The 237,188-nt window shown below is 35.2% G+C and overlaps 33 protein-coding genes, 1 long non-coding RNA gene, 19 other non-coding genes and 5 pseudogenes across 80 annotated transcripts; 37 read left to right on the top strand and 21 right to left on the bottom strand.

Annotated features, from left to right (window-relative positions):
• The first annotated feature begins 5,401 nt into the window (after positions 1–5,401).
• 21ur-12879 lies at positions 5,402–5,422 on the top strand. The gene has a single exon (NR_072948.1).
• A 2,731-nt stretch (positions 5,423–8,153) lies between these two features.
• Positions 8,154–8,443, top strand: Y40C7B.7. The gene has a single exon (NR_072947.1). It is a non-coding gene; the product is annotated as an Unclassified non-coding RNA Y40C7B.7 (non-coding RNA).
• Positions 8,444–8,541: 98 nt separating this feature from the next.
• Y40C7B.8 lies at positions 8,542–8,691 on the top strand. The gene has a single exon (NR_072946.1). It is a non-coding gene; the product is annotated as an Unclassified non-coding RNA Y40C7B.8 (non-coding RNA).
• A 265-nt stretch (positions 8,692–8,956) lies between these two features.
• On the top strand, positions 8,957–9,102 carry Y40C7B.9. Its single transcript, NR_072945.1, has one exon. It is a non-coding gene; the product is annotated as an Unclassified non-coding RNA Y40C7B.9 (non-coding RNA).
• A 2,294-nt stretch (positions 9,103–11,396) lies between these two features.
• Y40C7B.10 lies at positions 11,397–11,569 on the bottom strand. The gene has a single exon (NR_072944.1). It is a non-coding gene; the product is annotated as an Unclassified non-coding RNA Y40C7B.10 (non-coding RNA).
• Positions 11,570–13,410: 1,841 nt separating this feature from the next.
• Y40C7B.4 (uncharacterized protein) lies at positions 13,411–13,998 on the top strand. Its single transcript, NM_078397.3, has 2 exons — positions 13,411–13,779; positions 13,834–13,998. Exons 1-2 carry the CDS (start codon positions 13,418–13,420, stop codon positions 13,961–13,963), a joined length of 492 nt encoding a protein of 163 aa, NP_510798.1. The 5' UTR covers positions 13,411–13,417; the 3' UTR covers positions 13,964–13,998.
• Positions 13,999–20,115: 6,117 nt separating this feature from the next.
• T25G12.1 lies at positions 20,116–22,820 on the bottom strand (annotated as a pseudogene). Its single transcript has 8 exons — positions 22,717–22,820; positions 22,335–22,633; positions 22,195–22,288; positions 21,675–21,820; positions 21,478–21,630; positions 20,998–21,429; positions 20,200–20,738; positions 20,116–20,152 (listed from the first exon to the last, which is right to left on the bottom strand). Coding segments are annotated over exons 1-8 (1,804 nt in total).
• A 2,559-nt stretch (positions 22,821–25,379) lies between these two features.
• T25G12.13 (Rhodanese domain-containing protein) lies at positions 25,380–26,845 on the bottom strand. Its single transcript, NM_001270356.4, has 5 exons — positions 26,756–26,845; positions 26,616–26,704; positions 26,227–26,368; positions 25,753–26,182; positions 25,380–25,627 (listed from the first exon to the last, which is right to left on the bottom strand). Exons 1-5 carry the CDS (start codon positions 26,833–26,835, stop codon positions 25,436–25,438), a joined length of 933 nt encoding a protein of 310 aa, NP_001257285.1. The 5' UTR covers positions 26,836–26,845; the 3' UTR covers positions 25,380–25,435.
• A 64-nt stretch (positions 26,846–26,909) lies between these two features.
• On the bottom strand, positions 26,910–26,930 carry 21ur-13122. The gene has a single exon (NR_072943.1).
• Positions 26,931–27,784: 854 nt separating this feature from the next.
• linc-155 lies at positions 27,785–29,850 on the bottom strand. Its single transcript, NR_102258.1, has 2 exons — positions 29,750–29,850; positions 27,785–28,397 (listed from the first exon to the last, which is right to left on the bottom strand). It is a non-coding gene; the product is annotated as a long non-coding RNA linc-155 (long non-coding RNA).
• A 2,808-nt stretch (positions 29,851–32,658) lies between these two features.
• On the top strand, positions 32,659–32,910 carry T25G12.11 (Calcium uniporter protein; the record flags this gene model as incomplete). The annotated part of the gene is made up of 1 exon (NM_001381182.1): positions 32,659–32,910. The coding sequence occupies one exon, from the start codon at positions 32,659–32,661 to the stop codon at positions 32,908–32,910; it is 252 nt and encodes an 83-aa protein (NP_001368075.1).
• Positions 32,911–34,359: 1,449 nt separating this feature from the next.
• Positions 34,360–39,473, top strand: dhs-30 (Rhodanese domain-containing protein). The gene is made up of 5 exons (NM_078392.7): positions 34,360–34,443; positions 34,490–34,578; positions 34,788–34,929; positions 34,979–35,408; positions 39,167–39,473. The coding sequence occupies exons 1-5, from the start codon at positions 34,361–34,363 to the stop codon at positions 39,356–39,358; spliced, it is 936 nt and encodes a 311-aa protein (NP_510793.2). The 5' UTR covers position 34,360; the 3' UTR covers positions 39,359–39,473.
• T25G12.3 (Salivary glue protein Sgs-3-like) lies at positions 35,408–38,365 on the bottom strand. The gene is made up of 5 exons (NM_078391.7): positions 38,293–38,365; positions 37,415–37,512; positions 37,243–37,368; positions 35,962–36,163; positions 35,408–35,612 (listed from the first exon to the last, which is right to left on the bottom strand). The coding sequence occupies exons 1-5, from the start codon at positions 38,348–38,350 to the stop codon at positions 35,482–35,484; spliced, it is 615 nt and encodes a 204-aa protein (NP_510792.2). The 5' UTR covers positions 38,351–38,365; the 3' UTR covers positions 35,408–35,481.
• Positions 39,474–39,989: 516 nt separating the features above from the next.
• Positions 39,990–45,001, top strand: T25G12.6 (VWFA domain-containing protein). Its single transcript, NM_078390.4, has 21 exons — positions 39,990–40,216; positions 40,261–40,409; positions 40,863–40,975; positions 41,109–41,179; positions 41,296–41,432; positions 41,494–41,867; positions 41,912–41,998; positions 42,051–42,157; positions 42,418–42,492; positions 42,541–42,768; positions 42,817–42,910; positions 42,959–43,042; positions 43,091–43,290; positions 43,509–43,665; positions 43,805–43,949; positions 43,993–44,066; positions 44,116–44,228; positions 44,274–44,357; positions 44,599–44,679; positions 44,728–44,788; positions 44,832–45,001. The coding sequence occupies exons 1-21, from the start codon at positions 40,149–40,151 to the stop codon at positions 44,961–44,963; spliced, it is 2,634 nt and encodes an 877-aa protein (NP_510791.3). The 5' UTR covers positions 39,990–40,148; the 3' UTR covers positions 44,964–45,001.
• Positions 45,002–45,732: 731 nt separating this feature from the next.
• On the bottom strand, positions 45,733–47,723 carry rab-6.2 (Ras-related protein rab-6.2). Its single transcript, NM_078389.7, has 6 exons — positions 47,659–47,723; positions 47,486–47,598; positions 47,328–47,433; positions 46,890–47,001; positions 46,144–46,298; positions 45,733–46,094 (listed from the first exon to the last, which is right to left on the bottom strand). Exons 1-6 carry the CDS (start codon positions 47,717–47,719, stop codon positions 46,024–46,026), a joined length of 618 nt encoding a protein of 205 aa, NP_510790.1. The 5' UTR covers positions 47,720–47,723; the 3' UTR covers positions 45,733–46,023.
• A 4,651-nt stretch (positions 47,724–52,374) lies between these two features.
• On the bottom strand, positions 52,375–52,474 carry T25G12.15. The gene has a single exon (NR_102257.1). It is a non-coding gene; the product is annotated as an Unclassified non-coding RNA T25G12.15 (non-coding RNA).
• A 618-nt stretch (positions 52,475–53,092) lies between these two features.
• acdh-7 (Medium-chain specific acyl-CoA dehydrogenase, mitochondrial) lies at positions 53,093–55,180 on the top strand. The gene is made up of 4 exons (NM_078388.6): positions 53,093–53,524; positions 53,589–53,719; positions 54,100–54,529; positions 54,830–55,180. The coding sequence occupies exons 1-4, from the start codon at positions 53,096–53,098 to the stop codon at positions 55,076–55,078; spliced, it is 1,239 nt and encodes a 412-aa protein (NP_510789.1). The 5' UTR covers positions 53,093–53,095; the 3' UTR covers positions 55,079–55,180.
• A 114-nt stretch (positions 55,181–55,294) lies between these two features.
• Positions 55,295–57,054, top strand: acdh-10 (putative medium-chain specific acyl-CoA dehydrogenase 10, mitochondrial). The gene is made up of 5 exons (NM_001307895.2): positions 55,295–55,389; positions 55,505–55,985; positions 56,034–56,379; positions 56,545–56,721; positions 56,770–57,054. The coding sequence occupies exons 1-5, from the start codon at positions 55,302–55,304 to the stop codon at positions 56,929–56,931; spliced, it is 1,254 nt and encodes a 417-aa protein (NP_001294824.1). The 5' UTR covers positions 55,295–55,301; the 3' UTR covers positions 56,932–57,054.
• A 3,778-nt stretch (positions 57,055–60,832) lies between these two features.
• On the top strand, positions 60,833–65,039 carry T08G2.2 (Alpha-1,6-mannosyltransferase; the record flags this gene model as incomplete). The annotated part of the gene is made up of 10 exons (NM_078386.4): positions 60,833–60,946; positions 60,998–61,068; positions 61,772–61,873; positions 61,922–62,042; positions 62,160–62,238; positions 62,286–62,392; positions 63,593–63,694; positions 64,018–64,144; positions 64,226–64,389; positions 64,560–65,039. 10 exons carry the CDS (start codon positions 60,833–60,835, stop codon positions 64,767–64,769), a joined length of 1,197 nt encoding a protein of 398 aa, NP_510787.2. The 3' UTR covers positions 64,770–65,039.
• A 1,453-nt stretch (positions 65,040–66,492) lies between these two features.
• On the top strand, positions 66,493–66,635 carry T08G2.4. The gene has a single exon (NR_072942.1). It is a non-coding gene; the product is annotated as an Unclassified non-coding RNA T08G2.4 (non-coding RNA).
• Positions 66,636–68,271: 1,636 nt separating this feature from the next.
• Positions 68,272–68,357, bottom strand: T08G2.6. Its single transcript, NR_072940.1, has one exon. It is a non-coding gene; the product is annotated as an Unclassified non-coding RNA T08G2.6 (non-coding RNA).
• T08G2.5 lies at positions 68,272–68,357 on the top strand. The gene has a single exon (NR_072941.1). It is a non-coding gene; the product is annotated as an Unclassified non-coding RNA T08G2.5 (non-coding RNA).
• A 1,315-nt stretch (positions 68,358–69,672) lies between these two features.
• T08G2.7 lies at positions 69,673–69,803 on the top strand. Its single transcript, NR_072939.1, has one exon. It is a non-coding gene; the product is annotated as an Unclassified non-coding RNA T08G2.7 (non-coding RNA).
• A 1,225-nt stretch (positions 69,804–71,028) lies between these two features.
• T08G2.9 lies at positions 71,029–71,079 on the bottom strand. The gene has a single exon (NR_072937.1). It is a non-coding gene; the product is annotated as an Unclassified non-coding RNA T08G2.9 (non-coding RNA).
• Positions 71,029–71,079, top strand: T08G2.8. Its single transcript, NR_072938.1, has one exon. It is a non-coding gene; the product is annotated as an Unclassified non-coding RNA T08G2.8 (non-coding RNA).
• Positions 71,080–75,060: 3,981 nt separating this feature from the next.
• B0302.5 (uncharacterized protein) lies at positions 75,061–76,898 on the top strand. Its single transcript, NM_078384.5, has 4 exons — positions 75,061–75,190; positions 75,264–75,352; positions 75,848–75,950; positions 76,449–76,898. Exons 1-4 carry the CDS (start codon positions 75,080–75,082, stop codon positions 76,641–76,643), a joined length of 498 nt encoding a protein of 165 aa, NP_510785.2. The 5' UTR covers positions 75,061–75,079; the 3' UTR covers positions 76,644–76,898.
• A 7-nt stretch (positions 76,899–76,905) lies between these two features.
• Positions 76,906–83,818, bottom strand: sid-3 (Tyrosine-protein kinase sid-3). 3 transcript variants are annotated; one of them, NM_078382.7, is made up of 15 exons: positions 83,661–83,818; positions 83,448–83,615; positions 82,900–83,040; positions 82,767–82,847; positions 82,517–82,705; positions 81,980–82,446; positions 81,102–81,219; positions 80,924–81,053; positions 80,697–80,811; positions 80,578–80,651; positions 79,766–79,897; positions 79,424–79,650; positions 78,115–79,354; positions 77,765–78,065; positions 76,909–77,405 (listed from the first exon to the last, which is right to left on the bottom strand). In NM_078382.7, exons 1-15 carry the CDS (start codon positions 83,808–83,810, stop codon positions 77,225–77,227), a joined length of 3,714 nt encoding a protein of 1,237 aa, NP_510783.2. In that variant the 5' UTR covers positions 83,811–83,818; the 3' UTR covers positions 76,909–77,224. The 3 variants fall into 3 exon arrangements, 2 of the variants coding, with proteins under 2 accessions (NP_510784.2, NP_510783.2); NM_078383.7 differs by lacking the exons at positions 79,766–79,897; positions 80,578–80,651; positions 80,697–80,811 and having other exon boundaries at positions 76,906–77,405; NR_136346.1 differs by lacking the exons at positions 79,424–79,650; positions 79,766–79,897; positions 80,578–80,651; ... (5 more) ...; positions 82,767–82,847; positions 82,900–83,040 and having other exon boundaries at positions 77,225–77,405; positions 78,115–78,957; positions 83,661–83,810.
• A 7,387-nt stretch (positions 83,819–91,205) lies between these two features.
• On the bottom strand, positions 91,206–91,659 carry B0302.2 (uncharacterized protein; the record flags this gene model as incomplete). Its single annotated transcript, NM_078381.4, has 2 exons — positions 91,325–91,659; positions 91,206–91,279 (listed from the first exon to the last, which is right to left on the bottom strand). The coding sequence occupies exons 1-2, from the start codon at positions 91,350–91,352 to the stop codon at positions 91,206–91,208; spliced, it is 102 nt and encodes a 33-aa protein (NP_510782.2). The 5' UTR covers positions 91,353–91,659.
• Positions 91,660–93,420: 1,761 nt separating this feature from the next.
• B0302.4 (uncharacterized protein) lies at positions 93,421–93,708 on the top strand (the record flags this gene model as incomplete). Its single annotated transcript, NM_001392917.1, has 2 exons — positions 93,421–93,471; positions 93,541–93,708. 2 exons carry the CDS (start codon positions 93,421–93,423, stop codon positions 93,583–93,585), a joined length of 96 nt encoding a protein of 31 aa, NP_001379565.1. The 3' UTR covers positions 93,586–93,708.
• Positions 93,709–96,151: 2,443 nt separating this feature from the next.
• B0302.7 lies at positions 96,152–96,265 on the top strand. The gene has a single exon (NR_072936.1). It is a non-coding gene; the product is annotated as an Unclassified non-coding RNA B0302.7 (non-coding RNA).
• A 15,964-nt stretch (positions 96,266–112,229) lies between these two features.
• npr-21 (G-protein coupled receptors family 1 profile domain-containing protein) lies at positions 112,230–115,110 on the top strand. Its single transcript, NM_078378.4, has 10 exons — positions 112,230–112,328; positions 112,919–112,998; positions 113,050–113,202; positions 113,255–113,360; positions 113,413–113,489; positions 113,727–113,803; positions 113,856–114,021; positions 114,448–114,544; positions 114,605–114,753; positions 114,808–115,110. The coding sequence occupies exons 1-10, from the start codon at positions 112,241–112,243 to the stop codon at positions 114,901–114,903; spliced, it is 1,089 nt and encodes a 362-aa protein (NP_510779.2). The 5' UTR covers positions 112,230–112,240; the 3' UTR covers positions 114,904–115,110.
• Positions 114,559–114,704, bottom strand: T23C6.6. Its single transcript, NR_072935.1, has one exon. It is a non-coding gene; the product is annotated as an Unclassified non-coding RNA T23C6.6 (non-coding RNA).
• Positions 115,111–115,550: 440 nt separating the features above from the next.
• Positions 115,551–118,676, bottom strand: mdt-1.2 (Mediator of RNA polymerase II transcription subunit 1.2). Its single transcript, NM_078377.6, has 9 exons — positions 118,505–118,676; positions 118,309–118,442; positions 117,377–117,604; positions 117,208–117,312; positions 116,976–117,164; positions 116,619–116,928; positions 116,152–116,329; positions 115,994–116,105; positions 115,551–115,866 (listed from the first exon to the last, which is right to left on the bottom strand). The coding sequence occupies exons 1-9, from the start codon at positions 118,673–118,675 to the stop codon at positions 115,725–115,727; spliced, it is 1,569 nt and encodes a 522-aa protein (NP_510778.1). The 5' UTR covers position 118,676; the 3' UTR covers positions 115,551–115,724.
• A 1,594-nt stretch (positions 118,677–120,270) lies between these two features.
• T23C6.4 (Caprin-1_dimer domain-containing protein) lies at positions 120,271–122,696 on the top strand. Its single transcript, NM_078376.7, has 5 exons — positions 120,271–120,389; positions 121,032–121,190; positions 121,243–121,399; positions 121,448–121,567; positions 121,938–122,696. The coding sequence occupies exons 1-5, from the start codon at positions 120,281–120,283 to the stop codon at positions 122,416–122,418; spliced, it is 1,026 nt and encodes a 341-aa protein (NP_510777.1). The 5' UTR covers positions 120,271–120,280; the 3' UTR covers positions 122,419–122,696.
• Positions 122,697–132,087: 9,391 nt separating this feature from the next.
• Positions 132,088–134,198, top strand: cnp-3 (Calcineurin-interacting protein 3). Its single transcript, NM_078375.9, has 4 exons — positions 132,088–132,174; positions 132,226–132,912; positions 133,031–133,639; positions 133,693–134,198. The coding sequence occupies exons 1-4, from the start codon at positions 132,091–132,093 to the stop codon at positions 133,912–133,914; spliced, it is 1,602 nt and encodes a 533-aa protein (NP_510776.1). The 5' UTR covers positions 132,088–132,090; the 3' UTR covers positions 133,915–134,198.
• Positions 134,199–135,666: 1,468 nt separating this feature from the next.
• Positions 135,667–138,850, top strand: K09E3.7 (BZIP domain-containing protein). The gene is made up of 7 exons (NM_078374.5): positions 135,667–135,762; positions 135,812–136,495; positions 136,687–137,229; positions 137,280–137,633; positions 137,680–138,033; positions 138,080–138,433; positions 138,480–138,850. The coding sequence occupies exons 1-7, from the start codon at positions 135,706–135,708 to the stop codon at positions 138,711–138,713; spliced, it is 2,580 nt and encodes an 859-aa protein (NP_510775.1). The 5' UTR covers positions 135,667–135,705; the 3' UTR covers positions 138,714–138,850.
• Positions 138,851–149,290: 10,440 nt separating this feature from the next.
• Positions 149,291–150,904, bottom strand: K09E3.4 (annotated as a pseudogene). The gene is made up of 4 exons: positions 150,842–150,904; positions 150,198–150,343; positions 149,831–149,973; positions 149,291–149,783 (listed from the first exon to the last, which is right to left on the bottom strand). Coding segments are annotated over exons 1-4 (845 nt in total).
• Positions 150,905–152,209: 1,305 nt separating this feature from the next.
• Positions 152,210–152,539, bottom strand: K09E3.2 (uncharacterized protein; the record flags this gene model as incomplete). The annotated part of the gene is made up of 1 exon (NM_078371.1): positions 152,210–152,539. One exon carries the CDS (start codon positions 152,537–152,539, stop codon positions 152,210–152,212), a length of 330 nt encoding a protein of 109 aa, NP_510772.1.
• A 2,469-nt stretch (positions 152,540–155,008) lies between these two features.
• lido-6 (ARID domain-containing protein) lies at positions 155,009–157,266 on the top strand. The gene is made up of 4 exons (NM_001350361.3): positions 155,009–155,270; positions 155,434–155,930; positions 155,994–156,188; positions 156,858–157,266. The coding sequence occupies exons 1-4, from the start codon at positions 155,021–155,023 to the stop codon at positions 156,873–156,875; spliced, it is 960 nt and encodes a 319-aa protein (NP_001337273.1). The 5' UTR covers positions 155,009–155,020; the 3' UTR covers positions 156,876–157,266.
• A 2,276-nt stretch (positions 157,267–159,542) lies between these two features.
• Positions 159,543–161,036, top strand: lido-5 (MADF domain-containing protein). Its single transcript, NM_078368.4, has 3 exons — positions 159,543–159,795; positions 159,905–160,395; positions 160,539–161,036. Exons 1-3 carry the CDS (start codon positions 159,573–159,575, stop codon positions 160,776–160,778), a joined length of 954 nt encoding a protein of 317 aa, NP_510769.1. The 5' UTR covers positions 159,543–159,572; the 3' UTR covers positions 160,779–161,036.
• A 1,391-nt stretch (positions 161,037–162,427) lies between these two features.
• lido-4 (MADF domain-containing protein) lies at positions 162,428–163,832 on the top strand. Its single transcript, NM_078367.5, has 3 exons — positions 162,428–162,679; positions 162,749–163,192; positions 163,347–163,832. Exons 1-3 carry the CDS (start codon positions 162,457–162,459, stop codon positions 163,406–163,408), a joined length of 729 nt encoding a protein of 242 aa, NP_510768.2. The 5' UTR covers positions 162,428–162,456; the 3' UTR covers positions 163,409–163,832.
• Positions 163,833–165,326: 1,494 nt separating this feature from the next.
• On the top strand, positions 165,327–167,355 carry lido-3 (annotated as a pseudogene). Its single transcript has 4 exons — positions 165,327–165,622; positions 165,986–166,253; positions 166,297–166,504; positions 167,093–167,355. Coding segments are annotated over exons 1-4 (1,035 nt in total).
• A 2,086-nt stretch (positions 167,356–169,441) lies between these two features.
• lido-2 (Myb_DNA-bind_3 domain-containing protein) lies at positions 169,442–171,150 on the top strand. Its single transcript, NM_078365.6, has 4 exons — positions 169,442–169,755; positions 170,026–170,290; positions 170,342–170,519; positions 170,569–171,150. The coding sequence occupies exons 1-4, from the start codon at positions 169,458–169,460 to the stop codon at positions 170,821–170,823; spliced, it is 996 nt and encodes a 331-aa protein (NP_510766.1). The 5' UTR covers positions 169,442–169,457; the 3' UTR covers positions 170,824–171,150.
• A 2,489-nt stretch (positions 171,151–173,639) lies between these two features.
• Positions 173,640–175,915, top strand: lido-1 (Myb_DNA-bind_3 domain-containing protein). The gene is made up of 4 exons (NM_078364.6): positions 173,640–173,955; positions 174,318–174,585; positions 174,641–174,851; positions 175,447–175,915. The coding sequence occupies exons 1-4, from the start codon at positions 173,661–173,663 to the stop codon at positions 175,705–175,707; spliced, it is 1,035 nt and encodes a 344-aa protein (NP_510765.1). The 5' UTR covers positions 173,640–173,660; the 3' UTR covers positions 175,708–175,915.
• sod-3 (Superoxide dismutase [Mn] 2, mitochondrial) lies at positions 175,892–177,445 on the bottom strand. The gene is made up of 5 exons (NM_078363.9): positions 177,378–177,445; positions 176,791–176,963; positions 176,606–176,742; positions 176,203–176,445; positions 175,892–176,151 (listed from the first exon to the last, which is right to left on the bottom strand). Exons 1-5 carry the CDS (start codon positions 177,428–177,430, stop codon positions 176,101–176,103), a joined length of 657 nt encoding a protein of 218 aa, NP_510764.1. The 5' UTR covers positions 177,431–177,445; the 3' UTR covers positions 175,892–176,100.
• On the top strand, positions 176,899–182,316 carry C08A9.3 (SID1 transmembrane family member 1; the record flags this gene model as incomplete). Of its 2 annotated transcripts, none has more annotated exons than NM_001270354.2 (16): positions 176,899–176,992; positions 178,764–178,862; positions 178,910–178,999; positions 179,047–179,135; positions 179,185–179,235; positions 179,684–179,774; positions 179,816–179,905; positions 179,953–180,028; positions 180,072–180,140; positions 180,278–180,346; positions 180,393–180,573; positions 180,616–180,977; positions 181,380–181,516; positions 181,568–181,669; positions 181,717–181,862; positions 181,908–182,316. In NM_001270354.2, 16 exons carry the CDS (start codon positions 176,969–176,971, stop codon positions 182,314–182,316), a joined length of 2,085 nt encoding a protein of 694 aa, NP_001257283.1. The 2 variants fall into 2 exon arrangements, with proteins under 2 accessions (NP_001257283.1, NP_001257284.1); NM_001270355.1 differs by lacking the exon at positions 176,899–176,992 and adding an exon at positions 178,486–178,644.
• Positions 180,732–180,879, bottom strand: C08A9.12. The gene has a single exon (NR_072934.1). It is a non-coding gene; the product is annotated as an Unclassified non-coding RNA C08A9.12 (non-coding RNA).
• Positions 182,317–185,342: 3,026 nt separating the features above from the next.
• On the top strand, positions 185,343–185,855 carry C08A9.2 (annotated as a pseudogene). The gene has a single exon. A coding segment is annotated over exon 1 (513 nt).
• A 600-nt stretch (positions 185,856–186,455) lies between these two features.
• On the bottom strand, positions 186,456–187,036 carry C08A9.11 (annotated as a pseudogene). The gene is made up of 4 exons: positions 186,878–187,036; positions 186,774–186,831; positions 186,666–186,728; positions 186,456–186,589 (listed from the first exon to the last, which is right to left on the bottom strand). Coding segments are annotated over exons 1-4 (414 nt in total).
• Positions 187,037–188,155: 1,119 nt separating this feature from the next.
• Positions 188,156–189,019, bottom strand: C08A9.10 (DUF19 domain-containing protein). The gene is made up of 4 exons (NM_001047753.6): positions 188,927–189,019; positions 188,613–188,733; positions 188,392–188,481; positions 188,156–188,342 (listed from the first exon to the last, which is right to left on the bottom strand). Exons 1-4 carry the CDS (start codon positions 188,982–188,984, stop codon positions 188,192–188,194), a joined length of 420 nt encoding a protein of 139 aa, NP_001041218.1. The 5' UTR covers positions 188,985–189,019; the 3' UTR covers positions 188,156–188,191.
• A 493-nt stretch (positions 189,020–189,512) lies between these two features.
• irld-23 (Receptor L-domain domain-containing protein) lies at positions 189,513–194,137 on the top strand (the record flags this gene model as incomplete). Of its 2 annotated transcripts, NM_001373627.1 has the most annotated exons (6): positions 189,513–189,610; positions 190,221–190,499; positions 191,062–191,363; positions 192,751–193,107; positions 193,332–193,707; positions 193,878–194,137. In NM_001373627.1, 5 exons carry the CDS (start codon positions 190,475–190,477, stop codon positions 194,135–194,137), a joined length of 1,320 nt encoding a protein of 439 aa, NP_001360626.1. The 2 variants fall into 2 exon arrangements, with proteins under 2 accessions (NP_001360626.1, NP_001368734.1); NM_001381181.1 differs by lacking the exons at positions 189,513–189,610; positions 192,751–193,107 and having other exon boundaries at positions 190,475–190,499.
• A 2,815-nt stretch (positions 194,138–196,952) lies between these two features.
• C30G4.8 lies at positions 196,953–197,101 on the top strand. The gene has a single exon (NR_072933.1). It is a non-coding gene; the product is annotated as an Unclassified non-coding RNA C30G4.8 (non-coding RNA).
• Positions 197,102–198,009: 908 nt separating this feature from the next.
• On the top strand, positions 198,010–213,274 carry C30G4.4 (the record flags this gene model as incomplete). Of its 19 annotated transcripts, none has more annotated exons than NM_001029266.8 (13): positions 198,010–198,084; positions 198,128–198,257; positions 203,350–203,510; positions 203,645–203,722; positions 204,057–204,076; positions 204,125–204,186; positions 204,956–205,074; positions 210,489–210,549; positions 210,805–210,880; positions 210,974–211,000; positions 211,952–212,015; positions 212,819–212,910; positions 212,960–213,274. In NM_001029266.8, 13 exons carry the CDS (start codon positions 198,016–198,018, stop codon positions 213,033–213,035), a joined length of 1,035 nt encoding a protein of 344 aa, NP_001024437.2. The 19 variants fall into 19 exon arrangements, with proteins under 19 accessions (NP_001024437.2, NP_001257282.2, NP_001294805.1 ...); NM_001270353.4 differs by having other exon boundaries at positions 198,016–198,084; positions 204,917–205,074; positions 212,960–213,035; NM_001307876.4 differs by lacking the exon at positions 210,974–211,000 and having other exon boundaries at positions 198,016–198,084; positions 212,960–213,272.
• Positions 213,275–214,616: 1,342 nt separating this feature from the next.
• gcy-11 (Receptor-type guanylate cyclase gcy-11) lies at positions 214,617–223,957 on the top strand. Its single transcript, NM_001373625.3, has 23 exons — positions 214,617–214,797; positions 214,850–214,976; positions 216,361–216,490; positions 216,543–216,613; positions 217,166–217,307; positions 217,503–217,611; positions 217,658–217,813; positions 218,942–219,046; positions 219,093–219,205; positions 219,315–219,471; positions 219,800–219,960; positions 220,011–220,116; positions 220,205–220,292; positions 220,595–220,727; positions 220,793–221,041; positions 221,109–221,213; positions 221,359–221,581; positions 222,445–222,606; positions 222,652–222,832; positions 222,918–223,251; positions 223,299–223,412; positions 223,469–223,628; positions 223,683–223,957. Exons 1-23 carry the CDS (start codon positions 214,644–214,646, stop codon positions 223,907–223,909), a joined length of 3,507 nt encoding a protein of 1,168 aa, NP_001359843.1. The 5' UTR covers positions 214,617–214,643; the 3' UTR covers positions 223,910–223,957.
• A 611-nt stretch (positions 223,958–224,568) lies between these two features.
• Positions 224,569–226,230, top strand: C30G4.2 (BTB domain-containing protein). The gene is made up of 4 exons (NM_078353.4): positions 224,569–224,920; positions 225,187–225,574; positions 225,623–225,770; positions 225,947–226,230. Exons 1-4 carry the CDS (start codon positions 224,895–224,897, stop codon positions 226,081–226,083), a joined length of 699 nt encoding a protein of 232 aa, NP_510754.2. The 5' UTR covers positions 224,569–224,894; the 3' UTR covers positions 226,084–226,230.
• An 889-nt stretch (positions 226,231–227,119) lies between these two features.
• On the top strand, positions 227,120–235,004 carry F35B3.7 (Leucine-rich repeat-containing protein). The gene is made up of 16 exons (NM_078352.8): positions 227,120–227,307; positions 228,431–228,499; positions 228,646–228,849; positions 228,899–229,010; positions 229,844–230,030; positions 230,715–230,826; positions 230,891–230,968; positions 231,652–231,734; positions 231,983–232,124; positions 232,757–232,830; positions 232,886–232,971; positions 233,067–233,165; positions 233,214–233,291; positions 233,334–233,516; positions 234,421–234,513; positions 234,781–235,004. Exons 1-16 carry the CDS (start codon positions 227,267–227,269, stop codon positions 234,874–234,876), a joined length of 1,737 nt encoding a protein of 578 aa, NP_510753.3. The 5' UTR covers positions 227,120–227,266; the 3' UTR covers positions 234,877–235,004.
• F35B3.8 lies at positions 231,454–231,592 on the bottom strand. The gene has a single exon (NR_072932.1). It is a non-coding gene; the product is annotated as an Unclassified non-coding RNA F35B3.8 (non-coding RNA).
• Positions 231,455–231,593, top strand: F35B3.9. Its single transcript, NR_072931.1, has one exon. It is a non-coding gene; the product is annotated as an Unclassified non-coding RNA F35B3.9 (non-coding RNA).
• Positions 235,005–237,188: the final 2,184 nt, after the last annotated feature.

The following is a 237,188-nucleotide window of genomic DNA, read 5'->3' as shown; positions in this document are numbered from 1 at the left end:
ATTAATTTAAAAATTTAAGATAGATTTAAAGAGTATCAATAATTTGAATTTTAAGAGTATATTAATTGATTGCATATTGAAATTTTTTCAAAGAATTTATACAGCTGTTAATGAATGATTTTAAGGGCTATACTGATTGACTTATAGAAATATGATATTCCAAAGAATTTAAATGATTTTTTGATGATTGATTTTAGGACTAGATTTGACTATTAAAATGAAGATAATCAAGATGAATTATGATTTTTCATTTAATTTATAATGTCCATGAGCCAATGTATTATATTTATTATCACAAATATATCTTTTGAATTCATCCATATCATCCTCATTCAAAGCGACCTTATTTTGTTTAATGGTATATATTTTATGCTTCTTTGCTCGGATCATATATTGTGTCTTTCTTATAATTTCATTCTGGAATAGACAGCGCTTGAAGTCTTCTATAGTTAATGTATTAGTAACATTCTTCTTCAGACCTTTAGACTTTTCCTTCATCCATAATTTTAGAATTAAGCTCATCCTTGAATTTGCCGATTTTTTCTTATTACTTTCATCATATAACGGGTGATTCTTAGGATAATCACTGAAGTCAAAATGCTCTTTCATATTACCCATATCTTCATAAATATCATCAGTCTTCACCTCATAGATAAATGAGTCTGTATCTTGATAGCATAAATCAATTTTATTTCCAAAATGTTTTTTCATCACATCATAGTGAAATTCATACATGATAGTTTTACTAAGATCTAATATGCTAAGAGCAACATATATCGGCTTATCAAAAACTATAGAGATTTTACTCATTTCAACACTTAATAGATTATCTACTATAATAGTGCTATTCTTAAAGTTAGGCTTTCTAATAACTTTCCGTGCTTTATCTTCATCGGTAACCAATCTAATATCCACTCTATTCCGTACATTTTCCATAGTTTTACCAAATACAGAGTTATTCATCAATTTGAAAAAATCCTTCTCAAAATCATTTTTCGCTTGTTTTCTAAGATCTGTATTTAACATTATATATCCTTTCATCCAATTACTTTCATCAAATGTTAAGATTCTATATACTTTCTTTAATTTTAATCCATGATCAAGAGCTTTAATTAAAGCTTTATAATGAATCACATATTTTTCCTTATCAAATAAAGTATTCATCAATTTACAAGTTTTTTGATTATTAACTTTAGTATTCTGAGGATAGAATGGAAAATCATTATGTAAATCATGAATATCTTTTGGATATTCTAAATCTACTTCAAGAATACATCCTTTACCAATTTCATTCAAATTTTCAATATATTTTCTCAATTCTCTTTCATCAAAATTCTGATACTCTATAGTTTTATTTTCATTATCATTACTAATTACTTCTTTAATACATTCATTCAACATAGGTAGAGTAAATTCCCCTAATTCTTTAGCATTTATAATTTTCTTTAAATGTTGTATTATTTTATTATTAATTTCATTCACCTCTTTATCTTTATTTTGAACTTCACTATTTTGAACTTCAGTTTTTTGATCTTCTAAGTTTTTCAATATATCTCTAAAATCTTCAAATTCATTTTTATTCATTTCAAATTTTATATTATCATATGGAAGTTTCTGAATCATAGCCCAACCATAAAGGTTGTTGGCATCCAGATACATTAGATATGTATTACTTTTATCTTTATTATAGTTTTTAAATACTTATTATTACTCTTTGCATAACGCTTAATTGCGTTTACCACTCCACCACGAATCCCCTTTTCCAAAAATAAGTACATGTCATAATTGGGGATTGTTTGTAAGTTGACCCCCGTATTGCATAACATCGCATCCCACGATAGCCCGGGGGCAGTAAAATACCAACAGGGGTCCAAATTATAATATTCAATACATGTTTTACGAAAAGTCTCGAATATATCACAAAGAATAAGTACGTCGTTAAGCATATAAATATCAGTATAGTCACCAATATTTTTGCAGTTCATCTTTTTATAAACTAACTTAGCATATTCATAATCGTCTTCACTACAATGCTTATTATTTAATTCGTCATAAAATTTATCTTTAGTAGGTAACTCAGTTTCATCATATCGCTTGAAGCTATTCATATATTCATATGGATAAATTCCTTTCCGCTTCATCATTTGGAACTCATCCTCATCATTATAGAATTGCTTAGTTATATTAAATTGATCATCAACTAGATTCTTACTCAACATATCTAATGATGATGACATAAATGAAAAACTATCTAAAAATCTTATTTCATATGTTTGACCGGTTTCATCATTTTTCTTTTTTCTATAGGAAAAACTAATATATTTCTCGGTATTGTTTGGTATCACAGTTATATTAGAATTTTCAATAATTTCATTATTCAATGAACTCAAGATTAGATGAGAGTCATAACCCTTCAAATTATGAAAGAATACAGGGATGAATCCTGCCTTTCTATTTGCTAGATTACAATTATTACAAAGAGCTCCTCTAAATTTACCGGTGAAATGATCATGATCGGCAACTTTAACATTATTTTCTTTAAATTCTTTTTCTGGAATATTTATCAACTCATCACATTTTTCAATAATATAATCATTAAATTTCTTTCCTGCATTTTCACCTCTATATTTTTTAACATCCTTTATTTTTCCATCATAATCTATAACAATGGCACAAAATGCAGAAGCAATATGTTTAGCTTTATTTTGAGTCCAAGAATCATTATGACTACAATCAGCAGTGTCATACTTTTCAATTATAGATTCAAAATCTGAATAAATTGTAAATGGAATTTTTTGAGATTTTTTAAAGTTTTTAAATTCAATATAATCATAATTTGGTTTTTTATATTCTACAGCTTTATTTTTACTACATAATTCAAGATGGTTTTCATATTTAGTTTTGGACCAGAATGAATTAAAACAGTATCGAAAAATATATTTTGCCCCGGCATGAGAACTAATACCTTTACCTAATAAAAATTTAATATTTTTAACTAAACAGTAGTGTGAGTCGACAACATTCATAATCAAGAATAAATCAACAATTCTATTTTCTGGAACATTAAACATGTTTTTTGATATATGAATTGGAATAATTGTCATACCTTCATAACTAAAAACATTGATTGCTATATTATTTAATTTTTCTACCTTGGGGATGTCGCTAACTGCAACAGGAAAACCAATATTTTTAAAGTTGAGCTCGTTTTCATATTTTTTATAATGGCTCACTCTTTCTGCGTTCTGAACTACGGGGAACAGATGAGCAAGAATGCACCACATTAGGCACTTATAATCATTATTTTTGATGCTGATACATGCCTTCTTATTAGCAATCCATTCTGGAAGTGGAATATAATTTCCCGCATTAAATTGTTTGAAAATATTTTGTGTAATCTTCATATTTTTAATTTTGTTAAAGGACCATCCAGATCCTTTCAGTTCTCGTTGATGAATCTCTTTCTTAATTTCTTTTATTTTGAACAACTGGTTTTTGTTCATTCTTTATATTATTATAGTTTTTCTTTAAAACTTCTAATAATTCCGATTTTTTGAGTGATCTCATCTGTTGACATGTTAACACTTTCAACTTGGACACTTCTTTTCTTAGCTCGTCTCTTGATAGGGTTTCGAGGCGCTCCATTTACTAAAAGAACTTTTTCGATAATGAAAATTTAATATTATTTCTATGTTTTAGTGAAAAATTTATAGTTTCTTATTATTTTTTCATAATAAATGCACTCGGTGGTAGAAATTTATGACCCTAAAAATCGAAATAAAATTGTTCAAAGTTTCTTGAAGAATAGAAGAGAGCATAAATTCAAAAACTCACAAGAGCGTACTGACTTGGAAAATATAGAAGATCATAGAATAGATGTGTTTAAACCTATCTTAGAATCTAATAAAAAACTACAAGAAGAAATAATAGATGAGAAGCATAAGATAGTTGAAACTCTTAATAATTTCAAACCTTCTCCTCTACAAAGATCTATAGAACCACCTAAAACACCATCAATAAACAAACCAAGTTTAATTAAAAAGCCATCAGTAATACTACCTAATCCCCCTCAAAACTTAGTAGTGAGTAATTTAATTGTGAGTTATCTTCAAGACAATTCTGATAAAAGTAATGCTGGGTATTCTATTAGATATAATAAAGAAGATAAAAAATATACAATTGGTAATAAAGATGTATCATTTAATCAAAATATTATTAAAATTGATAGTGATGAATATGATGCAACAGAGGGATTAATGGAGTTACTAATCAAGAAATCACCTAATGTAAATAAGATTCAAAAAGATGATACATCAAACTATCAAAAAATTCTAGTATGTTCTAATGCATTATACAATGGTTTTGATAAAACAACTAAAAAATATAATTCTGATTCTAGTGAAAAATGGAAATTTATTAAAGTTAATTATTTTGTTACAAAGACTACTACTACAAATAATGCAACTAATACAACACAAGGAAGTTCAATATCATTCATTCCATCAAATATTAATTCTCTTATTGACTCTTTAAAGCTATCTGTGAGTTCATTTCAAGCAGGTAACAAAGGAGAGTACAATAAAATCAATGCTATTTTAGATGAATTAGTTAGACAAAAGAAGATCAAAAAGAAGGATTTAGGTGTTATTTATCTTAATATTGGTATGTAAATTTATAGTACATTTATCACTTTTAAAGTCCATTCATACATTTCATACAAAAGATACATTTCGTATTGTATGCATACTTGTGCATATTTCATTACATATCATTATTTTTAACTAAATATATGTCACAAAAACTTTCCCTAGCTAGGCTATATATTAGTGAACAAGAGGGATCCCCTCTAAAAATTGATAAAAGAAATTGGGTTAAAAAACATAATTTTTCTACTCAAACTCTATATGATGGTTTTAGGAAGCTAGCAAAAGAGATGGATATTAGTAAATATGTTACTCTTAAAACGCAAAATAAAGTTAATTCTATTATTAATTTAGATGCAATTAAACAAGAAAGTAAAGACATTAGTCTTAATTTTGATACTATTAAACAAATAGAAAAAGAAGAATTTAATAAAATTACAGGAAAATATAAAGAGATTGACGTCAGTAATAATGTTACTAATGATGATATTATCAAAGAAATTACTATCATATACAAAGATAAAAATGATTCTACCATTATACTTAAAAATATGAATCATAAAGAAAATGATAATTCTAAAAAGATAAATCTCTTATTACCTAAACATCTTTATAAAAAGTGATTTTTATAAAACGGGAATACGGGAATACGGGAATACGGGAATACGGGAATGAAAATATGCAGCATTAAATGAGTTGTAAATTATATATGTATCAACACCCTAGTAAAAATGATTCATCATGTATTTTATCTTCAATTGCAAATTTAAATTTAGAGCATCTAAATGTTAAGAAAATTTGTGATACTGGAGAATTTTACTTGAATGGAGATTGGTGTAAGTTAATAGCGAAAGATAGATTATTTAGATTGTTAAATAAAAATAAATCAAACATCTCCAATATAAAAGTCAAATGTGATGTTTATTGTTTAGAACAAGATGAAAAATTATTAAAGCATTGTAATCCCCCAGATAGATTCATTTTAAGAATGAAAGTTGATACAATAAATTTAATAAAAAGAAAGGGAATGAAAACTACAATATAACAATTGGAGAGATGGGGTCAAAGAAAACAGAACAGAACAAGATAACTTTTTTAGAAATATTTATGGTCTATCTTAATTTTCTCTTTTAATAAATATGAGTACAACTAGAAAGAATAATAACATTCAAACTATAACATCTGCTAAATCAGAAATAAGTAAACAAATACAATATTTAGTTTTATCTTCTATGAATACTATCCAATCTGATTCTGAGATTTTCTCATTTATATCAGAATCATTAAAAAAACATGGTAATAGTGTTGCTTGTAAAAAGGCAAAAGAGATTCAATCGATGATAAATTTGTTAATGAAACAAATAATAGATCATTCGGAAGAAGATAATATTCTTTTATCTTCATTAAAATGTTTAGTAGATAAACTAGAAACAATTTCACTTCAAAATATTTCCTTAGAAGATGTTGTCAATAGATTATCTGAATCATATAAAAGTCTTCTTGCAAGAATTGTGGAGCTTGAATCTGAACTAGAATTTGAAAAAGAAAAGAACCGAGCTTTACAAGAAACTATTAACAAATCATCTTCAGCTGATTCTAAATTATATCAAGAAAAATTAAATAAACTTAATATTGCTAGAAATGCTAGAAAGAATGATGAAATAAATAAGATTGAATCTATTATAAATAAAAAGAATATTGAAATTATCAAAAATTTGTATTAACAACTTCTTTTACATATTTTGTATAATCACTAAAATTATTTAAAAGACCTTTTATTAATTTATCATTTGTAGATTCATGTGATTTTTGTAAACATGTTACAATAATAAATATAACTATACTATCTATGAATAAAACTATAGAATAATTGATAACATTATTTTCTATATTGAATAAAATGAGAAAACTACATACAGTTAATAAAATTAGTAAAGCTATTGTAACATGTGAAAAATTCATTTATATACTTAAAAAATAATAAAGTACTTTAAGAACCTCCTGAACTTACCATCATCTATATCACTAGTTTTGTCAATAGTTAAAAATGAATATTTAACTTTCCAAATAGATGTAACCATTTCATTAAATTTTGACTTATCTATTTCTCCACAATGATCTCTATAAATATAATCCAGATTTAATTTATCTTGAGTGAAGACTATAAAGAAATTAGCATTCTCTCTTATAGTATTTTTAGGAAGTTTTATATAGTTTTGAGAAATATAAAAACAATCAATATTATTATGTCTCCCTCTAGTGTAATATTGTTCTATCTTATTTTGTTTTTCTAACATCAAATCATCAAAAATTATTAAAGTCTTTTTATTGGGATCTATTGAACTTGGATCAGGAATGTCTTCACAATTTTCTGATGTAGTGACTAATATATTTGATTTATCTTTCTTATCAACCATAAAATTTTGTGTCTGAAAGCAGTGTCTAATGTCTCTCTTACTTAAACCATTCTCAAAACCATTTATAAGAGCTTGATAACATGGTTGAAAGAGTGTTGTAGAAAATATATATAAATTATCATAATCTAAATAATCATCTCCTTGGAATTTATCCAAAAGTAAATTCATTAATAAATTAGTTTTACCACATCCAGACTTTCCTATAATACATGCTCTTATTGAATTAGGAAGTAATGAATTATTGTTTCTATTTGAGTAATAATTTTTAACAGAATAATCAGTGAAGTCAGATTTTTGCAGCATGATTTAATACAATTAATTTAATCAATATGTTAATAAAAAATTTTATTCATTAAATGGCTCACTTATTCCTTAATCTTGAGTCAAATAATACACAATTTAACTTTAATCAAAACTTTAATGCTACATCTATTGCAGTTGTAAAAGTTGATGGGACTATAGATATGAGTAAAAATATCTTTGTTTATCTATCTTGTAGTCTTATTTGTGATTCTTTTATGAATGAAAAACAAAGTAATATAATTTGTAAATTCTATTCAAATAATAAAAAAGTAAAATATGAACCTATAAATTTGATATATCATAAAATAGTTAATACGTGTAATACCATAACTTTGAGACTTGTAGATGATTCAAATAATCTTATAGAATCAAATAAATGTGATATTGAAATTGAGTTACATATCATCTAAATTCTCTTAAAACCTGATCCACTTTTAAGAACTTTTAAGAAATTATTATTAGCTTTTGATATCTTTTTATCATCAGATTTTTTAGATTTCTTATTTATTTTATTTCCAGATCCTTCTATTTTCTTAGATACTTTTAAACTAGAAGTTTCTATATTTGATTCTTTAATACTAGAAGTTTTTATGTTAGATTCTGTACTTGATGTTGTATTATCAGTTTTTATATTATCTACTAACTCTATTTTATCTTCTTTTTTAGGGGTAATAATTACATAACTAGAAGTGTTAGTTTGATCATCAGTATTGAAGAATCTCATTATTTATTTATTTAATTAAAAATTTAATCAACAGTTAAAGAATGAATAGATGGTCGATGTATCATTTCTCTTAATTCTACTGTCTCATATTCTCTTTTTCTTTTTCTATTTTTCCTATCTATAAATGTTTTTGGTGAAAGAATCATCCATAGTGATCTAGCTAAAAATATATAAACTAAAGCAACAGCAAGAGACACAACAACTCTCCAAATTCTAAGCCACCATTTTCCAAAGAATCCTTCTACATCATCTAAGATTTCATGAGGCATTGTAGAGTCTTGATTATTTGCATGAACTTCAATAGAAATATCAGACTTTTCTCTCATTTCTTCAATAAGTTCTTCTTCAATATTTGTTTTTAAATCTAATAAAATATGTTCATGAAATACTACTTTATCATCTAAAAACTTTAAATTGAATTCTTTAAAACTTTTCATGTTAGTTATATTACTTCTATAATCAATCATAGGATGAAGTTCTGGTTTGCTTGATATAACACCTCCTGAATAATCATTTTTGTAATACCATATTTTATTTCCAAGACTTTTAATCTTAATTGGAATTTGTCCTAGTGTAAGAGCTAAACTTAACTTATATCCATCAAAATGAGTAATGTCAATAAAGTCTATATCTTCTTCATCAATTTCTTTACAGAATGTTACTTGAACAATTCCATCATCTATTAATCTAACTTTTATTGCTGTCAAATTTAATTGTTTTTGAATATATCTTCTAGGATTACCTCTAATAAGAGTTTCAAGAATCTCATTTTGTTCATTGAAGATATCACACATAACTTCTGTTGTATGTCTTAATAAATTATTTGATTGATTTTCTAGATATTGAAATTCTCCTGCTGCTTGAAAGTCTGAGTATAGTTCTCTCTTTATTCTAGTTTTTCCAATTTCCAACATTTCATAATTAGCAACTCTATTTATGAATTCTGTATAATTTGGGAATACATCACAAGCTTCTCTAATTGTTTTATATTCTTCATGAGATGGTAAGTTATCACAATCTTCTTTTATATTTAAATATTCTTCATAACCCGGGAATGGTAATGGTTGCCATCCTTCAGTATTGTTGTTTAGTTCTTTCTCATAGTTAGCAATAGTATTTATAAATTCAGTATAACTTTTCAAAGAATCACAGCCTTCTCTACTATTTTTGAAAGCTGATGGTGTTGGAAAATTGTCACAATCTTGTTTGATTTTCAAATATTCATCATAATCAGGTAGTGGTAATGGTTGAAAGATTTCTCTTTTAGTTCTATTTGTAGGAGTATTATTTTCTCTTTTTAATTTTTCAAGTTTTCTTCTTTCTGATTCTTGATGAGCTTTTTCTCTTTGTAGTTTTGCTTGTTTATTTTTTTCAAAAAGTTTTTCTCTTTGTAGTTTCTCTAGTTTTCTCTTTTCAAAATCATCATTGATTTGTTTTTCTCTCTCTTGATTTTGTTGTTTTATTTCTTCTTCTCTTTTTAGTTTTTCTTGATTTCTCTTTTCAAAATCCTCATTGATTTGTTTTTCTCTCTCTTGATTTTGTTGTTTTATTTCTTCTTCTCTTCTTAAAATTTCTTTTCTTTTCTCATATTCTTCTAATTGCTGCTTATGTCTTTGTTGTTGTAACTCTTCTCGGGTAGAAATTGCGACAGGTATTTGTTTTGGAAAGCGATTATGATTCTTAATTACTCTTACTGCAAAACCTTCATCACTAATCATAAGATCTAAATCACAATCTCTTATTGTTTTTCTAATTGGGAAACTTAATGCTATTTGATTTTTGTTATTAATCCAAAGATTATTATTGTATATTCCTTCAAGAATTCCAATTGAAATATATTGACATTTTTGATCATTGTTAATATCCCAAGTAATAATTTCATTTTTCTTAATTTCACAAAATCCATCTTGGTATTTGCAATTATTCATATCAGTTAAAACATTAGTTGGTTTTGTTTGATTGAAGTGAGAATAAACTTTAGTTTCAATAACAATACAATTTTCTTTGTAAAATCTTTTAGGTGTGAATAAACTAGTAAATCTATTAGGATAATCTACTGTAATTTTATTATTAGTACTCCAAGTTTTTGAAGATAATTTTGTATGTGTACCATATCCACATTTCTTATTATTAATCATCTCTCTACATTCAGCAAGAGTAATAGGATATGTATTCAATTCTTTTTCAACTAGATGCTCATATCCTGAGAAATCTGTATACATTGATACTTCACTAACTAACTTTTTACATACTTTAGCTTCTGAAATATATTCTATTATATTAGGTTTAAAGACTTCATATTGTACTATTTCTGATTTACTGTTAAGAATTCTATGATAATTACACGTATGAAGTTTAGGAAGTTTAAAATATTGAACAGGAGAATTTTCAGTACAAATAATAGCTTTACTTATACTTTCTTGAAAATAAGATAATAAGAGAAATAGTGTTAAAGTTCTAGAATATATTTGCATTTATTACTTTAAAAAATTAATGTTTAAAAAATTTCTTAATAAATTATAAATATGATTGAGGCCGTTGATAAGATTCTTATGGTTGATAATCCTATTGTTAGTGATACATCAATTCAAAAAGAGAATTTAATAAGCATTTTTCCATCTTCAGGATCAAGTCTAAATCAACATGGAGAAATAAATTTTGTTATAGAAACATGTGATCAATACTTACTTTTACATAAATCTTATATCTATATGGAAGTACAAATTTCTAAATTGGATGATACTGCATTAGCAGAAACTGATGAAGTGTCTTTAACAAATAATGCTGCAATGTTTTTATTTGATAGAGCAACTTATAATATGGATGGAATGCCAGTAGAAAGTATTATGGATCCTGGAAGAGCAAGTCTAATGAAAGGACTTTTAACTTATAGTAGCACCATGAATAAACAAAATACATTTGGATGGATTTTGGAAACAAAGGATATCATGACATATAAAATAAATAAATATACAAAGAATAGAAAAGGTAATATTACTTTCTGTATTCCTTTAACTCATATATTTGGATTTGTTGAATGTTATAATAAAATTATATATGGAAGAAAACATAATCTTTCTCTTTACAGATCACCGGAAAACAAAAATAGTATCATATCTTCAGATCCACAGAGATTCACAGCAAAGATGGTTATCAATAAACTTCAATGGATCATTCCAAAGATTATTCCATGTCTTGAAATGCAAAATAAATTATTAAATATTTTTGAAAGTAATAAACTTATTCAAATGCCTTTTATTTCTAGACAGTTTGAAAGTTATAACATTCCTAATGGGAATAGAGAATTCACATGGAAGTTGGGTACTAAATATGATAAAATAAAATATATTGTTGTAGCATTTCAATGTGCTAGAGATAATAATTATTTGAATGCTGGAAAGTTTGATAATTGTGGATTAGAAGGAATATATGTTGAATTAAATTCAGAAAGATATCCTCATGAATGTTTGAAATTTGATTTTGATAAATTTAATGCAGTTCAACAATATAATTTTGCTAAAGAATTTAGAAACAGTTATTATGAATCCACTAAAGATTATATTTTCATGGAAGAAGATGTATACTATTACTATTATCCGTTATTAGTTTTTGATGTTTCAAAACAAAATGATAGAATAATTCAATCTAGACCTGATGTTACTATAAAAGCAATGTTTTCTAAAAGTATTGCTTCAAGCACAAAATGTTATTGTTTGGTAATGAGTGAAAATGTTGTAGAAATAAAAGATAATAGAATTAAAGTTATTAGTGTTTAGTTTGCTGGAATCCATGAATTAAATTTATCAGGATATCCATACCATTTTACAAAAATTTCTTTTATTCCTTTCCTAGTTCTACGTTTTAATATTTCTTCAATTTTAAATTCTTCTTTCACATTGTTATATAGTGTAAGTTCTTCTTCATAAAACTTTCCTAAGATTTCTTCATCTGCTAAATCTTTTATAGAATACGTTATTACTTTACCTGGATGTATTTTTGTAATTTTAAACATTTCTGTACTCCAGTTAGGTAAATATCCTTTAGCAAAAATAGCTTTATACTTTGTTATTCTTACTGTATCATCTATTTTAAATTTACTATTAGATTGATAATTATCTTCAACAAATTCTAAATTCTTTTCTATATTAGAAGAATTCACTTCTTCAGGGAAAAGATTCTCATGAACTTGATTTGAATTATCTTTTTTAGAAGCTTCGATAGGAGTCATTTTTATACTACGATGATAATGATTATTATATCCGGAAACAAGCTTATCTAGTATATCTACCCATTTATGATTACCTTGATGTGTAAACATTTTCCACATTTTCTCTTTTAGAGTTCTATTAAATCTTTCTATGATAGAGGCTTTCTTTTCAGAATATGTTGAAAAATGATTGATGTTAAAACTTTTAAATAACTTTTTCATCTCTGAATTATAATATTCTTTTCCATTATCAGTTTGCATTTTTTGAGGTTTTCTTACTTTAAAAATAGACTCTATAGCATTTGCGGTTTCTTTTCCAGTTTTTGTTTTTAATGGAATGACCCATGCATACTTACTAAAACAATCAATTACTGTGAGAAGATATCTAAAATCATTATTTTCATCTGCATAAGGGATCATTTCAACAAGATCTGATTGCCATTGTTCATCGATACTATGAATGTATACTCTTTCACTTTCAAAATTTTTACGAGCTGGCTTATGAAGAGTATACACATCTTGCTCATTTAAAAATTGTTTAACTTCTTTAATTGGTTTTTTAGTTTTACGTTGTAATTCGTTAATACCACAAAATCCAGTTTCAGGATTATAAAAAGTTTCTTCAAGTATAATTTTAGAATTTTTGGGTGGTTTTAAAGTTCCTCCTGTTTTCACATTTGAAGATATTTGACATTTATTTTTATTACACTTATTACATTTTCCTTTAATCATTATTCTATTATTTGTTGTTTGAACTTTTATGATGTTATATGTGACTGTTTGCTCTTTGCAGCCTAGGCAGTATATGTTCATTTAAAGGCGACAAAATGTCTGAAAAGAAATGTTGCAAACTTCAACGCACTATGCAAAAACTTTTATCATAAACGTCATTTGTGGGTTGAGCTACTGATAAGACTTTGACATTAATCATCTCACAGTCTTCAATTCCACTGTCTATTTACATTTCAAATCTATTTAGGTGGCAGATGTCTGATAAGGAAACATTTTGTGCATTTTGTATCAACTGTGTTCACTGATTTTGAATTTTAGAACTTTTTGATTTCATATGTTTTTTAAGCTTTTCTTAGATTTTTCATTTAATTAATTATCTATGTTATAGGAAATGTCTGATGTGGAGTTGAAATACGAGTACCCCCTCCACGTGGCTGATCCCGAAAACCTTACAATACGTCAGCAGGTGGAAGTCAATAAACGACAAAATGAGGCGGATCGTATTAAGAAAATGATATCTAAGAGGGATGCACTTATAGAAAAACTCAGGGTTCTGGATGAAGACATCAAAAACGAGGTCGCACGAATGAATGCTCGTCGTGAGGCCTATGATAATGAAATTGCAATAAAAATGAGACGCGAAGGTGCCAACCTTAATATAAGAAAGCGAAAATTAATTGAAAATGACAATCGCTTGGACAATGAAGCCGACGTCATTGGCAAAAAGTCTCGAGCGTTGGAAAAGCAAAATGTGTATGTTTGTTTTTTTTTTATTCTTCTATCATAATCAAACTTGAACATTTTCAGCATTGTCCAACCCTCCGCAATCGCAACTCCTCAACCTGCTGTCACTCCGGAGTTTACTACTCCAACATCTGATGATCCATCAGCTGAATTTGAAAAACTTTCAGTCCACTCAAACGGATCATCTAATTAAACTAATCTTTAACTTAAATAAATAATTATATCATTTAATTAAAACGAAATAATATTAAATTAATTGATAAGAAAGGTGTTGGTCAAACACAGCTGCATTCAGATTGGGTAGTTTGATAAGAGAATGATGTGTCATCTTGTTCTGTCGTCACACTGAGTTTCTTCCATCAAGATTTTTTCTCGAGAATTTTTCCATTTTTTTTTTTTCTCGATTTTTTTTTTTTTTTTTTTTTTTTCATTTTTTTTTGCATATTTTTAAGAGGTAATGAGATCTCTTTAGCTGCTTTGATCCACGCTTTAAGAGGTAATGAGATCTCTCAGCTCCTTTTGTGTGGAGTCGAACTTTTATGTTTCGTTTTCAAGACAGTCACACTACCACTTGACTATGATTGAAACTGATAAGAACTTCTTGGGCTTGGTTAAGAGTCTTATCAGTTGGCTTGTATATGATAAAATAATTTTTTGGGGTGGTGAAAAGTAGGGGGGGTATTTTTATGTTTTAGAATTTTGAAAAAGTTGATATAGGTAAAAATGGTTACTTTTTGAGATTTTGAAAAATGAGTAAAATCTAGTTAAAGTTTTCTTTTTTCTTTTAAAAATGATGTTTTTAAAATTTTGAAAAAAGTAGGGCAACGGAGGGCTGCTGGGCTGCACCAGGTTCACCAGTCTTATACTACTCTTGTTTATTTTTTATTCCGTGTTCACCAGTATACATCTGAATTGCAGTATTTTTTCGATATGTGATGAAAAGTTCCAATTGATCCTGAGCGACCATTTACATTGTGCATCGACCGGGAAAGCTTAGAACTGACTTCTCAGGACGTAATAAATGTATTTTCTAAAGTTTTCACAATGTATTGCTGGTTTGGCAAAAAATCAGTGCAAAACTATCAGACAACAACACTATAGTTGGTAAAAGGCCTATGTTTTATTAATTCGTAGGGATACAAGACTGATAGAGAAACTACAACAAATTATATCTGCAGAGGTCACACCCAAATGGAAATAAGCAATAATCCGAGATGGTTAACGAGATTGATTATTATTTTCAAGTCTTGGGTTCAACCGCTCATGGCCATTTTCTTTTTTCAAATATTGGTATTTTCAGTTCTAAAAAAATTTTAATTAATTTTAAATTTTTTTCATGCCGTTGAAACACCTATTTTTTGGCTTTAAATAACTCAAATAGTTTGTCTTTAAAAAATTTTAAAAAATTTTTAACTGAAAAATTTTGTTACTTATTCAAAAAATTTCCAAAAATTCCAAAAAAAATTCTGAGTGTTTGCCGGCCCCTTAGCATCCTAGAAATCATCAAAAATCTGTATAAAAAATCACATTTGAAGCCATTCTACGGAACTCAAAGTTGTAAAAATGCACTGAAAAATTTTCAGAGCAACTTTTTTCCAGTTCAAAGTGCTCGCCTGCCGCTAATTTTTTTGTAGGGGGAAGGACTTCTTTTAAACGACATAGGTTTTATTCGGAAGTCCGGAATTAAGTTGAAATTCTTCCCGCAGGCCGGGAGCTTTTTTGCTAATTCTTTTTGCATTTAGCATTTGAAATGTCTATTTCTTATTTATAAAGCTTTAAGTAAAATTTGAATCACGTCGTACGCTTGTAAACTCCGCCAGCCTCTGCGAAACAAAAAAGTCCAAGGATCCAATGATAAATTTAAAGAGTACGATGTTTTCCATACTCGCAATAGTAACATGTAGCTTAGGCCGACACGGCTTCTGAAAGCATCCCTGGCATCTTTTGTCATTGAACAGGAACTTCTTCCTCTCCTTCGTGGTTCAGATGAATCCGTACATATTGGAAAGATTGGTACGGAGCTGAAGGAACATGGGTATCTTCCGCAATAAACACGTCAAACGACTTTGATTAATATAATTTATTAAGACAGTAATGAAAAGTAAAATTAGTAAAAGCAATATGAAAATTCGGGGAATTCGGGGAATTCGAGAATGATAGAAGGGAAAACTGTATTACGGTGGAGTCTGATAGAAAAAAAATGACGGAGGTTGGCTCATGAGAAGTCGGAAAATATCAAGGATGTAAGGTTTGAGTTAGAAGATAAAGTACTCCTACAAAAGGGAAAGTGCGACAAGCTCTCACTGCAATTCACGGGGCCATATGTCGTCAAGGAAGTCGAGGAGCCAAATATGACGATTGAAATCCTAAGTAGAGGAACAAAGAGTGGAAAGACAACTACTATCTAATTATAAATTATTTTCATTCGTCATTTCGATTTTTTGTCTTTATTGCCTGATAATTGGAAAAGATTGATAAGAGATTTACCACCCTGTCGTCATCTCCATACTGTTCCATGTTCGACTTCAACATGTTTTCTATCCGATAATTCGACATTTTATTCGATTCGATAATTCAATAATACCAAATTTGATGTTTTTCTCTTTGCATGATGATCCTCTTAGCATCCTGAAAAATTAACTTATTCAGATTCAAAGACTGTTCACATGTTCAAATGTGATTGCAGATGTTTTTGTTTGCAAAAAAAATAATCTGAGCTTTATAATTGGCTGAAAGTAAACTACACGCTTTCTGTTTTGTTACATTACAAACTTACCCAAGAGTTAACGTTGAAAAAATGCAAAACTCTCTCTACGTGACTCTGTTGAAAAACATCCTATGTAAGGCCTTGCAAATCCGTTTTGCCTACATGGCCATACAATCTTGCGAGTTTGCTGAAAAATGAAGTGTTGTTTTTACCAGCCGTACACATATTCATGATTTATTTGAATTTCATACAAACGGTTTATATGACTATTTAGAATATAATTTTTAAAAATTTACAAACGAATGAAAATTTTATTTGTTTTCAAAAGGCATAATATACAAAGTACCAAATATATACGATTTTACTATTAAAAGTACTAAAATTTCTATTGAAATATTATATTTACCTGGTAAAACCTAAGACTCATCTTGTATTAAATCCAAATCAGTGAGAAAAGATATAGAACAATTTACAGAATTTGAAGAATTAAGAAAAATAAAGCAAAAAAAGAGACGACCGCTCTCCAAGCAGTCGAGAAGGCCAGAGTGTGTAAACCGCTTACTAACATTCATGCGGGGAAGAAACGCTGCCAGAGTTGTTTTCCCGGGAGGCAAGCTCCGCCTATTGTTCCATTAGAGTGTTCAGATCGTCTCTTCTCTGCAATGTCGCAAAAACAACGGTGAGCCCGACGACTGCACAGCGCAACAGATGATGGAACTGGTCAAACAAAACAAAAGCTGTGAATGTTAGAAAACGATAAATGAATGTAAGAAGTTTCGAAAGCACCAATCTTTAGTTTAAAATACTACTGACGGTTTAGAGTATTTCAAACGTATAGATTAAATTTGCGCTTCAGTGATCGAATTTCGTATTAAAATTTTTCAACGGTGTCTTACCATCTCTTGTTTTCAGCGATTGTGAGTTGGAAGCTATTAAGAAGCCATGAGATTTTGAGAATGCCTACCATTTTGGCGGGGGAGTATCTTGTAGCCAAGACACCTAAACCTCTGTGCGCCGCATATTTACTCTACTGCTGCTTTTTTTTTTGCTCCAGAAAGTAGGCATTTTCATAAACTGATAATACAGTGCGCCCAACTTCTATAGCGCCCCCCTATTTTTTCTCATTTCACCACCTTCTGACATTTTTTACAAAAAACTGCTAATGCCATTCGATTCCAAATGTCGAAAAACCCCCTGTCCATAATTTTCATCAAAAAATTCAATAGACTGAGGAGACTAGGTCAAAAAGTCTCTAAAACGACCGCCCAACTTCTATAGCGCCCCCTCGAATTTTTGATTTTTTCTAATAAAATCCCCTTTTTCTGGCTTTTTCTCAGAACAACTTATTCATGACTTAAGTTCAAACTGATCCAGACATCTTGCAAATCAACTTTCAAAAGAAATTTATCCGTGGAAATTCGTAGGATGTCTAAAATTGTCCTGAAACGCCTAATTTTATGTTAGAGGGCGCTGCGCGGCGCCCAATACTTGAATCAGCACCAGAATCAACTAAGATGATCTACAACATCTATTTCATCGGTCTGAAATTTTTTTCACGTCGACGTGTCATTTTGTGGCATACGAATGCTCAAGAAAACGTAGTGTTTATTATCAATTTTGTTCGAAATGCCACGAGGACCCCAGCTAACAAGAGATGAACGATCCAAGCTAGATGTGATGGCGAATCTTAATATTTCTACAAATGAAATGGCTCGCCAAATCAATCGCTCTCGTAAATGTGTCTACAACTACCTCAATAGTCCACTTTCTTATGGTCAAACCAAAAGAGCTCCCAGATGCAAAGTTTTATCGAGTCGTGAGGAACGCAACATTGTGAAGGCTGCATCGAACTCTTTCAAATCTGCCAATGATATTCGCAAGGAATTGAATCTTAATGTTTCTAAACAAACAGTCCTGAATATGCTCAGTCAAAATCCTTCCATCGTGCGACAGAAAATGAAAAAGGCTCCATCAATGACGCCCGATCACATGCTCAAACGTTTAGATTTTGCAAAGGAAAATATGGGCACCGCATGGACAAAGGTATGGATCCAATTAAAAAAAAACAACATATTTACTTTGCAGATTGTGTTTTCCGATGAGAAGAAATTCAATTTGGATGGGCCGGACGGAAACAGATTTTACTGGAGAGATTTGAGAAAAGATCCAATGGTTTTTTCAAAAAGAAATTTCGGTGGTGGATCGGTGATGGTTTGGGCCGCTTTTTCGGAAAAGAAGAAGCTCCCCATCCAATTTACAAGTCATAAAATGACTGCTGTAGATTATCAGCAAGTCTTGGAAAAGGATTCAGTGAAGTTTTTGAGACACCCGTCGAAAAAAAACTGGCAGTTCCAACAGGACAACGCCAGTATTCATTCAGCCAATTCAACTCGTGCCTTTCTCAGCAGCAAGAAAATTAAACTCCTTAAATGGCCAGCTTGTTCACCGGACCTCAATCCGATCGAAAATATGTGGGCTTCCCTCGTGAGACTCGTGTACGCTAATGGAAAACAGTATCCGAATGTTGCTGCTCTTAAAGTCGGAATTGAGGATTCATGGAACGCCATATCAGCTACAGAGATGAAAAATCTGGTCAATTCGATGCCTAATCGAATCTTTGAGGTCATCGCCAAGAATGGAGGTCCTACGAAATATTTAACTTTATCTAAGTTAATAAAATCTGTTGTGTTTTTTGATTTCTAGAGGATGGTGAATGCGCGAAGGCCAGTAGTGCTATCTCGTACTAGTAGTATAATAAAAATAAGAGTTGCAAACCTTTAAAAAATTTTCAGACCGATGAAATAGATGTTGTAGATCATCTTAGTTGATTCTGGTGCTGATTCAAGTATTGGGCGCCGCGCAGCGCCCTCTAACATAAAATTAGGCGTTTCAGGACAATTTTAGAGATCCTACGAATTTCCACGGATAAATTTCTTTTGAAAATTGATTTGCAAGATGTCTGGATCAGTTTGAACTTAAGTCATGAATAAGTTGTTCTTAGAAAAAGCCAAAAAAAGGGGATTTTATTAGAAAAATCAAAAATTCGAGGGGGCGCTATAGAAGTTGGGCGGTCGTTTTAGAGACTTTTTGACCTAGTCTCCTCAGTCTATTGAATTTTTTGATGAAAATTTTGGACAGGGGGTTTTTCGACATTTGGAATCAAATGGCATTAGCAGTTTTTTGTAAAAAATGTCAGAAGGTGGTGAAATGAGAAAAAATAGGGGGGCGCTATAGAAGTTGGGCGCACTGTATAGATACAGGTACATTTTTAAAATTTAACAATTCAATTATTTTTGCTTCTTAATACTGGAGGATAACTTCTTCTTGGTACGATGTTACTACATTCGCCCAAAAGTCGTTTTGAGCCTTTAATTACCACTATAGAATAAAACTGAACGAAATCGCATACAACATAATTTGAAAAATTACTTCATTTTATTATCGAAAGTGCACTAGATAACGTTCATTCTCAAAAATGACAAAACACAAATTGAAGAAGTTGTTAAAGAAGGTGAACCTAGTCCCACGGAAAGCGTTTTGTCCGGTGTGCATCTCCTTACGTGCCGTTATTCTTAGATTTTTTGACTCACGGTCTTGTTTTTTGTATCCACCATCTTTATTTCCCCCAAATACACTCGTTATCTTTCATTTCCATTATTGTACGCTTTAGTTAGTCTGAAAGAATGGAAATGTAATTGCTAAATAAACATTTTTTAACTTACGGGATAATAATTATTGTCAACTTGCTGATCGGAAACCCGGCACCCGCCAATCGGAAAAGCAATACTTTTCGCTCCAGACTCGTCACATCGCACTAATGAGGTGAGGTAGGACCCTCGGAGATGGGCTTCAGTCACAACGGAAAACACACTTTTCATCTCGAGACATGGTGGTGCAACATGGATTGTTGTTCGGGGATCTTTCTTCCATTTGCATGAAACCGCATCAAAATTTTCAACGATTCTATCTGTGCATTCCTTCACAAAAAAGTTGTCCTTCGACGCGAGAACAGCTTTGAACTCTGGAAACTTTTCCACCATTTCGTCTACAACAATATTTGCATCTGCATAGCTTGGAACAACAATTGCTTCTGTTTCGACAGAGAAGAGGTCAAGAAATCCAATGCGAATTCGACAGTTTCTTTGTTTCTCTGGAAGTGGCTTCGGAGTCATTTTTTTTGTCGTGGAGTATCGTCGTTTCGGAGTGCTGACAGGAGTTTTGAACCCTTCATTATCTTCGATTTCCATCGCTTTTTGAATATCTGAATTTGTTTCTTTTTTTAAGTTAATTTCGAATTTTTTTTTGATTATCAAATTCAACAACATTGTAATAGTTGCAGAAAAAGGTTGCATAAGATTGCATAAAAATTTGGTAAACTACATTTTTATATTTTTATAGTATTATCAATGATTTTTTAAAAAATTTAATGTGAAAAAGGTACTAAATAAAACTGTAGCATTTTTTCGAAATTTGCTCATAAAAAACTATAAGCAATTTTCATAAAAAGAAAATAAACTAACCTTCAGCGGAGATGGTTTCTGATGATGCAGCAGGTGATGTCAAAGCTGTTCGGGATTGCCTATCTCTAACTCGATTTTTCTGACGATTGATTCGGTCGTACTCTTTCTTCTCCTCTTTAGTCATGTCCTTGATCTTCTTTTTGGCAGGACTTGCAGTTGAAGATACTGCAGATGAAGCTCTTGAGATAGATCTGCGTGATTCTCCCAATGGATTTGCGCTTCAGTGATCGAATTTCGTATTAAAATTTTTCAACAGTGTCTTGCCGTCTCTTGTTTTCAGCGATTGTGAATTGGAAGCTATTAAGAAGCCATGAGATGATGAGAATGCCTACCATTTTGGCGGGGAGTATCTTGTTTTTTGTATCCACCATCTTTATTTCCGCCAAATACACTCGTTATCTTTCATTTCCATCATTGTACGCTTTAGTTAGTCTGAAAGAATGGAAATGTGATTGCTAAATAAACATTTTTTTAACTTACGGGATAATAATTATTGTCAAATTGCTGATCGGAAATTCGGCACCCGCCATGTCAGTGAGCACCAATTGTTCGTCGGAAATGCCGGTTTCTAACTCCAATTGCATGTAGTTGAGAAGTGACCGCTTGTTCCGCCCGATCAGGAGTCGACACGGTCTGAAAAAACATTTAACAACTTTCACTGAAATCAACATCAATACCTGTTTTCTGTGACTGTTAGTTCACATAGTACTCTCTGTCCTCCTTGATAATACACGACTTCATCTCTGTTGAAACGTTCCAGTGCAGCCTCAATCTTCACCTTGTTGAGGAAGTGTTCTTTTGACACGAGATGTCTTCGCGCCGTCTGAATATTGGAATTTTTTTTATTTTAAGTCAAAAAGTGATGATTTTTGTTGATTTTTGAAAAATCAAAAGTACTGTCGTGTTTTTGAACCCCTACAATATTTGAAATATAAATCTTCCCAGCATAATTAGAACAAGAAAAACATTTTGAAAGCTCTTTGAAAAAAACGTGAATGTTTTTATTGTCAAACTAAAAAAATCCGAAAAGCTGGAGCCAAGGATAAATGCTCTAAAAATAATCTGATTGAAATTAGTAGAACTTGAGTTTTCCTGCTTAAATCGTTGCTTGTTATTTAATTCATCGTATTTGAAAAAACAGTAACTAATTCATCGAAACAAACAGGAATTGAGGTAGTTATAAAATAATTGCAACACCTTATATGCATTAATCCGGGCAACAAATTCTTCCCATTTCCTTCTCAATTATATCCAGCCTTGAACACCCTAGCCTTAGAGCTGACCACTTCGCCTGAACTTATTTAATATTTATTTTCAGCTGATAATAAATAACTTACGGGTATCAGTGCCCTCCTTACATTCACTAGCGCACACGATCAAAAATGATTAAACTGCACCTTTCTTGTACGGCGAGAGAGTGAGAGAGGTATCGATGCTTCAATTTCTTGATGATGATCATGGTGATAGTGCTGGTGGTGAGAAAAAAGTTTCCCTTTGAGATGCATGTCAGCCGAGTCAATTAGGAGGAAAGAAAAAACAATTTGAACAAAGCGTTTTTGAACGATGCTGGTTATTTCTTGAAATTTAAAAGTGCAAAATGTTTTGCTTGTTCCATTAAGAGCAATCGTGATCCAACCTGAAAACTCACAACTGTAAATATCATAATTGATACACTGATTGAACAAAAATAATAATACCCTATTGAAATGTAATCTTTACCTCACAAAAACAATGATTTTCCTCGGATATAAAAGCTCGTGACACCAATGCATCAGAAAATGAATGACGAAATACCGGGAAAAATGAAAACAGAGGATAATAGAAACGACCGCTCACGAAGCAGTCTTGAAAGTCAAAATAAGCGAAATTCTTACTATCTCTGATGCAGGGTAAATAACGCTGCCATAGAGTCTCACAAAAGGCGATAAGATTAAAAAATGCCACGACATACGTACATTTTTCTATCGAATACTGATAGCTGAATAAATTTTCTTCAATGTCACCTAAAATTTTTAATATTTCCCAATAAGGTGCGATTTTGATCACCTCGGCAATCTGACAAACTCTTTCACCAAAACGGTGTTTTGGCACGATGCGCCTCCCACACAAACGCACCTCCCACGCACGCCAATAATTTTCAGATGTGATTTTTATGTCAAATTCAAAGTTGAGAAAGTGAAGAAGCGTTTTTGATTGTTTTGTAGCATATAAAACTTTTTAGTGTCGACACTGGCGCCTAGTAAGAACCTTTGAATATTTAGTACCATCAAGATACTGATCTCAAAAGTTCGGAAGGCCTGCAGCGATGAGGATGGGGAAATTTTGAAAATTCCAAACGTTAACGTGGTCAGTATTTTATAAAGAACAAAACTTGTACAAATTGATGTGATAACTCTTTCCACATGTGAAGTTATAAGGCTGCAAACGTGTTACCATACTTATTGCGCTCCATGTACTTATAAAACCGTGTCCGTGTCTTTGACAGGTTATTTCCCTAAAAAAATATAAAACTATTAGAGCTATAATAAAAAACGGCTGATCATCGTATTTATTGCTAAAGTTACTATCGGGCAAAGATGAGAATTTTATTCTTCAAGTCTTGATGCCGTAAAAAAGTATACGTATTGTTAGAATGAAGAAATCCATTTCCCAGCCGTCCCGAAAGAAAGAATCAGACATCTTCCGGCAAACATATTTCTAAATGTACCAAAAACAGTTAACATAACTGAGAACTATCAAAATAGTTCTAATTCATTTAATTGTGACTCATGCACCAAAATAAAATGGTTTCTTCTATGTATATTTTGAGTATTATAAGTCGCCTTCATGAGACGATATAGAAGAATTTGCAATGTATCATTGGCACCCGTGAACTTGTGTAAGGTTATTATGAAGTTTGTGTCACTCTGCCACAAAAAAACGAACAGGGCAGAAAAACCCAACCCGATGAAAAACCTGGTAGCAAGAAAACGGCGGAAATGCTCGTTTCTGAAAAACGGACCTGGAAAATTCGACGCTTGTTCTTTAATTTAATGTCAACATAATCAATTTATCAATATATTTAAATTTTATTTTTCTCCATGTCAAAAATAAGTGTTAATTATATTTATCAAAGAAAATCAATTATTCCAACATTCCATACCAATCGTCCTAATCGTCCCGATCCTTTCATCCGTCCATCCCGATCGTTCGTCGTCGCCTTGTCGATCCATCCATCACACGAATCCATTCATGCTTATTCAATTGATGTTCTACACTGTTAGAACTGCGCAATATCATCCATTACAATGTACCAGATAGCAAGAACCGTCCGATAAGTCTAGTCGATTCTAAAATAGAATTATTGTTACACAATTTGAGTAAAAAACTACTGAAACCCTATTGAAATGTTGCTTTTAGCTCACAAAAACAATGACTTACCTTGGTTAAAGATGACGGAATACCGGAGAAGGAGAAAAGACTGGGAAAAATAGAAACGACCGCTCACCAAGCAGTCTTGAAGGTAGAATGAGCAATTTTCTCACCGACCCTGTTGCAGGGCAAATAACGCTGCCACAGCGTCTCCCAGGAGGCAAGCCCCGCCTACTCTTCCATCAGGGTGTGCAGTTGGGCCGTCGTCTTCTTTCCCTTGTGCAACCTAATTTATCTAAAAACATTTTTGATAAAAGGATATAAGACAATAAAAAAATCAGTTTCGAACTGACTCTCCAAAATGGGAAAAATGGAAAACGAAGCATTGGGCAAATAACGATCTATAAAAATAGAGGTTCGTGTTTTTGACTAGTAAAAAAGGGTCTTCCGAAAAAAATCAAAAAACGTTCTGAGAATAAACATCTAAAAACAGTTATGAAGGAATTAGATCACAGTTAGTTTGCAATGCGCAATGCCTCAATGAGCACAATAGGCACCAGGGCTGGGACAAAAAAATGTTGGACCAAAAAACAAAAAACAAAAATGGAAGTTTTAGAAAAACCAAAAAACGAAAAAAACGAAAAAATTGAAATTTCCGAGAAACCAAAAAAAACCAAAAAAAAAACCAAAAAATTTGTAATGTTTAAGTTGATTTTTAATGGGGTTATTCAAGTTACCTATGTTGCAAAATGTAGCAAAACATATTTATGACGTCACAACTGTTTTAAAATACATTTATCTATAATGCATTTTAATACATAATAGTCTCGAGTCGAGACTCGACACGGCAAATTTTTTTTTTAGATTTTTTGGTTTTTTTGTCTCAAAAAATCGTTTTTTTTTTCGTCAAAATACCGAATAAAAAAAAACAAAAAAGTCACAGCCCCGGGAGTTCTGCCCAATTTCGTTTCCACCCCGCAGGCTAACTTAGATTATGGCAAACTTTTTTTTCAAATTGAAAGCAAATGTTGAAAACAAATATTTCATATTTTTAATGGTCAGACAAGTAAAATAAAACTCAAAATAATTACTCCTTCTTATTCTTTGGCGCCCATTGGTCTTTAGTGCCACGAGTGTACAAGGCATAATTAAGGAGAGTTGGCCAGAAATATCTGAGGAAAATTGCGAAGCGAGCACCAAATGGAGCCATGTCAAAGTCCGACACTCGATCACGGATTGCATCGGAAATCATGCGCGCAGAGTGTTCCGGTGAATATCCCTGCAATGAGTACAGTTCGAAGAATCTGTTAGAAAGAGTGAGAGTGAAAGAAGGCTATCTGGAAAAAGAAATGGACCAGTCAGACAGAGCAGCATCGGACAAATTATTGTCTCTTCGTTGCTTACTTTCTTTTGATTTTCATCCTCTACCCCAACAACTTTCCCATCGGTGTCCAAAGCTCTCGATCCAAAACCGGTGTTGATGTATCCAGCGGAGACCACCAAAATGTGCAGGTTCTTGTGCTCGGCGCGAAGACAATCAAAGTATCCTTGAAGTGCATGCTTACTAGCAGAATATGACCCTCTGTACGGAATTGCCACTTTTCCTTGAATGCTACTTGTGACAACTATGCATCCATCTGGACTCAACTTTGAGAGCAAAGACTGTGTGACTTGAACATGTCCGAAAAGGTTGGTCTCCATGGCTTTTCTGTGAATCGCCATTGTTGTGTCTTGGCAGGATCCGCGATTCGACATGCCTGCATTATTGATGAGAACGTCAACTTTTGGAATCTGGGCCCAAGGTGCTTTATCGGGATTGGTAATGTCAAAAAAGCTGGAAAATTAGTTATTGGCAAAAGTTAACTTTTGGAATCTTACTAGTAGGTTGGCTTGTTCTTGTTGAGAGGAAATGTTTTTGTAAGTTCCGCACAAATTTCTTTTAGTTTTTCCGTACTTCTAGCAAGTAGAATCACCTGAGCACCTCGTTTGTATAGCTCAAATGCAAGACTCTTTCCAAGACCTGAAATATGCAATAGAGTATTTCTCACGTAACTTATTTTCGAAATTTATGGTTGCATTGGTGAAATTTAAATATTTTTCAAGCGGAAAATTAACTACCGGTAAAGTTTTAATCTTTTTTAAGATAACGAATTTTTTGATTAATTTTCAAATGTTACTTTACAAGATACTGTGTTCCGAACAGGATTTGAGAATTTTTTCTGTTATGATTTACATTGTATGACGTTTTTTCAAAATATTTATAGTACCTGAACTGGCTCCTGTGATTACAACTATTTTGTTCTTGACATTCAGCTTTGACAAATTGTGAGCTCCTGGAATAGCTTTATTCAGCAGACTGTAAAACCTTTAATTAGGTGGTTTGTTGCATTGGCGTCCAGTAACTCACTTGTACGCTAAATAAAGACAAATAGTGACTACAAGGACTGGAGCGCAGTTTTTCAACACTTCTTGCAGGCTCCCTGACATTGTTCTGAAAAAACAATTTTTTTTTGAAAAAAAAAACTCAATTTGGAAATTTACAATTTCAAAAAAGAATCGAAGTTCAAAATTAAAACCAAACATTAAGGTTTTTTCAAAATAAAAATTGATAAAAATATAAAACGTGAAAATAAATTAAAGTGAGACTGTTGAAAAATGAGTTCAAAATGTTGATTAAATAGTGCGAAGACTGCACGCGATAACACATAAGCCTACTACAAACACATTGTGCTCCAACTATACGCACATTGTAGTCGCACATTGTGATTGAAAAGTATGGATAGGGTGATAATGAAGTTAAATTCTTGTAGTAATCTTCTAAAGTTAATGACGTAGTTCTAGACATTTTCTTTTCGTTTTTAAAAGTTTTTACCTTGAATTTGGCAGTAATCTTTCGCGCTCGTACGTGTAATGCCAGGAGATGGCTCACTTCACGGAACTCATTTTTCAACAGAATCACTTCATTTCTATCAACATGAAAAACGTATATGAAAAATTGTTCAAGTTGTATGCATATCTTATGAATTTTCATTAGTTATACTCAGTGCTAGGACTTTCCCGGTTTGTTTTATTATTTTGACGAAAAACTGTTTTTGGGACTAAAAAACCAAAAAAAATCCAGTGGTGTCGGAAAATTAAAAAAGTTTTGAAAAATTACATATATTACAATACATAAAGACGTGTATTTCAATGCAGTTGTGACGTCATAAATGTGTTTTAATACACTTTGCAACATTACTTGAATAAACCCATCAAAAATTAACTGGAGCATCAAAGATTTGGTTTTTTTTTGGTTTTTCGAAAATTTCAATTTTTGTTTTTTCTTTGTTTTTTGGTTCCAGCCCAATCTGCAAGAGGTTTTCCAATTTGAATGAAAAATGTTTTTTAAGGGAAATTTTTTAACATGAAATCAATGTCTTTAAAAAAAATAAATTTAAAAAAAAATTATATATTTGAATTATTTTTGTTTCTAATATATTGTTTTTCACTGAAAAAATTTGAAATTCGAACACTAAAAAGTTGGCGAAGATTAACTGGAATTGTCTTTATTTGTTTACATCATATGTATTGAGCCAATTGAAATGTTCGGGTATGATAATCATTATTTGAAAAATGTAGTCATATACAAATTGGAGAACGCTATTGTTTTTTATCTTTTTTTGCGCTTCAATCTTAGCTATCAAATCATCATTTTCTGCTTGAAAATTACTTATTTCTGCTTTCAAGTCATTCAGTTTTTTTTTCATAAAATGCGCACACTTCTATCCGGAGCCTGAGTTCTCAAATAAAAATTATTAACCAACCCTAGCTCAACCTATAAGTTTTTACATTTTTTTCAGACAAATCTTCTGAGTTTTCTTCAATTGTGGAAGGTGATATGGTCCAGTCATTCCAGGCTCCCCTCCAAAACATGATTGAAAAAACATCAAAGATGTCCATCATTTGCTGCTTTGCTTCCTCCTCTAATGGGGTTATTCAAGTAATGTAGCAAAATGTATTTAAATACATTTGTGACGTTACAAATGTATTTAAATACATGTTTTTATTTACTTGAATACATGTGTGACGTAATTTTTCTACACTTTTTAATTTTCCGACACTACTTGAATAACCCCATAAAAGCTGATAAAAGTTATTTTTAGTCAATGAGATTTAACAAACAAAATTAAAACTAAACGACTAAACCAAAAAACAAATTCCGGTGTTTTTATTCTATTCTTCAAGTTTTTTTAAAATCATCGATAGTTTGGCTGCAAATTTGAGAACAGATAGATTGTTTTTCGAATACGTTTAAGAAATGTTTATGATTAAAACTTACTCGTATTCATAAATCTACCAATAAGCACACTAGAGTTAAAACTATTTGAGGAATTAAAAAATTGCGTGTGCAAGATGCAGTGTCATTCAATACTCTGTTCCTCTGTTTTCTCATTACTTTATTTCAAAAAAAGGAGACAAAAGTTATATTTATTTTTGTTACCGAAAGAATATTTTTCCATCTTCTTCTTGAATAGTGCAGTACATTAATCACAGCTCCCCCTTATTTTCTTACTCCGGAAAGGAGATTGTGATTTTCTCATCTTCTCTCTTTTATTTTCCAAAAAGTTGAACATCTGTTGACAATGAGAGTTTCACTTTTCGCACTACCTGTGTTTTTGATTTTCTTTAACTTCACTTCTTCGACTATATTTCGTGCAAATGGAACAATTAATTGCAAACTTGATCAGTATTGGTGTTATTACATTTCCATGGTTGAAGCTGATTATGAGGGGCTTGGGTAAGTGATGAAAACTAAGAGTTAGTAACGACAAGCCTATCAATATCAACCATATCGGACACCGTTCAAAAAAATTTATTTTTACGATTTTTGTCATTTCTTTAGGTAATCAAAAACTTTATACACCCCTAGGTAATATATCATTAATTGAATACATTCATGTAATAACGTCCTCATACACAGCGTATTGATAGAGCAATATCGGTTGAAAGTGCCAAAAATGCTTGAAAAAATAACGTTTTTTTTTTTAATTTGAACGGTGCTAACTCCTGAAACGTAAAAGGTATAAAAAATTGATCAACTACAATATTGTAAGAAATCTGAAAATGCAAATTAAACCTAAGTTTGAGGAAGATTGAAAAAAACCTCTTTATTATTGGCTAAAGAAAAATTATAACAGTTGTGCAATGTTTATATAATTTTTTTTGATTTTTCTAAATGAATTTTGAAAAAAGGACGCATCCCATAATAGCACTTGATTTCGTTTAACAACGATATTTATTAGTGTTTTTTGTTCTTTATTTTTGTATGAGTTAGAAAGTTAAAATTGAATTTCTATTTACATCATACAGGGAAAAAAATATAATCCGAAAATCTTTGTAAAAGTATGAAAATAAACTAAACGTTTCTAAAAACAATAGAGGCGACGATTTCATTGCCGATCAGTTTTTCAACTGCACTACCGACAACTTATCCACTTTTGAGATGGAAGGAGAAGAGAGTGGTGACGGTTTCTTCAATGTTAGTTTATTTTATTTCGTGTGACTAGAAGCTGTGAACAATTTTTTCCTAGGACTTTTACGAAATAGCTTTGATACTGAACCACAACTGCTCAACTTTCTCGCCTATTGTGAACACCCCAATTCGGCAGATTCTTCGCCCAATTGAATCCGTGCCAGTAACTGATGAGTAAGCTTTATAAATTCAGTGAAATATTGTATCCTTTTTTTCAGAGAAAAACTCATAAATTGGAATGTTGACGCAGCCAACGAAGGAATGATTAAGGGAGACCAGTTGGTACATCTTAAATAATTTTCATGTTTGTAGAAAACTCTGTACAAATTGCTTTTTCAATGCTACAGTGCGCCTCACTGTCATAGAATATCTCTCTATTTGAAGAGTTTAGGACATTTACCAACATTTTCATTTAAAAAAAAAACTAATATTGACATAAAATTCAACTTTTCAAATAAGCTACCCTGGAATTTTCAATAATTTTGTACGAATAAAAAAACATTAAGTTCTTTAGATTAAAAATTATTTTTAATCGTGTAATTTGGTTAATTGTGTGATTCTGTTTTGTTTCGTTTTAGTATTTACATTATTACATTATAAAACGTGAACTTATTTTTTTGTAATTTCAGGCTTAGCATTGTTGTTTTCTAAGCCTCAAATTAAAATAGTATTAAAAAACAAACCTTTACGTGTGAATTTAAATCAAAATATTGAGTGTTATAAAATTGAAAAACATTTTGGGGGGCAGAAATCGGAAAAGTACCCTATATTTTATTTATTATTTGACAATCCTTTTATACTCAAATATTTTTTGGTTTTTTACCAATACCGTCAGCGGAGAAGGTTTTTATCATGCTATCTGTTCTGTTCTGTTAAGCTGTGGCTGTCCGTAAGATATGGGCAGCGGTCAAAGTCATCAGTGTCATTACAACCTTGTACAAGAGGCAAGAGACGACAGAACAACTGAACCCTCTGGTGGAACAAAAGGCGGGGCTTGCCCTCGGGGGAAGACGCTGTGGCAGCGGTGTTTGTCCTGTATGAGTGTTAGTGAAGGTATTGCTCATTCTGGCCTTTTCGACTGCTTGGTGAGCGGTAGTTTCTATTTTTCTCCATTTTATTCCCCGTCTATATTATGGCAGTGTTTTTCGGATGTTTTTGCCACTAATTTTATTTTGAATCGAGGTAAGTCGTTGTTTTTTTTTGGAACGAAATGCAATTGGAAACGTTTAAGCCTATTGGAAAAATAAGTTCTTCAGGCTGGAATCCAGCAGTTGAATTCGAGATTCCGAAAAAAAACTGATCGTCTTGTGCATACTGCGCTAAAAAGCATTTTTATGACAGTTGCAGAGTTATTCAAGACCCTGTCAGTCTTTTCTGTGCACTGCGTTTTCTGTGCACTGTGCAGTGTGAACATTCAACGCCAATTCAAATCATCCTCGTTCTCTGTCGCCAGCCAATCGTACTTGATTTGACAAAATGGGTGAATTTGTGAGTTTTTCTTTCGTTTTTATTGAAATAATCAAATATTTGCAGTATACCGAGTCAAACTCGACTGTGTGTGCTGCCTGCCCAGAGCTAAGTACCTGTGTTGTGGATCTCTTTGTGTACATTGATCACATTGATCAAGACCTCTGCAAACTGATGGAGGGAATCCAAATAGACGGAGTTCAAATTGAATTAAAGAAGCTAGAAGAATCAGCATGTCGACAAGAAGACATGCTCCAAAAAATCAATGTGAACATAGAGAGATCCCAAAAGATGGGATCTCAAAATGAAATGGATGCCCAAAAGATGGGCACTCAAAAGATGAGTGACGAGAATAGCAAAAGAAAATTCGGTGTCCAAAGGATGGACACCGGATTGTCAAAAGTCGAAGCCTTGAAGCAACATATGAAGAACTACTTCGAACGAACAAATCAGGATCATCAAGAAGGATGCTCGAGCAACTTCTCCAGCAAGAGATCATATGAGGACAAAAATGATGTACAAAGGACTTGGAAGCGTCCGAGAAGGGATTATGCAACAAGAGACTGCGGAAGATACCAATGTTCATTCTGCCCTCGCACACACCCTTCGAATATGTGCGGACAAATCAAGGCTACAGATGAAAGGAAAGCATTTGTCAACTTCCGCCAATTGTGCAAAAGCTGTTTGCAAAAACCATGCCGCCAAAGACTGCATGCATCATGCTACTACTGTCAATCAATGGACCATCATACAGCACTTTGTGATGTACCGGATACCTAAATTCTCGCTCTCGGGGGAGTGTACAGAACTCTCTGTACTCTCTCTTGATTCTTCAATTATTATTATTCATATCTTTGTAATGTTTTTCTACAGTAAGCCACATTATTGTATTACACACCCCCACACATTCATCCACTTGATTGTTTATATTACCATCTCTCTCCTTCCCGCCATCACATAACTCCGCCCCCTGACCTCGAGGCAGCAGATGCCCAACCTTTTTTTCCTTACCTTTACCATTACGAATCTTACAGTTGCGAGTGCAAGTGACCCTTGCACAGACTGAGCATTTTCCCCCTCTTTTCTTCTGCATTCCCATCTCCCATTTTCTCCCCTTTTTTCCCAATTTGCTATTATCTTGTATTTTCTTTATATTACTCAATAAACTACTAATCACACAATCCACTGAATTTGCCTCCAACACACTTTGATCAGTATTCGTGCATGCTTGCCATCCCGGTAGAGGATTTTTCCAAGGTTGGTTTTTATACGTTGAAAATGAGAAAAAATAAGTGTACTTAAAAACATGGAAAAGTTTTTCAGAGTGCTTCATGGCAATTGCTCTCCAAATAATCATCATGATGATTATCACGTGCTTTCTGATTCACTCCGCATACACCATCGGTCGTGCTCTCATCCCACCCATGGTGACCCGACTTCGACGCATCCGCAGCCGCCGCTATTACTTCAACAAGGATATAGCCCGTTCGCTAGACCGCTCGATGGAGGAACGATTTGGAATCGCCCGCGTAATTTCTGATTCTGTGCCGGCACCGGAGCCGATCTGGATCAATTACAAATGATTCGTGGCGTCTAAATCCATCTTCCCTGCGGAGATGCTGCCAGCGTAAGCATCGTAGTTTCTGACATTAATAAACTATTTTTTCAGAGATATGCAGCGGCTCGGCTAGACCAGCTCTTCACGCACCCATACGCTCAACCCTCCAAGTAATATTTGCAAAATTTGCCGATCAATTTTCCAATATCTCCCTCATTTTTGAATCCCCTTAATTTATGTACTTCAAGGCCTAGCCTGTAACCCATGCCTGTGTTTTTCACTCGTTGTTGTTAGAAATATAATTTCCATTATGTACCCACCGCCACAGTGCTTTTGTTACCCCGTTCAATTTTTTACTTTCCGCGGCTGATTTTTCATTGTGGCTTGGAGAAATAAATTACCAACTAAATTATCAAAGTACCAATTGGTCTCCCTTAATCATTCCTCCGTTGGCTGCGTATTATTTGTTTGCTGTGACGGACAGTCCTGAAAACACCTATTGTCACTAATGGTAACCACAATTGTTAAAAAAAATTCTAGGTGGTGCTATAGACGCTTCAATAGAAGTTGGGCAATTGCTCTGCTTCATTTTGACTTATTTTTCCTAGTTTTAGAGATATTATCATAAATTTGAAGATCTTGTATTATTTTACAACATTTCCTATCGAACCGCATGAATCATTTTCCAAAAAAAGATTTTGAAAAACATCACATCTCTAAGTAAGAGGGAAAAAAGTTGAGCACACTGTAGTTATACCAATTAATTTGAAACTATTTCGCACATTTTTATTGCTCTAAATATAAAGCACCCAACGCACTGCTGCTCCCCTCAATATCACCAAAAAAACAAACGCGCTCCGTGGAACACCCACCACACCATCTCCTGTTGTTGCTCTCTGGCGGGAAACCTTGCCCCTCTTGTTTACGTGTGTGTGTGTGGTCAGAGAACACACAATTCATTTTGTTTGTGTTGATTTCGATTTTCTACCTCGTGCCATTTACTTTTTTCTCTTCACTTTTTGTATTTTTCTATTTTTTTTGTAGCTTTCTAGATATATTCACTTTTTTGCATTGTAAATTGATTTATTGCATAAAAAACGCAAAAACAAAAGTTGAATACACCAAATGCGAAAGAAAAATCTATGAATTTTTATTATTCTGTTCAGAAAGTAATTGAGAAATTTTTTTTTGAAATTCTGAAAAAAAAAACATAAATCAATTCCAAAGTCCAACGCAACGTTTTTATATTGTTATTTTTAGTTTCAGTTTCTGTTCTTTCCAGCGCTTCGAAAAACAGAAAACATTGCCAACAACAACAAAAGGCCTCTCTTTGTGCATCTGCGTCTCATCAGTTTTCCCCATTTCTCACAGACTAAGATACATTGTACCTTGAAAGCGCTTATCATGTTGCACGTTTTTTTCTAACCTTCGCACTTTTTTCCCATTAGCATTTTCAGAAACGTTTTTTTTTCAGAATGGTGCCGGTAAAACTGCAAGAGATGTTGAAAGAGTGGGCTCCAGCCCTGGTGGTCCCACTCTCACTATATGTAGCCTACAAGTGAGTTGATTGGTGTCAAAAAATACACATCAAATACTTTTTGCAGACTGCTGAATAGGATTATTCCTGGAGCTCACAACTTGCCAAAATTGGACGTTAAGAACAAAGTCGTTGTGATCACCGGAGCCAGTTCAGGTGAGCCAAGTTTATTACAAAATGTGAAAATAATAAAAACAATAAAGAGATTTTATAGTTTTAATGAATTCTTAAAAATAAAAAAGGAAAATTCTGTATGAAAACTGTTCGACAGTTGGCAATAACAGGACAATCAACTTCAGATTTTGAAAAAAACAATATTTTTAACCTAGGAATTCAAAAGAATACGAAATTTTTTTTCATTTCAGGCCTCGGAAAAAGTCTTGCATTCGAGCTTTACAAACGCGGTGCCCAGGTGATCCTTCTTGCGAGAAGCACAGAAAAGCTCAAGGAGATCTGCGAGGAGCTCAAGGAAACCTTCCCGCTCAACCAGAACGAGCCGATTTACTAGTAAGCATTGTTTTCTTACACTCTCTTTTATAAACTCTATCATTTTCAGCTACTTCGACATCACCGATTCAGAGCAAGCACCGTGGGCTGAGATCCCACGAGTCGACATTCTCATCAACAACGCCGGCATGTCAAATCGCGGATCATGCCAGGATACAACTATGGAAATTCACAGACAAGCCATGGAGACCAACTACTTTGGACATGTGCATGTCACCCAAGCTTTACTCTCAAAGTTGAGCCCAGATGGTTGTATTGTTGTCACAAGTAGCATTCAAGGAAAAGTGGCAATTCCGTACAGAGGATCATATGGAGCCAGTAAACATGCACTTCAAGGATACTTTGATTGTCTTCGCGCCGAGCACAAGAACCTGCACATTTTGGTGGTCTCCGCTGGATACATCAACACTGGTTTTGGATCGAGAGCTTTGGATCCCTCTGGAAAAGTTGTTGGAGTGGAGGATGAGAATCAAAAGAAGGTAGTAAAACATTTTATATACAAAATAAGCGGGGAGTATATTTAAAACAATGAGTAATGAAAAAAAAAGACGATTAGACTTTGTGGCTTCTTCTTCTAGAGCTAGCCTTTGACTTTTTAAAACTGCTTCGCTTGGATGTCAGCTTTGACTTTACGGGTTTCGCTGGTGGAACTGGAGTCACCAGGGCTCTTTTTGAAGAAGAACCTGAATTTCAAATCATATCATTAAAACTTATAAGTTGCTATGTACCATGTTTAATCAAAGCAATTTAACACCATGAATGTACCAGACAAAATTATTTTTATTTGAAAAAAAAACGAAGAAGTAACTTGTCGATAATTTTTTCTAGACATTGCTCTCGTATCACTTAGAAATGTCCAAAATACTCCACTTGAGGTACTTATTTACATAGTTAAAGTCCATATTTCCAAAACGAATAAAAATAAATTATATCCAAAATAATAATTTAGTCAATAATTGAGGCTTCTATTTTCTATTGCATTATAAAAGCACAAATGTAATTGATATTTTTTTCATCCACTATCCAACTTACGCTTCTTTGCTGGCTGCTTCTTGGACAATACTGGAAGTGGCTTCTTAGTGACTACAATTGGTCGAACGGTTGAACTAATAATAGTATTGATAGTAGTAGTAGCAATTGCTGTAGTTGGCTGTGCGGTTGTTGTGGTAGTGGTTGAGACAACAATAGACGGTTTAGCTGAAGTGGTGCCAATAAGACCGTTGCCTCCCCATCCCTGAAACGATCATGTTGAACATGATGGTTATGAGATTCTTAATTGAACTGTTTACCAGCATATACACGTGATTCATCAAGGATTCTTACAAGGAAAGGAAGTCAATCTAGTATCGGACTTTAAATTGAGACGTATGTCATTTGAAAGCTTATGTTTAGACTAGATCACCACAAAAATTTCAGCGGCGGAACTCAACTCTGAACCCCTGAAATCGCCATCTGAAAGTGTTCCAGTGCATTTTTTCGCTGAATTCTAGGTCAAGGAAATGGCCTTAAAAGTGGTTCTGAGCGATTAGAAATTGTTTTTGGGAGTTTTTAGGGTCTAACAAACAATGTGGGAGCTTTTTGGAAATTTTTATTTTTTTGAAAAAAATCTGAAATTTTTTCGATCCATTGGACACCAAATTTTTGGTCAAAAAAATTTTTTTTTGAAAACATTCCAAAACTATTTTTTTGTATCCGGGCATGCAAAAAGCTACATATTTCTTCGAATTGAGCCTTTTTACAAAATTTTACAATTTTTTACAAAGGGCCCGATCGCAGTTTTAAAAAAAAAATTATTTCCACTGAAAGAATCGAACACGAGACCTTTATTTCATTATTCCAAGCGTTTACCATTCGGCCATCAACCGTTGTTTTTTATTGTTTTCAATGTTTGTAACCATTTTATAAAGATTGAAAATCATTTTTTGTATAAGTAAAATGAATAAGTACGAAATAGTATTGAAAACTAGGAGGGCGCAGAGAAAAATTTTCAGATGGCGATTTCAGGGGTTCAGAGTTGAGTTCCGCCGCTGAAATTTTTGTGGTGATCTAGTCTAAACATAAGCTTTCAAATGACATACGTCTCAATTTAAAGTCCGATACTAGATTGACTTCCTTTCCTTGTTAGTAGGTAGAAATGTACATTTAAAATCGTGTTTCCCATAACTACCCACCTATTTACTTTTTTACGTTTTAAGTTCAACGCTATTAAAAAACTAACAAGACAACTGAGGGACGATTCAGGTTTCTAACTAGATATTTGAAATAATTATGTAGCTCTCTCTTTGAGTTTTTGTGGTTAGATTGCTCACTCACCAACTGCTGCTCATTTGTGTTTCTAGGATCATTCCAATCAGGCCCAACTGGCCAGTTTGCCGGGTTTGGCATTGGAAAGTTGCCTTGTTCCTTGTCGGGGTCCGGAATGAACTCTACAGTTGTTGTCTGAAAATTTTTCGTTTTTACTTGGGTATCACAGTTTGGAAAGAACTGTTGTCGGGGGAGTTGTAGGCTGGAACAGTTGGAACGGTCTCTGGTTGAAGAAATTGTTGAATGGCTGATTGAAGGGTTGGTTGAAGAAGAATTGCGCTAAACGGTAGGAATGTGGATTTTGGGAAACAAAAATATTTTAAACTTGTATTTGCATATTTGTAAAGCACTATTTCACTCGATTGATTCTCACAAGCAGATGCGATTCTATTTTGAACTAGTGAAAACATTGAGTTTTATGAGTTTTAGAAATTATTTCGTGGGCCATTTTCAAGAAAATTTTTTGAATCAGGAAAATTTGCTCACAGAAATTTGGGAGAAACCAATAAAATTCTATGTTTTTTTGAATGTTTGACATAGAGTCGTAGCTTCCTACAAGACGCACTAGCCACTTAAAAACTATATTAACAATACAATTTCACATTTTGAAGTACAGACATGTATTAATTTCATTAAATAAAAACACCCAATACTGGTCTCCTGTATACAGGCAAATCGTTTAACTAACTAACAATTTTGTAATAAAGCAAAAATAGATTTTTTTAAACCTCACTCTTTCATTCATATGCAGTTCATTTCACTGTTTTGAGAGCACATAGTCCAGATGTATTAAGTGTTTTCTTACAATTTGCGATTGGTGCATTCCAAAAACTTACGCTGCCAACAAAAATGTCAATTTACATATGATATACATATGAGTATATGAGTATACATACATATGAGTATACATATGAGTAATCAAAATGATATACGTACAATTGATATAAATACGTCGAAAGTTTTCAAAGGATTATGCTAATAAATAATATAGTACTTCAGGTTTAAGAATTGCGTTCAAACTGTTTTTATAATTATGTTCGGTTACTGTATGATACTTACCATTAGCAATGGTTCCAAGTACAGCAACCAAAAATAGCAATCGACATGAGACAGGCATGTTTCGGAAACCTGAGATGATGGGAATGAATGACCAAAACTTTACTTGAAATAGGTCTGCCCCTCGCCCCCTCCCCCCCACTTTCTCGAGACTCACCTTGGTAATTGAATAGACACTGTTACACTGTGAACGGTTTTTTCCTTTTTGGAAAATATATGCGCAACGAGGCTGAGAGGTTGAATGAAGAGGGTTGATTTGAAAAATGAGAAAAGTGGGAGAGGTCATTTGGTTAACCTCACGAAAATGTTTGATTCTGAATAATAAGATTGTTATCGCCGGCAAGGAGTCAAAGGACATTGCTTTGAAAAACCACTAGTTACACGTAGGGCCTATGCACTTTGGAAAAGCTAAAATTTACATCTCGGCAAATGGTGGCAACAGTTTTACAATCTTTGAAGGATATCCTTTTGAATGAAATCCTCAGCCGCGTCTGATACAGGTTTGCCAAAAACCCACTGTAAAAAGTTGCCGTTTCAAAAATTCGCAGGCTTTGGAATTGTCTTAGGTTCTGAACGTCAACGGCTCAGTAATTTATTCACACGTTAACTTTGTTCTTTTGGAATATATATCTAAATGAGAAAAGAATTGAAATAGTATTGAAAAAAAATTCACGTGTGAATTTGAATTGAAATATTCAGTGTTATAAAATTGAAAAACATTTTTGGGGGGGGGGGGGGGGGGGGGGAGAAATCGGAAAAGTACCATAGCTTTTTTTCGGGGGCTTTATCAGTGAACCCTTGATTTTTACATAACAAAAAGCTTGTTTCGTTTCATTTTTGTGCAGGTTAAAAAAGAACAACGTTTTCACATTTGCAGGGCTACACACCGGAACACTGTGCCCGCATGATTTCCGATGCGATTCGCGATCGAAAAACCGACTTTGACATGGCTCCATTTGATGCTCGTATTGCAGTCTTCCTCAGATACTTTTGGCCAACTCTTCTCAACTATGCTCTCTACATTCGTGGTACTAAGGACCAATGGGCCCCGAAGAACAAGAAGGAGTGATTATTTTGTGATATTTTTTGTTTTTTTTTTCAACTCAGAAAGCCATATTTATTCGATTCAGATGGGAGTTTTACTGTGTAGCGTTGCTTTTGTGTACATGAAGAGTTTATTTTCAAAAAAATTATGTGTTGATAAAAATTATGTGTTCATATTTATTCTGAAAAAGATTTTCCAAAAAATTCTAACTTGAACCATTAATTTTTTGTTTTCAAGTTTTTCTTTGGCAGTAAGAATTTAAAACAGTCTCAATAAGTTTGGGTAAAAAATATATCTACATGAAAATGAAGTATGTAAATAAAGTTACCGTAGAAATTTTGTTTAAGATATTATTGCAATTCTAACACACTGAATTGTCGCTCAAAAAATCCAGAAATGTAAATTTTGAAAATTTGTTTCAAATGATCGCTTGTTTTGTTTTTCTGATCTTTACTACTCTATTTCAGTAGTTGCGCACGTAATTTCCGGCAAATTGACGACACCCTCACTCCACTCTTTACCTCAATATCGCAAAGATTCACAATTCTGTTAGAGTTTTAAATATGAGAACTCTCTTTACCCCAATAATTAAAACGTTTTCAGTTTGAAACCATCTCACGACATATATAATTGAAACTGATAAGAACGCCGCACTAATCGAATTGCCAATCCGCTGAAAAATGATAAACGTAATAGTTTAATCCGCCTGTGCAGGTAAATTTTTCTAACCGGCAATTGAACAGTTCTTGTTCGGGCTTACACTCATTAGTTGATACATACTTTGTTATTTTTGTAATTTGAGTAAAAACTTCCAATGGCACGGGGAGACGGTGACGATGCGAGTTATGTGTCACCAGGGGTTCCACACAGAAATGTTAAGTGGTGAGTGAAATTCGTTAAATTCTTAAAATCAATCTACATTCCAGGTACCTACTAGAAGACACTGACAATAGAGTTAAATGGTTCACTATTTTACTTTTGCTGATTTCGATTGGTATGCTGATTGCGGGAAGTGTCATGCTAGGAATTGGAATTTCAAAGAATAACAGCGCACATCCAGCTCCAACTCCACCAGGTAACCGATTATGAAACTGTAAATTTGACTGGAATTGGAGCAATGGGAAATTATATTTGGAAACTGAAATTGTCAGGAGAGTAAATCAAAGATGGCATTATCTATACCTCTAAGTATCTGAAAATTTACCTCTGGATAAAAAACACTTTTTGCCACCATCGCCATTAAGTGCGAAGAACTCAATTTTTCCGTTTTAATCGAAATCGTTTTTAACCAATTTACCACTTAAAGTAGCGCCGGTTAAAAATTGCATTATAATACGCCTACTAGAATGACCAAATATTGTAGTAAAACTTTGTTTTTTTGGTTAAATTTTACATGATTTTTGAACATTTGAAAAATCTCAGTTTTTGCCACTTTTTCGGAAGTTATCTGTTAACAATTCCCTAAACAGTTTCTCCTCTGGCGCTGCTCCACCTTCAAATATTTATGTTTAAAACTCTATTTTTCCAGTCAGCACCCAAGCATCCGGCTACACTATGTTTTTATCTGTTCAGACTAGATCTGTTCCTTATTCTGCAGTGGTTCGAAATTACGCGGGGAGTGTCAAGAACTTAACTGATCAGGTAATGCTTTGTTATCAGACTGATATTTTCTGTTAAAGAATACACATTATCAGAAAAATGTTGATACCTTGTTGGCTGGAATAGCTCACTTCCGGTGGGTGGATGTATGTTTAACAAAGAAATATTGTTCCAGATGCAACAAGTTATCTCATCAAGCAGCTCCGCGAGCAGTGATGATGTGCAACCAACAGTGCCAATTACAATGTAAGTATATAAATTCAAACCAAGCTTAAAACCTTATGATTTTTAAAAATAACTTACTAGTTTTACAGTTCATAATTTTTGCAAAACCAAATGAAAACTTCATTTTTTAATTTCAGACTTGGCATTTCAAATGCGGGTCAATGGGCTGACGTCATGTATGCATTGTCTTATACCACATCAAACAAGCCACAGCTAAATGACATTCAGCAAAAAGTTTCAGCTTCTCCAAATTTCGCAATGATTTCTGCTACAGGTTAGAAGTTTGTTTTCTATCGAAAAGGAAACAAATTGAAAACAAAAGTAATTATTTTCAGACCAAACCCCTCCAACTCTTTCTCAAATGACCTGCCGATCCGTTTCCGATTCAACGTTGATTACTACCTCCGGACCATCTGGGACAACCGTTACTGTTCCAACCACTCCGTGTGCCAGTGTGCCTACGGGACCAACAAAAACACCAGTGACTGTACCAACATCAACAGGTTCAGTGTCAAGGGAAACCAAATCCCCTGTAACAGCTAATCCGGGAAGTACTGTGTCTACATCTTTATCTAGTAAACCAGTCACCGTCGTAACTCAGTCGCCAAGATCAACTACGACTCCATTTGTAAAAACTCCATATAGTAAAGATGTTATTATTCTCCTGGACAATTCAAATGCAATGAAATCTTTTACCAATTTTAATTTGGTAAGATATGCTGAGTAGCGCTGGAAATTTCTAATAATTTTCAGGTCAAATCATGGATTGTAAAGACACTATTACCATTGTGGTTGATTGATAGAGAAGACGTACAGGTTGCATTTGCCACGTATGCAGCTGTCAGTTTAATTTTTGAAATTTTTTCATCAAAGCTCTATGGCTGTGTTTTAGAACGATTTCAATACACTTCTTGATTTTGACGAGGCCAGCGAGGAAGAGGTGGCAAGTGTGATTTCTGCTCAGATGTACTCAGGGAAGCATAATTCGAGCATAACATAGTAAGTTTTTTTTCTTGGTTTTATGAATAAAACTAACACTGAGCAAAATTATTTTCTGAGGGATAGGTTTTTGAGGGACGTGGGCTTTTGCTTGAGCATACTCCAAAATGGTTGTTGGAATTGAAATTTCAAATTTCAACAAGCCTCAGTACTATTAATATTGTCCTCTATAATTTTATTGATAGATTATGTTTAAAACAACGAGAAAATGCACTGTTCTGTAAATACGAAATATTCTTGTATAGAAATATTATTTTCAGCGGTATTCGAGCTGCGGGTGACATACATGGCCTTCGTCCGGTTAATCAATCCGTTATACTACTATCGGCATCTGAGTAACTTGACTTTCATTTTATTGTCAAAAAAATTTCTTTACCATTCAGAGACCTCACTGACATTGAATCCGCTACCCAATATGCTTACATCCTCAGCGCTCTACCTAAACAACTTATCACTATCACACTGAACTCCAGCGGAAAACAACTGGGATTACTTTCGACCAATCAAAATATGTTCTTCGGAGTTCCAGATTATAATTTGACTACAACGATTGCTCAACAACTTACTCAGTACATGTTTGTAACGCTTACACCGACTACCCAAACACCAACGTAAAGACTTTTTAATATAGAGACAGCAATGGTTTGATTAAGTTTCAGCACAACTTCTGTTCCAGATAACACTTGCAATACCGATGTGACAATTTTGATGGATAACAACAACGACGTGGGAAGTGCCATGGAGTTTCAGAATGTAAGGTTCACTAATCACAAAGCCATTGGATAATGAATATGTTTCCAGCAATGCCGAACTATTGCAAAGCTGATCAAAACCTGGCCAATTTCTCCGAAACTAATGGAAGGAGAAGCTATTGTTTATTCTACGGTAACAAACTGTAAACTTCGAAATCCAAGATTAAAGTATGACTTTCAGACCGATGGTGGCCAAATAGTGGAAAACCCTTTTTCCTACCAGTCCGCTTCCGCATTTGCCAACGAAGTTATGGCATTCGACGATTACTACTTTGCAGCTTCCCCGCCAAGTCTCACAGCCTCGCTGCAATATGTCTCGCAGAACTTGGGCAGACGTAGACAAAGCCGACAGCAAGCAACTATTGTTTTTACTTATTCCAGGTAATTCAATGTTTTTTTTTATTTTCTAAGGGTGTTTTAATGTTACATCAAAAGATGTTACTGTGTTTACGTTATGAAAAAAAATTTGAACATCACACCAGTCTTGTTTTGTTTTGATTATGGTAAATCCATTAGATGGTCATTTTAAAGTGACGTAACAAAAAACACCTTTTTTGCACATTTTGTCACTCTAAAGTTATGCGTCACATATTTTACAGTAGTTACTCTGATGTTCAAACCGCCATCGAATATGTGACTCAAATTGGAGGGAACTTGATCATTGTAGCCGTTGGAGGTGCCGATCAAACCGTTTTGAAGCAACTTACTGGAAATGTGGTCTATACGAAAACATTGACAACAGATATTTTCGATCAGGTAATTTAATAAAAAGCTTGTCAAAAACTTTATATGCATAAATCTAAAGAGTACGAAGTTTTTTTTCCATTCGAAATTTTTCACTAACACCTAGCTACTTATTTTCAAAAATATTATCAATAACTATTATTTTTTTCAGATAAACAGTCTTCTCTGCACGCCATCTACAAAATCCCCGCCAATCACTCCCACAACAATCGTTTCAACTAGTGGTGCCACGTCATCAGCAGCTCAAACAACTGTAGCGGTTACAACTACTCAGATTATGCCAAGTACTACTTCGAGTCAGTTTTTATTTAGTTTTTTGTTCAAATGTAATGTTTCAAGTGCCAAATCCATGCCACGATTGTTCTCCAAAAACATCCAATATCCTCCTCTTGTTCGAAGCATATGGGACAGCTGTGAGTTTTTTCTTTTAATTTTGTTTTACTATTTATGAAAACTTTTCAGCTTTCAAATCAGAAAAAATTAGCTGAAACTGATCTTATCGCCACGTGGAATCATTTCGAAAGAACATCAGTAATGGGATTTAATACACTGGTGAAGAACCTGGACCCCATCAAGTAAATTTACAATTTTGAGTTGTGAGCGTACAGAATAAATTTTAGTTTTGGTGACTTGCAAACCAAAGATGAGTTTGTCAGCATTGTTGATAGCTTCACACCGTTCAAGGATCAGCCGAGTATTGTTTCGTGAGTTTTTGGCAAAAAAATTACAGTTAAAGTGTAAAAAACGTTTTAAAAAATTGAGTTAACATGCGTGGTGCAGTACAAAGGTTTGAAAACGTTTTTCAAAGTAGCTTAGATCTCCGCCTCAAAGGTAGTTTCAATTAATTAAAATTTGAGCGCCCACAATTCAGAATTTATTGACAAATATGCTATCATCACAAGATTAAGGAAAAAAAACATAATCAAATACTCTAGCTTCTTTTAGGGCATTCAATATGGCTGTCAACCGCGCCAACCCGCTAAAATCCTTTGGAAAGATGAACTCCGTAATCTTCACTTCTGGGGCGTATGTTTCCAAAATGAAGTTTTCTTGAAAATTTTTTCACTTTTTCAGAACACCTGCTGAAATCACTGCATCACTGATGAATTCACAAACTTTGCGACAGAATGGAAAAGTAAGACACAAAAATGTGAAATTTCCATCTGCTAGTTTTTCAGGTGATCATTGTGGGGCTTCAACTTCCGGACGCTACACACCTGGACACGCTTTGTGATGTTCTCCTGAAATGGGATGATTTAACAAATACAGAAACTATCAGCACTCAAATTAACCAAGCACTGAGTAGATAAATTTTTGAAAGGGAGGATTGAAATAAATTAAATTTGTTATTTCTTTGAAATAGTAGGCATATGAGTTTAATTTGAAAAAATAACGGTTTAAATTAAAACCGTTAAGTGACGATACCTTTCACGGAGTTGTATCTTTCGTACGGGTATAGTTTTGCGTATAAATTTTGCATAAATGAACTACAATTTACGTCACTAAAATGTACAAGTACTTTTGCCCGTTTTCGTGTCGTCGTACCGATATTTTCCGCACGGCATTGAGCGGAACAAATTTTAAGAAATTTTAACAATCTTGAACTGAAACAACTGAATTGGAATCTGGAACTTGTAGCTATTTAACTGAAAGACTTTTTTTTTTTAAACATCTGAAATTATTCCAAAATGGGCTAGTTTCATCAAAAATCTACAATGTGCAAACGACGATTTTTGAACAACATTATGAATTTTTTGTCTTTATTTCCACCAACTTCACTTCAACGTTTCACATATATCTTTCCGGGCCAAATATGTTGCTCTTCCTCATTGTGTTGCTTTTCAGGATAGCAGCTCATTCTTAACCGAAAAGCACAAAGTCAATATTTGATTAAAACTGCGTTGCTTTTCGTCTTTTCTTCCACCTCCCCATCATTTTTCGTGATCTACTGCTGCTAGTCTAACACCAAAAGCGGAGAAGATTTATTCGAGAACAGAGATGTTGGGAGAGTAAAAATGAAAACAAAAAAAAATCATTATCACACTTAAAATTAGCCAAGCAAAAATAAGAAGCAAAAAATTTAAAATAATAATAATTTATTATGTTACAAAGAAAATTACACATGTTTACCATCGCATAAGTTAATAGAGAAGAAGCCATTCAGAGTTCATTCACACAGAAAAAATCGATAATGTTTTTGGGGAATTTTAAGATATCAAAACTTACTGGCGATAGCGCTTTTAAGGGGGATAATTAATATTTCTTCATGACAAAACCATTACGGGGGCGGAGGATGCTTTAAATAAATTATGCGTTGAGATTGGAGTATCACAACCTTTTTTTGACATTTTGCTCAGGAATACAAAGAGATTAGCACCAGCACGATCCCTCGTCGGTGACAATTTGACGCTGACGGATTGGGTCCATCGTGACCACATTTGCTGAAAAAAATCATGGCTTTTTGAAGTTAAAAAGGTTTTTAAAACTTACGTGGCTCCACTGGGTCGTCCTTGATGATTCCTGGTAGGGCTCCGGCGATACGACGGAAAAGCTGCTTCACATTGTAGCCGGCCTTGGCAGAAGTCTCGATGAACATCACATTAAGCTCCTTGGCCTTTCTCTCTCCTTCGTCGGTGGTGACTTGCCTGAACAAAATATGTAAGTCTTATGTCAGTTACAAATTAATAGACCTGGAGCATTACACATTGAGTTTATTAGTTAGGTTAACAGGTTTCAGAAAAAGATAGTTCAGCTAAGACCACGCAAGATCAGCTCGAAACAGGCCAGCGCAAGGTAAGTTTAGCTTGAACTAATTCTGTTTAGAATGCGCATTTTTAGCCTAATGTAACGTAGATTTTGCTCAGGAAAAATCAAATTATGGGAGATTCAGCTTATGTAGCTTATGTAGTAGGTTCAACTGAATTGTGTTTAAGGATGAGCTGGAGATAGAGAGCTTGGGCTTGAAAAGCGTAGGCTCTGATTATAAAAAATAAACTTGAGGTAGGTCCAGTTGAAGCTAGTTCAAGTTAGTGCAGATCCAATTTATGTTAACGTAATTTCAGTTAAAGCTATTTCCTATCTCCAAACAATATCTTTAGAGAAGGTTTTAAGCTAGCCAAGATTTCATACTGAAAGTTATGCCGATTAAAACTTCAGCCTGGAGCTACTTAAATGCATATTCCGCCGTTTCCACTACACAATTTAATTGAATTTTTAGCGGAAACTCTCATTCGAACCTCTTATCGGAAAGATCGGTCTTGTTGCCGACCAACATGATGATTACATCACTTCCACGCTCAGTACGGACGTCGTCAATCCACTTGGAAGTTTGATGGAAAGAGTTGGAGTCTGCAAAAAAGTTGGGGTTAAATGAAGCTTTTTTGTCGTTACCGAGAGTTTTTTCATTGCCCACCCTAGTTCAAAATCAAGATTAAACAAAAAATAATGGTTTCCTTTTGGATTCTAACTTTTCTATCAATATAAATTGTTTTTTGAGCTTCTCTTCTTGCTAGAAGCTTTTCGCATTAGAGCTGCCAGTGACTATTGTAGTATTAAACCAATATAGTTATTATAGTTACTACTATATACACTACTATAGTTAAAAAATTTCTCCCAGAGGATCCAGTGTGAAGCTTTACAGCATGAAACATCAGAAAAACTTCTTCCAAACTTACTGGTGATGTCATAAACCACAACAGCAACTGTAGAATCACGGATGTAGGATGGGATGAGTGAGCGGAAACGTTCCTGTCCAGCGGTGTCCCAAAGTTGAAGACGAACCTGAAATTACGGATTTTGAAATCATTTCTTTACGCAAAAACTGATTTCTTACGGTTCGGTCCTCCAAGTACATGGTCTTACTCAGGAAGTCGATTCCGATGGTGGCCTGGTAGGTGTTGTCGAAGGAGTCGTACATGAAGCGAGTGATTAGGGAGGTTTTTCCGACTGAAATTTAGAAACTTGAGAATTCAATATCTACGGTAGAATTTCAATCAAAATACTCACCACTTTGTTCCCCGAGGAACACAAGCTTGAATTTCTTCAACGGATTACCAAAGTCCGACATTTTTCTGTAATTTTTCTAAAATTAAATCAAGTTTTATTTTAAAAAAATTATAAATGAAACTTCTCGCAAGAGGAACACGAACACGAGACAAAATAACGGAAGAGATGTGGTCACTGCCACGCAGGGACAAAAATCGATAGGAGAACGGGTGTAAGGCACGGAAAAGAGGAGAAATGCAACATTTGGGCCGCATCTGTGTCTCTTTTTCTCATCGATTGTCTCTCCTCGCTTTACGAACAACTGAGCAGTAGAAAACGAAAAAAAAAGGAGACGAAAATGAGAAATTTGAAGCGAAACGAGCTAAAACTGATGAATTTAAACCGTAAAAGGTTTATGAAAACGGAAATATGCTATGCAGTGAACACTTTCCCCCTCTCAGCCGGTCAACCACGTAGCGATATGCAGGGGCAGAGACTCAGGCGAAAGGGGTTTCCCGTCGAGACCCGACCCCTCGGCCGCTCGTAAATCCACACCTGCGCACTGCGCACTGACCATAACAACACGTTTAGATGAGGGAGTTTTGTTTGTTTTTTGAATAGAGGTCAACTTAACGTTTCGGAATTTTGATTTTTGTTCAATAACTTCAAACAAATCTGAAACTGCAGCTCAGAAGTTTAATTTCTATTAATTCTTAACAATTTGTTTGCCTGATCTGTTATTAAATACAAAAATTATTTTAAAAAATAATTTTAAAAAAAGAGGGTTTTAAAAGAAAAAAGTACACAGTTAAAAATCGAAATATTTAATACTAATACTGAATTTTTTTCCAAAACAAAGATTTATTTTTTTAACTTCAATTTTTGCAGACTTAAATAAAAAACGTAGTTTTATCAGTGTTTCAAATATGCAGCTGTCACAAAAGCAGCGCAAACGAGTCATTTTTTGAATTAACATGAAAAGTTGTACATTTGAAAATTTTAGTTCAGAATTCAGAATAATCCGAACTATAGAAACTAAAAGTCTCGGAACTTTTGGAATAATTTTCGGCAAACAATCGTAAAACAATATTCAAATGGATAGCTAATTTTAAAATGAACTCTTCACAGAAAATATGTGTTCTTAAAAAATTTGTTTCATAAATAATAATATTAAAACTCTAATTAGTAACTTCAATTCGCTATAGCTGTGCCATGAACTTTGGAAAATGTGCCTAATCCATTTTTAGCAATCTAAACAAGTCTAAAGGAAAATTATTTAAAGAAAACAGACGTAAAAATTAAAAAAAAACACTTCAAAACATTTATGACTTTTTTTTGGTTTACTTTCAAGCATTTTAATCACCGTTTTAAATAGCTAATTTCCACTGAAGGAGACCAAATGAGTCATAATTTGATATAAATGCGTAGGAGGCATTTTCGTGATTGGTTTTATTATGTTTTAACTTGAATTGCAAAAAAAATGAAAACGATACTTGAATCGTCATTAGATTCATGTCCAAACTCTGGGAAATGTCTAAACAAAATTCAAACAGTGAGATTCAGACTAGGGACGAGAGGCTCTTCCGTTCGGCAAATTTTTTTGTCTGCCTCCTTCCTAAAACCCCCATCTTGCCACACACACGCGTTTTCGGTGTTCAAAAAATGTTCAAAAAATGTCCGAAAAATGTGTAATACAACTTTGAACGTTTATATCTCGGCTCTCACGGAACCGATTTTTGAAATTCTTTTTTCTCTACATTCACAAAGTATAGCGACGTGTGTTCATCTAAAAGGGGGTTGATTTTGGAGCATCCTGTCGGCTCCACAAGCGGAAAACCACACCCTCTTGTTTTTGCGCACACCGAAGTACTGGCCGAAAACCACTTTAAATTGAAGGAAAATTCGAGTTTATGTTCAAAACGTTTGAGACTCGAAACTTAAGTTCTCCTTTTCAATGCCTATCCATTGTATCTAAGTTCATTGTGATATCTCTATTCGTTATTTTAAAAACGATAATTAAAGTTTTGCCAAAATTTCTGCACCTCCCCCCTTTTCTCACACACACACCCACCTCCCCTTTTCATATTTGGTGTGTTTTCGGCCACATTTTCACCATTGTTTCGGTCATATCTCCGTTAGTCTTGCTCCTTTTTCAAATTTTTTTTTGGAAAAATGTTCATCACATCGAGAGGAAGCGGAAAATATAATTTTTTGTTTCAAAAAAGGTAAATAATAGTCTCAAAAATAGAAAAAATGAACACTTCTTTCAAACAATTTACATTTTTCCATAAAATTCACAAACTTTCCACTATCGTTCCGGTTTTTATGTTAAATTTAGAATTAATAGAATAAAATAAAATGAAATCTCAAATCACAGCTTGATCCGATCATTTTTCGCAGAGATAGGTTATTTAATTTTTGCACATGGAAATCCAGTTTTCCTCTGTTCCTGGACAAGTTTTCAACTATCCTTTCGATTTGATGTTTTAATTTTGATAATTTTCATTGAAGCAAGGTAGACAAACTAAATTTGGTCGGTCTTGACAACTTTCAGCACATTTGTGGAAGTTTTGAGCTTCCAGGCCTTCCCAGAAGGTGATATGTTTCAATTTTTGTTATTTTTAAACATAATAACCGCCGTATTATTCTACTTTTTACGCCAATTTCAACAATTATTTAATTTTTCTCAAACTCCTACTATGAGCAAAGTTATGACGGATTGAAGTTTTAGTGCATGACTCCTCACAGGCCGCCTCTCCTCACAAAAGGCTGCATGCGTGCGGGTGGCTGGAAAATGTTTTCTTTCCAAAAAAAAACAATAGAAAGGCACTTTAACTCTAAGAAGAAGTTCACTTTGAACATATACTTCAGGCATTGCAGGCCGGAGGCCTGCTGTGCGATTACAACTGTTTTAAGCCCAGATTGGCTGGATTGAGTGCCGCAGGCACTCTTACTCTTAGAAGACGCAGTCAACCTTAAATCATTATACCAAGGCAGGCCGGAGGCCTGATATGCGATTACTCTTAGATAAGTTTGATTTAGAAAGCTTTTATTATTTTCAGTTTTCTAAAACAATCCCCATTCCCGAAGGGCTGGGGGCCCACAGGCGTTCACGATTTTCCAAAAAGTAGATGTTATTCTCTCGAACCTAATAACCAGGTTTGAGGGCCGCAGGCCCGAACACTCTTGGAAACTATGGGCTGGCTTTGATCCTATTCTAAGCAGATATGTTATTAACTCAAGCCTAATAACCAGGTTTGAGGGCCGCAGGCCCGAATACTCTTGAAAACTGTGGGCTGGCTTTGATCCTATTCTAAGCAGATATGTTATTCACTCAAGCCTAATAACCAGGTTTGAGGGCCGCAGGCCCGAATACTGTTGAAAACTGTGGGCTGGCTTTGATCCTATTCTAAGCAGATATGTTATTCACTCAAGCCTAATAACCAGGTTTGAGGGCCGCAGGCCCGAATACTGTTGAAAACTGTGGGCTGGCTTTAATCCTATTCTAAGCAGAGCAGGCTGTAGGCCTGCGACGCGGTTGTTATTTACTCAAACCTAACAACCAGGTTCGAGGGCCGCAGGCCCGAACACTCTTGGAAACTATGGGCTGGCTTTGATCCTATTCTAAGCAGATATGTTATTCACTCAAGCCTAATAACCAGGTTTGAGGTCCGCAGGCCCGAATACTCTTGAAAACTGTGGGCTGGCTTTAATCCTATTCTAAGCAGAGCAGGCTGTAGGCCTGCGACGCGGTTGTTATTTACTCAAACCTAACAACCAGGTTTGAGGGCCGCAGGCCCGAATACTCTTAAAAAATTGTGGGCTGGCTTTAATCCTATTCTAAGCAGAGCAGGCTGTAGGCCTGCGACGCGGTTGTTATTTACTCAAACCTAACAACCAGGTTTGAGGGCCGCAGGCCCGAATACTCTTAAAAAATTGTGGGCTGGCTTTAATCCTATTCCAAGCAGAGCAGGCCGTATTCATGAGTTTTCCTTTTCCTTCACCGTTTTTTGTAGTTCACAGTGATGATTGAAAACACGCTTATTTTATTGAATACATTCAAATTATTCTTGAACAAAATCTCAGCCTAAGTTATTCGTACAGTGTCGGTCCTGGAGCAATGAATCAAAGTTTAAAGAGATTTCACTTTACACAGTAAGAGCTTCGAGGCGAAGCCTCAAACCTGAATAGTCAAGTTTTCTAAACATATACCCACTCCTAAAATAATTTCAAAGAGATCTCGAATATCCCGTTAACAGGTTCGAGGCGAAGCCGAGAACCTGCGCCAGCTACCTTGCTAATAACTTAGAGCGAATTAACCCTATCCCCATTCCCGAAGGGCTGGCGGGCCCATAGGCCCGCTAGTCGACAAATTAAGCAAATCGGCAGATTGCCGGTGTGCCGGAAATTTTCAATTCCGGCTGTATGCCAGTCTACCGATTTTCCGGACAATTTCATTTTCGGCAAAATGCCGATTAGCCGTTTGCCGGACATCAATTTACCGGAAGTGGCCAAAGGGATTTTTGAAATAAAAACAGATGTAGGAACATTCATAGGATGCCTACAATTTTCCCGATTAAAATTGAAATTTAAAAATTTCCAAGAAAAAATTTCGGGAATTTGCCGATTTGTCAAAAAAAAACCCCACCCCTTACTCAAATTTTTGCAATAGAATTATTTCAAATGTATAATGTTTTTATTGTCTATACTTCTGAGTGAATCGGAAACTAAACTCTTATTAGCTGTTTTTTCTTTCTCTTAATCCTGCGTCTCATTGTTCATGAATTGTGGATATTTTTATTTATAAACATTCTTGGTATACTTTTTTCATTGATTTTGAATAATAGTTGAACATAAAAAAACTGCTCAATTAAAGTACCAAAGTAACATTCATACGCTCCGAAGAACATGCACCTATGCACTTTGGACTTTATAGTGACTACACTGTTGCCATGTGGTCATTTACCTGCGTTACACCATCTGCGTCTCGCACTCTCTTACCACAACACTCTGCCAACACAACAAAGTGCCACACCTGACGACAGTCTGCGGACCATCGATCCCCCCCCCCCCCCCCCCTCCCCATATCTCGCATTCATTTCTCTTGAGTACACCACCCCATTTTCGCAGTTCTCTGGTTCTTTCTGTTTGATCTCTATTAATCTCATATTCTTCTAAATCATTGGCAGTTTTTCCCAAAACAGTATCAAAAGCGTGCCATCCTTATCACCTCCGTGACTTTCTTATCCATACCCAACAACAAGTAGTCTCCGCCCAAGCGGGCCAATTCTCCATCTCTCTCTCTCTCTCTTTACCTTCACAAAACATTTTTCTCTTGATGATAGCAGCAGACGCCACATACACCGTGTGTGTTCCAATTTTTTGTTGTTGTCTTTTCCTCAATTACTAGGATTATCGATTTTTCATAGCAAACTCTCAATAAAGTTTTTTTCAGAAAATGCTCTCCAGAAACTTGACGAAATGCACGCGTCTGTTCAGCACCACAAACAAGGCCATGTCAACCGGCATGGACTTCCAGTTGACCGCTGACCAAGCAGAGTTCCGTGCAAATGTTCGCAAGTTTGTTGCCGATGAGGTCATCCCAGTTGCCGGCGAATACGACAAAACCATGGAGTACCCGTGGGAGATCATCAAGAAGGCTCATGCACAGGGATATCTGATCGCCGACATTCCAGAAGCTTATGGAGGACTTGGAGTTGATATGGTCTCGAATTGTATCATCAGTGAGGAGATGGCATATGGATGCTCGGGTATTGCTACCGCTATCATGGCTAATGATCTTGCACTGACCCCGCTCATTTTATGTGCCAATGATGATATCAAGAAGAGATTCCTTGGTAGAATGATCGACAATCCGTTTGTGGCGGTAAGTATTTTCGAAATATACTTGAGTTCTTACGGTAAATAACACCTAATCAATTTTGTTTTAGTCCTACGCCGTCACCGAGCCAGGAGCTGGATCCGACGTCGCCGGAGTCAAAACCAAGTGTGAGAAGAAGGGTGATGAGTATATTCTCAACGGCTCAAAGATGTGGATCACAAACGCCGGACATGCTAACTGGTGAGTGAGTTCCACGTGGTGAGGATCTACGTCATTGTAAAGTCGGGCAGACTACAATGATTGGTCGACTACACAAAACTTGGACTTTGTACCGCTAGACGTGGAAATGAGAGAGAGAGAGAGAGAAATGGAATAGAGAAAGAAAGAATGCGACAGGAAGATGAAGAACCCTCGTTTTTCTTATCAAAACGTGTACTTATAATCAACAGGTCAAAGTGCAATGATTCTAGGAGACGCGAGAAAAAAGGTCTACCGTAGATATTGTTATGGGCCACTGTAAATCCATAAATATGCTGAATGGAGCATTCTGGAAAAATCTATCTGAAAATAAAATATTTTGTCGCTAAAAAATTCACAACATTCCTACGCTCTTTTTTCAGGTTCTTCGTGCTTGCCCGTTCCGACCCAGACCCAAAGACCGCAGCAGGAAAAGCCTTCACCGCATTTGTCGTTGAAGGGGACACCCCAGGACTCACCAGAGGACGCAAGGAGATCAACATGGGACAACGATGTTCAGACACCCGTGGTATTACCTTCGAAGACGTCCGTGTTCCAGCCGCCAACGTCGTCGGAGCCCCAGGAGAGGGATTCAAGGTCGCCATGAAGACATTCGACAAAACCCGGCCAACTGTTGCAGCACTTGCCACCGGAGTTGCTTACCGCTGCTTGGACGTCGCCACACAGTATTCTCTGGAGAGAAAAGCGTTTGGAACGCAAATTGCCAACCATCAAGGAGTGTCGTTCTTGCTTGCCGAGATGGCCATCAATTGTGAGCTCGCTAGATTGATGACCTACAAGAGTGGTGCAGAGGTAGGTCAAGCAGAATCAAATCAAGCTTTTTGAAGGATAAAATGTTTATGTTAAAATGGGAGGCGCCCCGTAAATTTACAAGTCCGCAAACACCATGACGCATTTGATGCAGCAGGCAGAACATCACAGTGATGTACATAGGAATATGAGCATAAAATCGGTACTATTATAGGAAATTACAAAACGCTATACGAACTTCAAATGCTGATTAAACTTAGAAAAGATTGGTCAGCACGCTAATTGCCAGCCATTTTCTGCAGAAACACACTCAAACTATCATAATTTCCCTCACTCTTCCAGGTTGACGCTGGCCGCCCAGGATCCTACTACGCTTCGATCGCCAAGCTCTTCGCTTCCGACACTGCCAACCAAGCCGCCACAAATGCTGTGCAAATCTTTGGAGGAGCTGGTTTCAACACTGAATACCCAGCGGAGAAGCTGATGCGTGACGCCAAGATCTTCCAAATCTACGAGGGAACTTCGCAAATTCAACGCATGGTCATTGCTCGTCAGTTGCTCGCTCGAGTCGCTCAGAATGGAGGATATTAGCACGCCACCCGTTTTTCCCCGTTTGATCACAGTTTTGTACAAAACACTGGTATATTTTGTAATTGTAAATGATTTGAAAAAAAAAGAAACAGTTTTGATTTACTTGCTTTTTTTATTTACTTTTCGCACTTTACGGTTTGTCACCGTGTTACATATTTTTGTATTGTTTTTTGGTTGTTTTTTTTTAATTCTCAGGTTTTAATTCAAAAGTTGCAGGTTAAATATGCTTTCCCGAATTGCAACATCATCGCTGGGGCTTTCCCGCTCTGCAACCGGAGTCATTGCCACTCAATCTCGTCAAATTTCTTTTGGTAAGTTGAATATACTTTTGGCAACTTATCCAAAGTAATCTAGATTTTAGTAGCTCTTGAGAATAGACAGAGCAAAACTAAATAACTGTACGAAACTTAATTTGACAATTTTCAGACCTCAGCGAAACCCAAAAGGAGATTCAAGACGCCGCTCTCAAGTTCTCCAAGGATGTTCTCGTCCCAAATGCAGCCAAGTTTGACGAGAGCGGAGAGTTTCCATGGGAAATTGTCCGACAGGCTCATAGCCTTGGACTCATGAACCCACAGATTCCGGAGAAGTATGGTGGCCCAGGAATGACCACTCTTGAGACTGCCCTCATTGTTGAAGCTTTGTCCTATGGATGCACTGGTATTCAACTTGGTATCATGGGACCATCTCTTGCCATTGCTCCTGTCTACATCTCTGGAAATGAGGAACAGAAGAAGAAGTATCTTGGAGCACTCGCTGCGGAGCCAATTATTGCTTCGTACTGTGTGACTGAACCAGGTGCTGGATCTGATGTCAACGGAGTTAAGACCAAGTGTGAGAAGAAGGGTGATGAGTACATTATTAATGGATCCAAAGCCTGGATTACCGGGGGAGGACATGCTAAATGGTTGGTAAAAATTGCGTTGGGTTATAAAAATTAAAAATATATTTTCAGGTTCTTCGTGCTAGCCCGTTCCGATCCAAACCCAAAGACTCCAGCTGGAAAGGCTTTCACCGCCTTCATCGTTGACGGTGACACTCCTGGAATCACCCGTGGAAAGAAGGAGAAGAACATGGGACAGCGATGCTCGGACACCCGTGTCATCACTTTTGAAGACGTCCGCGTGCCAGCCGAGAATGTGCTGGGAGCCCCTGGAGCTGGATTCAAGGTCGCCATGGAAGCCTTTGACATGACGAGACCAGGAGTTGCCGCCGGAGCACTTGGACTCTCGTGGAGATGTTTGGACGAGTCGGCCAAGTATGCTCTGGAGAGAAAGGCTTTCGGAACCGTAATTGCCAATGTAAGAGCTTGCATATGAAACCTACAGCGGAGCTACGATAGATAAAACATTAGAAATGATCGAAGAACTTCGTTCCTGGAAGGGACTTTTCGCCACGGTCTTTACTTGTTTCAGATTTTTCAGAAGTTTTCAAATTGCACATAAAATAATATTGACAATTTCCAGCACCAAGCCGTCCAGTTCATGCTTGCTGACATGGCTGTCAACCTCGAGCTCGCTCGTCTTATCACCTACAAATCCGCCAACGATGTCGACAACAAGGTGCGCTCTTCATACAATGCTTCGATCGCCAAGTGCTTTGCCGCCGACACTGCCAACCAAGCTGCCACCAACGCTGTTCAGGTTTGTCTTACCAAAACTGATTACTAAAGGCAACCTACATAATTTCAGATCTTTGGAGGAAATGGCTTCAACTCTGAGTATCCAGTGGAGAAACTGATGCGTGATGCCAAGATCTATCAGATCTACGAGGGAACCTCGCAAATTCAGCGCATTGTCATCTCGCGCATGCTTCTCGGACATTTCGCGCAAAATGGAACTAGCAGAATTTAGGATGTGCCGTTTTTGAGCAATTTGGTTACACAACACGAGGTCTCTCCAGCCACTAAGTATCTTTTTTGTATGATTTGTATACACGTTTTTTGAATGAAAATGATTGAAATGAATGGGTTTTATAAATTTGAAGTTTTAGAATTTGTATAGGATTTTGCAGGTTTTAAAGTGAAAATCAATAGACGAATGTCTACTTTTACCCAATTTTTTCTCAATTATTCTTAATTCAATTAAGCAAATGAAAATATTCAAACAATTTTGTTTATAGAAAAATATTCGCAGCAACTTTGCATTGCTAATTGGTGTGTTGGTATACAAAAAGAAAAATATTACACTTTAGATTTATTGAATTTTCGCTATGAAGAAATAAAGCAATTTTTGTCAGCAATTTCTTAAAACCTAAAACCGTTATGCTCGGTTTTCAATTATTTTGTTTAAAATACCAAGCTTTGTATTTTTGTACACATCATCATTAAATTCTCGATCTCCATTTATTGGAGGTTTGATTTTTGATTGTTAACTTATTTGTGTGTTTTATGTTTTGCATTTTGCTATTTGTAAATATGAAGCCCAGGTTTTGTTGGGAAAATTATGGTTTCCTTTATTCTTCGAAGGTGCCTTCTTTTGAAGTTTACGAATTCTTCATTTACAAATGATCAGAAATTGAACTTTGAGGTTTCTGGATTGTAACGGGAAATTTTGACCAAATTGATAGTTTACATGCAAGACTAATAATGGAAGTACGGTGAGTTACTCTCGAAAAAAGTTAATGTTTAAAATTTCTTTGAATTCTGTACAGGCGGAGGAAATTGACAAATTTCTAACAAAAATGTTTCAATCTTCCAAGGTTCTGCTCGAGTTTTGGCAAATTGTTAAGCTTTAAAAAAATTGTGTTTTTTTGAAAAACTTCAAGCATTTGCTGCAGGTTTAAATTGTTGCAATGTTCACACAAAGTGATTGAAGCTTAATTTAAACACTTAACAATATTTTACAACATTGTTTATGGCGCATTTTGAAAATTAGGAAACAAGCAGAGTTTCCCAATTTTCAAATGTAATTTTGAAGAATCCCGTTTTTTTTCTTTTTTTATGATCCATCTTCATGCTTAGCACACAACCAAGTTTTCTCAGCCACTTTTGATTTCTGATAATTCACGAGTCTTCTTTTAAATTTTATGGGTCGTCAAAATGAATGAACAAGAGTTTATTAAATATTTATCACCCATCTTTGTTCAGTTGTTGACCAGCGCTTTGCATTTCTAATTGCTTGCTAAGGCAACACGTAACAAGAATTTCCACAACATGTTCTTTTCCGATGACTTTTCCGTTATTTCAAATGGTTTTGTAGTATGAAACTTGACACAGAAAATCATTTGAATAATATCTCGAAGACATAAAACACTCAAGTCAATTAAGACATCATTTTCCTTTATATCGCACTTGACCTTTTCTTCCTGACTCTTCATTCCACCTTTTTTCTGGCGAGAACCGTGCGGCTACTCCTTTTGTATGATGACCCAATTGGACATGTACAAACAGTGAAAAGATCGACAATGCGGTTTTCACCTATTCATTTCTGGAGACTTGGAAAGTGAAAACACAGGAAAACGAGAATGAGAGGAGGAAGTGAGGAGTTCACACTAATCACAGATACACTCACCCGACCTCCAGTTTCTTTAAACAGGTTTTTAACTATTATTACACTGCGATATCATTTAACTATCAGTTTGCGTATTGTTGCTATTAGTTTTTTGTCTAACTGTTTTCAAAACTTATGTCCAAAAAGTTTGTTGCAGAAATTTCGTACCTGAATCCCAGATCCGCAGTGCATAGCACTTGAAAAACGGATCGTCCTTTAATCCTTTGTTTCAACTAACATTATCAAAAGTGAAATAATCAAACCGTCAAATATTCATATGAAACTTCTCAAAAAATTACTTTAAAAATGGTTAATATCCACTTTTCAAGCTTGTAGGTGTTATTATTTACTGATCTTTTTGGATCTGGTCGTTTGTTCACTAGAAAATTACCAAATTAGTGTACGGCATAAATTAAGAAATATTTAAGTCAACCAACAACTTTGAGTAAACATTCTTAATTGCAATTTAAGAAGAATGCCGATTTTTCCGCTTATGTAAGACGGCCTAGTTGTCAACGTTCAATTTTATCATAATGGAGTGCCCCAACATCTAAACAATTTGAAAAAATTGTTTTAGTTTCACGATGAACGGTCACTCTAAAACTGATTCCAAGTCGCTATACAAAACAATACGTGGCCCTTAATTTGATTTCTCTGTGATTTCAAAAAACCTGCAAAATCCCTTTTGTTGCGCCAATATTTTTGAATGTTAATTTGTTTAGAAATGCAGAGAAATGTTTTATCTTTCAGATAAATACTTTTGATATAGTAAAAAACTTGAAAATTTCACATTTTCATATCAACACATATTAAGCTAGTTTTTAAGCACTTCATCAAAGGCTACAATTAAATGTGAAATGTTTGTCACAAAGATAACGTATTTTTCAACATCTTTATGCAAAGTTTTACTCAAAAAATCTCGCAAAATAAATTTTTTGACTTTTTTTAAGTAATGCTGATTAATTTCCAATTAAAAAACCAGTAATTTGTTTTATTACGGTTTTAGAAATTTTGAGAATGAACGGTTTAAAGCATTTTGAAATTGCTGAAAAAATCAATTGAAAAAACGAATACTTTGAAAAACGAGAATTTTTATTCAGACTCCTCCTACAATTCAGGATTATCAGAATTTCTATTTCCTCGTTGAAACACGGATTGTGAGTGGACCCTGAAAGAGGGAAGTAATAAAATAAATATAATGTTTTTTCATAAAAGTTAATTAAATCCAAAAGTCAGATTTGAACATTGGACATGTTATCTTCCACATAATTTTGAACAAATTTTCTTCCACATAAATAGCAAGGTCTGTTTTTATTACACACCTTCTTACTGGTAACTGTTATTTCCCTTCACAAAAGATTTTATTATCAGAAGAATTTTTGTGAATCAGATCTACAAGTGGATACCAAGGTCTTACAAATTCAGTTTTTCCTTAAATCTACATAAACAAAGGTTGTATGCAAAAACGTGAATTGACAACACTTTTTGCTTGTTTTTTTTTCAAAATTCGTATCCTCGTTTTCTAAAATTGCTAACATCCTCACTTAAAATATGTTCAAACTGGCATTTTGAATGATGACAAATTTTCTGTACTAAAAACATAAGTTTCTTTTTGGAAAACAATTTAAAAGAATCCAAAAAAAAAAGACACGACCATGATGACCTCAAGTGTTTTTTTTTCTCGTATCCATCCTCTCATCCTTTGCCCTACCTTCCCACTAGACAAAACGCGTAGTACATACATATATTGTAATCCTATTGCTTCCCTTTTCTTGCAACTTTAATCTCTCACTCAAACAAATTTGCTTTTCCTCCGTCTCCGAACACCGGCGCCAAAAACTAAAGGAGGGGGCAGAGGGTTCAAACTTTTCTCGTAATTGGATTCCTTGTCGCTTAATTTGGCCCCGAATCTATTATGAAGCTTTTTTTTGCAAAGTGTCCGACAATTGGCCTTGTTTCCATTTTGATCTTCTTTCGTTATTACATTTTTTTAGTTATCCAATAACGTTTCAATTAATATTTCTAATTTCTAAAATTAGTACTTTTTCTGGTACAAATTCACAGCTTTAATTTCGATACGCTGGATTTTTTTTTAATTTTGTAAAAACATCCCAATGTGTTGAAGCTCAAAAATAGACTAAGCTCATATTTTGTTTTTTTTTAATTTCTATTCAACTGAACAGTAATCCAATTTTCTCATTAATTTTCTATATTTTCAGCTTTAGAATTCTTTCTTATATATATTTTTTTTTCCAAATTTCAGATGAAAAATCTTCAAATAGGGTTAGTAGCCATATTGTTAATAGTTACCGTTCTTTTTTTCTACTACAAATATTCCTTCGATGATGTAGCTGTCACATATAGCCCTGATTTTCATGTAAGTTAAGTTTATTAAACTATGTTGTTTTTTTTTAATTTGAAGTTTCAGCAAGCAGTACATGAAATTCGTGAAGCTCCACAAGTAAAAATGTTAAAAGATCCGACATTGTTTCATCCGGGGTAAGTTTTTTTTATCAAAATGTTTTTTTGAATTTATGTACATATAATAAAATTTTACTTCAGAGATTATGTTTAGGAAATTTTTACGAAAAAAAAACCGGGGCCTGCCTAAAATAAATGTCAACTGCAAGCAAATTTTTATCTGAAAACTGAACACATTTTCAAAAAAAAATTATAAAGTAAATAGTCGAAATTGTTGATAGTTTCAAGCACTGTTTTTTTTCAAATTTGGTGGAAGCAATTTGTCTATCAAAAACATTGCATAGAGTTTCGGCCAAAAATATATGCTTTTTTGATTTTCAGTGTTTTTTTCAAAATTTTCAAACAAGTATAACTTTGAAACTAGGAATTTAGGCATAAAAAGTTCCACTAACAAAATATTGTTCTCAATGTTGCCTACGTGATGAGTCATTCATTAGTGCTGCACTAACACAAATGTCAATAGATGAAGCGCCCGACATCTCGCGAGCCAATTTTTGACGACTTTTTTTTGTAAAACGCTTGTATAATAGATCAAGAATAACATGTTTTTATGAAAAAAAAATTTAGTTTAAACATAAACTGCAATTAGAAGCGTATATTTGGTAAAACTTTGAGCAGTGTTTTGTTTCATTTTTTTTTGAGAAAACCATATATAAATAAATTTATCTATATATTTTTTTAATTTATTAATCTGTGAAGCAATGTTATAAAAGTTCTTCAGGCCTCGCTCGAAGTACCCGGCTCGCCAGCACATGGGCGCCTGTCCTCCCTTATTTGGAAGGGTTCACATTTTTGTTGCATTCGTGAAAAGTAGTATGGAAACGTTCGTAATCGGTTTTCTCTCCTTCCTGTAATTGCCCTCTCTTTTCAGTCATTATAAAGTTGCCCAAGAGTCATTGCAATGCTATTTGAAAGGAACAAACTACACAGTTGTAATGGTGGATCTTGATAATGATGAACGAGTGAAAGCGGAATGCGGAAAAAACAAACAGGTACTTGTTTTCGAATTGTTTTGCAATCGTTGTTGAATTGCTGGAAACAACAACCTAACCGAAAAACTGAACAAAACAATCAACAACAAAGACAATAAAACCAATTCATTTATCCAGTTGTTCTTCAAAAAGCACTGCGCTGCGGCTGCCTACCTTCGTGATGCCGACTGGATGCTTGTTTTGGATGCGGACACAGGTACTCACCAGACGCGGAACTAATCGGTCATCCGAGAATTTTTCCAGGAATTGCTAATCCAAATCATTGCGTTGAAGAATGGATTGATAATCGTGTTGATATCATTTTCTACGAGAGATTCTTCAATTGGGAAATTGCAAGCGGAAATTATATCGTTAGTTGCATTTGCATTTTTGCAAATTTTTGAGTCCTATTTCGGGGTTGAGAAAATAATAAAATAGTTTCTCCAACGCCAGGGATTTGGTGGTGAAGCGTTAATTCCATGTCTGTTACTAATATTAGATTCCTGAATTTCTTATGTGGAGCCCGGCAAGCCTTGAAGGTAAGGCATGTTAGCGATCTGGCGACCAACAATAACTACTGCTCACTAGGGAATGACCAGAATAAGTGGAGCGATATTGAAAAAAAAAAAATTGTATCGGAAAGCTGACATTCTCTACTATAAGAATATGACTGAAATTTTTGCCCATTCGGGCTGGAAACTTTTCAGAAATTTTTATTTCTTCGAAAATTGCCACTTTTTTCTCCACCAAACCCATGAGAAAATTTGATCCAAAAATTTTTTTTGAAATTTTTTCAAAAATGTACGAAATAATGTAGAGTGTCACAAATAACTTATTTTTCATTGTTTTCAATGACCGAATCACTGATTCTGATGCCGTATCAAGACGTTTTACCAAATCGATATTGGAAAAACACCTTGTCTTTGAGACTCCATATCTCTGCAGGAAAAAATTGCACTAAAAAGTGATCAACTAGAAACTTGTTAAACATAATGTGATCTGAAACTTTTCAGTAAAAAACTTTCTTTAAAAAAATTTGGTTGCCGAGTTGGGACCAATTGATTCGAGCTTCATTATTTTTGAATATTCTAAATAGTTAAAGGTCTATATCTTGGCAACCAAGTTTTTTACAAGAAAGTGTTCAACTAAAAAGTTTTAGATCACATTGTGTTTAACAAGTTTTCAGTTGATCACTTTTTAGTGCGATTTTTTCCTGCAGAGATATGGAGTCTCAAAGACAAGGTGTTTTTCCAATATCGATTTGGTAATAAAAATTTCTGAAAAGTTTCCAGCCCGAATGGGCAAAAATTTCAGTCATATTCTTATAGTAGAGAATGTCAGCTTTCCGATACAATTTTTTTTTTCAATATCGCTCCACTTATTCTGGTCATTCCCAAGTCAGCCAAAAGGCGTTAATTATCAGTATATCTCTGACTGGACTCCCATGCTCGTCTAGCATACGTGCGGTACTCCACGACTAGGTCACGGAGCTTAATTTAATATAAAATCTAGATCGTGAAATTTGTGGAAAACATCACTTTTAAAGATAGATTTTGAAAATTCAAATTCAGGTACGGAATACCATGTTCGCTAGAAATTTCTTGCAAAAGTGGGGAGACTGGGAGTTCACACAACCATCAAACTGGAACGGAGCTGACAATGGTGTTCTTCAGGTAAATTTTACAATTGTTTTTCGAGTATACAAAAATTATGAAATTCTTACGAATTCGCACAATGACCACTGAAATTCTTTAACTGAAGAAACTACCCTGATTTTGTGTAAGCAGCGAACAAATGTTTCAATTGAAAACTTGATGTTTAACATTTTTATAACAACTTTTCCGTTATTAACTTAACATAGAATCGGTGGTAAAATTTCAAATGCAAATTTAATTTTGATAAAGTCATAACGGACCACATTCAAATTTGGATGGTTTAAAAATTGAGCTATGAAATATGTTTTTGCATCCCCAACTTTCCAGTTGTATATTTCCAGATTCACATTTTAAAAACCGTCCTCCCATATGCATCACAAGAAATCAAAAATTGCGACAAGTACTGGCACAACTCGACGGGTTATGACACATATATGGCATACGTCACTTGTTGCAAGCTGGCTCTAGGTAAATATTGCCGATAAGGGTTGGGTTATCTTGTTTGCGGAAATTGAACTTTTATTTGTTGATGATGAATTTGATTTTAAGGTGCAACACGGTTATGGCCTGGAAAAGTACGGATATTCCGAAGAGCTCACGGATGGGTTCGAGATGGGTTTCTGTCAACGGATAGATTTTGCGAAAAAGACTTCATGTTCCATGGATGGAAAAATAATGAAGTTGGATTCAAAGGATGGGAGAGTCCGTTTCCGGTATGATTCTTAAAATTTTTTTCAAGCCAAAGCAGAGGTCGCAATATGTTAGGCGGTAACTGTAAAAAGTGTCAGTCCCGTGGATTCAATTTTCTGTAATTTTAATACTTCCTTATTTAATAATACTTTTTTCTATTTTCCCACCTCAAGTAAATTTTTTATACTTTCAGAAAAACTTGAACGTAAGTCTCTGCGGAAACGGTCTGGAAGGCTGGGAGTATCGACCATTTAAGAACGTCACTTGCGAAAGTATCCGGATAACTCTTGCCAATTTCGAGAAGAGTAGTGGTAGGAATTTCCCGAAAGAAGCTCGTGTAATACCTCACCTCGCCGAGCCTGACGTTGGAGAATGCTTTCCAAACTGCGACGATGACGTGTAATTTGTTGATTATTTTATAGTTGTTTTTGTTTTGGAGTATTTTGTTGGAGAGAAAATTAGAGAACGAATAGGTTTTAGCATTATAAGATTGCGTAGGTTCAATCAAGCTTCAAAATGTTTTGATGAGCCTTCCAGGTAGGATAAAAAGACCTACCTGCCTTAAAAGGCATGTCTAAATAGTCTATATTTTTTGCCAGGAAAAAATGTCTGCCTCAGCCAAGGAAACTAATTTAAGCTTTCTGTGTCTACGTGAAATTTTGACATGTCTAAAAGAGTATCTGAGCAAATTTTAAAACTACAAAAAGTAAAACCTTTCAATTTGCCAATTTTCAATCCAACTAAATAGTTTTCCTGTAATTGTTTCTTTTTTCTTCATTTTCCTCCCCCATTCTCCAGAATCCATTGTGACCGGTGTCAAAATAATAATGTATTACATAGTTCATTTCCCTTCTTTCATCCATCTCCAGTGTTTTTCCAGAAGGTACAAACATGGTTGTAATTGCCATCCAAACAGTCAGTCCCCCACCAAACAATACGTCGTTTTCCATTTTTCATTCTTCCCACGAACACATTATATTTTACCTCCAAATATGTTTTCTTGCCCTTCTATTTCATAGAGTCAAACTCTACCCACTTTCTTTTCCGTCAACATACAAATAAAAAAAACTGAAAGGTAAACCGTTTGTCGCCTCGCAACTTTTCCCTCCTTTTCAACTATTCAAAACCTATACAATTGCATCACTTATGCCGGGATCAGTGTAAACTGCGGAAAAAGAGGGCTATAATTGTCTCTTATTAACCCTTTCAATTTACCTTTTGAGTGCTTTCGCTCGCTTTAGTCATTGGCTTCAAGAGCCAATCGTTCCGCCAATCGCTGCCCACTTGTGTATGTCTTTTCTTCATGACCATATCAATGCAATATTTTCCGAATGTTGCCACTTATTAGTTTATGAATATAGTCACAACTTGCGTCGGAGTTGAATTGTATTTTTTGTTTGAGTTTTTTTCAAATGTTTTGTTTGTAGAGTTTGTCTGAATGTATTGTAATTCATGCACACTTCTATGAAATTTTAGAAAACCAATATAAATGTTAAAATCGATTTTTTTTTCAAATTTTTATTGGTGCCATTCTAGCACGTTTCTCAACTTTTCCTGAGAGTTACTGTTCACTTTTAGAACATTACTCTACCGCTTCGACGTACTTCTATACATTTCGAGATGTTATAGATGTTAAATAACATCTTTAACTTTAATAGCGGAAACTTTCTTGCAAGCTTATCTTACAAGGGAGTGTTTTACTAGCTGGCTTCCTAGGCATTTTAGGCCGGTTAGTTGAAATTGCTCTAGAATTTTCGTATTATTGAGAAATTCAAATAAATTACAGTATCAACTTTTGCTACCGAACGAATTCAAGATAATTGTCAGTTTTCTGAACAGAGAAAAAGGGGATAGTTAAGCTTTTCTTAATCAGCTTTTCTTCTTTTATTGTAACATTTATGAAATGTTCTCAATTAGTTTCGCTCTTCCCACTTTTTTTTTTTGGCTTCATGAGAGTATTTCAGTTGATGAAACCTCAAAACAATTCCGTCCCTATGGTTAGTTTTCACAATAAAACAAAACCACTTACTTTGATGCTAGCCACTCATCATCTTCTCTCGACTTTTGATTTTTGTCGTGTTATACAACAAGCTGATGACAAGCCTTTGCAAGACCTAATCCCACCAACCAAAACAACCTTTTAGCCACACAGCAGGATCTCGCATCCAGGACTGACAGACCAGCAGCAGCAGTTCCTGTTCCACACACAAACACACGCACATCCATTATCCACACCAATTATCTTTTCTGAACCAAACATGACTAACCAAGTTTTGATGATGGGTGCTTCTGTTTTGAGAGTTTTATAATCTTCTTCTAAACGGTCGTGCACGCCTCCTGAAAAAAAAGCCCTGGATCGACAAGTTGTGTGTTGGTCATTTGGTTAAAACCGCGAGAAGACCCACTTTGGCTAATCCAATCTTCTACTTCTTCCTTTGTTCTCAGGTATTTCCAAATTTATTTGTTGCCGTTAACATCATTGCTGGCTGTCAGTTAATGGAGACGACAGTTTAAGACAGCGGTGTTTTCTACAATATCTTGCAGTTTTCAAATTGCCGAAGTTTCATCCACCAAACATAAGTGCAAAAGCTCCGTACATACTCTAGAATTGCACACATTTTGAAAAAAATTTCTTTTCGAAAAAAAAAACAAGGTGAATGTTTATTTCAGTTGAAAATATCTTTTGTATGTACCTGGCTCGCCAAGTTAGGAAGCTCATATCTTATAAGTTCTTAGAAGATTTCGCATAGGTAAAATTATTGTTATTCAGTTTTTTTTTAATTATAAGGTACCAAATTTCCCCCTGTTACCTTAAAATTATTTAACTCAAGTTTTTGGAAGAATCTCTCAAAAAAACATTGCGTTTTTTTTCAAAGAAATATGATTTAGAGATTTCAACTTGTCCTATAAATAAACATCTATAAAATAAAATATTTGCCTACTTCACTTTGATATTACAGATTTTCTGATTATCTTATCACTGTTGTTCAACACAAAGTAAAGTTCAATAAAACCAAATCCATCAGATGATTGATCAGAGCCATCTGTTTGCTCAGTTTTTTGATGCAATCATGTAGACTTTCTGGCTTGTGTCCACACGGGTTTCCTTTTTTTTTTTGTTGGAAAATTTTAATTTTAAGAACATGGTGACATTCTGTTTTATTTTAAGCATTTTTCAACCGTTTAAATTTGAACTTTAGTTGAGAAAAAAGAGTTTTTGAGCATAAACAGTTTATAAAAAAGTTTTGGGATACGGTACAAAAGTACCGATAATTTTTTATTTTCATTTGGTTAAAGTTATATCTGTTATTTGATTTCATTTTTATAACCCATAAAAGTTGTTATTGCACTTTGCTTTTCACTTCAGAAAGTTCAGTATCAAAAAAAAATCTGAACTGTGATAAAATTGTCTTGATAGTACGTGGTGTCTTGCTGCCCCATTACAAATTTGATCCACAATAAACGCAATAAAGAGTTTGCGAAGTTAACATTTTTTCATAAAAATTACCGAATTTAATGTAGATCATGCCGTGATGGCACAGCCTGACACATGGTGTGAAAGTATGATCTGCCTCTGTTCAGCTGCTTTGCAGAAAACTTCTCTAACGAAATTGTCCTTAAAGAAGGATGAAGGTTAACCTCAGTGACAACTAAAAATTTGGTATGTGTGTTATTGCAAGTTTTAGATTTTCTAGGGTCCGATTTTCATCTATTACTTCTGCATTTTAAAAAACTTCAGAACACGAATGTTTTGTACAAAAGTACATTTTTCTCGTCGCTTTCCCACCACCAAGTGTCGGCAAAGAAAAGGCCAGATCTTGTTTAATTCCCTTTACTCTGAATCATCACAACTGATAAAACAAGATTGGTAGCTCACAGATCTGATCCTCCTTCGCTAGATTTTTCTCCACGCGCATACTAACTTCCGCACACACAAGTGAGAATTCCAATGTCTTTTCAACTTGCCGCCCGGCCATGACCACTCGAAAGAGCACCTCGCTACCGGCAGCAAGCCAACACGCGTACTACAAGCTTTTGAGCATCACCGGCAACGGTCGTTAGGGTGGGGGTGTACATGCTTCTTCACAAGCACATAAACACAGTGATTTGGGGGAAAAAAAGGGGGTGAGATGGATGCTTCTGCTCACACAAAACCACTTTTCATTTGCCCAGTTTTCCCACTTTTCTTACCGGTAGGTGCTTGGGATAGACTTTTTTCGTGCTTTCAGGGTTTTCATTTGCAGCAGTCTTTGTGATGCTTAAATATTGAAAATGTGAGAAAAGTAGAGCCCTTATTTTAAAAAGTTTTTTTTTGACACCATTTTGCCAGATTTTTTCGTTTACCGATTAAATTCTTTGAGCATTTCCAGAAATTCAGAATTTTTATGAAAAGAATCTGAATCTTTTTTTATTATAAAATAAACTGAAAATACTTGAGTTGGTCAGAAAAGTTTTTCCGGATATCATTTGATAGTTAAGAAAAATTTAGAGTAAGAGCAGATTGTTTATTGCAACATGAATTCTACATATAGTGTAATATGCTTCTAATTGTTTTTTTTTTGAACAATTTAATGTTAAGGTCACTCACCCTTTTGTGTATTAGTAACGCGTATAGTTTTTTTTTTCACACAACAACAGTTTTATCATTTTTTGAACAACTTTTTCTCTGGAAAACATTCGTTCATTGCGAATTTATGTACATAAGTCTGACACATTGGACATCACTTATACAACTTAACTTATTTTATAAAACCTATGACTGTTTTTTAATTATAAAGGTGTTTGTTACGGTTTAATTCAGGCGTCAAAGAACGTCCGACTTAAAATTGCGAGTAAATTCACAACTCGTCGTTGAAATGCTATAATACTTTTTCTCCGAAGTGCTTTGTTGAGCTTTGTACAAAAATGACAAAGCACTGTGAATTTTTAAAATTACTTGAAACCTTTTAATACTGATCCAAGCTTTTAAGTACTTATGAAAAAAAGTACGCTTTTTGTCAGTCTGAACTTGGACATGATATGCAAAAATGCAGTTTCTTCTAACAAGTTTCTGAAGATGTGTTTTTTTTAGATCCTCTACCTGCCTATCTGAATTGTGTCACTAAACTCATCCATCTTCTACCAAATTTTTGTCGAAACTTCACAAGGCAACCCAGGTCCATCTTACTCCAAGAGAAATCGCTGCCGTAATCGTACAAATATATCTTGTTTGCCCCATGTCTTCTCGCAAACCGCTTCAACCTCCTCTTCGCCATTTCGAACTCTGTGTTCACACCACTTAGCAACAACTGCATATACGGTTGTATGTACACATATATCTATACTATGTGGATTTATGCGTTTTCTCACCTACTAAACCATCAAGAAACATTGAAAGAGTGTGAGAAGCTTCTGCTTTTCCTCTCCCCTCGTTTTCCTTACATTTCATCTTCATCTTCATCTTTTCACACCAACCGATACGTTTCATTAAACCGTAAACCGACAAATGGATATAGACACCTAGACACACAGAAACACTCACACAAGAAACTTGTCTTTTCTAATGCAAAAAATGAAATCTGTTTGAGGTTTTTAGTTGAGTGGAAATAAAGAAGAAAATGAAACGAGGAAGCGGTGTATTTCTGAGAAGGAGAAAAGTACAAAATTGTACTGGATTAATTCGATTCTCTTTTTCCTTCCCTTTCGTTTCACCCCAGAGGTCAACCCTTTTTACATGTGTACTTTTCTGTTAATCGTCTAAATGTTTGCAAATCTGCTCAATGTTCAACGCCACAAATGCAACTCTTGGCGATTGTGTGTCCACACGAGCCTGGGTGGTCGATTTATTTTTTTTTATTATATGATTTCTTCATCAATTTGCAAATCTAGGAGTTTACAATGCTGAGTTTCAAAAGAAGTCTTATTCAAAAAAAAGTTGCATTCAAAAAATGATAAATTATACTTGTGTTAAAATCTAAAAACAGTAATTTGAATGATTCATTCAATACTATATATTGCGTTGCCTTACTTCCTGACTTCAACTTTTAAATTTCAATATAATTTTTCTACAGATTTTTTTCTTACTTTTTCAATGAAAAATGTTCAGATACTTCATTGATTGGCAATATTTTAAAAATCAAATCTAAACACTAAGTTCTTGTTGTGATAGTTTTAAAACCCATAACTTTCCAAAACTACCTCTATTTTTACCAATTGATTTCTCTACAAGAACTTCTCAAATATTTTCATCTATGAAAAACACTATTCGTTTATCTGGGGTTGTTTAAAATGTGTGTCAATAAATACCATTTGATGAAAACACTTGATTTTATTTTTCAAATCTGCACAATTCAAGTACTGCGCACAGAAATAATTTCCACATTTTTTTCTGTTCAAAATAGCGTTCTTGAAGAATTAGGCAGTACCTTTTATTAAATATCCAATTGTATCCGTTTTTCCTACTTTCTTCAATTTCTCTCCCATAGCAAACTCGAATTTCTTAAGCTCCTGGAAAGGTGTGACCCACCCTCTCAAACAATGGAAAAATCGTTGACTTGACACATCAACCAAAACTGTCGTAATTTGATTATTCCTTCCTCCCCCCCCCCCCCCCCCCCCATCTCCATTTCAATTCTCGCTTCGCAACTTTCCACGAGGTAATCCGCTGCGTCCCACTGTGTCGAGAAGTAGAAGGTCTTTTATGCTAATTGACAGACGTAAGGGGCCGCGTGAATGAATTGAAAAGAAGTTTAGGAGAGCGGGGGGACAGACGAAGAAGAATGGGACACCAAGAAACGGTGACGAGTAGTCAGGAGTTTGAGTCTCCGGATTTGTTTTCTCGATTGAAATTCATTCCCGTTACAGGATTATTTTATTAGTTTTTTATTAAGTTAAAATTGAACATTTTAAGTTTTAGCTCTCAGTGCACTTTTCAAAACACATTTTTAAAAATTGTATATGAAAACGATGATTGCAGAATAAATATAAAGTAAACTTTTTTTTAAGATTCAGAAACTAAAAATTAGGTACTTGTGTATTATACCCCCGCCATTAAAAAAAATTATTTTTTAACTTTTAAATAAGAAACGTGTGAACTGTGTTTGTATTTTAAGGCTGAGGAAAACACCATTTCCCAAAAATGATACTTTTTCTAGTTTTATAGTAATTTTGTATAACATTCGTAAAAATGATCAATTATTTTGAAGTTTATTGTGTAAATCGTATGCATAATTTACAAAAATTTCTCATTAAGGCTTTATTCTCTTCAGATACATATTTTCGAAGGCATACTTTGGCAACACTAAATTCGTATAATTTTATTGTTTTTTGAAATGTTCATTCACAAATGCTCTGTCCTCAAAAATTGACCTTGTCTTTTTTGATTTTCTCGCTCAACTTTTCTCAAAATTTCTGAATTTTATTTGTGAAAAAGTTTTATTTGAAAACTTTTAAAGAAGTCCTTTTGAAAATATTGTTTTGGTGCCATATTGAGTCTTTTAAATCGATGAAATATGTTTTTCTATTCGGTAGCGAATAATATGTTCAGTGATAAGTTTTCCAGTGTATATACCACAAAATGCTTATAAATCATTAAATTAAATTAAATTAAAAGTTGAAAACAAAACCTAAAACTCAAAATGCATTCTGAAGTTGAATTCCTTTCCCGCCGAAAAAGTCTGCCAAAATCATTCCAATGTTCACTTGTCTTTCGAACTTCGTTCTCAAATTTCCACGCTTTCCCTAATTCGTCTGCACTTTTTTTCTTCTCCAACTGCCAACACGGCAGCAACGCGTTTCTTGATAAGATTCTGCCAAATTGGGACATGTGCAGAGCACCTCCCCCCTACTCCCAACAAACATTTCCACATATGGACGGCGGCACAAACATAGAGCTGTCACAAGGCTAACGAGAAACTGTCAAATGGACACAATTCTCTGTATTCACCGGAAAATAAAGAGAAAAGAAAAAAAATCGTCAGTTCTCCTTTGGCAGCATTCATTCAAGTCTTTACACAAAAGTCTCACAAAGATTTTGTGGTGGTAGGTACGTGGGAGGTCGCAATCTCTGAAAGGTTGGTTAAGCATGTTTGCTCAACTGCCTTAGAAGGACGGGCTTTTGCTTAGCGTCTCCCAGTCTTCCTTTCTTTTCCGTGTCAACTCGAGTCAAGAAAACGAAATATTGCCAAAAACCACACCTTTTCGCTTACTCATCTGATACTGCAGGATTGGTTTTTTTACAGTCTTTAAGAATATTTTTTAAGCTGAAAGTGCTCTAGTTTTTTTTAGAATAAGATTCTATTTAGTTTTCACCCAAAAATGTTAAAGTTCATTTTAAAGCACCTGTTTACATATTTTTTCTCTGCTCCAAATAATATTTTATTTTTATTTTTATGATTTTAGGCTACTTTGAGGTAGGCTTATAACTTATTTATTTTGAAAGCTTTTTGATAAAGTGTTCTGAAAAAACTTCCTCCTAAGCTCGGGTTTTCACTCCACCATCTCAACTTTTATATGCTCAAAAAGTGTGCGACACCGCTCGCGTTACCCCTCTCTATTATTTACTCCCAGTCATTGAAAGAATCAACCATTCCCTCCATTTGGAAGCATGCCACTGTCATTCCTGTACCCAAAAAAGGCAACCCCTCAAATCCATCTAATTATCGTCCAATTAGCTTAACTGATACTATTGCTAGAGTAATGGAGAAAATTATTTCACACCGAAGTCTGAATACGGTCACCTCATATCCAAACATCAACACGGGTTTCTAAATTTTAGGAGCTGCACCGCAGCCCTCACTCGATCTTCTTCTCTTTATCATTCTATACTCCATGAACACAAACGTCTTGATATTATATTTTTCGATTTCTGCAAAGCTTTTGATAAAGTCTCTCATGACATACTTATTTCTAAAATAAAATCTCTTGGCATCAACCCCGTCTTTTGCAATTGGATATCCTGTTTTCTAAGCAATCGCACTTTCTCAGTCAAAATCAATTCCACAGTTTCCGCTAATGCCCTCCCCATTCCTTCTGGGGTGCCCCAAGGAACAGTTACAGGTCCCCTTCTCTTTATATTGTTTTTGAACGACCTACTCCTATCCATACCCCCTTCTATTCAATTTTCTTGTTTTGCTGACGATGTGAAAATATTCAGTCACGATCCAATTGAACTTCAAAGCACAATTGATCTCATTGTAGATTGGTCTTTGAAAAATCAGTTGCCTCTTGCTCCCACCAAAACGGCCCTACTCCACATAGGAACTCAAAACCCTAGGCATAATTTCAATATTGACTCCCTACCCATCGTCCCCAGTTCCTCTGTTAGAGACCTCGGGCTTATCACCGACGATAAATTGTCATTCAAATCGCATATCAATAGAACCTCTTCCCTGGCACTTCTTAGGGCAAAACAGATCCTAAAATCCTTCCCCTCTGGCTCCAATAAATTCTATGTGAACCTGTTTAAAACGTATGTCTCACCAATTCTTGACTATGGGTCCCACATTTACTCCCCTCCCCCTCATTCAAAACTGTCAGGTGCATTAGAATCCGCTCTCAAATACTACTCAAGAATAATACTACAACGTAACAATATACAATACAAAGTATCGGAAACATCACATAGAAACACCTCATTAGTTTATTCACTTTCATATAAAAACCGCCTGAGCATTCTCAACATGGCCACAGCCCGCTCAACACGCTTAAAATCACAGCTTATTCTCTTGTATAAAATTATAACAAGCGCTGTACATTTCCCAGATGCAAAAAGATTTATTATACATGTCAGATCTCAACGTCGGCCGATGCTCCTTTCTCTAGTCAATCCAAAGTCCAAAGGTTTCTTTTCTATTGTCGTTCCCCTCTGGAACAGTATAGTTCACAATGTAGCAACATTCCTTTCCCCCTCCCAGTTTATGAACCTCATAAACCAACAAATCTCATTCTTTTAAATTTCTCGTTGATTTATCCTCTTCTGTCAAATAGTATTTACTTTTTTTCATACTTAAGATGGACTCTGACGGGTCTTCTTTATTTTTATGTGTTATTCGATTTTTCCCCGTTGATCTTCTATGTACTACATTTTGTTACTATTTATCTTATTTTCGAATAAACAAACAAACAAACATAAGTTTTATTTTTTTTGGAAAAAATCTGAAAATCCCTTGATGGAGTTGGATGGAAAAGTTTCAGATATGTTTCAAGAAAAAACCAACCAGCTTTAAGACTATTTGTCTACTTGAAAATAGCCTAGAAATCATAAACAATTTCAAAAATTGTCATTTGGAGCAATTTTACGGGCTTCTAAATTGGTGAAGAATGTACTGAAATAAAAATTCAGATCGACTTTTTTTCTAGCTGAATGCTCGTCCGCCGCTAAAATTTTTGTGGGGACCTTTTTTAATAATCCTTTTTCAAATGACTTCGGTTTCATTTTGAAGTCTAATAGTGAGCTGAAATACTTTTCTTGTCAATACTCTCCGAGGTTGAATCTTGTTTTCAGCTTCTTCCTACAAAGGACAACATGTTCTTTTTCACCTCCTCCTGCTTCTTTCTTCTTATCAGTCAAGGGGTGTCTTACCTTCTGTCATTTTTTTTTTCATATTTCAATGTCATCATTATCAGTTTGCTCTTTCTCCTTGCCTTGTCGTGTCATCTTCCACTTTTTCTCCGTTTTCAGCTAGTTTTTTCATCTTTCCAATTTCAGTTTTCAGAAAAAAAAACTTCTGGAAAATGACCGCAATCCGTGACAACTTGTGTGAACTCAAAAGACTCGAGATTCCACGTCCAAAATGCCAAGGAATGCAGTTTGTTGCCACACGTGGAAGACAAGGGTTTTATAGAGTAAGTTGCGAATTTCCATTTTTTCCAGTTACAAGAATTATTGAAGATAATTTACATTTGAAAAAAAGTTTAGACCATCCGAGAGAATGGCGCAATGTATGGAATTCAACTCAAACCACAGGGACCAAAGAGACCACAACTGAGCTCAGATCTTTTCAACAGGTTAGTTTTTTTTTTCTCAAAATCCATTATCATGGCATTCTTATTTTTCAACTGGCACTGAAAATCAATGGCGTCACATTTTTCCAATACGTAAATGTAACGCAAACTCTAGAGATCAAAAACGGACTTTTACTACTCTTGAGAACGTCCAAAATATAATCAAAATTATGACCCTCCAAAACACAAAGGTCAGACGTTGTGATAAATAATGATAATTCACTTTCTCTTTTTAAGAGGGTAATAACCATTCAGAATTAATAAAGGAACAATGTATTGATAATCCTCTTATTCACTAATATCATTAGGCAAAATTGGCCAAACTGTATCCGGAAGCTGTCACTGAAAACTGATGATTTTTGAGGTCAAAGTTATTAAGAGATTGTATCTGGGCTTCGTTACCTATTACAAACAAATATTATTGTACTTTGTGAAATATAATTTTCTTATGATTGAAAAATGAAAATACGTCGAACATTAACATCATTCAAATTTCAGACCAATGACGGTCCCTGAGGAAAATAGCGAAGATGTTGAAGAAGCTCAAACAAGCCAGCCGGAAACAAGAAAAGTCGAGATGAATAACAATAACAATTACAAGGTAATATTAATTTATGACACGCATTTTCTACAGTATTCAATAGTTATACGTATTGTTTTGACAGAATGTCGGCTAAAACTCATTTTGATAATGTGTAGTAGAAAAATTGTTTAGAAATGTTTATTTGAAATTTATTCGTGCTTGTAAATTTAAAAACGGGTTAAAGTATAATTATGGTAAATGGGAAAAGTGCGTTAATGCATAATTCAATATAACATTTAAAAACATAAAGAAAACTGGATGAAGCTATAGAATTATAATTTATAGAACTATATAATAGAATTATGATGAGTTTAACCATATATATATATATATATATGGCCAAAATAATAGAATATGTTTTTTTCAAATTCTCGACCAAAATTTTTTCTGATTGTAGGCATATTTTCAATATTTATCTTGTGATAAATAAAAGTTTTTTCAACCAATTTATTCTCATTAATTTACGATACGATCTCCTTTTCTAATGACTGTTCAATTATAATTAATTTTTTCCAGATAAGCTACACTTCTCGTCCACCATTGCCACCACAACAACCGAAACAGACCTACACTTTACAAAGAACAACTCCACAGGCTCAACCAACACCCCAGCAGCCAAGAATGTTCTCCCGTTCTTCTGGAGGCATCACTGGTGCTGTGAACAACCGCCCACAAATGGTTGCCCAGCAAAGAGAGATTGCTCAAAAATAATTTGATTAAATGCTTTTAATTACGGTCCTTTTTACAGATATGTTTTTTCTTGTTTTTTTTTCTTTAAATGTTTTCTTTGAACTTAACCTCCAATCTTTTCTCACTTCCCTGTGTAAGGTCACAACCACACACCGGCTACTTTTTTGGTCACAAAAAATGGCAATTTCTAAATATTGAACATTCGCCTTAACTCTTAACTCCTCCATATATATTTCATCTTTGTATATATTTACTTTGGAATGAATCAAAATTTCCAACTCATTTTAAAATTCGTTTCATAGGCATTAAAAAAGTGGGTAACATCAATGGCAAAGTAGTACAACTTGTACTTTTGACAACAGTTAACTGAGAAAAGTGAGGGGAAGGGGAAGTGGCCGATATAAATATGAGAAAACAAAAAAAAAGAGTCACTTTAATTACAAACACTGACGAATTATGTAAGCTACTAGTAAAATGGCGACGGGCATTGGTAAAGCCTATACATTCAATGTTCAGACACACACAAATAATTTTATCACAGAAATGAGTGAGAGAGCGAGAGGCGGAAAAAGTATACAACTATAATACATTAGTTTCTTGGCTCAGCCGAGCAACATGTTGGCGGCTGCAGGGAGATCATACTGTCTGGCCTCGAGTGCTTGTCGGGCGGTCTCCGTTGACATTGCAAGTTCCATATCCACCAAGTGTTGTTGTTTGAGAAGCTTCAACGCCTGTTCGGTGTTTCCGTTGCACTGAGAAACCATGGTATCACAATTTCCTTTACTGAAAAGAAGATTTGTTATTAATCTTACAACATAAGATTTGTGAGCATGGCTATTTCAAATGGGGTCATGTTAAGGCCAGAGATTGCTGCTATCGACAAAAAACCCGACTCTTCTATTTTCTTATATTTTGAGAGCTCATATCTGGGTTGTACATACATAGTATTACAACAAATTTTGTAACTTTAATGCAAAAATATTTGTCAAGCATTTACACAGTTGTAATTAACTTTTTAAAACCAAAAAAAAAACTGAGATTGGAACAAAACTTTTTTGAAAAATTTGGCTATCTTTTTATTGTGGTTCACCACGTCTCGTCGCCGGCTTAAGAATCTCCTGGCTTACACGTGTTTAACTTACTGCGTAAAATCAGCTTCTCTATACAACACCTCCATCTTATCTGCCATACTCAAATCCGTGATTCCAGAAGCTGCTGACGTGGATGCAGATGCAGGTGGAACTGCTCGCGATGAAGAACCCGCTTGACGTTGCTGTGTTCCCAAAAACTCCATAATGTCAGACTCGCCAAGTGGTTGGGCTGTTCCGGAGAATCTGTTCTCTGATGGAACCAACGGTGGCAAAGAAGTGACGGCGTTGTGGGTCAGTGCAAGCTGCCCCATTCCGTTGCCATATGAATTGTATCCTTGATATCCAGGATATCCTGAAACATATTTTCAATTATTAAAAACCTAATGAAAAATAAAGATTACCTTGATGATAGTTCATTCCATAACCATACGCCTGAAAACCGTTTCCATAGTTTGGATATCCATTTAACTGAGGGTACCCGTTGCTGGAGTTGGTAATGTTAAACAAAGGAACGTTGCTTCCTTGATTTTGTGAAACTGGCTTTTTGTCAACCACTGCAGTCGGTATAACAGTGGCTACCGGAGGTGATGGGTGACGGATTGGTTGAGTCACTGGTTTTGCCTGCGAAGTTGTGGCAGATGGCAGACGAGTTGGTTGGAGCACCTCAGACGAGAGAATCGGCTCAGAAGATTTTTTGGGTGGCATGGTAACATGAGGTTGAGATGGTCTTGTTTCCACTGGATTGTCTCTTGCAGTTGATGGCACAGAAGACGCTGTAGACACTGCCGCTGACGGAAGTGATGATGTGGAGTTAGATCCATAGAGCAAAGCACTGGGAGCTGGAAGTGCAGAGCTGATGTCCATGGCAATTCTTGACCGTCTCTCCTCGTCCGACATTTGAGCTGTGGTTGAAGTTGGCCTTCTCGTTACCACCGAAGTTGATGGTGCCGAAGTAGTTGGTGCCGCGTGAACAGGAGCAACTGTGATAGGCGTGTTGCTAACTGGTGGGCTTGTTTTTGGAGGTAGCGGATTGCGTGCATCTGCAGACGCTTGAGATGAAGTTGTGGGTGCCACATTACTATGGGTAGGAGCTGAGACTTGAACTGGTTTCTGAACGGGAGCTGTTGATGGCGGTATACGAACTTGTTGCGGTTGGATAGGCTTCTGAATGTGTTGAATGGGTTGTGGTTGGAGCGCTGGAATAGATGCCGATGAGATCGGTCGCTGTTGGACCGGTGCAACGTCTGCTCGTGGAGCATTGAACCCATTTGACGGTGGTGCCGTCGTGCCAGTAGGTCTTTTGTTCAGATTTCCTTTGAGTTCATCGTTCAGCGCTTTTTGCAAAGTGTTCTGTTGTTGTTGTGCAACTCTCTGGGAAGACACCGGTTGAGAAAAGTGTGCTGGAGCTGGTGGAGCCGGAGTTGGAACCAGGCACGGAATATTCGCTGGTTGCTGCACAATAGGAACATTCACAACAGAAAATGGTCGATTCACTTGAGGGTTGAGCATGCTCAAATCATTGTTTTGAATTCCAATCGAGGAAGCTGGCCGAGGTCGGACGCCATTTCCCGTTGAACTTCCTTGATTGAGGCGGTGTTGAAGCTCGGGGAAAAGATTTGCGGGCATATTCGAATGGCGGTCCTTAAAAATAACGGCTTTTTATTAAAAAAAACACAGGGTCAAATGTAACTGAAAAATTGTCAAACTTACTTGACTGGTAAACATCTGAGAACTGTTCGTAGAAAGTGTGATTCCTGCAGAAGCTGTGCTCGAGATGACACTTGGCGCCGGGTTAGTTGGAATGAGCACAGGCGCCTTGTTCGTTGGCGGGAGCACTCGATTTCCTCGAATATCAAATGCCTGCTTGGGCGGTTCCATGACATAAGTGTTAGCCAAGCCGATGCTGTTCGACCCACCACTGATTACGCTGTCATTGCCTGAAAAAATATACATTTTAATCTTTAAAAATAAGTATGCGAAAATATTCGTTTATTTTTATTGAAATTTCCATTTCTCAACAGTGTAAGTGATTAGTAATACGAAAAAGCTTACCACAAAACTCTCTGGGCAGCTCGATCTTCGACGGAGAAAACCCATCATCGAATGCTCGATCGAAATCATCATATTCTGGCAAATCAAGCGAAAGACCTCGAATCTTGGACATGACGGCAGGCGATGGAGCAGCTGACATAGGAGAAAAATGGTTAACAAACATTTATACGTGTGTTGAAACGCACAAGGGTGGATTCAATGAAGGTAAATATTTGGAGTCAAGACGTTTTTTTTTTGCACAACTAGCTTAATCGAAATGTTGTGAGTTTGACAAATGAGGGAGTTATTTTGATTTGATTTTTTGAACAAAACTTTGAACCAAAGGTTGTAATGTTAGAGCAAACTTCAAAATGTGTAATTTCTAAACATTTATAATTTACCACGTACTGAGCATAATTGTTTCAGTACTGAGCATAATTGTTTCACATTTCAGAAAAAATTGAGTTTGTCACTTTCGAAGGTCACTTTCTAAAATTTTACAAAATGCGATGCTAGGTTTTTTTTTAAGATACAGTTAGAAAAATTGCTCAAGAACAACGACGTTTTTGAGGAGTTTCTTCAAATTTTATTTTCAGAACTTACAAAATATTACTCTGTATATCAGTCAGTGTATGTAATTTTTGTCACAACATTGAGAAGAAAGGAAACTTTGTAAAAATTTCAAAAACATGTGCTTAGTTTTAAAATGCTCAAATACAATATAACCCTTTCTCAATTTTTTTTTTCGATGAATTTATGTAAATCTATGGGCCTATAAATTTCTTCTCGTCACCTGATTTTTTTATTCTTTTATAACAGAGGGGTACACTCACCAGGTTGGTGTGTGCTCCGGCCGCCATTGGTGAGCAACTCCTTACTGGCGATAATTTCCGCACCACTCGACATACTACAACAAGAGGATTCAAAAGGGGGGCTAACATTGGGCACAAACCTAGACAATGGAGCGCCGTTCACTGGATTCTTGAGATACATGTCCGCAATCGTAGCTGGGTTACCCCATGATTGGCCTCCTAGTGGGTCTCCGTGACCGGTATGGATGAAAGAACCTGTGACAGAAAACATGGGTCTCGGAGGGAAAATACAAATGGTTTGAAAGCAGGGAGTTTGAAGATTTTTATTGAACGAGTTTTTTGAAAAAAAAAACATTAAATGACTCACCTGCCACAGGCATTGAAATTTTTGACGTGCGGTCGTTCAGCGAAGTTTTCGTATTATTGTTCAATGGTTTCAGCGGGGCTGGGGGTGGGTGTGACGGTGGAATTCTGATCGTTGGCGCCGTTGGAACTTTCTAAAAAATTAGCATGATTTCAGATTAATGGGTTTTGACTAGTCGAACCTGTGGGGTAACCGCCGTCGCTGCCGCAACCGCGTTGTTCGTCTGCGCAAACACAACTGATCGGGGGAATGTGCCAAACTTTTGGTTCTTCTTGTTCTGACCAAACCAGTCTTGGCCTCTGAAATTTTGCAGTTTTTGTATACTGGTAGGAATGGAGAAGGTATTGAGGAATGTGTTTGATAAGGTAGTATTGTTTTGTTAATGCTGGTTTTATTTGAGCAAACTATGACTGGCAAAAACAAGGAGGGTCTCAATGAAATAATTTTTTAAAAGATATTCTTATTTAAATAAAAAGTTGCAGCATGTTATTTTCAGTAAATAAAGACGGTAGAAATGATCAAGTTTTGCCAGAGAACAACCAACTCGGCAGATTATGTCTAACCAAAGTTCCAACATTTCAGACCGCTGAGAAGAACGCAAATGCGCCCTACCAAACATATCGGTTGATCCTGTGAAGATCTTAACAAAAATATTCAAATTTTTGGAGTTCTCGTTTTCAATTTAGGAAACCATTTTTAACTGTTCAGAAAAACTATGCATTTTTTGTAACAGAGATAATGGCAATATGTGTTTTGAAAGGGGTTTTGTGTGAAAAGATATCTATGATAACCTTTTTATGGCAAGAAAAACGTAGGCCGCGAGGATATGCAGTTCACCTTGACAGGTGTGCATTTTTGTACCTAACTGATAGGCTTATATTTTAGATTTGCTCTGTCATTTAAGGCGACCTAATTACAGTTTTAAAATAATTTTTAAGAAAAAATAAGAAAAACAATTGAATTTTTAACGATTGTTTTATTTTCTGACAACCCCTTTTTCTCTGAATTATTTACTTTTCTCCTTCATTAAAACTTCAATTTTTTATAAATAGAACTAACGTGTTCTCCACCACAACAACTTCATCCCCTTTTGTCAATTGTAGTGCGCCCGGTTGAATAGAGTTGTACGTCTCCCTTGCCACTGCATCCAAAAACATGGCCGCCACCAAGTCCTCTCGAATTGCACCAAATTTGCATCGCTCTGCCGGATTGAATTTCCAACAATTCTTCATGATTTGATAAATTCGCTCCGAGCAGTACTTGGGCTTCTCCAGCCTCTCGCCGGCGTCAATGTTTTTGAGCACATCGATGGCTCGACAGCCGACCCATGGCTCCTCGCCAAATGTGAACACCTCCCAGATGGTGACTCCGTACGACCAGACGTCGGAAGCATGAGAGAACTTGCGATGACGAAGTGCTTCCGGAGGGCACCAGGCAAATGGGACTTTCTTTTGTGGAGCCATAGTGTACATTTGCTCATTTTCTTTTAGTGCTCGCATGAGTCCAAAATCACAGATCTTGACTGTCTGAAAGTTTTTGAGTATTTTAAGTTTTGTTCTGCATTAATCGTATTTCCAAAGTTTTCAAAGTTCTCACCCTTTCGTCTCTAGCCAACAAAATATTCCTTGCTGCCACATCTCTGTGTACACAGTGTTTTGACTCCAAAAACTGCAAAGCCTTCGCAATTTGCATACAATAGTCATGAAGCCGTGACACCAGAAGAATTGCCTTTTTGTCATCTCGTAGTCTGTCGAGCAGTGAACCACCTTCACAGAGTTCAAACACCTGAAGTTCATGATTGAAATTCGACTCTGTAAGAACAAAAAAAAAGAACAAGCAAACAAACCATCATCGCTGGCTGGCGAACAATTCCGTAAAGGCGAATCAAAGACGGGTGCTGGAGCTTGAGCAAATGACTGGCTTCCACCTGGAACATTTCACATTGGGCTTTCTTTTCAGTTCATACAAGTAGAACTCACTCTCAAATCATCCATAATATTTGGAGAAATGTCGCGGAGAATTTTGACAGCGACATTCACATGCGTCCCATTGCTCTGTGTCCACGTACCACGCTTCACCACAGCAAAAGAGCCCTCGCCAATCAACTCGTACAGTTTAATCTGAAACAGGACATAAATTAATTTGGGCAAAATAGTTGAAGCAGGGTGAAACGATGTGTTTTGGTTTATTAAAAATTGTAAACAGAACCAATGTTTTTTTTTTAATAAATTGAATCAACAGGATAATAAATAATATTCAAAAAAAAATTGTGTGAAATTTATTCTAATTGTAAATGCTTTATTTACGTTGAAATCAACTTTTTGAGAGTTTCTGAGGAAAACAATGTAATTTGCTCATTCATATTAAAAATTTTAAAGTTTTCAGATTGTCTGAACGCGGTCTCTAACTGAAAAAGAACATGTCAATTGAAGATATGCGGAAAATTGCCAATTTTTACAGCTCTAGTATGCACCAAAAACACTAAATTTTTTTTTTTTTAAATCGTGTGGAGCTATGAAATCACTACCTGCTCATTTGGAATCAGTGCTTTCTCGTCAATCGAATTTTGTGCTGGCATCGACTGATCGGCTTGAATGTACACTTGCTTCGGATCACTCCGATTCCACATTTCTCTGGACATTTTGAGAATCTGCTCTCGGAGCTGCCGAATTTGAACTTGTTGCATACCAATTTCCTAAACAAAAAAATTATAAAATTTCAACTAAGTTTGCCAGCTCACCAGCATATCTTTATCTCGAACATGTGAAAAGTGATCAAACCTTCTGACGTTGAATAAGAAGACAAACTGACTAATAAATGCGTCCAACTGTGCTTTGCGGAGCACTTCGAGGACGTTGTCGTCGACAAGCGCCCCTGACGTGCTTGCCATTGCTACGTCTGAAAATGGCAGAGTGTTTGAGAGTTTTGAAAAACTTTTAGGCGAAAAATTTAAGATTGAATGTACTGAATTGAGCTGGTTTTTTAAACCGTAGTTTTCGTTAAATCCTTAAAAATGATATACTCTCAGAAATAAAAGAAAATGCTACAAAAATATCAGAAACTTAATGAAAAAGTGGAACTTTTGTATTGAATTGAAAATTGTCAACTGGAGGGTACATTATTCAAATATCTGACAATAAAACTGAGAAGGATTCTTCAATTCGAAATTTAAAAAACTGTCTAATTGTTTTGGAAGTAAATAAATTATTTTTCGATCCCTCTAAACTTTTTTCGCAAGATTTGAGCGCCCAACAACCAACAACGCAAACTCAAGAACAAAAAATCAATCAAGGAAAGGCAAAAAATATATGGGAAACATACTGCCAATAGCCAAAAATTAGAAAAATGGAGGGGGGGGGGTGTTTGTCGGCAACACGACATACACTGATAACAACTGATTAAAACTTGTGAAACGCAATTGATTGAGACTTTTAAGACACATGGCAAGGAGAAGAAGCTAAGTAGAAAATGAACTTTTTCCTGTAAAGCAACTTTTTCGAACTACAAATGCGAAATGGGTTCTTGAAGCTCTATATGACTAAGTGAGCACACATATAGTGACGTAGAAAAATGCATTTTATTCATAAGAGCCTGGCGTGGAGGCACTAAACTTTTGGTCATCTTTTCCCTTGATAAAAATTGAAATTACAGCAAGGAATCGTGCAGAATCGGCTAGGAAGAAAATTATTGTCAGGAAAGACTGGTTTTGCTTCCTCTTTGTCGTCGCCTTTTTTCTCACTTCTAATTAGAAAAAGGAATGCTTCTAACGACTATTCAAAGTGTATTGTATGAAGAGAAATCGATTTGTTAAATGTAAAAACAAAAAGATTTAATAGTCTATATCAAGAAAATGTGAACAAGTTAATTTTTAAGCTACGAACTCGTTTACTGATATAATACACATAAAACAAATTGTCAGAATGTATCACTTTTCAAAAAATGACGTCATGAAAACAAGTTCGCCTAATGTGGGCGTACGAGAATATTTTTAAAAAAATTAATGATTTTTTGGAAATTAATATGCGATTTTACCGAATTCGCAGAATTTTTCAGAAAAGTTAATATTTTGAAGTTTTAGCATATAAACCAACAAGTGAAAGGTTTTTGAAATTCGGAAAACTGTTTTGACTTTTTGGTGTTTTTTCTGGCTTATTTTTTTAGTCAATTCATTCAAATATGAAATGAAGTTTTAGCAAATTTAATAACTTTTCAAGGGAAACTAGGCCCATAAAACCCAAAAACTTGTTAAAATCACCACAGTGAAGCTATTTCTGAAAGTGGTCTTTGAAAGCATGTGCCAGGTTTCAAAAGTACAGCCTGCCATGTTCTTCGAAGAGTAAAGAGGTTACAAAAGACTACGGAGTTTTTGTAGGTAGGCGAACAAGAAATGCAAACAGTTTGACACATTTTTTCCTGGCATGTTTTCTGACAAACTATTGAAAATGTAGAGAAGCAAAACGGAACTGGAACTATAAAACTCTATTGTTTCCGCAAACGGAAAAAAATACAGTTTTTAAAACCAAAACAAAAAAAATCCCGGGAGGAGGAAAAAGAAAAGAGGATGATGACGAAGTAAGTAATGCATAAATTCAGCGCAGACGCAGGCCTAGTGTAGTATTGGAAACTAGAGACACCCCGCCGACTGGAGAATGTTGACATTCGACCGTTGCGAAATAGTAAAATATGTGTGGCACACGTGCGAGAGACGCAGACGGTTCGACACTACATACTGGATGCGGGGGGCAGAGAATTAGAAGAACTCACACAGGGAAAGAGTGAGAGAGAAAGATGAGGAAGAGGAGGAGAAGGAGGTAATTTTGTGGAGGGTGTTCTATGTGTGTATAGGCAGACACCCTCAGAATCCAGTCAGCCAATTGGATCTGGTTTTTTCTTCTTTATTTAAGAGGAGGACGAATAAGAAAATTTGAAAGTAAGAAGGAAAAACTTAAGAAGTCGTTTCATTTTCAATGAGACTTTTTTACAACAGTTACAAAAAGCGGGGCGAGAAAGAAGAAGAAGCGAAAGCGAGATAAGAGAATGAACTGGAACGTGATTCACTGACATTAAGAATGATGATTGTCACCTATATGTCTAATACGTAGTTTCGAAATTCTTGTGTTAATAAAGGTAATAAACAAGTTTGTGAAGTGTTTAGAACTAAAATATGCGATTGAGCAAGAAAAATGTTTGGGGAAAACACAACGGGATGTTTATCAAAACATTTCTTGCAAAAACAAATGTTTAAAAAATTTGAGTTTGATGCAAATTTATAGAAATTGATGGATGAAATTGAAGAAATTGAAAGACCAGAATTTCTATTTCTAAAGGAAATTCACAATGTTTTGTGTTTTTGGACAGTTTGCTTACTCATTGTAGAATGACTACTGCAGTTAGAAACTTGACAAATCCAGCTTTGATATTAAATAATCTGACTATTAAGATTGAATCAACAATATTTATTTCCGGATTTTTGATATACTTTTAAAAAATGTGGTTCAAAAATGTGGTACATGTGAATTAGCTGTACCCTAGAATTTTTGCAATTCCATAATGTTAACCACGCAAGAAGTAATTATTTTTATGCTATTCCTTTCTAAAATACAAAAAAATTACGCTTCAGTTTTTTTTTTCAAATTAAAAACATTTTAGGGTATAGCTAATATACAAAGATAAAAAATGTTAGTGCAATGCTTGTTCTTTTAACAATTTTAAAAATTGATCTAAATTTTTACAAAAGTATTTTCTGCCCTATTCAGTGTATAATTTCTGTTATGGGGTTATTCAAGTAGTGTCAGAAAATTAAAAGTGTACAAAAATGACGTTACGACTGTATTAAATTACATAAAACCATGTATTTTAATACAGTTGTGACGTCATTAATGTATTAAAATAAATTTTGCAAAATTACATGAATAACCCCATTACTTTCGGAAAACTTTTTTTATCTGGTTTTGTAGGAAAAATTAGTTTTATTTATATTTTTTTTTTGGGAACTCCAAGAGAACAGAGTTAGAAGATTTTAGAATTTTGCAATGATGCTCAGCTATTATAAAATACACATAATTTTTAATTCTGCATCTGACTTTAATGAGCACCGGATCAATATTCCATTTGGTAACTTGGCTTATTTTAACTTTGAAAAACTTCAAAATGTTTAAAACGGAAAAATCTCTGTGCGCAACTGAGCAACTTATTCACCTTACCTAATGTATATAGGGCACATAGATTTGAGGACACGAAATTTGGAAAAATTTCAACATTTCAAGTTTTTCGTGTGTCAAAACACAGTTCATAAACTATTCTCTTGTGTTTTTTTTTTGCTAATTTCGATATTCGATTTTTATGCGCAAAAAGTTTCAGTGTTTATAAAACTTTTCTTTGTTTTTTCTACCAAGCCGAACTAAAAAAAATCGCAAAAAAATTTGAATCTCTTTGTTTGCTTTAGAAAAGAATGCCGATCATGACATTATCAGTTGCGGAAGAAAAGAGCAGACGGACTTTTTGTTTTGTTTTGTTTAACCAGCTGTTTGGCTTGACAAAGAAAACATATGCGACGAGTTTTTTTTTCCAATAAAAATTGACACAAATTAAAACTTAAGCTTCTAAATATTATAAGAATTTTCACTGGTTTGTGAATTTGAAAAAAAAGAGATGTCTAAATTTTGTAAAAACGTCAACACACTGAAGATCGTATGTTTTTTGTAAGTTTTTTTTAGCTGTTTGATGTCTAAAATTGGTGATTATTCGAATTTTTAATTTAATTGAACTGAACTCTGTTTTGACTTCATAAACTTTCCTACAGATGAAAAAATTAATTTCTCAATTTTTAGAGGTTAAACGGCAAAGCACCTTTTTAACACAAGTTAAAAAACAATGCATACTAGACTTGAGGGCTTCAAAAAAAGTGAAACTCATAAATCAAACTGGTAAGTGCCTATTCAAATGAAAATATTATTCGCCAGTAACAACAAAAAATGAGGGAAGAGTGCAAAGGTATAAGCTTTTAGTCAAAACTGAACATTGATTTAATTTCGAACAAAACTATTTTCGAAAATAATTTAAAAGATGACATCAGTTGAATTATAGAGTTTGCACAGTTGCTCTTGCAACTAAACCGAAAATTCCTATGAAAAATGCAGAAAAATGTTCCAAATCTCAAACAAAGCACGCCACGACCTTGCATTTTTCTTTGATTTTCTATTCAAACTTCAGCAACTTGAGATAATCTGACAATAAAACCTCAAGCAAACGATGTATGTCAAGTGAGAAGCGAATAAAAAGCACAGCAACAACAGCAGCAGCAGCGCGAAAGGAATAATACATAAAATTCAAAAAGAAAACGGAAGAGAACAATCGGATGCGCACTTGAATAAACGAACGAGGACGATGGCTCGCTGGATTGTCGTGGGATAATCAATACAGGTGTCACAAAGCGAGAGAGTGTGGGAGAGTGAGAGACTCAGCAACGAAGGGACCATGAGGTTTCCATGAGCGTTGTGCATGTGGTTTCAATTTGAAATTGTTACCGGAGAGATTATATCAAAATCGTTTATGTTCTTCACATAATGTTCAAAAGTCTTTATCAAATAATGTTATATCTGAAAGATATTTAGATGTCAAACTGAAATTCATACAAAAAAAAAACATTTGTCGCAAAGTCACAACTGTATCTTTTTTGAACGGTAATTTTATTTTGCTGGATATAAACATAATTATATTATCTTTCTTTGTTTAGTTTTAAATTATTATTATTTCCCATTTACTTGTTTTTTTCTTTTTCAAAATCAAAACTTTTCTGAGAATACGCTTTGCCCCTTCCCCTTTCAAATAAGCGACAAGTGAAGAGAGAGAGAGAGAGAGAGTGTTGGTGCCGCAGAGAACAGAGGTGTAGTCTTATTGAAATAAGCGCAGGGAAGGCGATACAATTATTAGGAAGGTTTTTCTTAGTACTTGTCTTTACAAAAATACCGCAGTTGATTCCTTAGATTCTCATATTCAGTTTAGATTACTATAATAATTTTAAATCGGGCACAGAAATCTACAACAAAAATTATAATTTTTTATATTTTTTTCCAATGCTTAATGTTTCAAGCCGAATTGAAATAGAATAAACTTGTGAAGAACACTAGACATTTGAATGTGTTGAGAACAATCTTTTATTTTGTCAACACGTTTTGCTGATATCATCGTCATGGAACGCAAAAGCAGAACTTGAGAATTTTCAAAAAAACACAAGGAGGATCGGAACATGTGTTGATGAAATGACATATGACGGGAGAAAATGAGAAATCATGAGAACATCAAGACAGAAAAGAAAAAAACTCTGGAAAACAAAACGGAAATATGTTTTTAAATTTGATCAGTGATGTTTAATTCAAAATACAAAGAGTAATAATCGCTCCGGAATGGACTTTTTTTAAAGATCAGATGGGAAAGCCGATATGTGTGAACTAATTTCATAAACTTTGCAGGAGTTTATCAAAATTTTACTACCAATAACCGTGTATTGTTTGGATAATATTATATTTATCTTTTCATAAAGTTTACAATTTGAGAAAAATCCAACTTTCCGAGTAAAAACCTAGAAAACGTCAATTCAAACTGAATTCACACTGCAAACTGTCAAGCGGAATTGGGAGTCTCGTTTGGCCACCCCCACGTGGTTCTTTGAAGAAAAACTTCAGTTGTTTTTTTTTGAAATTTTGTCTTGATACATAAATCCTACCAAACTTCGAACTAGAAACAAAATTATACTATAGTTTTCTCTGTAATCACAATGAGAACTACAAGTACATTACTTCTTATCAAAAACATTCAAACTTTCTCTATTCGAAACGATTTTAGAAGCATCGTATGTTGCACTACACAACAATACATCCTTTTTGGTTGTGCAATCAACAAAAAAATTTATGCTATGAAAATCTTTCTTTACGCTACAGGGCGTGGAACAATGCCCTTGTCTCTTCATTTTCAAGGTGTTTTGCAATATTTTTTTTTTTCAAAACTCAAAAAAAAATCTTACCTACTAAGTGAATATATCTGTCGTCTAGTTGGCGCAGATCACAGGTTCCCCGATTTTTTTGTTCCTAACTTGGTTGTAAAAACGTCTGATACGTTGTGTGTGCTTATTTCCTGCTTATTGCTGAAGGTGCTTGTTGCTCCTTTCAGCCAAATAGTCTTCCATCGATTTTTTCTTGCTCCAGTAGAATTGAAATTTTAATATAATTAGAACATTTTGCAACGTACCAGATGGCTTGCACATCAATGAAGCTCGGCCGATGGTCTAAACCCAACAAAGTATCAATGAAGCTCGGCCGATGGTCTAAACCCGACAAAGTATCAATGAAGCTCGGCCGATGGTCTAAACCCGACAAAGTATCAATGAAGCTCGGCCGATGGTCTAAACCCGACAAAGTATCAATGAAGCTCGGCCAATGGTCTAAATCCGACAAAGTATCAATGAAGCTCGAGCGATGATCTAAACCCGACAAAGTATCAATGAAGCTCGGCCGATGGTCTAAACCCGACAAAGTATCAATGAAGCTCGGCCGATGGTCTAAACCCGACAAAGTATCAATGAAGCTCGGCCGATGGTCTAAACCCGACAAAGTATCAATGAAGCTCGGCCAATGGTCTAAATCCGACAAAGTATCAATGAAGCTCGAGCGATGATCTAAACCCGACAAAGTATCAATGAAGCTCGGCCGATGGTCTAAACCCGACAAAGTATCAATGAAGCTCGGCCGATGGTCTAAACCCGACAAAGTATCAATGAAGCTCGGCCGATGGTCTAAACCCGGCAAAGTATCAATGAAGCTCGGCCGATGGTTTAAACCCGACAAAGTATCAATGAAGCTCGGCCGATGATCTAAACCCGACAAAGTACCAATGAAGCTCGGCCAATGGTCTGAATCCGACAAAGTATCAATGAAGCTCGGCCGATGGTCTAAACCCGACAAAGTATCAATGAAGCTCGACCGATGATCTAAACCCGACAAAGTATCAATGAAGCTCGGCCGATGGTCTAAATCCGACAAAGTATCAATAAAGCTCGGCCGATGGTCTAAACCTGACAAAGTATCAATGAAGCTCGGCCGATGATCTAAACCCGACAAAGTATCAATAAAGCTCGGCCGATGGTCTAAATCTGGGCAAGCAGCCAGGGAACGTACCCGACAATCTAGTTTAGACTGATTTAATTGGAAATTCACTCACATGCTTTATTCTGGTTTGAAGAAACACTCAAAAAGGAATGTGAGCTCAAAATCATATAATTCCGAAACATCTATAATACAATGGCTTGTCGTTCCGGCAACTTCTGCTTTGGATCAGATCCTTGCTTCAAAATTTGTGAAATATCTGAAAACAACAATTGGAACATGTACCAATATATTGATAACTTACCGAAGGATAATCCCGTACCAGGTTGCATTGGAGAATCGTTCCAATTTTGACGATACGTACATTTCTCTGGATACGTATTCTTATTATTTCGGTTAATTTAATTCGTTCCAGTTCCATCGGGTAACGTTTTCACAAATCTACACTTCTCTCAAAATCAAATATTTTTTCCAGGAATTGAACTGCCGCAAGTGTCGAACATTTTTTCGGATAGAACAATTTGAGAATCTGAAAAAAAAACAAATTTTCTTTTTTCAGCACTAACTAGTAGCTGTAGCAGGTAGGGCGAATGAAGTGGGACCAAAAATACAGTCGGAATAATGTGCTTTGAATATGCCTAGGTTTTGTACGTTTGAGAACTGCATTGATGGTAATGAGTTAAAAACCAATTTCCTGGTACACAAATAAAATATTCAATAAATTCAAAAGTTACACATGGTACCTTATACATATTACTTTAAAAATGAAATTCTACTTGTCTGCTTATCATGGAAATCTTCAAATGTATCGCTTCCAAACGCTTCAGGGCTCGCTTCAAACAGTGGTTTGTGGATTCCAAATATATCTCATGCGTTCATATCTCCACTGGCAGCTCTAGATTTGTATCTCAACTCAAACTCAAGCGGGACTTTTAGGATTTCTTGAGTCCTTGATATTGTGTGTGTGTCGCCAATTTCTCCGGGAACGCGCTGTTTTTTAAGCAGGTAAAAGGAGGTCATCTGTGTTAGAAGTCAATCCCTGTAAAATGTGAATTTAATTAAGCTGAATTTCTTTTTAGGTAAGATTTATTGAAATTTATCTGGTATTATGAAAATTTTTATTTTAAAAAGTATACCCCAAATAAGATGTGAAACTTGCCTGATGATCTAAACCCGAATAAAGGGCCATGCTACATTCTGGTTTGAAAAAAATAATCCTCTCAAAAATTCTCGATCTTGAAGTTTTCCTTCAAATCAAATCAAGCTGTAGTAGAAAATTTGCAAACATCGATAGTTGGAGTACTCAAACTCACTGATTTCGATCTGACGAGTTCGAATTTAACGGTCACGCTTCTATGAGCTGTCCCTAAAAAAAAGAAGATTAACAATATAGACAACGAAGATTAAGAAAACAATAATTCTTAACTAGAAGGAAAAAGCTAATACATTGAAAGATTAAAACCAATAAAACAACCCAACTGAACAAACGGACACTGCAATTTTAAAACTGAGTAATAATATAAACTTCAATCCAGTTTGTTTTTCTTTGTTATACAAAAAAATTGAGGAAATACCAAAAGCTTTTTGATTCACTTTCGCAAAACTACAAGACACATCAAAAATAAATAATAATATACAGTGGGAATAAATTTGTTTTAGTGTTAAATCGATTATGAGAAAAGAGGTTACATTATTATATTAGGATACACTCTCAGCTGGGACACTCTGCGGCTGCAATTACGTCACATACACTTCTAATGCAGGCACAGTCAGAATGTATATGTCGGCGACTCTTCAACTAGGACACTCTGCGGCTGCATTACGTCACATACAGTTTTAATGCAGTCCCAGTCATAATGTATATGCCGGCGACTCTTTAACTGGGACACTCTGCGGCTGCGTTACTATCCGCTCTTTGCTCATCATCGCCTCAACGCTATAGCGCGTTTATTCCCACTGTTTTGCTATTATGTATTTGTGTTTGTGCCTTGCAGTTTTGCAAGCGTTAGTGAATCGAAACGATATTGGTCTTTCCACAAATTTTTCGTATACCACAAGGACTGCCAAACAGGAATGAAAGAGACTCTAGCGTGCAAGTTCATTTTATTACTCAATTTTAAAATACTTAGTAGTGCCCGTTTTTTTTTGTTTTATAGGTTTTATTCTTTCAATGTACTAAAATTTTCCTTACTTCATATTTCTAAGAATTATTTTTTCCTAATTGATTATTTTTTATTTTTTCAGGGACAGCTCATAAAACCATGACCGTTAAATTTGAATTCGTCAGATCAAAATGAATAAGTTTGATTACTCTAACAACGTTTCCAAACTTTCTATCACAACTTTATTTGGTTGGAAGGACGACGAGGATTTTGAGAAAAAACAGTTCTTCAAACCAGAATGAATCATGGATCTTTTTTCAAGGCTACTCGTCCGGGTCTAGACCATTGGGTACGTTTCATGGCTGCTTACTCGAGTGTAATTATTTCAAAATATATACTAACTATATTAAAATTTCAGTTCTACTGGAGCAAGAAAAATCGATGGCAGACTATTTTGCTGTAAACAACGACAAGGGCGCCCGCCAATGCGCAGAAAATCAGCACACACAACGTATCAGGAGAAGTTGTCATGCTCCAGTCAAGTTAAGGACGGAAAAAATCAGGAAACCTGTGATCCGCGCCAACTAGGCGACAAATAGATTAACTTTTAGTGAGTAAGTTTTATGTAATTTTAGTACAATTAAATGTTTTTAAACAAAAATCGGAAAGTACATTTTAGTACAAATTTCTGTCCGGTGACAACAGACCTTTTAATGTTGGTTAAAAAATGTTCACATTTTTCCCAGGTTTTTGCTTGAAACTGTGTCTTCGGTGATGACAGAATTTTTACTGTTGTGGGTAGTAAGAAATGAAAATGTTTCAAAATTCCGGCGCGCTTCATAATAATATTTATCACGTAAAGCACTACAAATTGAATATATTCTTTAGAATGTTGCATCATGTGTCAGGATAATTACACGTCACTTTTTTTGCTTTCGTGATATTTTTCATGAAAACTACTAAACGGAACTTTGTTCACATCTCCTTTCTCAAACCCATTCATCAATTTCAGCTATTTTCAACATTTCTATGAACGCACATCTATTCAAGCTCTGAAAAACACCAGGGGCTTAGCTTGTTTTTGCTAGTAAATTAGAAGTTGAGCCTGCTGGTGGGTTTTCCGCGGTTTTTGGATTTTAATATTAACTTTTTTGATTAGCATGCCAAAAATATCGGTGTAAAAATTAAAACTGAGAAACTAAAAACAAAATCAATATTCGTAAATAACCCTAAAACTTTATTGCTCAAAAACTGAACAAAAAAACAGAACGTTATCACTACAAAAGTGACAAATCTTCTTCTTTTGACTCAGGATACCAATGATCCATCACTTGTCGGTAACCATCACAGACTGCCGGCCACTTAAGATCGTACACTTGTTTGATTAAGTTCACGTCGAGTTCATGAAAGTTTGCCCATTGTCGGTACGCTAACATTTTGAATTTTTTCTCAAATTGTGGTTCTACGATTGTTCCAATATATTTTGTATTCATGTTTGAAAATTCTTATATTGTTCTGATAGTATAGAACTTCCACTACTTTAAGACTATGCTTGAAATCAAGGTAATGGATGAGTTTCTTGATTAAGTATCCGTCAAATTTCTTATTTCTTGAGTCTTACAAGGAACTCTAATTTTATGGTTTTTTATACATACTGAACTAATGACGACATGACCACTTGTAAAATACTCTAAACTTTTGCACAATTTTTCCTAGACACCTTGCAAGCACATTTCATTTCTCTAGGTCACTATTAAGTTACATATCCGTCATCTTCTCAATTTTCGACATGTGTTTCAACCATTCCGAGTGCCGCATCATTTGACTGAAATACAGCAGACTTTTTGACACTAATTAAAAATGACTTGACTCATAAGGAACACTCTCTGAAAGTCTTTGGGCATTGATGTTTTTGTCGTCATAAAGCTTTTTGTTGTTTTCTTGCCTTTCTTATCTGGCTATTCAATATTTTACATTTGTATTATAACTCTGAAAATTCCGATTTGTCATCTTTCGTGATGAATTGTGATAAAGGCTGAAAGAAAAAAAATGTTCAAAAGTCCGTAGTTCCCTAATTCTGCCATACTGTGTAGCACGCGGGGGATCCCCTTAAACTCTCCCTCCACTTTTCTCATATTTCAAACAGAGCTCCAAAAACCATCGTCTACCGCAAACTTTTCCATCCACCCTCTTCTTGGATTTTTCCAGTGTTTTCGTTTTCATTCTACCCCGTGCCTCGTCACAGCATCATATTTTCAGTCACCGGATACTTTTGCAAGCTTGTCCAAGTTCACTTGTTTCAATTGCTTCCAATGAAATTTTTTCGGTTTGAAATAAAAAAAATTAATTTCTTGAGTTTTGATGACACTCTTCTAAAAAAACACACTTTCAATTTAGCCTCAAGTCTTCTTGAAGTCATAAAGTTAGAATTGTCGAATATAAAACGTTTGCTCATTTTTATGAAGTTTTATAAATTATTCCACAACCCCAAATATGCATATTTTATTGATATTTCTGAAATGTTCACCTGCCAAATTCGCTAATTTGGTAAATTTCCTAAACTGAGTGAACATTTTTAAAGAAATGAAAATGCTTATAGTGTTTTATTATGAAACTTACTCTTTTTTAACCCAATATTAGTGTATTTACAAATAAATTGAGTCTCCACTGACGATACTTTTAATGATATTCTGCTAAATATGCAACCGACATCGATCGAGGGCATTACTTTTTGAAGCATTACCAAGACTACTGTAGCAGTAGGTTGTACCTGGCTACATCAATGTGGCAGACTTGTTCGAGATTCTGAAATTTTTTAAAGTTTTGAAACTTCTACGCAAAAATTGTCAGTCTTCAATTCAAAATTAGCCGAGTTGGGTTGAGATCAATTAATTCAGTATACAGAAAAAACATTCATTTTTTTAAATCCCACAAATTTCCTAACTTCATGTGTTCTGTGTTTTCATCTTTTGCTCATTCTTTCTTTAACGGAGTAAAAAAAAATCTGATCTTGTTTCCGTTTCGTTTCTTTTTCTCACGCTAAATTTCAAACATCTTCTAAGCGATCAACCAAACAATCACATTATTATCTACATGGGGACTTCGTGCAAATACGAGCCGCTGGTGGTGACATGGTAGAAAAGTGGTAAAAAGCTGTGAGATGTCTGTCGGTAAACACCTGGGTACTTTTTAGCGGAACATTGGATCGACAAAAGCTGAGAAATACAATACAACTCGAGGATTTTCCTCCCCCTTTCTTTGCAACTGTTCGTCTGCCCTAGACACTTTTCTCCAACAACGTAGTTCAAAATTGTTACCGAAAATTATGTCTATTAGGTCTTGTTAAGTTCCGCGTCTTTTATATTTCTCGCATACATCTTTGCAATATAAAAAAATGAAGGAAACTTGAAATGATGTACTTGAGCGTATCAAAAGGTCAGACGAAACAGAAACAGAAATCAAATTTGAACCGAAGACCATACATATCCCGGCAACGTGTTGGTCAAACATTGTGAGACGTTTTGCAATTTTTTTCGCCAGTTTCTCTTTTCATTTTTGAAAAGTTATACAGTACTGTTCTATTGGAGAGTGTGAACGCGACGCTATCCAATTTCCTTGAGTCTCTGTGTACGTATGTGCTCAGTATGTTTGAGAAAATGTGAACCATAGTTGGTCTTCGTAGGTTAATAGGGTTCTGTATTTTTTTACAAGTTTATTGAATTAGTTTTTTGTCGAAAAATATTATGTGCAATTTTTGAATTAGTTTTGAGATCCGCTTTCAAATCTGAAGAGGTTGTTTCTTTTTTAGTTTTTTAAAGAAAGCATCGAGCAGACTGTCCGTAGGTAGGCACAAAAATATGCATGTATTAGACAGGCACATACATAGGCAGAAAGGTAACAGGCAGGTACTTGGCAGGCACCTAGAGAGGACGGCAGTAGACATATTTTAAAAAGGTTTGCATACAGGTTTTTCAGGCAGGCATATACACTGAACAGGCGCACGGTCAGGCAGGCGTTAGAGAAATAAGTAGGCACTTAGAAATTTAGTCATTATGTTGACACGGCATTTTGGAAGCGTAGGCTAAATTGAAAGAACTAGCACATGAGTACAGGCATACAGGCAGGCAGAGGGGATAGGCAATTAGGTATATTGTCTGGCTTATATGCAGACATGTATACACGCAGGCGCAGGGCAGGCCTATAACCAATCATAAGTAGGCGCAATCTGACACAGGCATGTATTAAACCGTTTGAAAATTGCCTGATTCTGATTCCCAGTTTTTTAAGTTTTGATTCAAAAATTGTCATTTGATCGAAACATTTAGATCAGTTTCAAAGTTGAAGTGAATCATACATATTCAGTAGTACTTGAATCCTTCAAATCTTCTTGACTTTTTGCAAAACGATGACAATTTTAAAATCATGAAGGTGGATGTCGCGACATGCACGTTGACCACATACTACAAACAAAAGTGTGTACTTATTCCTGTATTCCAAAAAAGTAGTTGTTCTGTAATTGCAATGAAGAAACCATCCTGTTAGATATCTTACGGATTGTTTTTATAATTTTTAATTAAAGGTTTTAAATGAATAATGCCTTAAACCAAAAGATAGCTGTGGGCTCAATGAGAAATATAAAATTAATTGAACAAAGTGAACCTATTGTTAGGTACAACTAATAAAAAAAAATTTAGAACGATATTAGTGTACTTTTTTTTAAAATGCAATTTTGAATCTTTACCCAATAAATTTACTATACAAACAAAATTGAGTTGTTTCCTAAACTACTTATTTTCTGCTTATTTCAATTGTTTCCTGAACCACAAAGTTTTGAAACTTTTTCTGATTCATTTTTTTCAATTTTTTTTGCAATTCGCTTCCAAACTTACCTCGCTATATTCCTCTCTACCCAAATTGTGAATCTCAATGTTGCGATTTTTGTAATTTCAGCTGTTATTCAAAATGCTAATACATATTCATAAATACGATACAAAGTATGTTAATTTCCTGCCACTGTCGTTACGTTATTGTTTCAAAACAAATCAAAATAAATAGTTCCTCGTCAACAGCTTTACAGTAAAAACGTGTTTCGTCTGCTTATACTGCAACTTTGTTCTTGAAATTTTAAATTAGCTTTGCTTGGAAAACATAAACTTTTAATGGCTAACCAATAAAACAAATACACTTTATTATTTGCTATAAAACATTTTTAGAAAAAAAAAACTAAATGTTCTACTTCCTTTATTCTAAATTTTACTTTGTACTTTCGAACATAAAAAAGAGCATTTTCTAAAGTGTTTTCGGAAGTATTTTTAAAACAGAAAATAAAACAAAAGTTATAGTAGAAAACAATTGAAGTATTTTCCAGAACCTATGTGCCAAGTTTTCATGTAGACATGCATTTCAATTGATTTTTTGGAATTTCAAAAAAGCGAATTTTTTCAAAACATGTTTTGAAAAAATTTTCAAAATTGATTTGAAAATTTTAATTACGAAATTTGTTCAATAGAAGGCATTTTGAGTGCAATATAAAAATATCAAAACCGTTAATCATCCGTTAAAATCTACAATTTGCCTACAAGTTAACGGGGAAATCTTTTTTTTACAACACTGTTCCTTAAATTTTTGGTTTTATTATAAACCACGGTTTACAAATACTTTTTATTCTCAATTTACACTATAACTTTTACTTCTAAGATACATACAATATTACACTTTACTTAAAAGGGAAAAAGTTCAATCTCGTCCGTTTTCCCTGTTCTTTCATTCACTCAATAGCCACAAGTGTTTCATGATTCCGAGGTACAACCAAACAAATATAAACCTTTGAATGAATTGAAATCGAGGGGTAAGTCCTCGCATTGATTGACTGTGAAAAGAAGGATGGGGACGCAAAAACACACTTTCCTCATCTGTGGACTGGCTATTCACGCTTCTTATTCCATTTGCAACATTTTGTTTGAGAAGTGGAAGTTTTTGTTCTCGTAAATCTAAACAGCTTAACAAACGTTATCCATAACGCAAATTGCTTTACAAAAGTGATTGATCTTTCATCGATTCTGCCATGTTTGCCTTGTTTCACTTCTTCCTAGAATGAATTAATAATGCGCGTGTTCTAGACCTCATTCTCTATTTTTATAGCTTGCTGATCACATGTTTTGGTAACCTGATAGTTGTCGTTATTCCTAGAATCTTGTTTTCAGATTTGGGCTTGAATAAGGCAGTAGCTTTCTAATATAAAGTTCATTGCTAGTTTCAATGTGATATTAAATTTGCAACAGATCTTGTTAAGTTTTAAAGCATTTTTCCAAAGCGAAAATTTAATTTCGAAGTTGCAAAAATTAAAGTTTAAAAAATTGAAAGAAATGTTGCGAATCCTGTTCTGTTAAGTTTGGTTATAACGGTTCACACTCTAGTGTTGACACTTTTAAGGTAGAATCTTCTTAATACATTCCAACTTAATCTCATTGTTCATTTGATTTGGACAAGCCCTCTGCGAATGTTTGAAGCTGGCAAATCTTGTTAGGGCACTACACACTGCTTGGTCAATTGTGTTCTGGACTCGAGGTCCCAATATGGCACGCCCAGGATGCTCTCTATAAACACTTGTGTAAATTTTTGTCAGCATGAATTTTGACTCTGAGGGTTTAATACTCAAATTTTGAACTTTAATTTAGCTGATTAGGCTAACACATTTAATTCAGAGGAAAGTTATCAAAAATCTCACAAGAACTTTCATCCAGCCAAGGCGATACTCGGGCGCATTTCTCTCACCCTTCAACTTACCCTCCTGTTGCCCTAGGATACTTACTTACTTAGGATACTTAGACGATCCGTTCTTCAGGAATTCGTGGTATTCCTGCGGATCACAGCAAGCCATTCTTTTCGGTCCTTGGCTATAGTGGACCAGGGGGTGATGACTTCTCCGTCTGCGTCGCGAGTGGTGATCTCCTTTCGCAGCGAATCAGTCCATCGCATCGGCGGCCTTCCAACAGGCCTTTTCCATCCATATGGGCGCCATTCTGTCATCAACGTGGTCCATCTTCCGTCTTTCCTTCTCGCAACGTGTCCAGCCCATCCTAGCTTCCTCTTTTTCACGAAATTGAGCGGATCCCTGACTAGAGACATCGTACGAATGTCTTCTCGATGGAGATCTCGCTCTCGTTGTTGGGTGAGTGTTATCCCAACAAGCCGTCTTTCTAGGGAGGCATGTGTGATTCGTACTCGTTCGGATAGAGCTTTGGTGAATGTCCAGGCTTCTGAACCGTAGGTGAGCGCTGGAAGGACAATTGAGTCGAACAGATTCGCACGAATCTTCTTGTCGGTGATGGAGTCGGTGGTGTTCTTGATTCCATTGAATGCAGCCCAGGCTGCTCGACGTCTTCGGTGGATTTCCGGCATCAAGTTGTTTTGGGCGTTGATTTGACGACCAAGGTAGATGTACTCGTCGACGTCGTCGAGCTGGGTGGTGGGGGAAGGGCTACCGAAGTAGACTTTACTGGGGTCAGCGAATCGGTTTCGCAAGACTTTCGTCTTCCCAGTATTGATCTCGAGACCTACTTCAGAGCATTTTTGTACGAGTTCTTGGAGCATTTTGCTGGCAGTATTCGGATGATTGGCGATGAGCACAATATCGTCAGCAAACCTAAGGTTCGTTAGATTTCTGCCATTCACTCTCATCCCAGGGATCGTATCGTAATCCTCAGCTTCTCCTTTCAATTCAATCCAGGAAAGCTTTCGGAAAACGTGTTCGAGGCAAGCGGAGAAGAGATTCGGAGAGATGGGGTCTCCTTGTCGAACTCCTTTGGTCACAGGTACTGCGACTGGCCTGTGGAATGGGGTAAAATTTGTGGTACAATTTTAAGCAGTATATTCATCTCGTCGTTTTTCTTTTTTTTTCAAAAAAAATTAAAATAAGCTCCACCTATAACTTGGTTTTTTTTTAATTTTTAAAGGTGGAGTACCGAAATTTGAGACTATTTTTAGCTAAAATCTCAAATGTTGACAACTTCTCGGTGTTACAGCGGTTGGAACCTAATTTTTATTTGATTGTCATTTTTTAATGCACGTGTTCGCAATTTATTAGGTGTTATTTCGCTTTTTCGGTCGATGCGGGCACAAATACGATACAGGTTTGTGCCCGCATCGACCGAAAAGGCATCTCAATCAACGAAATAACACCTAATAAACTGCGAACATGTGCATTAAAAAAATGACAATCAAATAAAAATTAGGTTCCAACCGCTGTAACACCGAGAAGTTGCCAAAATTTGAGACTTTAGCACAGGCATTTTTTTCCAAAACTTTGAGCGGATCATAACTTTGTTTTGAAAAATTCTCAGAACGTCTCAATACGAAATTTGGTAGTTTTGGACCATTTTGGGTCTAAAAAGGCAAAGTCTCAAATTTCGGTACTCCACCTTTAAGTCGAGCTCGATTACAGAAACATTTTTGTTAAAAACGATAAATATTTTAAATCCATGTGAGATTTTAAATTTTTTCGCTGCAAGCTTAATTCTATTATATTCACCCCTGTTTTTTCATCATTAAATTGCCTTCTCTGACAGACCAAACATTACTACAATTTTCGACAATTAGTTTTGATCTTTGTTTCAAGTTTACTAGGGGAAGCTTGCCAAGCACTCTAACTGGTTATTCGAAAAATTAAAAAAAAACAAACCGTGAAACACTCTAGTATGACGGACATCCGCCACGGGTTGTAAGCAGATCCGTTGTCAAGAAAGGGGGCCACATTCAATTGAGACAATCGAATCTAATTTGAAATCCAAATTTATGTGTGTGCGTGTGTTTTTGTCTCAATTGTGACCTCCTTATTGTGCTCTAAATCAAATTCTGTTTTCATGTCTCAATTTCCGTTCCAAATTCAAAAAGTGTGCTTCCTGGTCTGCCGTTTTTTTTTCTGGTTTTCAGCTTTCAAAAGGTGTGTTTGTATCAGCATATATTTTACTTTCCTACAATGATTTCTTTCTTGCGTTCCTCATTGAAAAATAAATATTATTTTCAGTTTTTTTTTTCGCATTGAAATGCATAGCTTCTTGGTTTTACGGATTCTCTTTGTTTTGAGATTTTGTTTTTTATTGAAAAAAACAGGACAAATAGCCGTCTTAAAATTGTATGGGAATTTCAATATCAAAGTGATTATTTTCTGAAAATGTTCAGAGATCAAAAGTCACAAAAAATCTTTAATCGGAGGGTTTTTAGCTTGATTAATTAATTTTTTTATTTTCCAAAAATATTTATGATAAAGAATTTGACCACATAATTAAAGGTTGATTAGTTCGAGTGCATAATTTTAGACCACAATTGAAGTTTTTTCTGTGACATAGTGACAAACAATTTTTATTTTAAAACTACAAATCTAGCATTTTTTTCGATGGTTAAGAAAAACCTGAAAACCCTTTCCCTTTTTATAAATTTTTACTTCAGTTTGCACGAACTATATTTTTTTTTTCATTTTCTCAGTACAACTTGAATCCCATTGATCAATAGTTCAGATGCGAACATAACAAATGAAAACATGTCATTCGTCTAGATCAATCGTTGTCGGAATTAGAAATTCGTCGGTTCGAACAGACTTGACACTTCTCAACATCCTCCTTTCAATGAGATGTAGCAGTTCGAGAACATCCCCCTCCCCTCAATTCCAAACAACAACATTTAGGGTGCCTTTGAGTGCGGTCAAGAGCGGTTAAAAATGACATGGGATTTTTCTTCGTTTTTTCGCCGCATGTTTCAACATTTCAAATCGCTCATGTTTCATTTCATTTTCATTGCATTTTGCGGTGTCTGGAAAAAAATGTGAACAGCAACTTATAGATTATCCTTGGGATTTCGCTTTTTTTTCAGAGATTTTGGACCACATTTATTATATCAAATCTGAATAGGTGCTTACGAATTCTTGTTGTTGTGAGTGCTTTTTCATTTGACAACTGCACAGCTCATGCTTGTAGGCTTCCGTGAATCACTGTACAAGATAATCTCTTGGAAATTTTGAAAATAGTGGGCAGATTTCTCCTCATTTCTCATAATTTTGCTCTTCACCGAATGGTCGAGCTGAAAACACGTGTAAAAATAATGAAGGAAGTAGACTGGAAAACTATTTTTAAAACCTTCACATTACAATTATGTTTTAATATTTTGTATCTAAACATTAAAAACAGGTTTTTACATATGATGTTACTTTAGGTATGTATTACAAAATTGAAAAGATTTTGTAAATTTGGAAATTTGCCAAACTTTTTTTTTAGAAACTCAGAAAATGGTCTGAATCTTTTGTTATTGCATTTTGGCAATTTTTCAGTGTTGCGGCGACAGGGAAATTGTCTATAATTGTTCTACTTCTACGTAAATAGCCCATAACTTTCAATTTGCCAAAAGTTGTTTTTAATCAAATATACATTATTGCCAAGAATAAGTAATATTAGTTCATATCTACCCAATATGTACCGAAAACAACCTCAATTTCCTTATCCGCATCACAGGCCATGTTCTTAGATGCTCTGAGAGCAGGATAAGTATGCTTAGCTCCAAACGCTTCAAAAACTTTTGATCCATCACCAATGATTAAGCCGACAGTATGATTTCTGGATAAAAGTTCTTGCAGTACCCTTGTACTTTCATTTTTGTTTTTATGCTATTTATCTATGTATCTAGCACAAAACATATGTTTCAAAAAAAAAGCGCACAAAACAAGTTGCGTATTTAATTGCTAGCCGAATTGAAAGTCCTGACATTTCGATGATCTCTTACTTTGTGCTCCGCCCGGAACTTTGCAATTTTCTCAATGCTCCTCTACTATGGTAGCCTTTCCTCAACACTGACGTTACCATGTTTCCTGTTTCTTTACTTTATTCTTTTTTGTTGTTATTTTTGCTATTTTTATGTTTCGCGTTGTCCAGAAATTTCTACACTTTTTAACCCAGTTGAGTCATAAACAAAACTATAGTTTTACTAAACAACAATTTACTTTAAAAAGGAAATGATGTTGTCGCAAAAGTTGTTACATTGTTACCTCAACAATTCAAGAGCTATGCAGTTTTTTTGAATATTTTGGGTCAAAAGAGCAATTTTGGTTCAATGGGTTTTCAGGCAAATTTAAGGAAGCCTTTGGGAAAGCATTTTGATTGTTCGTAGACACACTTTCCTATAAATACAAAATTTTACGAGAAATTCGGCAACTGTGGGAGTGCCAAATTCATAAAGCTCTTAAGTTTAGAGAAATGATATATTGCTCCCAAAGTTTCGTATCCCTCTTTTTAGTTAAATGATCAAGTTGAAGCCTGGGCCGTTTTCAGAGAACAGTTTCTTTTCAATTCACAACCACGATAAACAGACAGAAAAACATTGAACATTCGAGGAAATCCCACGCGAAAATGTTAAAAAATAATGAGAAGCATCAAAATTTCTGTGTTTTAGAAAACAAACAATTTTAAAACAGAAATCATATCATTTGTCATCATAAGTTTGATATCTTTAAAAAAACTGCAAATTTGTTGTACACTGTCAGATTTTATATCATATTCAAACTTACAGACTTATTAGAGCTACATAAATTTCAAAGATTGCTGTGGTTAGTGCAAAATAAATAAATAAATCTAATATGAACAGTTCCTAGATGAATCTTATGAAAATGTTATTTTCATTTGAAAAGAGAAAAAGCGCATCCACATTTTGGAATTGTTGCTGTTTTAATCTACTTTTTTAAACTTTGATTGAGCTATTTTCAGGTTCTAAAGTTCCGGAAGCCTGCGGAAATTTGAAATTTGTGTATTTCAAGTTCAGATTTGAAAAAAAAACATTTTGACAAATTAAAATTATCAAATACCATAAAATTTATATGTTATCTATCTATTTTTCTGAAAACGCACAACATTTCACCCAAAATTCCTCAACAAGAAAACATTTTGAAATTCTAAACTGTGTGGAAAAATTCGTCGTCCTTCGACCTTTTTCCTTTCCCCTCCAACCCCATTTTGTTGCTTTTTCTCGCCTGATTCCACTTTTTAGTCTGAATTAGAATTGCTCACCGAGCAGCTTTTGTTGCTCGCAACCGTAAAACTGGATTTCATTTTTGTCTTTTGGTTGAAGAAACTTTTGATTGAAAAAAAGTATAGCTTTATGGCCGGCGAACGTGCACTTTTTGAGTTGAAAGCCGAGAATATTCATTTCGCTTCAAAAAATCTGTGTTAGCTTAAACGTCACAAAAAATATATACTTTCCTTTTTTGAATTGAATTAGAAATTGTCTAGAAAGAAAAATAAATAAAAATCACATGATAATGGGGTTGGGGCTAACTTTAACCTTATTACAAAGAAAAAACAATGGGAAAAGCTCAAATTCCAAAACTAGTCTGAATTGAAAAATAACATTGAAAAATAACACGAAAAATAACACATGCGACTTTTTTGTGATGTATTTGGTGTATACACATGAAGTCTTGTTTAATAGAGATTTCTGTTAGTTTCTAGCAAGTTTGTGTGATTTTTTTTTCAGTTCAATACATTATGCGAGTAAATTTGGGTTTTTCTGGATTTTTCAATTTCCCCACCTTAGTCTGCAAATGCAGAGATTTTTTCTTAACTTTGCGTTATTTTAAATTTTCTTCTCATTTTTTAACACCAATTGCTCTCCTGCCTATCTTTTTCAATTTTTGCCCACCTTAGACACCGTCACGTACTCATTCTTCAACAGGTAATGATGTCTGCTCAGACGACACGCTTTCAGGTTTTGCGCACTTTTTGACCCAAGAACAGGTGAACATTTTGAACAACGTGACTTATTTTTTGTGTCTAAATTTTCAGTCTTAAAAGGAAGTCTACAGTTTATTGAACTTTCGCTTCAGTCTGCTATATTTGATCATATTAGTTATAATATATTTAGAAAGTATAATATAAATAAATTCCAATTAATATTAGGAAGTTAGCTTTAAAAACATTCATATTTTCCACCTACTTATTTAATTTCACTATTCTGTGAATTTGTCCATGAATACGGAAAGTACTTAAATAATTTAGAAATAGACTTTTTACTGTTCATCACACCTCAGTAAATCTGGAACGGATTACTCATTTCCATTTCCTTTGTGCTGACTAAAAAATGTTCTTCTTTTTCATTTTTTGTATTCATTTCCCCTCCTTATTTCCTGTCCTTCAAAGCAATTTCTGAACTGAACTACTTTCGCTTCATATAATGTCCTGACGTCATCACACCATAGTTGAGCTTTTCCTGCTTCATGCCATTTTTTCGATTTATGTTTCTTATGCTCTTTTGGTTGTGGCTTCATAGTTTTTACATACACGTTTGTTGGAAATTGAAAAAAAAAACTGTTTTCACTTAGGCTCTGACTAGATAAATGACTAGGTGAAAACTTGATTAAAATTCAATTTCCCTGTTGTCTCTGAAAAATCTTTTTTTTTCAGTCTTTTTACAATTTTCTGACCAAATTTCCCTAGCCATTTTTTTTGAGAAGCTCATTTTTTAAACGCCAGTTTTAATATTCAATTATTTTTCAATTAACTGTGTAATTGTTAACATTTTAGAATGTTCTTTCACCCCATAAAATTTTATGGCTTACCACTCCAATTATTTGTACAGAATTTTTGTACAGATTTTTTCAGTTTGTACAGATTTTTCCATTCCAAAAAACTACTAAGAAACTACTCTTTTACTACTCTTTTTCAACGACTCCAATTATTTATGACCATGTGTTGCTCTTTTTCAAAACGCTGTCCGGCTTGGTGGAGCACAGATTTTCGTAAAAAATTAGAGCAAAGAGAGAGAAAGAGAGAGTGAAAATGAAAGAGAGAGTGAAAATTCCAAAGTAAAAAAGGGCATGCCTATTAAACAAAGTACAGTAATTTTGCTCGAAGCAGTCTTTTCTCATTAATGTTTTGCCCAGAACTCTACTTTGAAAAACACGTGCCGTGTTTTTGGCTCACAAAATCAAAGGTACATGGAACGACTGAAAATTGTCTGAAAAAAAAAAGAGTCTGAAAACAAATTTTTTTAATAAGATTTTTGTGTTCTTCGCATTTTCACTCTCTCTTTCTCTCTCTTTGCTCTACTTTTTTACGAAAATCTGTGCTCCACCAAGCAGGACAGCGTTATGAAAAAGAGCAACACATGGTCATAAATAATTGGAGTCGTTGAACAAAAGCGCGCGGGGACTAGGTAGTTGGAGAAGGTGAGCAGAACCTTCTCTCCGGTAATTACACCGGATGATCAAAGGTTCGGTCTTTGAACTTTTCACAGGGGACCCTATTGTGCCCCCTATTGACAAATGTTGGTCTTCATTTTCATTGCGCTTCTGGAATCTGTGCTCTTTGTCATACATATCTCGTAGTTTTGTTGGTTTTGGTTTTTGACACAATTTTCATTTTTCTTTAACAAGTTGTCTTCTTTCTTCTTTTTTTTGGCGGCGCCGAAAAATCCAAATTAATAATTTATCAAGTTTCAAGCTTACGTGTCTCTGATATCTAGAACTGATCGGAATCAAGAATTTTTGAACAGTGTTGACTGGAATTATTCATTGTATTCCTTGATTCATAATGTTGAAAGGGAAATGATGCTTTGTTTTTTGGCTGGTACAAGCTAGAATTAAAAAAAATCCAACTTTCAAATAATAAATTCTAAATGCTTGCCAGCACAATTAGTTTGCGATGTACCCGCCAAAATGGTCGCAGCACTCCGTTTGATTTACAATCTTCCCGACACAAATTTGTGGCGGAGTAAAACTATTCTCATAAATTTAGAAATCGTCATAGAAAACTACCTAAAAAATAGCGGTTTAACTTTTTGCTAATCACGCGTATGCCCAGCATGATTTTGTTTTTCATGTTCAATTACATTTTTCCATAGGCTAGTTTTATGTTTGGTTTTCAAATTTGAAAATTCACAGTTTTTAAGTGTATTGTCTGTTGGCAATTTGGAGTCTAGAAAATGTTTAGTTTGGTCAGTATATGCGTGGAAGGCTGTAATAATCTATCAAACTGCATTTTTAAGCCGCATTTTCAAACTCTAAGAACACTTTCACGCCCGACAAAACGGAAATTATTTTGTGAAACCCCTTTAAAATAATGTAATTCAAATATTGAGCTGAAAAACGACGTGAAGTATAGTTTTTACTTGTAGAGCTTTTGGTGAAAGAAAGTTCGCAAGTTATTTTTGTTAATGTGACGTTCCAGAAAATTAATTCGGATACCTATACTTGAAAAGTTACCACATTTTTAAATACACTTCATTTTTACAAACTTCATTTCTATTGTTTTCAACTGATCCGGAAAGGGCTGATCGGATATTAAGTAAAAACTAGACCCTTTCCAATTTTATATGTATTTTTGGAGCTGCTCTCCAATTTTAGAATTTTTTTACTATTGTATGCTGTTGTTATGAGCTTCATCATGTTCATACTAAGAACACATTAGTTTTCAAAATATTTTTATTACTATTCATGCTCATTTTACTATTGATATTGTTGCGCTACCGTACCTTAGTCCCCTACTGTTTTCGCTGTGCAAAAAAATGTAAGCATTCCGGAATTTGAAAAGACCAAAAAATTCACAAAAATTTGAACATTCTTCCAAATTCTATCATGTTCCTGCTCGGTATATTGAAAGTATATTAATTAGAGTTCAACTTTATGCTCGCCTTTCCCCAGACCCCATCTGTTTCGATGTGCAAAAAACCAAATATTTACCAGATTGAAAAGCCCAAAGAATACACGGAAAAAGTTGCATTTATACACTCGGGGTGTTCAAAAAGTATGAATTGACCGCAGGTCATTCTCATCTCGCATTTGACTTTTCTATTGTCTGTTTTCAGTACGGTCCATTTGACCGTCTCTTCTCTTTCCTTTCTTCCATTTATACATTCAAACTGTCTCTATTTGCTCGTGGTGCGGACACTTTTCTCTACTCAGTTTCGCCCCTTCTTCCGAAACACGAGAACCTCAATTGCACACGTTTTCGGTTTAATTGGCAAACGGGGCCCCATAAAGTTAACACACTTCCTCGCTTCCCTCTTCCACTCATCTATTTTTGCTACGTGTGTGACATTTTGAATAAAACTACACTTCTGGGATAGGGATGAATGGGAGCAGGAAAAAAACGGACAAAGTATAAAGAACAATTATTTTTTTTCGAAATGCTGACCCTGTTGAACCTTAAATTTTTAATTGAGCTCTAGACTTTTTCGATCTAATGAGTTCACACTATTTTCAAAAAAAAACATAAAACTTTTGATAACTATTACAAATTTTGCCCAGCAATTTTGAATTGATATCAAACATGTCACTTTTCTAATGTTCTATAAAACAATTTTTCGAATAAGGATATTAAACGAATTTATGAGTTGCCAAACATAAACTAAAACGAAAATAAAGCAAATAAAGCAAAAAACCATTAGTTATTCAAAATTTTCATTTTAATTCACCAATCCTGCAAAAACATCATCTTTGTTCCATTAAAGTATTTGTACCAACATTTCAAATATCCTACTCATCATTTGCCTTGGTTCAAATTACCAAAACTTTCACGCACTTTTGAACTGTTCTGTTTGTTTTTTTTTTTTCAATTCTGATACATTGTAGTTGCTTTTAGAAAATTAAAATTTGAGTTACAAATGAGATTGTAATATGTCAGCCGCTTCAATACGTACTGACAATGTTTTGTTAGACAAAACTGGGCTGCTTAATTCACCTTAGTCCTCTATTTGTAAAAAAGTTTAACATCAAAAGTCTGATAGTAAGTTAAACGTTGTTTTCTGTAAGTCCGGACCCATCAAATGTCAGCCACACGTTTTTGGTTGAACATCAATTTTTTAGATTTACGAATTTATGGCAATGCAGTTCAAGTTAGCAAAAGCACCATCTTACTATGTCTAATAACATTAACCGTATACTTCTTGCAAGTTTGTCATGTACTTCCTCTTTCCATACGTCTGTCAATCGTCGGCGACAGAGTCCCTCCTCTTCTAGACACCCCCGGATGAGGCTAGATATATAAACATAAAGACTTTTAATAGTTCCTTTCTACCACTTGTGCCATGACGTATCTGGTCCGGATATTAACACTGGTTTCTGCTCACTGTTTCGTATTTTGCCATGTCTATCAGACGTCTACCGGGAAGTTTCATTGGTCATCTCACTCTCTCATTTGATTATTCATATTTGTTGTTGCTATTAGCCGTGAGTTTGTTCTCCGTCTTTTCCAAGAAGTGGCAATTATTGCACTCGCTCAAAGTTTCGTGCTCCCTACTTTTGCAAACCACAATTTGTTTTCAGAAATATGTCTGAGTTGTAGATGTAATAGAATTCATACTGAATTGAGCATCGGAAAAGCAAAATATATTACTCGGTATTCTTAGACAACCGGGAAGAAGAAGCCAGGTTTTGTAGGCAGACGCTCGGCAAAAACAGGAGGTGCTAATTCATTCACGTCTCCATTTTTTTTCGAAAGTTCTCATATTTTGGAGTGTGATTTTTTGAGAATTTATCATAAATCAAAAGGATAATGGCTGTTCATAGCATCTAGCCTGATTCAAAAATTTCGAAATAAATTTTTTAATCATTTGCGAAAAAAACATTTTTCCGACATTAAACATTTAGTTTAAAATTTCAAATTCACATTTAATGATTTACAAATTTCCAAGAAAACAATTCCCGTGAAAATGAACATTTTTGCGCGCGTTCTCACACGTATTAAGTGTCTAATGGTTAGTAATGACTGGCAAAATTGGGATAGAAATTCACGTCATTATTTATGCGATTTGAGCTGGAAGAAAACAATTTTTCTTTGTAGATTTTGAAATTTTTTGAATTTGTGATATTATTTTTTTTTCTTGTAATTTTCTCCCATTTGGTTTGACTTGCAAATATGTAAATTTGGAAAATGCCCTCATTAAAATTTTTTTCTTAAATTCTTAGATTTTCTTTGAGCTCAAGGATAGTATCTTTTAGTTTAAAATGTTCGCTCTGGTACTCTGAATTTTCCAAAAATGCGAACGTGTCTGAGTCCAACAACTCCCAGGTTTCGCGTTGCTCTCAACATCGCCGCGCGGAACACGGTAGTTGTCGGACCGTGTTGCATCATTACTTAGAAATTTTCTGAGCAATTGACTCCGAAAATGGATGTGTTCAAATTTGTGAAAATTGAGCATTCAACACTTTTGTTGGGTTGAGTTTGAAAATTTGAACTTGAACAGACAATTCCCTGTGATCCTTTGTAGCTAAATCTATGTTCTCAGATAACCAACAGTTGGGGGGTAAACCTGCGTGGGTGTGGTTTTATGCTAAATGCGCAGCCGACACCGATGGAAGTCCGCGATTTACAACTTGAGTACCTGTTATATTCGAAAAATAACTTTTCGATGAAGTGTGAAAGTTACTATTAATTTTACGGTGACTAACCTTTTCAAAATCCCGCTGGCATTCAACTTCAAGTTTTATCTTTAAAGCTTATTCACTTTTGACTTTTTGTACACTTCCGATCTTTGAGTTCCACCTTTCGACATCCGCCTACTTTATGTGCATATCGTCAACTCTGAACGACATCGTAACTTCTTCCTCCTATTCCCTGAAACATTTCCACCTGCTCTTCTATTCATAGAATGATGTGGTGGGTGTCAACCTAGGATACTTTGAGCTTTTTTAAAAATTCACTTGATCTATGTGTCTTCCCGACTTCCTTTTCTCTCCGAATTCTTTTCCGAATTCCCCCGAATTTCTTTACTTGGAAAGTAAAAGAGGAAATTAGACGGCAAAAAGAAGATGTGTTTCGTGAACTTTTCACAACACTTCAAGCGTTCTTCTTTGAACTGCCCGTCTCGTCTTGCAACTTTTTTCATTTCATTCTCGTTTTTTTCATCTCATTCACATCTTTAATCATTCATTGAAATCTTAGGGCCGAAAATCCAGTATCGTTTTCATTCTTCTTTTTCGTTGCTCTAGCTCCTCCCCTGCGTCACAACATTTTTCAATTATTCTCAAAGTGTTATTTCTGTTTGTGTGGTTGGAATTCGAACTTTACACTTAAAACTTTTCACCTGCTCTACGTTTTTAGAAACTGTTACAATGTTTTTTCACCAGAATATTTTCAGAACGAATGGAAAGCGACTCCCCACTTAATCATCCTGTGGTACACTTTTTGCTCTGTGTATCCTACCTTTTTGTCTTTCTGGCCACTATAATCGGTATGCCAAGGATCTTTGTTCATATTTTTAATATCTGAAAATATTTTGCAATGATTATATTAAATATTGCAGATATTAATGGTTTTTTTTCGAAGTTTTTCGATGTTCACTTTCAAAATTCATTCTAAACCTAAAGCATGCTCCGGCATACCCAGAGATCATTTTCTGCTTCACACCTTTTCTTCACAATCGAATTGTTTTTTTTTCTAATTTCTTCTAACTCAGACTCGTGAATGCGACAAAATTTCATTTGATTTTCTCATTAGGACGGTTTTCGTAGCTAGGCAAACACACAACCAAGCAAACAATGACATTCATTTTTGATTTGTTATCCAATATCAGATGACAATATATCAGAAGACAGAATCAACAGTAGGCTATAATTAGATTACATTGAAGTGAGCAATAATTGGTGAAACTAAACTGATAATCGACATTTAGGTTCAAATTATATGGTAGAAGTACGTAGTTAATAGTAAGTGGTAGAGGACAAACTATTAGAACTTGAACAATTTATTTTAAAAAAGGAAATTAAGCTATGGGCAAATTTGAACAAAATTACCATCAAGCTATAACATAAATTCTTTCAGGAAATCTTATCATTCTGCTGGTCTTCTTCTCGCAGAAACGAGTCCGAAGTGTGCCCAACTTCTTTCTGGCAAATCTGACGGTAACTCTCCTCCAAAACTCACCTCCTATTCTGAAAATAATCTATTTCTAGGTTGCCGACCTTTTTGTCGGAATCTTCTGCGTTCTCCAGAACGCTGTGAATTTTGTATTCCAAGGACATGGACGGTGGCCGTTTGGCAAAGTGTTATGTTATTCATACATCTACGTACTACACTTCATACCAAATGTGTCGGCTGGAATTCTGGTAGGCAATCATGACGTAGGGAATCTTTGAAAAGCAACATTTTGATATTCAGGTGCTGGTCTCGGTTGAAAGATTGATTGCGGTGCTCCGTCCATTGCGGGTGCGAAGAGCATTTTCACAAAAAGTGCTCATCACATCGTCAGCTGTTGTTTGGCTAAGTAAGCTGACTTAAAAAGAAATGTGGAAATGAAATGTTTTCTTAAATTTCAGCTAGCGCAGTTATGAACACCCCATATGTAGTGGCTAGCCAGTTTTTAGAGATATCAGACGGGAATGAGACATACACAGTAAGTAACTTCACCTACCTGCCTGCATACAGGTTAACCACAGCCGAGTATGAAAAAATTCAGGCTAAAAACTATTATTTAAAAAAAATTCTAAAACCGCTTGGATACAATATGGCTAAATATGCAAACTTTGCCATTGTTTTTTTTCTAAAAGAATTTTCTAAAGATCTTTTGTTAGTTGAAGTATTACCAAATTAGTTCAAGAAGTTCCTTTTCTCGAAATAAAGATTTTTCCAGATCTGCACTAGACGTCATGTGGAAATTTATGGATTCAACCTCCTGAAGCTAGTCGCCACTATCAACTTCATCGTCTGGTGCGTTCGTCAACTCTATATATATTTTGTTTTGACTTTTAAAATTTTTCAGGTACGCCGTCCCTCTAGTAATCCTTCTTTGCATCTACGCTACCATCGGCCTCGTGGTGAGCAAGGCCGCAACAATCACGAAACACTCCGCCAACAAGCTTTTGCCAAGATCAAGCTGGCGATCCGAAGCCTCAACCGGCGGTGTGTCAGTGGAGAAGAGGAGAAAGGTTTGTTTAAAGATTCAGAACATGTGTTCACAGTTTGTTTGTGCCAAGTCGAACCACTTTTTCTCAAACGTTTAGTTCTGAGAGATGACACTTAGCCATATGGTAAAACCAAAAGTTATTGAAATTTGTTGAATTATTCAAAAGTTTGGTATAGGGCAGCATTTGATATTTAGCTTGAAACTTGCTTTTTAAAAAAGTACATGTATAAATCAAAAGACTAGGCACATGTGTTTAAAACCAGTTCAAAAATTGGAACATTTATTAACGGGACAGAAAAAAAAAGGGTCATTCACTGTGAGGAAAGCCTCCAGATTTTCAGAAGTAATATCAAACTACAAACTACAAAATCGACAAAATTTATAAACATACATTTTTCAACAAAAAAGTATTTTGTTGATATATTTCTGACATTCAATTTCACTTCAGGTTGGTCGTTTGGCAGTCGGAATCGTCGTGGCATTCGCGTTCTTCTCACTCCCGAGATATGTATATTTTATGTGGACCGTCTGGCGAGATCCGATGGGTAAGCACGTCGTCCACCTGAACCTCCAAGTTCCAAGATCATAAACATCAAACTTTTCAGCGCCAAGATGTTTGAACTGCCTTCAAAGTGTACTCCAACCCATCAGTTTCCTGCTTCTGTTCTTTAATGCCGCCGTCGACCCATTCCTCTACGCATTCCTTTCAACAAGATTTCGTCAAAGCATCAAAGAAACATTTCATCTTGGAAAGGTAAAGAATGTTCTCCAGCCAAGACATTTTCATTCTATTCGATTCAGCTTTCAGGTGCGTGAAAGCAACATCGAGCAGTCATCACGAGTGCGGCGTAAGGTGTTAAACTCGGAGTTGGAGACGGGTTACGAATATCATAATCACTCATAACAAATGTACATACATGCTTTAAAATTCTAATCCCACTTATTCACACATTCTCACACATATTGCGTTCTGTTTTTGTGATCTCACCCATGATTTTCAAAACTTTATAATGCTATCACCGTTTCTTTCCACAACAGTCTCCTGTCAAATTTGTAACATATACGTAATTATGGATATAGTTTCTGTCAATAATGAATTTGTCAAAAAATCAATTTTTTGGGTTTTCATGCTTAAACAGAGTTTGTAAATTATATTAATCCCAAATTACAAAATTATGCAATCGGATTTCTCAAAAATGTTTTAAAACTTTTTAAGAAAGGTCAAAATTTCAATGATCATTAAATGAACATTGATTTCCGGCCATGTGCCACATACAAACATAAATATTGAAGATTTTAGCTGAATTGAACAGTTTTTTTTTGAAATTTTGAACTGCAATGTAAAATATTTTAAAAACTTTGAAAAGTCTCATTATGAAATTTAGTTGTTTGGGTAAACTTTCGAGGTCTTTGGGCAACTAGAGCTACTTTTATATATTTTCAGCAAGCTTACAATTGACATAATTAAAGAAAATATTGCCCAGTTTGACTATTAAAGATATTTTTGACCCTAAGTAATCAACTTTCAGTATTCATGCAAAAAACCTCTAATCATTTTTTTCTGCTTTTCAGCTCTTTGAAAAATTCAGATGGCAAATTTTAAATAATACAAATGCATATAAAACTTAATTTCAAACATTCACAACAATCAAAATGAGTATCAAATAAGGCTCAAGTATATAATAAAACAAAAACTATACAAACACATCATAAGTCAAAAATCCGTTAGAAGGAACGTCCAGCCGCATAAGTTGGAATTGGGCCCACAGTCTCCGGGTTTTCACTTCTCAACGGAACTTTGATCTTTGCCAAGTTGCAGTCACTACCCGACACGGCGTAGGTAAGCATATTTGGAATGCTCCAAGTTCTGAAATTTTCAAATGTTTTCTCTAGGATGTTCTATGGACAAAGAGTTGGCACCAAAACTGCTATTGACATTCTCAGGAACTTTGCAACAAGTCCTGCGTTTGCGTTAGTGTACGGTTTCAACTTACTCATTGAGTTTTCTGCTCAATGTTTCATCAATCTTTTCAGCAATCTGGAGGCCTGTCTGTGCATGCACAACATTCACCTTTGCCTCACAAACTCCACTATCCTGGATTACAACTGCAAATTTACTTAATATTAAACACTTTATCTATCTAGAACTCACCTTTGACCGGCGCAAATTTTGTATCAAAGGTGATTACAATTTGCTCTCTTGTCAGAAAAACGTCCATCTTGATTGCGGCAACCGTGTGCTTTTTCATACCCTGCTTCTCATAACACGCGGATATCATCGACTCCCAAAGGCTGATATGCATGGCTTCGTTGCGAAGAATTGCAATTATCTGCAATTATAATTTATTTTTATCGAGTAGTGGAATATCTGACTACATATGTTAATGATGTCTTAAATAATATTTCTACTTCTAGTATTTGAACGGACTCACAAAGTTCAATAATTCCCTGTGGCAAAAAACCGAAAGTTGCAAAATGTGTGTCCATATTATGTAAAGCATGCATTAGCATGTATGCTTATTTTCTCAAAACAAAAAAGATACTCAAATGTTTATGTTTTTGCTAATTGAATCATGAAACTGGCGCTTTTAAAATACAATCTATGTTACTACTGCTTACCTCATGAAAATCTTGCAAATGCTTCAAATAAATCTCAGTGATCACAGAGTCACCATCATTGCGCAACTGGTTCACATCGACATTGTAGAAGTGTTGAGTTTGTCCATCGCCAAACTGTGTAATCATCTGCAGGTTGTTCTCAATCTTCACCGCTCCAGTCACGTAGCGATAGCTATTTGTGAAATGCTTAACGGATGGAGTCTTTGCACTGATTGCTCCCAACTTCTTTCTAGTCGTTTCAGTAAGATTGAACCCTCTGGATAGCTTCATACAAATCACAGCGTTTGCTTCAATAGATTCTGCCCAGCCTCTGGAAATTTACAATTTTCAATAATATTAAGATGTGAATGAACTCACTTTGTGTCAAACTCTGGAAGTGTACACGGGCTATCATGCTTGGCAAACGAAAATTCAAAGTATGGCAAAACTTCGTGATCATCCTTTTGTAACTGGAAAATATGATCCTTGGAGCGAATGTTCCGAAAGTGTGGTTCCGCCAAATAATATACACGCCCTGCGCGGAGATCATTACGTGGAAGGTAGAAACTAAAATTAAAATTTTTCATTAAAAAAATAATTATAAAGTTACCCATAGTTGGATCTGTGAATTGAAGTGTAGGAAGGGTCTTGAGAGAAGTGTCCAAAAAGCATCTCGAGCATTCTCATAGCTCCCATGCAGTTTCTACGATCGTCTCTGAAAAATGGGAGTGAGTTCTAGAAGCATTATTTTTTGCTTTGCTCAAAGTCAAACAACATACCTGCTCAACAACTTATCATACGTCAACAGCATATCTGAGATTCGGTTTCGAAGCTCTGTCCACATCCCTAACTGGAGCATTCTTGTAGCTTCTGGGGAGTAGAATGAAGGCTCTTCCCAAAAACTAAGCACAACGGTTGTCACTTCACCATCGTTGACAGTAAAGTCCATGATGAGATCTTCTTGACGATTGATGGACCATCCGCGAGAAGTTTGTTTGTGCAAGCATCTGGAAATAAAAGTGAGCTATGTATTTTAATAAATTTTGAGCGATTAGAAGTTATGGCTAGGCAAATTTCAAGTGGATAACGTTGGAATATGTATAAGTTTTGTCGGACTCCAACGTACCAGGTTTCTAATTTTTTTAAAAGGAAACTAGTCTATCGAGAAACAAATGTTGTGCAGTACTTTCATTTATTTGTGAAATGTAATAATGTGTAAAGATTTCAGAGAAATTGAGTAGGTGCTCACTTTCTTAATTTTGTATATTTAGTACGCGATTATTTTCTAGCAATTGGCAGTCGGTAAACTCTTCTAGTTTTTGACAGGTTTGCGTCTCAATCTTGGATACAAGTACAATATTTTTATTACAAACTAGGGTCCGATGTGGAACTGATTTTGGTTCTTCAAGAAAACATGAAACTTGACAGTGTTTCAGAAAATTTGAAGTATATGTGGGTCTACTCCTTTTTGATTTTTTTCTTTCTTGAAGCAACAGGTGCTACGAAAAATAGATTTCCAAGTTATTAATGCTCAATCGGCAAATGAATTCTACCTTAAGAGCACTCAAAAATTATACATTTTGATGCATGTGAAAAATAGGTGCAAGGAAATGCTCTATCATTTTTAGCAGTTAAATTCTAGGTTCCAAAAAAGCCAGGTTTTTATGGCAGTTTTCTAAATTTAACGCCATTTCTCTAACTGAAAACTTACCCAAGACTCTCAGCCATAACCCGTATCTTCTCCTCCATCAGATTGTTTTCCTCGATTGGCATTTTTGTTTTCATGTACGCAATCCCGTTGAGCACGTCAATTCTACCATCAGCATCGATTGTGTTACGTTTTTCCTGCAATTCATGCATTTTTCAAATTGTCTTTCACAATAAATAAGTTTAAAGAAAATAGTTACCAACAAGTTTCGCCTCACAGCCTGCCCGAATGATGTCCATTCCATTTTTGATGCGGCTTGCCGGACCTGTTCCAATCTCATTTCCTCGTCAATATGCTCAATGTTGAGCTCTTGATTCTTCCGCTGCTCCAACAGGTAAACTTTCGTTTTCGGTGATGGAGTGGAAACCATTCTAAAATCGAAATTTAATCGAGTTGAATACAAATTTACAAATAAGAGAGGAAAGTTAACAATAAAAAATAAATATAAACAAAAAGAAATAAAAAATAAGATGTCGTCTTCAAAGGGAAGTCCGCAAAATGCCGTGATGGTGTTTGCACACTGTCTGCACACTCCTTGGATACCTTATCTCTAGCTAATGCGTGTTTGAGAGAGCGGGAGAGGAACATGGGCAATGGAGGGGAGAAGGACACAGCCAAGACATTAGAAAAGTGGTGTCATAGAACATGGAAACGATGATGAACAATTACAATTGCTAATGGAAAAAAATAAGTATGGGAATTTCGAGAAGAAGAAGAACTTGTCAAAAAAAATTTTTTTTTGCTTTTCCATGCCAGTGTTTTTCTATATTTTCAGTTCAATCCTAGGGCGAATGACAATATTTTTTAGGACCTAATGTGAATCTGGACAAGTATTTGCGGTATAGTTTTTGTTTTTATTGGGGCTTGAAAATCGTTACTAAATTGTGAAAACATCTTGATGGAAACACTCCCAATGATAGCCCATTTTGAATATGACTAAGATATTTTGCCGAGAATACTTTTGAAAATAATTTTTTCATTACAAAAAAAGTAGTTTAAAAGTGTGTTGAAAACGGTTTTGCATTTTAAAAATCACTAAATGATACTGCCACTTAAAAAAATGATTTTACACACATTTATCTTCTTTTTGTATAATACATACATATTCTTAAACAAAATTTGATAAGTTTACAAACGGTCGTACTTTTGTCATTCTACACCCTTAAATTTTTAAAATTTTTCTTCAAATAAAAAATTTATACCGTGAGATTATGCATTATTTTTACTAGGTATTTTTCAATCATCAAAGACTCCTGGCAGTTTTTTAAACTTAATTTCAAGTTGCTTAATATCAAATTTTCCCCGTTTTTTTAAGTTTCATCTAATTTATAAACAAGCTTTATATATTTTCACAACATGCCATGTTTCGGTGGGATTCCCAATGCAATCTCACAACGTTATGAACATTTTTGCTGAAAATTTCAAAAATTTCGAGAATTTTTCCACAAATCGTTCACAATTCAACAAAAAATCTGCTGATCTAAAATTTTCCCAAAACGAATATAGCATGTATCACAAATCTTTCAATGTTCTTTCATCTCTTTGTTGAACCATCTGACGAACAGGTGCTCGAACACTGTTGCGCTTTTTTCGCCTCAACAGATGTTGGACCTTCGAGGAATTGCACAACGGTGCTCTGTGTTCTCCCTCAATTTTCTGGTGGTGTAGCCGTTGTGTGCATTGACTGCGCAGCCAGACCCACCAGTTTCCTCGTCGTCGTCGTCTCTGTTTCAAGTCCAATTTATAGGGCGGGCAGGCGGCTGTGCTGCTGGTTTCGTTGTCTCGCCGTCTTCCATTCTTCGTCTCGACTGGTTGGTATTAGGTCGAATGTTTTTTTTTTTGGATTTTACAAGTTCTCTCTCATCCAATTCTTTCTTCACTCTCATATTTCAATTGGCCACTTCATTTTCGATGTTTGCACACTTGAGCGAACTTGTTTTCGAATTTATAATCTGTAAATTTTAAAGCTAACAAAATGTCGCTGAGCAGTCAACAGCCTGCAGAAAACCAACCATTCGACTTCAAATCATCACAACTTTACTGGAACTCCACAGCTGCACTCATGGAGTCTCAATTCAAAAACAGTGAGTTGATTGGATACACTGAGCTTATGAGCTCGTTTGAGCCAGAATTTCTCATTGAGGATTCCATGAATTCTCTAGAGGTTGTCCACACTGTTGCACTTTTAAATATAGAATGCCTTATTTTTGTGTCGAGCCAAACTTTAACAGTTTAGCGTAGAGCTTGAGTTCTCACATAGTTTGACCATAAACTGGATCAGGTTGTCATGGAGATTCAGAGGTACGAGGGGCTTATTTACTTGGTTGTGTAAGGTGTGAAAACAATTATTATGGGACTAAGAGAATGAGGGGGATAGACTACCTATTTTGAGTTCCTGCTGAGAAACAATATACATGCATATGATAGCGTGAATAATATAAAAAAAGACTGTAGAACAAAACTTAATTGTCAAACAATCACCACTGCTATGAATTTTTTTTCCATTTTTTTTAAAGCGAGAACCTGAACTCACTATCAAGGTCTGCTAGATCTGATCATTTTTGTTCAAAGTCTGAACTTAGTTTGTCCAAAGTTGATCAATTACTCGTAAAGGTTCAATCTGAATAGTGTGCGGTGTGAATTATGTTTACAGAAATTCAAATTCAGATTTTTTTTTTTTGGAAATTGATCATATGTAAAACTTTTGGTGAACTTCATTTTTTTAGTGAAAAACGAGGATTTTGTGTACCCAGCAAAGAAAAAAGTAGGAATGGACGATGGAGCTATTATTCGTGGCGAGGAACATCTCCGAAGACAACAGGAAAGTGCAAAATACAACAATCTACTCACTCGAGACCCGTACCTGGACTATATTTTATCTACAAGTAAGATTTTTTTTCCGAAAAACTTTCTAAATGAAATTTCATTATTTTTCAGTGACCGATGAAGATTTCACCTACGAAACCAAGAAACCCGTGGATCCAAACTATGGTCGTGTTGTACGAGCGTTTGAATTGATGGAGATCGCAGGGGGGTCAAGCGACAAACCAACAGCTGAAACCAAAAAAGAGACTTCAGAACCAACTCAAAACGAGTTAGTTATACATCATTTATCTTTTTGATGGAAAAATTATATTTTTAGTAATGTGATCCCTTCTGAAAACAATGAAACTGCGCCTGAAAAAGTGAGAACTCAAGAAAATCAAAAGAATTCAAACCAAGGATATCGTGGCGGGCGTGGTAACGGAAATGGATATAAACAGTGAGTTTTTTAGTGGTTATTACATGTTTAACCATGGTAAGAATAACATTAAATCACTGGGAACTGATCATTCGGGCTGATTTTGAGTGAAACTTTAGAGTGAGTTTGAGGAACTCGCTCATTTCGGAAAATCTAGAAAATTCTCATTCCGGCATGGCAACCTAACTATTAGTATTAAACACAAATGGAAAAATAAAGAACAATGCTGCATTCTTTCGAAAAATGTTTTGTTTTGGTTCATAAATATATATTTGCGATTGTTCACATCTGGTGTTCAAATTTGATGATTCTACCTTTTTATTTTCAGTGACAGAAGTTTGATAGAAAACCTGGGCAAAAAAAAACATATAAGAAACTCTTATCTTTTCAGAAACAACTACAAAGGACGCAACAAAAACGAGACCGCTCCATTCAGCCCGGGTCACAGAGCTAATATAAATGAGAACGGCTCAAGACGATCCAGCTACAATAGCCCACGCCACCAGAAATACTCGGACGTGGTACAACTGCCTCAGGACCTTCAACCAGCCACTCATTTCTATGAAAACCAGTGCTTCACTCCTCAAAATGGAAATTTCATAGACTACACCAACAATGGCACCACGTATCAGCCAAGTAACGATGACGCAGCAATTTTCAACTCTGGAAATGTGAACAATGCAACTTTTTCTGAAAATGGGCAAAACTTTGGGGGCTTCCGTGGTCGCGGAAACAGAAACGGAGGGTACAATGGAAATCGTGGCGGTCGGCGTCGTAGCAACAACAACTGGAACAACAGTAATCGCGGCAACAATGGATTCTGGACCGGAGAGTACAAGAATAATCAAACATCCTGGAAGACAGATCAATAATCAATAATCTGAGTGATTGACATTGTTGATTCTGTAAATTCGTCTTGCGAGTTGTTTTCCAAACCGTGTTTCTGCTTCATTTTGTCATTTTTAACACTTTTTTTTTCATCTAAAAGTATGCTTGATTTTTATTCAGTAATCACTAGCCAAAGCTAATTCTTCAAATACTCATCAAGTATTTATCATTCGATCTCCTCGCGCTCTTATGTACTTGACCAATTTTTATATAAAGTTTTTGTTCAATAAACATACAGGAAGTAAACAATAATTCAACAAAATAACAAAAGCTAAAAGAAGATGAAATGTCTCCAAAAAAATGTATGCTCATACTACGTAAATTCAATTCTTATATGTATATTTATTTACATTTTTGTGCAAGAGTTTTATAAGTTAATTTTCGAGTTTTTGAGCACATTGTTTAAGAAAAAACTAGATTTATGGCGTCCTGCTTTCTGTTTTAAGCAATTTTTTTTGACAAAAACCCTGTTTATCTAAAATTGTTTTTATCCAATTTTCCGAGTATAGTACACGGCCGTGTGGATTTTCAATTGTATTTTTAAAAATTTGAAGCTGCATAACTTTGGCTAAAGAAATTTTTGTGATTACTCGCTTATCCATATCAATTTTCAAAATAGTTTGGAACATTTCAAAAGCAAAATTTTAACAAATACAAGTGTTCAAATATCGCCAGACAGAAAATGTATATTTATTACAAAAATAATGATCCAATGACGTCTGCTGTCATTTCACGACGCTAGCTTTTTGAAAAAAGTAAAAGTACAAACTGATTGCTGATATTTAAAGTTCTATTTCGAATATATATGGAAACAATGATTTTGACCTTGAAGTAGGAATTTCATTTACTATTAGTTAAACCTATGCAAACTAATATATATTTTATCACCATTGTTTCCTTGCTGATAGAGAAAATATCAAATTGATAACAAACACCTACACACCATTTCACATTACTCAGTATTTGAAGATGACCTTTAACTATGGTTAAATAGCATAAAATTTTGTTTGCACAATTTGACGTCATCTCTGTGAGCATGATGGCGTCAAAGCCGGAAATATTGTGTTCAATAAATACTGTTAAAACAGTGTGTAGTATAAATATCTAAAAATTAAACAAATACACTTTTTTTTGTGTTTTGTAAAATTTTGTGTTCAATGTTGTGTTTCCTTGAAATCGTAGTCTAGACATTTTCTCTTATCAGACATGAGGGCTTGCGAAATTTTTAGTGAGACATTCAAAATTAAAATTTTTGTGGGATTTTCTAACTACATGTCAGCAAAGTGAAAGATCTTGGCACCAAATTTGATTCGGTTGTAATTGGAAGATAAAAAATACGGAAGACGCGAATCTGTTAAACTGTTAGTGTTCGGATACATTTGAAATTTCTAAAATATATATTTTTAACAACTGACTTATAACTCTTCAACTGCTTTTCTGTAACTCTTCTTCTTTTTTTTTTGGAACACGGTAGTTGAGTAAGTGTCATTAATTTTTGATACACGGAATTGATTATAAGTGGTACCAGGTATTTGTAGAGGCTTTCATACTGCCAGACCCTCACTTTTGGAGAAAGTAATCAAAACCCGCGTTTCTCAAAATATTAGCATGCTTTCTCAAAATTTGTGATCCCATTCATTGAACACATCCGTTTAAAGGAACACACAGTTTTTTATGGATCTCACGCTGACGTAGACTATACGTGTCGATATGTGGTATATGTGTATTCTGCTATATTTATGTGTCCTAAGTGTCAATTTATATGTGATAGAATAACATGTTGCAAATCTAAAGCTGTGTTGGCTGTCAACCTAATATGTGTAAAAAGATTGTAACTTAAAAATATGACAATTTTTGTGAAGAGTAAAATTTACTAAGTTTCTTTGTGGTTTGTTGTAACGCCAAAAAATTTGAAAATGACATGTATTTCCTGAAAGCACAACAATAACTTTTGTAAAAAAGTGCATTTAAAAATGGGTCAGCTGCGATACAAACAAGTTGATAAAGTGAACATTTTACCTACATAGCTGTAGGTTTTTTGTAAAACTTGGAACCGACATAAACATTTTTCCAAAGCGGCTGGTAATAGTTCGTCAAGATATTTCAAGTTGAGTTATGAACTTTTTCGGGATATTTAAATGCGATGGCCGTTAGCAATCCGGTGCAATCTGGTCACGAGTTCAAGTCCGGGGTCTCACCCACTCTCTAGGTTTGGCGTTTCATTTAATTCTGATAACCCCCTTCACAATTTTATTGATTACACATCGGGATGGAATTTGCAATTGAAGTCTTTCGAAACTTTTCGAATTTCTGAATATTGATACCTCGATGTATTTCAAAACTATCACCCCATTTTAAGTCTACAAACACACATCCTTTGAAAGGAGTTGTCGGATTTCACAATTGTTTTAATGAAGTTAATCATTAAAAGAATAGGTAGGTGTCACATGGTACATCGGCAGTTTTCAATTTTGTTTGCAACACCTACCAAGTTGGTACATTTTCAAAAAAGAATATTCTAGGTCATAGACGAAATCTTCCCTGAAAACAAGACATCATAAATGTCGTCGGGTTACAATTCTGAGCAGTATACTTCTGAAAAATAACTTGTGGTACTTTCTACAAATACGAAATTCGTTTTTCAGATTGTTAACAAAATTTTTCCACGTTGCTAATAGCGTCTACGCTGTAATCATTCTAGATATTGAAACCGGAGCCTCGAATTTAATTTTCAAGATTGAATTTATTAGGAGTTTTACTATTTCACACTACGTCAAACTGATACTCGGCAATTCGCCGCAACTTTTCCACCAACTTTAGCAACTTTTCAACAAACTTTATTGTCTCGCAACTTTCAAGCTATCTTTAGCAACTTCTTTCCCAACTTGAGCAACTTTTTAACCAAGTTCAGCCAATTTTAGAAACATTTCCAGTGCAAATTTTTGAGGGCATCCCTAACTTCTCCCTAATCTATTTTACCAAACTGTAGCAATTTTTTTACCAAATTTTAGCAAGTTTTGCGCTTGGCATTTCTAAAATTGCTAAAGTTAGTGGATGAGTTGCGGTGAGTTGCCAAGAATACTGATAAATTTTGGACGTTCACAGAGGCGACTTAAATGCCTTCCTCGTGCTTTTGCCTTTTAGCCAATGTGCGCGTTATTAAATATGCAATAAGTTAATTGAAATTAATAAATTTGAAATTCCACGTTTTGTCAGGCTGTCTCATTTCAGTATCAACTGTAAACAATGGTTTTTTTGCTCAGAAAAGTGTGACGCCAGCACACTTTTGACCATTCGAGCCAGTTGAGAAATCTTCGTCTAAACGCGTTTAAATTTCCGCAATTCTCGTAGATCAAACCGAAATCGGACACTCTGACACCAAGTGAAATACGTATGTATGTACATCTGCTCAAAAACCATACAATTGAGTTCAAGCAAAGATGCAGAAAGGAAGGCTTGGCGCCACGCCTTTTTACTGTGGAAACCCGTCCAGGCCTGGGATACCCCTTTTTCTTATCAACACACAATAATACTAATTTTAACAGTGAGTTGTTTTGCAGTTGGCATTATCTTATCAACAAATGAGCATTTCACACCCCTGTTTTTTTTTTTCAAATTTGTTTTCAAAACTGTAAGAACATTCTAGTTTCTGGTTACGGTATCTTTGCATTATCACAGCAATCACAAAATGAAATAATGAATTACTTTACTATTAACAACTGATTAGTTCTGTGTTATGCGTCATAGCAGATACAGTATGATAAACGTTGCAGATTCATTATTGAAGTAAGTAATAGTTCGCCAAATTTTAGTTAGTAGCTGCTACAAAACATCTAAGTACTTGCCGTTAGTCATTTTGTGATTTGTTCGCCCGTTTTTTCCACCAAGAGAGGGTTGGTAAATATTTATCCCATTTTCTTATTTGATGAGTTGCTCAAGATAACTTTCGCAACCCAGTTTTGCTGATTGAGTTTTTTCTCCGAGTTAAAAGTGTTTTAAACGGTTTTTTGAAAGAAAATTATGTTTTTCTGAGCTAGTACCTTGGTTTTTTAGATAATTTTTTCACTTAAATTTTGGTTATGTTTTTACTTAAATTTTACTAAATTTACCAAAATGTCAATACTTTGAAGGTTCTCTAGTTTCTGTGACATAAATATCTAATTATCTTATCAAATTCATCCTAATCATTTTTGCTAAGGTTGTATCTAACGTTAGTATTGTTATTTTTCACAATATGAATATCCTACTCATTTTCTATAATAATGTTTTAATTGAAAGCACCAGATAGAGTTTACTTCAATTGCAACAAAGTTTGAAGTCAGTGCTGTTTGTCTTGAGCCATTTCTTGGCAAAATGAGCAAACAAATAACTGTACTGTACAATGTAAATACTTACTGTGATGGTACTGTAGCAATATCTTTTGTAGAAAGCTGTCATCATTCCGGTTCTACTCTAGATACCGGGTTCGCGTTCTCCAAAACGTCGTTAAGCGTTTTTTTTTATCTGAGGGCAAAGATCAAGCACCTGAATACAGGATAAAATTCGTAACTTATGAATATTTATCAAGTACTTATAAGTAATGTAAGTGGTAAACATAGTAAATGTGTTCTGGCACTGAATTCTCAACAGAATAGAAGCTTGTAAAAAGCATACATACAAAAAATTATCAAACTTATTATTCCCGCAATTCTGATTTTTGGAGCAAATTTATTTAATTTGAATCTTTTTAAATTTGAAACATCATTGCCACTTTTACACCTCTATTGTTGTTGTAATATTTTTTTGGATTGTTATTGAAATTTGTATATATTTTTAGTATGATAATATGCATATTAAAATACCATATTCCCTCTATTAGTCTTGCATGCAAGACTAATTTTCAATCGACACGTAGGAGTGCAAGACTAATAGGGGTGCAAGACGAATAGAGGCTGCAAGACTAATAGAGGAAATACGGTAATTCAAATTTGGTCACTTTTTGAGAAAAATTTTCCGGCAGAAAATCTGAGAAAATAGCATTGCATCTAAATTTGTGTCCAAAAATAAATATTCCATTTAAATCAAATCAGTCCTACAAAAAACCTTGTTTAAAAACTACCAGACAAAAAACCAATGATTCGTCATACTCGAGAGATCCCTAACCCTTCATATGACTCCTCGAAGAATGTTGTACGAGTTGTTCAAAACCAACTGGCCAAGACAAACCCTAACAATTAGGAAGACCACAGGATGCATTTTCCTTTTTCTTTCAGACATTGTCAGTTATTGCTAAAGTTTCACAGACGTTTCCAGAGAGAATGGAAATTATGCACGTGCTTAAAAGAAAGGAAGGTTTCTTCCTGTTTGAATTTTTTCTGATTAGATTTAATCGGAGAAATTCCACATGGCAACCTTTCAAGACACTGAAAATAGTCATATCTTTCGTGCATGCCAATCAAAAAATTTGAAAATGAGCTGCAAATTCACTTTTTTTTTCCTCAGAATAGGGTTACTGTATCTTATCAATTGTGAATGCATATAAAATAAACTGAAATTAGTCTTGATTTTTTTCATTTGAATCCAATTTTTCTAAATGTTTCTTATTGCTTTTTCACAGTTCACATCAGTTTTGCTGAATTGTAGTTTTTCATACAGGCATCCCTCATTTTAGTATTAATGCAGCATTTATAGCTGTAGGCCATGTAATAGGCTGCGTGCCAAAAGATATAGCGGTTGATAACTGAAAATGTTCAACATGTTTTTTTTACTCTTGAAAAGTTTAACATTTCCTACGTATTTTTCAATTATTTATTTAGTTTTCTACCTTAAGTTTATTTGCAGTGAATACAATTTTGTGTTTCAATAAGGAGCCGACAAAAATTACATTTTTAATTTGAAGACGGTACATTTCAGACTTACTAGCAAAGCACAGGGAATACGTTGGCTGAAATAATTACTACAGCTGTTTGCAAGATATGTGAAGAGTTCGAAACTGTTCATACAAAGTTTTGAAAGAATCTACCAATGTATATAAACTCCCTTTTTTTTCTTTGATAGCTTTTTTTAAAAATCTCTAGAAGATTTTGTTTCTAGATCATTTTTTAATAGAAAATTTCATCACTATAAGTTTCCCAATAAACTGTAAGAGGTTTCTGGCGAAGGGGGGGGGGGGGGGGGGGGTGACAAATATACTTCTGGGCGGACTGACAAAAATATATGGTGATTCGCCAAACGTGATTACAAAAAGTTTCAAAAAGCGTTCCAGTTATTTTCCGACTTTGCTTTCAAGTGTGCTTTTAAAAATAATTATTGTAATTTCCAGACCATCTTTTTTTCTTCTTTGCAACTCTGTTCAAATTCCACGTTGTATCCAAAAAGTTTTGAAAGAATCTACCAATGTATATAAACTCCCTTTTTTTTCTTTGATAGCTTTTTTTAAAAATCTCTAGAAGATTTTGTTTCTAGATCATTTTTTAATAGGAAATTTCATCACTATAAGTTTCCCAATAAACTGTAAGAGGTTTCTGGCGAAGGGGGGGGGGGGGGGGGGGTGACAAATATACTTCTGGGCGGACTGACAAAAATATATGGTGATTCGCCAAACGTGATTACAAAAAGTTTCAAAAAGCGTTCCAGTTATTTTCCGACTTTGCTTTCAAGTGTGCTTTTAAAAATAATTATTGTAATTTCCAGACCATCTTTTTTTCTTCTTTGCAACTCTGTTCAAATTCCACGTTGTATCCAAAAAAAATGCATTCAAAAACCGAATTCTCCAAATCTCCCATATAAATATTCATGAATCAAAACTGTATAGCTGCTCGGTTCGTTTTGTTGAAATTTGTTTTTTTTTTTCGAAACTACGAAATACCAGTTTGATTTCTTTTTTCATACAAAAAGTAAAATTTTTCTAATGTCTATCAAGCACTCCGATAAAAATTTCATATGTACTGATAACAACGTGGTGTGGCCATTTCGGAGATTTCCAAGAAATTTAAAATTTGCTGACTCTAAATAGATGATAATTTTTGCAAAAATTTCTTAGCTGTTGTCTGATCGGTCAACAGTGTGTGCAGCAAAGATGGTAATGCGAATTCGAAAAGAAAGTTTATCAAAACTCATTAATTTACCGTACTGCGTAAACGTGTTTGTTGAATTTCCTGATATGATGTAAACAAGTACCTAATTGCTTACTATGAAACAGTACGCCGTAGAAAATTCTAGAAGTTTTGATGTGATATTTCAAAACACATGCTTATAAATAGTGTCCACATGAATATCATATGTTAGTTTTTATACCAGCATGATTTCCACGTTTTGATAATTTAAAGGGCGACTCTTTGCCTAATGAGTAAGCTTATAGAATATGTCCAGAACTCCTAAACCTAGGTGTGACTCCCAATGACTCAAAAAATTTACAGATAATGTTGTACTTTTTATTCGAAACTTTCTAATTGATGTCAGTCAGTTTTACTGCAGTGATATTTTTGAATGAGCGCAGTTGTTCAGCTTCGGTTGGCAACGTTACAGTAAGGTCCTTAGGCCAACTGTAACAAGAGTAGTAGTCAATGTTTTTTTTGGCTAATACGGTTACTCCAAATGTCAATTCAACTGAATTTCAAAAAATATTGAGGAAGTGGTACTATAGAGGTACTGTGAGACTTTTTACAAAATTATCAGTATATCAAAACAATAACTTTGTAACTCGACTTTTTTCTATTAATTTGGATAAACGGATCTAGAAAAGTGAACAAAAATATTGTCAGTTTATGGTTTAGTCTCAACGTCTAGATGAGCTATACATAGTACTTCAGTAATATTACATGGCTAGAATTAGTCTGACAATCTTTATTAGTGACCCTTTTCCAACATTAGAATTCTTTAAAGTTCCCTGTTTTATTGAGAATTTGAAAAACTCACACTTTTTCGCAAGTTTGCATAAAATTTCAAACAGTCCTAACGGAAAAATACAGTAATTTTCAACTGGGAACTAATTTTGAACAGGTGCTAGTTTTTGAATTTCCTCTGTTAACGTAACACAATCTACCTGCACTTCAAATAAAATAAAGTGTAGTAGTATTGCAATGATTAAAGTACAATTGGACTTTTGCACTTGTGGTGTTAAAAAAATTTATCTGGCACACCGTACATAACGGCAGTCTAGAAATTTCGACACCATTTGCGTGACATTAACGTCACATGATCATTGCTCACCTGTTTGGGAAACTACCGCATGCGGAGCAATCGATCCGCCTTTTTCCAATTTGGTACCTTTCCCAGAAAGTGTCCCGCCCATTTACAGAAGCGTTTTTTCTCTGGAATGTTCATTGTTCGTTGCTAATTTAATAAATGTCTTTCAATGCCTCACTATAGGCTCATCTTATCTTTTTTTTTCTTCTTATCACCCAGTTGGCAAACATTCAACTAATATAGTTCGTAACTCCAACACCACCACCCATTACGTTTCTCAATTTAACATTTTAGTATTTTCCATGCCCAAGTTTGAGCTGTCGGCACAGTCGTTATTGAGACAAAGGGAAAGTCCCATGAACTTTTAGAAAGACTCAATGCCGCAAAGAACTTTCACTTTTTTTTTGTCTGTCTTGTATATGTAAATGTTACAAGAACCACAAAAGAAACCATAACTGACCTCCTATTCTTCCCGTGTGCAAGAATTTGATGCGAACACTGCTGATTTTATGACGCGTTGACCTACATACTCTCTCTTTCCTTGCAATACAACGCTTACATTGCAACAGTTTTATCGGTTTTTGTTGTCACTTTTGTTTTGGTGTTTTGCTTGTTTTGCTTGTTTTTTTCTAGTTGTCTTAAACGTCAACGTCAAATGGAGTTAGTTTTCCTAATTTTTCAAAATATTTTTTTGTTCTAACTAAGAGGCTAGTTTTTTCTTGAAGTTTACTATTAGTCAATATATTAACATTGATCAATTTGGTTACAAATAATTTGAGAAATCAATTTTTAATAAGTAGTTGTGACATATGATAGTAGTTTGTTTTGAATTTCAAAAAAAAACCAAAAATGAGCAATTTACATTTTTTCAGAAAACTAAAAACTGTTTTCTTACGAAGTTAAAATTTCCTATGACAGTATGTATACTAAAGTAACGTGAAAGAGCCAAGTTTTAATAGTTCAAAATCAATTCGCTAAAAAAAATTACCTTTTGAGCTCAAAATAAAAAACAGAAGTCTCGAAAAAATAAAGTTGAAAAAAATACTAAAACAACATTTTCAAACGTCACTTAAAAATTAAACAGTAAAATTTCCCCAATCACAATTATCAATCAGATCAATAAAACAAGTTTCCATTATCTTCTCTCTATCTCTTTGTTTTCGACTTGTGACTGTCACTCTCTCAGCGTGGGCGTTGACTGATTCACCAACTGACCGTTACGCATGTGACAATGACAATTCCCCAAATTGCGAAATGACATTTGTCAGACCGTCACGTCATCACTTTCATCCGATTTGTCATGTTGTGTTCGGTCGAGACAACACCCCGAATTGATTGATAAAATAATTGTATTTATATAGGCAATCTTATCACATTTTATCCCATTGCTGACCTTAGATTTCTTGACGTTTCTTCTCCACTTTTTTTTTGACAATTTCTCTTACTCTCTTCGTAGTGACTTAGTGATTCTAAATTTCAATTTTCAGAGAATGCGCTCCCTAAAACGCGAAAACTCAGGTTCCGCCTTATCCGTCAGAAGCTCAGATTCCGAAGGTGATAGTTACCATAACATGGTTAGTTGTTCTTTTTTACAAGTGTACTTAAGTATATCTAAATTTTTTCAGGACATTAAAAAATTAACTAATAAAGTTAAAGAAATTGACATTTCCGCCTTCGACCGCACAAGACTTTTCAACCCAAGAAAGCAAAGATCTTGTCACAAAAGAGCTGAACCAGTGTCAGAAGAGCACCGGAAAAAGGAGAGCAGCAAAAACTCCAGGGAGTATACCAAGAGGAATCGTGATGAAATTGTCACGTGTCAAAAGCTGTTTTCTGAAATCACAGCCATTATGCGGAGGTTCAAACAATTGACCGAGGAGATGTCAGTGGAAACAGTGGAAGTTAAGATTAAATCCATGATCAAAGACTGTCAAGAGATGCTAACAAAGTACACGAATTTGGATTCAAACGACAGATTTAATATTGGAATTCCCGAGGCTGAAGATTTTTTGGCAATTTTCCGCGAGAAAGCGCATGCAACGATGCTTTTCGAGCATCGACCAGAGTCTCCGAATATGTACACCGAAAATCTATTTAAACTACGCGAGCAATATCACAAGCTCACAGACCACAAGGACAATTTGAATTCTTCAAAGGACAAAACCAATTACGCGTCGTCAAAAAGCAGATTAAATCAGAGAATTGTGAGGGAACAGTTGAAAAGTGACTGCTGGGTATGTTGGAAGAGCATTAACACAATGATGGTCCAAGGAGAGCAACTTCAGGAGTACAACAACGAGCTGAAGAAAGATGTAAGTCTAACTTGTTAGGTGTTCGTAAACCGAGGTTTTTCCTGTGCAAAGAACACTATTGTTTACGAGTTGTTATCTTTAGAATGAGTAGAACTTTCTAAAAAATTTGTACTTTCAGATATGGAACAACATCTTAGCTGTCTACCACCAGATTTTCACCATGTTCTGTAAATATCCAGAATATGCAGACAAGGAAAAAATGGAAAGAATTGTGGAATATTTTGCTCCAGTTTCGAGAACACCAGGGCACCTATCTGTTGTCTGGAATCCAATGCCAAATGTTGTCAAGTCTCCACGGTCAGAAGAAATTCCAGAAATCAAAGTCGAATATGAAGAAGTTCCATCGTCATCTACCTTCTTATCTAACAACGAAACAACAATCGCAAGTGACATGGATATGTCGATTGATCGACCGCAAAGTATGGACATGTCGCAAACGCTTTCTCCAGAGCAAACGCTTTCTCCTAGAGAGAAGCTTCAAGTGCAAGATAGAAAGATCTCAACGACTCAAGAAACTCCTCCGGCGCTGCCATCACCATCCGGAACACTCACACTCCCAACAGTTCCAGCTTCGACATTAAAACGTAAAGAATTTGGTGACTTGTTGGCCTGTCCAACCGGCAAACGTGTAACTATTGATGAACCCAATCGAGCAGAGCGCACTGAGACAATTATGCCATCTAGACAAATGATGTACCCAATGGTGAATTACCAAGCACTTCCAATGGTAAGTTTTTTTTGAGAAAATGTTCGTCCATTTCAAAAACTTCTATATTTCAGCCACCACAATCAATTCCATCAATGATTCCCCCATTCATCCCTACGATTCCTTCGACGAGCACAATGCCTCCAATGATGCCGTATCCAAATGTTCTACTCACTGCTGCTCCGGGAGACGTTGCCCCAATCGATTCACTCACCCCATCATTTTTGAGAGCATTAGAGCAGCAAAAACTAATGGCAGCATTTTTAAATCACGCTTTTCAAAAATGTCAGAAGTAATTAAATTATTAAATGAACATTCATTGTTCTAACGCAATCTTAATAAAAACCGTATGCTTTCACAATTAGTTCAGGGTACTGTAGGACTGTCAACTGATAATTTTATAATCAATTTGTTTCTAGGGACTTACTCATTTAAATAATCGATTCATATATTGACTATCAACATTACCGGGCTCAGAAAATTTGAATTTTCTATGTTTTCTTTGTTTTCTACTTTATTGATTCTGTTCTGTTTTCACTTAACTCACATTTGAATTTCACAAATAAAAAGTTCAACAACGGAGTGTTCTTAAGGACACAGTTTATAAAAACGCGTGATTCCCCTCAACACTTTTATCTATTTCTGATGCTACAGTCGTCTTTGGTTTTTGGAGAATTGCCAGCAAGTCTAGAACATGTGGAATGGGGGAATAACTGACTTTTTGAACATGGAGTAGTGCAAAAATTAGCAGTGAAAACTTGCTTACCGTATACTATTTTAAATGAAAACGCATTGAAGAAATTTAAAATATAAATTTTATACGGTCATCGTAATTACAGATTAATGAACGGTGTTTTCTCACTTTTCACAAAAACCTGTTAGTCTTCTATAGGGAGTGGAAGTTTTTTTATTTTCCTCTCAATAGGGAATACCGTATGCTGTGAAAAGAAATATAGAATGAGTGATCCATTTTCTGAACGCTTATCAATTGGAAATTCCGAATTTTAAATAAAATGTTGCTCAATTTACTTTCGAGACAATTATTCTTGAATTAAAACTATATTTTGCGGAATAAAGTTGGCTTTGAAGTTACCTATCTTTGTGAAATTTAATTTTAGATAGGTCAAACTGTTTAATCGGACGAAATAATCACCAATGTATTTTTTACATTTTCCAGTTAGTGACGGTTCAGTAAAGCTCATTTCCACGGGATCGGAAAGTTTCAGAAACAACGCCTTTTTGCAAACATTAGCTTTTAAACATAAGTGTCTCAAAACTAAATTGGGCAGGTTTTTTTTCACAAACGCATCTAGAAAAATATCATTTCATATCTCTGGACACTAAAATTTTTTATCAGACAAGAGAAGGATTTACGGAGAACACTTCACTGCAAAAAATGTGAACTTTTGTTTCATCTCGTTTAATTTTAATCTGAAAATTTCCTGTGTGTTTTGCCATGCGTGTGAGGTCTTTAAAAATACCTTAAAACTGTTTTTTTTATGATTCTAATGGCTTGTGCGGATCAGTAAAATCTGAAAGTATTTTGGAGTTATTTTGGGAAGAGGTTTAGCTCCTGTCCTGAGCAACAAAGGAGATCTTTGACCAAATTACTGCCGTCAACTTTTTTGCCTACCTCTTATTTTCAGTTGCCGTCCTTTCCGCCCTGTCCATAAGACAGTGCCCTCCGCACACCGCGGTAAAATAATTTAATATCGCGCGCTACGCCTCCCGTTTCCTCACACTCTCTCGCTTATCCCATTGCAATTCTAGAAGACTGTTGTTGTTGACAGCGGCGGTGTTTCGCGCATTCTATGGTCCATGCCATTTCACGCGTTTGACAGTGATTTTATTGTCTTTATAACTGCGTTCGGTGAGTGAGAATATGCTTCCGTTCTTGCAAATCATTTTGAAACTTTTTGTTGGGCTCTTGTTCTATAATATTTTGATATGATGCTATTCGAATGTTTTTTTTTGAAGTGCGATTGTTCTTGCCGCATAATTAATTCTTTGTTTTTTACTTCAAATTGTTGACCAACACAACAAACGAATTTCAGTTTTAATATTCAAACTTGGAAAGTGAATAGCAAATGGATCTCTTATCCGTGAGAAATTCTGAACCTGACAATGAAAGTTATCATTTATTGGTTAGTTTGTTTTCTTTAAGCTTCTGAATTGTCAAACTATCATTTTCAGAATATGAAAGGTTTGGCAGAAAAAGTTAAAAAGATCGACATATCTATCTTTGACCGCAGGAGCTTGTTAAAGCGTGTAAAACATAGATCTTGTCATAAAAGAGCCGAGCCAGAGTCCGAAGAAAACCGCAAAAAGAGGTACAGGAAGGACTGCAAAGAGTATAGAGAAAGGAATCGTGAATATGCCACTTTCCAAAAACTATTCTTCAAAATAACAGCGATTGAACGGAGATTCAAGCAATTTATCGAGGAGATGTCCGTGGAAACAGTGGAAGTGAATATTAGATCCATGATCAAAGAGTGTGAAGACATTTGTTCCAAGTACACAAATATCGATGCGCCTCACAAAATTCATTGTGAAATTCCACATGTTGATGATTTTTTGGCATGTTTCCAAGAAAAAGGCCAAGCCGCCATGCTCGTCGACCACCATACAGAGCCTTCCAATTTTTACGCCCAAAATCTGCTTAAACTACGCGAGCAATATCACAAGCTCACAAGCCAAAAGGACAATATGAATTCTTCAAAGGAAAAAACCCGTTATGCATCGTCAAAGCTCGAGTTGAATCGCAGAATTGTACGGGAGCAATTGAAAAGTGATTGCTGGGTATGTTGGCAGAGCATTAATACAATGATGGTCCAAGGAGAACAGCTTCAGGAGTACATCAACGAACGGAAGAAATATGTAAGTTAAAACATGAATTAGGACAACTATGTAGAGCATATGTTGCTAAGTTTTCGCAAAAATTGACCCCAACACTTTATAGCAAATTTTTGGTAAAAGATTAGGTTTTCTACCTTATTTTATTTTCAAAACAATGATAAACTTTTACATTCCTCAAATAAAACTGCAACAGAAGCGTGTTATTTTTTCAGATTTGGAACAAAATCGTAGCAATCCATCACCTGCTTTTCATCACCTTTTCTCAACACGCAGCAGATGCAGACAAGGAAAAAATGAAAAGAATTGTGGTATACTTCGCGCCCGACTCACAAATACCACGTCTACTTTCTGCTGCCTGGATTTCGTTGTTGAAAAGTGCCGATTTTCCTTGGACAGAAGATATTCCAGAAATCGAGTTAGATTGTGAAGACACTTCCTTGTCGTTTTCCTTCTTAACTAACAGAAAAACAACTATCGCAAGTGAGATGGATGCATCGATTGATCGACCGCAAAGTGTGGACATGTTAACAACTTGTTCGCCAGAGTTCAAAGAAAAACTTCAAGTAGAGGATGTGAAGGCTCTCACTACTCATGCAACACCTACCGCCTTGCCGTCTCCATATATCACACTGACACGTCAAACAGTTCCAGCTTCAACTCTAGATCAAAAAGGAACAAATGATACCTTCAACTCTTCAAACAGAAAGCGTGCGGGATTCTCTATTGATGAACTTCTGCGACCAGATTCCACAATAGTAAATTTTTTGAAAAAAAAAACTATCGATTTGGAAAACTCTTTTTTTAGCCCACACAATCAACTCCATCAACAATACCGGCTTTCATTTCTACAACTCCTTTGGCGAGCACAGTGCCTCCAACAATGTCGTTCCCAAGTATTCCACACATTGCTACTTTGGGAAACGTTGCTCCAATCAATTCACTTACTTCGTCATTGAGAGCAATAGATCACCAAAGAGAAATTCCTGCCTCAACTTTAAAACGGAGATCCGTTTCTGATAGGATGAACGGATTGCCATGCAAGCGTAGAAATCTTCCAAATAGTGTGCCAATGTCATCACATGTAAATGGCTCCACCATGGAAGCTAAACCATTATTGTTTCCTGGTTGGAATTTACACCCAGCTATGGCACCTTCATTTGTTAGTTTAACAAGCAAGTTTTCCATAACTGAAATAGTCTTTTCAGCCCACACAATCAACTCCATCAACAATTCCATCATTCATCCCTACAATTCCTTCAACTACCCTAGTGCCTCGAATAATGTCGTTCCCAAATATCCACGGCACTATTTCTCCTGGAAACAATGCCCCAATCAATTCACGCGTTTCATCTTTGAGAGCAATGGAGCAGCAAAGAACAGTTTCTGCCTCCACTTTGAAACAGGAAGCCGTTTTTGAAATGGTGAACGGATTGTCATATCAGCGTGGAAATCTTACGAGCAATGGACCAATTCCCACACAATTCCGTGGCTCTAACATGGAAGCTAAACAGTCACGGTTCCCTGTTTGGAATCAACATCCTGCGATGCCACTCTCCTTAGTGAGTTGAACAAACATGTTGACCCTAACTGAAATAATCTTTTCAGCCCACACAATCAACTCCACCAACGATCCCAGCATTCATCCCTACGATTCCTTCAACGAGCTCAATGCCTGGAATAATTTCGTTCCCAAATACTCGACACACTATTGCTCCGGGAGACGTTGCTCCAGCCAATTCACTCACTTTGTTTTTGAGAGCAATAGAGCAGCAAAGAACCGTTCCTGCCTCAACTTTAAAACGGGAAGCCTGTTTTGATAGGGTGGACGGTTTGTCATACAAGCGTGGAAATTTTACGATCAATGGACCACTGCCCACACAACTTCGTGGCTCTAACATGGAAGCTAAACAGTCACGGTTCCCTGTTTGGAATCAGCATCCAACTATGCCACTCTCCTTTGTGAGTTGAACAAATATGTTGTCCATAACTAATATCAATTTTTCAGACACCACAACCTGTTCCATCAATGATTCCACCAGTGATCACACCGAATCCTTCAATGATCTCGAGGAGCACAATGCCTCTAATTATGTCGTATCCAAACATTCTACCCACTGCTGCTCCAGGAGCCATTGCTCAAATCAATTCACCAACCCCATCAACTTTGGGGCATATCGAAAACCATCAACTCATGGCAGCGTTTTTGAATAATGTTTCTCAAGCGTGTCAGAAGTATTAGAAGTATTATCAGAATAATTTATTTCAAATGTGTATTGGATTTTTATTGTTGAAAAGTAGTTTTATCTCAATTTTTAAATAATTAGCTTTAGATTAATTAGTTCCCACTCGAATTTCACAAATAAACATGTTCTTGTCAGCTCCATGTTGTCTACTCGCAATCTACTCGCTTTTTTGGAATATGCAGATGAATTTAGCAAAAATTGTGTGGATATCAAGTCTTATCAGCTTCGAAGAAAATTGATAACTCCAGCTTTTTCTGCTCACTTTCATAATACATATGAAAGATATACATATGAAGATTTAAAGAATTTGCAACAAGTCTGGAGAAATAAAAGTTGGAGAAATAGTAAGGCTGTGAGAACTTGCTCGCTTTCATCTGTTTAAGTTTTGTGCTCAATTTCAAAACATTTAAAAACATGAAAATGATTTATATTGTACTTTTTCCAGTCTTGCATGAAGAACTTATTCCAGGTTCATTTGTGTTAGAAAGCAGTGTGAGAGCAATAAAAATTATATTTATGGAAAACAATACCGAATTAATTTTGAGAAATTCGAGGAAATTTGTATCTAAAAATTAGGATTTCATGCTTTACTAAAAGAGGAAATACAGTGCTACATCCTCATAAACCAACTCATTAAAAATGTCCATAATCCTAACCTTCTTTTATAAATTATTACTTGCTTAACAAAATCTACGAGAGTTTTTTCAATTTTCTGAATGATTTATTAATGAAATATTTTTGAATAATAGAAATAATACAAAATCGAGCGTTTTGCCAGTAAATGTTTAGTTTTTCATAATACAAAAACAGTTACTCAGACAAACCAAAGCATAGAAACATCCTGATCGCAACTGTTGTGGCCGTGAGAACAATAGAAGCTAGTCAAAACCACGATTTATTGATGAGGTTAAAAAGATGCACTTCCGCTGGACCACTTCTCAACACTCTCCTCATCAGTTTAGATTTAAGGAATCCGGAGAAACTCTCTCGGTTCGTCAACTCCGGTCCTCCTAGAACTTTGTTGACTCCGAACAATTCCTTTCAAATTGTCTACTCCGGTCTTTTCCGATCTTCACTGACACTACTACACTCCTTACTAATTTCCCTTAACTCGAATTAAACCAGAAAACTAAACTTCTAAATCTGTCAACTCCCAGTAACTTTTCCAAGGCGTAGAGATCAAAAATTGATGTTTACAGCTAATTTATGTTGCCAGCCTTGAGTTTCACTCACTTGACACGTTACCAGGACCTCCTCTTCGAATCTATGATCGCCACTGATATGTCCGTGAGAATGATATAAGGTAGTCGAAACCACAATGTTTTGATGAGGTTAAATCGGGAATCAATATATAATCAACAAATGAGTTCAGTTCTATTCACACGTGTTAATGCCCTATTGATAACCTTTGTTCACGCCCATAGTGTAAGGAGATGTCCCTCTCACATTCCCTTTCTATAAGAGCCACACTTTATCTTTCCAGGTTGGCGTGACACACTTCTGAATGAATGGGTCTTGTCTTCGGACATACACCTTTTGCCGCCGACAACGAAATCCGCAAGAAACGTCGCCCCACTGGACTTATAAATGTTTGACCTATGTGTTTGACCCGTGCGTCGGCGACTCCGCCTTCACACCGGAGCCGCAATATATAAAGCGAGGATTTCCCCATTCTAGGACATTCCTACTTTTCACTTGTTTCATCCTCAATCGTCACCTTTTGTTATTCTCTCCCCATTCATTGTGCCGTCACTGTGCGCGAAAAGGAAATCCAACCTTGCTCCCTTGTCTCGCACTCTCTCGCTCATCACTGTGCATTTCTGAAAGAATGTCGGCGCGGACAGTGATGGCGTTACGCGCAATCGATAGTTTTGGCCCTCTCATTTTCCTCATTTTGTTATTCTCATTTTTTCTATTCCGCTCCGTTCGGTGGGCAAGTTTTTATCTTTATTGGCATTATCTTTTTTTTGACAGGTCTTTTTTAAACTTTGCTGAACTCCTCTCTCTCTCTGTTGACCGCCCAGTATAGCGGGTTGGGGAGCCGCACTGGGGTCAAGCCGGAAGAAGTGTCTAAGAGAGAACTGGCGTTTGCAGAGTGCCGAGCGAAGAGGAGGATAAGCGGTGTGAACGAGTAACACAGGATATTACCATGAAACCCCATTTATTAGCTAAAGAATGATAGAAAAGGGAAGTGTTAAATATAAAAGAATTAAAAGAAGGAACGTGCCGCTGGTGCGGTGACGAGACGAGTGAAGGGAGTTGAGGCGAAAACTAATTTAGGCCAGCGAATTAGGACGAGCAAGGAGGGCGCGCGGTGAGACCCGCGGCGCACACTCGCTGCGAGACCATTGAGCTTGGCGGGAGATTCAAATGAGGGCGCGCATTAGATTAGAGAAAGGGGGAGATAGAGCGACTGGAAGGAGCGGTTTATAGGTTTTCTGGTACGGCGAACACGATGGGAGTATTCGCGAGTGTCTCAGAGTACCAGATAATTGGGAGATGGGACCATCTCACAACACTCCGGGGTTGAAAACATCGACGTGACGGCTGTCGTTGTGTGAAGGACAACGTGGACTTGGTCTAAGTCGGGGTTTTCGAAATTATCCTTTTGTCCTATCCTTTCGTGTAAATCTAAGCGGGCGTTTTGAATCGTAGAAGTGTTGGGGATTAAGGGGATATGGTAAAAAAAATTAAAAATGGTTCTTAGGACTATTGTTCTAGTTTGACATTGGAGGCATTCTGGGAACACGGCACTTAGCGAGCTTCTGGAGGAGCAAAGTAAGGTTTTTGCAGATGGAAAGTCGACGATGTAAGACGGTCTACCGCATCCATCAGGCTTTCTTGACCCATGCCAAAAGGCTGAGCTTTGAAATGCGAGAATTGGCGTTTTTTGACCTTTTGACAACATTTCCTAGCACCTTATTGACGCAATTTTCAGACACTAAGTGTCCTATGAATCCTAGAATTCTCTCTATGACATACTGAACGTTTGAGAGTAGTATTCCTCGATCAAGTAGTACCGATTCAGGGATTAGAGTTCTTTCAAAGTGGGCGGACTCTATGCCTACTTGGTCTGACTCGTGGAGGAGCACTCGCTCGGGGTTTCTGGCAATGGGTTGTATTCCAGCGGTTGATAAGATGAGCATTGGGTAAGAGGCTCTTTCTTTCTGATGTGCTTGGAATACAAAAAATATTTGAGTAACTACACCGTTGAAGCCAGATAAAGAGCAATTCGCGGAGGTTGAGGTTTTCATATTGAGCACAGTGGCTCGTAGATGTGTCAAAAGTAATAACCATGTCCCAAAAACTCTAAGAGGTAAAAAGAGACGTTTGTATTCTTTAGTACACCTGTATATGAAAGGAAACCGACTGCCTTGCGCGATCTTTTCAAACATCGCCGCCAGCTGGTGTGCTGGGTTTGATCTTGAAATGAGTGCTGCGAAATGTTCAATTTCTGACTTTGCTAGGACTTGTGCAGAATCGGAAAGTGTTGGAGGAAAAGTAAGAAGCGGGTTGATAGTGGGGATAGCGGATGTTGGAGAAAGAGTATTTGGGTTAAGAACAGAAACATTTGAGGTTGGCGGCAAAACAGCTGTTGGCAGGGGGCTCGGTACATGTGCTCCCCTTCCTGCCCAAAACCGCCTATTGCTGGTTTTTGTCTTCCCGGCTAGCTCGAAAAAACTGCTGGGGCGGCGCATAACTGAGCCACATTCAAAGCTTGTCTGAAGTCTTTGCTAGATAGTGTACACCTCATAGGGTGATGGTTTTCTTTGCAAACACGACAGTGCTCCGATGTGGGGCCTTCGTACAGTGGGAACGCCCTAGGGAGTAGACGGAGCACAGGCCCCGTCTTTCCTGGAGCGTAATACCCTGCCAAAGTTTCCCCTGTGATACTGTCATAATAACTATCCGGATGATCAGCTGGTCGGTACACCGGCTTCTCTGTCAGATCGCTAGATTTCCCGTTCCCCTGATTCTGGTTGGTGGCGTTGGCGTGATTGATTTGACCTGGCACTTTGAGTGACGCAATGGTTTTCTCAAGCGCCTTAGCCGCTACGTGGTCTCGAGAGATACAGTCACGTGCTTTGCCTAATAGGTGAGTTTTTAAGATCATAAATTTATTTGCGTGATTTAAATTTTCGTTTTCCATTACCGATTCTTTGAAGTCGGTAAGGAATGAATCAATATTTGAGTTACCATCATATTTGCCGAGGTACTTTAATAAGTTTTGAGTGTCGTGACTACCATTATTCTTCACCTCGATGTATCGGATTTCGGTACGTGGTTGAGGAGTAAGCGGTTGATGGTTATTGTCGTCGGAATCAAACTCATATTCGTACTCGGAGCCAGTGGTTTGCTGTTGCTGAGCCGTTTCGTGGGTTGGCTGTGGCATACTGGTCTCTTCGGCGACGGTAGTTTTTAAAATTTTGGGTTCCACAATTAACTTTTCCGTAGCTTCCATTCTGTCGGTGAGCACTTGTACTGAGCGGCCTTGTGAAGTCAACTCTGATTGCATCTGACTCTGACTTGTGGCAATAGCTTCGATAGCCGCCAGGAGTCTGTGCGTGAGTGTGTCTTCACCGCGAGGTGGTGCATTTTGGAGGAGCGGATGAAAAGCCGAGTAGTCATGAGCTCCTGCACTTGGATAACGCACCTGGCTATTTATAGCCTGATGTGTTTGCAAGGCAGGCGCATTCGGAACTCTTTGTGGTGTAATTCGCGTACCTGGGCCCGTAGTTGTAGGGGCTTGTTGGACGAGGAGTGGGGTCTCCGTCGGGCCCTGTTCGAGCTGCTCACGTTTCCCTTGGAGTACCCCTTGTGTAGTTGTCTGGATCCATTGTTCAAGCGGCTGCTGGAGTCGAGTAGTACCACCATTGGTATGAGCTGGAGCACCGAGTTGTTGACCATGTTGACCATGTAGATGGTAAGTGGCAGCGGATGACATCGGAGCAGTGGCAGATGATGTTGGAGCAGCAGGAGCCATTGGAGATCTCTGTGGGTTCGCGGGGTCGAGCAAGTTCGCGATTTGTAATTCATCGTGCAGGCTCAGTCCCTCGTTGTCCCAAACCATGCCTGGTGAAGATAGACGAGGGGTTCCTGTAGACGGCGTGCTACCGTGAAGAGTTCGAAGATCAGAGATGACATGATGATCGGACGGCCCATTGTTCTGAGCGTGGTCCTCGATCGTTGCCTCAATGTCTCTTCTTTCCTCGTCGTTGGCGTCGTCCTCGGTGGTGGCCCCTGTTTCTACGTCGGTGGTTGCTAGCAAAGATGGATCGAAGTGGGTGATGGGGATGTTTCGGCTTCTCATTTCAGTCTCAAGCTGTTGGATGTCGTGAGTCAAGTGATCTACGAATCTAGCGGTTGATGACTTTTCGAGGTAGTCGAGCACCTCCTGGTGATATTGATGGCGATTGTTATCGACCATCATTTCCGGGTCACGGAATTTGTCAGAGATAAGGTCACGCATACCTTCGAGCGCAACTAAGATCGTCTGGAGACGGATCAGTAGTGCGTCGAGGTACGTCGAGTCTTCGCTGCTGATGGGGTGATCCTGAGGCATGTTCAGGAGAATTTCCATTTTTGCCTCAGTCTCGGCCAAGATACGCTTGGCTGCGTCAACCTTGTGGTTGATACGCCTTTTGAGGGGGCCTACGATACGTGTCGCCAAGGATACATGTCCTCGTGTACGTTTTTTCGTGGGTTTTCCGCAATTGGCTGGTGTTGGTGGGATCGGCGTGCCGCCTTCTGAGGCGTGGCGACGTCGTCCCGGTGAGGGAGATCGGGAAGATCCGAGAGTCATGATAGTTAGGAAAGATGAGGGTGATTGTCCGAAGACAATAATTAAACCAGTAACCTAAAAGAAATTATAATTTAAAAGAGGTTAAGGTGATAAAGGAAGAAAATGATGAAGAAAGTAGAGAGGAAGGGTGTACAAGGCTACCAGTGCTACTTATTTAGTGAATCGCTCAGGGCGAGACGGCGGCCCATTCAAGGGTGGATCGCTCAAGGCGAAACGGCGGCCCATTCAAGGGTGGATCGCTCACGGCGAAACGGGAGGCCCATTTAAGGGTGAATCGCTCAAGGCGAAACGGGAGGCCCATTTAAGGGTGAATCGCTCAAGGCGAAACGGGAGGCCCATTTAAGGGTGCATCGCTCAAGGCGAAACGGGAGGCCCATTTAAGGGTGAATCGCTCAAGGCGAAACGGGAGTCCCACAGCTTGATCAAGGCTAGGTAATTGGGTTTTTTTTTGTGTGTTGGTTAACTAGTGGATTTGTGAGTTGTAGTGGAAGCTATGCGCATAAATTTTAAAGAGTCAAACCTTTTCTTTGGAGTTACCGCTGAAAAGTGTTTGTTCTAGAATTTGTTACGCTAACTAGTACTGCACTCTTGGACTTATCCACGGTCTAGTGTAATTTTACTGAAGTTTTTGAATATCCCGGAGTTTTGTCAGTTTGTCTTCCTATTCTGTCTTCTCAACTACTGTTCCTGATTACCACTGTCTTACTTTGACTTGACGTATGTCTGTGTCGAAGCGGATGGTGATATGAGGAAGAAATTCGAATTTAAAAGATGTTTGTTTATGTTCTGAACTAACGGTCATAGGATGTCGACGTCCTAAAGTCGTGATTTTTTTTTGAGTGATTTTTTAAATTTCTCTGTGCGCTAAGTGATGTGCGCTAAGTGACGTGGTATAATAAACATTCTTTGAGTTCGAATTGCAGCTTTTTCTAGATTAAGCTCAGTGGTATCATTGAATGAAAGTTAAGAAAAACGTAGACTAGCCCCAGAATTCCTAGTAACTTTGTATAAACTGAACTAAGTTTTTTATTAACCAGCAAAGGTTGCTGTCGCAACCCGTTTTTTTTTTAATTTTGTGATTCTTTGGAATGCTCTTTGTATTAATTGGATTCTGATCTCAATTATTCGTGGTGAGTAAACCATAAGATACTTGTAGTTGAAGCGGTTGGTAACCTCTTCGTGATAAAAAATTATTTTTAAAGGATTTATATAATTTAAAATTTTATGTGATTTCCCTTGTGATTACTTTTTAACGAATATAAGTGTCATGTGAGCACTTATTCCGATTAGGTGAGTTCTCTCCGGGGGTTTAGGTATAAAGAGTTTGAGTGATTTTTAAATTTTTAGATAATTTTCCTCCGGGTCCATTCCTTGTTGGATGTAAGTGTCATGTGAGCACTTATTCCAATTAAAGGTGATAGTCCTCCGAGGTTTAGGTTAAAAAAGTTCTTGTTTGAGTTAATTCGTAATGCCTTCTTTAAGTTTTCAGATGTTTCGAACGATCCTTCGGTCTTATTTGAGTCATTGTCGGGAAGAAACTTTTATATAAAAGCGGATGGTATCTGCTCTTGTGTCGAAGAACTTTTTATTTATTTGATTAAATTCTTTTGTGATTTCGTGTTTATGTTAGAAGTGTATGTATTACCATGTCACTGCTATTCAGGAAATTGTGAAGAATCTTTTTTAGATTTTATGTTTTATTGTAGTCTCTTTATTATGGTATTATTCCTGTTAGTCTAAGTGTGTACGTGTTAATTAAAACAGTCTTTAGAAGTATAGGAAAAGGTACTCATATTTATTTTTTTGTATGAAGCGGCTGTATTGGCTTACTTCTACAAAAGGCAAGAAACTGTGGTGATTATTACTTTTGTAATTTCTTGTTAAGTCTCGGCTTTGAAAACTTGGTCATCAGGATCGTTTAAAGGTGCGTTCGCCATCCCAAAGGTTCATGTAATTCTCTCGCCCATGATTTAGAATCTGTTGGGAATAGAGAATTTTTAGGATGAATTTTGAGATAGCATGGCACCCGGTGTATTTACAGGCAGATGCTGAACGAGACCCCCTAGAAAAAAAACGTCAAGATGTTCAGATTCAAAGTCGTGTCGACGATGATCAAGAAATTTTGTTTGAAAAAAAAGAGCGGATGTGCTACTTTTTTTCTTTTCCAAAAGATAATAATTTATATGTTGTTTATGTTTTAATTTCCATTGTGAGGGCATCTTTCAAGTTTCTGGAGGTGGTTGACACGGCTTCGAATTGTTTAAGATGCTTCAGGAAATTTGATTGATATTTTGGTTTCGATACAAGTAGGCTGGTGCCTTACACTCCCTTTTTAAAATTACAGTTGAGAATTGAGAAAGATAATTATTGAGTATCTAAACTCATTTTTTGAAGGAGATTGAAGGAATGATAAGACTACTCGTAAAGGGTTTATTTATTTGAAAAAAAAAATTTTTTTGAGAAATTTAGGATGGAACTGAGCCTCTGGCTTTTTTGGAATTTTTTTGGCGGATAGGACGGACGAGTTTTAATAATTTTATTTTAAGCGGGTGATGAATAGTTATAGTAGACGTGGAAAGTATGTAAGCCAATGTTGGGCCACCCCAAAACGACACAGTTCTAGAGAGAATTAAGGTTTTAGGTCTAAAGCAGATGTTGTCTACATTAGTCTATTGTATTCCGCTCCCCTATACCAGTGAACCTGTAAGATTTTTCTGGTTGGGTGTTCGGAGTCCTTATTCTTTTCGAAAAGAAAGTTTGGGGTTGCGTTGCTTACAGTTTTTCGATCATCTTTACAACTTTCCATACCTTGACTAAAGAAAAAAAATTAAACTCGCCTCATAATCCTTGCGCACTGAAGTCCTCCTTTTAGCGTCCGGGCAGTTGATCCATTTGAGCGTTGTTTCGAAATTTGAGGATTGTGAGCCAGTTGATGATAAGCCATTGTTATTATTGTGATGAGTGAAGCGGATGCCGAACCAATTGTTCGAGATTGATAACGAGCGTTTGCATTTCCTCAACGGGATAACTCAAGTTCCGAAAATCAAGATGATTGTGGAGAGTTGAAAACAGCTTTCGGATAATGCATTGTTCGCGGCGGTCATGAAGAGCGGTTGGTGAGATCCGGATGCTGATACATGAGCAAGTTAGCGGTTGTTGGCTTGGATAGTACTCCATCCAGCCTGCTTAATGCTCAGTCCAGTTGTCTTGACCTCTAGCCCAATCCATGACTCTTTTTCTGAGTGCAGAATCGCGTGGATTCTCTGCGTTGTCATCGGTTTAGGTATAAAAAGTTCTTGTTTGAGTTTATTCGTAATGCCTTCTTAAGTTTTCAGATGTTTCGAACGATCCTTCGGTCTTATTTGAGTCATTATCGGGAAGAAACTTTTATATAAAAGCGGATGGTACCTGCTCTTATGTCGAACTTTTTTTTTATTTGATTAGATTCTTTTGTGATTTCGTTATTATGTTGGAAGTGTATGTATTACCATGTCACTACTGCACAAGAAATTTTGAAGAATCTTTTTTAGATTTTATATTTTATTGTAGTCTCTTTATTATGGTATTATTCCTGTTAGTCTAAGTGTGTACGTGTTAATTAAAACAGGCTTTAGAAGTATAGGAAAAGGTACTCATATTTATTTCTTTTTATGAAGCGGCTGTATTGTACTCACTTCTAAAAAGAGTAAGAAACTATTGGAATTATTATTTTTGTAATTTCTTTTTAAGTCTCGGCTTTGAAACTTGGTCATCAGGATCGTTTAAAGGTGCGTTCGCCATCCCAAAATTTCATGTAATTCTCTCGCCCATGATTTAGAATCTGTTGGGAGTAGAGAATTTTTAGGATGAATTTTGAGATAGCATGGCACCCGGTGTATTTACAGGCAGATGCTGAACGAGACCCCCTAGAAAAAAACGTTAAGATGGTCAGATTCAAAGTCGTGTTGACGATGATCAAGACATTTTGTTTGAAAAAAAGGAGCGGATGTGCTACTTTTTTCTTTTCCAAAAGATAATAATTTGTATGTGGTTTATGTTTTAGTTTCCCTTGTGAGGGCATCTTTTAAGTTTCTGGAGGTGGTTAACACGGCTCCGAATTGTTTGAGATGCTTCAGGAAATTTGATTGATATTTAGGTTTCGATACAAGTAGGCTGGTGTCTTACACTCCCCTTTTAATTTTACAAATGAGAAAAAAATAATTATTGAGTATTTAAACTCATTTTTGAAACAAAATGATAAGGGTACTCATAAAGGGTTTATTTATTTGGAGAATTTTTTGAGAAATTTAGGATGGAGCTGAGCCTCTGGCTTTTTTGGATAATTTTTTGGCGGATAGGACGGACGAGTTTCAATAATTTTATTTTAAGCGGGTGATGAATAGTTATAGTAGACGTGGAAAATATGTAAGCCATTGTTGAGTCACACCAAACGATACAGTTCTAGAGAGAATGAATGGTTTAGGTCTAAAGCAGATGTTGTCTGCATTAGTCTATTGTACTCCTCGCACCTATACCAGTGAACTAGTAAGAGTTTTCTGGTCGGGGGTTCGGAGTCTTTATTCTTTTCGAAAAGAAAGTTTGGGGTTGCTCTGTTTACAGTTTTTCGATCATCTTTACAACTTTCCATACCTTGACTAAAGAAAAAAAATTAAACTCGCCTCATAATCCTTGCGCACTGAAGTCCTCCTTTTAGCGTCCGGGCAGTTGATCCATTTGAGTGTTGTTTCGAAATTTGAGGATTGTGAGCCAGTTGATGATAAGCCATTGTTATTATTGTGATGAGTGAAGCGGATGCCGAACCAATTGTTCGAGATTGATGACGAGCGTTTGCATTTCCTCAGCGGGATAACTCAAGTTCCGAAAATCAGGATGATTGTGGAGCGTTGAGACAGCTTTCGGATAATGCGTTGTTCGCGGCGGTCATGAAGAGCGGTTGTGAGATCCGGATGCTGATACATGGGCAAGTTAGCGGTTGTTGGCTTGGATAGTACTCCATCCAGCCTGCTTAATGCTCAGTCCAGTTGTCTTGACCTCTATCCCAATCCATGACTCCTTTTCTGAGTGCAGAATCGCGTGGATTCTCTGCGTTGTCATCGCTATGGAACTTCGTGGAAAATTCCAACAGCGTGAACAGTCACGGAGGAACACGTGTTCCGGGTACAGCGAGTGATGAAGTTCTCGAGGGAGGCTCGTACAGCATCCCGGTCCCTGTTGCAATCATCCAAGTCGTGTATCAAGGTCGAGTGGTTGGTAGCAAGTCGCTCTAAAAATATAAGACAATAATTTACGAAATTTTTACGAAAACTTTACGATGCCCTGTATGTTTGCGATTGCTTCGCAAATGTAGTGGAGAGATGCTGTGGTGGTAGCGGATGATGACTTGTCTCAACTATCCACTTTCAGCTTGGATTCTTCCACGGTCACTTGCACTTTGCTGCACATTTCGGTGATCTCTGGAAAAGAAATGAATTAATTTTTGATTATTTGGGCCGTTTTTTGAGAAATTAGGAGATCCTCGTGGTTTGATGGCGTTTCCAATCACTGAGTGTGCTCAGCAATTGTGAAGTCACTACCATAACCTTCGAAATCATTTTTTATTTCTTTTAAAACATTTTCTAATATCAAAAATTCTCCGTTTTCTTTTGTAGATCGTGTTTCTTCAATAAAAGTCACTGACCTCTCAAGTGTGTCTTGAGCGGATGATGTCTTTCGGATGTTTTTCCTCCCCGTGCAAGTAGGCCGAGATCGTCGCAAAGAGATTCGGGAAAAGCTGTTGGCTAATCCTTTTCCTCAGTTTTGTGGGACGGTTGTGGGCTCTTCCATCTAGAAAATAGAACGTTCGTAAAACCAGAGTTTTTATAGAAGATGTTGTGAGATGTGAGAGATTTAAGCATAAGCAAACAAAAGGTAAATGGATAATTAATTTAAGCAGAGTGAAATTCATAGAGGCCGTGCTCAGTTCATTTTCTTTGTGACTTAAATTTAATCATCGTTTTCGATAAAATAACTAATCTCAAAAGGGATGTATCCAAAATTATTACGAAACTTTGAAAAAAAAAAATTTTATATGTATTTGCGGTAACGAGTGAAATTGTTAATTTCAAATCTCATTTGGCAGATCTGTACCAGCCAGCACAGATCGAGAACCAATTTACTCGTTGTTTGAATTCATCCCCTGCGCTCCGGGGTTGCCGGGCTGCAGGGTTAGATTCGTGATTGAAAGATCAGGGTAACTGTCTCTCAGTGTGAGATGAGCTTTTTTAATTGAATGATATGATATATAATTGAATGATATGATATATTTTCAACGAAAAATCTTACGATTGGGAGCTGAGCGGTTGTTGGGAGAGGAGGTAGTCCTGTATTGCTGTGTGAGCTTCTCATTCTCGGTGGGATCCGGCTGTTTACTGTAATTCACGATGAATATTCAAGAGATCAATTGAAGAAGCAATAAATATTACGAAAAGTTTCGAAAAAACGGAGGAGAAACACAAAAAATGAGCTAAAATGAATCAAAAATCCGTAGAAATCCCAAAAAAGGGCCCAAAATTTGTGTAAATTTCGGTGGGACCTCAGACTAATGTTCACTCTGCGTACTGCGTGCTCTGTGCAATCACCGCCGCCTACCGTAACCCGCGCAAAATTTGAATTTCAATCGTTTCGAGAGGTGGTTCAGTGGAATTTTAATGAGTTTTCAGCGTGTATCGGAGTATTTCCGGATAAAATTGACTTTTTCTCGTTAAAATTGAGTTGAAATCATATTCTAATAACAATTTCTTCAATAATTTTCTCCAGATGAGGTGGAAAATCATTGAGTTTAGTGAGAATTGTCATTGAAGCGTTCCGTCTCAGATTTTCGTCGAAATAATCAACAAGAAGTCAGCTCAAGGGAGGTAGAAACCGCTCAACTGGATGAAAGGATGGGCTCCGACTGGATTCGTCAAAACTCTGGGGAGCGTCAATGCATGCAGATTCCTTCAGCCACGCGTATTTTAATTCCGGAATCTACACGATTGGTCACTTCCTGAGCTCAGTGAACCTGTATCAGTGCCTGAAAAAATTGAAAAAAAGGAGAAGATAGATTCGTCATTAAGTACAAAACGCATTTTAGCTGTCTTCCGAATAATGATCAAATTCTGAATTACTTGTGCTGCCATTTTGGATATCTAATGAGCTTAGTGGGTCCAAATGACGCGTAGTCGAATAAGGGGAGATGAAGAGTGATTCGTCAGCAAATAATTGCTGCTATTGCAGGTTTAAATGCTGGTCGAATCGAAAGACGTCGGTTTTGAAACTTGGTCATCAGGATCGTTTAAAGGTGCGTTCGCCATCTCAAAATTTCATGTAATTCTCTCGCCCATGATTCAGAATCTGTGGGAGTAAAGAATTTTTTGGATGAATTTGAGATTGCATGGCACCCGGTGTATTTACAGGCAGATGCTGAACGAAACCCCCTAGAAGAAAACGTCAAGATGCTTAGATTCAAAGTCGTGTCGAGGTGAGAGAGAGGAGTTCCGATGATCAACGAAGGGGGTGATCTGCTTCATGTTCTGGATATCCCGATCGATATGTGTGTCATTTCTTTATTTGGAATCTGTTTTTCGATGCGTTTCTCTCTCCCGCCGAGTAAGTCTGTGGCTGGGAGTAGAGGAAAATCGTGCGGTCGAAAAATTGGCCAAGAAATGTACCTTAATCGCGGGGAAATCCGAATCGAAGCCGATTGAAGACCAGCGGATGACGGAGAGTGTGTAGCGGCTGGTCAGTGTCCCGATCGTTGTCATGAGCCAAGAGCCAAAAGCGGATGAAGGAGAAGATCACGAAATTGGCCAGCGTCCCGTCGTCCTGGTGGGCCAACAGCGGGCAGCGGTTCTCCGAAGAGAAGAAGTCCCGAAGTTGGCCAGCAAGTGACCCGTCGTCGTCATGAGCCAAGAAGCAGCAGCAGCCGAAGGAGAATCTCTCGAAGGAGAATATCTCGAACATGGCTAGGGTCCTGTCGTCGTCCACGCACCTCTTCGTCATTACCGTTGTCGCTTGGTCCCTCCGGGGATATTAAATCGCCTCCGCGGCCCGAGTGGGGTTTCTCCGAAGGTGATCAAGATCTCCTCTCCTCCGGGGGATCCAGATTAAGCAGTAAAGTGAAGCGGACGCTAATAAATTAGAGGTCCTGGCAGATCACACGTTTTCGTTCAGATCCTACTTTTTCCTACTCTAGTTCTAGGCACACAGCTCTCTCTTTCCCAACGGCTCGATTCCACTCCAGAGTCACTAGGAGCTCTGGGGTGGTTCGGTCGATGCACCATGTTGACCGCCCAGTGTAGCGGGTTGGGGAGCCGCAACTGGGGTCAAGCCGGAAGAGGAGTCTAAGAGAGAACTGGCGTTTGCAGAGTGCCGAGCGAAGAGGAGGATAAGCGGTGTGAACGAGTAACACGAGATATTACCATGAAACCCCATTTATTAGCTAAGGAATAAGAGAAAAGGGAACTGTCGATTAGGGAATAGTTATCAGGTGTTCATTAGCGGATGTTAGCATCTTCCGTGTAGGAAGATGGCTGCACAACCGGTTAAAGCGGGTGATAAACCATTAAGGGAATTGATTAAATATAAAAGAATTAAATTATAAAAGAAGAACGTGCCGCTGGTGCGGTGACGAGACGAGTGAAGTGAGTTGAGGCGAAACTAATTTAGGCCAGCGAATTAGGACGAGCAAGGAGGGCGCGCGCGGTGAGACCCGCGGCGCACACTCGCTGCGAGACCATTGAGCTTGGCGGGAGATTCAAATGAGGGCGCGCATTAGATTAGAGAAAGGGGGAGATAGAGCGACTGGAAGGAGCGGTTTACAGGTTTTCTGGTACGGCGAACACGATGGGAGTATTCGCGAGTGTCTCAGAGTACCAGATAATTGGGAGATGGGACCATCTCACAACAATCGTATTATTTAAAAAAAGCGAGGTCCATTGAGACTTTAACAGTTCTAGAGCATGTACTACCTTTTTGTATTCCCCAATAATTTTGACCAACTGAATCATTTCTTCTCCTTTTATCTCTGCTGGTGCTAAGATTTTGATCTCGAACATACAAGTACATTTATGTACAACGTGTACCAATTTTTCGCATTAGTATTTTTATTGGGTAAGAAATTCTGCATTGTGAAAACAATCAAAGAAAAGATACCTATCCTTCACTTTCAGTTATCATTTTCTGAGGAGTTTTAAACTTTGTTCACGGTTTTTTTCATCCAATTTTACAGTTTTTAATTAAATTGCTTGAACACGCAAATCTAGTCACAATCAAATGTTTTCTTTCATTATAACTAATAAGCTGTGAGCACATAACGAGGACAGTTTTCTTGAAAATGTAGTTGTTTCAAACAAACTCGGTCAAGTGCACCAAGGCAAAACAGTTGTTAGATTTTGAACGTTTTTCGGCAAATTAAAAAAAAACACATAAATCTTCTGGAAAACTTGAAGCAATGTTTCATGTTCCAAATCATACAGTATTTAAACAAAAGTAACTGTTTAAAACGCTCCAAAGTGCTCAAAATCTTTAAGAAACAACTTTTAAAAAATGTTTGCAAGTTTTATTAACGAAATCTTTTACTGAAAATTTCCGAAAAATCAAACATTCTTATAGTGTTTTAAAATCAAACTTGGTTTTGTTGGGTTCAGTATTTAGATTAGACCACCGCTGACAAAGCTCAGCCTGTAAAACTAAAATTGGCCCACCTTCAAAAAAAGTTTGTATGACGGTTTTTCCTGAACCTTTTTCATTAATTGTAAGTATTCTATTCACAAATGTTTTTTCTCCAACGTGCACATCAGTCCCACGCCACATTATCATCTGGCCGACATTATTCCCATAGAAACGTAAGCTTCAGTTCTGTAGAGACGGAGAGAAACAGACTGCAGATGTATACGTCTGCATAAATTTGAAATCTATATTGAGGCGGAAGAGTGCAAGCTCGGCCAGGCAACAAAACAAGGCCATGTTTTTTTAATCAACGACGTGATACCTTATTCTAATACTTTGTTTTACCTAACGGTTTTACTTTTCAGTGATTTTTAGTTCATTTTCTATTGATCTTCTTTGTCATAAATTCACGGTTTACCCCAATCTTTGGTGTTCGTCGTTTTATTGGTGAGAATGTTTACATTTTCTGATCGACTCGGAAGAGAAAGACCCCTCCGCGCGAACATTAGCATAGTATTCTATTCTTTGCCAGCATATTGATTTTCGCATTTTCTATCATTTTCTCGATAAAGTTGACAGAGGGCGTGCCAAAGATAAATGAATTCTATGAGGGAAAATGTGCTCCAGCGCACCTGTCTAATTACTTGAAAAGTTTGTTTATTTCAGGAAAAACCACATTTATAATTAACCTTACGCGTAATACGATTTTCACACGTTTTCTTTTTTCAAAAAATGCATGTTTGATGTTTTGTTCTATTACACTCCATTCTCCTCTTCTGGCTTACATATCAATTTTTTCAGCATCTGCTCGAAATGCCTGCTCCACGACGCCTGTCAACTCCTTTTCCAGGAAAAGGGCGTACGATTTCCGTAAAAGAGTATTTGGAATTGCCGAAGAACAATTATTTAGAAGATGCCACAATTAATTCGTACATCAAAAAGACTACGCTCACACTGCTGGAAAACCATCAAAATTTGTGGGAGTACAATGCGACGGTCGTGGAAGAGAAATGGGCTCTGCTAGGAATTGAAGTTTATGAGAAAACTGGGATGCTTGTCAAGAGTAAGTTGATAGTTTTTTATGGCTTTAAAACATTTGAAAAAAATTAAACCTTGCTCAAAATCATAAGCAAAATTATTTTGATCATTTTGGATTTGATCAGATTGAATGTAAAAAATTTTAACTTTATGAAATACATTTGTACTTCGTTACTGTTTTTTTGCAGCAGACGATATCTGGACAATTTATGACAATATAAAGAAAGTCGTCAGAAAAAAGATGAGAATCAGCATCAACAAAGGAAAAACCCACGAAGAAATGGAGCAGTTTTTAAATGAGTACGACTACTTTAAATATTTTAAGTATTATTACAACTCAATACCTCATTACGAAGCGGAGCTTAGGGACAGAACCAAGAAAAGGAAGGCGAACAAAGAAGAACCCGAAATGGAAGTTGACATTCCGAATGGAGAAAGAAATCAAGTGAAGAAACAAGCAAGGACAAGGAAAGCCAATCGTTCAGCTCGCGAACTGGCTCAACAAGAAGAAGAAACTGAAGATTTCATTGAGGATAATGCTGCTAATCATGCCGTCGATAATCTTCCAACCAGAGCAAGAACCAGTGAAACTTCAGCTGTGAGTAGATCAAGAGCCAGAGAGCAAGCTCCAACAATGGAACGTACACCCATGATTGATCAACCAGAAATACAAATAATTGGTCAGGTACAAATTGTGTTTTTTAACTTTTCGACCAGGAAGTACCATCTAATTTTTCTAAAATTTCAGGCAAGTCTTCAAGGAACTGCTGGTGATTTCCTCGCTCTCCAAATAAGAAATCTACTTCAAACAAATCCAGAGCGAGCAAATTTGATCACAAGTACAATCAATAAAACAATTGGAGTTCTTCGAGCAGGAAACTGTGAGGATAGCCATGATGTTTTTGAAGATCTACTCTCCGGAGAAAAGTCAATGAGGGAAAATGTAAGAAAACGACAGATGAACACGGCTCGTCAGTCAGAAAAATAGAAATCATGTTGCTCTGAATTGTCTCCTTCCCTTTAAACGAGGGAGTAGAGTTTGTGGGTATTTTTCTCAAATATACTAAACCTAGTACCGACCCGACTGAAATTTAAAATGAGACTTCACAAAACATTTCCGTGCCAAATTTTGCTAAAATCGAAAATTTGGTCATTTTTGGATTCCTATTGGTGCCTTAATAAAATAATTTAGAAAAGATGAATGAACAGAATATGGATTGAAAAATTATAATTTCATGAAAATTGAATTTCACCGGCTGCGACAAAGAAAAGGTTGCGAAATTTAAGATTTTAGCAATATTTGGTTTTTTTGTAGAAATTTTGACCAGACATAAAAATTTTTTTGAGAATGTTTTGTGTAGTCTCATTAGAAAATTCGGTCGTTTTCGTCCTGTTTCAGTCTATTAGATCGAAGATAAGCACAAACTATACTCCCCCTTCAATTTAATGTATCATCAAACTTCTCCTGCGTTATTTCATCTCAATAATGTCTCCAAGAAAACTTTTGCTTTAAATATTTTGATCTTCAATGAGCAAAATGTCTTGACGATTCCCGTTAGCATTTTTCTGACCCTTTTCAATTCATATACTCCTTTTTTACTTTAAAATTCAGGTACTTGTTATATGCTGACGTTTTCATACTGTGTTACTTACCAGCACACTTACTAAAACAATTGAAACACTCTGCCTTGGAATATGCTGGGATGGGAGTAAGATCTTTAAGGATTTACTCTCGGCGGAGGGTAAATGAGAGAAAATTCGAGGAAAAGAACAATGCACAGATCGCCTTCAACAAGCTCGTAATATCTCGGTTTTGTTCTTTTTTTTTCTAGTATGTTTTCTGATATTTTTAAAGTTTTTTATTCCCCCTGCAGTTCTTTCAAAAAAATTGTTGTTAACTTTTGCGTCGCCACTTTTGTTTTCTTATCGACTAATTTGTGTTTTCTTCTCAAACTTGAATTTTAAATTATTTATATGTTGCGACCTGTTTTTTTTTCATAAATAAAGTTAAAAATTTTAAAGCCCCGAGATAAAACAAAAGTCAAAAATGAAGAGAGCAAGTATTTAATTGTATTGTTAGATTTGCTAACAAAATATGTACATGCTATTTTTCTATACATTGTTTGTTAATAAAGTGTTATTTATGGGGAGTGGAAGTCAAATACAAAAAGTACAGCAAGATCAATTCTGTTTTAAAAATTAGCAGCAAATCATAGTTTTGTTTTTTTTTTTTGAATAATCTGAGCTAGCTTGTTCAAAAAAATGCAATCAAAAATCGTTTTCTATTTCAGTCTCACTTTGTTTTCTATATTATTCTAGGTTAGATTTTCATTGTAATCCCTTTTACTGACACCACATTAGGTGAGAAAATCGCATTTTTATTACTTCAACGGAGCAAAAATTACTGTTCATAAAATTGTATCAAATCAAAATTTGAAATACAAACTCGAAATGCCTGACATCATGACTTAAAAAACGACGAGATAATTTCAAAGTTGTCTAACAGTTATGAAAAGTGAAGAATCAAGATTTGGTGGGTTTTCAAGCAACTTAGATGATCTCTATACTGTTTATAATTGTTTTAACTTTCCTTTTTTTAACTAACTTTAGCAACTTTTCTACTTTTTTGTTTTTGCCGAATTTAGGAAATTTTTCAATGCTATTTCCCGAAGCCATCTAATTTCAACCAACCTTTGCAACTTTTTAGACGACTGTAGCAATTTCGGCGATTGGCATTCCTAATGAAAACAAATTATCCAAGTAGAATGATTTTATCTTTAATAAAATCAATGGATGCCAGATTGCACTGGGCTGATTTTATCTCAGGCTGTGAAGAACTAATTCATTTAGTGTACACTAGTAATTTTTTAATCGTTTGTTTCTTATTTTTCAAATGTTTTTGAAACATATTATAGTATGTTGTATTTGCTTTTCCAGAATCAGAGAACGCTTAGTTTTCAACATATTATATAACTAAACAGCGAATCAGTTTAGAAAAGTACATTGAGTTGAAGAGAACAACTATGTCAAAGATTCATGGAGAAAAGCCGCCACGAAAAGTTGCGGTCACACTATTCCATGAATATCAATATATTTTAAAATCGCAAAGAACATACTCACATTTTCCCGTCTGCCAAGTTTAAAATATTGCGTAGATGACCTTTGTAGTCCGCAGCTGTTGCAATGGAGGCTCTATAAGTGCTCTTTTTCTCATTTTATAGCTATTGAAAAGCAAATTCCTATGGTTAAATAGAATATTTATTCACTTTTTGTTGTGCTTTGTACACTTGATATGTTTCTATTTTTGTATTTTTAGACTTAGCAATAACCATTTCTAAGCCTAGCGAGGAAAAATGGCCACCACTTTTTATTAAAATGAATGAATAAATGAAAGTTTAACTTGTTTAAAAAATTGAGGGGGTATAATACACAAATATCCAACTTTCTAGTAAAATTAACACGTTTTTCTTGAAAAAGAATTTCGATCACTACGTGGGAATTTGCCGCGTATTCTCATCAAAAACTAGCAACTTTTTTACTAAATTTTTCCGGCTTTAGGAAGTTTTGCAGTTGCTTACGCCTACTCTCCTCTTTACGTGTCAATAGATTGTCTGACAATGCCGCGCTGTTACTGTTTTACAACCAATCTTTGTGCGTCTCCTCCTCCATTCTCACCTCCCCTTACATCTTTCGTTACAGACTACTCTTCCTTCTTTCCCTGTGTTGAAATTTTTTGCACAACTATTTCTTTTTTATCTAGACTTTACAAAGTTATTCTAATATTTTTTTCCCAATCTGTTATGTTTCCTTAAAAAAATCTCTTCAAAACACCCACTGGAAAAAGTTTAATTTGCCTGCCCGCGAATCTCGTTAGTTATTACTGGCGCAGTTTTTGTGCGGCTGGTTGGTGCATATGCCGACAAGATGACTTGAAGATGACTTGTATTAGTCTCCAACAAAAGAAGGTGTTTTTTTGCAGATTATCTATTTGTTTTGGTCGTTGGATAGTTTTTTTCTCGCATTCTTTGTTTTGTATACCGAGTTTATTTTAAAAACTGTTATTCACATTCTATATACTTGAATTTGCCTTTTACTTTTTCAAAAATTTCGATTTGAACCACTTTACATTTTTGTTAGTCAAATAAACGGGCGATTTCTGTTAATTGCAAGATGTAATTTTTCTTAAAAATCTATAAATGTTTTCTATTGATCTTTCCCCCTTCCATGTTGAATGTCTCTAACCATCATCTTATTTTTTCAAATTTAACATTTCATATAGCCAATTCATTATATATTCAGAGACCTTAAAAACTCATTGCTACAATAAATGACTCCAAACACCGAACGCTCTATCACTATGCAGAAAAATATTGAATTGGGAAAAACCAAAAGTGGCAGATACTCAAAAAAGCGCGTCAATGTCAAGAAAGCTTTGTTTAAGATTGTTGAAAATTATCCCAACATCTGGAAATCAAAAAGCAGCGGTCCACCAGATGAATGGCGTCAAATTGTGATGGAAGTATTCAAACAAACAGGAGAAATCGTTCGCGGTGAGTGGGACGTTAGAGGTATTTTAATCAAGATTTCTTTTTCTAATGTCTTAAAAAATTAAAGAAATAAATTCTCTTTGTGGTGCCATTCAAATTCTATTTTTTTCAGAGAGTATTCTTCGTGTCACGTTAAGCGAGGCGAAGAGATACTTGAAAGTGAAGATTGTAAAGTGTATCAAAAAGAAGATGGATCACAATTCAATGGAGTCTCACCTGCGTCAATGGATATTTTTCCCATATTTCAGATATTACTACAATACGCTCGGTAAATTTGAGAGTGAAAAAAGATCTCAAGTTTCAACAGGATCGAGCGTTGATTCTCAACTGGTGGACGATACCTTTGGAGATGATATGGAGATGGACGACGATTGTGAAGAAGGGGACAACGATGATATTGTGTTTGTCGAGGAGGTTATTCACGAACAATATTTAAACGATTGCGTTCAAGAAGTGAAGCCTCAACATACTGCCATCGCTCTTCCACCATCACCACTTCTCGCCAATAATCGCACCCCCTCTATGTCACATTTTGCTCGTTTCAGTGAAGAATCTATGGCCAGGGAAATCAGCTGGGAAGATCAAGCTCCGAAAGGAGCAAAGGTAAGAAGATCAAACATTGTTTTGTATTTTTTACACAATTTTAATTCGGTTAATTCCATAAAAAAAATCGTTAAGAAAACTATAAACTTTGTCTCAGATGTGACTCAAAAAAATATTCAAATAATTCAAATAAAAACGTTCAGGAAAATGCTCCGAGCTACGAAGCCACAGAAAAGTTTGCGTCGAGCATCACTTCACAAATTTATCGTCTTTTTGAAGAAAATGCGGAAAAATCAAAGCTGATTAAGGATGTTCTTCAAAAGACTATTCTGGCTCTTGATGACACAAACGCGTACCACAGAAACAGCTGTGATGTTTTCGAAGAGCTTTTAGCTGTGGAGGAACACAAACTGAATTCGCGATCGGGAAATAACAGACGTTGAGCAATTGATTAGTTTTCTTGCAATCTATACTATGATCTCTATATACCACTTTTACCGTTTTGTTCTTTTCAATTTGAAAAGGTTTTGAATGTTTAATTATTTTTCTTTTATTTATCTACTCTTCTTCTCAGGTACTTATTTTTCATATTTAGCAAAATATTTATTGTTGGTTTTTCTATGAGTTTTAAAAATCACTAATGGATCCAATTTTGTGGCCGTAATCTGTTCACACTGTTCACAGTAAATTGTCGTTCAATATGTTTTTTCGAACTTTTTTTTTCGATCTAGTGCAAAACTGTTATGTTTTTTTTAACGAAAGTAGGAAAAATGTAGTTTTGTCATTTGTTTTCAAGTTATTTCTAATTAAAATAGGTATGTTTGTTATAACGGAACCATTAGATCATGAGAATGCCTACTTTTCTGGCGGCAAATATCTCGTAGCAAAGGGACCTGCGTCTCTCTTCGCCACACGTTCTTTCGCTGCTGCGGTCTGCCAATATTTTCGCGCCAGTAAATAGGCATTCTCATGATCTCATGGTCCGTGCGCACTCTCCAACTGTCCTGGGGCTAATCGATTTTATGACGCGTTACAATGTTGCTTACAACCGTTCTCTGCTACGGAACAGAGTTGGTTGCTCACATTATACATGGAGTTGCCCTTTTTGCCCTCTCGTTTTCAGTTGCAGACTTTTTTTTTAAATATTGGCTTATATTTTCACGCAAATCTATTAAAGTTTGATGATTCTTTGTCAAAACTTCCCTAATTTCTTTACTTCTTCATTCATACACCTCGTTTTGACAGTGTTTCTCAACTTTAAAAAGTGTTAACTAAAAAGTGTTTTTCCTTCGTTTTTCTATAAGATTCAAGATGTCCCTATATATTTCCCGGGTAAATCAATCCAAGAACTGTTATCAAAAACTTTAAATAAAGTTTGTGAAATCTTTTTAGCATTGAAAATTTTTACTGAACCTGCTAAATAGGAAAACCAACCGGGAAGAATTCAAATTCCTATTCTGAAAATTTTTAATTGGGGCCTTAATCACTCTGTGTTGAAACTCACTCTGTGTTTAATTGCCGTTCAACATGTTTTTCCGTACTATTATTTCCAGTCTACTAAAAAATTTCGTGTTTTTTTCAGAAATAAATTTAGGAAATATTGTTGTTTTTTTTTTCATTTTTCAAAGTTAGGTCTAGACTACTCGTCCCCTATCTATTAAGGTGTTTGTTTTAAACTTTTGTTGCAAATGTGAATCTTATAATTTACGTTATTTCTTCCATTAATATTAAATTTTCATTTCTGATATTTGTTATCTTTGATGTCTTCCTTTTGTACCAAATCAAGTTTAAACATTTGAATTTTTGTGCTCAAATATTTCTATATGCCTAGGCCGTTTTTTACTGTACTCAGTTGTTATTTTTGGGCAAAAAAGAAACAGATTACAATCGTAAAAAGTTTTTCCATTAAAATTTTGACTAGGAAATATTAAATAAAACTAAAATTGATTTTTTCTTCAAATTTACTACAGTTTTTGCTCGGGATAAGTTGCAAGAAGCAGTCGTTGGTTTCATTTTTTTCCTTCAAATGCGTCTAATGTTTCTTATCCTTTTTCCGATGTTACCGTTCTTGTTACAAATTTTCTTTTTTCAGAACCAATAAATTCTCACTAGCAACTCTCAATGGCTCCGACCACAAGGCAATCAATCACGCAGAAAAAGTATTGTGAGCTGGAAAAGCGAAACCATGTCATCGACAAAAAGAAAAAGGTCATTGTAAAAACAGCTCTTTTCACTCTCATGGAGAAGTATCCATGTTTTTGGCAACACAACGTCAGAGGCTCATTGGACCAGTGGATACTAGTTCGTGCGGAGGTTTATGAGCAAACTGGAGAAGTGGTCCCTGGTAAGTTTTAATCAAAACTTTTTTTCCTTTTTTTTTCTGCAATGGCATACAATGTCCTGTTTTTTTCAGAACGTGAGCTTCGTGAGATGTTCACTATGGCTAAGAAATTTCTCAAGACAAAAATCATGAAGAGCATCAGAAATAGTATCGACCACGATACCATGGAAGCTCAACTTCGTCAATGGAAGTTTTTCCCGTTTATCGGTTACTACTATAAAAGTCTCGCCAAATTCGAAAGTACGATGAGAAAAAAGCAAGCAGAAAACGGACTAGTGTCTGCTGCTCTTATGGAAGATGACACGCTCGGAGAAGACACGGAGGAAGACATCAGTTCGGAGGAAGATGATGACATTGTGGTTGTAGATGAGATCATTCGCGTTCAGAGTCCGAGAAGTTGCATTCAAAACGTGAAGCCCCAGCAGTCCGCCAGCAGTCCGCCAGCAGTCCGCCAGTCCGCCATCGTTACACCATCGGCATCTGAGAATAATCGCACTTCCAATGCCGCGAGCAATGGTAAGCAAACACATTATCTAACTCAATCAAATTTTGTAACTTTGACGAATTTAATTTGGTTTCACACATTCATTTAGAAAATGTCTCCTTTAAAAAATTACAAATTATAATACAAATACTAATAATTCAAAAAATTCAAAAATAAATATTTCAGGACAATGCTCCCAGCTACGCAACCACACGAAAATTTGCATCGAATATCACTTCTCAAATTGATCGTCTCTTCAGCAAAAATCCGGAAAAATCCAAGCTCTTCAAGGATGTTCTTCAGAAAACTATCTTGTCACTGGACGATCCAGAGGCAACTCACGGAAATTGCTGTGACGTTTTTGAAGAACTCTATGCTGCTGAGGATCACAAGCTGAAATCGAAATCAAGATTTGGAAATGGCAATCGTTGAGCGATTTTTAGTACATCTTTTATTTATTCTGCATTTTTTTCTTTCAATTCCAATTCCCCCCTTCCTATCTCTTTTTTGCGATCTCCATATTTGTTTTGCCGCTCAATACTTCTCCCACGGCATACAATTGTGATATAAACTTTTCTCCTTCCCCTTTTCATATTATTTGAAGCTTCCTAAATTTCAAATTATGTGGTTTAAATTTCTAATAGAGAACAAATAAATCCACAGCATTGTTAATCAGATATTGATATTGATAATCAGATATATCAGATATTGTTAATCAGCATATAACTGATTTCTTGTACGAGTTTGCTTCCAGAAATGAATGGTTGAAAAATTGGAGAGGATTTTCCTGCCAACCTAATAATTAGAGAAAAACAAAAATAAACTGAAGTAACATTTATATGAAAAATGGTACGCACATAAAATTTGAATATAACAATAAAAGTAACATAAGCTATGAATGGCAATTTTATTTGAGAAGAATCAACAATGTTTGGAGAAACGCCTACAAAGCAAAGATCGGTCACCTAAACGGTTCTTTGAAACAATTATGTCCCGGAAACATCAATTTTCAAATTTTTTTTTCTGAATTTATTTGCTCAAAAACGCAATTAAAACGAGAATGGCTAGCTACTGATGAGAACAAAGAGATTTTAAATTAAAAAAAAACATTTTAGTTTAGCTAGACAAAGTGTTTTTCGACTAGCAGAACTGTGCCATAAAGCGGAGAACAGAGGGCAACTAGTTCAATCTTTGCGTAAACAGGGACATTTCTCGCGTAAATTTTCAGGATGAGCAAGCTAAACTTTCCTGAATGAGTTATGCAGGTATGAAACTTACTCGGGAAGGGTCTGAAGGTGCCAGCGTCTTTTTGACAGGTAACATGGGGTCTTCAAAATGATTTTTTATTTTTATTAATTTCAAAAAAACCATAACTTTCAAACTTGAAATATACTTGCCATTAAATTAAAAAAAAAAGACTATTACGTGTCCTTTTGAGCAAGCATGCGAGAAAAAGAGACGCAGATGCTGGGAATGCGTATGGCGCGCGCACCAGAAGCGCAAAAGGCGCGCACGAGGTGCGCATAGAATGCGAACTGGATGAAAATTGATTTTTTTCAAAATGTTTGTAGAAAATTGTTTTCTTCGACTTTAATAAAATTAAATTTATATAGAGCAGTACTTCGAGTTGGGAATGTATTCTTAAAAAATGAAGGGACGGGGAACGTGTGGTGACCAAATTTGTCTGAAATGCGCCGAAAACGCGCAGAGATTGCATCGGGCATTATTACTAGCGCGCTCCATCCGCGCGCTAGGAGTAGCGAACTGCCGAGATTATTCCATGGACAGGCAATACTTCTGGTGTCTGTGTGCCAAAATTGTTAAACCGAATATTTACCAAAGTATACTCTTGCTTTAATCTGGCAAAGTGCATATTCTCCCTCTAATGCTGTGCATGATCATGGTGTCTACACTGCAGTCTACATGCCTAGCATCAAATTGTGGCCTACTCACCGTCTGTTTCTCATGCTGTGTACGCACGCACTTTGTGGGCATCCTCCATTCCCCAACACCAAAACCCCCAAATGCGCGCCAAAAATTATCGATTTTTTTGCGGCTAGATGATTTTCAAACTGTCATTTCAAACCCTGAAAATCTGCGTTTTCCATCTGTCTCCTTTTCCTCACTTACATGATTGAATTCTTTCAGTGAAACAAAACAGCAACAATGATGAACCCAAAAGAAGAACATCGTCCATTTTCAATAGTTCCCTTACCGCGTCCACCACGTCCAACCACTCCACTTCCACCAATCTCTCATTGCATCACAATGGCTGACTATCTACTGTTGGAAAACACAAAATTCCACAAAACCGCCACTCGAGCGCCAAAAATAAAAAAAAGTGCTTCTATCACTACTGAAAGATCGCCCAGAAATTTGGGACAGAAAAGCACAATTTTCGGCAAAGAACTGGCAAAATCTGGGAGTTGAAGTTTATGAAAGAACAGGATACATTGTAAGATGTAAGTTCGAGACTTATAAAACTTTTTTTTAAACTAGAAAATCATACATAAAAAAGTTTTTCAAAACACTAAAAAGCTGAATGCGCTCAAAGTTTGTTGCTTTTTAGACAACTGCAAACATTTTATTCAATACCCGAATAAGCAAATAAAAACCAAATTACTAAAACTGAAATCATATAGCAACAAATACAAGATGTTTTCAAGAAAAAAAATTTATCGAAAATTTTTGAATATTCATTGTTTTAAATTTCATAAATTTGAAAGTTTGAAGGCCGGATGCTTATTTTTTTATACTGATTTCTTACATTTCAATTGTTACAAATACAATATTTGCAGCATATACATAATACCCTAGTTTTTCAGCAAACGATCTTCACAAAATGTTAAGAACTGCAAAAGTTGTGTTAAAGAACAAACTTCGAACGTGCATTGGGATCAAGAAATTAGATCGTGCTGCAACAGAAGTTGAGCTTTGGAAATGGGAGTTTTACCGCCACTTCATCTATTACCGTGAGACGCTAGGACACTTAGAGGCAAAACTTCGAGGCGAGCCCTGGGATGGAGAAACTCAAAATGACGACGACGAGGATGATATTATTTACGAGGGATATTGGGAAGCCGATAAAAACAGGTTTGATTTTTAAATGTGTCTCAAACATAATGATTTTTTGCAGCAACCAAACAGCTGAGCCCCAAGACAGTGTTGATGAAACTATAGCGGAGGAGGTGCCACGTGAGCCATATACAAATACTTTTGAACGCGAAGAAGAAGTCGTCAATATTAAAAGACCAGAAGCATTTGCAAGAGCTGTTGATAATGATTTTGGACCACATACGCAACAATTGCCAGACTCATCAGCAAGAAGCTATTCAGCAAATATTGTGAGCATTTTAACTTAAAATATGATTAAAAAAGTTAATTTTAAAATAATTCAAACATTGAAGATCTCTTCTTGAAAAATTAATTTAATACGGAAAACATAGTGAAACTTTTCAATTTTCAAAGTGTTAGGTTCACGATTTGATGAAAATTTAGAAACTAGTCGATTGCAAAAAAAGTTACCGAGTGCCGGAAATTTTCGATTGTAGCAAACCCTTACTTTGAATGATAGCATTCTAAAATCATATATTACAAAGCGAAAATTGCTCAAAAATTATTTTTTTTTGCAAATTTATTATTTTTTGCGAATTTATTATAATTTTGCACACATAAAACTGAAATTGAAAGGTTTTTGTGTTTTTTATATAATTAAGCGAAAACAATCAGTTGAAAGTTTGAAACTTCCACGAGCGAGTAATCTGTAAAAAATAGTTTAAAATAGCTATTTGATACACTACAAAGTTGACTTTCTAACTAATCCACAAATATCAGCGTTTTTGTTTCTGAGTAATTTAAAAAAAGTTCATGAAACATATTTTTCAACATGCTAATTTCAGTATTTTTAACCTAACAAAACTCAACATTTACAGAAATCCGATTCATGCGCACTGGAGAGCACGGAAGCACCGAAAAGCGACAACAGTGCTCAGCACATTGGAGAACAAGTCGATCGGCTTTTTGCTCAATACCCGGAACGTTCGAAGCTGTTCAGAGAAACGCTTTTCAAAACAATTATTGCACTTGAAGAGCCAGAATACGAACATGCTGCAGAAGTATTCACCGATTTGGCACAATCTGAAAATGCAAAGAGAAAACGACGATCAGAAGCTACTTGGCAGAACGGGCAGTAAAGGAAAACACTACGATGTAATTTAAAAGTACTCTATTCATATACCAAATTGAGTTTTATTTTTTTAATCATTCAATTAATTAATTTTTACTCAATGTGATACGTTTGTTTATCTTTTTGATTTAAGTCATTACCAAATATTCATTTTATAGATTAATTTCACAAAAATCTGCCTATGAACAATTTTCTATATTATGTTCTGTGTATCGAGTGAAGTTTCCGATTCAAAACAAAAAAAAGAGCTACAAGTTACAAGTTCTCAAGATTTTTCATTAACTAAATACATATGAATTCTCTTCGATATTTTCGTAAAACCGAAAATTCCAGTATTTCCTGCTTTTGTTGCAGAGCATTGGCAAATCTCACGCTGATATTCTTCCAGTTGAAACCCGCAATTGAAGGATGTGAACACCGAAGCACCGTATGCAAAGGATTGACAGTATCAGGATGGATAGACGGTCACCCTGGTGTGGTCCGTTAGAACCTCAGACAACATTCGTAGATGGCTCCTCACCAAGGGTGTCTAGTCCCGCGTCCCCTTTGTCCCGTTGTTTTGTTTTTTGAGTGTTTTCACTGGAACGGGACGTCCCGTTGTCCCGTTTTGGAAATTTTCACTGGAACAGGGCATCCCGCTGTCCCGTGTTTGTAATTTTTATGGGACATTGGCACTCTTGCTCCTCACCAAAGCCCTCATTTGCCATTGAAAAGGGGAGATGTTCGGTATCAACGTGTATTACCTCACGACGTGTCTAAAAAGACCGTACAGCGTGCACTAACTCACTTATTTATTCCATACATTAGTTTAATGTACTGTCTTCGCCTCCTGGTTCAGCCGCAGATACATAACAACGTATAATATTACTGCATTTATCAATAAGTTATTCAATATGGACGCTCTTAAATATAATTTCGGAATACTAGTTAGTTTTGCTTTTTCAATTTTGAGTGAAAACTACAACAATCTTCTCTGTAGTAGATTGTTTTTGAATCGTTTTAAAGCTTAGAAAAGAAGAATTTGTTATGCCTGAAGATAAAAACAAAATTATTTTTCCAAAATTAACAATATTTCTCAAAACATTTAAAAATTAGAGTCTCTAGCAGATGTCACCTCCAACTACATGAATACGATTTTTTTTTCATCAGTCTTTCAGGCAACTTTTCGTAGCTAGAAATGAAATCTCTGGAAAAACATTTGATACTTTTTAGGTTCTTCTCAAATCATTTTCTCTGACCAGGCCATTGTATATATATATTTGGTCTCTCTAGATCTCTTTCCGATTTGTATTGTAATCACAAAGTTGGCAACATATGTATTTGGTCAATTGCTCTATTCTCTCCGCCTTACGGCACAGTTCTGCTAGTCGAAGAGCACTTTGCCGACGATCAATACGTCATTTTGCAGCAGGCCGTGAGCTCGTATTAGTCATGTTTTCTATTGGTAATTGTAGGTTTTTTACCTTTTAGCAATGCTAGTAGAATTTCTCGTTTGTTTATTTAGGTATCTATGAGCTCACAATTTGCTTGAAAATTGCCAAATAGAGCTACCCAAGTCGGTCGAATGCTACTACGTGTTCCGCAACATGCCGCATTAGCTATGTTTCTCCATTATTACCGTTTTTAGCTCAACTGTTAAAATTAAAAATTTTTGTTGAGAATATCCGCTTGTTTTACAAATTTGTTTTCTACAAATTTTCGCGTTGCGAAACAGCTTCCAGTCATGCTTCACATGTTAGCAAACTTTTTTTTTTTTTCAATAATTCCAACTTATTGAAAGTTAGAATATTTGAATTTGATCACTTTACTCTTTTCAGAATTATAATGTGCTACAGACAGTTACGTTCAAACATTATTTTTTCTGTCATTGTTGCCTTAAAAAGAGTTTCAGAACAGCTGGAATAGTATTTCCCAGAATGCACATTCACTTTGCTCTGTATCGATTGAATTCTAGAACAGCAGATGTTTGAGCGTGCAACAGATCCATTTATTCAGTCATTTGGTTCTTTGTGCAGGCTACGTACCTCTTTTTTGTTCTCCATACTCGTTTCTTTTGCCGCTCAATATAAGTTTTTTATTATTGACTAACTTTTTCAGACCAGCAATCAACAATGGTCAGCGCCACCCGAGTACCTCGCCGATCTTCAACAACAACTTCTGCAACTGCCCAACAACGAACGCCATCTCCACTCATGCCAGCAAGTTTTCCCATAACAATGGACGAATATCTCGAGAAGGAAAACAGGGAATTTGTTGTGAATGCTTCAAAAGATATAGCTATGAAGAAACTCGCTCTAACTCTTCTTGAGCTGTATCCGGAAATGTGGAAGCCTGGTGGTCCAATGGTTGCAAAGAAGTGGCAAGCTTTTGGTGCCGAGATGTACAGGAGAACCGGGAAGATTTACCGATGTTAGTTTTGAAATATTTGATTCTTCTAGTTTATGTGTTAAACTTGGCATTTGGCTCCAGCGTCTTGCTCATGTTTGGCCCAAAAATGCTAAATTGGATTAGAAATTGGCTAACGTGAGAAAAATTTGAGCAATACTTTGGCAAAACTTTGATTTAGGATGTGCTAAAGTTTAAGCCAAAATCTTGAGCATCATAAAATCCTCCAGTAGATAATACTTCTTTATTACTTTAAGAAAAGTTCAATCCAAATTACGTTTATCTATATTTCAGGCAAGGATCTGCATTCTGTTTTCACATTAACAAAGTCATCGATCAAGCGCAAACTGAGAACATGCATCTTGATCAAGAGAATGCATCGAAGTAAAACTGACGAGGAAATGTGGAAATATGAACTTTACCCTTATTTCCAATACTACCGACAAAGCATCGGCCAATTTGAAGCCAAGCTCCGGGATGAGCCCTGGACCGGTGAGGATCAGGCCCAAGAAGACGATGATATTTTATTCGACGGTCTATTTGAAGTTGAAAACAATTTGTTAGTTTGTTTTCTGGCTTATTCATTTTCCATCATGTTTCTTTTTTTCAGCGTGCACAACGGATTGCCAGCTATGGAGGAAAAAGTCAGATTCTCAGCCAATCTCCATACAGACGAGCAAGCTAACATGTTTGATACACAAACTGAGAATGTGGATAACATGATGGGAGCATACACTGACTCGTTTTCCCAAATTCGCCACGAGACTAGTAAATCACCGATGAATGCCGTAAGTAAACAAATCATAATTATTGACTGTAGATCAGTACATTTTTCAGCAGTCGATCAATGCTTCAATTGAATATGAAAATGTTCCAGTTCGCCAAATTGACAAAACAGCTGACAACATTGGAGATCAGGTGAAACAGTTGTTTGTGGACCATCCAGATCGAGCAAACTTTTTCCGGGAAGTTCTCTTCAAAACTGTGCTGGAACTACGTGATCCAGCGTTCACAAATGCTGGAGTATTCTTTGACGAAATGTCTTCGCTAGAGAGTGCAAAGAGACGCAGACGTTCGGAGATGAATAAGTGAAATGGAATGAATTCTTGCCGCCCTGTTGAATTTTCATCAAATGTTCTACGAATCTCATGCTCAGTTCTTATCATGTGCTTTTCTTCTTGAACTGTTCTTCCAGTACTTTTTTGTTTCAATGATATTTATTTTTTCAGTGCATTTCTTATTGCATTTCACGTAAAAACGCAGAAAGATCGAAACTTAGTAAATTTGCAATCAGTTTTAAAATTTTTATATCATTTTATACAAATCTCATGCTTCATAATCATAATTTTGAGTTCTACTTGAGCTTTTTCCAGTTGTTTTTTTTGTTTTATTGGCACATAAAAGCTTCTCAGTACATATCTAGTTCACCCACTGTTCTATTATATAAAGTATGTTTTTTTCTGTCGGACTTGGCTTAAGAAACTTCTCTTGAAAGATTGAGAATGACAATTCAGGCATTATGTAAAAACATTGCTAGCGTTGTCAAAAATGTCATACTTTCAATAATGCGCACATTAAGCATTGCTTTTTGAAAACAAATAAATTGACAGCTTAAAATTTTATCATAAAATTCATAAATTTCAATACGTTATGCAAACTAGTTAAGGTTTAACAATGTTCAGCATAATTTTTTGTCACAAACACACTGCATATATGTTTTCACGCGTTACATAATCGGACAGCGACCTGTAAATTGGTTGCTATTCAAACAAGTCTTATCGAAAATGTTAACACACCGTCTGTCTACAGATAAAAACACGTAGTGTCAGGTTGTCCATTTTCGGTTTGATCTAAAATAAATGCGGAAATCTTTTGCCCAGAAAATGGTGTCAACTTGCTCTAAGCCATGCAAAATCATTTGCGAAGTCTGCGTCTAGACAACTGCAATTCTCATGTAAACATATATTAATCATTGATCAAATCATACCAGTGATACAAGTAAAGTAACGTTACATTCATAAGAGTGTTAGAGCACATTTGCATCACCTCACCCACAATGAATCATATCGAGACACCCATGCCGTTCATGCAACTCGTGCACACATAATCTGCCGTCTCTTCCATTCCGCATGGTAACGTCAAATGCTGTCTGCATGTATAAACCTAACTGGACGAGAGGTCTCACCCAATTGCAGGGCTTGCGCAGCAGAAAATGCCTACTTTACACAGTTTTACACCCGTAACAGGGAAATTGTATAGGAATAAATGCAATTACCACAGGGTCTTCAAAGTGATTTTTCCTTTTTATTAATTTCAAACAACCTTAACTTTCAAACTTGAAATATACTTGCTATCTAATTTTTAAAAAAACTAATTTTGTTGTCTGTGTGCCAAAATTGTTAAAAATTTACCAAAATGTACTCTTGCTTTAATCTGGGAAAGTGCGCATTCTACCTCCTACACTCTTTCCTCTCTCCAATGCTGTGCATGATCGTGGTGTCTACACTGCAGTCTACATGCCTAGCATCAAATTGTGTCCTACTCACCGTCTGTTTCTCATGCTGTGTACGCACACACTTTTTGGGCATTCTTCATTCCCCCACACCAAAACCCCCAAATGCGCGCCAAAAATTATCGATTTTTTTGCGGCCCGATTTTTTTTTCGAGTCTTGTTTTTGCGGTTATGTCCAATTGAAGTTCCTTCAAAAAATTGGCAAAAAAACTTCAAACGCTTTACCAAAAATTGTTTCATCCAATTTTCAAACGTTTTTTTTTAAAATTATTATTCGCAAAAAAAATCAAACAGGTCTCCAAATGTTATCTGACCTAGATATGTGTGTTAAACTACCCGTCGTTCCTTTTTGTTTCATTGTTATTTTTAATGTTCACTTCCCTGTTTAAGAATCAACATTTTTCGTTTCCCCTTTTGATTTAAATACATATTCTTTGAATTTTAAATTGAAAAACAGTTTAAAAACTATATAAGTATCTTGGTTTATCCTTTTTTCTTTTTTGGTAGTCTGATAAAAGAAAGTTTTAAGGTGTTAGTAATTTTTGAACTAGTAATTTCTAAACTATAATTTTAACTAGTGCTTTTCTCTATTTTTGACTTTAAAAATAATTCTAAGCCCAAATCGCGTACTACGACTTTTAGGAAATTTCCCAACGTTATACACTAGTTTTGCAAGCCATCTCTAAAAACTTCCATAAAATGATCACGTTCTCTAAAAGCACGAACTTTCCAAATGGTCGTCATTGTCGAACAAATTAGAACTTACTGAAAAATTTTGAGACATTAAAACTTGAATTTCCCGTCAATTTTTTTTCTGGAAGAATAGCTCTGAGAATTTTCATGAAAAATGTAATGAACCAAGGGCGTTGGTTAGCATTAGCAAGGACACTCTTGGTATACCGGAAACGGTTATCATAAAAACGATCTGCTGGCAACAACCGCATCAGATTTGTCTTTTCGATAATAGGAACTAGATTATAGGATTGAAAAATTCCGAGTTCCAGTTAGTTTTCAAAATGGAATAAGATATAACATCGCGGAAATATGCAGTAATTGAGTTTTGAAAATGTTCTCCTTGAAAACTGCACAAGAGATGTATTCTTGAGATATTTCTTCTTACATATAAAATTATTGCTCGAGGATCATATTTACAATTTTTTTGATTTTGAAAGAGTTCTCAGACTAGTGATCTTCCTGTGCGTTTGAAGAAATTTTTAAAATGATTATTCATTTATTTTTGTTGTTGTTATTTTAACCAAGTTTTATAGAGCATCATTGTACTTCTTTTCAATTTTGAATACATACATGATTTGTTAACAATGCTGTCATTTCAAACTCTGAAAATCTGCGTTTTCTATCTGTCTCTTTTTCCTGACTCACATGATTCAATTCTCTCAGTGAAACAAATCAACTAACAATGATGAACCCAAAAGAAGAACCTCGACCATTTTCAATAGTTCCCTTACCGCGTCCACCACGTCCAACAACTCCACTTCCACCAATCTCTCATTGTATCACAATGGCTGACTATCTACTGTTGGAAAACACAAAATTCCACAAAACCGCCACTCGAGCGCCAAAAATCAAAAAAGTGCTTCTATCACTACTGAAAGATCGCCCAGAAATTTGGGACAGAAAAGCACAATTTTCGGCAAAGAACTGGCAAAATCTGGGAGTTGAAGTTTATGAAAGAACAGGATACATTGTAAGATGTAAGTTCGAGACTTATAAAACTTTTTTTTAAACTAGAAAATCATACATAAAAAAGTTTTTCAAAACACTAAAAAGCTGAATGCGCTCAAAGTTTGTTGCTTTTTAGACAACTGCAAACATTTTATTCAATACCCGACTAAATAAATAAAAACCAAATTACCAAAACTCAAATCATATAGCAACAAATACAAGATGTTTTCAAAAAAAAATTTTTATCGAAAATTTTTGAATATTCATTGTTTTAAATTTCATAAATTTGAAAGTTTGAAGGCCGGATGCTTTTTTTTAATACTGATTTCTTACATTTCAATTGTTACAAATACAATATTTGCAGCATATACATAATACCCTAGTTTTTCAGCAAACGATCTTCACAAAATGTTAAGAACTGCAAAAGTTGTGTTAAAGAACAAACTTCGAACGTGCATTGGGATCAAGAAATTGGATCGTGCTGCAACAGAAACTGAGCTTTGGAAATGGGAATATTACCCCCACTTCATCTATTACCGTGAGACGCTAGGACACTTCGAGGCAAATCTTCGAGGCGAGCCCTGGGATGGAGAAGCTCATATTGACGACGACGATGATGATATTATTTACGAGGGATATTGGGAAGCCGATAAAAATAGGTTAGATTTTTAAATGTTTCTCTTATAGAAAAGTTAGAAACATTATAATTTTTAGCAGCAAACTAACATCTGAGACACAAGACAGTGTTGATGAAACCATAGTGGAGGAGGTTCCACTGGAGCCAGACACAAACGTTTTCGACCGCGAAGAAGAAGTAGTGACGTTCAGAAGACCAGAAGCATTTGCAAGAGCTGTTGATAATCACTTTGGACCACCAACGGAACATTTGCCAGACTCATCAGCAAAAATCTATTCAACAAATATTGTGCGTTTTTATAATATAATAGTTATAAATTGCAAAAAAAGCCCCTTTTTAAAAGTAGTGTGTCGCAAGTGATATTACAGTCTGAATATGTATATTTAACATATTCCAACATGACAGAATTCTACAATTGAAACTTTCAAAAGTTTCAAATCTTGAAAAAAATTCCGTCAAATTTTTTGTAAACTGCCAAATACACCAAAAATTTGGAGTTTTTCAGTGATATTGAGCATAACTGCAAGTTGGAATCTCTAAAACGTTTAGATACGAACAATCGAAACACAATTAAAACAGAAAACGTGTAGAAATTTTTTTAAAATTGAACTTAAAAAACTATTATTTGCCAAAACTGACGGTTCACCAGTTTTTGATTATAAAGAAAAATAATTTCAAAAAAGTTAAACTAGTGTATTTTTTCACTTAGAAATTACACACCTTGCTCCACTTTGACAAACTTCCCTTGTTTGTTACGAAACTAGTGCAAAACACAGTAAGGGTCTCCACTTAATTTTCCATTTTCCATTTTCCCACTTTCTCAATATTCAGAACATTCAATTTTGCTGCTATTTTCTCCATTATAAAACGAAAAAAAATTCAGAAATCCGCTTCATGCGCACCGGAGAGCACTGAACCACCGAAAAGCGACAACAGTGCTCAGCATATTGGAGAACAAGTACATCGGCTTTTTGCTCAATACCCGGAACGTTCAAAGCTGTTTAGAGAAACGCTTTTCAAGACGATTCTTGCACTTGAAGAGCCAGAATACGAACATGCTGCAGAAGTATTCACTGATTTGGCACAATCTGAAACTGCAAAGAGAAGACGACGATCAGAAGCTACTTGGCAAAACGGGCAGTAGAGGAAAACAACACGAAGTAATTTTGAAAAATACTCATCCGAATTAGGGTTCCATCGTTATCTTTCCAAGAATCTTTTGATTTATTTTCTAAATCTTGATATATTTTTACTCGATCTGATACGTTTGTCCATCTTGTTCATTCTAGTCATTACTCAATATTTTTGTTATAAATTAATTTCACAAATGTTATAAATCAATTTCTCATAGTTTTCAGTGTACCGAGTGAAGTTCCCGATTAAAAACAAAAAAAATGAGCTAAACATGTTTCATAAGAAAAAACTGTGCGTTCTTTTATTTAAACAATTACAAAAATACAAATTCTCAGCGTTTTAAACTACATCTGAATTATCTTCAATATTTTCGTAAAACCGAAAATTCCAATATTTCCTGCTTTTATTGTCGAGCATTGGCAAATCTCTCGCTGATATTCTTCCAGTTGGCAATCTGAAAATTTTTTTATATTAAAAATCGACGCTTTCAAAACTCAAAAATCACCTTCCAAATAGCATGGACATAGTCTGGGCGGACATTTTTGTACTGCAAGTAGTAGGCGTGCTCCCAAACGTCAATTCCAAAAAGTGGGACCATTCCTTCCAAAGGATCCTGGTTTGCACAGGTGGCGATCTTCAAGATTTTGTCTTTCTTGCAATATCCCAACCATCCCCAGCCAGAGCCTTGAACCGCAATAGTGATGTCAGAAAGACGTTTTTGCAAGTTATCCAGGGAACCGAAGTCGCGCTGAAACAATGTTTTTTCAAATTTTTTTGAAAATTATTCGACCACTATTAACGAAAATGTTAATAAAGAAACATCATATGCTTTTATAACACTACTCGTTCAACATGAACTTCCCAAAATTCTTCTTCAGAAAAATATTTTTAATTCTAATTTTTTTTACCTTAATAGTGTCCATCAGCTCCTTTGAAGGTTCTCCACCATCCTTAGCCAAGTTGGTCCAGAAGATAGAATGATTGATGTGTCCACCACCATTGAATTTCAGCGCTGGTTGGAGAGCAATTGCTTCTTTTAGATTCCCTATATACCAAAAAAAAAATTCATTTCAAAATCTTCTGATTAAAAAACCTTTCGAAACAGCCTCGTGAAGTTTCTCCTCGATCTGATTGAGATTGTTCACGTAGGTGGCATGATGCTTTTGATGATGAAGCTGCATGATTTCATGGCTGATTACAGGTTCCAAATCTGCATAGTCGAATGGGAGATCTGGGAGAGTGTGCTTGGAGCGGACGGCGAGAACTCTGAAATGAAAAAAAAGGTGAAAAAAATTGTAAGACTGAAGATACGGATAAAAATCTTTTTTTTCCAAAATTGAGAACATTTCGGTGTCAGCACAGGATACAAATACTCAAACACTTTAGGAAATGAGTAAAATTATTTGGAATTTTAAAATTTCAAGTTTCAAATATTTTAAAAGTAGTATTTCCTAGATATTTTCAGTTTAACACAAAATACAAATATTGCTTTCTAAACCATTAAAACAATCAAGCTGAAAACTGTTTTAGATGTCTTAATTTAAAAGGAGCTTGCAAAAATTAATTATTAAACAATTATTCTCTATTAAAGTTTTTCTAAATATGTTTTGTTTTGGTATAAGTTTTATCTATAATACCAAAAAAAACCAATTTTTAAACGAAAATTTCATTTTGACTTACCCCGCAACCGGTTGAACAAGCTTTGAAGCAGTGCGAGCAGTAGATTGCAGCATTTTATTCACTGAAAATTAGAAGATTTGACAAACGGTCACTTTTCTCGAACAGAAAAAAACCAAATGAAAGGAAAAAATGCATTTCGGGACGTTAGATAGGAGACCAAAAATCTTGAAAACGCGTAAACAACCCGCACTGGCAAACATGCAAGGCCAGCACATTGTTGTTGAGAGAAAGAGATGGAGAGGAGAGTTGTTGTGTGAACCTTTGTTAAGAGAACGTTTTTGCAGAAGTTTTGAATGAAAAAAAAAACAAGAAGTTGTTTGACAATATATTAGATGATTTAGAATTGAAGCAATATGCAGTATAAAAACAATACAAATTTGATCAAAGACCTCATCAACAGCAATAGAAATCAGTGAACAGTTAACCCACGAGAACAAAGTAAACAAAGTCAAAGGTCAATTTTCGGTTTGAAAAATTGTAGAAAACAATTAGAATTAACACAAAATTATCAACATCTTGCTGATGAAATATTCAAAAAAAAACACAAGAAAATGCCAGATTGAGCAACTGCTTTGAATAGTTGTATAACTTTGTTTTATTAATCAGCCATTAGAAAGTTCAAATTCTGAAAAATGTTTATTCTTGGATTTTTTTTTCCTGAAATAAGATAGTCAAACAGTTTTTATAAGTGTTATGGAAGTACCTTTGTGTTATCGAAAATGTAGTATTTCGACACAAATTTTTTCCGTTTGTCAAAAATTTCGGATTTAACAGTAAATATATAATATCTCAAATATTCGAGCATACCACCGACAAACATTTCCATTTCTTCTAAAAATTCAACATTTTAATATGATGTTCCCCTGCGAAATTTCACCTACTTTTTATCAGGGCATCCAAATATTTTTGGAAAACATTTTCATATTTGCATAGTCACTCCAAGGGAAAACATTGAATGTTTTTGAAAATAATTCTCAACCTCTCTGAATCACTGCAGATTTAAATTTGGAAGTTTTAAGCAAATATTTTTCACTTTCAAAAATGAACCACGCTTTCTCAAAGAAAAACATATAAAAACGAATGTTTGCAACGACTTTTTTCTGCGAATATGACTTTCCTGCTCGTTTTGCAAATTCTGCTATTTTTAAGCTTGGATAAATGCCAAGATTTTCAAGAAATTGAGCTTGGTATCAATAATGTGAACTTGACCACAGAAGGAAATCTGATTGCCAATTTGTATCAAGTTATCCTGAACTCAACAAACGAGGTATACGTTGTGCAAATAGGGGAGGGGGACTATGAATAAAATCTTTAAAACTTTTTTTAAAAATTTTTTTCAAATTTTGGTAGAGGTTCACATTTAGTGTCCGAAGCGTAAACTTTCAGCCTCCTGCAATTCGAGTTTCCGTCGACTCACTAGCTGCAACAATCAAATATCCATTCACAATGACAGTTGTTCGTGGAAAAACTGTTCATAATGTTGCTGTAAATCAAGGAACTTGATTCTCGTATTGTTAAAAAACATATTCCAGCTCCCACGCATACAATCTCACCAAGGAAAAGAATTTCAATATTGGTTCGCCTCTGACACACTGTGCGATGAGGACAGATCAGCGGAGCAGGTAAACGTTTAGCAAAACTCAAATCGCACTTTATCCAAAATGTTTAGCTCAGCCAACCTGTCCAAATATCAATTGCAAGTTCTCTTCCAAGTTTGTTCAACTTACGTGTGAAGTCGGTTAACAATTTTATTATTGGGTGAGTTAGAAGATTCTCAGGTATGTAGAAATCTTACTGCAACTTTCAGAAATAAAACATTCAAGTCTAAAGGAAGTCCATCAGAGCCACGATATTACATGTAAGACAATTTTATAGTTTTTTGATAACTCATTTATACTCAGACAGGTGCGAGTCACGGCTAACCGACTCAAAATCACTGTTAATTAGCTTTTTGACCAGATATAGAGTCAACCTGGCTAGCTCTGGTTTTTTGCTAATTAGCTCTGGTTTTTTGCTAATTAGCTCTGGTTTTCGATACCGAAAATGAAAAACTTTTTTTGACAGTTTCCTGTCCCCGCAGTTGTTCCCCCCTATTCTAACCCTGCCGTCCCATTCTGGGATACCGCGTCTCCCACATCTTGCTCTCCCTGTCATGTCCGGCTCTGTTTCTGCTCCCAACCCGCTCTTGTCAAATCAAATGTATTGATAATGCAAACTCTAGAACAGTGGGATTACTTTTACGCTAACGCATTAAATCAAAAGAATTAAAAAAAAAAGAATTAAATGTTTTTAAAAAAATAATTCAGGTACACGTTCCCCGATGACGTGGACAAGGTGGACATCCGTGTTACTTCACCTAGCGAGATTTGTGGGAAAATTGTTGCTCGACGAGTTAATGTAAATTGATCTTATCAAATCCTTCCAATTTATTATTTTAGTGCCCTTTGTTTGACGCATCCGGCCTTTTGGAGCAAAGCGAAACCTTCTTCTATCAGTCGTTCACCACGTTTGCTGGTTTTTCGTTGAAAGTTGAAACTTGAGCATTTTGAATCGAAATTTTATTTAACCGTTTCAGAAAAGTGTCATCGGCCGGCAATTTCATTTAGCTTTCACAGTGCATCCAGATGAAACTTTATGTGGAACACCAGACAGTAAATAAAATTGTTTAAGACAAAACGATAACTTGCTTTTTAGACTTTTTTGACATTCCCAACAATCCAGCAAGAATTAAATTAGCGGTGATTTCAGTGACTCCAGTGAAAGGTTTGAACCGTTTGTAATTTGTATGTAATTTGTGGATTTTAGTTGGCAACTTTTAAATGTCAATCTGTTTGCATAAAAGCCCAACGTTGATAAAAATTCCCCCAAACTTTTATTATTACCTAAACGATACTTCTCAGATAACCTCTGGCTTCCACTATTTCCTATACTGTTATATTCAATCAGTATGTCCACTGTTATCATGTTAAGTGAGAACTCCTTTTCTCAATTAATTTCAAAATGTAAAATTTTCAGCGTACTTGAAATACAAATGGCTTGACCGACGCGAAAACAATGAGCCTAACATCCTCGATGGAACGGATTCAGAGGGAAACGTACTTGTGGATAAAATATGGTTATTTGATAAGCCTTCTATGATAGTTAGTCATAAGGAGTATCAGAAACTGAAGCTTGTGAAGGATTCCAAGTACTTCAAGTTAGTTTTCCTCGACCTTAGACAAAATTAACATTTTTTCAGCTTCTTATTTTTTCAAATCTTCGGATCAATTCTCCCCTCATTAACAACTCTCTTCGATAAACAGAAAACTTCAAACAATCTAAACTTCTGCTATCTAAACTTTCTCTGCTCTTTGGAATTTCTCTGTTTCAAATCCTTCAATTCAATGACAAGTGCTAGCAGTCTCGCAGTCATCGGAGTTTTGAATTTGATAATTGTTTTTCGCGAAAAGATTTTCTCTTTCAAAATACCACGACTACCAACCACTCATGGACTGCAGCAAAGAGACGCTCCAAAAGTGGTTTGTTTTCTGGGATTGGTTTCAATGGGTATTCTATGGACAATCACGAATAATTGTCCACACAGGACCACTATTCATCTTGGTATGTTTTTTTAAAGAACCTGTTGAGAAATACAAGCCTAAATTGGTACTAAATCTTATTTTAATACATTTGAAATACATTTTCAAGTAGAATTGCCCTTTATCAAGTTAGCATCAGTCGAATTACCTCATTGCAAAGATTTTGAGAAAGATTCCGATTTTGTGGTTGCATAGAAATGTGTGCCTTTCAAAAAACTAAAGTAGTCCATTTTTAGAACTAGAGAAAACTACAGTATCCCTTCCCCATTGTAAACTACAGTAACCAAGTTTATTTATAAACTATGTACAGTGACTCATTTCCCTATATGGACAACTGTTTACATTGAGGAATAATAAACTGATTAATAAAATTACGTGGAATTTTTTTTGAAAATGAAATATTGAAGCTCTAATCTTTTCCTAGATATGTATACCAGTTCGTGGATCTTCTACGCTGCTTTCATGTGGATTTACTCGAAAAGACATGGCGTTCGAAAATGGCAGCAGTTTTTCATTATTGCAGTTTCATCGATTTACGGATGTCTTACTTTGGCGGAAAATGTAAGTTTCCAAATTTTTAAATCGTAGTTCACTAAACTTTACAAGTTTTAGATGTTTAATGTAAATAGTGTCTCAAGATGGGTTGTGAAAATATTGTTCTCTCTCACCGCAATTTCCTCAACAGTTTACTTTTGCTATCAGTACTTTTATGAGGTAGGCGAAAATTTACTGAGAGTTGTTGATCACTCAAAATTTTTAAGAGGCCTTCCGGGCTTCAAGGGAACCAATGGATCACACCTCCTTTCGAGAGTCCACAGCTTTATCTGAGTGATGCAAATGGGATATACAACCCACTTCGCTCAAAAGTTGTATTGATCGTGTTGCTGATATGCCTCTCAGTTGTCTGGTGAGTAGCATGTACTCCAATTATAATTTCAAAATTGAATTTCAGCGCAATTCTACCTCTGCTGACATCTGAAAGCGCGAGTAACTCGGCGATCATTTGTCTTGGAAGAGGTCAAATTGGAATATACCTAGTTTATTACGCCGTTCAAAAATGCCGATTTGAGAGACAATCCTTTACTTTGTTCTATAAAATCTGCTGTACTCTCATTTTCATTGTCTTTATGTTAATGGAATGCCTAAATCGTTACCTCGCCAATTTCATGTTAACCTACAATGTTTTATTGACACCTGCCAAATCCCGTCAGCTCAATATGGATTGTGTTCTCCCGGGAATTGACTTGAACGACCTGCGGCATTACAGCTGCGCAGTTGACTGTTTTTTGTTTATTTGTCTAATGGATTTTATCGATTCTAATATTAAAGACGTTCCTAAAAAGCATATTTTTGTATTTTAGATTTCAATTAATAATTACTAATTTGTTAATAAATCTTATTTTCTTACGGATAATTGTGTACAGAGTTTCATGAATGACTCACCAAATTGCATCAAAAAATCCAATGATAGTAAGCAAATAATAACCCGTGGGTCCACCCTAGGAACTCATGGGTCCACCCTAGGAACCCCTGGATCCACCATGGGAACCCGTGGGTCCACCCTAGGAACCCCTGGATCCACCATAGGAACCCGTGGGTCCACCATGGGAACTCCTAGATCCACCATAGGAACCCGTGGGTCCACAATAGGAACCCCAGGATCCACAATAGGATTGTTACACGAAAAAATAGATTGTTACACGAAAAATAGATTGTTACAGGAAAAAATATATTGTTACACGAAAAATAGATAGACGACCATCATTAAACGATGGGTTTTACAAGTTATTTTTTATTGTTTAATCATACAATATAACATTGTTAATATAACACATTTAGTTGTTTTTCTAAATACTCGATTAAATGATGGTCGTTTTACGATTCTATATTTGCGTCTATATTTTTAAGGTCTTTTTTCAATATTATTTTCATCTTTACCAACTCGTCTAGAATTATATTTATTTTATTAAATTCATCTTTATTTCCAGCTTTATATGATCCTATTGATAATCGTAGTAAATCTATAAGTGAATTAGGATCCGATGGTAGAAAGTCAATTGAACTTCCTGTTTTCGCTGATGTACTAGGTATATCACTATTCGTACTAGAAATACTACTTGTAAATACTGTTGGAGCTGGAATACGAGTACTAATAATACTAGGAATAATACTTCCACTAATAGGTAACAGTATATGTTCTTTAATAAACTTCCACTTTTTACTAGAATCAGAATTAAGTTTAGCTCCTCTAATATTTTTATCAAAACCTTGATATAATGCATCAGAACACAATAACATATTTTTATAAGTTTTAATATCATAATCATGGATTATTATTGTATCTGGTGATTTTTTAATTAGTAATTGAATTAGTCCTTCAGTTGCATCATAATCAGTTTCATTAATGGTTATAGTATTATTATCAAATGTAATTTCTTTATTACCGAGTGTATATTTATTATTAATTTTATCAAATCTAATTGAATACCCAGCGTTACTAATATCAATCTTACTTTGTAAATACGGATTAATTATATCACTATTGGAAATGTTACTATCGGAAATATCTATACTTTGATCCTTTTCATTATCAATTTCAGGTTCTTCAATTTTAATATTTTTGAAACTATTTAATGTTTCCATAAGTTTCTTTTTCTCATCTACTAACTCGGTATGTATTTTCATATTTGATTCTAATATAGGTTTAAATAATTCTACCCTATTATGTTCCAATTTTACACGTTCTTCGTGTTCTTCATTATCTCTATTCTTTGGTTTGCTTCCTCATTTGAATATGTTTCTCAACAATTTCATTGCGCTTCTTGGGATCGTATATGTCTATGAATGACATTTATGTACTTAAAATTTTTTATTAAAAATGGAAGTATTAATTTGCAGTAATAAATCGGATACTTTAGCTCGTGGAAATTTTACGAAATAATGAAATTAATATTTAATTACTTGTGGTGTTTGCCGCCCTTCGGGCGTGCGGCTAACACAATATCAGTAAATATTTGGTCGCCTCATATATGAGTGAACCAAAATTAATATAATAGAACAATCATGTATATTAAAAAAACCTCTCCAACATATAAACTCTTTCCACAACTCAGCGTTCAATATTTATCTTATTTAAGTACTCAAATCTCTATTATTTCCCGCGGGTCCGTAAAGACCCTCCGGAAATAATCACGTAAATTACATGTAGTTCTATCATTTTGAGGTTGAGTAAGTACCATTCACAATTGCCTCGTCTTTGTCTTTTTTTTAATTCTCATAGTTTTGTGTTAACGATTTGATTTTGTATTAATTATTTATTCAAGTTTCATAAGTATAATACCCTTCTTCATGATAAAAGAATGTGTGATCAATCAGGGTAGGTCCAACGCGACTACCAACTCTATTAGGAATGATTCTTTCCAACCCTACATAATAGAAAGCGTTCTATCTAAACTCCCACCCAAATGCGGGTTCTCCCCCCACTGCGCAAATTACTTAGTACTGAAGAAATGTGCCACCCCGCTCGCACTGCCTCTTTCTCTAATATTCCATCAATCATTTGCTGAATCTACTATTCCCGCCCGATGGAAACAGGCAATAATCATCCCTATTCTCAAAAAGGGTAATCCCTCATCCCCTCACAACTACAGACCCATCTCGTTGACGGACCCCTTTGTGCGCGTAATGGAACGCATCATCTGCTCCCGAATCCGCACAGATTTTTCCCATCTACTTTCCCCCCCATCAACATGGGTTCTTACAACTTAGAAGCTGTCCTTCCTCTCTAGTTCGCTCCATTACTCTCTATCACTCTATAATTAGACAGGAAAAATCACTTGACATTATTTTTTTCGATTTTGCCAAGGCGTTCGATAAAGTCTCCCATTCTATCCTCCTCAAAAAACTTGCTTCATTTGGATTAGACCCCCTCACTTGTTCTTGGTTCAAAGAATTCCTTAATCAAAGAACGTTCTCAGTAAAAATCAATAAGTTTTTATCTAGAAACACCTACCCCATTTCTTCTGGAGTCCCGCAGGGTTCCGTTTCGGGCCCTCTTCTCTTCATTTTATTCATAAACGACTTACTGATTGATCTTGAACATTCTATAAATGTCTCCTGCTTTGCGGATGACATTAAAATCTACCATCACAACCCTTTAATTATCCAACAATCTATCGACACTATTGTTAGCTGGTCCAAGAAGAATGAGCTGCCCCTCGCCCCTGCCAAATCTGCTTCCCTTTCTCTGGGTTCCCTAAACACCAACCACTCATACTCAGTTGATGGTGTACCCATAATCCCCTCTTCTATTGTTCGCGACTTAGGTCTTGTCACCGATCCCAAGCTTAAATTTGAGGCCCACATTGCCAAAGTTAGTTCCCTAGCCATGCTTCGGGCTAAACAACTCCTAAAAGCATTCTCTTCCAACTCACCTCACTTCTACGGGTTTCTTTTCAAAACTTACGTGGCTCCAATTATAAATTACTGCGCTGAGGTTTACTCTCCCTCCCCTAATTCATTGCTTTCGACTAAACTTGAGAAACCTCTTAGACACTTTACCAAGCGCGTTCTGCAACGATGTAATACTAAATTCTCCTCTTATGAAGATAGACTGAGCATAATGAAACTCTTCTCCACCAGACACACTAGAATTAAAGCTCAAATGAAACTACTCTATAGATTCCTCACTGGATCGTCCCACTTCCCTAGTCTTAATCAATTTGTCTCATTTGCTAGCTCTAATAGGCACCCTATGATTCTCGTTAGAAAGGACAGTTGCACCGCTCACTTTTTCGCCCAATCAGTTCCCATTTGGAATAATCTCTTTAAAAACGTCCCGGTTTTCCTCTCTCCTTTCCAATTTTCTCACTTTCTCGATCTTCACATTCCCCGGTATTGATACTATGTGATCCCGAGTCCATGTTCTTTTCTTTATAATTCTTCATTCTCTATTCTTCTTGTTTTATGATTCTTACCTCACCCATTTCCCACACTCGAGATGAACTCTTGCTGGGTTTGTCTCGTTTTATTAATTTATTTTCTCATTAAACCTAAATTGTACTACCTTTTTTAATGTATTACCTTTTTTGGCTTATGTTGAAAATAAATCAATCAAAAAAAGGGTACGTTCGGTAGTATAACTAGTATATACTACTTAGCCAAGAACCCCAAACTTGGCAACTTCCTTAAAAGGAAATTTTAACTTCGATTTATATGAATAACAAATCTCCTCACAAGAGAGGATTATGTTAATCAAATCAGGGAAACGTTCGGATAGCAAGCTACCTTTAGCCATGAACCCTACATGGCGACCTAACTTAGAGGCCTTAACTTCGATGATCACATTTGAAACATAAACATCACAATTTACAACACAAACATATACTAATTACAATTAAAGTCAACATAGAACATCACAAGACTACACAAGACGACACAAACATACACTAAATACAATTAAAAAATACCAATAAAATAATACAATTAAAATACATATAAATTACAATAAAAGTACAATAAAAATAATAAAAATAAAAAAAAATAAAAACGAAGTCGACGATGAAGATGAAGATAAAGTGAAGATGAAGATAAAGTTGAAGATGAAGTGAAGATGATGATAAAGCCAATTGTGAGCTGGAATACAAATAATTTATTTATTTAGTACGTTCGCCGCCCTTTGGGCGGGCGGCTAATAAAGTTATAAACATACCTTAAAAAGTGCATGTAGTTGATTATATGGGAAGAAGTAAAATTATATTCGAGTTTGGATGTGCTAAAATGAAATTTTTTGTAATAAAATGATAACTAATAATTATACCATAATTATCCTTTGTTAGTGCCGGCCGACAAAACAATTAAGATGACTCCTCGATTCTCTAAAAACATTGTTTATTATATGACTAATATTACTATAAAAATTACCTGCTTTCATTCAATTACGATAAAAAATAGTAAAAAATAAAAAGTCCTGGTAGAAGAGCAGGATTATCAGAAAATAATGATCGATTTAGATCTACTGATTAGTGTTCAGGATGTTAGAATAGGTCACCGAAGCGACATCGATCAATACAGAGGAATGGCAAAAGTTAGGACGAGCAGCACAGTTTTCAATTTAAGATAAGAATTTCTATCCCTTTTTTCTATCTCTTTAATGTTCCAATCAAAATTGAATCCATTAACGAATATTGAATTGTATGAGTCAGCAAAACAAATAAATATAAACAATTTTAGAGGTGTCTTCATGAGAGACACATTACCGAAACAAATTAATGAAATAGAATGTGGAATTGTGAATTTAGATATAAATAAGAATAATGGTACTTATTGGGTGTGCTATTATATAAATCCTGAAAAGTGTTATTACTTTGATTCATTTGGGGTAGATCCACCAATTGAAGTAATTAGGTATTTGAATAGAGAAATAGAAATGTCAAACTTTCAAATCCAAAAATTCAATACTCATCATTGTGGATATTACTGTCTACTGGTTCTGAAATTATTAGAGAAATACGATTTTAAGGATGTAATATTGGAATTAATTTGATACAATATAAACATAAGCACTTAATTCTCTATTATTTCCGGCGGGTCTCCACGGATTCGCGGGAAATTATCACATAAATCACGATATTATCCATCATTTTAGCCGGTGAGGAAATGTGTCCCAGCCAGTTTGGGTGGGAAAAAATATTTTGTTAATTTAGGTGAATATTTATATGAAAGTGATGTATTTGTTCCAGAAAGTACTTGTCCTAGGGTGTGGGTGGTTTGGGCTGTCCCAGGAAAGCCAGTTTTATACTACTGTCCCCATAAATATGGGCAACCCTGTATGGTCTTTTTTTTGTTTACAGTGAAATTTTAGCATTTTTTCAGGCTTGTTTCTGAGCTACAAATTGTTGTAATTGAAGTTGCCGAAGTTGCCAAACCAAAATAGTTTTGGCAACCGGCAATTGTCGAAGTTGTTGGACTCAAAAATTTTCGGCAACCGGCAACTTGGTTGCCCTGGTCTCCAGCAGGTTCTCGCAGTCTTAGCACAGTCTGTTTCTGGCCTTGGCTCGGAATGGATTTTTGAAAATTTCCTGCGTTAATGGCTTGCCGTGATTAGCTAAATAATCAGCAGTTGCCGGATAATAGACGTGATGTAAGACTTTGAACACATAACTTGGTTTTTCTTTGGTTGTTTTCTTCTCTAATCGTATTAAATTTTAATTATTTATTCAATTCGAAACTCGTAGTTTAATGTTTTGGTGGTGAGCAATGGTCCAAAACTTCGCACTTGAAACGATTTCTTGGTGTACAGAAAGCCCATTGAATTTCGTTATAGCTCTTGTCAAACCTCTGAACAATGCAAGACTTAAGCTTCATGTCACAGTGACAGCCGGCAGTTCTGAGTTTATGAAGTTTTTTTTTTCAAAGTTTGAAAGTTGTACACTCACGTCCATTGGTAGCCATTTCTTTCAGAGTTACACCACTCATTGGGTTCCATGTTGTGAATACAATCTTGGTCTGTTTCGCAAGGCATTCCACTGAAAATGTAAAATGTGAGATTATGTGGTAATTAGTCTCAATAGTTTTTCAAACTTTTAGAAGTCAAGAAGCAAGACCGGATTTCATCAACGAAAATACTGTCCGATGTTTTAGTTTTTTCTCCACTCACATTCCAGCAGTTCTCACAAAATGGCCTCCCAAGCAGTCATAGTTTGGATTTTGGCTGGTACTATCTTGAACACATCCATGTGTTGAATAGAAGTTCACTGGAGGAAAGCATCGAACATCTCCTGAAGTTTGTTTTTACACAACTCATTTTTCGATAGAAAAAATGTAATCATCATCAATGAATAAGAGGTAATTCAAAGTTTTCTCGTCTCGGAAAAAGCTTGAAACCATTGTTTCACAATAAACTTTTGATAATTTGACAACAATTTTAAAGCTTATGCAATATTCAAAAAAAAAAAGGTAAAACTATCTCACTTGCTTGTTCGGTTACGGCGATTATACAGGCCAAAAGCAACAAAACTTTAGAATACATTTAAAATATTCCTGAATAATTTTTTTTCTAATAAAATTTCCCAGAAATGCTTCTTAGTCAAACACTTCTTTCTTTTATAATTGTTTCACGAAAAAGTTCTGACTCAACATTAGGTACTTTTTCAACAAAATGATGCGGTTTTGTTTCTTTCCAGCTATTGTCCGGTAGCTTTGAGTCACCAGAAAAAAGTTAAGGAAACAATGTTCCATTTCCAAAAAAGTAAAAACATATTTCTCAAAAAACCTGAAACATGTAGGCTGATTCACAGGGTTTTCACAAACTTTGAGTTTTCTTCTGAATATGAAAGTGGAATAAATTGACCAGAATACAAAACAACAGTTGATTAATCGTCGTGAAATTTCATTTCATATTTCCCTGTAAAAAATGGTAGGTTCTAAAACTGAAATAAAATCAAGAACTCAAAAAATAGACTAAAATAAGAAAAGTCAATATTAGACTCCGCCTTTAACGTGGCCGTTGTTGAATAAAATAGAGATATAAAAACCGAAATTTCATTTTAATTTCCAATTTTGGTCTTCTGCTCTTCAACTCTGTTGATGTATTTTTTGAACTTCAAAAAAACATTACATTCTGTTGAAATTCAAACTTATTTTTTCAAAAAAATTGTGTGTTATTCATCAAATATCGGTCATAAGATAATGAAACCAAGTTTTGAAAGTTCTCATCTGAAAATGCTATTGCGATAGGACACATAATTGAAGGTTTTATCAGGAAATGGCATGCGCGTCTCAGTATTTAGACAAAGCTCACAAATTTTTATTAAAAAATTTATTATTTGAATAAAAAATCTACTAATGCTATTTCCAATATTTTCATTACTTATTGTAACTTTAAAACTCGGTGATTGTCGTGAACGTAGGTCAAAAAGTTATTGTAAATAAATTGTTCTAGGGTTTTTAAAATAAGATATTTGATAGCGTAAAATGCTATCGACTTTGTCCAAAAAAATTGAAGATAATGAAAAACGTTTTTTAAGTATTCCATATTGTGGCTCTTAAATTATACCTGTTTCAAATAGTTCACTTACGCGTCAGGATTGCTCCAGAGCTGAATATTTTTTGTAACTATAGTGTAGCGCTGTTCAAAATGTTTTAATTTTTCCAAAAAAACCACAACCAACCACACAAAATTATACAATATTCGATGAAAAATTGATGTTACAAGAAAATGGTGTATGTTAATTTTAGCACATTGTCAAAAACAATAACTTTTCAGAAGGACCACCACCCGAGGACAGCGGTTTATTCAACCCCTTCGAGTACTATTACGATGTCTACATAAATGAAACAACTATCACTCTACCAGCTTTAAACCCAGATTTCAAAATTTTTCAAGCCCTTTATATAACTGGAAATATTCAGCTTAGTATAAGAGAGCTGACCGTTTTCTTGAAGGAAATTGACACGTTTCGTTACGGAATCCGTATTAATAATACGAACTTGGAAACGTTATCGTTTCTGAGACCGTATATGGTTAGCTCTTTGGATGATACAAGTTAGTTGAAATGGATTGAAACTACACTTGTTTCAGTCCCGTTAACTTCCTTCACGTCCAATCAACAGTGATATGAATCCTTCCGACCAAAGTCATAAAGATTGGAGAAGGCGAAATTGAAGGTATACCAACTATGCTGGTTGGTAGTTGGTACATCAGTGTAGTTGTTACGTAGAAACTGTATGTACCAACTATAATGATGTGTCAACTACCAACCAGCATATTTGGTACATCTTCAATTTCGTCATCTCCAATCTTTATGACGTTGGTCGGACGGATTGATGTCACTATTGATTGGACGTGAAGGAGATTTATGGGGCTGAAACAATTGTGGTTACATTAAAGTCGTATTCTTATATAGTACACATTAAAAAAGTTGCCCTCTGTGAAATTTCTAAAACTCTTTAAAATTTTTGAGAATGCTTCCTAAGAGCAATGACCCCTAATGCCCTTTTGAATAATGTAGAAAATGCCGTCTAAGAACATGATTCTCTCTAAATTTTTGCCCCTGGGAGTGTGCGCAGAAATCAATTAGGATAACTCTTAATATGTATTTTTTCAGAAAACTCTATTGAAATCACTAATAATGCAAATCTAGTTTCTTTGGGTATGGACTTTGAATATTGTGCATTTTGTTTCGACAACTTGGTGATCACAAACAACCCGAAACTTGACTTGAAAAAGGATTGCGATGCAATTATTTCAATATACTCATCATATAGAACGATTTCCAACAATTTTGCGGACTGTGGTTGTGCAATTACCGCTGATTTCAATAAATTTGTCACAACTCTGACGCGAAACTGTTGGATGATCATTGGAAATGTGACAATTGATCAAAACTCGGATTACAAGGTTTTAGCGGTGAGGATTACTAAGTTGTTTTTTCCTAAAAATGCCTTCATTGATACAAAAGTAGCATGACGTTTTGTTTTTGAACTGTTCAAAATACAAGAGTGATAAGAAATTACGAAAAGTTTCATGATTCGTTTTCCAGTTTTGAAAACCACAGCAACTTTATTGTTTTCATACAATAACCCCACAGTTTACTATAATACCCCGACGCTATCTTTACGGTTCCTACTTTTCCCACTATCCTAATTAAATCAGCATCATAACCTTTGTCAAACCCAACTCAATGACACTTTACACGTCGAAAACCCAAACATTTTTATGACTATAGTAATACAGTACTTTTACACCCCTATGTATAGTGTATGTATGTATAGCATTCCAATATGTACGATTTTTTTGCATTTGCATTATCGGTGCATTTTTTAATTCCGATCTTTAAAAACCAACTATTAAAAATACGAAGCTATTTGGCTGTATTCCCACTGTACCCATACAGTAGCATTCCGAAAGTCACCACAATTCAATATCACTTTGAAGATAAAACACCCAATGATTCTGAAACAACAGTAAGCCTACCGTACTCCAATGGGACTCCTATAGTTGCTCAACAAAATTACTACATTACAACATCATCCCAATTATATCACTTCGTCAAACCTACCTCCAAACAAATGTCATTTCATACGTCAAAAACCCAATGTTTTTTAAACTATAGTATTACCGTACTCCTACAGTACCCCTAAAGCCTCACTTTCTGCATTCCGAGATGTACGAGCTTGCCGCTTGCACTTATCGTTTTCCGCGAGTGGTTACATAAATTCCATTTAAGTCATGCTGCAATGGGGCGTTGGTAGCTCAGTTGGTTACAACACCAACTTGCAATCGACAGGTCACGAGTTCAAGTCCGCCCTAGTCCCCTCAGGTTTGCTCAGCCTGGAGATTTATGTGTATTCATTGGGTTGCCATCAAACCCAATGTCTTATGTCGATGGACGAAACAAAATCGAATGATCTATTCTGGAGTTGGAGCTTATCTCTACTCCCGAAAAAAAAAATTTGCGCTTTCGCGCGTTTTAGCTATTCTGGAAAAAAGATTGGTTGTATCTTAGATACATTCCTGTACATTTTCTATTTGGGCTATCATATATTTTGTTGTTTTTTTATTTGTATTTTAATGAACAACATTGCTGTTGGAATATGTGAGCAGACAACATATTTAGGCAGATGTTTGACACTGAAATATAGTTTTTAGCTTTCTTTCGAGTGAAACACTAGTTCAATCGCGCATGATCTACCGACAGAATTATCTAGCGAAATATTGAGAAAGTATGTATGGTAAAGAAAAACAACAGAATTTTTTAATCAAGTTTTTTTACCAACCTTTTCAAAAAATTCAGGAAAAATTGGTGAATGTAACAAGAATAAGCGGTGGCCTATCTATCAAAAACACAAATTTCGAAGATCTTTCCTTTCTTAATTCAATCGAATGGATTGGGTTGAATGCCTACAAATCAGAGTATCTTGCCTCTATTACAATATCAAACAACGCGAACTTAACTTCTCTGAAAACAAACTTCAAACGTGATGGTTTATACCTAACAGTTCGGGACAATCCGAAATTATGCATGACTACTCAGAATTTGGATAACTTGTTCTATGGGCTGTCTTTGGATTCTGATTTGAATATTAATATATGTTTCAACGAGAAGACACCAGATTATTGGTGTGATCTTCCTGAATCTGGATATTTTTCGGTAAGCAATATGTTGATAGACCTATCAAGTCGCCATCAAAAAGGAGTTTTTAAAAAATTGAAATCCATTTTTTATCAAACTAAATATGCTTTTTTGTGACCATTTTAGGAATTTCCAGAAAAAAAATTGTTAGTTGTTACATTCCTCCTTAAAAATTGAAGTTTTAATCAAGTATAACTCCACATTTTTCCACTTATTCGCATTTTTTTACAATCGTTTTTTAGGACCTGCCTGATGGCTGCAAAAATTTAACTGGCAATCTTCTGATCGACGATCACTTTGATTTCAAAAACTCTTATAAACTACATGACGTCGAAAATATTTACGGGAGCATTACTATCCAAAACAGCTCCATCAGAAACTTGAACTTTCTTCCCAATCTCAGCAGAATCCGATCAATTAAGGACAAGGTGGCCCCATTCATTGCCGTCAATAATTCCAAACTTTTTGAACTTTTTACTACAATGCAGTTTGAAGGAGCTGAAAGTGGAGTGGCGGTGACTGTGGAAAACAATGAGTCCTTGATGGTGCCTGATATATTATGTTCTTTTTTTCGGACTAGAAAATCTCCAATTGTTAAGGATAACTATGACAGTTGTGGTAAGTCAAATACAATTTAGTGAGATGACATTATTAAAACAAACAAATGTTGCAATAATTTGTAACGTCAATCATTGTATGATAGATGATGAATGTACTTTTTCTCGTCTAAACGTTTGTCAAAAAACGAAATGAAAAAAAAACGGACAAGACTAAACTCAATTTTACAGGCACCGGAGAAAAACCTTCAAAGCACGACAAATATTCTCTGAACGTTGACGTTTTCCACGGACTTCCAGTTTTCAAAGACGTTTCAGTTGTCGAAACAAATCCTGATAACGGAGGAGTCCACAATAATCCTTGGACCAGAAACACCACGGATTCTGAATATTATACGGACGAGGAGACAAGTACTGAAAATTTTTGTATACAACCTTTCACAATTGCTTCTTTTGCGCTTGTGGTGACCTTTCGATGTTATTTGAGATAATCATTGATTTTGAAGCTATATTTAAAATTTGACTGATATATTTATATTTGTTTTATTTGTCTCTTTTCTAAAACAAATTTTTTGTAACTATTTATAAACAAACTGCCTGTGGTGTCCAAGAATAACATTTGTTTCTTTTTTCATTTTAAATTATATAATTCAATATTAAATTTTTCCATTAAACTGAACGTAAAGTAGCTACACATTTTCACCATAAAATTCAAAATGGCCATTCTCAAAAACCGTTTTCTTGATTCTAACGTGTTTTTTAAATTCTAGTCTAGCCTAAAATTTTTTTTTTAACTGAATATAATTGTTGAGGATCTGCTCAAATTTAAAGAGACTAAGCAATTAAATAAAGTCTCATGGTTCGGAACTTTTAGCTATTTAAGTCATTTAAGTCATGCTGCAATGGGGCGTCGGTAGCTCAGTTGGTTACAACACCAACTTGCAATCGACAAGTCACGAGTTCAAGTCCGGCCTAGTCCCCTCAGGTTTGCTCAGCCTGGAGATTGATGAGTATTCATTGGGTTGCCATCCAACCCAATGTCTTATGTCGATGGTGTCGAAACGAAATCAAATATGGTCCAATCTGGAGTGGGAGCTTAACTCCACTCCCAAAAAAAAAAAATTTTTGCGCTTCTGCGCTTTTTAGTTTTTCTCAAAAACATGACATCGGTGCATATTTTAATTCCGATCTTTGAAAACCAACTTTTAAAAATACGAAGCTATTTGGCTGTATTCCCACTGAACCCATACAGTCGCTTCCCGAAAGTCACCACAATTCAATATCACCTTAAAGAAAAAACACCGCGAGTGGTTACATAATTTCCATTAAAGTCATGCTGCAATGGGGCGTCGGTAGCTCAGTTGGTTACAACACCAACTTGCAATCGACAGGTCACGAGTTCAAGTCCGGCCTAGTCCCCTCAGGTTTGCTCAGCCTGGAGATTTATGAGTATTCGTTGGGTTGCCATCAAACCCAATGTCTTATGTCGATGGTGTCGAAACGAAATCAAATATGGTCCAATCTGGAGTGGGAGCTTAACTCCACTCCCAAAAAAAAAAAAAATTTTGCGCATTCGCGCGTTTTCGTTTTTCTCAAAAGCATGACATCGGTGCATTTTTTAATTCCGATCTTTGAAAACCATCTTTTCAAAATACGAACCTATTTAGCTGTATTCCCACTGTACTCATACATTCGCATTACGAAAGTCACCACAATTCAAAAAAGGTTACAACACCAACTTGCAATCGACAGGTCACGAGTTCAAGTCCGGCCTAGTTCCCTCAGGTTTGCTCACAAGGGAAGCCTTTCAGCTTGTCCTCGGACTTCCGAATGAGACCTATTTTATTCGAAAGAGGACCTTAACAACTTTGTGTAGAACAACTTTGTAGTTGATCACTTTGTCATAAAAATTTTTTTGACAGAGATATAGGTATCCGAAGTGGACGCCTTTTTTCGAACATAGGGCTACTACAATACCTCAATTTTGGATCTTAAACTCGTTTTTGAACATTCTGATTATCGAAACCTCCAGTTTTGCCTGGAAAGTTTTCGGAAAAACATTTTTTTTTGAAAAATTTTGTAAATAAAATAGGCATGCACAGCTCATGAAAAATTAAAAAAAAATTATATTTCTGAAAGCGAACGACTTGACTTGTGCATGCACGGGAATGAATGTATTAGCCGTAAAAGTTGGAAAATGTGCATTTTCAGACTGTTTCCAGACTTTCATGAGCCCAACAAAAATCAGAAAAAAAATTAACCACGAGGGAACCTACGTCTATCATATGATGGGCCAACTGTTTACCACTGCGCCATCCTTCTTCGATTTCAATCACAATCATATCGTTATTCATTATTTATGCTCTACAAACTTCCCATTTATGCAAAATTAGTGCTTTTGGGTGAGGGCGTAGAGACATATTTTCAGATCGATGTTTACCCCCCTTCAAAGTGCCCGTCCGGTCCTAAAAATTTTGAGGTGGCCTTCTATTAAGGTCCTCTTTCGAATAAAATAGGTCTCATTCGGAAATCCGAGGACAAGCTGAAAGGCTTCCCTTGTGAGACATTTCAGCTGCCGAGACAAATCCTGATAACGTAAAAGTACACAACAACCCCTGGACCAGAAACACCACGGATTCTGAATACTATAAAAATGATAAAGATACAAGTACTGAAAATTGCTGCATGGAACCTTTCACTATGGATTTTTTGTACTTGTTGTGGCTCTCCAATATTATTTGAGATAATAATTAGTTTTTAAAAATAATAGTTTGAAATTTGATGTACTATATTTTTGGATTGGATTCTAAAAATATGTTTTTTGATAAACACTTATACATATACAACCTGCTTGTGATGTATAACCAAGAACTTATCTTTCTTCAAAAAAAATCTTTTAAAAAAATTTCAGTTTTAGATTTTGTTTTCTGTTAAATTAAGCGTAAAATAGCAACACATTTTCTCTTAAAATTCGAACTCCCCTGTAAATAGATCGCGAATTCTAACTTTGATTGTATTTCAAATTCTCAAACCTTTTTTTCATGATTTGGCAGTTGTTAAATTCCAGTCTAATCTAAAATATTCAGTATTTGTACTTAATTGTTAAGGATCTGAACAATCACGTGAAATATCCATAACGAATTTTTTTTTGAAATTTAATCGTATTAAGAAAAAAACAACCGAAACCGTCACGACAACACGTCGATTTTTCTCGCCCTTCGATTCACAACAGGTAGCGGATTAAAGTTTAGAGGAGTTTCTGCCCCCCCCCCCCCCTTCCCCCCAAAAGAATGAACCAAATCGGGCAATAACCTTCGCGCTTATCTGTCGGTACAAAAAACCGGGTCTGACTTTATTGATTACAGCAGAACGCGATAGTGTATGTCCTAATTATTGTTTCGCAGAAGCTGTGTTTTTATTTCATTTATCTTGTGATAATACATCTTCTTAAGATGTTCTAGTAAATCACTATTAATTTAGAAATTAATTTTATAATCATATACAAAATGTTAGTGTAAAATGTTAATGTAAATGTTAAAATGTTAATCCAAACTCCATGTGACCCACATCTAAAATCCATTAAACTTGCACTTTCACCCACAAAACACAGGTAGTATGTTCCTTTAGACATTTCAATTGACTTTTTATTGAATTATTTGTTTGTTTTTCATTTTAGAAGTTCATTGTTCGATCTCTTTAGAAATCAAGTTTTTCATTTGGTAGTTAGACTTTTGAAAAAAAAATATCTGCAAGAACTTTAAGTTTCAAAATAATGATGTTAGTTATTTTAGCTTGAATAGATGAGAAAAATTGAAAACTCGAAAGCTCGAAAGCCGTATGGATTTATTTGTACGGGTCTCACCACGAAAGTCTCGCAGAATCGTTTGAGATAGGCCCACAAAAAGGACTCTATGCACAATTAGGCAGACATTTCTAAGTCACAGTTGTAATTTTCTCCAGTTATTTCCGTTATATCTGGTCTTTTTTTCATCTGTCGGGTTTTCTTCCTTTTGAAATGACAATATAATTTTGTGGAAATTTTTTCACTATACTCAAGCTTGATATATTAAAAAAAACCGGTTGTTTTTCGTTTATTTTTCAATTGTAACTCATAAATTCAAGTTTCTTCAAAAATTGTGAGATCGTCTTTAAACCGTAACAAAAAATTCGGACATTTGAACAAATCCAGCGCCCTCGCGTTTTAAAACTCAAATATAAAATAAGGGAAAATAATATTTTGTTGAACTTTTATTACAGAGACATACAGTATCAAGAATACATTTTGAGTGACTTATAATAAAATCATTGTTTTGGAAACGCCACTCCCTTTAATCCACCATTGAACTTCATGACTTAAATTTTCAGAGCCATGGCTGCTTTATTCAACGAGTCACTGCGAAAGGTCAACGAGCAACAACCTCCAACTATAATTGAGGAAGTGAGTGCCACTTTGATTGAATTAATTTTTTTGCAATATTCAGGACGAAACACCAAAGCGTGCAAATCGGCCGCCAGATTTGCAGGGATTTTCCATTCTCGACGAGAAGTGGAGGAGTAGCTGTTCGGATGACTCGGACGATTCGCTTCCCGTGGGAAGTTATATTAGTACAGGTCAGTGCTTTTTTAACACTCACCAAAAATTAGGTCACATTGGAAAAATGCAAAAATGACACAATTCTGTTTTGAAAAAAAAACGTGGCGACTTTTTGAAAAATTAACAATATTTCAAAGTTTCATCAAATGTTCAAGTAACTAAACCTTACAGCATTTTTTATTAAATAATAACTTCTTAACACGGATAAGCTCACAAGCTGTTTTCTATGATTTTGAATAATATAGCTTGAATTAGTTTTACCGACTGTTTTGAAACGTCTATTTTGTCACAGATTTCTGTATTGATACTCGAACTCAAATCTGTTTTTTTTAATTAGAAAATGAAAGTAAGAGTATTACTCGAAGATAACTAGTTAGAACGAAGAGTGATACCTAAATCGCAGAGCACACATCTCTGCTGTTTTGACTGTAAAAAAGAGCCTATCACTATATAAACAAACAAACAAACAAACGTTTGGTAGAGTGGGTAGGCTCAAAATACATTTTGATCTCATGATTTCGTTATAGGTGGACCCCTAAATACAGAAAGTAGTATCGATACTCTGAATAAAATTTTCTAAATCTTTTTTGAATTTTTCTTCTCATTTTGCACAAAAATTGCAATGAACGGGGTCTGTCTGTGACTTAGAATATTCCATTTTGTTGAAAACGTTAATTGACTTTTTTTGGACAATTCTGTAAAAATGAATAATTTTAAAGATTTTTCAGCATTTATCTTTTCTAACTACAGTTTAAACAAACAGCCAACATACGCTACTCTAACTTTAAAAATTGTATTATTCGAAAATTCGAAGAGATCTAAAGGGTTAAAAAAATTTTGCATTGATGTGTTCTAGGTTGAAGGTGAAATAGTTCTTAAAAAATTTAAATTGTCAATGGATATTGGGCTCCACCCATATCTTGAATATTCTTTTTGTTTCTGTCTTTCTTATCAATGGAGCACAAGTGATTGGGCATTTTTAATCAGGTAACCCCACATTTTTCCTTCAAACATTTCCAGCATTCTGGAAAATTTTAAAAAATTGAAGCACATATTTTTCTGCACATTTCATATGCCACAATTATATAAAATTTGTTAAAATAAATAATTTTTATTCTTCCCATTCCATTTTTCATCTCATTTTTGTCTATTAAATCGAAAAAATTTCATCCAATCAATGTCACCATCTTTCTTCAATTTTTTCGAACATGTTTTCTCTTTTGTATCAAACAGTGAGAAAACCTTGATTATCCCCCTCCGCAGCACGTGGGTGGTGATAGGCAAACACAAATGATGTCGTCTTCCCATTTGAACTTTTAATTTCACCTCTTCACTTTTCAATTTTTCGACCAATTTTTTCGCAATCTACGTTTCTTTCTAAGAACTCCCACAAAACACGAGACTTCTTGTAAGCAAACATGTTCACTAGGGCTGAGTGATATCATTGTTGGGACGTATGAAAAAAAGGCTTTTGTGAAAACGAATAAAGTACCGTCTGCTCGATGGGTCAAAGATTCGATTGTTTAGTTTGTTTGTTATACTCTCTTTCACTCTTGTTGAGCGTAGTGTTAGAAAAGGGGTGTAATATGAGAGAGAGAGAGAGCAAAGGAATAGAGAGCCCGTGTTGCAATACGTGGATTTCTCGTGTTTTTTGAAAATTGTTTTTTTTGTTGCAAAGATTTGATAGGAATGGAGCATCGGCTGACAACAATATTTCTGCAATCTTATGAAAAATACAGAATCTTATTGAATTTCTAAAATATATATATATGTAGCTTCAGCTGGCCAGTTTTGTCAATAAATTGTTTTAAAAATTGCTAACTTAAAATTCGTACTAATTGAATAGGCAAATTATTTTTACAACTACACACAATTTGAAGGTGGAAAGCCGATAGGTATGTTTTTTTTTCAAAACTGATTCACAGAACATTTTGATAGTTTTGCCAATTTCGAAAGCTTTCCCCGGAAGTTTTAATGGTTTTCTAGAAAAAACATAGAGCAGTTTTTTCTTAAATACATTTAGTAGATGAACATTGAAAAATAAAGTTTTTAGCGCGACTTCCATTATTATTAAAAACTGAGTTTTCTACTGTTACAAAATTAGATAAATTTGCAATCATTTTTTTAAAGAATTTTGTTATGACTTGAAACTTACTAGCTCTACAAAACCAAAAAAACAACTTATAGGAAACTTTTTTTTTTCAATTTTTTTGTTAACTTTCACTGGGAATTTCGACGCGTATGCAAAGCTTCTCCATTCGAATCAAAATAACATGCTAAACACATGTTGCCGTATTTGCCTCGGACAACCATTTTTGTTGGAAATATTTTTTTGCTGGAAATATTTTTGTCTGCTAAAATAAGTAAAATTTTTCCATTCAAATTTTTAAAATATAAACAATAAAATTTGAAAGAAAACTTTTAGACTCTTAGAGAAAACATTTTTTGGACTACTTCTAATATTGCGCAGAAAAGTGAGTAGCGACTTTTTGACTGCGAATGAAAAATTTTCAATTTTTTTTTGAAAAGTTATACTAAAAATATGATCTTCCCCATGGTACCTACTCCATCTTCAAAACGAGTTTCCTTTTGAGAAAAATCTTAGAATTTATTTTCCTTATGAAAAGAACAATAAAATTTATATTGGAGATTGGGAATTATTTGACATTTCGATTTTTGCTTTCATATCCAACTTTTGCTTTATTAACTTTCCAACAACAAAATCCAAACTCTTCATTCCCTCTTCCGCATTTTGTTTATTTCATAAGAAGAACAAAGTTCAAGCAGCGAGAAAAAAAGTCCAAATCTATAAATCACAAGGACTAGCTGACGCAGGAAGGTCCTACGTTACAACCCGAATCAACCTCAATTAAATTGTCACTCACGCCAAGGAGGTCCCGAGGTTTTTTTTTTTTTTTTTTCTTCCTCCTTTTCTTTTTTATTAAAAATTGTTTTTTTGCGGTTTGGATAAGACAATAAAACCGGTTTACCAAAAATGGGAAATAGACAAAGCAACTTTCCGCCTTTTTGCTTTTTTTGCCAAGGTCTATACGATTTTTATACTTATTGTTTTGAAAACTGCCCATTTTTTCAGTTATTCTATGGAACACCTTGATTTTTTGTGAGAACGTGATTAAAGGAGAAACACGTGACATTTTGATGCGTTGTTTCTATTTCTAACTTGTAAGATTTAGAGATATTTGGATCTTCAGAAGAAATGAAATTTTGCAAAGTGTTCTTTGTTTGATTGTATTAAAACATTTTTTCATTATTGGATAAGCTTTATTGATTTGGAAAATGAATTTCACATAAAAACAAATTTCCAGAAACGTTTTCTCCGGTGTTTTTTTCAGTGTGATCATTTGATTTTTTGAACAAGTATTAATTTTGATTTAAGAATTTCAAAATTTGCAACAGTTTTGAACAGAAGTGTAGTTTCTTCTTAATTAATTTTTGCTTATCAGCTCAACCACTTGGCAAACTATTAAAGTGACTCGCAATCTTTCATTCCGACTATTTATTACACTTTGATTCGATGTTTAGAGTTCTTGTTAATGAAATTCATTTATTCTAAATTAATTTTCAATTAATTCCTTTGTTCAAAAAGCAGTTTTTTTCCCGTATTCATTAAAAAATGCCAACGTTTTTCATATGCTCTATGATTGATTAAAAATGTATGCAACGTTTTCAGTTTTAAAAAAATTGGTTTTTTTTCACTTGAATGATGAATCATAACAAGAGCGAAACATTGATTTATTGTTTTTCTCTAAAGAAGTGCCTGAAAAAAACATTTGCTTTTATATACTCAAAACGTGCCCAAAAATGAACTAGTTTTAGCAGAAATTTGAAATTTCGTAAAGTTTACCGTGTTGCCGGAGTATTTTGGTAGCATATCGTGAGTTATTTTTTTCATTTTTTTTACAAAATTTCAGTTTTGTTCATCTTCATGTTAATTTATCGGCCTTAAATGTACCCGACTTAACAAAATAGCGTAAGGTGAAGTACTAAAATATGCAAAATCAGACAAAAAATTCCTAAAACATTTTTACTGCAATAAATTCAGGCTTTTTTGAAATATGAACGGTTGTTAAAAAACTTTACCAAATTATTGGGCAATTTTTAATTCACAGGCCATCCGTTTTTAAAGTTCTGTAATAAACCTATTTCACTGAAACTGCAGTTGTTTTAGAGATTTTAAGTACAGTATATTCTCTATAGCACCCCAGTTTTTTTAATTGTAAGTTCATATTACAGAATTATATCAATAAGTTGCAAAATTATAGAAAAAGCTTTGAAATTTTTTTAAAACCAAAATTGAAAATCTGTGAATGCGGAAGAAAATTATTCAATACTTATCGGTGTCGTTCTTCCCAAAAAGTTCTTGAAGTTTTTGAATTGAAAGTGACTATTTTTGTATTTTTATTAAAGCTTATAAATATTATTTTCGAAGCCTAAAATTGAAAGTTGTAATGAAAGTAACATTCGTGTGTCCGAAAATTGAAATAGTCAGTGCTTAAAAAATTTTTGGGAGGAATCCATCAGTATCAGTTTTTTATTTGTTTTGCCGGTAGAAAAATAAAATATTTTTAACAAATCTCTTTATTTATTCAAAAATTACGTAAGCTTTCAACCACCAATATTTAAACTTTGAACCAACCAGCTGAGAAAAAAACCACCCGAACAGTGGATACTTGAAGTGAACGGAGCAGCTCTCCCCAGCCACCCGTGCTCGCTTTGTTTTCGCAAGCCGATTAAACACTATCACAAGTTTAACTTTGTGGAAAACAGCTGATAAGCGCGCCGTGCACCAACCGCATCGCACAAAATTAATGAGCCATTTAATAGCGAGTTCTTCTTCCATATTTCTTCACCTTCCTCTTGCCTCTTGTTCCGTGACTACGACCTTTCTTGTTTGTGGGTTTAAAATGTTATTCTTGGGAATTATTTCAAAATTTGCTTTGATTATTTCAACTTGAAGCAATAAAGTCAGATTGAATTCATAATACCCGTAATATAAATACTGTTCAAAATTTGGGAATATTCAAAAATCCTTTTCTCAATACTCCTCCTACTTATCTATTCAAGTTCGTCTTTTTTATTTATTTTCAGCTGAAAAACCACTGAGATTTTGCAAATCCGTGGACTTCCGGCCACTCCGAAGAGAGGCTCCAAATTTGACGGGTGATAGCTGCAGTACTCTGCCAAGTACTCCGGTCCACAAAAAGAATCCACCGCTTCCGACGATGTCGTCCGGTGGATCACGCTTCAAGGTGAGCTTCTGCTTGATTATTTTTGATTAGTTATATCAAATTAGAGTATATATAATTTTTTAAATAGATTTGTCTTTTTTCACAAAGTAGTTAAAGATAGAAAAACATTTAAATTAATCATGCATTTTTCCCAGCAGAGTGAGAGCCCTATAAACATGCTGATAACTCATCGGGAAATGAAATGTGATATGAAAAGTGAACCATCTTTGAAGGTAATTTGAGTTTTTAACGGAATGAAAAAGGGTTTTGGTTTATTCTAGTTAATTTTTTATCCTTTTTTTTTGAAATTCAAGTCGAAAGAAATTTTGAAAAATGTTTCAAAAATTCAAAAACTAATTTAAAAATGCTGAACAAGAAAAAAACACTTCAAATCCCAGCCTAGCTAAAACCCTTTTCTCCACCCCACAATAGTATTGCATAGCACCATGAGCCCAACCACCCATTTTCTAACTTTCTTAACATATTTACCATAACCAATTCAAACTAAGCCAAAAAAAAAAACAAAACTCTTTCCAAAAATCATGCAAAATCTCTATAATGTTTCAGGTGGTTCCAGTTGAAACACGGTATAAAAGGGATAGATGGACTTGTGTTGATTATTATGATTCTCTCAGGGACCCGTACTTCAGTCCCAATGGAAAGCACGCCATTGCCAAGCCGACCGCCGCGATCAAAAGTAGGCCAGCTTTTTATTCCTTATTCCAAAATTGCAGGGGTTTCAGTAATTTGTAAGTTGTGACATTTTAAGAAAAATAATGATTTTGGTATCGTATATCATTTCTGTAATATTCTTCAAATCAGAAAAGTTGTCGCAAAAAACTTGTAATAATTAATTTTTTAATTTGATCAATTTAAAAAAGAAATCATCAAAACTACACAACTTGTGTGGTTTTACTATGATGGATGTAATGAGCAACAAAAAATTGATTTGTAAAAAATAAATAGCCTTCTGTTTTTGTAAGTTTAAAAGAATTTTGTCGATTTAGTTTAACAAAAGCAATTGAAGATATACAAAAAAAAAAACTATGCAAGTTAACGAAGTCTTTGTGTATATTTACGATCTCGGTGAATTTACATAATAAATTTTTTACATACTCCATAAGACCTGTGTATGTAGATTTACAAAGTTATGTTAATTTACAAAACCGATTATTGATTTACGGAGACCTTAGTAGATTTATGGAGATCTTTGTCGATTTACGGAGATCTGTCTTAGTTTACAGAGTTACATGTAGGTTCATAGATATTTATGATAATTAACGTAGGTATATCTAGATTTTATACAATTTATGTAGATATTATTGTTTAAAAAACATGGAATTTTTCAATTTCTGTTAAATTACTACATTAAACTAGAAACAACGTAAGACCTGAAATTAAAAAATTTTCCGATGCGTAACTTTCAGAAGAAGAAATTGTGAATCGAAGTAGTAGATCCTTATCAGACATTCATCCATCATCATCCCCATCAGTTGTTCAACCGACTTCTGGCATCCCAGTTCAACAAAGGCCAGCTTCACATCTAATTGCTCCAAATCCAAAACCAGTATATACAGTGCCAAAGGTATTTTTTCCAAACCTTTGATCGTTGTTCGTTATCTCTTAATTTCAACTTTTCTCAAAAATTTTACTGATAACAAAAAATTCTTTCTTGATAATCGGGTACGGGGGGAAAATCAAAAAACGAGCAGGTAAATCTTGTGACCTAGTAGCATTTGTTAACTTTTGATCAAAATCATCTTGTGTATAAAATCGGAACATTACAAGAGCCGAGAGCTTCCCACTCATCAGAATCAAATGAAAAGTCAATATTTGAGAGAAGATTGTTTGAGGTTTGTAAAAGTTGAGTTCGAGTATAGATTTCTGTTTGGCGAAACGATTATGTTTTTTTTTTTGCAAAACGGAGAAAAAGTATGTTTTGAATGCAAAACGAAGTAAATTACTTCACTGTTGAGATATACGTTTTTTTAACTAGTCAAAATTCGAACAAAAAACACAAAGTTCACTCGAACTTCAAAAACACGGAAAGTTGGAAGAAAAAGTTAATTGAGAAGATATTGAAGGGTAGACACGTTTTATCAAAACACAAACTCTAGAAACAAAATACCAACTAGATACATATTCGACACTATTTTTTGGCAGTTTTGGTCTTTTTAATTGTATTGAACCATTAAGAAAAAAGTGTTGTCAACTTAAGTGTGAAAATTCATTCACTCTTTAAACAATAATTACTTATGATAGAAACTTGCAATTTGGGACTTTTTCACAGTTTCAGTATTATATATTTTGAGCTTTAACTGAAAAACTAGTGGCTACAGCCGTGAACTCGGAGGTATTTTAAATACGAGCGCATTGAGAAACAACCGAGCAGTGCGCCTACTTTCCATATCTGCAGCGCTTGAAGAACCCTATAAAGGCTTGAAAGAGATTCTGAAAATCGTTCTTATGGCTTTTGCCGCAATTTCGGTCCCTAGCTTTGTGTTTTTTCGACGATCTTCTAGACAAACCTGTGAAACATGAAAACAATTTGAGCACATGTTCATTTTGCCATGATCTTCATTTTCCGCCTAGCTCTATCCATTGAACAAGAAAAAAAAAGATGCACGTGAACGTGAATCAGACGGCACGCGGTCGGGAAAGTCTTTGCCGCTCTACGATAAAAATAACAGACCGAGTACGAATAGACATTCACATGACATTTCTCTGCGTTTCTTCACGTCTCTCACTCTTTCCACTTTTTATTATCAAAACTTTTGTCCTCAACATACACCATCGGACACTTTTTATACTGTTTATACAGTTTTCTTCGCCTCCTTTTTTTTCAATTTCTGAATCAAAATCAAAATCAGAAAATGAAAGAAAAATAAGGAAAAGAATCCCTGATCGAGAGAGAAAGTGTTTCAAGACGAGACATGTTTGTGTAAACAGACACACGTGTGATCAGGAAATCAACAAATGGTTTGTAACAATCAGATTTTGACGGACAGAACAAACAAAACGAGAACTTGACAAGAAATGGGAAAGGAAAAAAATTCCGGAAATGGCATGAGAGCTTGTTGAAACGGTTTTCGAACCGTGTATATGTATAGATGTAAAAAATGCAACAAACCGTTTTGACGTCACTGGATTTTACAGCAAAGATAACAAAGCGGAACATCGGCGTTGACAACTTTTGAAGAACATTCTGTATTGATATTGATATTTGCAGTTAAACTTCACTTTTTTACAATTTGACTGAAACAAATTTGCCTGAAAAGTCCATAGTCACAGTTGATTCGCGACGTGCCCCTAATCTTGGAATCTGCGCTCTAGGAAAGGCTGGCCTAGGCCATCCTGCAACTTATTTAATGCTAGTTAATTTCTGTGTAGTTACTAATTAGTTCCTAATTAACTTACTTACTCACTAGTTATATGGGTCTGTTTCAGGTCGGCACTGACACAACATACAATGTTAACTTCTGCGACCTAGTCGCTCTTTTGCCAGACCAAGAGCGCACAATGTACTCGGTCTTTAAATTTATATCAAAAATTAACCGTAGATTATAAGTCCCCGCGTCATATATATATATGTATATATTTATTTATTTATTTATATTGAGCACCTCAAGATAAGTTTTCATTTTGATAGTTTCAAATTTTTTTGAAATCATCAAAATATATACATCACTTGTACCGTACATATGCAGCCGACATTTATAAGCTCTGGAGTTTATGCTGTAATTGTCTCTGCACAAAAACATACTGTAGAGTTTGATATGTGATACGATTGCACTACTCATTGATAAACTGGCTATAGTACGGAAAAGATCAATCATGAGGTATTTTGAAGGCACAAGTCAATTGAAAACTATACGCTTAAGGCAAAAAATAAAGTGTAAGGTGAAAAAATGTCAGCTAAGATAAGATTTTTTGAAATTTGGTTTTATTCTGCTCAAAGGGCATGTTTTGTAAAAGTTTATCAAGTTTTGTTACACAAAAGTTTTCAACTAGAATTCGGCATATTGTAAGTAGAATTTCAAATTTAATGAATCGTTCGCCAATCACGCTACAATTATTGTAATTTGAAATTGTCACTTTCAAGTTCTTTCCGTTTTAACTATCTTATTCTAATCTAACATAGAATAAAAGTTTTCAACCTCATCTCACAATTTGTCAAAAAGCCAGTCCCCATAAATAGTGCAGCAAGCTGTTTCAATACCAACTCTTTTTTCCGCTTTATCCCAGAAATCCTCCAGATGTCGATGTGTATTTACGAATTTCACTCCCCCATGTGGTTTCCATTTTTTTCATAACAGATGGGTAAACGGCACGTGAAACAAATAAATAGAAAGCGAAACCCCTTTTTGCCTCCCTTTGAAGTTCGTCGCGTATCAGATTTGATTCCTTATATCACATGTGAACATTGTGTTGTGGTTAGTTAAGGAAGATTGGGGACAGATAGGGGAAACATTGACAACCGAATTAGTAACATTCTTGGGAGGTGTTAAAAAAGTGATAAAGTATTGGTTGGTCGAAGGGTCTAGAAAGTGATCACGTTACTTTCAAGAATCTTTGCCCGTTTTTATTATGATTACGGCGGCAATTTCACCGACTTTTTGAAATTAAAACTAATAAATTTTTGAAGAATCTGATGAAGATGAAGAAATTTTACGCGGTCCAATCGTAAAGTCATGTAAGCAGGCATATAATTCGTGCGGAACATCAAAGAGCAAAGCAGGCACTGTAGTTTTTTTCTGGAATAGCATTTGTAGGATCTTTCTCCTAGTTTGTTTCTTCTAGCCCACTTTGTCACCTTTATAACTAATATCAGGTTGTCCCATAAGTTTTTGTACTATTTTTTTTTTGAAAAAAATTTATTTCTCTCAAGCGACAAGTAGTACTATTCACACAAGTATTCACCATTAGTGTCCACCACTTGTTGCCATTTACTAGGTAACATCATGATGCCACGGGAGAAGAAATCCGGCGAACGCGATGAGAAGAAAGTGGAGAGTTCAGTTTTGAGATGCTCTTCGTCGTCGAATTGCTTGTCGCGCATGTAGTCACTGAGAGACAAGAACAAATGGTAGTCGGTTGGTGCAAGATCTGGAGAATATGGTGGATGCGGTAAAACAGTCCAACCAAGATCTTGCAGCTTTTGGAAAGTCTTCTTGGCGACATGAGGCCTAGCATTATCGTGAAGAAAATATAGTTTTTCATATTTTCCGTTGGCCTTTTCTGCAACTCGGTCCAATTGGGCACAATAGTAATCAGCAGTGATAGTTTTATTAGTTGGCAACAATTCCCAGTGCACGGGTCCTTGAACACCCCACCAGACACAGATCATAATCTTTTTTGGGTGAAGATCAGGCTTTGGCGTCGGTATTCCTTTCTCACCGATCGGAAGCCATTGACGTTTTCTGGAATGGTTAACATAGAGCACCCACTTCTCATCTCCAGTAACCAGATTGTTCAGCCAATCGAACTTTCGACGAAAAGTTAGAAGTTGAGTACAAACGTTGACCCGAGTGAGCTTCTGTGATGCCGAAAGTTCATGAGGCACCCAAATTCCAAGTTTTGAAGTAAAACCAAGGCGACCCAAGTGACGTGCAATTGTGCTATGACAACACTCAAGCTTCTCTTCCATTTCACGAAGACTAAGACGAGGCTCTTCCTCCACCAGCTTCACTAGGTCTTCTTCATTTAACTCTACCGGTCGCCCAGAACGTTCTATTTCTTCGAGACTGAAGTCGCCGTTCTTGAACTTTTGAAACCAACTCTTTGCTGTATTATAAGAGAGTGCTCCCTCACCCATCGCACCGCATATGTTTCGTTCCGCTTCCATTGCTGAATGACCAAGACGAAATTCATAAAGAAGAAGCAATCTAACGTCTCGACGTTCAAGTTTGATGATTGTCATCGTGGCAAAGTAGAAATGGATGAAATGAATCTTTTCTGAAAGGGGACGACCCGACCTTGACACGACCTACGATGAAAAAATTTTAAAACTTTCTAGAAGTTTTGGAAAAATATTTGAAAAAAAGTACAAAAACTTATGGGACAACCTGATATTTCCGAAATTTTCAAAAAAATAAGTTCAGCTAAAACCACAATAAAACCAAGATAGAGGCGGAGCCTATTATCGATTTTTCTTGAATTGAGCCACTTTCACTTTATTTCATTCTAATTTATTCAATAGTTTTCATACAACAAACATATTTTGTTACCTTTTCGAAAATCGGCTTAGTGAAATGCAATGCAGAGGAAAATCAGTAACACGCTGATTTTCTTTAATAATTCAAATTAGAAATTGTTTCAGTTTTATATGGCACTGTTCTTACCCCCATATATTTAAATCTCCGCTGTGATTGGCTTTCTAAAAAAAAATTGAGAATTTGTTAGATGGCCTGTCATAGTTTTGTTGTTGATTATTCATTGTTACCTTCAAAAATGATAGAAATTTGAGCTATCAAAATGAAGTACTTATGTGCAAAACTGATAGAGAAAGTGAAACATCTCAATTTCCTGGCAAAATGCAAAACCGAAAAAACATACGAATTTCATTTCCGCAGACATTGGAGTTAATGATATTTTAAAGAAAAATACTTAAACATAATTGGAAAATTATTGAAAGTTTGATTTTGTTTTGTTCATCTTCATAACTACACAAACATTTTTATTTCTATCCATTTTTATTTCAATTTTTCAAAGGTTAGAGCAGATTTTCATTCCTCCTAAACTCTTATTTTAAGTGCACGCTCATGTAACTAAATTTTCAAAAACTGAAATAATACACTTTTAGGAAGTGGGGGACACTGCGTGAAGGTGGCCACATGATAAATGGGTGAATTCCTTTCTGATCAAAAGTGTCTGCTTAGATAGCCGGTCAAAATATCACTTTAGGGAAGTGAACTAAGACAAAAAAAAATCACTAAAATAGATTCTAGATACATATCAGAATGTCAATAACTAAAAATAACCAATTATTTACTGTCTCAGGTGGCGCCAACGGCACAAGTCAAAGCGTCGACGATCATCCAACCAACGGTCAATGGACAAGGTACGTAGTTGCTACAGTAACCCGCCAAATGAATCATACATAAGAGTAATAATTGTTGACACCAGTTCTTCAAAAAAGGAGTATCTTTAATGATGAAAATATTTAAGAGTAATCTTCAAAAATTGTTTAAAAAACAACAAAAAAAAATTATTGAAAATCGAACACTTGAGCGAGAATTCAAATTTCGAAAAACTTTAAAGGTAATAAAACCAGTAGTACATTTTTTTGTAAATCATAAAATATCAAAAATTTCAGTCAAAGTGAGTTCTGAAACCCAAATCAGCACTGGAGTGATGGTCGCCGAAGCGAACCAATCACGCAGGACGAAAAGGTTTTTTTTGTTGATTGTTGTGTTCTTTATTGTGTTTTTGTTGGTATAACCCAAATTTTCCCGGTTCACTTTCACTACTAACGTCAGTTTCAGAGCACCCCTTGTTAGAGCAAAAACTGTGTAGGTTACCTTTTTTCTTTTTTCTTTGAAACACAAAAAAAAAATTAATGAGTTGCCAGGTTCGTGAGAGGTAGAGAGAAAGAACTGGACTTTGAAAATTCAAATTATTTTCGAAAGAAACTTTTGTTTTGGAATATCTTAGAACGTGCTACTAGCAACATTTTATAGAAAAAACTATCCTGTTGACATTTTGAAAACTTTACCCAACTCTATGTAAGAAAATTTGCAAAAATGTTTAGGGTAATTAATTTTCCTAATATTTGACAGCATTTTTAACCTTCAATCACTTTTCCTTCTTTATATGTTCCTATGATTTTTTTAAAAGTATTTCAGTCAAAATATGTGAGTGGCCTTGAATCTAAAATTAAAAGCCACATCAGAAAATTCCTAGTTTGCAAGCCCACTTTTCAGACAATTTTCGATAATATTCAAGAATCGAAGTGATAGTTCGAAAAACCTATAAAGAAATTTATAAGCCATCCTTTTAAAAAATCCGCACGCCTACACCAAACGTTTTCTCACTCCTCCCCCAATTCCTCTCTTTCCCACCATCTCATCACAGCCACCGTTCGTTGGCAGCTCGCCAAGCCACGCCTCCACCTGATCAGAAAAAGTGGCTGCTGACTTTTAGTGTCTCTTTGCCTCCCCTCCTCCTCCCGCCTTTCTCTCCCTCCCCTCCTATATCGTGTGTCTGTTTGTTTCGAACTCGAGACCAGCTATCAGTCGACCACATAAAAGCGGTCCAAACTTACTATACTTTCTTCACCTCAACCTTTTGTGTATCACTGTTATTATTGTTATTATTTGTTACTTCTACCACCACCCAGTTTTACTAACCATGTGGCATTGTGCGGTTGTTGAATGCGCTGTGAACCATGTCCCAACATATTCGCCCCATTATGGAATTTCACGGGGATGCTCTCCATCATCCTCATCCGGCTCATGTTACAGTGTCGCTGCCAGCCCGCCTGCTCACAATGTGCTCAATATTGATAACAAGATCGAGCAAGCAATGGTAAGTGATGTCTTAATTGAAAAAAATCACAAAAGCTTTGCAAAAAATGTATTACACTTTGTCGGCTCATATCTCATAAAAACATAGGAATATTGTTATGTAGATAACAAATATTTAGCGAGTTTAGAAAATTGGGAGAAAAAAGACCGAAATAAAAAAGCTAATCTTACAAAAAAATCCTGTCGTTTTCGTACCGAAAAGTTGGCAATTCTGGAAAAGTTTAGCTAAAAAAAAAGTGAACCCCTTAAAATATTTAAAGAATATTTTCTAAAAATTTCTATCAAGATTTTCAGTTTTTAAAGCAGGTTACTAGGTTGAATATATTTCGATTAATTTAGTGTACCCCTAATTTCCAGGCGGTGGCTTCAAATTTTTTGCACCCCTACCACTTTCTCCGCTATCACACAGTACGTGATTTGCGTGCAGTATCCATTATTATTATTTCCGTGTACAAAATTAATTAGATTTATAGTCACATGGAGTTCAAGTTCAATTTATTGTTGTTCACTGATTTGAACCTGGTTTCAAGGTCTTGCCTTTTTAAAAACCACCGAGCTACACACTTCTTGCAAACGTTAACTTTACGTGCGCGAGATGATAAGAATTTCTGGTACTGGTACCTCGAATTAGTGGTAGCATCATTAGAAGTCACCGACGAACAATAAAGGCCAAAAACCAAATGAGTGTGTATTTATGGGGGGGAGACAGAAATAGAAGGCTTTCTTGTTCCAAATGTGATTATCACAAGTATTATATGAATTATATCAGATGACATAATGTTATAATTGTCTGTGTCTTTTAAGGACCTAGTCAAAACTCATCTGATGTTTGCCGTTCGCGAGGAAGTGGATGGCTTGAGAGGAAAAATTTTCGATCTGGAAAATCATGTTAGACGGTGAGCTTGAACCCTCATGGTCTTGTAAAATAATTTTAATGCTTTGCAGATTAGAAGCTGAAAATTCAATTTTAAAGCGAACAATTCCCAATGACACGCTAAAACAGCTACATCTAAAGTTATAATAATTTTAATTCCAATCAAATGTATGTACATTGGTCGCAGTAGGCACTTGGTCCCTCCAATTTCCGTTTTCACACTGGTGTATCCCCATCCAAAAACCCTTTCCTGTGTCTTTTCGTCCCTCGATTGATTCCTGATTTGATGCCATCACTTCGAAGATTTGTCTCTTCACTGGTCACTATTTGAATATATTACGATTTGTTTTGCAAAGTATATCAATATATGAACGTTTTGATTTTTAGTTTGGTTTTATACTGCTATTGATTTTGAAAAGTATTAAAAAATATTGGGGCTTTGCGCAGCGAACTTCCCGGCAAACAAGTGAGCTGAGGCCAACATCAGTTGAGGTTCGCAATTGACCAATCATATGTCGTCTGCGTTCATCAAGCGGAACGCTCATTTTCCAGATATATCATGACGTCATAACCAGTATGACGTGACTCACAAATTTGATCAATGTGATTTCATTTTTTGAAAGTCTATTATGTCTTAAAATATCCTGCACATTTTTTTAAACTTTGTAGTTTGAACGTCAAAATTTCAAAAGAAATGAAAATAGCGCAGCCGACGCCGATCGAGGTTCGCGTAAGACCACTCTCATTCCACATGCCAAGTGCCGTCTACGTTTATCAAGTGAGACGTACATGGTATGGAGTACTGTAGGGTTGATTTGGATTCATGGTCGGTGAACAACAAATGCTTATAAACAAATTATTTACTTTAATTTTAAAGATCAAGCTAGTTTTTAAGACATCATATTTTCAGTGATGTCACGTTTCTTCAGAAGTCTTCAGAAATGTTTTTTGTAAACAATGTTTTTAGTATTTATAGTTTCTACTTTAAAGTTCACGACTCAAATTACCAAAACGTGCACTTTCCAACTGTAACCTTATCAGAAAAAACCACTGGCAATTAAAAAACCGTGTACGTTTTCAGACTTATCAGCTGATAGTGAACTGTTTAGTGAACCCTCTCGCAGTAAAACATAGGCAGTAAAATTTTATAACTCCTAAAAACTCCCCAATCACGTTCTTTTCCTTTTTCTTCTTCGCCATCTTCTTTATTTTTGAATTCTCTCCAGTCTTCGATCTATCGGTCTTCTTTTATTTTCCGCCTGATATAAATAAAGGGTCACTCGTTTTACACTTTTTGACCGCACCTCGTAAAATAAATCATCTCTTACTATTGGGAGAAGAAAAAGCTTCATCAGAGAACCTACAAATTCAAATCAAGTTCTTTTTTCAAATACATTGGATTTTTGATAGAAAAAATGTTTCAAGATGCTTTTATTGAGGTGACGATTGAAAGAAAAATTGGAAAAAAAGACAGAAGAAGAGAAAAAGAAACATTTCCATCACATCACAACAGTTGCTTTTTCTCTCTGAAAATGTGATATTTGCTGACGTTGGTAAAAACTCATGACTCAGGGGGTACCGGAAATTGTGGATAGATAGAGTTTGATGAAGAATTGAATATAATTAAAACAAAAGTAGATCAAAATCAAATTTCCGGGAATTTTTGCAACAGGAAATTGCGGGATTACCACAGTATGCCAGCCCACACCTTCCCCCTTCAAAACCTTCACTTCATTCCACATTCCATGCTTGGCTATGCCATGCCGTGAAATCTTCCTATTATGGATATTGGTTCCAATAGCTTCGTCATCCGATCACATCACTTTTTTCGGCAGATATGCGTGCAATGTTGACTTCAAAACGGATTACTGCACCCCTGACACATACGTTGGACGCGCGTTCTACTATGGTACGGGACACAACAATAAAGTGCATTTGTGATTATAAAAAGTGGAATTCAGGTTTGGAAGATGGCGGCGGAATAACAACAAATGGTACTTTTGTCAACTCTGATATTACGGTCGAGTTTTTTGATCCAACAGTACAGGGGAACTTTTCAATTGGCCGGCAAGACGGGAATTATATGTCGTGAGTTTCCAGAACATATGTTTTTTGCGAATATTCGGATGGCTGGGCCTTTTTTCCAACATTTGTTTATAATGGTAGTGACATAGGGAATATTACCTATACATGCAAAAAATTCTCTAAAAAATTAAAGATTGGTTTCCGTTTTACTTTTTTTTAACCAACCTTGTTTTGAAACAACCAACTTTTATTTCTCTTTAAATTTTGAATCTTTAAATCTTTTTCTCCTAAATTTTTTTTAGCATAAGTGTAGCCACTTGTATGAATGTTAGAGCCACTTTGCACTTCCACAGTAATCCAGAAATTTTTGTTTATACAACTGTACCAAAGAAACGAGGTAAAAGGATATAAAGTTTAGATTTGTGCGAGTAAGTTATCTTTTGCTTTTTTGTGACTTTTCGAAAAAAATTTGGCAGAAAATGAAGAACATTTTTCAATGGCTTGTTACTCGTATTTAGCAAAAGTGTCAGAAAATTGGAATAGTATAAATATAGTACACATACTGTAGCGCAGTCAGGACACTGACTAATAAACTCCAGTTCAAAAATGTGTAAGGGAGACGATCATCGCGACCCCAGATGTGTCGGCTGCGCAGTTGGTACAAAGTTTTGCTACCTAATGCCTCAACGCTAAAACGGCCACAAAAATAGCAAAAAAAAATGGTTCTCAATTTGCAACTTTCCTAGGTCTCTAAATCTTTTTGCACCGTTCTGTGGTAAAGTTTGTTCTCATTTCTTCTTTCAATTGAAAATCATATCAATATAATAAAAATCAACATCCGGCTGGATTTCATTCCTACCGTACTCCACTCTTGTCTCCACTCACACCCACCGCCTCGCAATCTTTCTTTTCCCGCGCGCGCGCAAAAGTTTTCCGTGGTGACAGTTCCCTTCTCTTTCATTGCAGCTAGTGGCCCACCCGTGTTTTGCAATGTTTTGATCTCTAAAAGTCTAATAACGTCATCTCGTTGTACAATATAGAATGGAAATGAAGAAGAAAAAGGGAAGAAGAAGAACACGGCACGTCTCTTTTGAAGAAGAAGAAGAAGAAACAGACAGCCACTTATTATCCCCTCCAAGATATTTGCAAAGACTTTTTGAAATTTATGATAAGGGTTGGAAACAGAAATCAAAAAATGAGTGCAGCCACGTATTCAAGCTTTGGTCAATTTATGGGTCAGGAAGAAAGAACGTATCAACGAAAAATGTTATGTTGTATGTACCTAAAAATATACCTCAAGTTGACGTTAATCGAATTTGAAAAGAGATGGAACTTGATCAAGATCAACAATTTTTGAAATTCAATTCGACGTTTTATAAAATGAAATGATAAAAAAAAATCACATAAGGATGATCTTCAAAAAAACCACCAAGTGTTTTTTTTGCAGAAGCATGCTGGACATTATGCTTGCCGATACAAAAAAGAATGATGGGTTGTTGGGCGTAGTCGGAGTGGAGAATGATTGTAAAGAAATTGCGGCTCTCGCACAAGCCTACGATGCTTCAAGTTTGCTTGTGGTATTTGATACTTGAAATAAAATTAAATAAAAAACAACAACAAAACATTCAGAATTGTGAAGATCAAGTTGGAGAATCGCAAATGCCGTCATCAACTGCACTTCAAATGTCGTCGACTCAAGGGTAAGTTTGGAGCAGAATCAAAAATTAGGCGTCAGATCGTAGACTGTAGTTTAACTGAGCTGTTATTTCGAACCCAGACTATTTTGCCCTGTATGAAAAAGAAAAGAAAATCATAATTTTTATATAGTGTGTAGCTTCGAAAGTTTTCGAAATTCTGGAAACACTCCAATTTTTAAGGAATGCATTCCAGTTTCTATAATCCACGTTTAATTACCTTTGAAACCGAAATTAACGTTATTAAAACCGAAATTAAATTAATTTATTGAAAATTGTAATTTCCTTTTATTACGACTTTCATCTCAATTATTTTGAGATAGTTGTTTGCCGTGCTCAAATAATTACCAGAACGTCCCGAAATATTTTTAGTTACTGAAAATTTACAGCCAAAAAGTTTCTATTTTGAAAGTGGTCCAAATATCAAGTTGTTTTTTTTCCAAGTACAAGCAGCATTGCAACATTAATTTTTTATAGAAGTCATATATCATTACTTTTAAAGAAATCCTCTTTTTCGAAAATGTTACAGAGTTGATTTGTATAATAATTGAGTTTCAGAGGAAAATACAGAGCTTTTGCCAAGCTTGCGAAGTCAGTTGGCTGGAATAACCTGGCAGTGATAAACTTCGTGGAAGATGGTCCTGCAGATATATCCTATCATGATCAACTTCTGGATGCGTTGTCTGCTGAAAGCATCTCGGTAAAATATTGATCTGATTTTGTGTGCTTTTAAATTTTTTCGAAGTGCATAATAATAGAAAACGGTGCAAATTCGATACAATAGTCTAAAGATCGATTTCTAATTTTGATCCACAGTTTTAAATTTGAAGTCTGAAAAATTTTTTAAATTATTTTGTAACACATGTTTCACCATTAAAAAAAACTCTAATTTCAGTTAGACTTTGTCAAAAAAGGTGGTTTTTCGTCAACCATCACCAGTGCGATGTTTACCGGATTGGAATCTGTAATCGATGTCATTCTGGAGACGTACATGAAAACACGGAGTAAGACGTGACATGTACTAACGTTCTACTTTTTCATATCTTTTAGTTTATGTAATTGTGTTGGACTTACCAGTATCGGGGACCTTTTTCATGAATGCAATGTCTACAATGGGATTGTTGGAGACCGGAAAGTATTTTGTAGTTATGATGTCATCAATTGAATCGGACGCGGCAAACTATTTTGGCTTTAACGTCAATCGAGGTTCAGTTTCAACATTTCAGAGTTTCTGCTGAGTTTTGAATATCTTTCAATTTGACTTCAGCGTTAAATTTAAAAAAAGGAAGCCAAAATGCTTGTGTGAACTTGCTCCCAGGGGGCAAAAAATTAGGGGACACCCTCACAACTCTCAAAAGATGCATTGTAAAAGTCTAACAGGGGACAATTTTTTAAATGTGTACTGAATAAGAATATGACTTCTGAAGGAACTACTCAGCCCCGTAAATCTCAGCCCCGTAAATCTCCTTCTCAGCCCCGTAAATCTCCTTCAAGTCCAATCAATGGTGACATGAATCTTTCTGACCAACGTCAGCAAGATTGGAGATGGCAAAATTGAATAGATGCCAACTATGCTGGTTGGTAGTTGGAACATTAGCATAGTTGGTACATACAATTTCTACGTCACAGCATCTTGACAGATTTTCCCCACAGCTGGACACACAAATTTTTCTGCATCAGATTTCATCAGCTCCAAAACTGTTGTACAGGTCACCTGTCAGAGAACACTCTCTCGCAGAGGCAGTTATGTTGTCTGTATATCTCTACAGGCTCACCTCTCTCTACAGACTCACAGGCACTCTGTGAAAAAACTGTCAAGATGTTGTGACGTAGAAATTGTATGTACCAACTATGCTGATGTACCAAGTTGGTACTACCAACTACCAACCAGCATAGTTGGTACCTCTTCAATCTTTATGACGTGGTCGGAATGAGGTTCATGAGGCTGAAACCATTGTAGTTCTACTAGAAGTCGTATTCTTATTCAGTACACATTTAAAAATTTTTGTGCTCTCTGAGATTTTGAAATGCTTATTTGTGATTTTCGAGAATTCCCCCTAAGAGCGAATAATTTTACCCCCCATGGTAACCTTTGCGAAACCCCTAGCGTACTTTTAAATTTACTTTGCCTCATGCCGTTACATCAACCTTTTACCATGTTTTCATTGAAGTCCAGTACTGTATATTCACAGTACCGTAACGAATCCCCTTTTCACACTCTCAATGCAGTTTTGTTTGTTGTAAAGAAAAATCGACGGGACGCTTAAAGGCTCAATACTTCCGAAATTTTATTACCTCTCCTATTCGCTATGCCTCATAACACTTTTGATTAAGGTAACATGATTTTCAAGACAATCGACTACGGTATATCCGATGCCGACATTCGTCAGTATTACCGATCATTTATGTACTTCACAGACGTTCCACATTATACCAAAGGCTAGTGATATCATATTGCCTTTTGAATTAATTGTTTGGCTTTTAGACTTCAGTGACGAATGGACTTCATTCCAAAAACGAGTGGACGGAGACGCGTCAAAGACCTTCTGCCCTCCGATGTGCAATACAAAAGCAAAGGGAATCGCCAACAATGATCCGGTGGGTGCTGAGTCAGCACTACTGACCGGAAATTAAAGGGATTTTAAAAAAAGAAGAAGCAATCACATGGAGCCAGAGTCGGAAATTAATGTTTATTTATATATTTCAGTGGTCGGATGACGCGTATTGGTATTCCGAGAGCCCATCAATAGTTGATGCATATGACTTGGGAAGGTTACTTTCGGAAACTGTAAAAGTTCACGGAGCATCACTACTGAGAGATCCGGAATCATTAGTCCAGACAATGTCGGGAAGAGGAGTTACATGTGATTACGTTTCTATTATAGTTAAAGAGATTACTTTGAATTCGGAAAATTTTCATAAAAAGTGGCAGTTTTAGAGCTTTCGCACAAATTTTCGAAACGTTTCTTCAAAAAAAAGAAACAAACATAAAACAAATATACAAAAAACATTTCGTCATACGCTCTATGAATTCTTAAATTATACAGCCACTCAGTCTCATTCGTTCTCGAAGAATTTGTCAATTTCTAAAAAATTTAGATTGCAGTGCACCATCTGGGTGCTTTGTCCACAATACATATTTCTCAGCTATAGACCCCTTACATACCTTAACTTTCAAATATAATTATTCAGCCCTACTTGGATATGTTACAAAGTTCAACACCAATGGAGTTTCCCAACGAGAGTACATTCTATGGGCTCCACAACAAGCTTCCAGCTCAAATGGACCCATCCCTTTGCCTGAATGGGCAACTCTGGCTGCCAGAATGCTTCCGGATGGAAAAGGAAATTATGTAACTTTAAATGAATAGTTTATACTCAGCAAAAAAAAATTAAATTTAAGTCGATAATTTGGAAGAATCTAACACAACTTGGAATCTTCAATGGCGAGCTTCCCCAGTCGAAGCCCGAATGTGGATTCAACAATGAGCTGTGCCCCGCGGGAATTCGTAAGTTTCGTTGAATGCATGCCGTAGTTAGAGTAGACTAGCTGACTAGCAGCTGATCGGCACCGTAACGAAATCCATTGTTGAACAGGTAACCTGTCAGAACTCGAGATCATCGTCATTGCGGTTTGTGTGGTTGCAATTCTGATACTAGTCGGCGTGATTGCATATATTGCAAGGTTCGTGTTTTTAAAAATATATGTTGGAAAGTAGTAAAAATGTTCGGTAATGTGTATGGTTTTTAGCCGAATATGGTTGCTTTTCTCAGCGGAGTCCGAGCCAAGTTCCTTTTTTGATTTTTCGAAAAATCTGTATTTGAAAAAGAGGGTTGTTCTCAAGTTATACACGTTTCTAGATTGATTGTCAGAAATGAACCTGCAAGATGTCAGTCGCTCTAATTTTTTCTAAGTTGTATTTGCTACATCTATGCCATAAACTACTATGATCACACATAATATGTCAGTGAGCTTTCCAATTTCAGATGGATTGCTTATGAACGGCGACTCGAGTCGTCGTACTTTTTGGTACACCGAAAACATGTTCAACTGGTTGACATGACGAAATTCGGATCTAGCAGAGGAGGAAGCATGATTCAAAGTGCGATGAGTATGAGAGTGAGTGATTAATGATCTTCTTGCTGTTCTTGACTTTTATCTTTTACAAAAAAAGTGTCCTTCAGTCACAATATGAAGATTCTGGTCCAGTTGGCGGCGCGACGATGAACTTTTACACAAATGGCATCAGAAAAGCAGCGATAAGAAGGAACCAAATGCAGCGAAGCGATAAGGGACCAGCTGCGAACCGTGATGAGTGGCTGGAAATTGTCGATTGGCATCTGGCAAAATATGAGAATACGTTGGTCACTGTTCGTAAGATCAACAAGACTCAACTGAAGTTGACGAGGGAGATGAAACAGGAAATTGATTTGGTATGACAAGTGATATCATATTTGACATCATCATACATTTTTGTTTGTTCATATATGTTCATTTTAGTTGATGAATGAGACACATGAGAACTTGAACCGATTCTTTGGACTCATCAATGAAAGTGACCTCATCTTCACAATACATTCGTATGGCCCAAGGAAAAGTTTGATGGTAGGGATTTTTAGTGATGCGTTTTCTGAGATCAAACAACTGATTTAATAATCCTTTCCACGCGTTTAATTTTCAACCAATGACAACTTGACAAGAGAATCGACACAAATCAAAGTTCAAAATCTCGGAACCTATAAACATTCAGGATCTACTCCGAAATGACGACCTCCGCCTGGATAGAATGTTCAAAGTGTCATTCGTCGAGGATGTCGTTAAAGGTCTTCAGTTCCTCCACGAAGGCTCAAAAATTGGATACCATGGGAACTTGAAAAGCTCGAATTGTATTGTTGACGCATATTGGAGAATTAAGCTGAGCAACTACGGAATGGAGCAGATACGTGTTGAAGAGCCAGAGTCTAAGCCGGATGGTAAGATATAATATACTATATATACAGTGCTGGCCAAAAAGATATCCACTTTTAGTTTTTTATGATTTAGTTATTTTTTCCAATAAGTATAACTCAAAAACTAAAAATCCTATCAAAAAATTTTCAACTGGTAATGTATAGCCCGTGATCAGGTAAATATGTTTTTACATGTTTGAAAAATCAATAAAATCGTGACAAGTAATAAAGCGGCCGACATCTCGTGAGTCCATTTTTGATGATGGTTACTAAAACGACTGTAACTCAAGAGCTATATTTTTAATGGAAGGTTTGTGAAAGTAATACGGTGTTTATATATATTTTTTGACTGTTTGCACATATTAACTTTATCCTGAAACCTCGATTTAAAAAAATATGCGAGCTGAGACTAGTGCCTCACAAGACACTGTTTAGACGGCATATTCAAAAATCAGGATTCTTGGATTGAAAATTTTTTTTGATCAGTTTTGTGAAGAACTAATGTAGTTATGATATTTGAACTATATACTAACCAAAAAATAAAATTCAGAAAAAATTATCCACTGTTTATGATAGACTTTCACAAACCTTCCATTAAAAATATAGCTCTTGAGTTACAGTCGTTTTCGTAACCATCATCAAAAATGGACTCACGAGATGTCGGCCGCTTTATTTCTTGCCATGATTTTATTGATTTTTTCAAACATGTAAAAAGAAATACACCTGATCACGGGCTATACTTTCCCAGTTGAAAATTTGTTGATAGCATTTTTAGTTTTTAAGTTACACTCATCGGAAAAAATAACGAAATCATCAAAAAACTAAGAGTGGATATCATTTTGGCCAGCACTGTACTTTGTGAATACTTTCAAATTCAATTTATTCAGACTTGCTATGGTTCGCACCGGAAATCATACGTCGTTACGCAGTCAAACATGATTTGTCAAAGTTGGAGTTGGCTAAAGCGGATATCTACTCATTGGCCATCGTATTGTATGAAATTTACGGAAGACAGGGTCCATTTGGAGATGATTTATTGGATTCTGATGGTTAGTGAAAAGTTTTCAAAATACTTCAAAACTAAAACTTTTCAGAAATTATCGAACAGTTGAAGTTTCCTGATGGAGGAGCTTTAACCAGACCTGATATTCACCTAATCACCAAAGCTCCCTATCCTTTGGCTTCTGTTGTGGAAAAGTGTTGGGTAGAAGATCCAGCCAGTCGGCCATCAATCAAGAAAGTTCGTGAGCTGTTGAAGCCGTTGAGCAAAGGATTGTAAGTTTTTTTTTCTTTGAAAACGTTTTGAGTATAAACTTTTTGTTTCAAAGAACCACTCATCAGTGTTATTTTCATCTTCCAGGAAAGGAAATATTGCTGATAACATCATGAACCTACTGGACCGCTACCGTAATAATTTGGAAGATGTCATCAAAGAAAGAACAGAACAACTTGAAGATGAGAGAAAACGAAATGAAAGTCTCCTTCTCCAACTTCTTCCAAAATCAGTTGCAAACAGTCTGAAGAATGGTCAACCCGTGGATGCTGAATTTTATGATAGTGTTTCCATCTACTTTTCGGACATTGTGGGCTTCACTGCGTTGAGCAGCAAGAGTACACCATTGCAAGTTGTCAACATGCTCAACAACCTGTACACTAACTTTGATACCATCATCGACAAGTTTGATTGTTACAAGGTATGGAAAAAAGTATTGGAGAGTTATAATATCTGAGAGATTTGTAGGTTGAAACCATCGGTGATGCTTACATGTTTGTATCTGGTCTTCCGGAAGTTAACAGCTATCTTCATGCAGGAGAGGTTGCGTCTGCTAGTTTGGAACTTTTGGATAGTATAAAGGTTCGTCAGAGAGAATATAAAAATTCTAAAAATTCTGAATATCTGAACCTTTTCAGACATTCACTGTGAGTCACTGCCCTGATGAGAAGCTCCGTTTGAGAATTGGTAACCACACTGGGCCTGTTGTCACCGGTGTTGTAGGAATTCGTATGCCACGTTACTGCTTGTTCGGTGACACTGTAATCATTGCGAATATGATGGAAAGTAGTGGAGAGCGTGAGTGATTAGAAACATATGTATGTGTATAACAAAGACACTGGCAATTTTTAGCAATGCGAATCCAAATCTCAAGCGACGCCTACGAACTGATCTTGAAGTGTGGTGGATATGTGACTGAGCAACGCGAAAAGATTGTGCTAAAGAATAAGTTGGAAGTGATGACCTACTGGATGAATGACTACTCGAAGGATGCGCGACTCGCAAGATTGGTGGCTCACCAGGAGAAGTTCCCACATCTGGAACATCTCATTCACAAGTTCAACAAGGGAGTCCGTTGATCTCTAAGGTTAAAATGATCTCACACCAGTTAATAAATAATTTGTTCATACTTTAAGTTTCCAAGCAGGCGGTTTTCTAAATACAACAAAGTGGTTTTTACCAAACTTTAATACTTTGAAGTATAAAAAAAAACAAAATTGTTTAAAAATTGCTATTCGTAATAAAATAAGAACGATGTGGTTTATATTTGTTAGTTGTGGGCAAGATGTGACCCGATTGAAGTCCTGCTTTAGAAGTTTCCAATTATGTTCACCCCTTTTCATTGAGCACAATAGTAATTCTTTTATCCATCCAAAGAAGACGTCGGCTTCCGCTTGGTAAACTAGGTATGTATGCATTTTTGAGCTCGGATACCTGAATTTACATAACCATTGTACAGCAACATTAAATCAACATGCTATAAATTCTATAATTGATGAGTTATAAAACTTTTTCCACCACTTCTTTGTGTTTCCAAATGTACAATTCATGATAAGTCCATATAGTTATGGGATTTTTTCGCCGAAAAATACTAAAACCCATAACTCATTCAACCCCTCCTTTGTGTTTTTTCTGTAAAAAATTATATAGAAATCTAAAAATAAATCAGAAATATTTTTTTGCCAAACCTACCAACCAACTTGTCACATAAATCACGGTGTTCTCTTTTCACTATGACTACTGACTTTTTCAATTTATTTTACGCTTCTCTCCGCCTTCGAAGACAAAAAATGGGGGAAATGTATTGTGTATTTCCGTTCAACTAGTCAAAAATAGCAAATCCATCGCGTCACTTCCAAATCAATAGGACATCGTGGCTCTTTTTCCGAGGAAATTATACCCGTGAATCAAACGCTGGTTGTCAGAAAAAGAGCAACTTGAATGCACCCCGCGCACAGCTCTTTTTCAATTAAACTATTCTTGTTCTCCATTTGATTTTTGCTTGGGTTTCCTCAAATATTGGCATCACCAATCCGCAATTTTGCAACAACATCCACTCCAAAAATGATTGGACCACAGGAATTTGACATGTAAGTTTCTTGACATTTTTTTAATTGAGAAAATAATTTTTTTTAATTGCGTAGAATATATATTTTCAGACTGACTATGAATATCTAAGCCTAAATAAACTAAAGTAAATAATTAAATAAGGTTACCTCCAATCATTCAAAAAAGAGTTTTTTAGCTTGACTTATACTATATCGGAGTCTTTACCGTCCGTGCATTTTGCAACTCTAAAAAAGTTTTTTTTTAACCTCAAATCAAACTAATTTTTATGCTATAATTTTATTTTCAGAACTCTAGCTGTTGCCAAACTGAATTTCAACAATGTTGATTACCTCGGTATTGAAATCAAATACAATCAATGCCTTCCCCGTGGAACATCTTGCGAGTACTCCACCGAAGTGACTGTCATGAACAGAAAGTTCAATCTCAAACACCATCAGTTTGACAATGATAGGCTTTATCTCCCGACTTTCATGAAATGGGATGATGTTGTGGACTTGACATATGAAGATGAATCAGTAAGATGTTGTGCGAAAGTGGTGGGATTTCGCCATTTAGAGAATGTTGAGCGAAGTTTCGGAGATTGCAGTTATCATGGAACAAGTGACCTGCGGCATGTTACAACTGTCAACTTGACTATTACAGTTGGAAGATACAAGATTTTAGTGAACAAAGATGTAAGATTCACTGAATTATAATTTTTAATGTAAAGTTTGGTTTTTCAGTACCTGATGTCAATGTCAGGATTCTTCCGGACAATTTTAGAGAATGCGGATAAGAACTCCAGGCATGACGATCTCGTGCTAACAGAGTCGAGAGATGAGGCTTTTGTGACTATGATTGATATATGTCATCATAAGTTCTGGTGTAATTGTGAGTTGAAACAGTGAAGATATTTTTCAGCACAGCAAAAATAATTTTTTAGGAAAACTATAATACAAGAAAAAGCAACATAACCTTTTTACGTTATTTTAATCAATTTCGAACTTCAAATTATAGTTTTTCTTTTCAAACCGTTATCTCCATTTTGCCACATGTTCAACTTTCAGACCAACTTAAAGAGGACCTTTTTGAAGTTGCAAAGTTGTACGAGTTTCCATTTGTCATCAACTTCTACAACCAATTTTTCAACTCGGACCGTGCATTTAATGCTGACGACGAGTTGTCTTTAGAAAACACTATGTGATGCAGTTTGACTGTGATTAAAAATTTGGCAACTTTTTAAACTGTATACTCATTTGCTTTGGGATCTCAGCAATAATTTGATATGTATATATTTTTTCTATAAGTCTCTTTATGTTCATGTTTATTTTACAGCAATATCTAGATTTTTTTAAACTCACTTTGAAGATAACTCAGAATAATTTTAATTTATATGGAAAACTTGATCGCGCTAGAATTTATTTCGGCATTTGTCTCAAGCTTCTTGTCCAAGTTTGGCTAAAAATATTAACTTTAGTAAGGTTTGGTTTGGGATGCGTTCAAGTTCTATCCAAGTTTGGCTCACACTTAACAATTGTAAGTTGTGTTTTTTTAAATTCGGGTCAAAGTAAGGCAAGAGTTTTGGATCAAATTTGGATTATACTTTGGCACAACGCAAATTTTGCCAAAGTCCCTTATTATTTGATACTATACAGGCGAATAATTTATTCGTAAATACAAATAAATGTAAAGAGAAAGTCACAAGTTTTTTAAGCTATTCAACTAATCAGTGAACGACAAATTTGTATTTGAATTCTATTAGTTTGAGAAAGTTTTAAACTATTTCAAAGTGGTATGTATGTATACACGTACATTTGTAAATTTCAAATAATATATCACGCAAAGTTTCTAAACAAATACGAATTATTCATCGAAATGTTGAGAAAATAACGATTTGGGAACCAAACCATTAACCCGGTAGTTTGAGGGAATAGATATGAGATGAAAGCTTAGAGCTTGGCACCACCGGACCTACCTCAGCCATTTATTTTCCAAACCACACTCTGAGCAGTCTCCACCCTCAAGTCTGTCTTCATTTTACTCATCACATAAATTGGAAAGTGACTCGAGTTTTTGGAGAGGAAAAGAGAGAAGAAACTTGGATGAGTGGAGGAAAATGAAGCGAAAAAAAAACACGTGTCATCATTGTGCACAGCACAAGGGGAAAGACCAAAGCGAAGATAATGAGATCAAAAGAGAAATGAGAGGTTTTTCCTCCCGGCGGGAGAGGGGAGAAGCCGCAGAAGAGCGGTCCGCCTGGTTACATGAAGAGAGAAAGAGTGAAGAAGACAGCTGTCCGGACTGCTTGACGTAGACTTTTTGACTGGAAGGTGGAGTTTCGGACTGTGCGAGTAGAGATACGCATTGCGTTGTTCCGACTTCCAGCCATGCAGACGCTGCGCAATCCCTTGTCCATTTTTAGAGCGCGGTAAGTTTTGCTCAAAAAATTACACAGGTGTTTGGCAACGTGAAATATTGAAACGTTGTGTTGTTCTAGTATATTCCAACCCCCACTAATTTTAATTACGTTTTTTCGATGAAATAGGTAAGAATTCTACTACTCAATTTTTATATTCATACAACACCTTTTGTATCAACTTACACGGTAATTTCATTGTACTCAAACTTTTTAAAATCAAGTTTCGACCATTGCCTTGATCTGAAAATACTTAGTTACTTACTTAGACAATCCGTTCTTCAGGAATTCGTGGTATTCCTGCGCATCACAGCAAGCCATTCTTTTTGGTCCTTGGCTATAATGGACCAAATTGGTTTTTTCATCAATATTTTGTTAGAAATTGTGTTCATCGCGAAACTTAATGTGTTTCATCAAGTGAATATGAGACAGATAACGTTTTTATTTATTCTCTAAATACAATTGTGTGAGCTTTCTTAGAATTTGAGAAACGGTTTTTTTTCTCAAAGTTTCTATATTTGAGTTATATAATTTTTCTTGACAGTAATTGTCACATAAAACTCAATCGATACAAAAATAGTGTATTAAAATATTCAATATAACTTTTTCCACCAAATTGTTATTTTTTCCACGAGTTGTTTTCTACAAAACTGATATTGAAGAAAAATAGGTTTTCAATATTTACCAATATATCAAGCTTTACAAAATTGTTTGGTCGAATGAAAAATGTACTGTTCACTTTTTCAACTCAATTAGGTTATAATCAAAGCTTTAGTCTGCTGATTTCACTCTGTTTAGCTTCAAATGTAGCCTGATCCTTTCGTACTTTTTTTAAAATGAAACTGAACACTTTTCCGCAAGTACAATGTTATACTGACACATAGCTTTTCAAAAATCACTTTTTCTCGTTCTGTTTCCCTTTTAGTTTTGAGTTCAATGACAAATTCTTCTCATCTTTCGCATTGAACAGATAGCTAGTGTTACTTGTTGATGCTCTCATCTAGTTTACACAACCTCTCCCACATCAGAATGTTATTGGGTATTGAACAAGTTCCAGGAATAGGGGTGGGGAAATATTTTTCGAGAAAAAACACTAATTTCGTACTTCCAAATCATTTTTCAACACAAATTGCAGATCACGAAGTCGGGAACGAAGCACTCCTCAACGAGCTGTCACTCAATCAGAAAAGTCGGACAAATCTCGGTCAGTTGTGTTGTGTTTTTTTTTCTTTCAGCTCATGCGTCATGGGTGTGATATTTTGTTTTTTTTGGAGCATTTCAGTTTTTAAAAATCTAATTTTTTGTTGTTTTTCAGCTTCCCAAGCATCAATAATTATTTATTATTTTCAGAAACAAAAATGAGTCCACCAACGAAAAAAAGAGCATCACAGTGAGCAGTAGTGATGTTAGCAGCAAAACCCAGCTCACAAAGCCCAACAACGAACCAAAATCCAAAGCCACCCCTGACAAAGCCACAACTCAAAAATTGTTCATGAAACGTGACAAGAATGCAACAGAATGTCTGGCAGAGACCAAGATTGAGAGGAAATCAATGTAAGTCACAATGATCCTCAGACGATTGGAGGTCTTTCTCAACTTCCAGATGTCGAGAAAAAACGCACAAGAGCATTGTGCTTCCGCAGCCACGGTTTTACACTTGTGAACGAATTCAGAAGACTGTTAAGCTGCCGGACAAGAGTAAAAGTAGTTCAGCGGTAAGTATTTATGATTTTTTGGGATAGGATAGAAAAAGAATAACAAATATTTAAAAACAAACCCCCCAAGTCAAAAATTTCACTGAGATAAGTTCTGAGAACTTCTTAAAAACTATGCTTTTGAATCCTGGTAATAAAAAAATCACAGGTAATTTTCAAAAATTGAATAAAGAAAACAACCTAATTTTCGTCGGTCTTTTTGACTTTGTAATAGAATCTCTTGAAAATTTGTCAAAGCAATTTTTGTGGTGGTTCCATAATCAATCTCAATATGCAAAGTTTTTAAAATTACGACGGGTGAAGAAATCTACAATTTTCTACCAAGAAATATAATTTTAAACTGTATTCTACTATCTAAACAACTTTAAATACGTAAAAACTGCGCAAAAACCGTATTTCGAGCCATCTATCAAATTCCAACTACCAAAAAAAAAATCACTTAACATATTCCAGATCAACACTTTTCAGTTTAGAGTTCAGAACTGAACATTGATTTTAAACACAGAATTGCAAATTTAAAAAATTCCTCTGCAAAATTTTGTGTTTTTGTCTCTGAACCATGCTCCCAAACAGTACACCCAAGATTATAGAAAAATATTCTAATGATTTGTTTGAAATTGGAATCAAAAGTGCAATCCCACAAATCCCTGTGCACAATCATAATCCCCCACACCAGCGGTTGTCCAGCAGTTGAATCCAGCCGTCTGTTATAAACATGTGTTGTTGACCCAAATTGAGTCATAAATTTTATGACCCTTATTGTTGAACCCAGACACCAAGGAACCCCCCCCCCTCATGTTTCTTGGAATTCGATTCATTTGAATTTTCTTCAGATGAGCATCAAGAAATCAACGCACTGGTGTTACGTTGCCGCGCCAAAGCACATCACTCTACAGCCGGGCCCGTCGAGTGTCGGCGACGGATTTTCGACTGAAGCCATGATCGAGGAGATCTTCGCCCCGCTACGAGACACCATAAAAGAGGGCATCGAAGAGGCACGACATTTATCTTCATCTCCGGGTAGGTATTTCGACTTTTATTACTGTTTTACAACAAATTGATGGCCAGAAGATGTTTTATTTATTACTTACGGGAAAATGTTCGATTTATTGAAATTTATTGCCAAATAATACATGCTAGGAGCATTGGAATTGAATTCAAAACTTTCAAGCTTGTTTCTTCTACATGTCAACTCAAATTTTTTTGAAAACCTTTTCAGTTGAGTTGCGTTTTTTTCTAAAAGTCTTGTAATACAGTTTTTTGAAAAATTTTCACCGATTTTATCATTTTACATATTTTAATGTAAAATAACTTGAAACAGTTGTTCAATCAAATGTTTTTAAGTAGCTTTGTTAATAATTTTCTCACTTATGAAATCTCATACCAATATAAATTATTTCCGTTATATTTGAAAAATTGTAATTTCAAAAAATTTTAGAAAATACATAATCTGACATATTTTAATGTAAATTAAAAACATGCTGATTAATGATGCGCAGCATGATTGAACTATACGTGTACAAAATCTAAGATTCGGGACTGTCAAAGCTAAATATTACTTACTTCTTACCCTTAAAAACAACGAGCACATGTGAAGAAATATAAATATTTCACATTTTAAGAAAAAAGGCTTTTGTATAGTTTTCAATTTTGAAAAAGTACAGACTATCATACAAATCAAATCCAAAAAATGATATGTTTCAGAAAAAATAAAAATCAATCACACACCGTCTACTCGACTGGAACAATGGAAAGCTCAGTTAAACTCCACAACTCCGCGTATTCGAGACAGTAGTGCACCTGCAACAGTTCAACGGTATTTTTATTTATTTTTTTGGGAAACGTGAATTGTCGTTGTTGCATACTCCTATATTTTCCAGCTTAACCATCAAACCTCAAACCACTCAACTTAACATTCCTCGCCCTGTGCACTCCACTCAATCCGCTAGTAACGCTTTGTAAGTTGATTTAGTGATCTTCAATTCTGGAAATATGGAAATGATTTTGAGATTTGTTTTCTGGTAAAGTAAGAAACTGCTTTCATTTAATGGTAAAGTTTTGACTTTTGAAAAAAAAAATTTAAAATCTCATAAAAAGTTGAAATATTTCGGTTTAAATTCTGTAACAAGAAAAAACTGTACTCACAAAATATAAATACATGTTTTGGTTTTTTTTCTTCATTTAAGTTCTTCCTGACTTTCTATTGCACCTCGTGAATTTTGTCGCGAAAAAAAACCGATGATCTACTAAAATTAGAGCAGTGAATGTTTCAAATACCAAAAACTGATACAATGATCCAACTTCTACAAAAATTGACATTAATTCGAAAAGCTAGAAAGTGAAGTTGCGCGCTGAACCCTAATTGATACGATTAGTAAAATTTTGTTGACTGCATAGAGTGTTTTATACAGCGAAAGTTGTTCCGAATTCATCGGTTTCGTGTTGCGGGAAGACGAGAGAGGGCCTTTGACTTCTTCGTTCACTGACCTTCAAACCCCAACCGCCGTCACTGTTTTCGTGCCTCGGTTATCAACACTCCCTTTGCCACCCAGTTCGTGTCCTCCAAGTCACTTCATTATCATATGTTTTAGTCTTAACCGAGATGGTTTATGTAAATGTAAACTGTAAGCATGATTTTCAGAACCACAATGGATCATAGAACATTACGAGATGTTAGTTCCAGACGACGATCTGGAACTTGGCAACCTTTCTCTTCAAATACATGTAAGTTTTCGATATGTTAAATTCGATCTATATCTAAAGACCATTTTGTATTCAGATTCTGAAAAAAAAATCACAAGCACTAGAGTTGTTTTCTCAGGCAATGTTAGCTTTTATGAAAATTAAAAGTTTGAAGGTACATAGAACTTAAAAATGTTCACAAAAAACGTTTCATAAAATATTGAAGATATTAGGAAATTTAACAAAATCTAGAGTTTGCTGAATTTTCCCTAAACTGCTAAATGTTTCAGATAACGCTGACCGACCTCCAATAGATTTTGTGACATCAACTAGATATTCTCATCAAGAGGCAACAATATTCCGGCCGATAGCTCACCGCCCGAAGCCCGATTTTATTAATCATAATGATAGCAACAGACGATCTTTTAGAAGGTGAGCTTTTGATTGGGGATTTTAAAGTTCGAATAGCATAAATAAAATTTTGATTAGAAAAATGTTGATATTTTCATCAAACTAAACCGAGGCGGTTTGAAAACCGATCTCTGAAATAATTTTGAAATCCTGACAAAATTCTTAAATTTCAGAAAAATCCTATTTCTAGACAAATAAATTTTTTCTCATTTGTTTGAAGTTGTAACGTGTTGAAATACCGTTTTCAAACAATTTCTACTGTTTCCTTTTACTTTAAATTTCGGCACGTAAAACCTCTTCCTTTAGACATAAGTTTTGAAAACTGAGATCAATTTGGTGAGCTTCTGGAGAAGTATTGTAATAACTGTGCACAACATTGGAAAAATCAATTTACCAATTTTTCATAATTCGCGTCGCTAGAAGTTTTAGAAGTTAGTGAATCAATTACACATTTATTAGGTAAGAAATAATATATAGTTTAAACCCAGAAATGCATAATTTTAGATTCTGACAAGAAGAAAATAATACTTTTCTACAAATGTTGCATTTTTATGGTTTAATTTGACATTTTAAGTGTTGGTACATTAAAGAGTAATCTGAAGATTCAGATAGTCCCCTTTATCTTCTTAAGTTTCACATCCCTATTGTTTCAGAGTTGATTCAATTCTCCATAGTGAATTGAAGGATAGCAACGGTTCATTGTCAGATCTTCTCATGATGTATCAGGGTTTGTAACGAGTGCAGACAATTACTTCGTAAATCACCGTACGATCATTTTGCAGCTAAAGATACACCTCGAGAGATGAACGCATCCATCCGGTCAACGGCAAGCAATTCATCTTCATTCCCATACTTCTCACCGGAACAGGTTCTTAGTGCTTTTTCATTCATTTTTTGTTCAATTGTGGGAACGCTACCTTATCAAACCAAAAGAAAATCATTAATTACTGGGAAAAGTTGCAGATAAATCAACAAAAGAATGTGCTGACAACTCTGTCTTCATCTTCGTCTGGTATTCATGTGACGCCATCTCCCAGCGATTCGGGTATAATTGATTATGAGGTGATAAGATAATGCATTTTGACTTATTCTCAAAACGTTGAACTGCAGAATCTCATTCGGGATAAGGAATTGGAACTTCAAGAGATTAGGAACACCATGGAACAGAACGAGGAAATTATCATCAAGGTAATTTCAATGAACTTTGGGAAAGTATGATTGTTGTTCCAGGTCTACCAAGACAAGGAACGAGCGTGGAAAACAGAGCTGGAAGGTTTGAAATGTAGAGTGTCGGCTGCTGAAAAAGGAGAAAAAGCTCTTCGAGAACAGCTTTCGAATTGTCAACGCCAGAATACGGCAATGTCATCCTGCATGCGAACGGTTCAGGAGGAGAAGACAAGGTTAATGGGCAAAGTGAGTATTTCGGATTTAAACATTTTTAATTTTAAAAATAAATATGTGTTTTCTGTTAGTTTTTCATTTCAGTGGAAATTATTTTTTCTTTAAAAGAAAATTCAAAATATCTTCAAGAAACCAATTTTATAAGGGCATTTTTCGAAAAATGTTGTCATGGCGATTCAACATTTTGAAAAAGGGGCTCTATTTAGCTACTTTGAATTTTTTATAATGTTTAAATATTTCGTCATTTTTTCAAGTTTTATGATGATTGATGTTGCTACATTGTCACACGGACAAATCAAATAAAAGTTTGAAAACAGTTGAAATCAATAAAAATTAATCTATCTCCGGCCCGGCCAAAACTTGACTTTTGAGCTAAATTTTATTTTTTTCACATTTTTGTCAGTAGATTCATTATGAAATTTAATTTTTGGGGCCATTTTGAGCCTACTGTGAAAATTTCAGTTTTGCATAATTTATAGGTTATTCCAAAAAAAAGTTTACTTTCAATTTCAAATATGAATTGCATGATTGCATCAATTGATGAATGTGCATAGTTTCTATCCTTACCCTTTTTTTGTAGGATTACTAGTTGTAAGGCATATGTCGTCAGTAATCTAGGAAAATTGTTAACATAGAACAATTTGCAATAGAGAATTAATTTTCTCTTAAGTTTAGCGTTTACCCGATAAAATCTGAATATCCGTGTTTGTAGAACAAAAATTGAAACATTAAAAAGTATTAAAACAGTTTTAATATGTACCTTTTGCACAAGAAACATGATTTTAAGCGAGAAGTACCACATTTTGTAATGAAACACAAAAAAGATCCGAAAATAATTTATGGCGGTTTAAAAACAAGTGTAACTCATCCATTAATAAACATAAATCTATGAACTAATCAAATGTTATATTTTCAGTGCATCCAACTTGAAAGAGAGCTTGACAATCTGCATAACGTGTCTCTGAAGTCTGCCGGATGTCCCAATTGTTCAGTTGCTTCCAATATAGAGGTATCTAATAGTTTTGTTTTGTACGAACATTGTTGCAAACTATTTTGAGTCCTACTAGTGTGAGCATTTGAATTGAAAAATGATTCATAGATTGTAATGTTTTATTTCCAATAACAAGAAATCTAAATGGTTTTATTAAACAATTGTACATAAATCAATTTTAGCATAGAAAGTATCAACAAAAAATTTGATCTGTGGATTCATGTTGTGGATGTACCAGCATATACCAAAGTTCGAAAACGTTGCTAAAAAATAAAAAATTTCCAGGAAAAAGACTTACGGAGAGAAGTACAAGATCTGCGGCAAGAGGTGGCAAATTTGAAACAAGTCGTGGACGATGGAAGACATTTCAAGTCATCATAATTATTTTATTTTATATTGCAATTCGAATCGACCGGTCTAACGATTTTCTTCTTTTTTTTGTGAAAGCTTTCATTTTTCTCATTTTTTGATTCCTGATTTTTCGTTTAATAAATTTCAATATTAACTTTCAGAACGTTTTATTAAAAAAAAATACTACAAAAGAAATTTTCGGCACTTATTGTATGAAATAATTTTTGAAAAATGTGCGAAATACAATGTTTTAATTCGTTGTTTTGAGTAATATATAAAGTAGGTGTTTAAATGTTTCCCTGTTCATTTCAAAAAATAGGTCGACATGTTTCGTTGTCAGTCAAATGTCAATAGAGAGATGTGACGAGACGTGCGTTTTTGGAGAGAGTAGGGTAGGAGAGACAAAAACAAAAAAATGGAACAAAAGGCGGATTCATTGTCGGCTAGAATAGCTAATCAAAGAGTGATCTCTTGTAATGGTCAGTTTTTGATAGGAATTATTGATATTGTTTTGTTTTGTTTTTTAATCAAACTAAGATTGTTACTAGAAATGTTTTCTTATTACAACGAGGTCGGAATTTAAAATCATTTTGGCTCTTGATTTTTAAATTCGGAACATTTTTTAGCAACTTTTTCTAATCCTCCAAAAATTTGAAAGTTTCTATTTCAAATACGGCAGACACTTTTTTGCGGTTTTAAAAGCGGTTTTTTATTAAACGTGAAACAAATTAAAACAATTTTTTTCAAGTGACGATGAACTTTTTTCTAGTTAATACTGCTTAACTTTGCTTTCAATAAATTTTCTAAACCCATAGTGATAAGCAACATTTAAACCCTCCCCACTTTGTTGTCTAATCCTCTTTTCTTTTGACATTTTTCCACCCAATTTTTCCCCAATTTTTGTCACATTTAAGAAACGAGATGCATCCAAAATAGTTATAATCGCATCAATCCTCGTGCTGTTGCGATCATTCCGCTAATTAAAGCAGTGAAAAACATCGAAGAAGATGGATATTTGAAAAGACATTTTGGGACACGTTTAAGAAATTAGAATTGATATAGGGATGTAGGAAGAAAATTTAATGAAAAAAGTTCATATGAACTTTTTTTGACAATTTGGAGATATTTTTAGTCTAATTGGATTCGTTGATGTTAATGATTTTAGAGTATGTTCACAATTTCATTTAGTTTTAGAATTCGAACATTTTTAAAAATAATTGCTTCTAATGTAACATTTTAGAGATTGTGACAGCGTTAATAAATAGAAATATGAAAGTTTCGTATTTTATTGGCTTTATATTTATTTAAGTATGAGCCATTTTTTTTCAAAAAAAAAACACATTTAAATGTATTGAACGTTTTTTTTTCTCTTCCCAATTCTCTCCATATATCACAACATGTTTCTTCCCTTATTGTTTCTAACATTATGCCTATTTATCTTCTCAAGACTCTCAGTGTGTTCCCATATTCAGTGCTCCAACTTTTATTTGCCAATCTTAGTGCTCTCACGGAACACGGGGTTCACATAAACGGAGCAGCAGACAGCGAGTGAAACAACAATTAGCATAACCTGTTTTGTTCGGATTTTTCTGCAAAATAGTTAAATGCCTGAATCGATACTCAATTCTCATAGTTGGTGGGAGGACACTGGGATGCGCAGCGCGAGAACTACTTGTTGCTTGATTAATGAGGTCTTTCTCTCCCTCAAATGGAAGAGAGAAATGAGGGGCAGAATGATGTTATCAGAATTGAACAGAGTATGTGTGGTCCAGTTTTCTGTTCATATTTTGATTCATTGAAAAAATGAATTGAATTTCCAAAACTTTACTAAACACGAAAATCATTATCAAATTGTTAATCTAAAACTAGTGAACATAGGTAGACGGGTTTTAAGTGAACTGTTACTTGTGTAGATTTTGATGCAAATTGTAGGTTGTTCGTATTATTCTTAAGATTGTTGCTTTCCTAAGTCTAAAAATGCAAATCAGTTTCACGTTTCGATTAAATTATTACGTTTGAAAGAAATGGATGGTAAACGTATTGGAAAACATTATTAGGCGACTGAAATATTTTTAGGCAGACAGTTAATTAGTGGCTTGGCTTAAAAATATTAAACAAAAGAATTAGGTTTGTTTTAAATAATTTTGAGCAATCTAGAGCACAACGATGCTAGCAAGCTTTCAAACTTTTATAATTGGTAGCCCTAACGTAGTAGAATATGCTTACATTTTTATAATTTGCCTTCAATTTCAATCAAATGTTGTCTCATCTTCATTTTAAAATTATTGTTCATGTTTCAGCTCCAACTCAGCATGCGTGATAGTTGTTTGGTGCACTCAAAC

The sequence above is a fragment of the Caenorhabditis elegans genome, chromosome X (genome assembly GCF_000002985.6).
Source record: "Caenorhabditis elegans chromosome X".
Classification (NCBI taxonomy): Eukaryota; Metazoa; Nematoda; class Chromadorea; order Rhabditida; family Rhabditidae; genus Caenorhabditis; species Caenorhabditis elegans.
Note: the sequence above shows the minus strand (reverse complement) of the source record. Positions and strands in the feature narration are given on the sequence as shown.

Excerpts from the sequence above, each read along its gene's own strand:
- F35B3.7 (NM_078352.8), top strand. The coding sequence starts at position 227,267 with ATGCAGACGCTGCGCAATCCCTTGTCCATTTTTAGAGCGCG. Across the intron at positions 228,500-228,645 it reads GAAAAGTCGGACAAATCTCG|AAACAAAAATGAGTCCACCA; the intron begins GTCAGTTGTGTT and ends TATTATTTTCAG. Across the intron at positions 230,969-231,651 it reads CAATCCGCTAGTAACGCTTT|AACCACAATGGATCATAGAA; the intron begins GTAAGTTGATTT and ends CATGATTTTCAG.
- lido-2 (NM_078365.6), top strand. The coding sequence starts at position 169,458 with ATGGTCAGCGCCACCCGAGTACCTCGCCGATCTTCAACAACAACTTCT. Across the intron at positions 169,756-170,025 it reads AACCGGGAAGATTTACCGAT|GCAAGGATCTGCATTCTGTT; the intron begins GTTAGTTTTGAA and ends TCTATATTTCAG. Across the intron at positions 170,291-170,341 it reads TTTGAAGTTGAAAACAATTT|CGTGCACAACGGATTGCCAG; the intron begins GTTAGTTTGTTT and ends TCTTTTTTTCAG.
- mdt-1.2 (NM_078377.6), bottom strand. The coding sequence starts at position 118,675 with ATGGTTTCCACTCCATCACCGAAAACGAAAGTTTACCTGTTGGAGCAG. Across the intron at positions 116,330-116,618 it reads ATTTGCAAGATTTTCATGAG|ATAATTGCAATTCTTCGCAA; the intron begins GTAAGCAGTAGT and ends TTATAATTGCAG. Across the intron at positions 115,867-115,993 it reads TTGAGCAGAAAACTCAATGA|AACTTGGAGCATTCCAAATA; the intron begins GTAAGTTGAAAC and ends TGAAAATTTCAG.
- T25G12.6 (NM_078390.4), top strand. The coding sequence starts at position 40,149 with ATGGCACGGGGAGACGGTGACGATGCGAGTTATGTGTCACCAGGGGTT. Across the intron at positions 42,769-42,816 it reads CCGACTACCCAAACACCAAC|CACAACTTCTGTTCCAGATA; the intron begins GTAAAGACTTTT and ends ATTAAGTTTCAG. Across the intron at positions 43,043-43,090 it reads AAGCTATTGTTTATTCTACG|ACCGATGGTGGCCAAATAGT; the intron begins GTAACAAACTGT and ends TATGACTTTCAG.
- lido-5 (NM_078368.4), top strand. The coding sequence starts at position 159,573 with ATGACTCCAAACACCGAACGCTCTATCACTATGCAGAAAAATATTGAA. Across the intron at positions 159,796-159,904 it reads AACAGGAGAAATCGTTCGCG|AGAGTATTCTTCGTGTCACG; the intron begins GTGAGTGGGACG and ends TATTTTTTTCAG. Across the intron at positions 160,396-160,538 it reads AAGCTCCGAAAGGAGCAAAG|GAAAATGCTCCGAGCTACGA; the intron begins GTAAGAAGATCA and ends AAAAACGTTCAG.
- sid-3 (NM_078382.7), bottom strand. The coding sequence starts at position 83,810 with ATGGCAAGCACGTCAGGGGCGCTTGTCGACGACAACGTCCTCGAAGTG. Across the intron at positions 82,447-82,516 it reads TGTTGGCTAGAGACGAAAGG|ACAGTCAAGATCTGTGATTT; the intron begins GTGAGAACTTTG and ends AAAAACTTTCAG. Across the intron at positions 79,898-80,577 it reads CCGGAGCACACACCAACCTG|CTGCTCCATCGCCTGCCGTC; the intron begins GTGAGTGTACCC and ends CTCCTATGTCAG.
- C08A9.10 (NM_001047753.6), bottom strand. The coding sequence starts at position 188,984 with ATGTATTCTAAAGTTTTGTTGCTTTTGGCCTGTATAATCGCCGTAACC. Across the intron at positions 188,734-188,926 it reads CGCCGTAACCGAACAAGCAA|GAGATGTTCGATGCTTTCCT; the intron begins GTGAGATAGTTT and ends AACAAACTTCAG. Across the intron at positions 188,343-188,391 it reads AGAAATGGCTACCAATGGAC|AACTGCCGGCTGTCACTGTG; the intron begins GTGAGTGTACAA and ends TCATAAACTCAG.
- K09E3.7 (NM_078374.5), top strand. The coding sequence starts at position 135,706 with ATGGATCTCTTATCCGTGAGAAATTCTGAACCTGACAATGAAAGTTAT. Across the intron at positions 135,763-135,811 it reads ATGAAAGTTATCATTTATTG|AATATGAAAGGTTTGGCAGA; the intron begins GTTAGTTTGTTT and ends TATCATTTTCAG. Across the intron at positions 136,496-136,686 it reads TCAACGAACGGAAGAAATAT|ATTTGGAACAAAATCGTAGC; the intron begins GTAAGTTAAAAC and ends TTATTTTTTCAG.
- cnp-3 (NM_078375.9), top strand. The coding sequence starts at position 132,091 with ATGCGCTCCCTAAAACGCGAAAACTCAGGTTCCGCCTTATCCGTCAGA. Across the intron at positions 132,913-133,030 it reads ACAACGAGCTGAAGAAAGAT|ATATGGAACAACATCTTAGC; the intron begins GTAAGTCTAACT and ends TTGTACTTTCAG. Across the intron at positions 133,640-133,692 it reads ATTACCAAGCACTTCCAATG|CCACCACAATCAATTCCATC; the intron begins GTAAGTTTTTTT and ends TCTATATTTCAG.
- C30G4.2 (NM_078353.4), top strand. The coding sequence starts at position 224,895 with ATGATTGGACCACAGGAATTTGACAT. Across the intron at positions 225,575-225,622 it reads AGATTTTAGTGAACAAAGAT|TACCTGATGTCAATGTCAGG; the intron begins GTAAGATTCACT and ends TTGGTTTTTCAG. Across the intron at positions 225,771-225,946 it reads TCATAAGTTCTGGTGTAATT|ACCAACTTAAAGAGGACCTT; the intron begins GTGAGTTGAAAC and ends TTCAACTTTCAG.
- lido-6 (NM_001350361.3), top strand. The coding sequence starts at position 155,021 with ATGCCTGCTCCACGACGCCTGTCAACTCCTTTTCCAGGAAAAGGGCGT. Across the intron at positions 155,271-155,433 it reads AACTGGGATGCTTGTCAAGA|CAGACGATATCTGGACAATT; the intron begins GTAAGTTGATAG and ends GTTTTTTTGCAG. Across the intron at positions 155,931-155,993 it reads AAATACAAATAATTGGTCAG|GCAAGTCTTCAAGGAACTGC; the intron begins GTACAAATTGTG and ends CTAAAATTTCAG.
- acdh-7 (NM_078388.6), top strand. The coding sequence starts at position 53,096 with ATGCTCTCCAGAAACTTGACGAAATGCACGCGTCTGTTCAGCACCACA. Across the intron at positions 53,525-53,588 it reads TCGACAATCCGTTTGTGGCG|TCCTACGCCGTCACCGAGCC; the intron begins GTAAGTATTTTC and ends ATTTTGTTTTAG. Across the intron at positions 54,530-54,829 it reads CCTACAAGAGTGGTGCAGAG|GTTGACGCTGGCCGCCCAGG; the intron begins GTAGGTCAAGCA and ends TCACTCTTCCAG.
- T25G12.13 (NM_001270356.4), bottom strand. The coding sequence starts at position 26,835 with ATGTCAGGGAGCCTGCAAGAAGTGTTGAAAAACTGCGCTCCAGTCCTT. Across the intron at positions 26,705-26,755 it reads TGTCTTTATTTAGCGTACAA|TCTGCTGAATAAAGCTATTC; the intron begins GTGAGTTACTGG and ends AAGGTTTTACAG. Across the intron at positions 26,369-26,615 it reads AATCACAGGAGCCAGTTCAG|GTCTTGGAAAGAGTCTTGCA; the intron begins GTACTATAAATA and ends TGCATATTTCAG.
- sod-3 (NM_078363.9), bottom strand. The coding sequence starts at position 177,430 with ATGCTGCAATCTACTGCTCGCACTGCTTCAAAGCTTGTTCAACCGGTT. Across the intron at positions 176,964-177,377 it reads CTTGTTCAACCGGTTGCGGG|AGTTCTCGCCGTCCGCTCCA; the intron begins GTAAGTCAAAAT and ends TTTTCATTTCAG. Across the intron at positions 176,152-176,202 it reads ATGTCCATGCTATTTGGAAG|ATTGCCAACTGGAAGAATAT; the intron begins GTGATTTTTGAG and ends AAAAATTTTCAG.
- dhs-30 (NM_078392.7), top strand. The coding sequence starts at position 34,361 with ATGGTGCCGGTAAAACTGCAAGAGATGTTGAAAGAGTGGGCTCCAGCC. Across the intron at positions 34,579-34,787 it reads GATCACCGGAGCCAGTTCAG|GCCTCGGAAAAAGTCTTGCA; the intron begins GTGAGCCAAGTT and ends TTTTCATTTCAG. Across the intron at positions 35,409-39,166 it reads AGGATGAGAATCAAAAGAAG|GGCTACACACCGGAACACTG; the intron begins GTAGTAAAACAT and ends TCACATTTGCAG.
- lido-4 (NM_078367.5), top strand. The coding sequence starts at position 162,457 with ATGGCTCCGACCACAAGGCAATCAATCACGCAGAAAAAGTATTGTGAG. Across the intron at positions 162,680-162,748 it reads AACTGGAGAAGTGGTCCCTG|AACGTGAGCTTCGTGAGATG; the intron begins GTAAGTTTTAAT and ends TGTTTTTTTCAG. Across the intron at positions 163,193-163,346 it reads TTCCAATGCCGCGAGCAATG|GACAATGCTCCCAGCTACGC; the intron begins GTAAGCAAACAC and ends TAAATATTTCAG.
- T23C6.4 (NM_078376.7), top strand. The coding sequence starts at position 120,281 with ATGTCGCTGAGCAGTCAACAGCCTGCAGAAAACCAACCATTCGACTTC. Across the intron at positions 120,390-121,031 it reads GGAGTCTCAATTCAAAAACA|TGAAAAACGAGGATTTTGTG; the intron begins GTGAGTTGATTG and ends TCATTTTTTTAG. Across the intron at positions 121,400-121,447 it reads TCAGAACCAACTCAAAACGA|TAATGTGATCCCTTCTGAAA; the intron begins GTTAGTTATACA and ends TTATATTTTTAG.
- B0302.5 (NM_078384.5), top strand. The coding sequence starts at position 75,080 with ATGACCGCAATCCGTGACAACTTGTGTGAACTCAAAAGACTCGAGATT. Across the intron at positions 75,191-75,263 it reads GAAGACAAGGGTTTTATAGA|ACCATCCGAGAGAATGGCGC; the intron begins GTAAGTTGCGAA and ends AAAAAAGTTTAG. Across the intron at positions 75,353-75,847 it reads AGCTCAGATCTTTTCAACAG|ACCAATGACGGTCCCTGAGG; the intron begins GTTAGTTTTTTT and ends TTCAAATTTCAG.
- Y40C7B.4 (NM_078397.3), top strand. The coding sequence starts at position 13,418 with ATGTCTGATGTGGAGTTGAAATACGAGTACCCCCTCCACGTGGCTGAT. Across the intron at positions 13,780-13,833 it reads GCGTTGGAAAAGCAAAATGT|CATTGTCCAACCCTCCGCAA; the intron begins GTATGTTTGTTT and ends GAACATTTTCAG.
- gcy-11 (NM_001373625.3), top strand. The coding sequence starts at position 214,644 with ATGCCATGCCGTGAAATCTTCCTATTATGGATATTGGTTCCAATAGCT. Across the intron at positions 220,117-220,204 it reads GCTGTGCCCCGCGGGAATTC|GTAACCTGTCAGAACTCGAG; the intron begins GTAAGTTTCGTT and ends ATTGTTGAACAG. Across the intron at positions 220,728-220,792 it reads AAAGTGCGATGAGTATGAGA|TCACAATATGAAGATTCTGG; the intron begins GTGAGTGATTAA and ends AGTGTCCTTCAG.
- npr-21 (NM_078378.4), top strand. The coding sequence starts at position 112,241 with ATGGAAAGCGACTCCCCACTTAATCATCCTGTGGTACACTTTTTGCTC. Across the intron at positions 113,490-113,726 it reads ACGGGAATGAGACATACACA|ATCTGCACTAGACGTCATGT; the intron begins GTAAGTAACTTC and ends AGATTTTTCCAG. Across the intron at positions 114,022-114,447 it reads CAGTGGAGAAGAGGAGAAAG|GTTGGTCGTTTGGCAGTCGG; the intron begins GTTTGTTTAAAG and ends ATTTCACTTCAG.
- acdh-10 (NM_001307895.2), top strand. The coding sequence starts at position 55,302 with ATGCTTTCCCGAATTGCAACATCATCGCTGGGGCTTTCCCGCTCTGCA. Across the intron at positions 56,380-56,544 it reads TCGGAACCGTAATTGCCAAT|CACCAAGCCGTCCAGTTCAT; the intron begins GTAAGAGCTTGC and ends GACAATTTCCAG. Across the intron at positions 56,722-56,769 it reads CTGCCACCAACGCTGTTCAG|ATCTTTGGAGGAAATGGCTT; the intron begins GTTTGTCTTACC and ends ACATAATTTCAG.
- T25G12.3 (NM_078391.7), bottom strand. The coding sequence starts at position 38,350 with ATGCCTGTCTCATGTCGATTGCTATTTTTGGTTGCTGTACTTGGAACC. Across the intron at positions 37,513-38,292 it reads ACTTGGAACCATTGCTAATG|CGCAATTCTTCTTCAACCAA; the intron begins GTAAGTATCATA and ends CCTACCGTTTAG. Across the intron at positions 35,613-35,961 it reads GAAGCAGCCAGCAAAGAAGC|GTTCTTCTTCAAAAAGAGCC; the intron begins GTAAGTTGGATA and ends TTTGAAATTCAG.
- lido-1 (NM_078364.6), top strand. The coding sequence starts at position 173,661 with ATGATGAACCCAAAAGAAGAACCTCGACCATTTTCAATAGTTCCCTTA. Across the intron at positions 173,956-174,317 it reads AACAGGATACATTGTAAGAT|CAAACGATCTTCACAAAATG; the intron begins GTAAGTTCGAGA and ends CTAGTTTTTCAG. Across the intron at positions 174,586-174,640 it reads TGGGAAGCCGATAAAAATAG|CAGCAAACTAACATCTGAGA; the intron begins GTTAGATTTTTA and ends TATAATTTTTAG.
- rab-6.2 (NM_078389.7), bottom strand. The coding sequence starts at position 47,719 with ATGTCGGACTTTGGTAATCCGTTGAAGAAATTCAAGCTTGTGTTCCTC. Across the intron at positions 47,434-47,485 it reads TGTACTTGGAGGACCGAACC|GTTCGTCTTCAACTTTGGGA; the intron begins GTAAGAAATCAG and ends CCGTAATTTCAG. Across the intron at positions 47,002-47,327 it reads TGTGGTTTATGACATCACCA|ACTCCAACTCTTTCCATCAA; the intron begins GTAAGTTTGGAA and ends ACTTTTTTGCAG.